Raw genomic sequence first — 288,358 nt, forward strand, 5'->3', positions numbered from 1 at the left:
TCTCGAAGAAACGTTCACCTTCACCGTTAGACTGAGGGTGGAAATGTGCATTAGGCACGTGGTCTATGCCATAGGCGACACAAAACTGTTGGAAATCGGCTGACGTGAATTATGATACATTGTCCAAGACAATGAGCTCACGAAGACCTTCAGGACAAAATAGAAGACAAAAACAATAACGTGGATGTCACTGGGAGAACAAAAGGAAGTTTACTGTACGTGTCTGTCACCAACAACCATCCCCGCGTGTTCCAGAACAGATGAAATCAATATGAATATGTTTCCATGGTCCGGACAGTTGTTGAGCTGTTGCTACTGATTTTGCGGACGAACGTGGCATCAAGAGGTCATTTGCTCGATGTGGGTGTCTATGCCCAACCAAGTACAATAATGTCTGGCTACTCGCTTCATGTGAACTACACCCCAATCGCCTTGACGCAATATAGACTTTTAGTCCCGCTGCATCACCGTTCTCTGTATGCAACCGCAGAAGACCTGACCACGTGAATAGCGTGTGACGATGCAAAAAGTACCGATGCGCCACTGGAAAGGGAATTTCTTCCAACTCTATGACCCCCACAGCACACGTATTGCAAGGCAATCTGAAGAGCTGATTCAGAAGCAGTTGCTGTAGCAACACACCCAAAATCGAAAGGAAAATTTTGAAGACTCTCATAGTCCTCTGTATCGATTTGAAAACATGATCTCCCAGTCACAGTCTATATCCTCTACTTTGCGAACTACAGCAGCACTATTTAAGACAGAATAGCAGTGAGTGAAGACAAAAGACTTTTTCAGTCGATCATGTAAAAATCTAGCAATTTCATGATAAGCACTGTTCTGACTGTTCAAAATCGGACGAATGGGATGGCCAAGCTTATATATCTTAAACTGCGCTCTTAATTTGGGAGGTTGTGGATTCATATTAATAAGTCAGTTTTTGTGAAATGGCTTCAGCAACAAATTGGCGTTGTTAACAGCTGATTTGATTTCTTTCTGGAGGGAGGGAGTAGGATCGACTTGTAGTTCAGAAACACCATTTTCTTCGAAAAAAGGCATGGTTTTCGAAATATATTCTTCATCATATGCAATTACTAGTGAAGAGCCCTTATCAGCTTTCGTTATAAGAGCATCATTATCTTTAAGTTTCTTATTAATATTTCTAATCAAGGCCTTGTCATTACATGAGGCATTAGGGGAAGCAGCCTGACATTTAATAAAATATTTGTTACATCATAAGCAATCCTAGTTTGCACAGCACTATCCATTTTTATGCAATCTAAACCAGTTTTCGGGTCTACAAGGACATTCTGCACGACCTGCTTGTTAGTCAAATCTGGTTTAACATTATACTTAAGCCCTTTTTCTAACATACTGGTTTCTGCTTCTGTAAAATTAATATGTCTTATTTAAAACTCTGTGATAAAAGTCATGGTCACTTTTTTTTAAATTTTCGGAAGATCTCTCAGGTGGAAAAGGCAGAAAGGCTTACTGATTTTCTTTTCATGCCTGTACATAACACCTTGTTTATAATTCTCTAAATAGTCATTAATTTGTGACCATACAACATCAATATTAACATTAAACAAATCATGGCACAGTTTTGTAATTTCAAGATACAGGTCGTAAGCCTTTGCATTAAGAGCGTCTTTTTTGGCATAAAGCAATTTTATGTTATCAGAAATTAATTTTTTTACAATAGGCCTGAAGCTCAAAGGATGATTTGTACAATTTCTGAAGTTGATAAAAGCCTTTAAATAAGGTTGCTTCGGATTAAATCAAATGTAATATTGCCTTTTCTACAAATAACAACCTGAGAAAAATGTCATCCATAATTTAAAGTCAACTACTAGCCCTCTGCAGAATTCTGGTGTCTACAAGATTTCATATGACACTTGCGGTGCCTATTATATTGGTCAAACAGGACGTGCCTTTTCAATTCGCTATAAAGAACATTTTCTGAGGGGAAACGGTTCGTGTGCCCCTAATTCTTCTATCGCAGATCACCTGTTAATCACAGGGCACTCTCCTAAAGGGGTTCAGGAGTTGGAAATTTTGCATATTGAAAAAAAAGGCATAAACTTGATATTTTGAAGGAGCTGGAAATTTTCAAGCATTTACTTTCGAATGACGGACTTATTCTCAACGAGCAGGTGCAGTTCCGCGTAAGAAGTTATTTCAGTGGTATAAAGCCGCTGCTTGACGAGATCTAACACTCTGATGTAGCAACCACTTCTTGCAGATTCAGAGACACCTTTTCTTTCTACTTTTTACGGCTCATATACGTAAATTAAAAAAACTTTTTTGGTTTTTATAACGTATCTATTATAGCAAGCAGTAATGTCATCATATGGGTTATTTCGTACATGTCTTCTTCATGCATTTATTCTGGGCTTTTTGTACTACAGCCAGTCATTCATTAGTTGTATTTTATATCATGCAGTATCCCACTATTGTAACTACTTCACGTACACCGTTCAGGTGTTTGTTTATTTCCCTCTCCGCAGTTACGAGAGATGTTTACAAAATAGCTGTTATACCAATTATCCACCTGATGGCGGTATTGTCTTGAAGTTGCCGTGGCGCACAAGTCACATGATGCTTCAGTTTTGTGTTGACTGTAGCAGAGGGCACATGCCAGCCCCCCCCCCCCCCCCCCCCCCCGTTTCATTTTATTTTAATTCTGACTGACGCTGTCAGGTATGACCGCAGCTTTCGTATTTTTTGGTACGTTATACTGTAACATTTAGTTTTAATTTTGTCCGAAGAAGGTGTCCCTTGTGACACCGAGACCTAGGTTACAAATTAATTGTGTTCGCGACTGAGGGCTGTGTTTTTCAAAATATTGTTACATGAAATTTATTTGCAGCTTTATAAAGAACTTAGGCAATGAAAATTTGTGCAGGGCCTGAACTCGAACTCAGAATTCCCATTTCTAGCGTGTTGTCGCCTTACCATTAGGCCATCCGAGCATGACTCACTGCCATACCCAACCTTGTTGTATGCGGCTAAGTTTTTTCAGACGTGCCTGCCTGTTCGAAGGAACTTTGCATTGTATTTCTGAACAACACAGGCACTGAAATATTTCTGTTTTATCTGCATCCGACAGACAAGAAATTCCAGTTCAAATGGCTCTGAGCACTATGGGACTCAACTGCTGTGGTTATCAGTCCCCTAGAACTTAGAACTACTTAAACCTAACTAAGGACAGCACACACATCCATGCCCGAGGCAGGATTCGAACCTGCGACCGTAGCAGTCCCACGGTTCCGGACTGCGCGCCTAGAACCGCGAGACCACCGCGGCCGGCGAAATTCCAGTACTTGTCGTGTGCAGTTTGTCAGAAATTTTTCGTGATGTTATGAAATGTGTGCCGTTTCATGTACTCAGTTCTAGATACAGTGAAAACACTTCTGTTTTAGACGTGTTTGATTTGCTCAACCTGAGCTTACAGAACAGTGTGTTACAAATCAGTGTTTCAGTGCGTCATACTAATGTTTCTGACTTGTGTAATAACAACAAATAACTGTTTCAACCGGGTTTAGAAAGGGTTAATCGTTTTGAAGACCACATTACCGCTAAAGACAACTCTCAAACGCAATTTTTTCGTGCAACGCTTGCCCCCTTGCAAATTGCTTAGGAACTGCAAAGACGGGAGACAATGCTGTTACCCAGCCCGTTTCTGCAATTCAATGGTTATAACCCTTGGTCATTCTCAAAAACCGTGAGGAGGTTCATGTCTGTGTGCTAATTTAAAGTAATACTAAACCTGCAAACAATTTTAGAGTCATTTCCTATCCCACGACCGGAGAAGATAATGGATGGATTGGAACATGAGGATTCCTTTCCAAGATTGATTTACTTGAGGCATACTTACAGTTGTTGCAGGATGAGCAGTTCGAGAAATATTTTATGATAAACACTCACCTGGAATTGTTCCAGTTTCGACGCTACTGTTTGGAGCGCTTCAGCTCCTGCTATTTTGCAGTGGCCCCTGGAACAATTAACAGCAAAAGCCCCTTCTTGTACAAACTATTTGGACGATATTGCTACGGTGGGTTGTACACCAACTGAACAATTGGAAAATTTAGACCGGTTGCTTCAAATTCTTTCTATGACAAGGAAAAGTGCTCCTTCTTCGAAAGAAGAACTTGACTATTTAGGTCACTTAATAAATGTGCAGGGTATTCATCCAGCTACTTTGCACTTGGCTCAGATTAGAGATCTGCTGCGCCCCGTGACATTAAGGAGCTCCAAGTTGTCATGGGGAAGCTCGCCTATTATATTAAATTCATTGCCGCGCGGGATTAGCCGAGCGGTCTTAGTCGCTGCAGTCATGGACTGTGTGGCTGGTTCCGGCGGAGGTTCGAGTCCTCCCTCGGGCATGGGTGTGTGTGTGTGTTTGTCCTTAGCATAATTTAGGTTAAGTAGTGTGTAAGCTTAGGGACTGATGACCGTAGCAGTTAAGTCCCATAAGATTTCACACCCCATTAAATTCATTGCAAATGCAGCGCAGATTGCTGCTCCACCGAACCAGGTGCACCAGAAAAATGTTACTTTTGTGTGGTCCCAAGAACGTCACGATGCACTTCTGAAATTAAAGGAAGCATTATTTAGTCGTCAATGTTTGACTCATTTTGATCCAACTGAGCCTGTTGTGTTAGCTGTGGATGCATCTTCATATGGGCTGTTCCACAGGATTTCTTCTCACTGACCTACTGTATTTGCCTCAAAAACTCTTAACAAACCACAGTGTAATTTTAGTCTGCTTGAAAAGAAGTGCTCGTCATTATGTACATTGTCACCAATAATTGAATGGTTGAAAATTCCTTTAACAGACTTTTTCAATTCTTCCAAGAGCAGAAATTGCGACGATGGGCTCTGATACTGTTTAATGGTCAATATGAGTTTTTGTACAGGCCCACTATAAATACGGCATGAGAGGCAGTGACACACTCACTTCGCACCCAGCTATCAGTCGGTTTGCGTCAGTCAAACGCCGGCTTACGCGCCCTCTCGGGTGACGTCACAGCCAGCTGCTGCTAAATGCATGTTTTCGGAACAAATAGGAAGTGAACTCGTGAGGACTGTACACCGTCCTGGATCGCTTAGATTTCGCGGAAGTAAGTGTTTGTATGCCGCCCGTAATGTTAGCCACACCGCGTGTCAGTGGTGAGATTATTTTCCACTTTTGTGGCGAGCAATTAACTTTGACGATTAGGAGTCAGGGCGAAAGAAAATTTAATTGCAGCTTACCATAGAGGTCGCCTCTGAACTGCTCATATTGCTGTTTATGATAGAGACGTAATTATTCTTATTATCAGGAATGTTAATATGTTTGTACGTGTGAACTTTCACTAAATAAATTAATCAGTTAGAACTCAAAGCTTTTATTTGTAATCATACACTCCTGGAAATGGAAAAAAGAACACATTGACACCGGTGTGTCAGACCCACCATACTTGCTCCGGACACTGCGAGAGGGCTGTACAAGCAATGATCACACGCACGGCACAGCGGACACACCAGGAACCGCGGTGTTGGCCGTCGAATGGCGCTAGCTGCGCAGCATTTGTGCACCGCCGCCGTCAGTGTCAGCCAGTTTGCCGTGGCATACGGAGCTCCATCGCAGTCTTTAACACTGGTAGCATGCCGCGACAGCGTGGACGTGAACCGTATGTGCAGTTGACGGACTTTGAGCGAGGGCGTATAGTGGGCATGCGGGAGGCCGGGTGGACGTACCGCCGAATTGCTCAACACGTGGGGCGTGAGGTCTCCACAGTACATCGATGTTGTCGCCAGTGGTCGGCGGAAGGTGCACGTGCCCGTCGACCTGGGACCGGACCGCAGCGACGCACGGATGCACGCCAAGACCGTAGGATCCTACGCAGTGCCGTAGGGGACCGCACCGCCACTTCCCAGCAAATTAGGGACACTGTTGCTCCTGGGGTATCGGCGAGGACCATTCGCAACCGTCTCCATGAAGCTGGGCTACGGTCCCGCACACCGTTAGGCTGTCTTCCGCTCACGCCCCAACATCGTGCAGCCCGCCTCCAGTGGTGTCGCGACAGGCGTGAATGGAGGGACGAATGGAGACGTGTCGACTTCAGCGATGAGAGTCGCTTCTGCCTTGGTGCCAATGATGGTCGTATGCGTGTTTGGCGCCGTGCAGGTGAGCGCCACAATCAGGACTGCATACGACCGAGGCACACAGGGCCAACACCCGGCACCATGGTGTGGGGAGCGATCTCCTACACTGGCCGTACACCACTGGTGATCGTCGAGGGGACACTGAATAGTGCACGGTACATACAAACCGTCATCGAACCCATCGTTCTACCATTCCTAGACCGGCAAGGGAACTTGCTGTTCCAACAGGACAATGCACGTCCGCATGTATCCCGTGCCACCCAACGTGCTCTAGAAGGTGTAAGTCAACTACCCTGGCCAGCAAGATCTCCGGATCTGTCCCCCATTGAGCATGTTTGGGACTGGATGAAGCGTCGTCTCACGCGGTATGCACGTCCAGCACGAACGCTGGTCCAACTGAGGCGCCAGGTGGAAATGGCATGGCAAGCCGTTCCACAGGACTACATCCAGCATCTCTACGATCGTCTCCATGGGAGAATAGCAGCCTGCATTGCTGCGAAAGGTGGATATACACTGTACTAGTGCCGACATTGTGCATGCTCTGTTGCCTGTGTCTATGTGCCTGTGGTTCTGTCAGTGTGATCATGTGATGTATCTGACCCCAGGAATGTGTCAATAAAGTTTCCCCTTCCTGGGACAATGAATTCACGGTGTTCTTATTTCAATTTCCAGGAGTGTAGTTCCAGATTCTGTTGAGTAAACAGAGATTAGAAACATTTCTTTCAGAGATTTCAAGAAGAATATGAACTTCCAGACTGGAAATTATGGTCAATGTGTTCTCCATCGCTTTCTGGCTGACCACAGAAATAGTTTCCAGTCTCTCGTGAAACACGGCGAAGCTTTAATATTCTTCTACAATATTTTACTAGCCACCCGCCGCCCCACAACAGCTCACGTAATACCGAACTCTGTTTTTTTCTTCGCATACACACTGACGAGGATATATCCACAGTCTTTAATAAACTGTTCTCGTATAGTGCTTACGTGGTACCTCTCAGCTACAAACTGTTTTAGCAACTGTGTGTATGAAATCTTATGGGACTTTACTGCTAAGGTCATCAGTCCCTAAGCATACACACTACTTAACCTAAATTATCCTAAGGACAAACACACACACCCATGCCCGAGGGAGGACTCGAACCTCCGCCGGGACCAGCCGCACAGTCGATGACTGCAGCGCCCCGACCGCTCGGCTAATCCCGCGCGGCTTTTAGCAGCTGTCTGTAGGATATTATCTTAGAGTGTTATGAAAATATTGCTGGATAATTGTCTTTCTTTGCGGAAATGATGTCCACGTGTATGAATAGAGGCTACTATAGACAGTTACCTCTTGCACTGTTTCTTGAGCAACATAAACTGTTATCTGTCGGCACTTCAAACGCTTGTTCTCTTGATGGGTTCTGTAAGTTGTTTATGTCCGAGTACAGCTTACAAGTCAGACTTATTTTGTACAAGGTTACGGACTAAATATAGGTAAACTAAAACTGACCTCGTCCTGACGTCCCCGAAATTTATTCCCATTTGCCTCACTTACTGACTATCTTATGCCTACATAAGCCTATAACAGGCGACGTTACGGATATTATATCTAAGTGTAGTTTCCTACCCTGATGCCTACCATCAGTAGCTGTGTAACTCAACAGTACGATCGCCTGTAATTGTCAAGACCGGAAGGTAAGACGGCGAGCAGTGCATCCAGTAATCACATGCAGTCCATTTCTTTTTGTCAGATCAAGGCGTTTCTCTTCAAATGCTTGCAATTTGCACTCAGCGGCTTACCCTCTGTTGTTGGTTTTTCAGTGTATTCAACCCTCTTATGTTGGTTTTTCAGTATCTTCTTGTAAAGTTACACGTTATGCAAATTGCACTCACATGTGTATTGCACGTTTGAATTCTGTAAGAGTCCAGTTACGTTCTCAAATACTTTTTTGGGGCTACAACCTTTCACTTGGCTGTCCTGCCATCATTAATTATATCGCAAGATATAATCGCTGTCGGGCGATGGATGGGCGATGGATGGGTGACCATCCAGACCGCCATGCGGTGTTGCCATTTTTCGGGGTGCACTCAGCCTCGTGATGCCAATTGAGGAGCTACTCGACCGAATAGTAGCGGCTTAGGTCAAGAATACCATCATAACTTCTGGGAGAGCGGTGTGCTGACCCCATGCCCCTCCTATCCGCATCCTCCTCTGAGGACGACACGGCGGTCGGATGGTCCCGGTAGGCCACTCGTGGCCTGCAGACGGAGTGCAAGATATAATACATAATGATACCTTACATGATTAGAACACACTCTCAAGGACATTCCGCCTGACACAATGCCTTCGCACTATGCTGTACAGTTTACCGTCATACCTTTATCATGCCTTGACAGGGCTGCGTGTCTTCGAGAACCTGCTTTGCTGTGCTCCTTGTGACCTGTGTCAGGTTCCTGTCGCTACGGCCAAACTACCTGTGGTTTGTGTTACGCGAGCAGTTCGGCGCTTCATCTGCCTCCACGCTGTCAGCCTTACCCAACCAGAGCAGTGTGTACATTTTTGATGTGGTTTTTCTGTGCCACCGGGAGTGCACTGCGCATATTTTTGAAACTGGCGAACTGCGTGTTGCCGTGAATAATTTAAGTCGCACAAATAATGCAGAGTGACACGTGTCAATATGTCCTGCAGGCGACCCACGACGCGTGGCGAGGTGGTGTTCGTGAATTCCGAAACGAGTGACAAAATTTGTGTCGTCATTCCAGCCGCTGATGAAAAATTAAACGACCGCGTGTTGTTCGTGGTGCCTGGATGGGACTGTATTACCTGACGGCGAAGCTTCCACGGCCTGAAATCGAACTGCGCAGTCATACACCAGCAGGCGATGTTCCTTCACGTTACATTACTCGTTCTCCACTGATGTAGCAGGTCTCTGGGTGAATGCCGGACGTTTGTCACGCCGGACATTTGCCACGCCGGACATTTGCCACACTTGCCCCTTCGCCAGGTAGCGATCCCTCAGGTAAGGTACGCCCTTCCTCGTACTACTTCTGTCAGATATCAAACCGCCGTCTACACATCTTGCTCGATACAACCAGTACCTAAGGGACGTTCTTCTTCGACATCTTGGCCAAACACAGAGATTCTTTTCCGAAATAGAAATATTTATAACTTTTGGGAAACGAAAGCGATACCGACGATTATGTCAGTATGTAATTAGTTCTGCCAAGTATAAATATACACTCCTGGAAATTGAAATAAGAACACCGTGAATTCATTGTCCCAGGAAGGGGAAACTTTATTGACACATTCCTGGGGTCAGATACATCACATGATCACACTGACAGAACCACAGGCACATAGACACAGGCAACAGAGCATGCACAATGTCGGCACTAGTACAGTGTATATCCACCTTTCGCAGCAATGCAGGCTGCTATTCTCCCATGGAGACGATCGTAGAGATGCTGGATGTAGTCCTGTGGAACGGCTTGCCATGCCATTTCCACCTGGCGCCTCAGTTGGACGAGCGTTCGTGCTGGACGTGCAGACCGCGTGAGACGACGCTTCATCCAGTCCCAAACATGCTCAATGGGGGACAGATCCGGAGATCTTGCTGGCCAGGGTAGTTGACTTACACCTTCTAGAGCACGTTGGGTGGCACGGGATACATGCGGACGTGCATTGTCCTGTTGGAACAGCAAGTTCCCTTGCCGGTCTAGGAATGGTAGAACGATGGGTTCGATGACGGTTTGGATGTACCGTGCACTATTCAGTGTCCCCTCGACGATCACCAGTGGTGTACGGCCATTGTAGGAGATCGCTCCCAACACCATGATGCCGGGTGTTGGCCCTGTGTGCCACGTTCGTATGCAGTCCTGATTGTGGCGCTCACCTGCACGGCGCCAAACACGCATACGACCATCATTGGCACCAAGGCAGAAGCGACTCTCATCGCTGAAGACGACACGTCTCCATTCGTCCCTCCATTCACGCCTGTCGCGACACCACTGGAGGCGGGCTGCACGATGTTGGGGCGTGAGCGGAAGACGGCCTAACGGTGTGCGGGACCGTAGCCCAGCTTCATGGAGACGGTTGCGAATGGTCCTCGCCGATACCCCAGGAGCAACAGTGTCCCTAATTTGCTGGGAAGTGGCGGTGCGGTCCCCTACGGCACTGCCTAGGATCCTACGGTCTTGGCGTGCATCCGTGCGTCGCTGCGGTCCGGTCCCAGGTCGACGGGCACGTGCACCTTCCGCCGACCACTGACGACAACATCGATGTACTGTGGAGACCTCACGCCCCACGTGTTGAGCAATTCGGCGGTACGTCCACCCGGCCTCCCGCATGCCCACTATACGCCCTCGCTCAAAGTCCGTCAACTGCACATACGGTTCACGTCCACGCTGTCGCGGCATGCTACCAGTGTTAAAGACTGCGATGGAGCTCCGTATGCCACGGCAAACTGGCTGACACTGACGGCGGCGGTGCACAAATGCTGCGCAGCTAGCGCCATTCGACGGCCAACACCGCGGTTCCTGGTGTGTCCGCTGTGCCGTGCGTGTGGTCATTGCTTGTACAGCCCTCTCGCAGTGTCCGGAGCAAGTATGGTGGGTCTGACACACCCGTGTCAATGTGATCTTTTTTCCATTTCCAGGAGTGTAGATCCCTCTGTCTGTAAGGTAGCTTCCTTTCACGCTTACTGATCGCGATAGAAACAGTCCATCGCCATGGGAGCAACAAGAAAGGAACGATGTAAGGAGAATGCGAACGTACGCTAATCATTTATTTTTGATCATTGCATTTGTGCCTACTTTAATTACTACAACTGCATGCCCAAAAGACAATAAGGAACGAAGAAATGGGTATGTGAATGTTTGAAAAGAAGAACGACATACTCCATATTAATTTACTCTCTAAAATGCGATATCCCTTGCGGCGAAACATTTGTTAATAAAGTGTAGCGGGACAATGTTCAAAACATGACTGAAAATACGTTCATTAAATAGAGATAATAGCATCTATGATTGACATGTCATCTAAAGTCGACGTACAATTTTAAAATGTTAGAAATAAGGAAATGAAGTAATACAGAATGCTATGCTTGTAACGTACGTCGTTGTTCTACATTGTTTAGTTCTGGTATTTACAGGGTCACAGAGAAAACGTCCTAGGTTTTGGAGGGAAAAGCCGTAATTGTAATGATATGCACTACAACAGAAACAAGAAGCACAACTTAAGGAAAAATAATGTAATGTGTGTTCCAGCTCACAAGCGACATTGAAGCAGATAGTTCCTGTGACTTAGTATGGGCAGAGGTTGTATTCGACAACCGGAATAAATTAATAACTGGCTCCTTTTACCGACCCTCGGTCTCAGTTGCTGAACAGTTCAAAGAAAACTTGAGTCTCATCACAAATAGGTACCCTACCCATACAATTATTGTTGGCAGTGACTTCAATCTACCTCCCGTATGTTGACAAAAATACATTTGACAAAAATAGGTTTTCAGACCCTATTGTAGATAGAAAACAACTTCCGTAATTGTTCTAAATTCTTTTTTTAAATTATTCTGAACAATTAGTTAACGAGGCCATTCAAATTGTAAATGGTTACGAAAACACACTTGACCTCTTAGCCACAAATAATCCTGAGCATCACGACGGATGCAGGGATTAGTGAACACACGGTCGTAGCGAGACTCAATTCCGTAACAAAGAAATTCAACAAAACTAAACGCGAAATACATATATTTATAAAAGCAACTAAAAATTTGGTTGTCGTCCTTCTAAGAGACAGTCTCCAATCCTTCCAAACTATGTAACTAAACACCACATGTGGCTTAAGAAATAGTATCAACAGCACTCGAGAGATTCATACCAAATAAATTAATAAGAGACGGAACTGATCCCCCATGGTGCACAAAACACGATAGAAAGCTGCTGCAGGAGCAACGAAAACGGCAAATATAATTTAGACGAACGCAAAATCTTCAAGATGGGCGAAGTTTTACTGAGGCTCGAAATTTGCTGCGGATTTCAATGCGAGATGCATTTAATAGTTTCCACAACGAAACTCTCGGACGGAAAATCCAAAAAGATTCTGGTTCTATGTTAAGTAAACCAGCGGAAGGGCTCAGTAAGCGATGAGGAGGAGGAGGAGGGGGAGGAGGGGGAGACAAGGGACCCAACCCTTCGGAGCAGGTAAAATCGTGGCAAATGTCCGGCGTGACAAATGTTCATGTAATTTAATGTAAGGGCAGTAAAATGAAATGACTTACCATTAAGAAGACACTACTATTCCATTGCAAATTTTAATTAAATAAAACCTAAAACATTATATTTAACATCTTCTGTGAAGATACTTTGCAATGAAATAGAAAGAGTTGCCCAACAGAAATTTCTTTACTTCAGTCGTACACTTCATCAAATTTTCTACATCGCATTTAATATGCTGTAGCATAATGGTCGTCAAACTTTTTTTTTGCTCAAGAGCCAATAAGGACATTGTGGGGTGGCACCTTGGGCTGCATATGTACCGCTCTTATTTTTAACTGAAGTGGTAATATTCATACATTATTATGTTATAAGCACCCAACAGACTAGCTACAGTAAGGGCACGGTAAGCTGAATTCCGGTCCCCAGGTACTGGTCTTTAAAAAGCGGTAATATGAGATACAATCACAAATGTTTACTAAATGTTTTGAATGTAATTGTTCTCCTACCGCCAAATTTGCACCATAGCACCTGACCGGTATGAGTCGCACACCTGTGAGGTGTCACTGCTGGAAGGCAAGCAATAAGTCATTCACCCCCTCCAACACCACATTGGCTGCGCCACTTGTCACTCTGCCCTTGAAGTAAGCGGCCAACTTTACTTAGCTCTAAGCCAGTTCACCATTGTCAGTTAAAATAGAGCACATCTTAAAATGTCACTGTCTCTGCACGAATTTCTGTATCTGAGCAGGAAAACTCTACCTTTAAATAGCTCTTAACGTTAGTTGACGTTTCTGGATTCGGTTGTTAGTTGCTACATGCATAATATTCTAAAATACGGCTGAGAACCACGGGCCGCGAGACTACCTCATTCGGGCCGTGCAGTTTGATGACCAAGGGCCCAGAAGGTTTTAAACACATGTTTAACTATGTATCTGACTCCTTTCTTACTAATGTTAGCCCCCTGATCTCTTTGTAGAGGATGTCTTTGCTCCCAGTGTTAGAGTAATGCAATTCACTATTTTTTGAGAAAAGGCAAATGTTGCAAACGACATTTACGAATGTGTTTATTGTGAAGTGGTTGCCAAAATACCAAGTTCTCTGCAGGATGTTGTAGAACTAACATCAAATACAATTATTTTAATATTCTTCTGTATTCCATAAGTACTATCCTGTATCTTGAGTATCCCCAATAAAAAGTTCCACAACTCATTAATGGATGAAAATATGTTGAATAAAATAATTTCTTCAATTTTAAATCACCTATAGTAGTTCAACAAATTTAGTACTTAGTATACCTTTTTCTCATTACTTGAGAAGACTACTTGTAAAGCCAGTGGAATTCTATGAGCAGTACTGAACTCTGTGTACTGAGGCTTGCCAAAATTCAATGATAATCCTTTTGTCTTGAACCATTCGCTGATGTTCACTTAAAACTTCCGGGCTAATAAGCCGTGGTCGATGTGTAAAACTCTCCACTGACGTTTCGTCTCCGACAGCGGGAGACATCATCCGAGGTACAGCGGCGAACTGCCGCAATCGGAGACGAAACGTCAGGGGAGAGTTTTATACATCGATCCAGCATATCAGCCCGAAATTCCAATCACCAACTTTCTCCTCCGAATGCGAAAATATTTTGTTAACACCGACCTACATAGGGACGAACGATCACCACGATAAAATAAGGGAAATCAGAGATCGTACAGAAAGATATAGGTGTTCTTTCTTTCCGTACACTATACGATATTGGAATAATAGAGAATTGTGAAGGTGGTTCGATGAACCCTCTGCCAGGCGCTTGAATGTGATTTGCAGAGTATCCATGTAGATGTAGATGAAGTGAAGACAATACCGGCTGTGAAAGCCTACATTGTATGATCATTAGTTGATGTTGTCGAGTATTTCCTAACATACTTTTTCAGTAAGGGAATGATACCGCTTTTTGTTCCAATATTTCAACTCCAAAAGCGGATGAATTTTGTGTCTTCTGAAGCGACAAGCATAAAACCATTTATGTATCGTATATCAGAAACAACATAGGACCCAGAATAGAACCCTGCGGTACACCATGTCTGATTGCTTCAAAGTCTGAGTGCCTGTTATGTGACAGACAGGGAACTGCTGCATTATACTTTCTCTCATTCAGAGAGAAAACTATGAACCTGTTGTTAACACTGTTTCATAATATTTTAACTTTTATCAAAAAATGGCTCTGAGCACTATGGGACTTAACATCTTAGGTCATCAGTCCCCTAGAACTTAGAACTACTTAAACCTAACTAACCTAAAGACATCACACACATCCATGCCCGAGGCAGGATTCGAACCTGCGACCGTAGCAGTCCCGCCGTTCCAGACTGCAGCGCCTAGAACCGCAAGACCACCGCGGCCGGCTAACTTTTATCCTACGTATTTCTTGAGGAAAAACTATGAACATAAAATTAGAGGGTTTCGATTGCATACAGAGGCATACTTACAATCGGTCTTTCTGCAAAAAAATTCGCAACTGTAACAGGATAGTGGTGGGGGGTGGAGTGACAGTGATCCAATAACTTTTGTTATTATTCTTATCTTCAGATAGCTTGATATTGATCAAGCTAATCGCTAATCAAAAAAGCATTTCATACAGAGAAATGATCTAAGCAGGAAAATGGCATCTTTAGATAAATTTATAGTATCTGTTCACCTATGCATAAGGAAGACTAACAAACATAATCCATGGAGTGTGTAACAACTCACTTCTAAAAGTTACCAACTCTATCAATCGTTTCTTGTAAGCAGAATTTGCATGGCATTTTGAGAAGTACAGCTTCCTGTAATAGGGAAATGAAGACAATGAGCTTAGCAAAGATAGCACTAAAATTGCAGAAACTTTAAATAACATTTTTTCTCTAAGTAGCACATCTTTATGTTTGAACACTTGCTTGTACATAGCGTACAGTTTGTAAGAAACTACTCTAAAAACAGGTTTGATAAAATTCAACTTCGCCTACATCTAATTGTACAAAAGAATTTTTTGGAGTTATACTCCCTTAGAAGTAAATGTTCAAGTGGTTGTGATGGAATCAGTAGAAAAGTATTGCAATGGTATTCAACTGAACTTCATGATATACTACATTATGTACTTAGTGAATTTTTTCACAGTGCTATGTTTCTCTGACAGGCTAAAATATATCATGTCATTTCACAATAAAGGAGACAAAACATTAGAAAAGAATAACTGACTCATCTCATTACTGCCAGTATTTTCACATAATTTCGAGAAGATGATATACAACAGGTTGTATAAACTATTGACACACAAAACATACAGAGCAGCAAAAAGTGTGGATTTCAAAAAGGATTATGAGCTTATATTGACACATGATGCACTAGAATCGGCAATAATAAGTTACTGCCACTGGGAACATATTGTGGCATGCCTAAGGCTTTTGACTGTATGAACCATTATATCCTTATGCATCTACATTTACACCCTGTAAGTGTCGGAGGGTGCAAACATGTAGATACATATGAAAAATGTTGTAAACAACAATGTGTATGAATAAAAATCAGTTGCTAAATGTATGAAAAATCATCACATGAGAACGGATTGAACGATTTTGTTGCGTTTTTGTTATTGCGTTCGTTATTGTCGGGACAAGGTTTGTATGAAAGAAAATTTTTGGGAAAAGTATTATTTTATGCATATGTTAGTAATTGCCGATGGTAATATCATTTTTAGTATGAAAATGAAAATAAAAAATATTTTTGTGTCCAGTTTGACATTTCTGCTGTCACCTGTTTTCATAACAAAAAAAATCAGTTTGACAGTTATATACATAATACACAAATACATTTTGGAAAAATTCGGGAACTACCTTAAGTTACTGCATGTATGAAATATCATCAATTGAAAATGCTTTTAGTCTTCATTGTGTTCATAATTGTCAGGACAAGGTTCTTATGAAAGAAAATTTTTTGGAAAAATCCACCTGAGAAGTCTAAAATTAAAATCAACTGTGAAAGAGCATCGCTTGTGAACGGCTTGAACGATCTGGGAGGTTTTTTTCCATGTGTGTGTTCGGAACTGTTGATGGTAATATCATTTTTGGTATGAAGAAGGAATTAAACTTTTTGCGTTCAGTTCGATAGTTTTGCAGTCACCTGTTGTCATAACACAAAAATCTGTTTTACGGTTATATATATATATATATATATATATATATATATATATATATATATATATATATATTATTCACGTTTGGGCCCTACTGGACCACGCGAAGTACAATCACGGGGCATTCAGTTATTTTCTTTTAGACTTTCTCTCTGCCCAAATTGTTTTCATTCTCTCGGAATGAGCTCTTTTCCTTTCATCAGACCATGTGGTTCCAGTTTTCTTTGGTTTTTCAGCTTGACCAACTACCCAGTCATGAATTTTTTGCCTAAATAATTTTCTGTCTTGAATTTCATCTTGTTTTATATCTGCCTCTTTCATGTCCTCTTTTATAGCAGCAATCCATTTTATTGTCTCAAATTTAGCTTTACTTCGATTTTCGTAGAATTCCACTAATTGTTTAGTTAGTCTGGTAGCATCCATTCTTTTAATATGCCCATAAAATTTTAATCTGCGTTTTTTCATATCTGAATATATGCTGGTGTATTGTTGAATTTCACTATTTGCTCTTAGCCTGTATGTTCCTTCTTCAGTATATTTTGGACCTAGAATTTTTCTGATTACTTTTCTTTCTCTTTTTTGGATTTCTTGAATGTCCTTTTTTCTGTTTAAAATTAGCGTTTCAGCCCCATAAAGGCACTCTGGTTTTATGACCGTGTTGTAATGTCTCAATTTAGAGTACCTCGAGAGACATTTTTTGTTGTAGATGTCTTTTGTAAGTCTAAAAGCTGTCTCCATCTTTTGACAGCGAATTTCATTTCCAATTTTTTCTAGACCAGTCTCTGAGATTGTTTCACCTAAATATTTGAATTGTGAGACTCTTTTGATTTTTCCATACTTAGTTTCCAAAAGTTTGGGTGCCAGTTTGTTGCTAGTCATATGCTGTGTTTTTTCAAATGAGATTTGGAGACCTACTCTTTCTGCTGTTTCTTTAAGGATTTCTATTTGTTTCTGAGCAATTTGGATGTCCTGCGTTAGAATAACCAAGTCGTCTGCAAAGGCCAAACAGTCTATTCGAATATTTGTTCGTCCTAATTTCACTGGTTGGTCAATTTTGAACTCCAATTTTCGTTCGCGCCACTCTTGTATTACTTTTTCTAGAACGCAGTTAAATAGCAATGGAGAGAGTCCATCACCTTGCCTCACGCCTGTTTTTATTTCAAAGGATTCTGAAATTTCTCCTCTGAACTTTACTTTTGATTTTGTACCAGTTAGCGTGTCTCTGATAATTGCCATGGTTTTAGGATCCAGGCCTTGTTCTTTCACAATTTGGAAAAGAGATTCACGATCCACTGAGTCATAAGCCTTTCTAAAATCTACAAAGGTACAAACTAGTTTTTTATTGTAAATTTTTTGATGTCTGAGAATTAGTTTGAGGACTAAAATCTGTTCTGGGCAAGATCCATTTGGCCTGAAACCTGCTTGATATTCGCCAATGTTCCATTCAAGTTGCTGTTGTGCTCGGTTCAGAAGACATTGAGAGAGGATTTTGTATGTGACTGGAAGAAGAGAAATTCCTCTGTAATTATTAACATCAGTTTTGTCTCCCTTCTTATGAAGTGGGTGAATCAAGGCGGTTTTCCATTCATCAGGAATTTTTTCAGTTTGCCAAATGTTTTGCATGATTGAAGTAATTTCTTTAACGGTTTTTGGACCAGCTGCCTTTAAAAGTTCTGCAACAATTCCATCTTCACCAGATGCTTTGTTGTTTTTCAACCTATGAATTTCTTTAATGATTTCCTCTTCATTTGGTGCAAGTGAAACTGGATTGCATTGTTGGGGAATTTTTGGTGGAAATCTTTCTGTGGGCTCGGGGCAATTTAGAAGATTCTTAAAATATTTAGAAAGTTCTTTGCAATTTTCTTGGTTGTTAAGAGCCAACTGTCCATTTTCCTTCTTGAAGCAAAGATTCTGGGGTTGGTACCCCTTTATTTTGGTTTTAAAAGTTTTATAAAAATTTCTGGTATTGTATTTCTGAAAATCTTCTTCAATTTCTAAGAGTTGACTATTCTCATATTGTCTTTTTGTTTGTCTAATTAGTTTTGAAGTGTCTTTTCTAGTTGCCATGAATGTATCATATGTGTCTTCTGTCTTGTTGCTATTCCATGCTTTAAATGCCTCTTGTCTGGCTTTGATTGCATGATCACAGTTTTCATTCCACCAAGCATGTTTCTTGTGTTTTCGTAAAGGAATTTGATCTTGAGCTGTTTTGATAATCTTGTGTTTGAGTTGTTCCCAATTTTGTGCACTTGTTTTGTCAAATTCGTCTGCTAATAATGATGGTTGGATTTTACTGGTGTCAAATTTGGGGATTAATGGTGTCCTTTTGTTGAAATTTTGGGGTTTTAGCTTTAGTTTCACACGGGTTAAGTAATGGTCTGAGTCAATATTGGCGCCTTTACGAACTTGAACATTTAAAATTTCTTTGTGACATGGATACGAGATTGCAATATGGTCAATTTGGAATTCACCTATGTCCTTGTTAGGTGATCGCCATGTCTTTTGTTTTGAAGGTTTTTTCTTAAAATGACTTGACATAATTTTGAGATTGAAATTTTTGCAAAATTCTACCAGCCTCTTTCCATTTTGATTGGTCCATTTATCTGCAGGGAATTCACCGACCGTTTTTCTAAATTTACTCTCTTTCCCTAACTGTGCATTAAAATCACCCATTAAAATCTTTACATAATTTTGAGGAATTTTGGAGACTGTATTCTCTAACACTTCCCATGACTTATTTACTTTTTCTGGATTTGTTTTATTCTCCTGGTTGATAGGCATGTGTGCGTTAATTAAACAGTACATTTTATTTGCACATTTCATGGAAATTGTCATTAGTCTGTTGTTTACTGGATTTACTTCGATTACGGAGCCAAGAATGTCTTGCGAAATTGCGAATGCAACACCCAGATGCGGAGTGTTTTTAAGAATTCTTTTGTCTGTTTTACTTTTAAACAATCGGTAGTTTCCAAAATCCATGGTATTCTCATCAGGCAACCTTGTTTCTTGCAGGGCTAAAATTTTGATATTTTGTTCTTTTAGTGTGTCTCCTAATTTATAGAGTTTTCCTGGTGTCAAGAGAGAGTTAATATTGATAGTGCCAAAAAATGTTTCGACCTTGGGCATGAGTCGGTCAAAAGACTTCGATTTCCTCTGGTTTGGGATATAGCGTTTCAGCCTAGTCTCCCCAGAATCCGATAGACTAGTTGCGCCACTGATGGCGGAGGATTTGTTACCACCTGGGGTAATTTTGTAATTACTAAAACGCTCCATAATAGTACTTAGTATATATATATATATATATATATATATATATATATATATATATATATATATATATATATATATATATATATAACAGATAAGTGTTCAGTTTGACAGTTTTGCAGTTCGTACCAAAAAAATTTGTTTTATAGTTATGTACTTAATATATAAATAAATATCTAATGCATAAAAAGTAACGTTGTTACCGGAAATCTCGAATCGGTTCTTGACCGAATTACTACAAATTTTTACACGATACTCTAACATTCGGATGAACATAGGCAGATAGGCTACATATTTATGTAATATACAGGGGAAAACACTGTTATCGCACATATCGAAAAGCTCTTAACCGATTTACTTTCAAATTTTACACGATACTCTAACGAACATTCGGACAGACACATGCAATATATTTTTGTAACACATTACATACCGGTATATAAATATATATGTAACATAGAAAGGGGAAACTCTGTTACCAATAATCTCGAAAAGATCTTGACCGATTTCCTTCGAATTTTTACACTATACCCTACTGAATATTCGGAGAGAAATGGATAGAGAGGGCGAGCTGGAGATGGACAAACAAAAGGGGGGAGGGGGCGAGGTTAAGCACAGAGAGAGAGAGGGGGGGGGACACTTACGGAGCTACTGAACTTTCAGACGGAAATGAACGTAGGAGGAAGTGGCATCATATGCTGCATAATCGAGAGTATAATAGCGGGAGAGAGGATGCCAGCCTGCCACTACAACGCGTACGATGTAACTGAGCTATTGTGGTTCGTTCGTACGTCGAATGGAAGTCAGCAACAGCAACAGCAGCAGCTGCTGTCACTTGGCGGACGTGTACCACATACTCGCTAGGGTGAGGCATTTCCGATTTCGGAAAATAAGTGATTTCAGTTGTAAGTAGGCTGTTTAGGTTTTTATGTTGGTAACACCACGTAGCGCTCTGTATGAAAATCGCTGACTGCAATGTGTGCAGTCTGTGGCTGGTTTGCATTGTTGGAATGTTCTAGTGTTGGGCAGCTAGATGTGAACAGCGCGTAGCGCTGCGCAGTCGGAGGTGAGTCGCCAGCAGTGTTGTATGTGAGGAGAGAGATGGCGGAGTTCTGAGAGCGGATGATATGGACGTGTGCCCATCAGAAAGAGTAAATTTGTAAGACTGGAGCCGGCCGGCGTGGCCGTGCGATTCTAGGCGCTACAGTCTGGAACCGAGCGACCGCTACGGTCGCAGGTTCGAATCCTGCCTCGGGCATCGATTTGTGTGATGTCCTTAGGTCAGTTAGGTTTAATTAGTTCTAAGTTCTAGGCGACTGATGACCTTAGGTCGCATAGTGCTCGGAGCCATTTGAACCAATGATGTCATGAACTTATATATATATATATATATACATATATTGATTTTTAAACACTATCAAGGTAAATACATTGTTTGTTCTCTATCAAAATCTTTCATTTGCTAACTATGCCTATCAGTAGTTAGTGCCTTCAGTAGTTAGAATCTTTTATTTAGCTGGCAGTATTGGCGCTCGCTGTATTGCAGTAGTTCGAGTAACAAAGATTTTTGTGAGGCAAGTGATTCATGAAAGGTATAGGTTATTGTTAGTCAGGGCCATTCTTTTGTAGGGATTATTGGAAGTCAGATTACGTTGTGCTGAAAATATTGTGTGTCAGTTTATTGATGATCTGAATAAGTAAAGAGAGAAATGTCTGTGCACGTTCAGTTTTGCTCAGCTGTTTGAAAATCAAATAACGTAAGGCGTTTATCAGCACAATCATTCATAAATTTTTCTAAGGGGAGGTTTCACAGAGTCACAGCTGGGCTCAGGACGCAGACTGATGGACCGTGCGGTCCCTGCTCAGCCATGTGCACTCACATTACTGTTAAAAATATTACTTCTCTTCCACATAAAATGTGAAGATAACGTCTAATAAAATGTTATTTCCGTAGTTTAAGACCTAGCGTACCTTTTACTAGTAATAAGTCTGTCCGTCAGGAAACTGAAATAAAATTTTTGGATCACTCCCTGCTTAACCCATGTGCGCACCGATACTGACCAAGTGACCAATGCATTCTAAGTGGAATGAGCGAGGCAGGTTTACATCAGTGTTCGAATTTCCGGTACGCGGAGCTGACAGTTGCTTGCCGTTGCAGGCGCTGAAGAGTGATCATTTATAAATTATTATAGTTCACGTTTATAAGGAAAACTTGTCAAGTATAAACATCCGTATAAAACAAAACTGCGTAATACCATCCAGTGGGCTCTGCCAGGTCGTCAACATCGCGACGCATCGACACTAAAATATACATAAAAACTTAACAGAAGTACGATAGAGAAACCTCCTGCAACGCCACAGCGCTTCAACTTAAAATTAGTATGTGGAACATAAAATTGGATCTGGAAAACAGCACAAAATTAGGTAAATTTTTATTGATTTAAATCTAAAGGAATAGTTACACTTTTGGAGTAGTCAGGTAGTAAGACCGTTTCACTTCGAGGGCTACGTCATGTAGGGCATTCATATCCCCTAAAGGTTTTTAAGTGAGCTCTGTTAACAGTGTAGAGGAAACAATTTCTGTCGGCAATGCTGTGACTTAAGTTGTAATCATGGGCGGTAGATTACAGTGTAAAAAACATTAAAAATGTAATATGCAAAATATGCTTTACTAAAAGCATTACGACGACTTCTTCTTCAGATATTGATAAATACGCACAAGTTGATTCCAAGATCTGTTATTCTCACTGTTGCACAACCACTGTTGCACATAAATCTAAATACTACTATTATTTTCGGATCAAACTGGCTAACAGATAATTTTTCCCAGAAAGTTGTACAGAACGCCTGTGGACGGTGGGGAAGCTAGAGGGATGTGGGGGGTTGCGGTCTGCACCGGGTATCAGCTCTGTGGGGTTGACAAAACTTGCTAGGTTCTCTGGCACGAGATGTAAAAAATGTCCTTTTTCGCCTTTTCATTCCTAACACTTATTGGAGCGGACAGGTAGAGAGAGAGCTTATAAACTAGGCCGACTCTTTAGCGTCCACACTCGCGTTTTACCGCTAAAATAGCGCGAAAACAAAACTTATTTTCTCACAGTACCTGAGACATTGATGACAGTGATCTTAGGTCGATATAAATATTTTTGCAGGTGGCATTGTTAACGTAACTTGGCGGTCACTAAACTGTTTTTACGATTTAGCTGTGCTTACAAGATTTCGTGTTGTTATTATTTCGCTGTAAGTACAGATTTGAAATTCTATAATTCAACAAAACCAATTCTTTATTAGTAACGAAGGTACTGTGAGTACAAAAAAATTGATGATGTGTACTGGGGAGATATCCGGTTGAGGGTCTCATGGAACCAAATAAATATTTTTTCACAAAATTCGCAGTTGACTATATGTACCAATGTGAAAATATTAAATTACAGTTTCCTTCAAGATCAGGTTATCTAGTCGCTCGTATCGGTTTCTAACAAAGACATGGGCGTTACCACAGTTAAACCGTGTATCTAAAATACCGCGTTCTTGGATGCGACGCCTTTTCCAGAACCGTTTTACAATTTTTACATTCATTATGCAACACCAGTGGATGAGTATGGTACCCGTGTTGAATCAAAATGAACCGAGAGAATTTTCTTTTCTCTATTCCCAAACTTTCTACAGCAATGTATTTTCTCTTATTGTCGACATGTTTGGAATACTGTAATGGGAGTCATTGTTGGTATTATTGTTCCACTTTTAACTGCTGTAACTATGCGTCTGCCCTGAAGCGAGTGTTGGCATTCTTGTATCATATCACTTTTCTTCGCGTAAAGGCAAGAAAAGTGACGAGAGGTTTCTTTTCGTCTACTGAAAAAGCCAGAAAATTCTTGCGGAATTACTTTGTGACGATGATAATGCATCTATAACAGGTCCCTCTAAGTTTGAATATGCCAAGGTTGAAGAAAGTTGATACGATACTTATTTAGATGTAACCACCACTTGTACATCTACATCTACATCCATACTCCGCAAGCCACCTGACGGTGAGTGGCGGAGGGAACCCTGAGTACCTCTATCGGTTCTCCCTTCTATTCCAGTCTCGTATTGTTCGTGGAAAAAAGGATTGTCGGTATGCTTCTGTGTGGGCTCTAATCTCTCTGATTTTATTCTCATGGTCTCTTCGCGAGATATACGTAGGAGGGAGCAATATACTGCTTGACTCTTCGGTGAAGGTATGTTCTCGAAACTTTAACAAAAGCCCGTACCGAGCTACTGAGCGTCTCTCCTGCAGTCTTCCACTGGAGTTTATCTATCACCTCCGTAACGCTTTCGCGGTTACTAAATGATCCTGTAACGAAGCGCGCTGCTCTCCGTTGGATCTTCTCTATCTCTTCTACCAACCCTATCTGGTACGGATCCCACACTGCTGAGCAGTATTCAAGCAGTGGGCGAACAAGCGTACTGTAACCTACTTCCTTTGTTTTCGGATTGCATTTCCTTAGGATTCTTCCAATGAATCTCAGTCTGGCATCTGCTTTACCGACGATCAACTTTACATGATCATTCCATTTTAAATCACTCCTAATGCGTACTCCCAGATAATTTTTGGAATTAACTGCTTCCAGTTGCTGACCTGCTATTTTGTAGCTAAACGATAAGGAATCTATCTTTCTATGTATTCGCAGCACATTACACGTGTCTACATTGAGATTCAATTGCCATTCGCTGCACCATGCGTCAATTCGCTGCAGATCCTCCTGCATTTCAGTACAATTTTCCATTGTTATAACCTCTCGATACACCACAGCATCATCTGCAAATAGCCTCAGTGAACTTCCGATGTCATCCACCAGGTCATTTATGTATATTGTGAATAGCAACGGTCCTATGACACTCCCCTGCGGCACACCTGAAATCACTCTTACTTCGGAAGACTTCTCTCCATTGACAATGACATGCTGCGTTCTGTTATCTAGGAACTCCTCAATCCAATCACACAATTGGTCTGATAGTTCATACGCTCTTGTTGTTGTTGTGGTCTTCAGTCCCGAGACTGGTTTGATGCAGCTCTCCATGCTACTCTATCCTGTGCGAGCTTCATCATCTCCCAGTACCTACTCCAACCTACATCCTTCTGAATCTGCTTAGTGTATTCATCTCTTGGTCTCCCCCTACGATTTTTACCCTCCACGCTGCCCTCCAGTACTAAATTGGTGATCCCTTGATGCCTCAGAACATGTCCTACCAACCGATCCCTTCTTCTGGTCAAGTTGTGCCACAAACTTCTCTTCTCCCCAATCCTATTCAATACTTCCTCATTAGTTATGTGATCTACCCATCTAATCTTCAGCATTCTTCTGTAGCACTACATTTCGAAAGCTTCTATTCTCTTCCTGTCCAAACTATTAACCGTCCATGTTTCACTTCCATACATGGCTACACTCCATACAAATACTTTCAGAAATGACTTCCTGACACTTAAATCTATACTCGATGTTAACAAATTTCTCTTCTTCAGAAACGCTTTCCTTGCCATTGCCAGTCTACATTTTATATCCTCTCCACTTCGGCCATCATCAGTTATTTTGCTCCCCAAATAGCAAAACTCCTTTACTACTTCAAGTGTCTCATTTCCTAATCTAATACCCTCAACATCACCCGACTTTACTACATTCCATTAACCTCGTTTTGCTTTTGTTGATGTTCATCTTATACCCTCCTTTCAAGACACTGTCCATTCCGTTCAACTGCTCTTCCAAGTCCTTTGCTGTCTCTGACAGAATTACAATGTCATCGGCGAACCTCATAGTTTTTATTTCTTCTCCATGGATTTTAATACCTACTCCGAATTTTTCTTTTGTTTCCTTCACTACTTGCTCAATATACAGATTGAAAACCATCAGGGATAGGCTACAGCCCTGTCTCACTCCCTTCCCAACCACTGCTTCCCTTTCATGTCCCTCGATTCTTATAACTGCCATCTGGTTTCTGTACAAATTGTAAATAACCTTTCGCTCCCTGTATTTTACCCCTGCCACCTTTAGAATTTGAAAGAGAGTATTCCAGTCAACATTGTCAAAAGCTTTCTCTAAGTCTACAAATGCTAGAAACGTAGGTTTGCCTTTCCTTAATCTTCCTTCTAAGATAAGTCGTAAGGTCAGTATTGCCTCACGTGTTCCAGTATTTCTACGGAATCCAAACTGATCTTCCCCGAGGTCGGCTTCTACTAGTTTTTCCATTCGTCTGTAAAGAATTCGTGTTAGTATTTTGCACCTGTGTCTTATTAAACTCATTGTTCGGTAATTTTCACATCTGTCAACACCTGCTTTCTTTGGGATTGGAATTATTATATTATTCTTGAAGTCTGAGGGTATTTCGCCTGTTTCATACATCTTGCTCACCAGATGGTAGAGTTTTGTCAGGACTGGCTCTCCCAAGGCCGTCAGTAGTTCCAATGGAATGTTGTCTACTCCGGGGGCCTTGTTTCGACTTAGGTCTTTCAGTGCTCTGTCAAACTCTTCACGCAGTATCGTATCTCCCATTTCATCTTCATCTACATCCTCTTCCATTTCCATAATATTGTCCTCAAGTACATCGCCCTTGTATAGACCTTCTATATACTCCTTCCACCTTTCTGCCTTCCCTTCTTTGCTTAGAACTGGGTTTCCATCTGAGCTCTTGATGTTCATACAAGTGTTTCTCTTATCTCCAAAGGTCTCTTTAATTTTCCTGTAGGCAGTATCTATCTTACCCCTAGTGAGATTAGCCTCTACATCCTTACATTTGTCCTCTAACCATCCCTGCTTAGCCATTTTGGACTTCCTGTCGATCTCATTTTTGATACGTTTGTATTCCTTTTTGCCTGCTTCATTTACTGTATTTTTATATTTTCTCCTTTCATCAATTAAATTCAATATTTCTTCTGTTACCCAAGGATTTCTACTAGCCCTCGTCTTTTTACCTACTTGATTCTCTGCTGCCTTCACTACTTCATCCCTCAAAGCTACCCATTCTTCTTCTACTGTATTTCTTTCCCCCATTCCTGTCAATTGTTCTCTTATGCTCTCCCTGAGACTCTGTGCGACCTCTGGTTCTTTCAGTTTATCCAGGTCCCATCTCCTTAAATTCTCACCTTTTTGCAGTTTCTTCAGTTTTAATCTACAGGTCATAACCAATAGATTGTGGTCAGAGTCCACATCTGCCCCTGGAAATGTCTTACAATTTAAAACCTGGTTCCTAAATCTCTGTCTTACCATTATATAATCTATCTGATACTTTTTAGTATCTCCAGGGTTCTTCCATGTATACAACCTTCTATCATGATTCTTAAACCAAGTATTAGCTATGTTTTAAGTTATGCTCTGTGCAAAATTCTACCAGGCGGCTTCCTCTTTCATTTCTTAGCCCCAATCCATATTCACCTACTACGTTTCCTTCTCTCCCTTTTCCTACACTCGAATTCCAGTCACCCATGACTATTAAATTTTCGTCTCCCTTCACTATCTGAATAATTTCTTTTATTTCATCATACATTTCTTCAATTTCTTTGTCATCTGCCGAGCTAGTTGGCATATAAACTTGTACTACTGTAGTAGGTGTGGGCTTCGTATCTATCTTGGCCACAATAATGCGTTCACTATGCTGTTTGTAGTAGCTTACCCGCATTCCTATTTTCCTATTCATTATTAAACCCACTCCTGCATTACCCCTATTTGACTTTGTGTTATAACCCTGTACTCACCTGACCAGAAGTCTTGTTCCTCCTGCCACCGAACTTCACTAATTCCCACTATATCTAACTTTAACCTATCCATTTCCCTTTTTAAGTTTCTAACCTACCTGCCCGATTAAAGGATCTGACATTCCACGCTCCGATCCATAAAACGCCAGTTTTCTTTCTCCTGATAACGACGTCCTCTTGAGTAGTCCCCGCTCGGAGATCCGAATAGGGGACTATTTTACCTCCGGAATATTTTACCCAAGAGGACGCCATCATCATTTAATCATACAGTAAAGCTGCATGCCCTCGGGAAAAATTACGGCCGTAGTTTCCCCTTGCTTTCAGCCGTTCGCAGTACCAGCACAGCCAGGCCGTTTTGGTTACTGTTACAAGGCCAGATCAGTCAATCATCCGGACTGTTGCCCTTGCAACTACTGAAAAGGCTGCTGCCCCTCTTCAGGAACCACACGTTTGTCTGGCCTCTCAACAGATACCCCTCCGTTGTGGTTGTACCTACGGTACGGCTATCTGTATCGCTGAGGCACGCAAGCCTCCCCACCAACGGCAAGGTCCATGGTTCATGGGGGGCATACGCTCTTACTTTGTTCATTAAACGACTGTGGGGAACTGTGTCGAAGGCCTTGCGGAAGTCAAGAAACACGGCATCTACCTGGAAACCCGTGTCTATGGCCCTCTGAGTCTCGTGGACGAATAGCACGAGCTGGGTTTCACACGACCGTCTTTTTCGAAATCCATGCTGATTCCTACAGAGTAGATTTCTAGTCTCCAGAAAAGTCATTATACTCGAACATAATACGTGTTCCAAAATTCTACAACTGATCGACGTTAGAGATATAGGTCTATAGTTCTGCACATCTATTCGACGTCCCTTCTTGAAAACGGAGATGACCTCTGCCCTTTTCCAATTCTTTGGATCGTTACGCTCTTCTAGAGACCTACGGTACACCGCTACAAGAAGGGGGGCAAGTTTCTTCGCGTACTCTGTGTAAAATCGAACTGGTATCCCATCAGGTCCAGCGGCCTTTCCTCTTTTGAGCGATTTTAATTGTTTCTCTATCCCTCTGTCGTCTATTTCGATATCTACCATTTTGTCATCTGTGCGACAATCTAGAGAAGGAACTACAGTGCAGTCTTCCTCTGTGAAACAGCTTTGGAAAAAGACATTTAGTATTTCGGCCTTTAGTCTGTCACCCTCTGTTTCAGTACCATTTTGGTCACAGAGTGTCTGGACATTTTGTTTTGATCCACCTACCGCTTTGGCATAAGACCAAAATTTCTTAGGATTTTCTGCCAAGTCAGTACTTTCGAATTCATTGAACGTCTCTCGACTAGCCCTCCTCACACTACATTTCGCGTCGCGTAATTTTTGTTTGTCTGCAAGGCTTTGGCTATGTTTATGTTTGCTGTGAAGTTCCCTTTGCTTCGGCAGCAGTTTTCTAACTCGGTTGTTGTACCACGGTGGCTCTTTTCCTTCTCTTACGATCTTGCTTGGCACATACTCATCTAACGCATATTGTGCGATAGTTTTGAACTTTGTCCACTGATCCTCAACACTATCTGTACTTGAGACAAAACTTTTGTGTTGAGCCGTCAGGTACTCTGTAATCTGCTTTTTGTCACTTTTGCTAAACAGAAGAATCTTCCTGCCTTTTTTAATATTTCTATTTACGGCTGAAATCATCGATGCCGTAACCGCTTTATGATCGCTGATTCCCTGTTCTGCGTTAACTGTTTCAAATAGTTCGGGTCTGTTTGTCACCAGAAGGTCTAATATGTTATCGCCACGAGTCGGTTCTCTAAGTCTAAGTTGTAGTGTTGAAAACGGTCACTTTGAATAAAGGCCCCTTTTCCTTGATCTGAAGTTAAAACCAAATGGAATAAAAGTTAGACAAAGGGACCCTGCTAAAAAAAAAAAAAAGATCGCAGTAACTATCAGTATGGTAAGTTGTGTTGTACAGTGTAACAATAACACATTCAAAATTACAAGGAAATACAATATGGATTAATTATTTAATGCAATTGTGACGTCAAATAATTGCGGTTTCACTCAGTATTTACATATTAAGCGCGTGATTTTAAGATAAAGAAATCTGCCTAATGTTTCCTGTTCTTGAATTTCTGACACTTATAGGAAAAAACTACAGGAAAGCATATACCACTACAAAATATCTGACCATTGATCAGTAATTAATTCCATTGCGGGTGCGATGCTTATTTCAGCAGTTTTTATCTAACAACCCAAAGAAATCTGGAGCAAAAGGTAGGTGCTATGCTAGAATACAGAAATTTCTACTTGCACACATTTGAGCTGTATGCAAGAACGCAGTCTGAACGACTAGCGGAGAAACACAACCATTGATAACTACACTAGTGTTCCTCTTGAAGCTTGATCGACTTGAATCTGGCTTTAATGGGAACATTACGCAAAAATAAGCGTGAAATTTCTGCTGACGTCCTGTCCAGTGAACGGAGAAATGTTGAGCTCAAATTCGCTTGGTTTTACAAGTGAGTAAAGTGTTTTACGTCCCGAGAAAATCTCGGTGTTTAGTTCAGATATAAGCAATGCAAATCGATGCCAACATACTTGAAGACACAGGTGCCTGTAAGAAAATGTGACTTTCTATGCCAGAGTTAGGGGAGAGTTGGATGCGTGCGAACAGCTATGGCACAACCGCAGGGTTGGCGTAAGACAGGTACATAGCCCCTTACTGTGTTGTAATTTAAACGTCTGCGCATTAATCTTCTATATCATTTTAAAAAAAAAAACAGTAAAAGTTCAAAGTAGAGTATGTTTCAAGGAACTTAAAACTGACATGACATGGAGAAAGGTATTACGAAATTGGTAATAATTACACATACTATATTATCTGAGAAAATGAAGTTGTTTTGGTGGATAGAGCACCCACTCTTCAGCAGTACAAAGAGTAACAAAAGCACCAGGAGATGATAACTGGCGCAACATAGCAAAAAATTAAGAGAGTTCACATCTATCCTAGCACGAAAGTTAACTAGCACTCAACACAGTGTACTAGGAGGGTGTGAAGTGTGTGCTAAGTGCTTTCCAAAGCTGTATGTACAAAATGTTTACCTAACTGAAGTAGTTCAATGCTACAAAATGTTTAGTGCTCTAATTACGGAATACCGTTTGTATACTACGTTATCTTTGATACGATAAAACCTTTATTTGCACATAATAATTTCAGTGTAGTTCAGTGCTGATAGGTAAGTGATTTTGCACTTCAGCAGTTAATACTTATTTATAATTATTTTGTTGCATCAATTAACAATTGTTCTTATTAAATAAACTTAATAAATTAATATAATTTAAAATATGAACAGAAACATGAAATGAGAACGTCCAAGTGAAGGACAGCAAAGAAGAAAACAAAGGGATAAAGATTGGGAAGACCAGTGGCTCCCCAGTTCAATCCCGAAATTGTCAAGTATTCAAGAAGCATCAGACCAAAATGACATGGAAGAAGATGCAAATTTAACTCAGTCTGGGGGCGCATATGTAGATGACGAAAAAACTAGCAAAAGTAACAAAAGCGAGGGGATGGTTAGAGAAAACATTCACTAAAAAACTAAAGAGCTTAAAGAAAATGTAAAAAATCTTGTAGCTGTTTCTAATGTAAAAGAAAATAGGTTGGAAGGCAACGCACCATGTGAAGAGGGAGCAAATGAAGGAGAAACTATTGAAAGAAATAGTAATATTTTGTTTTGTGACATTTCTCAGAGATCTTTTCCCGTTCCACGGTTAAGGTCATTAAAACAGGAAGTGAACCATTTCAAAACAAAAATGGACAATCGTTTCTGTTAACAGACAAGGGGATACGGACAAGACGAAAAGTTAACGTCTGTTGTTTCCATACCAATCAGCCAAACGTCGACAAAATTCTGAGGAACTGGGTAGTCAAAGCCTGTACTGTTTTTTTTTTCTGTATGCTCTTTGGTACATGCGTAAGTCTGGACAATACATGCAAATTTGTTATTGGTTTTCGAGCTTGGTGGATACTTAGTCCGAACTCGTATAATTAAGAAACCTCAGAAAAATATCAAATTTGTTTTCAAAAGAGGAAAACCTTAATAACAGGTTTGATTGCCATTCGAACAATTGATAATATTTCTCAGACAGAATCTGAAACAGAAAAAAAGGGAATGGACAGATATTTTAAAACGATTCGTAGATATTTCTGTGTTGTTGGCTGTTTACGAATAATTAACATTATACTTCTGTTACTTAACCACTCGTATTAAAAATTGCTTCCCTTGACGAAACTGTTCGATATTTTTTGGGATTCGTGGGCTTCTGAGAGGGAGAGGTTGTAAGAGGGGTACGGGATGGGGGACTGATGACAAGTTAAAATTCCGCACAGAGCAACAGGCAACTACCCACTCCACTGTCTGCAGGATTCTGTGTGCCACATGAGTAAACCGCCTCTGATTTCAATCAAACTTAGCTTTTTATTTCACCATAAATTATGTTGTCCTTCCTACACGTAGTTCCTCTGTACTGAATAATACTAGTATGCATCAGCCATTACCGCTACCGTATATGAGGTACTCCGAAAAGAAGGCTACACATTTATTCGCTCAGACTTGAACAGATATTAATCAGAATCAACACTGCACTGCATCTGGCAGATTCTATTTGAAATTACAAATTGTGTTGGCCTACAAATTGCACATACGTAGTTGTCATTGTCTTTTCTGATTACCATTTATCTCAGTTAGTGTGATTGCCAGGCGTAATTAAAGTGTGTCTGCGCAGGTAAAACGTTTGAATGAGTACGTTTCATTATTCCGTTCTTGATGTCGGTGTTATGTTTACTGCGTTATGTGTAGTACGGGTTCGTGTAGAGGCGTTGCAAATAAATGTGCTGCATTATTAATATTCTCTCTCTTGTTCTCAAGGTTTTCAGTGTGTCAGCGCGCAGTTAATTATGGGCAGAGCTATTTCGTGTTTGATTACCGTGTCTTGTTACGTTATGGATAATAATCAGTGATAGTCCAGGCTACAATTAGACCTAATTACAGTTAATTATGCACAATGGGCAAATTATTCGGAGAAACTAGGGTTGAACGTGTGTAGCAGTTCTGTAGTGTATTACGATTCCGACACATGGGCCTCAGTAACATATTTTAGGCAAGTTTAGAGAACGTTACCACAGTCACTATTTTTCTTTGCAGGAACTGCAGATGAAAGCAATATTTGGCAAAAGCATCAGAATAGTTTTATTTTGCATCTTCCATCTGGATAAAAGCCCTTCCGCTACAAACTCAAAGAGCGGATGCCCTATACCAAATGGCTCTGAGCACTATGCGACTTAACTTCTGTGGTCATCAGTCGCCTAGAACTTAGAACTACTTAAACCTAACTAACCTAAGGACATCAAACACATCCATGCCCGAGGCAGGATTCGAACCTGCGACCGTAACGGTCGCTCGGTTCCAGACTGTAGCGCCCAGAACCGCACGGCCACTCCGGCCGGCGGATGCCCTATACCCAGAAGGCAAGTATCTCATATAGCAATGTGTGATCTGACGATGTATTCAGGTATAGGCCTACATATGACGGCGCGTTTACGAGAGACTTTAATGTGCTAGTGCTCTCAATGAGCATATATCATATATCCGTAGGGCGTAAGTTATAATACAAACAAAATCCATCAATTGTGGGCTTCAGCTGGAAACTGCAAAATCCAATAAGGCATTACACAATTTCTGCTTTTGGCGTAGAGCTCGATCTTGCCTCTCACTGGCCAAATTCCTTTCCAAGAAGCAAAAATCTGACTTTTCGTATTCAGTATGTTATTCTACAGAGTATTCTACCGTGAAATTCCATGCTGTGCCGTCACAAAACTCCACCAGTTGCACACCAACGCATGTCTCTTCGTTCCGTGTTAGGACAGCGTTAGTGGTTGATTATTATAAAGTTTTGTAAAATTTATTCTTAGTGGAAGCTTAAGGTAAGTCACACATATTCCCCCCAAATTACTTGTTTCTCAGACCAGTTATATATGAGGGTGAGTCAAATGAAAACCTTAAATATTGTTTTAAACATTATTTATTGTGCAGAACTGGTAAAAAGCTGTTTCACTTTTCAACATAATCTCCCTCACGCTCAATGCAAGTCCTCCAGCGCTTACGAAGTGCATAAATTCCCTTAGAAAAAAATTCTTTGGGTAGTCCGCGCAATCATTCCTGCACCGCGTGGCGTACCTCTTCATCAGAATGGAACTTCTTTCCTCCCACTGCGTCTTTGAGTGGTCCAGACATATGGAAATCACTTGGGGCAAGGTCTGGTGAGTATGGTGGATAAGAAAGACACTCAAAATGCAGGTCTGTGATTGTTGCAACTGTTGTACGGGCAGTGTGGGGCCTTGCTTTGTCATGTTGCAAAAGAACACCTAACAGCAATCAATATCGCTTTGATTTGATTGTAGGCCGCAGATGATTTTTAGGAGATCTTTGTAGGATGCACTGGTGACAGTGGTCCCTCTAGGCATGTAATGCTCCAAAATTTTTCGTCCCAAAAGAGAGTCAGCCATGGGCGTACCCAGCGAGGGTCAGGGGGGGGGGGGGGAGAGGGCTGCTGCAATTTTTTACTAGTTGGTTGTTTTATTTAATAAGAAATGCTGTATGTTTTCTCGGATTGTACAAGTGCATTCTTGTATTTAAAATGTTTATTAAAAGCAGTTTTTCACTGGTTTACTGTTTTATTTAATAAGAAGTGTTGTATGTTGTCTCGAGTCCTTGTTTCTTGAGACTGGTTCAAAATGGTTCAAATGGCTCTGAGCACTATGGGACTCAACTGCTGAGGTCATTATTCCCCTAGAACTTAGAACTAGTTAAACCTAACTAACCTACGGACATCACAAACATCCATGCCCGAGGCAGGATTCGAACCTGCGACCGTAGCGGTCTTGCGGTTCCAGACTGCAGCGCCTTTAACCGCACGGCCACTTCGGCCGGCATTCTTGAGACTAGTATGACCTGCCACCCCCCCCCCCCCCCCTAGTTCAGATCCTGGGTACAACCTTGGAGTCTGCATAGTTCCCTGCTGATGGTTCTGCTCGAGACTTCTTTGGTTTTGGCGATGAGGAATGGCGCCATTCCTTGCTCACTCTCTTCGTTTCCAGTTGGTGGAAGTGAACCCAGGTTTCGTCCCCAGTAACGATTCTTGCAAGAAAGCCGAAGAAGTTCTTCACAAGCATCAACACGTCGTTCTCTCATTTCAGGAGTCAGCTCCTGTGGCACCCATCTTGCAGACAGTTTGTGAAACTGGAGCACATCATGCACAATGTGGTGTGCTGACCCGCAACTAATCTGTAAACATGCCGCAATGTCATTCAGTGTCACTCGGCGGTTTTCCTTCACTATGGCTTCAACTGCTGCTATGGTCTGTGGAGTCACAACTCTTGTGCCTGACCTGGACGAGGAGCATCTTCCACTGAAGTCACACCATTTCGAATTCCTACGCCATTCGTAGACTTGCTGCTGTGACAATCATGCATCACCGTACTGAACCTTCATTCGTCGATGAATTTCAAATAGGTTTCACACCTTCACTACACAAAAACCGAATTACAGAGCGCTGTTCTTGCCTAGTGCAAGTCGCAAGTGAGGCGGCCATCTTTATATTGATACTGACAAGGGAACCTCCCCATCGCACCCCCCTCAGATTTAGTTATAACTTGGCACAGTGGATAGGCCTTGATAAACTGAACACAGATCAATTGAGAAAACAGGAAGAAGTTGTGTGGAACTGTGAAAAAATAAGCAAAATATACAAACTGAGTAGTCCATGGGCAACATAGGCAACATCAAGGAAAACGTGAGCTCAGCAGTGCCGTGGTCCCGTGGTAGCGTGAGCAGCTGCAGAAAGAGAGGTCCTTGGTTCAAGTCTTCCGACGAGTGAAAATTTTACTTTCTTTATTTTTGCATAGTTATTATCTGTCCGTTCGTTCATTGACGTCTCTGTTCACTGTAATAAGTTTAGTGTCTGTGTTTTGCGACCGTATCGTAGAACCGTGCGATTAGTAGACGAAAGGACGTGCCCCTCCAATCGGAACCGAAAACATTTGATCGCAAGGTCATAGGTCAACCGATTCCTCCACAGGAAAACACATCTGATATATTCTATACGACACTGGTGACGGCATGTGCGTCACATGACAGGAATATGTTGTCGACCCACCTAACTTGTACACTTGGCGAATGGGTAAAAAGATTCTTCTACCTTGCCCGATTTAGGTTTTCTTTTGGATGTGATAATCACTCCCAAAAAAGTGATGAAAACATAAGAGTTTGTCACATAAACTGAAAATAAAAAATTAAAGTTCTCACTCGATGTAAGATTTGAACCAAGGACCTTTCGCTCCGCAACTGCTCACGTTACCACGAGACCACGGCGCTCCTGTGGTCTCTGTGTCCCTGATATTGCCTATCTTCCCATGAACTACTCAGTTTGTATATTTTGCTTATTTTTTCACAGTTCCACACAACTTCTTCCTGTTTTCTCAATTGATCTGTGTTCGGTTTTTCAAGGCCTATCCACTGTACCAATTTATAACTAAATCTGAGGGTGTTGCGATGGGGAGGTTCCCTTGTGAGACGGTATGTGTGCATCTGCACTATGCTGCCACCCACAGACCATTCAGCACGCTGTTTCTAGCACGCTTACCAACTTACAGGATAACGGCGCGAAATTTCGATTTGTTATTACAAATTTAAGTTTTTCATTTAACTCACCCTCGTAAAAACCTTCAAGGCTCCGTTTCAAGACCACAGGGGTCGAATTTTAGGTCTATGTCACACAAGGAAAGAACCCTTCAAATTTCATATCCTAGGATAAACGATTTATGATGTGTGTATCAATTCCCACCGCTCGCCAGTGATCATTTTCAGGCTATAAGGAGTTGGATTTTACAAAATCCGTCCCTAGTGGGAACTGACGGCAGATGTTAAACATTCCCAGCAAATTTCATGTTTCTGGGTCCAATGATTAGGATAGGCATGCTGCAACAAAAGCCAAGGGCCTTGCCATATTGCTAACACCTGTTCCCGCCGAATCAGTGAAGTTCAGTAATGCTGGGCGCAGGTAGTATTTGGATGGGTGATCATCTGGGGAAAACCGGATGCCATCGGTTTTAAGGACAGACAAGTCGTAGAAATGGCATCAAATTAAAAGACTTGCACGAGGCTGTAGAGCCACGAGACATTTTTTGTCCGCGCCCCATAGCTGAGTGGTCAGCGTGCTCCTTTACTTGTGGGTTGAAGTGATTGCACATACGTATACATACAGCGTGTTAGGAGTACAGGTATAACTGCTGTTTTCTGCACGCTCGTAACTGGTCAACAAACTATGAAACGTCCCCTTAGAAAAATTAATACACGACTGTGCATAAACTGACACGCAGTATTTTTAGCGCAACGCAATCTTTCAAAAAATCCCTACAAAAGAATGGCCCTGACTTACATTAAACTATACCTTTCACAAATCACTTACCTCACAAAAATCTTCGCTACTCAAGCTACTGCAATACAGCGAGCGCCACTACTGCCAGCTAAATAAAAGATTCAAACTACTGAAGGCACTAAGTACTGATAGGCATAGTTAGCAAATGAAAGATTTTAATAGAGAACAAACAATGTATTTACCTTAATAATGTTGAAAACTCATAATATACATAACAGATCATTGTATATCTTACAAATTTCCAAACACCGCCATCTCTCTCCCCACATCCACCACTGCTGGCGGCTCACCTCCAACTGCGCAAAGCTACGCGCTGTTCACAGCCAGCTGCCTAACACTACAATGGCGAGTATTACAACAATGCAAAGCAGCCACAGACTGCACACAGCACAGCCAGTGATTTTCATACAGAGGTGGCGTTACCAATAAAAAAACCTAAACAGCCTACTTACATAGCCCCCATGCTCCCCACAAAAAATTTTACAAATTGTGTTGGACAGTGGCCAATACAGATTTGAAGAAATTTTTCATAATTACAATAACAAAGATATCAAATGCACACACTTATTGATACAATGTTGGTCAAAAGCTAAAATTTTCTCACAGTCCATAAAGACAGTCCTGATCGTTGAATTGCAGTGTTTTTTCTCAGAGACTGAGCAGTAAAAGAAAATGTACACAGAAGTAGTGGATTTCCATACAGTCTTGAAGAAGTAGTGTTGTCCTTCCAACGGAAAGACAGTGTTGACTCTTGACATGCAGACAGGTCATGGGCCACAACAGAGCAAACCCACAGCAGAGTCATTCGACGTTTTGAAGAATATTCGTAGGTAGGTCATCACAGAGTAGACCCACTGTAGTCCTGGTAGAGATTACAGTATTGGTGGGCCACCAGAGGTGCAGACCCACTGCAGTCCTTGTAGAAATAATGGTATTGATGGATCATCAAAGAGGTAGACCCACTGTAGTCCTTGTAGAGATGGCCAGCAGCCATCTGTTGTGACTGTGCAGGTGCACAATCACCATTGACGAGTCTTGCGGATAATATAGCAAGTCCATAACCACCACTTGTGCACACACAAAGTTTTTGGAATTGTCCTTAGAACCAGCAATGCTGTTATCCAGTCCCTTGCTGAATTATTAACACACGTGCAAACACTAACAGTCCCTACTTCTCCCATATTGTCCATATACTATGACCAACAGAAACGTGTGCAGTGAAATGTAACTTACAAGTTAATAATATGATGAACTGGTGTCAATTACAATTTTATAACATAAGAATACAATTACAAAGATACAGAAAACATCATTAAAAACATAGCAATACAGATAACATTTGTAGTAATAAAGGCTTTACAAAAGAACAAAATATACCTATACATCAGTGTTACAGGAATTATGACATAAGTTCATACATAAAAGATCAGAGTAACTTTCGAAACATCAACTTCACCCATGAGCATTAAAACAAAACAGAACAAGTAATGTCTAAACATCTTTACAAAGTAAATGACATAGTATTAGAAAAATTCTACAACATAAATCTTATTACCTAAACACTTGAAGACAGGAAAAAGACAAATACACAATGGTACATACACACATAGCAAAATAATACAAAAGGAAAGGACAGGGTTTGTTTTACTGCAGTATTTTGCATGGAGATCTCCCTTCGTTCATCATTATTCCCAAAAGTCCTATCTGTACCTCTTTTCTGTATTCTAACCATATTTCTTTCAAAATAAATATGGCTCATTGTACAATACTCATTTAGGCCCAAATCGTTTTCAGATAACTTTCAAAGCATTTTTTCCCTATTCTCCATAGTTAGGTTCTTATATAGTCTACCCCCTCTTAAGCTAACTTAAATCTACTGAGCTCAGATGCTAAACTAAGGGACGAGACAATGCAGCAGCACATAAAACAATTAACGCAAACAGCAATGACAAAAAAGTGCAGATTTGCAAAGGAAGCAGCATTTTAGAAATTAGCGAAGCAATTGCAATATTACGACTAATATAAGGCAATGTGCAGCAAACAAGAAAAATAAATCTGGCTTAGCAGAGTAACACAAATTAAAATTCAGTAGCACTATGCCTGGCAAACAGCATAACTTATACCTAAACATGACAAAGTTCAAGCAGAAAAAGTATTACACTAAAAATGGCCATGTCTAATACCTTGTCACATCTTAATACTAGAGTGATGCATCACAATTTATTCTACAAAAGAAATTAACAAGTACTTGAAAAGAAAACTATGATTGCAGTTCCTGTGAAGGTAAATGTCTTTTTGTGCTCCCTCATTTTTTTTTGAAAAAATTATTATTTACTCGATCTGTAGACAGAAAATATTTATATTAGTACATCTATAAAATTTTATTTTAACCAATGCTGCAGTGCAGCTAGAAACTAGATATCAAATGAAATAAGCAATTACGCAAACCAAAGCATAAAAATATCATTCAATAGTCATGTGACATTTCATAAGTTAGTAGACATTCTCTCAGCTCTCGTAGAAAGACGCTTGTCATAATCAGGTGTGCAGATGTAAAAATATTTCTCATTTCATTAGGCATTTCTGTAAGTATCATAAATTAAGAGCTCCACAGTGTCAACATATGTTTTCAAGTTCAACCGTGTCGTTTTTGCGATGCTCTCTACAAAGGAACGTCAATAGTGAGGATAATGGCCTCCCTTTTTTTTTTCTACCTGTGCCACTGAAAAGGGCTCGCAATAATGGCTTTTTCTCCAGGCGTCTGACACACCTGGCCGCTCACAACGAATTACTTCATGGTCACTTACCTTTCTTAACGAAATATTTACGACAGCAGTTTTCGCTACAGCGACAGTCTCATATAAAAATTTCATAGGTCAAGAATTTGCATTACAAATCTGTAGAAACAACGATTTCTCGGTTTCCAACATCCTTTTTCACAAACCATAGTCCCTAACTTCTATTCATTATTCATATACATATAAACACGTAATCACATTCCTTATATAGCATCAGCTTATTGATCATAAACATACCTCAACAGCATAATACACATCGTCGTCGTAAAAATAACATCATAACACCTCAGTCAAATCTCAAAAACGTCGTAGCTTTCTGCAATAATTTCAAAACCCTAAAACATATTCTCTGCTCATTTCAATAGTGTCATCTACCTCAAACGTACCTTAAAGATCATGATCTCATACCAAATACATCATTCAAAGCTCTCATAGTACCACAATGGCTCCGAAAAAATATGAACAGTTCACAAAGTACTGACAAAATGCAATTTCATAAGTGTGAAGTTATTCAACTGTGTAATTACGTAAACATCTGTCACTGATGTAGTAAAAAAAAATTTCTTTCTCTGTTAAATAATCAGATAGCTGTGTAATTTATGTGTTAGAGAAATATGGTACCGATGTGTAAAGTTGTATAAGCAAATACCATATTAGCTAGGGTTCCTTGTGGTTGCCACACACATGGTACACAAAGTAAGCGTGTACCCCCCTGAGGATTAATGTAATTATACCCTCAGGTGTTACAGATTACAGCAATGGAATGAAATGTATCACGGAAAACTTTCTTTGTAATTAAAAAATCTTTAAAAATAAGTGTCTTAAGTATAAGATTAATCACTCAAATGCGTGTACTGTAGCGCTAAACTGTGCGTCTTGTCGCAACATAATCTCTGTGGAAGTGTCGTAGTTATCGTCCTCCGAAAGCTAAGTTCTGCAGAAGTCAATGTACTTACCTCATGATAAACAAAAGTGAAATGCTTTGTGTATAGATATCGTAGTTATTACGCTTATTGTTGTGATGAAGAAAGTACTGTACAGTAACGTATTGTTGTGCCACGAAAAAGGCTGTCTCATTGTTACTATACCACAAAAGTTACTACTAAAACATGTTTTACTTTCCAGAAGAATTCATAAAAACTGTGCATATAGAAAACAGATACACCGCAAAAGCAACAAGGTAAATTGTGTCACACATTAGTAGCGTCGTGATATAGTCGTGTAGCTGTCAAATAAACTAACCACTGTGTCACCTGGTATCTCTCAGAAAGCACCTTGAATCCATAATGTATTTGCAAGTAAACCAAAATGTTGCATTAAAATCTCATTAGCAGTACTGGTAAATGTTCTAAGTATGTGAGCCTTATAGTCGTTACGTAATCGTGCAACAAACAAGCAAGAATGCACACACACAATAACACTGTGTCGTCTGTTCACAATAACAATGCATTCGTAATTTCTCTTTAAATAAGTTCTCTTGGTTCTTGACTGGATATTTAACTTCAAACATTGTTGCATGGTAACAGTTTCTAAGTCTGACAATGCATACTAGAAATGTGAAGTGAAAAGTTTTATGGCAAAGACAAAGTTAAAAAGCAGATTATCATTCAATAAACGGTTTTACATGTAAAGTGTGGTGCAATCCTTTACTCTTCATAGTACTCAGAGTTTGAACTTGAATGCAATTATCATGCGGTATACGTCAGTAAAGAATACTGGAATTTTTCTCAAGGTTAGCGTCTATGTTATTTTTCTCTGAGCCAGCCGGCGCAAGCGGCTGCCTGCGGTGCGAGTCATTGTCTGTCTCCTTGTTGGCGTGCGTCGTTATTGGGATTAGGAGACCTAACTTCTACAAATTCGCCTTGCCGAGAGGGCCCAGCTCTGTTAGAATCCCGCCAGTTCTGTTGAAATTCGGGTCTGTCGTTATGTCGGTAGTTTACATAGTTTCTTTTCTCTCTGTCATGTGGTGCAGAATTTCTCCTGGAGTCGTAACTGCGCGGTGGACCGTTGCGTCTGAAGTTATTCTGTCTCCCTTGATAATATTTATTTTGGTACCCATATTGTCTGTTTCTATGGTTATCTCTGTCATATTCATTACTACGGAAATGCGAGCTTTCTCTGTAACTGTTATTACTCTGCCAGTGGTTGTCATATGGGTGGCGTCTGTTTTGGTCACGATTTGTGTGGTGAGAATAGCCTTGTCGTGTCCAGTTATTGTTTCTGTCGTCACGGAATTGTGAAGTATGTGACCTGTAGTGATTGTTTTCCTGTTTTCGCATCCGGCGACTGTCTGTGTCAATTTCTAATTCTTGTAAGAGTCCCTGAAATGCTTCAATGTCGTCTTTGCAACGTCCTGCCAAAATAATATGTCGTAAATGTTCAGGCAGTATGATTAAGCAAATGCGGATGAGTTCTGAGGGGCTGTATGGGTTTGACAGGTACTGATTCTTGTGAAACATGTCTTCAAAATATTTGACAAGACTGGAAAATTCAGATTGTTCAAAGTGTTTCATCATCATGATTCTATGTTTTACTCGGTCTTGTGTAGCTTGAGACCAATATGCTGAGAGGAAGGCATGGTAAAATTCTCCTTCACTGTGACAATCGTGAATAACCGATCGCATTCTTACAGCTGGTTCATTCTCTAAATAGCCACACATAAATTCTAATCTGTGTTCTAACGACCAGTTGGGAGGAAAACAATGAGAGAATTGATGGAGCCATGCTTGTGGATGAATGTCGTTGCCGGAATTCTTAAATGTTTTGAATTTACGCGTAGTAATGAACAGCTTATAGTCAAAATCATCATGTCGGCGAGTCGCATGTCGGTCATTATTACGTCGTTTCGGCGGTTCCATCTCAAAATTCGGTGTGCCTTGCCAATTTCTTTCATAATTTCCGAAGTGTCCTGTGTTATTATTTTGTGGTTGTTCCGTATTTCTAAGTCCCTCTTCCCGTATTGGAGCGCGAGTGGCCTCTGAAATACGTAATTCTTGTATTACCTGAGTCAGCTGATCTTGTACTTCCCGGATTTCTCTTTGGTGTTGCGTATTAATTTGATTCTGATTTTGTTTGAATTTCCTAATTTGTTCGCACTCTTCTGTGTCATTAAAGACTACCGGTTTTGTGTCGTTCAGATTTTCATCTACCTTCGTAGATAAGTTAGTGAACTGATCCGAAAGTTCGGCTACTTTCTCCGGTATTGAACACATTTCCTCAGTGTGTTTTTCTGAACCAAGTTTCAGAGTGTCCATTTGTGTTGAAATCGAATCTACTGTGTCCTTTAAGTTTTCTTGAGTTTTTGCAAGTTGCGTAACCGAATCGGTGGATGCAACTGAGTCAATTTTAGCCGACAAGGTCTCATGATTTTCATGAACAATGATTTGCAGTTCTTTTATGGCTGCTTCGTGATTCTGTAATGCATTTTCATGCCGCGAAAAAATAGGTTGAAAATGCTCACAAATTTGTGTTTTTACGTCATTGCAGACTTTTTGATATTTCGATTCAATGTTATGTAACTCAGTAGTTAAATCTTCACGTGTTTGTTCAAGCGTGGTATCTAACTTTTGAAGATTTTGTTCCATTGTGTCTAACTTTTTAAGATTTTGTTCCACTGTGTCTAACTTTCGAAGATTTTGTTCCATTGTGTCTAACTTTTGAAGCTTTTGTTGTGTTTGTCCCATTTGTTGTATTAATTGTAATAACAATGCACTGGTGTCTGGAACATGTTCCTCAGTGCTTTTCGGCAGTGAATTTGCACCGGAAACATTCACATTTTGACAAGCAGAAAATGTGTCTTGACTCATTTGAAAAAACGGTGATGACGCAAAACCTGAATCTACAGTATTTGCAAAATTGTGTCCTGTCATTTCGGATTCCTGAGGCGAGCTATTGCCGACCGATCGATCGATAATGCTTCCCTGTTCACTACCTGTTTCACTGTCTACACCATTATTTGACGCCCGCGCCATTTCCCTATGCACAGTTACCAAATTACGACTTTGAATGTCTGTTAATTCATTACACAGCGGTGCTGATAAGCTACGCTCGTCGTCACTATTATTTCTCAGTTTACTTTGGAGCCTAGTGTTACGTTTTTCACACGCCATTATTGTCACAATGTTTCACACAACAACACAGAAAAACACAGTTTGAAGAGCAAAAATAAGAGAACACATTAACATAGCACTGAAAATAATATCTAGTTGATTGCAAGCGCAGCTGCGAAATACTTGGTGCAAATTTACATGCATGCCACAACTGTTTTACTGTACAACAATGAAAGACTGCAACTACAAAGGAAATTCTCTCTATAATTACGCGCTAGCAATAAACAATAGCTACACTAATTACACAAACTACAAGAAAAAATCAGAAGATTCCAGTGAGGTATCCTCGGCTAAGGGTCGACATATGAAACGTCCCCTTAGAAAAATTAATACACGACTGTGCTTAAACTGACACGCAGTATTTTTAGCGCAACGCAATCTGACTTTCAAAAAATCCCTACAAAAGAATGGCCCTGACTAACATTAAACTATACCTTTCACAAATCACTTACCTCACAAAAATCTTCGCTACTCAAGCTACTGCAATACAGCGAGCGCCACTACTGCCAGCTAAATAAAAGATTCAAACTACTGAAGGCACTAAGTACTGATAGGCATAGTTAGCAAATGAAAGATTTTAATAGAGAACAAACAATGTATTTACCTTAATAATGTTGAAAACTAATAATATACATAACAGATCATTGTATATCTTACAAATTTCCAAACACCGCCATCTCTCTCCCCACATCCACCACTGCTGGCGGCTCACCTCCAACTGCGCAAAGCTACGCGCTGTTCACAGCCAGCTGCCTAACACTACAATGGCGAGTATTACAACAATGCAAAGCAGCCACAGACTGCACACAGCACAGCCAGTGATTTTCATACAGAGGTGGCGTTACCAATAAAAAAACCTAAACAGCCTACTTACAACTAGACTACACTTGCCTATGTCCATGTGACCCACACTTCAGTAGTTGACCTGCTGCCCAGTGCAAAATAAACGGTAATACCTTGCTTGTGCCAAACGTACTTGGAGGTACTAACCAACCCAAAAACGTAATAGTTGTATTAGCTATAATTATTAATTCTGCAAATGAAGTAAATACTTATATAGTGTTGTTCAGCACACTGACCTCACATCGATAAAATTTCTCCTCTTATAAACCTATGGTGGTTCATGGTGTGGGTTCCTATTGTCATGTCCTAGTTCATGAACCACAGGCAACGTATGAGTGGCCAAGTAAGTGGTCCTCACTGTCGGGATACCAGTTACTTTGGAATAAGACTGGGCATCTCAGACATATTCTGAGTCGTGGTCACCTTTGTGCTCAGACGGCAAAGACTACCAAATACACCGGTTAGTCCCTCAGCCGTTAGGGGTAAAACTCAATGGGACCCGAGGCAAGTAAGGCTAGCAACCTGCTTCCCTGGTACTTTAAATATGATGCTGGCAACAATCAGAGCAAAATGCTATAAACCTAAAACCCTGTATACGGGGTGATTCAAAATCACTATTACAGGTTTCTAGGGCCTGTAGACGGATGTAGCACATGAAGTTTTGATAATAAGCCAATGTCCGAAAATGTAAGGTTTGACTATAAAATAAGTTTGAAATTCTGACCTCCTTCAAATTCCGTACTTCTTGGTATGCACAGAAGCTGAGAAGAGAGCGCTGACGTCTGCACCTGCTGAAATTATGAGGTTGAAAGATTTTCTTCTCATACTTCCACATGTGATACGCTTACTTCAGTATTAAAATACTCCGTACTGATGATACCCCTCATTCTCCAGGTTTCTCTTCTCTCCTCTTCGAATCTGCATGGCCTGTATTTGCAGGTAAGATACCGATCTGTTAGCTTTCTTGACCCTGCTATCGTCGATGGTGTAATATGCTTTTGTTGTAAACACACCAGGATCTATACCAACTCTCTTCAGCACTTCAATTCTGCCATTATTTCCCTCATTGTAACATAAAACTGCATCATAGACACTTTTGGGGTATTTCTCCAAATTTTCCGCGCCGTGTGCCTTATATTAAATTACTTGTCGCAGTGGCGTCTATGTCGCTTCGGGTGTTTTTAACCCTTTCGTGGGCAAAATTACTGAGCAGTTTTTTTAATGAATGGAGAGCAGATAGTAGTTAACAGATAGGTATATTTATCATACAGAATATCAAATTTGCTCCAACTGTGAAAGTGAGGTCACACAACAAGGTGGGAAGTATTCTTCCCACTGCCCTTCCTTGGAGTTAAATGACAAAAACAACTTTTTCAATATATGTCATATTTATTTGATAAATTTACTTCTCTTTTTACAATGATTGTTCACAATTACTTGCCATGAAATTTTCTGAAACATGTGTCTATGCAAAGTGGTATTTGACAATATGCACAAACGCAGCGAGTGCTCTTTTCTGCAGCTTTGCTACTACAATGACGGCACGTCCAGTAGGTTTCTCCTAAAATGGGTTGATGCTCCCCTGCAGCCACATGACGGAAATCTTCAGGTACTTTACTCATTTCTGCCAGAAAGACAGGTTTTTGTCCACACCTTTTTTGGGATGAAAAGCCAGCGATCAATTGTCTGGCTAAATGGATCCTGTATGTGAGCTGATCATGCTGTCCACTTTCTCTTTTACTTATTTTCCACAGGATAAAACTGTTCACTGCAACAACGTCCACCACGAAATAAAGTATTCTGTGCCACCATTTTACAGAACGTCTGCCAATAGCATACCTTTCCTGTAATTGATCAAACTTATCGACACCACCCATTATTATGTTGTATTCTGCCACAACTTCAGGACAAGAAATCTCTGTACTAGTATCATCCTTGTTTTTCCTTTGCACTGTGGCTGTTTCTCATGGGTCATGAATTGAGGACAGGAAAGTGACTGCAGAAATGGCTCCTTTTGTTTCAAACTGGAATTCGCATCGTTCTAATTTTACGTTTTCCTTCATAAATTTTGGTAAATTAAAAGTATTTACCTTATACTACAGCTTTGAGGAAAAAATCACAAAATGTCAAGCAAACAGCACGGAAAGGCTCCTCTACAGAGCAACACTCAGCTACACAATGCCTCGGCGCGAAGGTACAGCAAAAACGGCGGGAACTTCCGATTAGAAGTAGTACCCTATACTGTTCACTAGGTGGTAGCACCGTACAGAGGTTGGAACTGTGAATCCCACGGGACTAGGAGCGAGATCATTGTAGTGGGAAGCATGTTTTCCACGGCTCACGAAAGGGTTAAACGTTAATACGAATCAACTTGCAGAAGCACCTTCGTCATAACCACAGCAACGGCAGCGAGGAACTGGTATGTTCGATACTTGGAAGGCTGGCTGTAGCGCTCCTCTGATGCTCTTCACTCTCCACTTTGTTGAGGACGTCATTCGTCATTTAGAAGAGAACTGTGTGCGTACCGCGAAGCGGGAGATTTGAAAGTGATCCAGTTCTCAAATTGATTTTACAGCCAAGTGGTATATTTCCAGACATGGGTTCCTCGTCTTAACGTCATCTACTAAGACCACTTTACATCTTCTGGAAGCCTGTAATAGTAATTCTGAATCACTCTGTACATATAGGGGCACGGTAAATATACAGAAACGCCGCGAGAAACGCGTTCTTGATTGTAAACGCAGGTTCTAGCCAAGCCTGCAGATTGTGTTGTTGTATTTAACTAGGAACAGCACCTGTGCAATTTTCTCAATACTTTGCAGGTGTGAGTCCTGCTCAAAACAGGGTTTTGTATAGTTGTGAGTTAAGTGAATTCGAACATGGGCAAATTGTTGGTGTTCGTAAGGGGCGTGCTTCGTAACCAAGGTAGTCGAAGTGTTTGACACTGCAAGAAACGCCATATCAAAGATCTTTACCACCCAGAGGGAGAGTCGAAAAACATATTCCACGAGTCACAGGGCGGACAAAAGTGTGTGTTGAGTGATCGTGACAGACGGTCGTCATTGCGACGAAAATAAGATCATGACAGCTGTAAAAGTCACTTCAGAACTGAAGGTCACAATCGCTAGCTAAAGAGAACACCAAAAATTGATAATTGGAGGGATAGCTACAATTTGAAAACCATCATAGGTGATGCACATGTCCGTCGCAAGAAAACGTGGTGCTGAAGCCATAAAACTTTGACTGTGGAACAAAGGAAGAATAGTATTTGGTCAGATATGTCTTGTTTCACACTATTTCTCTACAAAGGAGACGTCGATGATTTGACACTGCTGTTCAAAGGCAGAAAATATGAAATCCATGCTTGGACTCGAAATCAGATAACACAACATCTGAGCATTAAGTATGCAGAACCAGAATTGTAATTCCTAGGTATTTAGTCCCCCCCCCCATGAACCATGGACCTTGCCGTTGGTGGGGAGGCTTGCGTGCCTCAGCGATACACATAGCCGTACCGTAGGTGCAACCACAACGGAGGGTTATCTGTTGAGAGGCCAGACAAACGTATGGTTCCTGAAGAGGGGCAGCAGCCTTTTCAGTAGTTGCACGGGCAACAGTCTGGATGATTGACTGATCTGGCCTTGTAACAATAACCAAAACGGCCTTGCTGTGCTGGTACTGCCAACGGCTGAAAGCAAGGGGAAACTACGGCCGTAATTTTTCCCGAGGGCATGCAGCTTTACTGTATGATTAAAAGATGATGGCGTCCTCTTGGGTAAAATATTCCGGAGGTAAAATAGTCCCCCATTCGGATCTCCGGGAGGGGACTACTCAAGAGGACGTCGTTATCAGGAGAAAGAAAACTGGCGTTCTACGGATCGGAGCGTGGAATGTCAGATCCCTTAATCGGGCAGGTAGGTTAGAAAATATAAAAAGGGAAATGGATAGGTTGAAGTTAGATATAGTGGGAATTAGTGAAGTTCGGTGGCAGGAGGAACAAGACTTCTGGTCAGGTGACTACAGGGTTATAAACACAAAGTCAAATAGGGGTAATGCAGGAGTAGGTTTAATAATGAATAGGAAAATAGGAATGCGGGTAAGCTACTACAGACAGCATAGTGAACGCATTATTGTGGCCAAGATAGATACGAAGCCCACACCTACTACAGTATTACAAATTTATATGCCAACTAGCTCTGCAGATGACGAAGAAATTGAAGAAATGTATTATGAAATAAACGAAATTATTCAGACAGTGAAGGGAGACGAAAATTTAATAGTCATGGGTGACTGGAATTCGAGTGTAGGAAAAGGGAGAGAAGGAAACATAGTAGGTGAATATGGATTGGGGCTAAGAAATGAAAGAGGAAGCCGCCTGGTAGAATTTTGCACAGAGCACAACATAATCATAGCTAACACTTGGTTTAAGAATCATGAAAGAAGGTTGTATACATGGAAGAACCATGGAGATACTAAAAGGTATCAGATAGATTATATAATGGTAAGACAGAGATTTAGGAACCAGGTTTTAAATTGTAAGACATTTCCAGGGGCAGATGTGGACTCTGACCACAATCTATTGGTTGTGACCTGTAGATTAAAACTGAAGAAACTGCAAAAAGGTGGGAATTTAAGGAGATGGGACCTGGATAAACTGAAAGAACCAGAGGCTGTACAGAGTTTCAGGGAGAGCATAAGGGAACAATTGACAGGAATGGGGGAAAGAACTACAGTAGAAGAAGAATGGGTAGCTTCGAGGGATGAAGTAGCGAAGGCAGCAGAGGATCAAGTAGGTAAAAAGACGAGAGCTAGTTGAAATCCTTGGGTAACAGAAGAAATATTGAATTTAATTGATGAAAGGAGAAAATATAAAAATGCAGTAAATGAAGCTGGCAAAAAGGAATACAAACGTCTCAAAAATGAGATCGACAGGAAGTGCAAAATGGCTAAGCAGGGATGACTAGAGGACAAATGTAAGGATGTAGAGGCCTATCTCACTAGGGGTAAGATAGATACTGCCTACAGGAAAATTAAAGAGACCTTTGGAGATAAGAGAACTACTTGTATGAATATCAAGAGCTCAGATGGAAACCCAGTTGTAAGCAAAGAAGGGAAAGCAGAAAGGTGGAAGGAGTATATAGAGGGTCTATACAAGGGCGATGTACTTGAGGACAATATTATGGAAATGGAAGAGGATGTAGATGAAGATGAAATGGGAGATACGATACTGCGTGAAGAGTTTGACAGAGCACTGAAAGACCTAAGTCGAAACAAGGCCCCAGAGTAGACAACATTCCATTAGAACTACTGATGGCCTTGGAAGAGCCAGTCCTGACAAAACTATACCATCTGGTGAGCAAGATATATGAGACAAGCGAAATAACATCAGACATCAAGAATAATATAATAATTCCAATCCCAAAGAAAGCAGGTGTTGACAGATGTGAAAATTACCGAACTATCAGTTTAATAAGTCACAGCTGCAAAATACTAACACGAATTCTTTACAGACGAATGGAAAAACTAGTAGAAGCCAACCTCGGGGAAGATCAGTTTGAATTCCATAGAAACACTGGAACACATGAGGCAATACTGACCTTACGACTTATCTTAGAAGAAAGATTAAGGAAAGGCAAACCTACGTTTCTAGTATTTGTAGACTTACAGAAAGCTTTTGACAATGTTGACTGGAATACTCTATTTCAAATTCTAAAGGTGGCAGGGGTAAAATACAGGGAGCGAAAGGCTATTTACAATTTGTACAGAAACCAGATGGCAGTTATAAGAGTCGAGGGGCATGAAAGGGAAGCAGTGGTTGTGAAGGGAGTAAGACAGGGTTGTAGCCTCTCCCCGATGTTGTTCAATCTGTATATTGAGCAAGCAGTAAAGGAAACAAAAGAAAAATTCGGAGTAGGTATTAAAATTCATGGAGAAGAAATAAAAACTTTGAGGTTTGCCGACGACATTGTAATTCTGTCAGAGACAGCAAAGGACTTGGAAGAGCAGTTGAATGGAATGGACAGTGTCTTGAAAGGAGGATATAAGATGAACATCAACAAAAGCAAAACAAGGATAATGGAATGTAGTCTAATTAAGTCGGGTGATGCTGAGGGTATTAGATTAGGAAATGAGACACTTAAAGTAGTAAAGGAGTTTTGCTATTTCGGGAGCAAAATAACTGATGATGGTCGAAGTAGAGAGGATATAAAATGTAGACTGGCAATGGCAAGGAAAGCGTTTCTCAAGAAGAGAAATTTGTTAACATCGAGTATAGATTTAAGTGTCAGGAAGTCATTTCTGAAAGTATTTGTATGGAGTGTAGCCATGTATGGAAGTGAAACATGGACGATAAATAGTTTGGACAAGAAGAGAATAGAAGCTTTCGAAATGTGGTGCTACAGAAGAATGCTGAAGATTAGATGGGTAGATCACATAACTAATGAGGAGGTACTGAATAGGATTGGGGAGAAGAGGAGTTTGTGGCACAACTTGACCAGAAGAAGGGATCGGTTGGTAGGACATGTTCTGAGGCATCAAGGGATCACCAATTTAGTATTGGAGGGCAGCGTGGAGGGTAAAAATCGTAGAGGGAGACCAAGAGATGAATACACTAAGCAGATTCAGAAGGATGTAGGTTGCAGTAGGTACTGGGAGATGAAGAAGCTTGCACAGGATAGAGTAGCATGGAGAGCTGCATCAAACCAGTCTCAGGACTGAAGATCACAACAACAACAACAGGTATTTAGTTGTATTTATGGCCTTTAGATTTGACTCATTTATCGTGTAACCGAAGTTCAACAGATATTCGTTTTAGTACTCATGGGGATGACCTCACATCTTCAGTTATTTAGGGTCAATGGCCATTTTTTGCACCATACAGATGTATCTGCTTTGATCTTCGGATGACTTTATTAGATGATAAACAACATCCTGGGACAGTTGCTCGGATTGTTTCTTCAATCATTTATATAGATAAATTTGGTAGGTTAAATTATCTGGCATTCGTACAAATACTGTTTATCAGTATAATGTGAGGTTATTGTTGATACAAAGTACATATCAATTTTATAAGAATTTTATGCCTTTTGTTACCATACCGGTATACCTTGAGTTATTCCACTTCCTTGAAGAGTCTTCATCTGAATGAATGAAAAACATTAACCAAAATATGTTCTGGTAGCCAGCAGCTCGCAATAATGCCCCTCAGGCATACAGTATGAGAGTAGATACCTCTGCCGGTGCATGGCGTGAAACAGAAAAGCGTTTCGGAAATATACACCAAGTTACATCAGAGAATCAAAATTTTAGGCAACTCTTTGTTTTCATTCTTATGTTGCAGTGCAATCTTAAATATAAACTGCAGTTGTGAGATTTTCATTTAGAGAAATCTGGTTTTGTGGTAACAAAGCTAATTTGTTGCTCTAATAACATATTAGTATACTTTTTCAAAAAACTTTCATTTGAACTCTAAGGTATTTTCATCAATTCCCACTGAGCTGTAAGTGGGACATAAGGTATCCCCATTTGGAACTCTAATAGATGGAACCAATAGATTTTGCATTTACCTCAGAACCTACAGAAATATTACCAGATTTTGTAGTCACAAATGGGGCATTGCACCTTTTGCTATTTGTTACTGGAACCTTACTGTCAAGGAAAAAAGTAAGTAAAGCTGCCATCAACTCAAAGGTTGGCTTGCAGATTACAATGCTTTACTAGGCACTGCCCTATTGGAAGTGATATTCATTTCTCTTTAGAAATGCTGAACACAGACAATTATAACTACAGCTTAAAGTAGAGTCTGAATGACACTACATTTTCCACATTAATGAGTAACTGTCAGACATGAAAGAAAGGAAGAGCATTAGGAAAAATCATAGGGTCACCAGTAACTGACCCTTAGATCCTTGATTTGTAGTCTGGCAACCACTAAGCAAAATGTATAAGAGACTGAAACCACTGATGGAATGGTATGTGTGATGCAATAAACTGATTTGATATGAGAACACTCTTTATTCAATAATATTCAGTTATAGTAACTATAAAACTAGTTATACAGGACATTTTGTTCTCATCCATACACATCTGTCAGTCATCTTTCACTCTCTCTGAATAACAGGGAACTGGACAGATGTTCTCAATAGAATGGAATCACAGATATAAATAACATCTTCAATTTTAGCACCATATTTTATGGGTATAGTCTGGGATGAAATTGAAGTTTCTTATGATGTTTCAGAAATTATGGGTTGATACAAAAATATAGATGCAGCCACACTTCTCAAATGGAGCACATTCTGAAAACAGCATTAAGAGGTAATACGTATATATGGAGAAACATAAAATCTTGCAAAACGATTACACAAGCAACGACACATAAAATACATTTTGTTAACATTACAGTATATGCAGATTTGTTAATGTGTGGCACATCAATTATTTTAATTAGCACCATGGAATTGCAGCAGCATACACTTTATATAACATATCACATAATCTGACCAACAGCAATCACCAGCAGCATATATATTTCTCTCTCTTCACGTCTTGATGATATTTTCTGCTTTCTCCCCATCTAGCTTCATTTTTTTCTCGTTTGGGGAACTGTTGTAAGAAGGATCTTCACGTATCTTTCTCATTTCTGGAGAAACAGATCGATTCTCCTCCACCATCTGCAAATTATGATAATGCAGAGTAGAAAGCTGTTGACATTTCTACATATTTAAGTAACATATATCAAAACTGAGCCATTACAATTGTAATTTAATGTAACAACACAGTGACACTTACATCTTCATCATCGTTCAGTTCACTCAGAACTTCATCCAGTATTCTGGCCACATGATCAGCATTTTTCTGGCTGAAGACCATTGGCGGCTTGAACTTCAACACATTTTTGTCTGGACCATCTGCACTTAGGAGCACACATTCTTCTTTCAGCCTATTTAAAAATAATTGAGCATTAGAAATAGACTGATACATTTGGTACATGAGATAATAGGGAGATAAATTGAAGTTACAAATTTCAGTTATTAAGTTACTTTCATGCTCCATGGATCATATTGTACAGTAAATCACCATGATGTGGAACGAGTCATTTTACATTCATATTGCAAATTAATTTGTACATACATTTTCACTCTAATCATCACCTCCCCCTCCCCCGAAATGAAGATTGAGTTAGCAATTCCTGCCCACAACCTTTTACACGTTACAAATATAGCAGTTTTTCTATGGGACAGAAGGAGTTGTCATGGAGAAACTTTTCAATTTATTTTTAAATTTTACCTTGCTGTCTGTTATACATTTTATAGCACTGGATAAGTGGCCAAAAATTTTTAGTGCAGTGTTGTGCACCCTTTATGTGCTAAAGACAACCTTTATGTTGAGTAATGAAAGACAATTTTTCTTCTAGTGTTGTAATTATGTACCTCATTGTTCCTTTTGAACTGTAGTGGATTATTTACAACAAACTTCATGAGGGAATAAGTATACTGTGAAGCAGCAGTCAGAATGCCCAACTCCTTAAACAGATGTCTACAAGATTATTGCAGGTGAGCACTTTCTTAAATAATAATAATAATAATAATAATAATTTTAATAATAATTTTATTGTCGTTCAGCTGATTACAGCAATAGACAAAGTCAAGAGCATATATTTCTACATAAACTACTAGCCTATATCGAAGTGAATTGGTTTACATACAATAGGTACACGTTAGAATATAGTATTTTCATCTTCAAAGAATTCATCAATGGAGTAAAACAGATTGTTCACTAGTAGCTTGTATAATTTAGCTTTAAAGATATTTACAGGCAGTTCTTTACAGTCAGCACTTAGTCTATTAAACATCCTTAGTCCAAGAACTAGGTAAGAGTTATGCGATTTTGATAATCTATGATATGGTACGTCTACAGATGTTCTGTTTCTAGTATTATGGCTATGAATATCACTTCTCAACACAAAATTAGACACATTGTTTCTAATGTACATTAAAACATTGTAGATGAATATGTTTACTACTGTAAGACACTGCAATTTAATAAACAGGGGTTTACAATGTTCTGTTTTATCAGAATCCGTTATTATTCTTATTACTTTCTTCTGTAAAAGTAAAATGTCATTTACATGGCAGCTACTACCCCACAGTAAAATTCCATAAGAGATGATGCTTTGGAAGAAGGTAAAATATGCTGATCTCACATACTCATTGGGAACATGTCTTTTTAAATTTCTAATTAGATAAATCACTCTTGAGAGCCTAGCCAATATATTCTTAATGTGTGGTTCCCACGTCAATTTATTGTCAATAGTAACACCTAAAAATTTAACAGTTTGTAATTCCTGGTAGTTAGGAATCTCTCTGAGGCTAAAGTAAAGTGTCTGGGTTTTGGTTTCATTTAGCAAGAAGCCATTAGCTTTGAACCATACTGAGGACTGAGCAAGGGTATTTTCGGTCAGTGTTTTCAGTGTACCTAGATCAGAGCTTTTATGTAGAAAAGTTGTGTCATCAGCATATAATATTGTATGAGATTTTATGAATAAGGGCAGGTCATTAATCATTAGTATAAACAGTAAAGGTCCAAGCACCGACCCTTGAGGCACTCCGTACCTAACATTAACCAAATTTGATTTCTCCCTACCAATGCACACAACTTGTTGACGATTCTCTAGAAAAGACCTGAACATATTTATACTGTTGTCATCAAAACCATAGTAAACTAGCTTATTCAGCACAGTGTCATGCTCTAGACAAAAGCTCTGCTCAGGTCACAAAATGTAGCCTGGGCATAGTCCCTAGCCTCGAACACATCTAGGACTAATTTTACGAGGGAGTCCACTGCATCTGTTGTGGATTTACCTTTCCTAAATCCAAACTGTTTATCACTAATTATATTTAGTTTACCCAAGTAGGCACTAACTTGCTCATACATAATCGTTTCTAAAATTTTTGAAAAAACTGGGGTCATGGATATAGGTCTGTAGCTAGCGGGACAGTTCTTTTCCCCTTTTTTGTATATGGGCACAACTCTAGAAATTTTTATTATGTCGGGGAACTTACTTTCAACTAGGCATTTGTTAACACAAAAGGTTAAAGGATAAATCACACAATCAATAACATCTTTCAACAAATTACATGACATATCATAGTAATCAACACTAATTGAAGGTTTGAAATTTTTCACTATTTTTAGGATATTATTTGGGCTCACTTCTGTGAAAGTGAAGGTGCTTGGGGGAAGCTTTTCAAAGCAGCTGTCCATAATACTATGTGCATTTTCATGTGGTTTGATTATTGAACTACTAATTTCTTCAATAGACTGAATGCAATATTTATTAAATTCTTCTGGGGTAATGGTAATTTCCTCTTTGTGTTTAGTGTGTGCAATGGAGTTTATTACACTCCAGGCCTTCTTGCATTTATTGTTAGATTTTTCAATGTTTACTATGTTATGCAGTTTCTTTGCTTCATTTATTGCCTTCCTGTACTTGCATTTAGCTTTAGCATACAGGTCTTTATACAGTTCTGATTTACTGGTTTTGTACAGACTAGAATACAGCATAACAGTATTTTTCAGTTGCCCTAACTGTGGAGTATACCATTCCTTCGTTTTCCTGCTCCTGTAATTAGTACTAATATTCACTGTACATTTTTTCAGAGGGATGCTATTTTCAAATACATTTAAAAAGATGGAGAAAAACTTTGTGAATACAATATCAGCTGAACAGTGTTGAAGCCTAATAAAACATATGTCCCAACTGAAATAAGTGAGGGCATGTCTAAACCTATCCATCCTCTCTCTGCTCACTGGTCTAGTAATCACAGTTTTAGATTCTGGTTTGGTGCAGTCTGAAGTTACATTATTAAGACTAAGATATACTGCATCATGGTCTGAGAAAGGGAAACTAATTACATCAGTGGACATACAAGTTCTCTTAACATTTGTAAATATATTGTCTAGACAGGACGAGCCTCTGGTAGGTTTGCAGTTAACATAGTACAGGTTAAATTGTCGAAGCACATTTTTGAGCTCTGTCACAGTTTTTCTGTCCTGCAGGACATCAAAACTTGAATTGATATCTCCTCCAATGACAACATTGTATTTTTTCCATTTCGGTATACATATGTACATTAAGAGTTCCTCAAGTTTCTCCAGAAAGATATGGGGGTCACCACTAGGTGGCCTGTACACTACTACTACCATTAGCTTAAGGTTCTCAGTTACTATACCTGACATTTCAAAATGCATTTCATCACAAAGGGTATTGAGATCTATCCTGCCACAGTTTGGTGCAAGAGGTGTTTTTGCATATATTGCTACCCCACCACGTAAGTGCTGTTTTCTGCAATAGCAACTAAGTAGTGTGTAATCATCCAATACTTTGTACCCAAGCTCATCCTCTTTACACCAATGTTCACTTAAACATAGAATATCTATCACGTTTTCATTTGAAAATTCGTTGACAATTAAGTTTTTATCTGCCATGCCCTGAATATTGAGGTAGCAGGCTCTTCCAAGATGGCCGCCGAGTAAGTGACGCCAGAAACCATTTCCAGAAAGATAAGTGATTTAGACAGTAATATAATTTAGTTTAACGCCGACAACAAATTAAATACGTGCATTAGTGTATCGTTTAGTCTTGCCATTAAAGGTTTCACTTTTCTTTGCGTATTTTTTCAGAAAACACAAAAAGATCGTAACTTCGCGAAGTCGCGCTTAGGCTAAAATTTTGTAAACGTGTTTGTTTCTTGTTTCACGGTAATTTAACTAGTTTCTCGGTAACAAATAAGTAAACTACCGCAAATAGCGTATAACTTCATTGTTTTAATACAGATTTCAGAAAAACAGCGTAACTTTATATCAGAAACTTGCCTATATACATTTGTTTATAGGCCTAATTCTCGTAACGTTTTTGGAGAATCAAAGTTAAAGTATCTCGTTTAATTGTCCTTTTTTTCATTCCATCGAGTGATATATATAATAAATAGCGTATACCTTCATTGTTTTAATACAGATCTCAGAAAAACAGCGGAATTTTAAATCAGAAACTTGCTTATATACATTTGTGAATAGGCTTAATTCTTGTAACGTCTTTTTTGATTTTCGGTAATTTAATTGATTTATTCTAGCTAAAGTATTATTTTTGCCATGAGTGAGAAGTGCCTGACTTGCCGTAGAATTGTTAGTTCCGGGGTTTGGTGTGATGGATGTAGTAGTTTTTTTCACTGGGGGGACTGCAGTGGCGTGGGTGTTGGGAAAGTGGATCAGGCTCATCAGTGGTTATGTAGGATTTGCAGCAGAGATAGGAAGATAGTGAAACAGGAGGGGAAAATTGCTGCCCTTCAGGCTGAGCTAGATCAGGCTAGGGAAGATCTGGACAGGTTAAGGAGGGAGAAGGGCAAAGAGAGGTGGGAAGTGGCAACAGGTAGCAGAAGGAACAGGCCTAGAACTAAGTCTGACAGTTTTGTGGTGAATGTCGAAAATAAGTTTGACCTGTTGCTTCAGTTAGAAACTGATGAGCCTCAAGCAGAGGTAGGTGTAGACAGGACACAACAAACTTTCAATAGGAAATTGAAAAAGAATGTAGGAAAGTTATCGAAAAGGAAGAAAGTTTTGTTGTTAGGCAGTTCTCATGCCAGAGGTGTAGGCCAACTTCTGCAGGAGGAATTAGGACCAGAATACCAGGTCACAAATTTTTTCAAACCAAGTGCTAGTCTGGATCAGGTGACAGAGGATTTAGCTTCACTCTGTAAAGGATTTACCAGGGAAGACACCGTGGTTATTGTGGGAGGGCCAGGGAACAGCATTGACAGAGATCCTGGGTACAGTATAGAGTGTGACCTGGTAAAGATTGCGTCGGCATCGAGACACACCAATGTTGAATTTGTATCTGTCCTGAGACGTCATGACCGGCCTCATTTGGACTCTTCTGTTGGGAGAGTTAATTTGGAGTTGGAACGGCTGCTTGGGTCGGGTGCGGGGGCTCATATTGGTGTGGTTCCTGTTGATTATCTCAGTAGGTGGGACTATACCAGGCACGGCCTACATCTCAACAGGAAAGGGAAGGGGAAACTGGCTGGGGTAATAGCAGGAAATTTAAGGGGGGGAGGCACTGCCATGAATGGTAAAATACCAGTGGTTACAGGTGTTGGAGCAGCACCTTTTTTAGGATAGGTAAGACAGAAAGATGTCAAGTTCTACGAGAGGTCAGGATTGAAACAAATCTTCAGTTTAGGAAAGAAATTAAACAGCACAATTCTAGCACATTGGATCACCAATCACAGCTATCAATTATAAATTTTCACCAATCACCAGAAATTTTATTTCCACCAAGTTGTAGCTCAGTCCTAGGTAATTGCATTGATGAATTAAAGTCACCCAACCCAGTTGACATAATCGGCCTCTCTGAACACCGTGTGACCACTGGTATAGGAACTAGGCCTAAGCACAATGAGAAACTCAGACAGGAGAGTACTGCAAATGTTAGAATAAGGAAAGGTTCTCATAAAGGTATAATTAAAAATAATGTAAGTATATTTCATCAAAATATTGGGAGTTTAAAGAATAAAGTAGATGAGCTTCTGGTTTGTTTAGAAGATTTAGAAGCTGAGAATGAAATAGATATACTATGCCTGTCTGAGCATCACATTGTTACTGATATGGATAAGGTAAATGTAAGTGGATATAAGCTCTCTGCACATGTAATGAGAGAAAATATGGAGAAAGGAGGAGTTGCCATATATGTCAAAAGTTATCATTGTGCAAAAAGTATAGAAACAAAAAAGTTTTGTGTAGAGAAACATATAGAAGCATGTGCCTGTGAGCTTACCTTAAATAAAGGCACATTTATAATTGTAACTGTATATAGGTCCCCATCGGGAAATTTTCATCTATTTCTGAAAAATTTGGACTCCTTGTTGTGGTATCTGTCAGACGGGGGAAGCAATTTATTATTTGTGGGGACTTCAATGTAGATTCTCTGAAAGAGGGTAATAGGAAAAATGACCTTGAAGTATTACTCAGTTCTTTCAATTTGACACCCGTTATTGATTTTCCTACTCGGGTGGTAAAGGATAGCAACTCACTGATAGATAACTTCTTTATAGACCAAGATAAGTTTAACCAGATAAATGCTCAGCCTGTTGAGAATGGTCTTTCTGATCATGGTGCACAGCTGGTTACAATATGTGACATAGCTCCATTCAGCAGCACTAAACAGTCCTCCAAAGTAGTACGTTCAGTCAACGATTTAACAATTGCAGATTTCAGGGAAAGCCTACAGCAGTTAGACTGGGATGAGGTGTACCGTGAACCTGATGCCAATTTAAAATATAATTTATTTCATGACACTTTTGTAAATGCATTTGAAAACAGCTTCCCCAAGAAAATAGTTAAATATACTCATAAGAAACCATGTAACAAACCATGGCTTACTAAGGGTATAAAAATATCTTGTAACCGGAAAAGGGAAACGTATCTGACAGCAAGAAAGAGTAGTGACAAGAAAGAGTAGTGACTCAGAAACTATCAAACATTACAAAAACTACTGTGCTATATTAAGAAAAGTTACTAAGATATCCAGAAGTATGTGTATCATGTCTGAAATCAGCAACTCTGATAATAAAATTAAAACAATTTGGAATATTATTAAAAGAGAAACAGGTCAACCAAGAGCACAGGAAGACAGTATTACCATCAAATTGAATGAAAACTTTACGAACAAAAAGTCAGAAGTTGAAAATATTTTTAAAAATCATTTTCTAAATGTTGTGGATATAGTAGGATCCAGGTGTTCATTAGAAGATGCTAGGCTGTTAATGGAAGAGGCCATACCTATGCAATTTGATACAATTGAAATCTCACCCACTTCTCCCTTTGAAATTAGGAAAATAATAAACTTGCTTAAAAGCAAAAACTCACATGGAATTGATGGCATTTCCAGCAAAATACTAAAAGCTTGTTCTCAACAGATAAGTAAGATTCTCAGCCACCTGTGTAATAGCTCTCTGGAACAGGGCATTTTCCCTGATAGACTGAAATATGCTATTGTTATACCTTTGCATAAAAAGGGGGATAGATCTGATGTCAACAATTACCGTCCAATCTCCCTTCTAACAGCTTTATCCAAAATTTTTGAGAAAGTAATGTATTCAAGAGTAGCTTCACATATCTGTAAAAATGAAGTACTAACAAAATGTCAGTTTGGTTTTCAGAAAGGTTTTTCAACAGAAAATGCCATATATGCTTTCACCAGTAAAATTTTGAATGATCTGAATAACCGAACACCACCCATTGGGATTTTTTGTGATCTCTCAAAGGCTTTTGATTGTGTAAATCATTAAATTCTGCTAGACAAGCTCAAGTATTGTGGCATGAGTGGGACAGTGCACAAATGGTTTAATTCGTACCTAACTGGAAGAGTGCAGAAAGTTGAAATAAGTAGTTCTCGTAACATGCAAAGATCAGCACATTCCTCAAACTGGGGAACTATCAAGAATGGGGTTCCACAAGGGTCAGTCTTGGGTCCTTTGTTGTTCTTATTATATATTAATGACTTGCCATTCTATATTCATGAAGAGGCAAAGTTAGTTCTCTTTGCTGATGATACAAGTATAGTAATCACACCTGACAAACAAGAATTAACTGATGAAATTGTCAATACTGTCTTTCAGAAAATTACTAAGTGGTTCCTTGTAAACGGACTCTCACTGAATTTTGATAAGACACAGTACATACAGTTCCGTACAGTGAATGGTATGACGCCATTAATAAATATAGACCTTAATCAGAAGCATATAGCTAAGGTAGAATATTCCAAATTTTTAGGTGTGTCCATTGATGAGAGATTAAATTGGAAGAAACACATTGATGATCTGCTGAAACGTTTGAGTTCAGCTACTTATGCAATAAGGGTCATTGCAAATTTTGGTGATAAACATCTTAGTAAATTAGCTTACTACGCCTATTTTCACTCATTGCTTTCATATGGCATCATATTTTGGGGTAATTCATCACTGAGGAATAAAGTATTTATTGCACAAAAGCGTGTAATCAGAATAATAGCCTGAGTCCACCCAAGATCATCCTGCAGACATTTATTTAAGGATCTAGGGATATTCACAGTAGCTTCTCAGTATATATACTCTCTTATGAAATTTGTTATTAACAACCAAACCCAATTCAACAGTAATAGCAGTGTGCATAACTACAATACTAGGAGAAAGGATGATCTTCACTATTCAAGATTAAATCTAACTTTGGCACAGAAAGGGGTGAATTATACTGGCACTAAAGTCTTTGGTCACTTACCAAATAGTATCAAAAGTCTGACAGATAACCAACAAGTATTTAAGAAGAAATTAAAAGAATTTCTGAATGACAACTCCTTCTACTCCATAGAGGAATTTTTAGATATAAATTAAGAAAAAAAAGAAAAAAATAAAAATAAAAAATAAAGAAAAACAAAAAACACAAAAAAATAAAGTTGTTATATTAACTTAAGTATGTTGTTAAATTAACCTAATTATGTCATGTATTGGAAAATTCAACTCGTTCCACATCATTACGAAATATCGTATTCATGATCCATGGAACTAGTATTAATCTAATCTAATCTAATCTAATCTAATCTAATCTAAAGCATATTTTAAACTCTACTTTAGGCATTTCTTTCTTTGCGTATTCTCTTAGTTGACATGACCTACTGTTACTGCATGAAAGTTGACCAGGTTGTGTCCTTATGTTACTAGAACACCCAACCTGGTCTATGCATACAAGTTTTTTGTCATCTCAGTTGAAACACAATCCAAACACATTACTGGTCTTTTTTCCTTCTCTAGCTTATCCAATACTATTCCGATAATTGTATCACTTAAAACACGTTTACCTAGATAACTGAAATGTTGACCATGCTTGGTATGCCATTCTCTGCTACAACTACTGGTGTTAATTAGGGAAACATTCTTAAAGTGCTTACAGATAGCTTTGTATTCCTTGTTTGTCTGCTCCACTTCCTTATTCACACGTGACCACTGGGGCAAATCATGTCGATGTGGCACATTAACAACAATCACGTTGGTGTGGGTTAACATTCCGAGAGTCTTCTTCAGTGTCGAAGTAGCAATCTTCCTTTCGTTTCTGCTGACGTCGTTTGCTCCGGCCATTACCACTACAAAGTCTCTGTCCGCGAGGACTGTGCTTTCTTTCTTGATTGATGTTGAAACATCTCGTAAACCAGCTCCTGATTTAACAGTACCTTCTATTTCAAACTCGTTAATCACACGAGGTCCGCTTTCCGTTAACATAGCTGCTAGTCCTCTGGCGTAACTGTCTGAATAAATCTTGATTTTACGTTTTTTCTTATACCTTCCTTGGCTGTTCGCTAAATTTTGAGAGTCCTGCACCACCTTATCAGATGAGTGTGCTGATACAGTTTCTATGTCATCTGTGTTTTGAAGCGAATTATATTTGTTATTTAATGGTAACACAAAGTCCTGCCTATGTTTATTGTTAATATGTTTGTAAGCGCCCCCCTTCGATTTTACAGTTACCCATCTACTGCTAGGCCTGTTGTGAGCCGTTTTAGTCGTAGCTTCACTTTCTGGCAATCCTTCCATAGGTTTGGGGATATTAAGACATACCTGATGACCAATCTCTTCCAATTGAAGCTTGAGTCTTCTGTTTTCGTCACTCAGAATTTTTGTGTCCTCTCGTAGCTCAGCAATAATTAACAACAGATCATTTTCAGAGGATGAAGCACCGATTTTAACATCTTTGGTTTTTGTTTTACCACGCCATTGCTCCGACTTTTGTGGATTTAGTTCATATTTCTCGTACAGTATTTTTAATTCGTCCTGTAAGAGTCCAATAATTGTAATATATGATAGATTTTCCTTTTTGATACTGTCGGTCTTCCTTGCTGCATCACACGTACACGTTTCTTGACCATTAAGGGATGCAGCCCTTTGTTTACAATCCGCACAGTTCCACATAGTCGCACAATTATCGTCGCTTCTCAGTGAAGGATCAACCTTTCCGCAACGAAAATGAAATTTATGGTTACACTGGACACAGACGAAGCCACTTTTAACAGGTTTCGTGCACTTTTTGCAAGATAGACACTGTAAAACACTATTTTCGCGAACTTCTATATTCAATACTTCCGCAACTGACGCCATCTTCAAAGAGAGCCAGTTACCCCAGAACATTATTCCATATGACATTACTGAATGAAAATAAGAAAAATATATGAACTTACTGATTTCTCTCTCCCCAAAATTTGCAATGATTCTAAGTGCAAATGTGGCTGAACTAAGTTGTTTTATGGGTTGTGATTTATTCATCTCATTATGTACAATTTTCAAATCATTTGATTTGATGTACAGGAGACAGGAGTTCCAACATGTGTTTTTTTCCAATTTAAATTCTTATCAATATGGACACCTAAGAATTTTGAAGCTTCCACCCTATGTATTTTTTTCATCACCATGTGTTACACTTATTACTGGTGCAGTACCCCTAGAGGTGCAGAACTGAATATGATGTGTCTTTGTGAAATTCAGGGTAAGACCATTCGCAGAAAAACAGTCAATGATACTTCTGTGAACTTTGTTTACTATTTCTTCCATTTCTGTATGTATACTGGAAGTGAATACCGTACCAGTGTCATCTGTAAGAAGAATGAATTCTGCTTGTTGTACATTAGACAGTAGATCATTTACATATGTGAGAAACAGTAGTGGACCTAAGAGTGAGCCTTGAGGAACCCCATACGTGATTTCTCCCCAGTCAGAATTGATTGATGACTGTTCTCATTAATCAAGGACAGAAACTGAATCTGTTTGATTCACATTGCTGTTAGTAAAGTCTTAATTTCCCATTAGAGATAATAAAGTATCAGTTTTGTTATTAAATAAATAGCTGTAAATGGCACATGTTCAGGAATGTGTTTTTCTGTACTCATATGAAGTTAGTGCTTAACGAGTAATTCATTAATATGGCAATGGAAAACTGCAGATGGAACAAAAATATTATACGAATAAAGCTGGCTGGCCATACGTACCTCCAGGAGGCAAAATTCTTTGTACTGCCTATAAAAGTACAAGAAGGTAACCTAGCTTTCAGAACTAGTAGTTCCTTCCTTGAGGAGAAAGGAATATGTAGGATGAGTACATTGAGAAGCACTTCTGTCCATAAATGATGAAGTTGGAGTGAGAAGTATAGATGGATTAAGATGAAGAGAAATAAAATTAATAGTAGAGTTACAAACTGGGAGGAAACGAAGATTGATTAGGGAGGGGGTGGGGGAGGGACTAAAGCAGGAAGGGGGGAGAATTAAGATAAAAAAAATAAAATGAGACACCAAAAAATAGAATAACAGTACTGAAAAAGAAGGTATGGAGAACAGCGTGATTGTATGTTGTTAAAGTTATGTAAAGAAGAGTATCAGGATGTGAAGATATATGCTGTATGTGTAATATAAAGAAGAACGAGGGTTTGAAAACTGAATTACTCTATTTGACTTCCTATTTATGTGCTTATCTACTGCTCAGTGAGTAGTTGTCTTTCATGATACCATTGCAAATTATAAATGATAATGTAAATTTGAGTATGGAAACAACATTTAAAAATTACAACTGTGTGCTGGACCTTTGCCTTTCGAGGGCAAGTGCTCTACCAACTGAGCTACCCAAGCACGACTCACGCCCCGTCCTCACAGCTTTACTTCTGCCAGTACCTCATCTCCTACCTTCCAAACTTTACAGAAGCTCTTCTGCGAACCTTGCAGAACTAGCACTCCTGAAAGAAAGGATATTGTGGAGACATGGCTTAGCCACAGCCTTGGGGACGTTTCCAGAATGCGATTTTCACTCTGCAGGGGAGTGTGCGCTGGCAAAGATCCCGAGTTCGAGTCTCGGTCCAGCACACAGTTTTAATCTGCCAGGAAGTTTCATATCAGCGCACACTTCACTGCAGAGTGAAAATCTCATTCTGGATTCAAAAATTAGGTCAGGTATCTACTCAAATCATGAATGATGGTTGATACTGCATACATGTACTTAAAGATTTTACACACACACACACACACACACACACACACACACACACACACACAAATAACTGTCATGCAGGGGAGCATTTGGATGCCAAAATGCAATTCTTATGCTTGAGTTTTTCAGTATTTATGTGCAAGTCTCCAGGAGCTGTAACAAAGGATAAGGAGAAGTGGAATATCAACATTGGGATCTGAAGGGATACAACAATAAATATTAAGTACATAAGAATTTTTTTTTAAAGGCAAATTAAAAAGTAAGCCAAAATAAAAATGAATTGGGTGAGAACATGTGAATGAAATATACAAAGAAACACTTGTTTTAATACAGTATACTGAAAATATAAGAGATGGAATAAAAGGGAAGAAATTACCATAACTTTTAAATATTTGTCTTCAAACTGTTGTTTTAAATGTACTGTCTAAGTAACTTAAAAAGGGATTAGCATCTGGGGAAAGCTATATACCTCTGCTTGCCTAACAGCTAATAAATATCTGCTGGACAGACTACTCAGTAACTGTAGGGGTTATTTCTAAGTCAGGCACTGTTTGCCAGTAGCCATGTATTCTGGCTGACAGTCTTGTTGGCAGACAGGCAAAAGCAGAAGCCAGGACAGTAATAGCAACACAGCTGGCAAACAATGTGACTGCTGCCTTGTATTTCTTTATAACCAACTGCACTGATGTCAAGGGGAGCAAAAAAGGTGTGGTTGTTAGACTGGTGGGATGAGTTTTTAAATCTGCAATATTACAAAAGTATGATTTGATCACGGGGAATCTAACGATGTGAAATTACTGAGTCACAACAGAACAATTACAGAAAAGTTTAATATAATAATGGAGGAGATGCTGCGTTTCTTGGGTGAGAAGAGACTGTTAGTGCAGCAGAAATGAACAAAGGATTAGGAGAATTTCCAATATTTTATCTGAGAGCGTAACTGAGATATTTAGTCCACAATGATATACAAGTTGAGAACAGTAGCTTCTTGAGTTCTGTGGACAGTTAATGCTGGGTTAATCTGTAAACATGATGTTATTGTATGTGTAGCATCTAAAGTCACAAAAAAACTGCAACAGAACAATGTGTTTGGATCATATGTGTTTACTCTATCAAAATTAAAAAATAATTATTTTTTCCAACAGAGAGACTGCATGAAAGTAGATCAGTTTCCAGAAGTAATAATCTTCAGACAAAGATATTAGGAGAAAACAGATCTTGGAGGTATTTTATATGCACATCCATACTTCAGAAGCCATCTTGCAGTGTGTGGCAGAGTGTACTTGTATTAACACTATCATTTTCCCCCTTTTTTGTCTCATTTGTGGATGGTGTGTGGGAGGAACCACTGACAGTAAGCTTTGACTTCACTGTTGTGTTTGTTTTATGAGATATATGTAGCATACAGGGTGTCCACAAAGTCACACTATAATTTTAAAAAATCATAATGTGGAATCCATGAGAGACAGACATCCGTAGTTTGTTGTTAAATGTTTAACGGCTCTCCAAGTTTTTTTTCCTTTGTCTTTTGTTGTAAATTTGTCTCTGAATGTATAAAAATAGTGACATACCAGCAGAAGGTGTAATATGTCATCTGGTATGCAGAATCCAAATATATGACCCCAGTACTGCAGAGTTATCAACGACAATATGGAAGGGCAGCAATGGTAAAAATGGGCATAATGAGATGGTTCAAAAACTTTAAAAAGACAGGCAGTGTCAAAGACCTTCCTTGAAGTGGATGCCCCTGTGCCTCGAGCATGTGTTGCAGAGTGCAAGCTGTATTTCAACACAAGCCCCAAAGTCAGTTGTCATGCATCATGTGAACTGAAGAAACCGAGACCAGTTGTCCATTAAGTGTTACGTATTTTGTCGTCAAAGTGCAAATGTCCAAGCATTGCAGTCTGATGTCTCTCCTTTGCAGTTTGCATTTACAAGTTCCATGCTGGCTTCACAATGACATTCCACACTTTTGGTCATGTGGATTGCCACAACAGTAGGATTTAAGGCTCTGATAATCCAGACAACACAATTGAAAAAATCAATGATAGCACAAACCTTAATGTTTGATGTGGCTTAATGCACAATAGGGTGATGGACCAATTTTTCTTTGCAGAGAAAGCCATAATGGGATATGTTTATATGGACATGTTCGAACAGTTCCTGCTCCCACAAACTGAAAAGCTGCATCTGTCCATCATTCTCCAGCAGGATGGTTCACCCATAGAAAGGAGTATGAAGATGTGGGATGCACTTAATGAGACATTTCCTGAGAAGTGGATGTATTATGATGATTCCATTGCATGCCCCCCCACAGTCTCCTGATGTCACACCATTAGACTTCTTTTTGTGAAGTTATGTTAAGGATCACTGTAAAAAATACCAGTCAATGACATTGCTACCATTTCTGCATGAATCAGTGAAACAATCAGAAATATTGATGCTGCAACAATGACCCATTCATGGTCAGAGCTCAAATATCACCTTGATGTTCTGTGAGTGACAAGTAGACCACACATTGAAATATTGACATAATAGAAAAAAACTTTGAGGGCTGGTAAATGTTTTACAACAAACCATGATGCTCTGTCTCTAATAGTTTCCAAACTATGATTTTTTGAAATGTCAGAGTGAACTTATGACCCCTACCAGAATTAGGTGGACTGATAAGGTAAGGAGTGAGGAGGTTCTGTGCAAAATTGGAGAAGAGAGGAATATGTGGAAGGCACTGACAAGGAGAAAGAACAGGATGATAGGACATCTGTTAAGGCATCAGGGAATCACTTCCATGGTTCTAGAGGGAGCTGTAGAGGGCAAAAACTGTAGAGAAAGACAGAGATTGGAATACATCCAGCAAATAACTGAAGATGAAGGTTGCAAGTGCTACTCTGAGATGAAGAGGTTGGTATAGGAGAGGAATCGTGGTGGGCCACTTCAAACCAGTCAGAAGACTGATGACCTAGAGCTTTAATAGTAATCATTTCTGTTATGTGCAATGCCACCAGCCACTGGAGTTTGGTGAACATCTCTGTAATGCTTGTATTAATCCTATCAGCTAACTGTTCCAGACTGATGAGCTATATGCAAGATTCAGTCAAACAAATGTTGTTAAGCCACTTCTTTTGTGGCTAGTTTCATTTCCTTAGGACCATATTAATAAATCTGTCTTGTATCTGCTTATCCTACAACTAATTTTATGTGATCACTCAACTTAAGGTAATTTAACAAAGTCACTCCTAGTTATCTTACAACTGTTGCTGTTTCCAGTGATTTATCACCAGTGCTATGATTCAACAGTAATTAGTCTTTCTGCCTATTTGTATTCAATGCAACAGAACAGTAATGAGTCTTTCTGCTTATTTGTACTCAATGCAAAACATTTATTTATGCTGAGGGCCAACAGTCAATCTATGCACCAAGGCTTTCCTGCATTTTGCTACTGTTTCCTGACATTGCAACTTTTCTGTTTACAACTTCCTAATTTACAAGCAGTCTAATAGAGCTTTCAATGCCATCCCATTGATCATATTTATGTTTTGTGAACATTGTTATAATTGAACTTGAGCATTTTGTGGACACAGTAGATTCAGTGCTGTTGGTTATAAGAAAAATATATATTTCAGCATTACAGATGATTATATGGTTAGCAGGTTTGAAGGCAATGATATTGGTATTGATGGTACTCTGCTTGTAATGGCAACTTCATGGTGGTTAAGTTCATTATCCCTACACAATTCTGCTAACTTGTGGGAGCTTGAGACAGTAGGATGTAATGAATATTAGGTGATGGTAGGATACAGCCAATATGAGAAGAAAAGAAGACTTCGATAAAAAAAAGTCCCCCTTGTGGAAATATAACCAAAGGAAGAGTCTCATGTTCTTGGTGCATGTTTAACACAGGTCAACTGCGGCAAAATTATTGCAACAGACTACCAGAAACCTTAAAAGTACTGAAACCAGATGGTGTCAGAAAATTTTGTTACAGGTTTCTAGTCATGAATGATGTCATTTTCAACAGTAGAAGTATGGGTATGCCTGTGAATTATCTGCAAAGCAACACCAAAGTTGCACGCAATCTCTTTATTCATCCATTAACAATATACATTGTATGGATGTAGACAATTACAATATAGTTTCTTATATTTAATTTGTTTCAAAAACTTGGATAATAAATACAAATATTTTATATCAGTATATATAAATAATATTACTTTTCCATATTCAGATATTCTTCAGTGTTATAAAAAATAAGTGCTAGTAAAAATTATTTAAGATCTACCTTGAATTTATGAAATTCTTTAATTTTCTTTATTGTACAAGGCAATGCACTATAAAGCATTCTGAGCTGGTAGTTTACACTTTTTTGGTAGAGTGCTCCTTTGTGGGTGTCTCTGTGAAAATCATCCCTGTTCCTTGTTTCATGGTTATGAACCTGCTTATTTAATGTTGAAAATTCCTGGTGAGTTTTCAGAAAGCATACACATTCATAGATGTATAAGCTAGGAAGAGTCATTATTTTAAATTCTTTAAATATTTCCCTGCTTGACACTCTGCAGGGAACCCCTTTCATTATTCTAATAGCCCTTTTTTAAAGTTTGAAAGCTTGTTTCATCATACCTGTATTTCCCGAGAAGATGACACCATATCTAAGCAAACTGTTCATGTAAACATAATAGGCACACAGCAATGATTCAGTGTTGCAACATTCCCGAAGCATTCTTATCACATAGCAGCATTTACTTAATTTTTTACTCAAAACTTCTAAATGCTTTTCCCATATTAAGTGCTCATCCACCCATATACTGAGGAATTTTGTGTATGGAGCCGTGCAATAACATAGTTCCCCAATTCAGCTTTTACTCTTCTTGTAGCTTTACTTTTAATATTACTGAAATTCATCAATACCTTTTTATCCTTATTTATGATCAAAGCATTATCGCTAAACCATTTTCCTGTCTCATTTATTGTCATAGAGACACTCTGCTGTAGATTATCCTAAGCGTATCCTTTTATAAAAATGCTAGTGTCATCAGAGAACATCACCATTTCTGCAACTGTCAGATGATTTGGCAAATTGTTTATGTACACCAAGAACAATAGAGGGCCTAACATGGACCCCTGGGGCACTCCATAGCTAGTTTTTTAGAAATCTGAAAGATACTCTTTGCCGTCATGACATATTTGTACTTTCTGTTGTCCATCAGAGAGATAAGACTTGAACCATTTGAAGGCAAGTCCTCAGAACCCATAAAATTCTAGCTTCATAAGCAATAAGTTATGGCTGATTAAATCAAATGCTTTAGATAAATCTAAGAACATCCCACAGCTTAATTTGTTCTAGTACAAGGCATTTAGAAACATTTTCATGAATTGGAAGACTGCCGTTTCCATGGATCTGTACTTTCTAAACCCATTTTCAGCATTAGCCAGTATTTTATTTTTATTCAGGAAGTCAGCAAGCCTTTCATACATTACTCTTTCAATTACTTTAGAGAAACCTGACAATAATGACACTGGCCTATAATTATTTATGTCAGCTGCACTATCCTTTTTGTGAAGTGGCTTTATTATGGAGAGTTTTAGTTTTGATGGGAACACCCCTGTCAATAATGTCAGTTAGCTGAGTATCTATACTGGTAGAAGTATGTTTGATTTCCTTGTCTGGAATTCTGTCAATACCATAAGACATTTTATTTTTTAGTTTATTAATAGCATTTGTAACTTCACATTCTGTTACTGGGTACAGAAACATTGTCTTTTCACAAGTTGGTACTTTTATGTTTTTGTTGTTTGAATTGCACAGACTTTTAATTAGGTTTGGTGCTATGTTCACATAATTTCCATTGAATATATTGGCTACCTGTTGAGCATCTTCTATCAGTTTGCCCTCACTTTTAACTTTGAAATTATTGGTCTTGGTTTTACTTTTTCCCATGCTATTGTTTATAACCTTCCAGATCGATTTTGATTTATTGCTTCCCTTATTAATGTATGAATCATTGCTTAGCCTTTTTGCTGCCTGTAAAACTTTCCTGTAGACCCTTCTATATTTCCTATAGTATGGTTTTATTGTTGTATTTATTGTAGCATGTTTGCTTGGGTTTCTAAGGGTGGTTGCTGATTTTTTTTATCCCTTGTGTTACCCATGTGTTTGTCTTCTCACTTACTTTAATTCTTTTTAACAGGAATGCTACATCGTAGCAATATTTATAATCAGTGAGAAAATTGTCATACATTTTGTCTGCATCATCAGTTTTTTCTAAGCCCCACTGCACCATTTTTAGCATACTATTAAATACCCTTATGTTGTTTGCATTCATAAGTCTTCTTTGTACATATTTTTCAGTGACTGTGAATTTCTTATTGTTCTCATTCCTTATCATCAATTTTAAAAGCCATATGGTCAGAAAAGCCTGACTCTGCTATTTCAACTTTGTACTCACAGTTTTGTTTGTTGGTAAATATCTGATCAAGTGTTGTTTCAGACCCATCCCCATATCAGGTAATTTCCAGCATCGTAGCCTGCATGTTGTATGTGTTAAACAAATTTAATAATTGTACGTTGTTCTTATTACTTTTGTTAAAATTAATGTTAAAGTCACCAAGAACTATTGTGCATTTTGACCTGCCTCTCAATTCATTTAAAAGATCATCTATATCTATATAATATAAGAATTGGGTAAAGTCACCTGATGGGGACTTATAGATGCAAGCAATGATAGTTTGACAGTCTGTAAGTTCACAAATACAACTTTCAAAATCTTTTTCTGTGCATTTCACCTTGCTAAGTTTTACCTCCTTAGATTTAACATTACTGCTAACATAGATGCATACACCTCCACATTTATAAGTTTTCCTGCAAAAGCTACTTATTAAATGAGAGTCTGGTATATTTGCGGCACAAATCTGAGTGTCCTGAAGCCAGTGCTCACAGATACACAGCACAGAAACCTCCTTAAGATTACAGTTTAAAATTACTTCTACCTCATACATTTTGTTGCCAGGTCCTTGTACATTTTGATACAGCAAAGTCAAGCCACCTAGATTTGGTACACAGCTCACCTTAGTGTCCCCTTCAGGTTTCAACCAAGTCTGACACATTTCAGGCTTGGTCAGCCTCATACGTTTCCCTGATCTGGTTTTGAGTTTTGAGACATATGTTCCTAATTGCTGATACAAGATAATTTGCTATTTACCATACTAAGTATTTTTTGGGCCAGCAGTGTCTTTCCTATTCCACTTAGGCCTTGCATGACAAGTTTTTGAGAAGTTACAATTGTCAGAGGGTTCATGGTTACAACTCTAAGACTAAATCATTGTATAAAATGATCAGAGGAAGAGTAAATATTATTATTATTATTATTATTATTATTATTTCTTTCTTTTCTCAGACATTATGTCTGGTCAACAATGGAAAGTGATGCGGACCTTGATCAATCGTGACTTTTTTTTAACTGTACGGTATATGTTATATTGCATTTAGGAACTTTCGGGTAATTGAACATGTATCAATAATTATGGATTTCTGTAGTTGTATATATAAGTTTGGATGTAGCTGTATTGCATTGATGTACTGGTAGATATTGTCTGGTATGACTCCTGTAGTTGATAGTATAATTGGTATAATGTCAACTTTATCCTGATGCCACATGTCCTTGACTTCCTCAGCCAGTTTGATGTATTTTTCAATTTTTCTCCTGCTTTCTTTTGTATATTTGTTGTATTGGGTATGGATATTTCGATTAGTTGTGTTAATTTCTTCTTTTTATTGGTGAGTATGATGTCAGGTTTGTTATGTGGTGTTGTTTTATCTGTTATAATGGTTCTGTTCCAGTATAATTTGTATTCATCATTCTCCAGAACATTTTGTGGTGCATACTTGTATGTGGGAACGTGTTGTTTTATAAGTTTATGTTGTAAGGCAAGCTGTTGATGTATTATTTTTGCTACATTGTCATGTCTTCTGGGGTAATCTGTATTTGCTAGTATTGTACATCCACTTGTGATGTGATCTACTGTTTCTATTTGTTGTTTGCAAAGTCTGCATTTATCTGTTGTTGTATTGGGATCTTTAATAATATGCTTGCTGTAATATCTGGTGTTTATTGTTTGATCCTGTATTGCAATCATGAATCCTTCCATCTCACTGTATATATTGCCTTTTCTTAGCCATGTGTTGGATACGTCTTGATCGATGTGTTGATGTGTTAGATGATACGGGTGCTTGCCATGTAGTGTTTTCTTTTTCCAATTTATTTTCTTCATATCTGTTGATGTTATGTGATCTAAAGGGTTGTAGAAGTGGTTATGAAATTGCAATGGTGTAGCCGATGTATTTACATGAGTGATTGCTTTGTGTATTTTGCTAGTTTCTGCTCGTTCTATAAAGAATTTTCTTAAATTGTCTACCTGTCCATTATGTAGGTTTTTTATATCAATAAATCCCCTTCCTCCTTCCTTTCTGCTTAATGTGAATCTTTCTGTTGCTGAATGTATGTGATGTATCCTATATTTGTGGCATTGTGATCGTGTAAGTGTATTGAGTGCTTTTAGGCCTGTGTTGCTCCATTTCACTACTCCAAATGAGTAGGACAATATTGGTATAGCATAAGTATTTATAGCTTTTGTCTTGTTTCTTGCTGTCAATTCTGTTTTCAGTATTTTTGTTAGTCTTTGTCTATATTTTTCTTTTATTTCTTCTTTAATATTTTTTGGCCGTATCCTAGATATTTATAGGCATCTGTTTTTTCCATCGCTTCTATGCAGTAGCTGATAATCTTCTTGTTTAGTGTGTTTTCCCTTGACTATGCTATTTTTCTTACATTTGTCTGTTCCAAAAGCCATATTTATATCATTGCTGAATACTTCTGTTATCTTTAGTAATTGGTTGAGTTGTTGATTTGTTGCTGCCAGTAGTTTTAGATCATCCATGTATAGCAAATGTGTGATTTTGTGTGGGTGTGTTCCAGTAATACTGTATCCATAATTTGTATTATTCAGCATGTTGGATAGTGGGTTCAGATCAAGGCAGAACCAGAAAGGACTTAATGAGTATCCTTGGTTTATTCCACGCTTAATCTGTATTGGCTGTGATGTGATATTATTTGAATTTGTTTGGATATTAAGTGTGGTTTTCCAATTTTTCATTACTATGTTTAGGAACTGTATCAATTTAGGATCTACTTTGTATATTTCCAATATTTGTAGTAACCATGAGTGGGGTACACTATCAAAAGCTTTTTGGTAATCAATGTATGCATAGTGTAGCGACCTTTGTTTAGTTTTAGCTTGATATGTCACCTCTGCATCTATTATCAGTTGCTCTTTACATCCTCATGCTACTTATTATTATTATTATTACTGTTATTATATTATCATTATCTTTGTTTTTATAGATGAGTGTCACTACTATGTACTTAAGTCTGTTGATTTTGGATTGACTGTTTTCAAAGGCATACCAACAGTAGCCCTGTTAAGGCAGCACAAGATTTTAATATTTTGCTATATACACTGGCGTAGCCCAAAGAATGGCCAGTGTGTGTGTGTGTGTGTGTGTGTGTGTGTGTGTGTGTGTGTGTGTGTGTAGGCCATGAAGATCCTGAGAAAGCTTGCTTACAAATTTTCAGGAACAAGCCTTAATTGATGAATCTAGGAATACACAAAACACCCATATGTATTGCTCCCTTAGAGATTGTGAGGACAACATTGATTACAATTTGCACAGGGACATTTAAACAGTCATTCTTCGCATGCTCCACATGTATGTTTATATGCAGTTTAAAACTGTCACATAATTGCATAATTATGTGAATTTTTTTGACAATTGTCTTTGACATGTGCTACAAAACCAGTATACATAGGATACCACTGATGAAGGGCATGTGCACCCAATACTAGTCCAGCAATAGATAAATTGCCTCACTGAGCATTCCTTCTGATGTACGAGGGTTCTGCTTTTTCTGCTCCATGAAATCTCTTTCTATTTATAGACCACTTTGACCCTAGTTTCTTTAGGACTTCATTTGCTGAACTAACATTCCACTTGTATATGTTTCTGTCTTCAGCTTCTATTGGCCCAATTTGTGGTTTTTCTAGGCTGAGTTTGGCTTAATGTGTTGACTTGATCCCTTGTATGTGTCAGAATTTTGCCAGTGATTCTTGTTGGTGGAAGCCTGCTAATGTGCTCACAGAAGTTTAACCTTCATTTTCTGTCATCTACTGCCCAGTTTGGCATATTCACTGTAGTTTTTCTAGAGTGAAATATGTATCCCTCTTCTACCAGCTTTGGGCCAAGAATGTGCTGCATGCTGCTTTTTGTGTAGAGCGTTAGTGCCTCATTTGCATACAACGTTTCAGCCTTTGTTATTGTATATTTTGTTATAGGGTCTGATCTTTGTGTGAATGGATGTGCAGTTCTTATTACATATGTCCTGTGTCTTTCCATATGCTCACTACATTTTTTGTACTCAAGTCTTCAGTGAGCTCTCTCCTCTTGTAGATTCGAAGGTTTCACTTAGACTTTTGTTTATCTTGTCATATTTTGTGCATATTTTTGTATGTTTAATTTTAAGCAGAAAATTCAGACTCCTAGACAGAGATTTGCAGGCCAAATTTTTTGTGTATTCTTTTAGTATTTCTCTTTGTTTGGTAGCTGTTACTTCTATACCTTAAAGTATGACTAGATCATCATCTTAAGATTGCCCTAGCCATATTGGTTTCCAATGTCCTAGGATTTTCAATTCTTTTTCCCATTGTCTCATTACTCTGTCCAGGACTAGGCTGAACAATTGTGGAGATAATAATCCTTTGCCTGTGCATGCTGCAGTGTTGATCATGGCGGGATCATAGATTTCATTCATTAATTTAACTTTTGATGTTGTGTCAGGCAGTGTCTGAACAAAATCTGTTGGTCAAAGAAATCATATGCCTTCTTCAAATCTATGAAGGTGCAAATGATTGGAGCATACCTGATCACATTTATTTTAGAAATGTTTTAGATTAAATATTTGTTCTCTGCATGAATGACAACAGCAGAAGCCTGCCTGGTATTCACCAGTTTTGTGTTCTAATTGTTCCTGTGTTCTTTTCAGTAAACATGGTGAAGGAATTTTGTACATCACTTGTAGCAGGGATATTCCTCTGTAGCTGTTAACATTCAACCTTACATCAGTGTAACACATCACTTATAGATTAGGTCTTAAGCCTGTTCCAACTGGCCAACTGATGCCTACAGGGCAGTACAAAGAGTGATCTGTGACTGTGAGACATGCAATCAGTATGTTGCCAATCTCTCTAACTGTTATTGCTAGTAGAGGAATCCTGTGATATTGCTGTTTCTTTATTCACAGCTCCTCATTTGGCCCCATGCAGCTGAGTGGACCTTGTTCCAGACCTCCCTACCTTATAAAAAAGTTGAGGAGGTACCAGCGATCAAACACGGATCCTTCCTCAACAAATATAGCAATGTTATCTAGTTGGTAATGGAAGTAGCCACTCCCAAAAAATAAATAAAACAAGTAAATAATTAGAGTTGCAGTTCTCTGTGACAGGCACTGTGGCCATCAGAGTGTATTAGTGTTATTCATGATTAGTGTTGTTACCAGTCTTGGTAGGGTATATAAGGTACAACAAAATCAACAGATGTTGAGTGATCACTAAGTGACACAGAGATGCTGCATTCTCATGTGAGACAGTGTTATCAACACCTGACAGAGTTTGAGTGGGACTCCATTTCGCCATTTGGTAGAGTCAGGCAATATCCAAGTTTGTAGGGCATTTGGGTGAGACAATGGCCTGATGTTGTATTGCATGGGAAAGGGAGGTCAGGCATAGGCATCACTGAGGTTCTGGTTGACCACATTTCACCTATGCAAGGTGGGATCACTGTATTTCACTCCATGCATTTTGTAACCCCTTCACATCTGCAACTGCTATCCAAGGAAGAGTAAAGAACGCCTTTCAACATTCTGTGCCATACTGTACCACAGGTCAGAGACTAGCAGCAGTTAGACCAGATAATTACCATCCCATGCGTAGGCTGCCATTAACACCGCAAAGCAAGCAGCTGTTTTTTGAGTGGTGCCATGACCAAGAAGTATGGACTGCTGTTGCATGCCATCATTTAGTGCTGAATTGCAGTTCTGCTTTATATCAAATGACCATTGTTGGCAAGTACAGTGGTAACCTGGGGAGAGGTAACATTCTTCCAATGATTTGGAGAGTCAGAGTTATTTTAGTCTTAGTATCATCCTTTGGGTATGACTTCAGGTCACCACTGGTAGTGATTTAGGGAACAATGATGGAACAATTGTACATCACGGACATCCTTCCTCTTCGTGTGCTTCTTCTCATATGTCAGTATCTGGTACTATTTTTCAACAGGGCAACACTCACCCATGTACGGCATGAGTCTCTATGAACTGTTTGCATGATACTGAGGTACTTCCATGGCCAGAAAGATTCATTGATCTGTGCATGTGTGGGACCAGTTTGGATGCTAACTCTGTGTACCAGTGCCATTATCCTGATGTACTGCCAGTGACTTTTTCACTATGAATTTCAATTACAGGAAGTAGCCTCTCCTTCCAGGAGCGTGCAGGAGAACTGTTAAGTCTGGAAGGTATGAGATGAAGTAATAACAGAAGTAAGACTGTGAGGGCAGGACATGAGGCATACTTGGGTCCCAGGTTCAGGCCTGAGGGAAGATCCTTCTGCATTATATTATTTCTGTTGTCTCTGGTATCTTGCTAAAGCTCAATATATTTCCTACAGGTAGGTTGTAAACTGTCAGCATCACTAGTCTGCACATTTTTGGATCCACTATTGTACATAAAGAGCTTTCCAATATCAACATTTATTGCATAGTATTGCCTGTCACTAAAAAAATTGTATATGTATGCAACTACTCCCCTTTTCCTTTTACTATGTCTACTGTAGTATGATATTAGCTTGCTCATTTCAGTGATTTCCACTGATGTGATAAGTATAGCACAACTGCTGATATTCCATTTGACTTTCCACTTACGATATTGATATTATAAATTACTCCTTTTTATTTATGGGGGCTTTTATATTGTGAAGAAAGATATTAAATGATTTTTCTTTGATATCTACAGCTTTTTCCCAAGCTCCTGTGCAATTAGCTATTCTTTCAGAAAAAAATCCATAAAAACTTCTACAGAAAGTGTTGGAAGTAAGTGGGATAGGATGGTGTTATAAGATGGATTAAAAAAGAAACAAGCTGGAGGCTGTAAATTAAAAACTGCTGGAGGGATCATAATGTCATTGCCTTCAGAATATGTGGTCCCTATAAGAGTGCTGAGGCCCTAAATTCTCTGCTAGAACGGCATGGAGACACACCCATGTGACTACAGAATGAGAACGTGCACTCATTGACTCTCCGCTGCACTCACTTATACAGAAAACAGACAAATGGTGGTTTCAAAAGAAGAGCAAAGGGGTGTAATGCATTTACTTAAATCAGACTGTGGGGAATGGAAATTTAATAAAGACGGGCGCAAGTATATAGAGAGACAGGAGAGTACTGCAAATGTTAGAATAAGGAAAGGTTCTCATAAAAGTATAAATAAAAATAATGTAAGTATATTTCATCAAAATATTGGGAGTTTAAAGAATAAAATAGATGAGCTTCTGGTTTGTTTAGAAGATTTAGAAGCTGAGGATGAAATAGATATACTATGCCTGTCTGAGCATCACATTGTTACTGATATGGATAAGGTAAATGTAAGTGGATATAAGCTCTCTGCACATGTAATTAGAGAAAATATGGAGAAAGGAGGAGTAGCCATATATGTCAAAAGTTATCATTGTGCAAAAAGTATAGAAACAAAAAAGTTTTGTGTAGAGAAACATATAGAAGCATGTGCCTGTGAGCTTACCTTAAATAAAGGCACATTTATAATTGTAACTGTATATAGGTCCCCATCGGGAAATTTTCATCTATTTCTGAAAAATTTGGACTCCTTGTTGTGGTATCTGTCAGACGGGGGAAGCAATTTATTATTTGTGGGGACTTCAATGTAGATTCTCTGAAAGAGGGTAATAGGAAAAATGACCTTGAAGTATTACTCAGTTCTTTCAATTTGACACCCGTTATTGATTTTCCTACTCGGGTGGTAAAGGATAGCAACTCACTGATAGATAACTTCTTTATAGACCAAGATAAGTTTAACCAGATAAATGCTCAGCCTGTTGAGAATGGTCTTTCTGATCATGGTGCACAGCTGGTTACAATATGTGACATAGCTCCATTCAGCAGCACTAAACAGTCCTCCAAAGTAGTACGTTCAGTCAACGATTTAACAATTGCAGATTTCAGGGAAAGCCTACAGCAGTTAGACTGGGATGAGGTGTACCGTGAACCTGATGCCAATTTAAAATATAATTTATTTCATGACACTTTTGTAAATGCATTTGAAAACAGCTTCCCCAAGAAAATAGTTAAATATACTCATAAGAAACCATGTAACAAACCATGGCTTACTAAGGGTATAAAAATATCTTGTAACCGGAAAAGGGAAACGTATCTGACAGCAAGAAAGAGTAGTGACAAGAAAGAGTAGTGACTCAGAAACTATCAAACATTACAAAAACTACTGTGCTATATTAAGAAAAGTTACTAAGATATCCAGAAGTATGTGTATCATGTCTGAAATCAGCAACTCTGATAATAAAATTAAAACAATTTGGAATATTATTAAAAAAGAAACAGGTCAACCAAGAGCACAGGAAGACAGTATTACCATCAAATTGAATGAAAACTTTACGAACAAAAAGTCAGAAGTTGAAAATATTTTTAATAATAATTTTCTAAATGTTGTGGATGTAGTAGGATCCAGGTGTTCATTAGAAGATGCTAGGCTGTTAATGGAAGAGACCATACCTATGCAATTTGATCCAATTGAAATCTCACCTACTTCTCCCTCTGAAATTAGGAAAATAATAAACTTGCTTAAAAGCAAAAACTCACATGGAATTGATGGCATTTCCAGCAAAATACTAAAAGCTTGTTCTCAACAGATAAGTAAGATTCTCAGCCACCTGTGTAATAGCTCTCTGGAACAGGGCATTTTCCCTGATAGACTGAAATATGCTATTGTTATACCTTTGCATAAAAAATGGAATAGATCTGATGTCAACAATTACCATCCAATCTCCCTTCTAACAGCTTTATCCAAAATTTTTGAGAAAGTAATGTATTCAAGAGTAGCTTCACATATCTGTAAAAATGAAGTAGTAACAAACTGTCAGTTTGGTTTCCAGAGAGGTTTTTCAACAGAAAATGCCATATATGCTTTCACCAGTAAAATTTTGAATGATCTGAATAACCGAACACCACCCATTGGGATTTTTTGTCATCTCTTAAAGGCTTTTGATTGTGTAAATCATGGAATACTTCTAGATAAGCTCAAGTATTGTGGCATGAGTGGGACAGTGCACAAATGGTTTAATTCGTACCTAACTGGAAGAGTGCAGAAAGTTGAAATAAGTAGTTCTCATAATATGCAAAGATCAGCACATTCCTCAAACTGGGGAACTATCAAGAATGGGGTTCCACAAGGGTCAGTCTTGGGTCCTTTGTTGTTCTTAATATGTATTAATGACTTGCCATTCTATATTCATGAAGAGGCAAAGTTAGTTCTCTTTGCTGATGATACAAGTATAGTAATCACACCTGACAAACAAGAATTAACTGATGAAATTGTCAATAACGTCTTTCAGAAAATTACTAAGTGGGTCCTTGCAAACGGACTCTGACTGAATTTTGATAAGACACAGTACACACAGTTCCGTACAGTGAATGGTATGACGCCATTAATAAATATAGACCTTAATCAGAAGCATATAGCTAAGGCAGAATATTCAAAATTTTTAGGTGTGTCCATTGATGAGAGATTAAATTGGAAGAAACACATTGATGATCTGCTGAAACGTTTGAGTTCAGCTACTTATGCAATAAGGGTCATTGCAAATTTTGGTGATAAACATCTTAGTAAATTAATTTACTATGCCTATTTTCACTCATTGCTTGCATATGGCATCATATTTTGGGGTAATTCATCACTGAGGAATAAAGTATTTATTGCACAAAAGCATGTAATCAGAATAATAGCCTGAGTCCACCCAAGATCATCCTGCAGACATTTATTTAAGGATCTAGGGATATTCACAGTAGCTTCTCAGTATATATATTCTCTTATTAAATTTGTTATTAACAACCAAAACCAATTCAAAAGTAATAGCAGTGTGCATAACTACAATACTAGGAGAAAGGATGATCTTGACTATTCAAGATTAAATCTAACTTTGGCACAGAAAGGGGTGAATTATACTGCCACTAAAGTCTTTGGTCACTTACCAAATAGTATCAAAAGTCTGACAGATAACCAATAAGTATTTAAGAAGAAATTAAAAGAATTTCTGAATGACAACTCCTTCTACTCCATAGAGGAATTTTTAGATATAAATTAAGAAAAAAAGAAAAAAAACAAAAAATATTTAAAAAATTTAAAAAAACAAAAAAAATATAAAAAAGTTGTTATATTAACTTAATTATGTTGTTAAATTAACTTAATTATGTCATGTATTGGAAAATTTGACTCGTTCCACATCATTACGAAATATCGTATTCATGATCCATGGAACTAGTATTAATCTAATCTAATCTAATATAGACAAATGTCTGTTGAATTCTGATTCTCAGTCTGACCTATGCAGCAATGAATACCAACGCAACTGGCCAGTCTTCAATAATGAGAGTGTCTGGGGTATCAGTAATGTGGTGTGGCAGTCCATATCAAGTGCCATCAGCCAGCAACATTAGTCCTTCCTGGAATCACTTGTGCCACCCCTTAACTCTTTGAATGGACATGCGGTGCCTGTGTACACACTTTTGTCGTTATTTGATGAATTTCTGTTTCCCAAACTCCTTCCATTGTCAGAAAAGGCATTACATGTCTTTGCTCTTCGTTGGAAGCCTACGTTTCACTGCATTCAGCATGACTGAGTACAGCAGATGGTCTACACATGCAGGTGCTCAATCTGTTGTCACATAGGCAAGCATCTGTGTCCCTCCAGTGGTGCGTCTGGGGCCTCAGCTTTTTGTAGCGACCAAACCTTCTTCTATAGGCAATGGTATTAGTCAACTTATGTGGTTTTCGTTTTTTCTTTTTGAATTCACCTTATACTTTGATCAGACTGTGTGATTTTGCCACAGCTTTTACAAAAGTTACTGTATCTGGTTTTGCTAGTTAGTGTATAACTTGACTTGTTCCACATCCCTGAAGGCTCTTTCATTATAAGATTTGCAGCACAAATTGAATGACATATTACCAGAAGCATTCTGGTACAAAGGTTGCAAGCATTATTAAGTTAATAACCCACTATCATTCAGAAGCCTGTTCAGAGACTTTGTGATTTTTACACATACATTTACTTCTATGGTATTTATCATTAATAACAGGAGCATGTTCAGGGTCTAACTTAGGATGGAGGCATCTCATACCAGTTTCTTGAAAAAGGGAATGGTAAAAGTAAAATTAATTTACTTATACTCAGGGTGTCCATAATTAAAGTTCCAGTTTCAACACACTGTGAGAAGAGAATCACTGCTCAGAATAATGTCAAATTATAACAGCATATTGCTGAATGATGGACCTTGCTGTTGCTGGGGTGGCTTATGTGGCATACCATAGGTGGAACCACGATGTGTTGAGAGGCCAGCGAAACATATGCTCCCTGAAGAGGGGAAGCAGGCTTTTCAGTAGTTGCAGGGGCAACAATCTGGATGGTTGACTGATCTGGCCTTGTAACACTAATCAAAACGGCCTTGCTGTGCTGGTACTGCGAACGGCTGAAAGCAAGGGGAAACTACAGCCACAATTTTTCCTGAGGACATGCAGGTCTACTGTATGTTTAAGTGATGATGACATCATCTTGGGTAAAATATTTCAGAGGTAAAACAGTCCTACATTTGAATCTCTGGGCAGCAACTACTCAGGGTCATATTGTCATCAGGAGAAACAACTCTGATATTCTGTGGGTCCAGAGTGTGGAAAGTCAGATCCCTTAACTGGGCAGGTGGGTTCGAATATTTAGAAAAAGACATGGACAGGTTGAAGTTATAGTGAAAATTAGTAAAGTTCAGTGGCAAGAGGAACAGGACCTCTGCTCAGGTGAGTATAGGGTTGTAAATACAAAATCAAGTAGGAGTAATGGAGGAGTAGGTTTAATACTGAATAAGAAAATAGGAATGTGGGTATGCTACTATGATCAACATAATGAGCACATAATTGTAGCCAAGATAGACACAAAGCCCACACCCAGCACAGTAGTATAAGTTTATATGCCAAATAGCTCTGCAGATGAGGAAGAAATTATAGAAATAGGTGATGAGAAAAAATAAATTATTTACGTAGTTAAGGGAGACGAAAATTTAATTGTGATGGAAGTTTGGAATTCAATAGTATGTAAGAGAAGAGAAGGAAAAATAATAAGTGAATATGAACTGGGGAAAAGGAATGAAAGAGGAAGCCACCTGGTATAATTTTGCACAGAGCATAATTTAATCATTGCTAACATCTGGTTTAAGAATCATGGATCAGGGTTGTGCACATGGAAGAGACCTGGAGACACTGGAAAGTTTCAGATTCATTATTGAGATTTCAGAACCTGATTTTAAGTTGTAAGGCATTTCCAAGGTCATATGTGCACTCTGACTGCAATTTATTGGTTACAAACTGTAGATTAAAACTGAATAAATTGCAAAAATATAGGAAATTAAGGAGAAGGGACCTGGACAAGTTGAAAGAACCAGATGTTGTTGAAAGTGTCAGAGGAAGCATTAAGCAATGATTGACAAGAACAGAGGAAAGGAATATAGTAGCAGATGAATGGGTAGCTTTGAGAGATGAAATAGTGAAGCCAGCAGAGGATCAAATAGATAAAAATACAAGGCCCAGTAGTAATCCTTGGATAACACAGGAGATGTTGACTTTAATTGATGAAAGAAGAAAATATAAAAATGCAGCAATTAAAGCAGGTTAAAGGAAACAGAAACATAAAAAAATGAGGTTGACAGAAAGTGCAAAATGGCTATGCAGGAATGGCTGGAGGACAAATGCGAGGATTTAGAAGTGTATTTCACTAAGGGAAAGATTGATACTGCTACAGTAAAATTAAAGAGGCCTTTGGAGAAAAGAGAAGCAGCTGCATGAGTATCAAGAGCTGAGATGGAAAACTGATCCTAACAAAGAAAAGAAAGCTGAAAAGTGGAATGAATATATAGAGGGCCTATTCAAGAGAGATGAACTCAAAGGCAATGATATAGAAATGGAAGAGGACACGGATGAAGATGACATAGAAGATATGATACTGTAAGATGAATTTGACAGTGCACTGAAAGACCTAAGGTGAAACAAGGCTCCATGAGTAGATGACATTCCATCAGGACTACTGACAGGCTTGGGAGAGCCAACTGTCACAGAACTCAAAATACATTAAGACAGACAAAATACCCTCAGACTTCAAAAAGAATGCTGACAGGTGTGAATAATACTGACCTATCAGTCTAATAAGTCATGGTTACAAAACACTAATATGAATTCTTTGCAGAAGAATGGGAAAACTGGCAGATGCTGACCTCAGGGAAGATCAGTCTGAATCGTGGAGAAATGTAGGAACATATGAGGCACTACTCACCCTACAACTTCTCTTAGACGATAGGCTAAGGAAGGCAAACCCTGGAATACTCTGAAATTCTGAAGGTAGCAGGTGTGAAAACAAGAAGCAAAAGGCTGTTTACAACTTGTACAGAAGCTTTAAGGGGTGAGGTGCATGAAAGGAAAGCAGTGGTTGGGAAGAGAGTCAAACAGGGTTATAGACTACCACCAATGTTATTCAATCTGTACATTGAGCAAACAGTAAAGGAAACAAAAGAAAAGTTTGTAGCAGGAATTAAAATTTAGGAAGAAGAAATAAAACTGAGGTTTGCCAACAACATTGTAATTTTGTCAGAGACAACAAAGGACTTGGAAGTGCAGCTGAAAGAATGGACAGTGTCTTGAAAGTAGGATGTAAGATGGGCATTAGCCAAAGCAAAATGAGGGTAATTGAATGTAGTTGAATTAAGTCAGATGATGCTGAGGGAACTAGATTAGGAAACAAGACACTGAAAGTGGTACATGAGTTTTGTTATTTGGGCAACAAAACAACTGAGAGTGGCCAAAGTAGAGAGGATATAAAATGTAAACTGGCAATGGCAATAACAGCATTTCTGTAGAAAAGAAATTTGAAATTTGTTAACACTGAATATAGTGTTAAGTCTTGGGAACTCTTTCCTGGAAGTATTTGTATGGAGTGTAGCCATGCATGGGATGATGAACAGTTTAACCAAGAAGAGAATATAAGTATTTGAAATGTGATGCTACAGAAGAATGCTGGAGATTAGATGGATAGATCATGTAACTAATGCAGAGGTACTGAATAGAACAGTGAAAAAAAGAATTTGCACCACAACCTGACTAGAATAAGGGATTGGTTGATTCTGAGACATCAAGGGATCACAAATTTAGCGTCTGAGGTATGTGTGTAGATTAAAAATTGTAGAGGGGTTCCAAGCGTTGATTATAGTAAGCAGGTTCAAAAGGATGTAAGTTGCAATAGTCATTCAGAGTCAAAGAGGCTTGCACAGGATAGAGCAGAATGGAAAGCTGCAACAAATCAGTCTTTTGACTGAAGACCACAACAACAACAACAACAACGGCATTATTTTCACAGAGGGAAACGTAATGGAATAAAAAAAAATAACAAAAATGTGACCAATAGGTGGTGCTGTAAGTGTCAAAATGTGAACACCAACAAATGCACAACACATAGCTGTTCCTCAGTTTATGTTCGAGTTGCCTAATATTACTGTCTCCATGAAAGTTCACATGCTGCTGGTAAAACTCTTGCTCAAGAATAGTGACTGTGTGCCAGTAGCCCTGCAGGCATTACAGTCTTTCAAAGACAAGAGAAAAGGTATTTGAAGCACAGCGTTGCAGAGCAAGGAAAGCAGTTGTTCTTACATCTGTCAAAGATATTGCCACAGTATTGCAGTAGGACAGAGTGGTAGTATGCAAACATGCAGTGCATAGGGAATTGCCTGAACATTGGACATGCCTGTTAGCAAAGCGCATAAAATCTTACAAAACACCCTCCGTTGCTGTCCATACAAAATCACCCATTTTCAGGAGTTGCTTCCTGCTGACCTACCAGCAAGCCAGATGTTCACTAGAGAAGTTCTTGCTCATATTGAAGTGGACAATGAATGGGCATGAGATATTCTGCAGACAGATGAAGCCCATTTCTATCTTCAAGGATGTGTCAATATGCAGAATTGCAGAACATGGGCAATGGAAAATCCACACACACATCAACAGGTACCACTTCATTCTGCAAAGCTGAGTGTGTGGTGGAGGTAGATGCCATCATTTATTGTAGGGCTGTATTTTTTTTAAGGAGGAAGGTCCTGGGGGTCCTGTTACCTGTACCATCACTGGTAAATGCTATGACAGTCTTGTGCATCAACATCATTCCAATTCTTCAACAGCATGTATGTGTTGATAGGATCATTTTTATGCAAAATGGTTTTCATCTGCACATTTGACAGTCAGTGAAGTGGCAGCTACACAGTCATTTTGAAAATGCTAGAATTATCAGCTATGTTTTCTATACAGTCTGGCCATCCACACCATTTGACCTCAATTTGTGTGCCTTCTGGCTTTGAGGTTATCTGAAAGATGTTTTGTTCAGTGCTCCTACTGTGAATGTCACTGAATTGAAGGCATGCATTGTGCGATGAATTCTGAACAGGACCCCTAAGACACATCGATCTGTTGTGGAACATACTGTTTCTTGATTTCAACTTGTGGCAGAAACCGGTGACGGGATGTTGAACATGTCACGCTCTAGTCTCATGACAATTAGAAACTGGCATCATTTTGCTTCTTATGTGGGTTTTGGCCTCAGGAAAATTAAAAATCAATATCATTTTGATTTTATGTACTTTTTAGTCACACAACAATTAAAAACAGATGTCATTGTTGATTTTTATTCTGTTTTTGGCCTCATAACAGTTAAAAACCAGTTTTTCACATCCAGTGTGGTATCACCTAGCCACGATGGATGTTCTTACCCAACTAACAGTGTCACAACTATTGACTGCCAAACTTGTGCAATCATGCACATTAAACAGTACAAATGGTATAATGTGTGATTCACCTGTCATTTGCAACTGACCCCATTTACATCAAGACGCTTACAGGCATCAATAATATGCTGTCCAAATATGATGCCATTCTGAGCAGTGGTGCTCCTTCTATAACATTCTGAAACTGGAACTTTAATCATGGACACCCCACACTATCACATCCTGTGTAGGGTTTGGTAGCATGATCTGTATTCTGGAGCAAAAGTCTTTAACAGATTGGCAGTAGACATCATGCAGGCAACTGGAAATGCCCAGATATTCAAAGCCAAAATAACTGAGTACTCCTTCCATAATTAACAGAATACTTGGGCATAGAGATTAAATGCTGAGTAAGACCAGCATTCATAAGAAGTGACCAAAATATGTTGTAGGACTATCAGTGACTACAGAGTACCTACTTTAGCATTATATGGACAGCTGACTGTGGTCTGGGTAGTTACGTATGCTTAGATTGAACAGCTAGATAAAATTAGAATGTTAATAGTGTAAGGGAAAGGACAGTGTATTTTTCCCCCAAAGTAACTTATTTTCTAGAATGAAATTTTCACTTTGCAGCAGAGTGTGCTCTGATATGAAACTTCCTGGCAGATTAAAACTGTACGCCAGAGCTAGACTCGAACTCAGGACCTTTGCCTTTCGCAGGCAAGTGCTCTACCATCTGAGCTACCCAAGCACGACTCATGACCCATCCTCACAGCTTCAATTCTGCCAGTACCTCGTCTCCTACCTTCCAAACTTCACAGAAGCTCTCCTGCAAAACTTGCAGAACTAGCACTCCTGGAAGAAAGGATATTGCAGAGACATAGCTTTGCCACAGCCTGGGGGATGTTTTCAGGATGACATTTTCACTCTGCAGGAGAGTGTGCGCGGGTATGAAACTTCCTGGCAGATTAAAACTGTGTGCCGGACTGAGACTGGAGCTTGTGGAACACTTGCCTGCAAAAGGCGAAGGTGCGAAGTTTGAGTCTCAGTCTGGTACACAGTTTTAATCCTCCAGGAAATTTCATATCAGTGCACACTCCACTGTAGAGTGAAAATTTCATTCTGGAAACATCCCCCAGGCTGTGGCAAAGCTATATCTTTGCAATATCCTTTCTTCCAGGAATGCTAGTTCTGCAAGTTTCACAAGGGAGCTTCTGTGAAGTGTGTAAGGTATGAGACAAGGTACTAGCAGAAGTAAAGCTGTGAGGACAGGTCATGAGTTGTGCTTAGGTAGCTCAGATGGTAGAGCACTTACCCGTGAAAGACGGAAGTCCCAAGTTCGAATCTCTGTTTGGCACGCAGTTTTACTCTTCCAGGAAGTTTCAACTTATTTTCTGCTAAATAATTCACAAAATTAGCATTAATTGTAAATTGTTGCCAATATACTCTATAGAATCAGCCTGTAGTGTCTGCTTCTGCCTGGTAATGGACTTGTTCCACATTTTGAAGGCTCTGCCTCATGATGGGATTTATGGAACACAAGTTGCGAATGAATGATTACATTGTCTCACATAAGTGGCATTTTGAGAGAACACATAAAAGGTAACATAATGTGCAAGCTTTTGGAGCCAGCAGTTCCTTCTTCTGGCAGAAGGGTTGAAGGGGCAAGAAGAAGGATGAAGGAAAAGGACTGACGAGGTTTAGGAAATGGGGAGAATTGCAAGAAAAGTCACCCAGAATCACGGGTTAGGGGAGACTTACTGGTTGCAATAAAGTGACCAAAATATGTTGTAGGACTATCAGTGACTACAGAGTACCTAAAAAAGCCCATAAAGCAGCAAAAGAGCTTAAATTGTGTGAGAGATGATTCTCAATGAAATGGGCTACAGGGATCATATTATGAATTTCACAAAATTCCAGAAGAAATTACAAGAAGGAAAGGAGACCAAAGTAAAAGAAGAAATTAAAGAACAAAGAAGTTCTCGGAGCAGAGATTGTTGGGAAGGGCCTTTAGTGACAGGAACACCACAACTGGGCAAATAGATAAGGAATGGAATAAATAAATGGAATTGCTTTCACGTATAGGTACATGTGGTAAAGCCTGTGCTTCACATAGAAAACAAGCAGTGTACAAAGTTACATTCAAACCTTAACCAAAGTGTGCAATATCTGCATGCAAGATCTGTGATGTAAACTATCAGAATATGAGCAAGAAGTATTCAGAAGTGCTCAGGGTGTAATGAAATAAAGTTTGGCACATGTCACTGGTTATTTTCACATCAACACAATCTCTGCTTTAGTTTCTCTATGCAACATAAATAATGTGTTTAAGAGCTTGCCTCTATTCAGGATAGACTTTAACCCTTTCCGTACCCTTCTTTTACATTATCACCCACAGGAGTGCAAACATGATAAAACACATAAAAATGCTCATCACATTCAATCATGTAACACAGATTAATAGTTGACACACTACATGGAGAAAGCACTGCACAGAGGAAAGAAGAAGGCCCAGTATCAATCTTGCATTGTACAGTAAAATGGATACAGGTCCCAAATAGTGCCCACAATGACAAAAGAGAGTTTCTTATGGGTTCCTGACCTGGATATAACATGCTGTGCCTCGGCTGTGGCTGGTTCCCTGGTCTCGCGGTCCCTGACCAGCTCGACTCCCACAAAGAGGCCGACGCCACGCACGTCCCCAATGATATAATGCTTGTTGGCCAGCTGTCGCATCAGGTTCAGCATGTGGTTCCCCACCCTGGTTGCGTGCTCGCGCAAGTTCTCACGCTCCAGAACATCCATCACTGCATTGGCGACTGCACATGACACTGGATTGCCACCGTACTGCAAAAAGTGATAACTTAATGTATTTTGTGTAAAACTTTCCATTCTTAAGGGGACTAGTACATGAATAAGTGCCAAAAATCATTTTTTTAAATTTTGGTCATAAAAAATTCTGTGTAGTTTTCTGAACAAGAAAAAACTCACTTTGAGGAAATTGTACCAAACTAAGCCCCAAAATTAGAGGAGTTTAAAAGTGTCTGCACACATGAAATACTTCGAAACTAACTGTGCTGGATGTTCTGCTATGTTTCAGTGATGTTGCAGTCAAAAAATTTAGGGTTATGGAATTTATGGGGAAGCCTGATGGACTAATTATGAAAAGAACTTCAATTGCCATTGACCGCAGGAGACTCTTCAAAGCAGAGAATTCAGTGTTGGTAACCACCAGTGAAGCAGGATTAAGAAGAAGAGATCTGAAAAAAATGGGAGGTGGTACAGCACCAGCAACAAGATGAATATGTACCTGGGATGCATTAGTGTTATGCAGGGTAGGTAGAGAAACAAGCACTGAATTTCCTAGAAGTTCACTTTTTTATTTTCAGGTAGACATTAGTTAGAAACTATTAAAGACAGGGGGCTGAAATTTTATATACTGTCTTAAAACATATATAACTAGAAAGTATATTACCCTTATCACTTAAATTCGAAAATTAAAGACTTTTAAAGACAAAGTATGAGTTAATTACACATATTTTTGATAATCACTGTTAAAAAAAATTTTTTATTGTAATTTATGACAGCACCATCTCTTTAAAAGTCTTCTTTAAACATAATAATGTAAAAGCCTTCCAGAAAAATCAAGCTTCTAATTTGTTTTTATTTTGAGATATAAGCATCTATGCTGTACATAAATAATTAATATGCTTTATTTCATTTACAACACAAAATACAATTGAGAAAAAAGTGAGAGATCAGAAGCTGTTGTTCATACGTCAGGTGGTTCCCAGAAAGATCTGTTGAAACATGATAAGCATTCAAAAATGGTTCAAATGGCTCTGAGCGCTATGGGACTCAACTGCTGAGGTCATTAGTCCCCTAGAACTTAGAACTAGTTAAACCTAACTAACCTAAGGACATCACAAACATCCACGCCCGAGGCAGGATTCGAACCTGCGACCGTAGCGGTCTTGCGGTTCCAGACTGCAGCGCCTTTAACCGCACGGCCACTTCGGCCGGCATGATAAGCATTACATGGGTTTACAACTCTTTTTCTTTCTGCTGCACTATTTAGAAAACTGACAAATTTTTCAAGATTTCCTTTTTTGTTGATGAACCAGACCCCTTAAGAATACTGGTACCAAAAATTGGCCAAAAAATGCTAAACTAAAATTTCATTGTTACATATTGTAAATGAGGTCACACCACAACAGATGAAATTTCTCTATCAATGGCAGTTGCCTACATATCAGGAAATCACACTGAAGACAACACTGGCAGCCAATCTGTGCAGGCACTAGTCTATTCTGGGATGTCTTTCCTGTGATATCAGATGCTGTCACCATCCAAGGAAGATTATGTTCAAAATACAACGGCCATTGTGCTGGGGGTTGCAAATGGAAAATATGTTCAGCCAACAGGACCTGTGTTGTGAGAATAACTGTCAATTACAGAACACATCCCTGTAAATTGGTGGATTTTATTAGAATGCAGCTAGGATAGTCCTTGTATGGGGCTTCTTGTTGGCTTCATAAGCAATGATGGACTGTCAAAGATTTGAGCTTCAAATGGTAAAGTTCATGCAACAGTTGCTCTAGAGGATTTTCTATCACTGAAGACACACTTATTCCATCATAATCAAGAACACAGGCTCCAGTGAATAGTCTGTCCACTCAGTTAAATAGCCAGGTGCAAAGAGGTACTCAGTTTCACAAAAAAGACCTATTTTCCAGCAATGATCATAACCATCACAAGTTAACAAGGAGATCTGTGGATTAACAGTTGCCATTAACAGCGATTACTCATATTTATGGAAATGAGTGTAGGAGCAGCCAACCCAATCCAGGAAAGTCAGCTCAGACCATCAATGGAAAATCAAGTTTTGCTACTGTTACTGATGACCTGCCAGAAGAATTTACTGTCCTGCCACCAGTAGTAGCTGGCTAGACTGAGGAACAGTTATGGTAGTTGTTGATCTTCAGAATCAATTTTCAGGTGCATTCAGGTCGAGAGTGGAGATGAGGCAAACTAAATGTGAAAACCCTCGGTAGCACTGGCGAGTCATCCCCCTCATGTGGTCAAAAATCCCCTCCCTCCTCCCCATGCTCACAGCACCCCTCCCCCCTCCTGCCCTAACATGTCAGTGGTCATACAGGAAGTTTACAACTGAAAGGTGGAGAATCAAAACAAAATGGAGAAGAAGCTGTGAGATGACATCATTCAGTCACCAGTTAGTCCTTGGTCTTCTCCTGTGGTCCTCACGAAAGTTAGTGCATGGCACTTGTGTGTCAATTTACAGCAGGTGCACAGAATCGCCAAAAAGGATGTATAACCATTGCTATGAATTGATGACACCTTGGAATGTTTGACAGAAGAAAAGTATTTCTCCACAACAAATATCCAGGCTGGCTACAGGCAGATTAAGATTCATGCACTGACTGGGAAAAGACTGCTTCCCTAACATCTGATAGCCTTTTAGAGTTATGCCATCTGATCTGTGCAGCACTCCAGCACTCCTCAGCACATGGTGAAAAATTTTCTTCAGTATCTTAAAAAGGCAAAATATCATTGCTACAGGGACAACATTGTTTGTTATTTTCTCAAAGACATTTCAGAAACACCTAAGCCACTTGTCAGCTGTGATGAAGTGTGCCCTTGATGCAGGTGTTTGTCCTGTAATGGTTCTGCTGTATTGGACAATATTTTTTCCTAAAGTTATCAAATATGGTGTAATACTGTTGATGGTACAAAGATGGATGTGTGATGTCACAATTAACCTAAGACTGAAAATGGTAGTGTGGAATATCTAATAATAATAATAATAATAATAATAATAATAATTTTATTGTCTTTAAGCCATTACAGCAATAGACAAAGTCATACATATAATACAATACAGTACAGTACATGCTATAGAAGGATAGAATTGTTAAGAACTTTACAGTTTAATATCACAGGTCATGAAATCCTTTACATTGTAGAATGGGTTTACAACTAACCAGTCATAAAGTGTTTGTTTGTATTGTTGCTCTGGTAAATTTTGTATACCTTGTGGAAGTTTGTTAAATAATTTGTGGCCCATAAGTTTATAACTGTTAACTGATTTTGACAGTCTGTGGTAGGGCGTATAGATAGAGCTGTTTGTCCTAGTGCTGTAACAATGTATATTTGCCCTGCGTTTTACTTTAGGTAAGTTCTTTTTTGTGTAGATTAAAACATAATAAATATATAGGTTTATTACTGTCATGATTTTTTGTTGAGTTTGGTGAGCCTGTAATTATCCTAATAGCTTTCTTTTGCAGCAATAGTATATCATGCACACAAGTGGAGTTTCCCCATAAAATAATGCCATAGGATATGATGCTTTGGAAAAATGAGTAGTAAGATACTCTAACATAATTTTTAGGTACACAATGCATTAATCGCCTTAACAAATAGATTACCCTAGACAATTTACCGCTAATATACTTAATATGTGCATTCCACGAAAGTTTATCATCCAAATATACCCCCAAAAATTTAACACAACTAGGATCATCTGATGGAAACTTGTCTTTTAAACTAAATACCATCTGCTGGGTTTTGCTTTCATTAAGCAAGAACCCATTTGCTTTAAACCAGAGTGAAGCTTGCTCAATTGTCTCTGTAACACATGTTTTAAGGCTATTAAGATCATTACTGCTGTTCAGAAACGTTGTATCATCAGCATAGAGTACTGTTCTGGATTTGATAAATGATGGCAGGTCATTTATCATTATTAGGGAAAGGAAAGGGCCCAGCACGGATCCCTGCAGAACACCTACCTCAACTTGTTCTATATTGGACATTTCTTTCCCAACACAGACGGCTTGCTTACGGTTTTGTAAATATGATCTTAATAGCTTAAGGCTGTTACCTTTAACACCATAAAAGTCCATTTTTTCGAGTAGTTGTGTATGTTCTACACAGTCAAAAAGTCAAAAAGTCACTTGGGCAAAGCATTTATCTTCAAATACTTGATGGATGTATTTAACAACATTGTTTATGGCATCAATGGTTGACAGGTTTTTCCTAAAGCCATACTGTGATCCACTTATTAATCCTATGTTATCAAAGTAAACAGATAATTGTTGGTAAATTATGCATTCTAGAACTTTTGAGACAACTGGGACTATGGATATTGGCCTGTAACTTGAGACAGAATTTTTATCTCCTTTTTTATGTACTGGAACTACCCTAGACAGTTTAAGCTCGTCAGGGAAAAAACCCTCCAGTATACACTTGTTTATACAATATGTTAGGGGGTACACTATACAGTCCATTACTTTCTTAAGCATGTTACAAGACAGGTCATATATGTCTACACTGTCTGATGATTTTAACTGCTTCACTATTCTTAACACAAAACCAGGTGAGACCTCAGAAAAATTGAAGGTACTTGTGATTGTTGATGACCTAACAATATTTTTGACAGTAACTGTGATGAGCTGATTTCAGGTTTAATTATAGCACTTCCTACTTCCTCAACTGATTTAATAAAAAAGTCATTAAATTCCTGGGGAGAGATACTAATTTTGTCACTTCTTTTACCTTTGGCGACACTATTTATTAGAGTCCATGCTGCTTTGCACTTATTGGTGGATTTCTCAATACTCCTGAGATTGTGTGCTTGTTTGGCTTCCACAATTGCTTTTTTGTACTCATTCCTAGATCTAACATAGGCTAGTTTAGCATGGTTGGTTTTCAGATTTTTATAAATATTGCACAACAACATAACTTCATAGTAGACAGCTGTTTTGTATACCATGTATTTAGTCTATTTGGAACGTTTGCTTTTAGGACTCTGTCAGTTACTTTGCATTTCTTTATTGGTATGCAGTCATTAAAGTGTCCCAAAAATACTTTGAGAAACCTATCAAATAGTACCTTTGCTGGCAGATAATTGCTTAGAGTATAATGTGTCTCATCATAACACAGGCCAAACCAATCTCTGTTAGAAAGGGACGTACAAAACCTGTCAATTTTCTCATCTGTGACAGGTCTAGTGACCACAACTTCTGGGACAAGCTTATTTACATAACTCTTACAGGGTGTTTCAAAAATGACCGGTATATTTGAAACGGCAATAAAACCTAAACGAGCAGCGATAGAAATACACCGTTTGTTGCAATATGCTTAGGACAACAGTACATTTTCAGGCAGACAAACTTTCGAAATTACAGTAGTTACAATTTTCAACAACAGATGGCGCTGCAAGTGATGTGAAAGATATAGAAGACAACACAGTCTGTGGGTGCGCCATTCTGTACGTCGTCTTTCTGCTGTAAGTGTGTGCTGTTCACAACGTGCAAGTGTGCTGTAGACAACATGGTTTATTCCTTAGAACAGAGGATTTTTCTGGTGTTGGAATTCCACCGCCTAGAACACAGTGTTGTTGCAACAAGACGAAGTTTTCAACGGAGGTTTAATGTAACCAAAGGACCGAAAAGCGATACAATAAAGGATCTGTTTGAAAAAGTTCAACGGACTGGGAACGTGACGGATGAACGTGCTGGAAAGGTAGGGCGACCGCGTACGGCAACCACAGAGGGCAACGCGCAGCTAGTGCAGCAGGTGATCCAACAGCCGCCTCGGGTTTCCGTTCGCCGTGTTGCAGCTGCAGTCCAAATGACTCCAACGTCCACGTATCATCTCATGTGCCAGAGTTTACACCTCTATCCATACAAAATTCAAACGCGGCAACCCCTCAGCGCCACCACCATTGCTGCACGAGAGACATTCGCTAACGATATAGTGCACAGGATTGATGACGGCGATATGCATGTGGGCAGCATTTGGTTTACTGACGACTTATTTTTACCTGGATGGCTTCGTCAATAAACAGAACTGGTGCATATGGGGAACCGAAAAGCCCCATGTTGCAATCCCATCGTCCCTGCATCCTCAAGAAGTACTGGTCTGGGCCGCCATTTCTTCCAAAGGAATCATTGGCCCATTTTTCAGATCCGAAACGATTACTGCATCATGCTATCTGGACATTCTTTGTGAATTTGTGGCGGTACAAACTGCCTTAGACGACACTGTGAACACCTCGTGGTTTATGCAAGATGGTGCCCGGCCACATCGCACGGCCGATGTCTTTAATTTCCTGAATGAATATTTCGATGATCGTGTGATTGCTTTGGGCTATCCGAAACATACAGGAGGCGGCGTGGATTGGCCTCCCTATTCGCCAGACATGAACCCCTGTGACTTCTTTCTGTGGGGACACTTGAAAGACCAGGTGTACCACCAGAATCCAGAAACAATTGAACAGCTGAAGCATTACATCTCATCTGCATGTGAAGCCATTCCGCCAGACACGTTGTCAAAGGTTTCGGGTAATTTCATTCAGAGACTATGCCATATTATTGATACGCATGGTGGATATGTGGAAAATATCGTACTATAGAGTTTCCCAGACCGCAGCGCCATCTGTTGTTGAAAATTGTAACTACTGTAATTTCGAAAGTTTGTCTGCCTGAAAATGTACTGTTGTCCCAAGCATATTGCAACAAACGGTGTATTTCTATCGCTGCTCATTTAGTTTTTATTGCCGTTTCAAATATACTGGTCATTTTTGAAACACCCTGTATCAAGATGGAACCTACTTGTATAATTTAAAGATACTGAATCATGATCAGAATATGGAAATACTGTCAAAAAACATGATTCTTCTGTTGTTTTAAAATTTACAAAAATATTGTCAAGACATGCATGTTCTCTTGTAGGTTTGTTATTGACTGAATGTAAGTTGCACTGTCTTAGTAGGTTTTGGAGTTCAGTGACACTATGTTTTTGTGTTGTGACATCGAATTCAGCATTCACATCTCCACCTATCACAATATCATAATGTATCCATCTAGTATCTGTAAGTACATGTAACAGCAGGTCCAGTTTTTCTAAAAATACATTGGTTATACCCTTAGGTGACCTGTACAGGGAAATTACAACTAACTTAAAACTGTCTATTACTATACCAGCAGCTTCAAAGTTGTGTTCATCACACAGAAAATCTGGATCTAATCTATTGAATGTACCGCTGAGTGACTTGTTAACATATATTGCCACACCACCTCTTAAATGCAATTTTCTGCAGTAGCTACTGGCTAGAATATAATTATCAAATTTAATAAATGTAAGCTCACTCTCACTAGCCCAGTGTTCACTTAAACAAAAGATATCAAACTTATTTTCTAATCCAAAGTCATTGACAATAAATTCTTTATCCCTTACTCCTTCAATGTTAAGATAACAGATTATAAAATCAAACCTGTCTTTCTTTACACATGCACTATTTTGCTGAGAGGCTATTAAATCTCTGGCACTTTTTATCTTATGGGCTTCTTCCCCTTGCTGCCTTCTACTAAAAAATCATTTAGACATAATGGAGGTACAGTTTTCCGTTTGCCCGCTACACTTGATACTGCTTCTATTCTTGGAGGTCTCTTTGCATCTTCTTGTTCATGGCATAATCTAAGTGGCTGGGTTCCCACTGTAGGTAGTTCAAATGTTGCTGCAGAATGGACAGCTGGATCACCTGTTGGTACACTTGTTGCTGAATATGCTGCCACTTTTGCTGTTTCTGCTATCTTAGTTCCTGAATGAGGTGTTCTACCTGTTGTAACTGTAGTTACAGCTTCCTCTCTCCCAGCACATTCTTTTGTAATGAGTGATACCTGATGTTGTGTTACTGCTGCAACTGGAGTACATGGTAGCGAAGATACTTTGCAGGCGTCCTTTACCAGTGGTAGTGGAATAGGATCACTTTTCTTACATCTAGGAGAAACAATATCCACTAACATTTTGATCTTTTGACTGAGCAGCGATTTGCCCCATTTATTTAAATGCATACCATGTGTTGTGAAGTGCTGTCTTTCAAGATCGTCAATACTGAGGAAAAAAGCATTTGAAGTGGTCTTGCAGATCTTTTTATACATCCTGTTTGCTTTTTGGATTTCTCTGTTCACACAAGAAGATTCAGTAAGGTCATGTCTGTGTGGAATGCCTACAACAATAACTTTTTGATCCTCTGTTGTATGTAGCGCATCTCTTAGCGCTCTGTTTGCTACTATTAGTTCATTCTTATATACATCGTTTGCACAGCCCAATATTACAATGCATTCACTTTGTGTCACGTGATTATTGTTTTTATAGTTTTTCAAAACTTCTTTTAGGCCTGCTCCAGGTTTCACAACACTTGTCACACTGAGATCCTGCTGGAAACAAAGAATTCCTGCAATTCCTCTTCTGTGGCTGTCAGCAAGCTAAACTGTAGGCCTACTAAAGTTTTTTAGAGTCACTTTGTTTGCAACATCGAGACAGTTACGTTTTACTGACTTATTGCGCTTTGTAAATTTCCTGTCCGCCGATTCCGATTCATAGTCTTGGTGTGAGTTCCTTGTTTCAACATTTTTAAGTTCACAATCCATAATAAGATGTTGAAATCAATTTCTTAACGGAACTTTTAACGCACTGGAAACAAATTTAGGTTTTGCACATTTCTTTGGTTCACTGTACTCTTGAAGTTGACCGAGTTCTTTATGTGATGGGTCAGATAGACTTTTAATAATGTTTTCCAACAACAGAGCATGTTCTCTTGTGCCTTTCAGTTCTTTCTGCAGTGATTCGAGTACTATGATTTCACGATTTGCGCGGCACATTTCACTCGCTGCCAGACGTCCGTTACACTTTGTTCCACACGTACACGAGATGTTTTCTTGATTTATTTTCGCGAAGCATTGCGAATGATACCAAATATGCAACACTGAACAAATTCTAATGCCACTTGATACGATTTTGTCGCATAACTTGCACCTTATTGACGCTAAATACTCGCAATTTATGGACCGATTTACTACCACATCTATATGCATCGCCATCTCTTGGTGAACCCACATTACCTTTTTGTTCACTATTCCACGTACTGTGTATCCTCACTGTGTGTTTTATGCATTCTTCCAGTAAATTAATAAAGTGTATTTTATTGTGGATTGACATTCCTACAGGTGGTGACATGGCAGATGACAAACACATCAAACCTAATGATATTGCCATTCACACCACCTCATCAGGACAGTCATTTGGTAATTTGGAGGAAGTGACAACCGTTCCACTGGTGGAAATAAATTTTGGACAGGTGCCAGGTACTTTGTGTGATTTGCAGCTTGTGGACAACTCACCAATAAGCTGTATCACATCTTCCACAGTGGTAGAAAAACATACATGCCACAACAACCAGACCTATGGTTCCAGCTTCTGGAAGTTTCATTTGACACCTATGGTATTATTGATGAGAACCTAAAATTCACTCTGATGTTCAATAGTTTAGACACTCAAACCTTATTGTTATTGGCTGACATTGTGCATAACACACCATCGGTGTGCAAATACATGCACCTTACGGAAAGTCTTCCTCAAGAAAGCAAATCAGAAATGTGGCTCTTCTGTCAACTCAACAATACGCAGGTCACAATGTTGATACATCATATACTTATATGTCAAGCTGCATTTCCTGAAGAATTTAATTGACTGGGCATTGGATGTTAGTTTTCTGCCAGCAAGACTTGAAAAATGATCTACTGTTGCCTCCTGGCTCACTGCCATGAATAATTCTAAGATACCTACTTTTGGCTAGTGCAGAAAGGTGGTGAGTTTTGATTTCACAAAGAAATTGTGGTGGACCTTTGTGATTGCCGATGTCACCAAACTATTCATGGAATGGATTTTCTGCACCATTTTTCACTTTAATGTGTCGATACAGAAGGGTCACCTCCATATAAATGTTGAGATAGTTTACAGACATACAAGATGTTCAAGCATTCCTCCCAAAATAAAAAATGCCACTGTTTCAGATGTGGAAGCCTACGTATTCAGCTGTCAAGACAGAAGCATCACTGAAAGATGAATTTTGTATCATAGTGAACACTGGCAATGAGTTGCTCAGGAAGATGATGGACTTACAGGAAGTGACAACAGATGTAGTCAAGACAATGAACTGTTAAGCACTTCAATTGCCATACACACCACTATCATAATGACAGTTAAACCTAAACTACAGAATTTAAAAGATGACATCACACCCTGTTGACTTTGCCCAACATAAAACAGCTCCCGGCACCTCTCACTGGCATGCTACAGAACACATGCATTAACATTCCTACTACAATGGGACCACTGACTGCTTTTAAACCTTCCAAGTTTGTATCTGGAAAGTGTACCAAAGTGAAGAAAAGAAAGAGAAAGTAAATGATTATTGTAAATTTCAAATGTCCCATACACATCACTCCTCTGTACAGTTCCTGGCATATTTGAGGGCCTGCCATACTCTGTATATGCTGACGTCTCCAGACTGTTATCCTATTTGACGCCAACAATAGGGCTACCCAGCTCCAGGCCTTCTCTTCTTATTACAACAACACAAGAATGGTAAATCCAGCCAAGTTTCAATCAAATGTTTGCTCTAGGCAGACGATGCTGTGGGTCAGGCAACTCACTGTCACTCGAGCCTGCATCAACTGACACAACCACCTACGAGGTTACACCTTTGCCAGACCAGCCTGAACAGTATGCTTCCCCAGTTTCTCCTGTTTTATGCTGACTAGCATGAAGGCTGGCAGGAGCTTACGGCAGGACTACTCATTTATCCCAGGAGCTTCCCTTCCTAGGAGGGGGCTACTCACCAAACAGCAGCAGAAGAACACACTTATAAAAGGTATTACAATTTGTGAGCTTTCAGAGCCTGTGGCTCCTTCTTTTGGCAGAAGGGTTGAGGGGGAAGGAAGAGGGGTGAAGGAAAAGGACTGGTTAGGTATAGGAAAAGGGATAGAGATCGGAAAAGTCACCCAGAACTCCAGGTCAGGGGATATTTATCGGACAGGATGAGAAGAAAAACTCTGATATTGTCATTTGTCAGGTAGTTCCTGCTTTATGATTGTTTGATGGTCATTATCAAATAAAATTTTTTCACAGATATAAGTTGAAATCATCAGCATATTTTAATGCATTATTTCCACTGACACAATAGCAGAAATTTAATAATTTGTTTCATCAAATTTAATTCTCAGTTTCTCATAGTTTTGCATGCCAGTGAGTTCCAGCTGCACTACTTCTGTTGCTTTTCCAGCAAAACAGCAAAGGGTTTGTTAAATAAATCTATCAATGGAAAATCCAGGAGGGAATGTAACAATACCAATGGCAAAAAGCTTTAATTGTGAAAGTCTTTTTGTTGTGCCAATGTGCGACTCAACATCTCTGCTATAAATCAGTGAAACTATTTCATCGCATATACTTTTAAAGCAGGCTTACAACTTATTTGGCATTTTCTTGTAATCATGAAAATGAACATAATTGCCCAACTTCAGATGTGTTTGAAACACTCAAAAGATGTAGTAGGATCATAAAGCTGAGTAATCAATTGATTTTTGCCTTGAAGGCACTTATTTGACATATTTAAATGATTTGTAATGTTAGAAATGCTAAGTCACATAAACAAACCATATTTTTTAACTAAGAGATCTTTTTTTTTTTTCATGAAAATTTTCCTTTCATCAATTGAATTCAGAAACCGAACAAGAATTTTACCACAAATTAGTCGTCTCATTTCTGTGTAAAAATGGAGACACCATATTTGGTGCTGTCATTGTCTTTAAGAGAAGTTAAACTTTCATGAGATATGCAGAACCTATTTGCTTTGGGCACAAAGTCTCCTGGCGGATTATACGGTGTAATTAATTGTATAAAATCATCACCATACTCCCATAAATGCTGTTTTAATAATAATACTAATACAGAATTAATTCCTACTATACAAGGTGCTTCACCACTCATAATGCCTGCTACCTTAGTCATATTTAAATGAAAGTTTGAACACTGTCCCAGTGCTGCAGTGAACATATCACCACCCTTAATTTGCCCTGACAATGAACTCATTCCAATCAATTCATTACATATTTCAAGTATGTGTGTTATCCCATGTCCAAATACAATCATCTGGGTCGTGGAGGTGATGTCATTTGATTCAGCAGTAGCCTGAAAAATAACAAATTTTCTTTGAGCAAGTTTTTGTTTGATCCATGCTATTTACCATCACTGCAATAACTCTCCTTTGCACAGTCATCCAGTTTAATTGAATTTTCTTAAAATATTTAACTGATTCCAGCCAAATGTTTTAGCACCTGTTGTTGTTGTTGTTGTTGTTGTTGTTGTTGTTGTGGTCTTCAGTCCTGAGACTGGTTTGATGCAGCTCTCCATGCTAATCTATCCTGTGCAAGCTCCTTCGTCTCCCAGCACCTACTGCAACCTACATCCTTCTGAATAGTGTATTCATCTCTTGGTCTCCCTCTACGATTTTTACCCTCCACGCTGCCCTCAAATGCTAAATTTGTGATCCCTTGATGCCTCAGGACATGTCCTACCAACCGATCCCTTCTTCTAGTCAAGTTGTGCCACAAATTTCTCTTCTCCCCAATCCTACTCAATACCTCCTCATTAGTTACGTGATCTATCCACCTAATCTTCAACATTCTTCTGTAGCACCACATTTCAAAAGCTTCTATTCTCTTCTTGTCCAAACTATTTATTGTCCATGTTTCACTTCCATACATGGCTACACTCAATACAAATACTTTCAGAAAAGACTTCCTGACACTTAAATCTATATTCGATGTTAACAAATTTCTCTTCTTCAGAAACGTTTTGCTTGCCATTGCCAGTCTACATTTTATATCCTCTCTACTTCAACCATCATCAGTTATTTTGCTCCCCAAATAGCAAAACTCCTTTACTACTTCAAGTGTCTCATTTCCTAATCTAATTCCCTCAGCATCATCCAACTTAATTCGACTACATTCCATTATCCTCATTTTGCTTTTGTTGATGTTCATCTTATATCCTCCTTTCAAGACACTGTCCATTCCGTTCAACTGCTCTTCCAAGTCCTTTGCTGTCTCTGACAGAATTACAATGCCATCAGCGAACCTCAAAGTTTTTATTTCTTCTCCCTTCTCTCTTTAGCACCTATCTTGAAAAAAATTTTGACAAGATCTCCGTCTGTAAATGGCTGGCAACTTTTTGCTATATGCTGAGATATTTCAAAATTTATTTATGTTGCAGTTTCTGAGTCTTTAACAAATTCTCTGAGTATTGCATGCTGACATATAAATTCTCATTTCAAGGAAGAAATTTTATGTCCTGTAGTTCTTCTGGCAATTCAGAATGCAGACTCTCATACTGTCTCCTTAATTTGTAACGTAATGAATGAAAAATCTGTAATCCAGCAGGCAGGGATAATGCTGACTCTTTCCTCCCCTCCCTTCCCCTTCCCTCCTAGAGCATCTCTCACTATTTGCCAAAACACTTTTCATAGTCTTCCAGCAGCTGCTTCAAGCAAGATTTGCTTCTCCATACTCTCTTCAATAAGCTTTTCTTGTGTTTAGGCTACTCCAGCTATTTCAGAAACTTCTATTTTCCTTTCATTTCCTATCTCTCCCATTCTCTTAAACAAAGTGCAGAAGTTCTGAAAGCTCATAAATAACAGTAACTTATTTCCTTTTGCATATTTAACTGTTGTCATTTGCTCAGATAGTGTTAGTATTTGTTTCTTCAATTTATAACTGAAGTAATATTGAAATGTTCAAAAAGTGATAAACATCTCGTTAAATAAATACAGAATTAATCCTACAATAGTGATGTAAACTGAAGAAATGAATTAAAATTTGAGCTACAGCCAGGACTTGAACACGGGTCTCCTCGCTTGTGGTGGTGTAATGGTCAGCATTTCTGTCTAGTAGACCTTGGCCACAGCACAAATTCTAATTCATTTCTTCAGCTTCCATCATTATCATAGATAAAGATGAGACTTTAGTGTCACAGGGAAAACTTGATTATAATTAATCCTGTGGAAAAGAAATGATGACCATGAAACACGAGGAGTCTTAAGAAAGAGTCTTAAGACAAGAAAGTGAAAAATGGAAGCATGCACATTTATGTTAGGAAGACTTCAAGCAAAATATACTTCTACAACTGAAACAGGTTTCTGAAGTTATTAAGATAAAAATACTTCTGAAAACTGAGACAAATTCTTCTCTTTTAATTACTTATTGTGCTTTGATTATGTCATTGATTTTATGGTAATGTACAGCACACACATTCCATAAAGTCATTATTATGAGACTTAGCTAACAAAATGTAGCTTTCAATCTGTCCTGTAATTTTAATTAAGTGTATACTTACAGTATTGAAATATTCAATTCCAGTGTTCTGGAAACTTTGAGCAATTTCTCTGGTTGTAACAACTGCTGCCACAGGATGGCCATTCCCCATTGGTTTGCCAAGAGTAACAATATCAGGTATAACATCGTCACCCTGCAACTGGAATCCCCACCAGTGCTTTCCCACTCGGCCAAAACCCACTTGAACCTCATCTGCTACGCACACACCACCAGCTTCACGGACATGCCTGGTGATCATAAAAAGAATAAAATAAGGGAACAATTAATGGTTTCATCACCAGTAAAAAAAAGAAAAGAGCAATGATTTGTTATAAACACATTTCATGTAGAATCTTGCATTTCTTCCTCCTAGACATTTGACTTGATGGAGTACTGAGTAAATTAATGTCAAGTCATAAAATTGTAAATCTGGTCGCACTTGCAGATATAAACATCAACACTTTACATGAGTGCCAGGAAAGCAAATGTTTACAGATTTTATCCTCTCTTGTGGGGCTAAAGATCAACATGAACTTGTACTCAGTGCAATAATAACACATATAGTATTAATGGTGTTCTATAAGTAATGCAACACTTTTTTTCTCAGCCAATTTAGGTTTAAAAATACGAAATTTGTTTTAGAGCATCATGCAATATCCCCACCTTAGCCTGTATAGTTTCATGAAGTTCCAATAAGTGGCGGCACTATGCGTAGTTTTCAAAATGATGACTGTAATGGAGGTGCATTTCAAGTAGAGAACTGTCATTGAGTTACTCTTGGCCGAAAGCCACAGAATCATAGGTTTCTGTAGGCACTTGCAGAATGTCTATGGATACCTGGTAGTGAACAAAGCATGGTGAATCACTGGCTGAGGCATCATTGCAACAACGGCACACAGACCTGTCCAGTCTTCCATGCGGCAGCCGGCCAGACACAGCTGTGATTGCTGAAATGTCAGAATGTGCAGACATTCTCATTCAAGCTGACCAATGCATCACAATCAAAAACTTCACTGTTCAATTGGTCATCTCTGTTGGTAGTGCTGACACACTTGTCCATCAATTGTGGTACACAAAGGTGTGTACCCAGTGGGTTCATAACTGTTCAGAATATCATAAAGAGCTGTGAAGGACCATCTGTGCAGAATTGCTTGCATGTAATGAAGCATCACTTTGAACCAGAAACAAAATGGCAATCCATGGAGTGGCACCACACAACTCTCCTCCAAAGAAAAAGTTCATAGGCGCACCTTCATCCATGGTGAAGGCTTTCTGAGACTCTGAAGGGGTTATTTTGTTTGATGTCATCCCTCATGCCTTAGTGATCAGTTCTGAAATATAATAAACTGTGTTCTTGAAGACTGTTTATTCCCTGACAGGTTGAAACTGGCTGTAGTCAAACCCTTGCACAAGAATGGGAAAATAAAGCATGTTCAGAACCACAGACCTATTGCTCTAATCTCAACACTCAGCAAACTGATTGAGGAAATAATGTTAAAAGGAATCTTGTAACATTACAACAATGCTAACATCTTAGGTGATTTCCAGCATAGTTGCAGAATAATTCAAACTACCACAGCATCTGCAGTACTGTTTGACCATTATGTACTTGAAAAAATTAATTAAAAGTCCCAAGCAGCAGGAGTATCCCAGGACCTCTCAAAAGCTTTCAATAGAGTACATCACGAAGCCCTCTTTTTCAGAAACTGCAATGAGCATTGTCACTGTAAAACTTATGCAATTGCTATAAACATTTTAAAGGTAGGCAACAGCGTACAGAAACTGTGTGTGATAATAAAGGAGTATTGGAGAGGAGAAGGTCAAGAATTAGAAATAGATATTTGGTGCTCCTAAGGGCTCTATTTTATTTTTATTCATATGTTATTTCCCAAGTTCTCTGGATCATAAGTGTTTGATCACTTTGTAAGCTGATGACATATCTGATGTCTATTGTGCAGACAGAGCTTGGCCTTATTGAACAGATTATAAATTTTATTAAAAAGGCAAGAGCTCACTTTAAAAATGACGATATGAAAGATAATGTAGAAAAAATTAATATTATTCACTTTAAAGGGAGTATTCCAAATAGGCATAATACTGTGAATGATGAGATTCTGTCAACAACCTGTTAAGAATATAAATTTTTGGGTTTATACCTAAGTGACCAACTTTCATCAAAGCAGCAAGTTGAAACTGTCTCCAAAGAATAACGTCCAGTTTATATGTATGGTGGAGATTATCACCACACATTAATTCTGAATACCTGAGGACTGTATATTTTGTGTTAGTATATCCTTTCTTGTCTACTGGAATAATGGCATGGTGGCAGGGGGAGGGGAAAGGAAGGGGGGGATGTGCCACACTAATATGAAAAGTGTTTTAATATTGCAGAAGAGGGGCTTAAGGATCATAGCAAAACTGAAACAATGAATGCCTTGTAAAAGTCTATTCACTAGTTTCAGTAATCTCCTCGTTTATGCAATGTATATGCTAGACACGATTGTGCTAGTGAAAGAAGAAACTAAGTTCAAAAATAGCAACCCTAAAATTCACAACCTTGAAACTATGCTTAACACAGACCTTCATATGATCAACAGAAGATTAACTTTAATGGCAAAAAGCATATATATCAAAAGAGCTGTTTTAGTAATTTGTTACCTAATTGTCTGACAATGTTGTGTGGAGATACCTTTAAAAAATGACTCAAGAGCAGTGGCTTATCCATAAATGCTCTTACAACTTGTATGTAACATGACTAATATTTTAAACAATGATCTATTTCTAGAAATAATTATAATAGTAAATTGCATGTAACACCGACTGCTCATTATCAAACAAAGGAAAATCCAGGATGGATTGTAACAGTATTGTGAAAGGGAAAGTTGTCACTCACTATACAGAGGAGAAGCTGTCACAGACAGGCACAGCAAAACGACTGTCACAGCTTGCTTCAGTTGCCAGAGACTGCAGTCACGTGTGTGTAAATTTCGTTTGTGTGCGTGAGTGTGTGTGGGTGTGTGCATGTGCATGCATGTGTGCATGTGTGTGTCATCTATTTCTGATGAATGCCTTGCTGGCCAAAAGCTTATTTGTGACAGTCTTTTTGTTGTGCCTATCTGTGACTCAGCATCTCCGCTATATGGCAACTGCTCATCATGGAATAAATTATTGTCCTACTATTTGAATTATTTAAAAGCACATTGTAAGAAGTAATGCTGTAACTTATACTTTCATGACATTACACATGCATGTAAAATTACATGTTATGAGCAGAGAATAAATTAGAAACATAAACTATGGAATACCACAATATTTAGTATTCTTGTCTGCTCTTCCTTTTGCACATTAATTAAAGGATTATACTAAAACTATAATGTTTGTGGAACATGAACATGTAGCAAATAGAGAAAGGGCTCAAACTCAACAATACTGTTCACACCCAAAGTTATCTGAAAGTTGATTAACTTTGAATTCAAAGACAGCCTTTGTGATGAACATAAGAATGACTGCCTTTTACAGAGACATGGCATGAATGAAACCACCAAGATTTAGGCATTGGATATTTTACAAATTTTTTGGATAAGTAAAGAAAAAACAGACCTACAAGAGATGGAGATCAGGTGTAAAACATCTGGAAGTGTGAACCACGAAGGAAGAAATGCAACATCAAAACTTCCCAGATGAACCAAAACTTAAACAGGGAAGACAAGTCCCGCATAAAAAAAGAAGTACACTGGTCTATATGCAGGAGTCAGAGAAAAATGTTCATAAAAATAAAGACTTGAAATATCATGGCCCTTGTGTGTCCAGAATGAATAAAGTAGTAGTATAACTCCAAATTTCTGTACCTTTTTGAGATAATTGCCTTAAATAAAACTGATCATTACTTAATTTTAGTGATCTGCTAACCTGAAGGCTTCACGTAGGTAGTTTTGTGGTGGAATTATCTGCCCACCACAGCTAATCAGACTCTCAATAAAGAATGCACATACTGAACGACCATCATCCCTGATTTTCCTGCAGATTTCCTTGACGTCTCCAGCGTACTTTTTTCCCATGTCTTCTCCAGGGTAGTCAACATCTCGGTATTTCCCTCTGTAAACATCTGGGCAAGGAGCCTGAAATGCATCAGAGAACTAACTTATTGTCAGAGAACTAACTTATTGTATTTTAGTGGTACATAGTTCTCACTATAATTTTTTTTAGCTAAAATAAGTTTCATTAACAATATACGTAATGAACATTTGCTCATTATCAGACAAATTATGAGCTCTAATATTTAAGTAATATTGATAGTTACCTGTTATACTGAATTTGTATCTTAATGTGAAAACTTGCTCAAATTTAATATGAACCCTAATTGTTTGAGCTAAAATTATATTTGTTTTATTTAATACACTAATGGAAAATCCTGGATGATGGTGTTTTTTGGGAATACATTGAATACTTTCTTCCACAGCCAGTGTTAGGGCTTATTTTGTTTATTGGTTTAATTCATCCAAAAATCTTCATGATTGTGGGATGGGTCATCATGCATTTACAAATGGCTCTGAGCACTATGGGACTTAACATCTGTGGTCATCAGTCCCCATGCATTTACAAATATCACACAGGAAGGTGTTCACTAACATGCTTGTGCATGCATATCTGTACGCTTCTCTCTCTTCCCCTCCCTCTCCCCCCTCTCCCTCTCCCCCCCTCTCCCTCTCCCTCTCTCTGACATACACACACACACACACACACACACACACACACACACACACACACATGTACACTAGAGGAAATGTTTATAATAATATTGCAGCAAATTAAAGTAGATGAATTTTGGCTTTATCTGGAAGAGAACTTACACTAGTTGCAGTAGGAAATATTGAACTTGCTTGCCTAAAGTCCCCTGTTATAAATGGTTGGTGAAAGCCTGTGACCAAGAAAACAAGTCTCTTGCATTTCACATGTTTTAAAAATTCATATGTGAATACAAGTGTTCTAAGAGGAATGGTCTTAGGGTTTAATTAAACAGTGAACATGATGAAATATTTATTATTTTTTGAGTAAGACTATTGTAAATTGTGGTGCAAGTTTTGAAAGCTGATGTCTTTACTGGCTGTACATTGAAACTTTAATTTTGCCATGTATCATGTTCATGGATATTTAAGTATTTATATATATATATATATATAACAGAGGGAAACATTCCACGTGGAAAAAATATATCTAAAAAGAAAGATGATGAGACTTACCAAACAAAAGCGCTGGCAGGTCGATAGACACACAAACAAACACAAATATACACACAAAATTCAAGCTTTCGCAACAAACTGTTGCCTCATCAGGAAAGAGGGAAGGAGAGGGAAAGACGAAAGGATGTGGGTTTTAAGGGAGAGGGTAAGGAGTCATTCCAATCCCGGGAGCGGAAAGACTTACCTTAGGGGGAAAAAAGGACAGGTATACACTCGCACACACACACATATCCATCCACACATACAGACAAAAGCCATACCTGTCCTTTTTTCCCCCTAAGGTAAGTCTTTCCGCTCCCGGGATTGGAATGACTCCTTACCCTCTCCCTTAAAACCCACATCCTTTCGTCTTTCCCTCTCCTTCCCTCTTTCCTGATGAGGCAACAGTTTGTTGCGAAAGCTTGAATTTTGTGTGTATATTTGTGTTTGTTTGTGTGTCTATCGACCTGCCAGCGCTTTTGTTTGGTAAGTCTCATCATCTTTCTTTTTAGATATAAGTATTTATATATGTCTTTTAAATCCTTTCTCATACACTTAAAAATTTTACTATATAGATACTGAATAGTGGCAGGATTGAAGACTTTTGATAAAGGTACTTAGAATGACCCAGACAAAATAAAAGCAGTCACAGATTTTCCAACTATTTGGCAGGTTCATTGTGAGAAGTTTTGTCAGAATGAGCTCATACACCAGTCGATTCGTGAACAATTTCTGTAGCTAAGTATATCTCTTGCAAGTACTGCTGCATGCAGAGAGGTGTCAAAATTTTCCTGTATCTTTCCTTGTCATTAGTGAAGCACAAACATCTTCTCCAGTTCTAGTAATGTATGACAAGAATACCAGGACAGAACTTCACAATGATGCTAGCAGTTATGGGATAGGTGCAGTTCTAGTGCAAATTCATGAGGGTATTGAAAAGGTCAAACCATTCACCATTGTTACAGATCACCATTAACAGTGCTGGGTGACTAGCCTGAAGGATACATAAAGTTGGCTGGTGAAGTGGGCAATGGGGCTTCATAAGTACAATATCATAGTTGTTTACAAAAACAGACACAAGCACAAGAACACTGACTGCCTGTCAAGATACACTTTGATGGAACACAGCAGTGTGGATGAAATACCAATCATCACTGAATTAAATGACATTGTTGCTGAACAGAGAGATGATCCAGCACTCCTGAAAATCTTAGAAGCTTTGAAAGATGAGGAACCAACCAAAGGAGAGATCCAGTTAATGCATAGACATCGCATAAGTGGAACTATGATCCAGTGGGGCAGAAATGGTTGCTCATCATCCCACATCATCTGCCGCCAGCTATCCTGAAGTATTTCCGCAATGCTCTAACATCTGATCACCTAGGGTTTGTAAAGTCTCTAGATAGAATCAGACACAGGCATCCCCAGCCAGGTCTCTACCAACCCTTTAGAAACTATGTGAACCACTGTAAGGAATGCCAGTGATGGAAAAACATGCTGCAGTTACCTGAAGAGCATCTGGTACCAACCCTGCTTGCAGCAGTGCCATTCCAGTGAATTACAATTGACCTCTTGTGGAGGTTTCCGAATATGACAAATGGAAATCAATGGATAATAGTCTGCACTGACTACGTTACTAAATATGCTACCACCAAAGATGTGCCAACTGATGAAGTTCCAGAAATTGTAAAGTTCATTGTAGAAGATACTTTGAAGCATGTAGCACCCTGTGTGTTGATCTCCGAATGTGGAAAAGCTTTCCAGTAAAGACTAGTATCAGAATTAATTTTATGTTGTGACACCACCCACAGTGGCCACCAGCCACAGAAATATGGCTTCCCCGAATGTTTTAATAAAATCTTGGTAGATATATTCTCTATGCACATTAAAAAATCATTTCACAATGTGGCACAAATTGCAGCAAGACTTTAACACACATCCTTCTTCAAGTTATTCTGAACAACCTTTCAGCAGCAGATTGCTTAGGAGGTACATTTGGAATGCTTGTGAAAGTAAGAGATACCCTTAGTCCAGCCCAGAATGTCAGTTGGTGAAGAAGGGAAAGAGAGACAAACATTGGACCAGAGGACATTGTAAATTCATTGTTATATAAGACACATCATTTGGTGTCCTCACTAGGCAATCCATGACAAAATGAAATAATTCAATCTCCCTCCAGATGTTGATATAGATATGGTCATCACAGACTGTGATGTACCTCACATTGACAAAGCCCACAGCTATACGTGACTTCAATAGACAGACCCTCTCAGATACATGCACAATCATGTGGGCAGTACAGGTGCCATGTTTCTCAATTTCTATTGGTTTGTAACTGGACAGTTCTTCTCCAGGTTTATGACGAACTTGGCTTCCAGCCTCAGGCTGTATCGGGCCACAAAACATTCAGAGCATTTGCTCAATTTTAACAGCCCTGCCCGAACTGGACTTGTGATTAATTGCAATGTAGCTGCTCTTGTAAGTCACTCTCATGATGAAGTCACTAATGAAATATTCTGTGAGACACTAAATATTACAGTTCTGCTCATATGTGAATGACATTTGGTGCCAAGATTGTTGTTGATACCATGAAGTCTACTCAAGGATTGCCCCCAGTAGTTGTTGTGTGCTGGAATAGGCTATGTAATGATCTAACAATGCTTTAGTAATGTGAAAACCAGAAAGAACATATGCTTTGAATCAAAATATTTGTACTGAAATACTATAAAGTCACATTTTGCCTTTTGATCTTAATAGGAACTGTAACATTATTAGCCCTGTCATCTGAGATGACAGATTTACATCTCCAGGGCTAAAACCGTGATTTCATGAACAAAACACAGACTAGATCATGTTGGTAAGAGAAATGTTCAGAATCAATCACACATCTTGACTGATGCACAAAGTTCCAGTAACTAAACATTTTTGAAAAATCTCTGAGATCACATAGAACAATACACCTAATGCCAGCACTGATGTTTAGACATTTTGGCCAGTCTGGGCTTATGGTTGTATGAGGATACTTGGACAATGCTGTTTACTACATACAGAATTACATCGAACCACATCTGTTATCGAGGTGTGGAATAACAAATTATTATGACAAAGCTAACTAATATTTTGTCATTTGAAATTGTTTTTTATTTTATTTTTCTGTGTAATGACTGGAATTTTCTACTCAAAAGACACTTTATACTAGGAAACTGCTTTCTGTACTTACCACATGTACCCATTCAGGTTTCCCCTGTCCTCCTGGCTTATTGAACTTGTACGGCGAGATGTCAATCAGGGAGGATAGATGACCGTGGTACGCACTGCAACAGGTGTGCGTGTACACTCATATAATCTCTCCTACAATAGGAGGAGAGGGAACAGGGATAGTACTGAACAAAGCCCTATTGGGAAATTCAGCTAAAATTATATACCCAGCTAGCTAGTGAAAAAGGATGTAATGCAACTCCAACATTCAAAGAATGTTGTTAACTGTTGATGTAGTAGGATGACTATCTTCTTATCACTGCTTATTTTTGTTATGCTGAAATCAGAAAAACAAATAAAATAGAGGGATTAGTGCCAAAGTACTCAGCAACCACTAGGAAAAACAATTATTTTTTTAGAAATAATACCAAAATGGCTGCAAGTTGTGGTTTGATATTAGTTTAGAGCACCAAGTGGAGTCCATCACCTGCAACAAGCTCAAGAGTTTTCTGCACAGTTGGCAGAGAGTATTTTGACACAGAGACATACGAGAAGCAGACTTACTGGTCCACAGTGATGACATCGTGGTTGCCAGTGTGGGTACGGGCGAGCCGCAGTGCCAGGTCGTTGGCCTCGGAGCCCGAGTTGACGAGGAAGCAGACCTGGAGTGGCTCGGGCAGTAGGCTGGTGAGTTTCTGGGCACACAGCACCAGGCTGTCGTGCAGGAAGCGGTTGTTGGTGTTGAGCAAGGACAGCTGGTCGCACGCTGCTCGCACCACCGCTGGGTGGCAGTGCCCCACTGTGGGAGGAGAGAAACATCCCAGTCTAGTCACTCATTCGTATACGATATTCTGCAAATGCCGTCTTGAAGGAGAGCCTTCCAGATTGTGGAAGAAACAACTTCGAATAGGACCTGACAAGTAAATTATTGTCAAACAATGGAAATTCCAGGTTGGAATAACAACAAACTCTGGTTTACTTTCAAAACGACTAAATTATTGTGGTATCAAGGTACACAAATTGATTTTTGTGTGAGGTAAATTGTGTCCAGTCAGTGTGTTGTTGTGATCATATTTTTTTTTGCTTTTCTACTGTAATATTGAAATATGACTATAAAATTCAATGACCTTCAAAAATGTCTTGATCAAATGTGTCCCATTCGCCATAACTCCTACGGAGACCTGTACAACTGAGAATCACTAGAGAAATGTTGAGTGTTATTCACATTGCATCCTGAGTTGTTTCTGTAGTGATGGGGCACCTCCAGTACTCATGGCAGCACAAGATGTAAGGTAAAACTAAAATTATGGCAAATCAGAGAAAACATTATACAAAATTATAAGATTTTGATTCTCTGGGTAGTCAAGGTCTTCAGGTGTCCATAACCCCAACAAGGACACTCAAAACCAGACCTGTATCTGTTTTGTGCAGGTGTGCAGTAATAAGTTCATTTCTGACTGTTAGGCAAGTGTGAAAGCAAAAACAATTTGTTGGTTTACTTCTAGCTGGACATTATTCCTCTGGTTGAAGTATGATTCTAAGTATTTAAAGTTTTCGACTACCTTCAACTTCATTTGTCCCATGTGTAAATTTCCAGGCACATTGTGGTTCATCCTTCTACCTAGCTCCATTCCTTCTGTCTTTTCTGGTTTAATTCACAAGCCCACTTTCCCTGAACTCAAATCCTCCTCTTTTTTTTAATCATTTCTTCTCTCGGCTCCCATACAGCTATTATATCAACTGCACATGCTGATACTTGCAGATTTCCATTCAGATTGATGCCCTTTCCTACTCTTTTGATCATGTGACTAATCTTTTTCAAGGGGAAGGCTTGATAATATGGGTGACAACACCTCACCTTTTTGTACCCCAGTTCAACCTCCACTTCCTTCGACATTCCTGCTTGACTGGCACAAAAGAGACTGTTAATGATGTTTTTCAATGAATTACTAAGTGGTCATCTGAAAATCAGCTCTCCCATAATTTTGAAACAAACACTCGACTACAGCTATTGTTGAGGAATGATGGTGGACATATTGAGCATTTCCTGTAAAGAACATCATCTTTGCTTTGTCTTACTTTGTTATGCTAATTATTGCTATTCTGATCAGATGAAACCCCAGCTGTCGGACATTTTTTTAACTTTTGTATTTTTTTGGTTCTAATAAAACCCCATGTCATTCCAAGCATGTGTGTCAATTTGTAACTCTCTATCTACTGACTTTTTGATCACCCGGTAGATCTCGCTGCAAAGAAAACCGCCTTTGTTTTAGTGACTGCTACCCCAACTCGCGTACATATCAGTGACACTCTCACCCCTATTGCGTGATAGCACGAAACGAGCTGCCCTTCTTTGCACTTTTTAGATGTCCTCCGTCAATCCTACCTGGTAAGGGTCCCATATCGCGCAGCAATATTCCAGCAGAAGACGGACAAGTGAAATGTAGACTGTCTCTTTAGTGGGTTTGTCGCACCTTCTAAGTGTTCTGCCAACAAAGCGCAGGAAAAAAAGTCAAGTAAACGTGGGGTCTACGAGCAGTACTTCATCTTCGACTCTGTGAAGTAAATCTCTTCTACTTAAAGCTCTTTGCCTTCCATATTTTGGGAGGAGGTAGTATGGACCAAAACAAGAGAAAGTTGCCTGCTAAACATGGGTTCTAAAATGCATATCTTAAGAGTTATGATCACCTGTTCAGTAGAAGAGATGTGTTTCAAGTGCTCACAGCGCTTAAGGTATACACTATAGACCCAATGTATACTGGACGCTTTATTCTTGCTGTGGTCGACTCTATCAGGAATCAAAGAGCTTGCAGCAGAGGAGATTTGTTTCACGACATCCAAGATGAACAAATGCTCATAGATTTTGTGGTCTGCTCTTTAGAGTCCATGTTTTCTAGATATTTTTTGTTTGGAATGATCGTTTCTGTAATATCCCTGAATATTGAGTTCCTCCCAGGATACAAAGTATAGAAGTGTGGAATCATATCGAACTCCTTCCGAAGTCAGGAAACACGGCATCAAATTGGATGCCATCTAATGAACAAAATACGAACGTATGGAATATCAGACTAGGTTTGTAACTGGATTCAGGAAAACACAGCATGTCATTCTTAACGAAGAGAAATCTCATGACGTAAAAGCAACTTCTGGCATACTCCAAGGCAGTGGTATAGGTCCATTGTTGTTTCCAATTACTGTATAATATAGTGCTGTTCCTTATTTACATAAATGACCTAGGTGATAATCTGAGCAGCCCCCTTAGATTGTTTGCAGATGACGCTTAATTTACCGTCTAGTAAAATCTTCATACGATCAATTCCAATTACAAAATGATCTAGAGAAAATTTCTGTATGATGCGAAAAGTGGCAATTGGCACTAAACAAAGAAAAGTGCGAGGTCATCCACATGGGTACTAAAAGAAATCCGATAAATTTTGGGTATATGATAAATCGCACAAATCTAAGGGCTGTCAATTCGACTAAATACCTAGGAATTACAATTACGAGCAACTTAAATTGGACAGACCACATAGACAATATTCTGAGGAAGGCGAAACAAAGACTGCGCTTTGTTGGCAGAACACTTAAAAGATGCGACAAACCCATTAAAGAGACAGCCTACATTACACTTGTCCGTCCTCTGCTGGAATATTGCTGCACGGTGTGGGATCCTTACCAGGTAGGATTGACGAAGGACATCGAAAAAGTGCAAAGAAGGGCAGCTCGTTTCGTGTTATCGCGCAGTAGGTGTGAGAGTGTCACTGATATGATACGAGAGTTGGGGTGGCAGTTACTGAAACAAAGGTGGTTTTCTTTGCGGCGAGATCTATTTACGGAATTTCAATCACCAGCTTTCTCTTCCGAATGCGAAAATATTTTGTTGACACCCACCTACGTAGGGAGAAATTATCATCATAATCCAGATTTAGGTCTCCCGTGCTTTCCCTAAATTGCTCCAGGCAAATGCCAGGATGGTTCCTTTGAAACGGCACAACCGATTTCCTTCCCCATCCTTGATACAACCCGAGGTTGTGGTCCATCTCTAATGACCTAGATGTCAACGGGGCGTTAAATTCAATCTTCCTTCCTTCCTTCTTTTCTCTGCTGGCACGACAGTAAACCGTTCTTTGGCAGATTCACCGTGCCCCTGATCCTCGCGCGTGTCAAATTACAAATAAGATGCACGGACCTACACAGTTTCAAGGGAGTTAGAATGCGTGTATTCTGTCAGTGCTTCATCCAAAGCTCCCAGTCACACTTTACACAGTTCTACGTACACTGATTTTTTAGTGACAATGGCAGACTATGGGCACTCACGAATGTCCCGCGGTACTTAACGTGAGATTCCCTTTGTAACTACCGAAATCGTATTATCTTTAGTTTATTCCTAATGCTGTTGAAATACATATCAAAACAAAGGTGAACCGGAACGGCAGTATGCTTCCAACGGAAACTGGTAGGAAAAATATCATACGACCAGTAGGGGTTGAATCCTGACCTTGTGTCTTGTAACCGGTCAGATACCGATCTGAGAAAATGTGTTTACCTTTTTTGTGTATTAAGGCAGCTTCTATCTACTCTCTCTTAAAAAACGATTTGACAATCAGTGTTCACATTTTGGACCGTAAGAAGCGAGAAAGAGAAGTTAATAGAAGAGTGGAGTTGAGTCTGCTCTAAAGAAAGATATGAAACGAGAGGAGAGAATTGGGGGGGGGGGGGGGGAGGACACTACAGAGGGCAGAGGGTGTGCAGTCCCGTGTCTATTGGTATTCTTCGTTAGCTTTACCAAGTGGTAATATGACACGCTTTCCTCTGTGTTTTGATTCCGACGAAAAAAAAAAACAGAGTTCGGCAACATAAACGGTTAAAACCTATCAAAGGAAGAACGTGAGCTTTAGCGTTTCATGACGGCTTAATGACGCACTGCTAGACAGTGGCATAATGAGGCCAGCACGTAAATGTATCTGGTGACAACTGCAGCAGTTTCTAATCACACAAGCCCGCAATCGTTCGACAGGAGAAAGTTGCCTTGCAAGTGAACTGTGAAAGCAGATCCCAGCATCGTGATCTCTCGTCTTCTCTCCCTCCCTTCTCCTCTGCTCTCTCTCTCTCTCTCTCTCTCTCTCTCTCTCTCTCTCCCTGTCGCTGTATATAACGTCCCTTTACCAGCACAACCGGCAGGGCGAAGTCCTACGACAGCCTATCCTTTTCTAACTAGCTGGAAATAAATAATAAAAAAAAGTGGACAGAAATATCAACTTGACTCGGTTTGTAGGTACTTTTAGGTAATTTTCACATATACTCCTCAGGTGCATGTGCAACTTATCTAAATTCTCAAAATATTGTCAAAATCTGGTTATGCCACATCCCACGTTTTGTCATCACATGTGGTATACGAAAGTGTCTTCTCTGAGAAATATGCACTTTTAAACTAACAGATGTTACAATTTTTCTTCCAGTTGATGATCGTTTAATTAACTGTAACAGGTCAAGAATAAATATTATGTATACGGCTAATGGCAAATAAAAATGCATTTCTACAAACAGCTCTCAGCTGTAACTAGATAAGTGCTGTATGATTCCTGTAATGCTGCTGAATTATTTTCCCGCCTCTGTTAACCAGCGTAAAATTTTCACCATTTTAGGCCAGTCGAATGCCTTTTCTAAATCGCTAAAGCCTATTAACAGTGGTTTATTAATTCTGATCATTTCTACGCACAATGTTCGTAAGCTAATTATTCCTTCTCTAGTTCCTCTATCTTTCCTAAATGCATACTGATCGTCAGCGAGGTTTTGGTTAATTTTGTTTGACATTTATGATATTTGTGAGAATCTTGGAGGAATGGATTAGCAACATTGTGTACGATGGTCTTCATACTTATCTGATGTGTATTTCGTAGATACAAGATTTCTGCTTAGGGACAGAGATTTCTGCTTTTCCATGCCTCACATTGATGAGCCCATATACATAAGAAATAATTTCGACCTCCAGTGCTTCCAGCACCTCTCTAATTATTGCATCACATTCAGGAACCTCTTTTGGCTTTAGTTCCTTAACGCTTTATCGAATTCTTCTCTGAACAAAAAACTGGTTCAAATGGCTCTAAGCACTATGGGACTTAACATCTGAGGTCATCAGTCACCTACACTTAGAACTACTTAAACCTAAGGACATCACTCACATCCATGCCCGAGGCAGGATTCGAACCTGCGACCGTAGCAGCAGCGCGGTTCCGGACTGAAGCGCCTAGAACCGGTCGGCCACAGCGGCCGGCCTTCTCTGAACATTTTTGGTCTAAGTTCATCCTGTAATACATCTGCTAACTTTTTCTTTCATTCAGCGTTCAGTATCCGTCATATAACTCCTCTATGTATTCCTTCCTTCCGTTAAATCATCATTGTCTACGATACTCTCTCCAATTTCTTTCCGATTGTGGCCCCTTCTGTTTTTCTGCAAACTGTGCCTTAACTAGTTGTTAGGCTTTTTTTACATTCCGCCTCTTTCTAATTTCTTCAATTTTAGTGCACTGTTCCTTCAACCAAGGTTCTTGAGCTTTCTTTGATTATCTGCTTACTAACTTTTTCTTTGTCTGATAGTTTTCTTCTCATTCTCCATTCCTAGAATTTTTGAATTCCCTTCTTTCCTCAATGAGCATAGTTACTGAATTATTTATAGATAGTTTCTTGGTGATGATGGCGTTATGAATCAGCTGTTGCTTTGCAGTATCTGGAATGACGTTTATCTGGTTGATCCAGTTGTCATTTGTTGTGCTAGCTGCCTTTTGATTGAAGCTTTGTTGTGCTTAATTTTGAAATACTAACCTGGAGTTCTCGTTCTTTAGTTTTGTTACCTCAAAGCGTATTTTAGACCTTTTTGTTTCATCTTGTCTTTCATGCAGACACGGTGGTGCTCACTGGAAACAACTGCACCAGGTTATGTTCTACACCCCATGGAGTGCCCTAAACTGAAAACAAACTGATAGCGTGCTGCAGATGTTTCATCATACCACTTACGTTCAACGTGCGGTGTCAAAAGATAGCTCAGCCGATTAACGTTTATTATCGACAGAGCGATGACTTTCTGTGCGGGCTGTGCTGCGAACGACAAACGAACCGCGTGAACAAACTTTCTCGGCGTTGCCAATCACCCTAGATAACCCTATGAAAACTTTAAACTAAATTTATGCCCATGCAAACATTAAAGGCCTTATGTCGATTCAAGGTCAAGGCCTTTTCCCCTTTTTGACAAGTAGAAATCTTTCCATATGAAGGAAATCAGCAGCACCTGATAACACTATAATATACAGGGCTCAGACAATATCCGTGGTACCCAATAAAACACTTGGAGTATATACTGAGAAAAAGTAGATACAAACCGCACCAAATCAGACATGCATTCACCAGTAAACAAGAGCCCAAACCTACTTAGCCAACAGAAAAAGGGGAAAATAGCGAAATGGCATTCCTTCCTTTCTGTGAAACAGTTTACAGCAAAAGAGTATGCATGCTAGATTAGTACGCCATAAGCTTAGAGTTCCATTCACCGAGTAAAATTAAAGAAATGCTGCGTTCAGCAAAAGTCTGCCTTGGTTTGAACGTACATGCCTCTTACAAGCTGCCACGTTCAGTTTGCGAATATTAGATTGGGCAGGCAAGCCGTGTCTTGTCCGAGCCCTGTCAACAACATAAACATCATATCAAGTTCGGACAATTAGAAAAGTCAAGGGTAGCGAAACGCAGATTTACGCGAGAAGATGGGCTTCGTCTTGTTGAAGTCTGAAGCGGTAAAAGTTCGGTTGTGTGCTAGTAAATTAAACAGATGTACACTGATCAAAGCCGGAACATTATGACCAGCTGCTTACCTAGTAGCCGGTATGTGCACCTTTGGCACAGGTAATTGCGGCGACGCGTCGTGGCCTATCTTGGTTGATCTCTGGAGAGAGAGCAGGCACCACGTCTGTTCGCACAAGTCCCACAATTCCCGTAAATTCCAGGGAGGGCAGCTATGAGCTCTGACGCCATGTTCAACCACATCCCAGACGAGTTCGATCGGGTTCAGATCTGGCGGATTGGAGGGCCAGCACTTCAATTGGAACTCGGCACTGTGTTCCTCAAACCACTCCATCACAACCTGGCCTTCCGACATGGTGCATTATCTTGTTGAAAAATGTCACTGCCGTTGGGAAATATGTTCGTCATGAAGGGGTGTATGTGGTCTGCAATCAACGTACGATACTCCTTGGCCGTCATGGTGCCTTGCACGAGCTCCACAGGACACATGGATGCCCACGCGAGTAGTCCCCAGGGCATAATGGAGCCGCTGCCAGCTTATCTGCGTTCCTTAGTACAGGTGTCGAGGAAGTGTTCCCCTGGAAGAAGACGGGTTGGCGCCCTCCTATCGACATGATGAAGAAGGTGTCGGGGTTCATTAGACCCTGCAATGTTCTGCCACTGTGCCACCGTTCAGTGCCGATGGTCATCTACATCTACATATATACTCCGCTAGCCGCCAGGCGGTGTGTGGCGGAGGGCACAATTGGCGCCAAAGTCATATTTCCCCCTCTCTGTTCCACTCGCGGATCGCGCGAGGGAAAAACGACTGTCTGAACGTCTCAGTACGAGCTCTTATTTCCCTTATCTTTGAATCATTATCATTACGCGATTTGAAAGTTGGTGGTAATAATATATGCACTACATCCTCTGTGAAGATTGGATTTCGGAATTTAGAGAGCAACCCCTTCTGTTTAGCGCGTCTTCTATCTGCAAGTGTGTCCCACTTCAAACTTTCTATGAGATTTGTAACGCTCTCGCGGTGGCTAAATGTACCAGTCACGAATCTTGCCGCTCTTCTTTGGACCTTCTCAATCTCTTGAATCAGATACAACTGCTAAGGGTCCCATACAGACGAACAATAAGGACGAACTAACGTATTGTAAGCCATTTCCTTTGTTGAAGGACTGCATCGCTTCAGGATTCTACCAACAAACCGCAATCTAGAGTTCGCCTTACCCGTTACTTGTGTAATCTGATCATTCCATTTGAGATCATTTCGAATAGTCACACCCAGATACTTGACTGATGTTACCGCTTCCAAAGACTGATCATTTATTTTGTATTCATACATTAATGGGGATTTTCGCCTTGTTATACGCAGTAGATTACACTTACTAATATTGAGAGATAACTGCCAGTCATTACACTACGCATTTATTTTCTGCAAATCCGCATAGATTTCTTCACAACTTTCGTGTGATACTACTTTCCTGTAGAATACAGCATCATCGGCAAACAGTCTAAGGCCTCTGTCAATACCATCAACCACATCGTTTATGTAAATAGTAAAAAGCAGAGGACGTATTACGGTGCCCTGAGGCACACCTGAAGTTACTCTTGTTTCTGTTGAAGTTACCCCGTTCAGGACGACATACTGTTCCCTGTCTGTTAGAAAATTTTCTATCCAACCGCATATGTCATCGGATAGACCGTAAGCGCGCACTTTTTGTAGCAAGCGACAGTGCGGAACTGAGTCGAATGCCTTTCGAAAGTCGAGAAATATGGCATCAACGTGGGAGCCGGTATCTAGAGCCTGTTGTATATCATGCACAAAGAGGGCCAGCTGTGTCTCGCATGACCGCTGTTTCCTAAAACCGTGCTGGTTTCTCCAGATGAGCTTCTCAGAGTCTAGAAAGGTCATTATGTCGAACACAAAATATGTTCCATGATTCTACAACAAATCGATGTCAGTGAAATTGGCCGGTAATTATTTGCATCCGATTTTCTACCCTTTTTATAGATTGCTTTGACCTGGGCCTTCTTCCAGTCCCGTGGAACTTCCCGCCGTTCCAATCACCTCTCATAGATGACGCATAAGAATGGTGCTATATTTGTAGCATAGTCAACATAAAATCTTATGGGGATAGCGTCTGGCCCAGATGTCTTTCTGGCGTCTAAGGATCTTAACTGTTTTGCAATCCCAGATACACTAAACACTATGTCAGCCAGTCTTTCGTTTGTTCGATAATTGAAAGGGGGAATGGTGCTGCAGTCCTCTATCGTAAACGAGCTTTTGAAAGCTATGTTTAGAATTTCGGCTCATTTCAGTCGTAGTAGCCGATGTCGTGATGTTAACATTGGCACATGCATGGGTCGTCGACTGCGGAGGCCCATCTTAGGACTGTTCGGTGCACTGTGTGTTAGACACACTCCTATTCTGCCCAGCATTGAAGTCTGATGTTAGCTCCGCCACAGTTCGCTGCTTGTCCGGTTTTACCGGTCTTCCCAGCTTACGACGTCCGACATCTGTTATGAGGGATGGTTGCCCAACCCCACGACGTCTGGACTTGGCTGCACCTTGATCTCGCCACAGCACTCCTCAACACCCGACAAGTCGTACAGTCTCCAAAATGCTCGTGCCGAGCCTCCGGGCCATCACAATCTGCCCTCGGTCAAACTCCCCATCCTATACACTGGCAGGAGGCCTGCTGATAATACACACACCGTGCTCGTGTCTGACTAGCAGTCATTCCTCGCCTGGTGATGCCACTATCGCCTGTACGGGTTTAAATCGATAGTAGATCGGTGGTCGTAATGTTCTGGCTGATCAGTGTACAGCGGCCATAATCTTGGAAGAGAAGGGTTGGGAGCTGAGAACGGACCGTTCACAGAGAACCAAAATTAAAACCTTGATTTCGGAGGGAACGTGTGGTGCAGGAGGCGATCTCCGTTCTCTTTCTGGCCTGTAATTCCGGCCGTGATATGGAGAAGGGGAAGAGACAGCTGTAATCTCTCGTTTAGATGTTGCTTTCCGTACCCAGCCGTTCTAGATAAATACACGTGCCAATAGAAGAGTGCTGAACTGATGGAGCAAAGTCCAAAGGCAGTACAGCAGTACAGAGCCGGTACCAAATTGTGCCGTAGCCCACCCAGTATTTTTTGGACAACCAATCAGGTGGTGGGGGGAGAAGTCACTTGATTGTTGGGGGGTTGTTTTGTGGGAGGAGACCAGACAGCGAGGTCATCGGTCTCATCGGATTAGGGGAGGATGGGGAAGGAAGTCGGCCGTACCCCTTCAAAGGAACCATGCCGGCATTTGCCAGGAGCGATTTAGGGAAATCACGGGAAACCTAAATCAGGATGGCCGGACGCAGGATTGGACCGTCGTCCACTTGATTGCCCCTTGAACCCAACTCTCTTGTATTTAGCATCTATTAAGCGTCTCCTAAGGTGCTGACGGTCTTAGACCAAATGCCTCTCTCTGTCTTGTAATTTGACTGCGTCTGTCTATTCTCCCGATTTCGCCCTGTAATATTACGTTATTTTCGAACAGCTTTTAACCGTTGCCACCCATCCGGGATCCATGAGACTGGCGCTATAACTCTGCCCTTCCTGGAGGGTCATGTTGTAAACCAACACTGCAATAAACGTAGAAATTATTTGGACTGTGCTTATATGTTTCAGTCGCTTCCGACAGCCATCTCTCCCATCGTGTCCACATCCGACACTACGTCCTGTACATCTCTGCACGGTCCATGTCCTGCATTTGAGCATGCTATTTCCTGCCTGGGCGAAGTCACTCCACCAATAGGAAACCAGACCTCCACTTTATGAGAGACACATACACAGGTCCCGGTAGTCAGTCAGGCCCTGAAGAAGGGGGTGATAGTCTTCGAAAGCTTGAATTACAATTGAGACATGGCACGGCTTACGCAACTAGCGAACTGTGTACATAGAATCCACGTTGTACTGTGTAAGTCAGATATTTATCTACAACCTTTGTCACTGATACGTTAGCGACGATCCACGAACCGGTACCCAAAACTATTTGCAAGTTGCGTATCTAACGGCTTCCAGAGGCAACAAAAATTTTACTCTCAATATTTCGCGTAGTTATTGGCCGAATTTAAAAATTTAAAATCCTGTCATAATCTACTCATTAAGAGGTATTCTCTTATTTAAAAATTTAACACAATGATACAAGTACTACAGTTAGAAACTGTTTGTTTGTCCTGAAGCAGCGTAAATACCCCAGTGCAAATACCCAGAGTTCGTTAATTATGTATTCGGGAATAAGAGCAGTTAGCGACTTGCAACAAACTCTACACATAATTTCAAACCCTGTGAAATTTTCTCCCGTTGATGACGAAAGAAAAAAAAATGTTTGCTTCATTTTCGGTATTCCTGCAGTAAAACTTAAGCAGCAGACATGACTTTTAATTTATTATTTCTTTACTACCGACTCTGTTCGCAGGAGTGTCTACAGACATTATCTGCATATGCCAGTAAATGTATCTGCAAAATTATACGAGGGTTTCCCAGAAAGTGACCCATCGCATTTTTTTTCTCAACCGAAAAAATGGTACGAATGCGAAACGTTACGTATGTATTACTTGAAGTCTCCTGGGTGAGCGCGCCAAGTTTCCGCCACTTCCGACAGATAGCGTAGCTGCAGGACAGTTTCAAAATGGCGTCTGTAGGTGATGTACGTTACAAGCAACGTGCCGTCATTGAACTTCTCACTGCAGAGAAAGAAACTGTAGGGAATATTCACAAACGCTTGTGCAAAGTCTATGGAGAATCTGCTGTCGACAGAAGTACGGTTAGTCGCTGAGCAAGGAGGGTGAGGTCATCAGAAGGCGGTTAGGTGGAGCTCCCATGATTTGCAGCGGCTGGGGAGACCATCCACGTCTGTCACACCTGACGTGTTGCAGCGAGCTGATGTTGTCATTCGCCATTAAAGGATGCCATTCGTGGAAGAAAAAAATGGTTCAAATGGCTCTGAGCACTATGGGACTCAACTGCTGTGGTCATAAGTCCCCTAGCACTTAGAACTACTTAAACCTAACTAACCTAAGGACATCACACACATCCATGCCCGAGGCAGGATTCGAACCTGCGACCGTAGCGGTCGTGCGTTCGTGGAAGGGATTTTGAGGACGATGAGGAGGTGATTCATGCAGTGAAGCACCGGCTCCGCCACCAGGACAAGGATTGGTACCTTCAGGGCATGCACGGCCTTGTTTCGCACTGGAGGAAGGCCCCAGAACGGGATGGATATTATGTAGTAAAATAGGGTGTGTAGATAAAACACCATTCTTTCGAGTGTGTAATTCTCATTATGTTCAATAAAGAATTGATGAAGAAAAAAAATGCGGTGCATTACTTTCCGGGCAAACCTCATATGATTGTACGACACATACATCAGGAGATACGTCGTCGTAGGCATCTAGAGGCGTGAAAAACTTGCTTCTGCTTAAAATGAAGCGCAAATTACCCAGACTATATTCATCCATCTTAACATAATGAGAGCACTTAGCGACATCCAACAAACTTGAGCATTACCTCAAATATTTCCTAATAATTTTTTTCGCTAGCATGCTTAACGTTAAAGGTGTAACATATTAAATGATTTGTAAAGTAATCAGATGTTTTAAGCTGCGAGTTCGATTCTTTAAAGAATCGACCGTTTACTGGGAAGTACCAGGTGATCAAAAAGTCAGTATAAATTTGAAAACTTAATAAACTCCGGAATAATGTACATAGAGAGGTAAAAATTGACACACGTGCTTGGAATGACATGGGGTTTTATTAGAACCAGGCGCTCCACCCCATATTGCTAGATGCGTGAAAGATCTCTTGCGCGCCTCGTTTGGTGATGATCATGTGCTCAGCCGCCACTTTCGTCATGCTTGACCTCCAAGGTCCCCAGACCTCAGTTCGTGCGATTATTGGCTTTGGGATTACCTGAAGTCGCAAGTGTATCGTGATCGACCGACATCTCTAGGGATGCTGAAAGACAACATCCGACGCCAATGCCTCACCATAACTCTGGACGTGCTTTACAGTGCTGTTCACAGCATTATTCCTCGACTACAGCTATTGTTGAGGAATGATGGTGGACATATTGAGCATTTCCTGTAAAGAAGATTATCTCAAGATTTTAAACATGGCTGCAGCAGCAACTGTTAAAATTCTTCACAATAAAGGATGACAGCCAAAAACAGTTGCAGGATAGAATTTTTTATTAAAATTCTTGACCAAGGTTTCGGTACATATAAATATACCTTCATCAGAAGTAAAACTTCTAAAATTACATCATGCAATGGAGAATAATAAAACAATTATGCCAAAGGCGTCGTCAGTAATTAAACAGACGACGCCTTTGGCATAATTGTTTTATTATTCTCCATTGCATGATGTAATTTTAGAAGTTTTACTTCTGATGAAGGTATATTTATATGTACCGAAACCTTGGTCAAGAATTTTAATAAAAAATTCTATCCTGCAACTGTTTTTGGCTGTCATCCTTTATTGTGGAAAGAAGATTATCTTTGCTTTGTCTTACTTTGTTATGCTAATTATTGCTATTCTGATCAGATGAAGAGCCATCTGTCGGACATTTTTTGAACTTTTGTATTTTTTTGGTTCTAATAAAACCCCATGTCGTTCCAAGCATGTGTCTCAAATTGTACCTCTCTATCTACATTATTCCGTGGTTTATTAAGTTTTCAAATTTATACTGAGTTTTTGATCACCGGGTATATAGTGTACCTTACGGTAAATAATAAATACCCAGAGTCACTGAAGCAATAACAGCGAGGAGGAAGATAGGAAGTAGCAGTAAAGAAGAGAAGGAGAAAGAGAGAGAGAGAACAGGCAGCTGGCGTGGACTCACCGTGGGCCACGTTGTTGATGCAGTCGAGGTACTGGCCGCCCTTCTCGTCGTACATGTACTGACCCTCGGCGCGCACGATCTTGAGGGGGTCCGCCCGGTAGAACAGCTTGCACGACTGCCTGCAACACGAAGCGCGGGAGGTTAAGAGCTGCTCAGACAGAGGGCGCGGACGTGTAGCAGGCGCCTGGGACTGCAGCGGCGTCGGCAACCGGTGGCTCGAGCGAGGCAGGCCCACACCGGGGTGAACGCTATATTGGCGAAGAGGCAACAAGCCACGTAGTTCCATTCCAGACCACTAGAGGCGCTAGGTGTCAAACGAAGCTGGAATTGACCAATGAGAGCTGTCTAAACTCCAATGGTGGTTGTTTTGAAATATTCTATCGTCGTGCTCTGCACTGAAGTCTGTGGTCCTCGGTTACAGTCGTCTTTGTATTTGTTTCATATTTACATATTACTCATCTTCATTATAAACAGATTTTTTACTTTAAATTCATAAAGTTCACTGGGGAATTGAAGAGATTTCCCGCTGAAAAATGTCCACAATTAATTGTAAGGTAAGACATTTAATTTTTCGTTAAATAATTTTGTAGCCTATAAATGAAATGTATTCTCTTCTATCGTGAATTAAGCAGTGTGGTTTCTGTTTGTTTATTTAAAGAACTGTGATATGTCTGTAATAGTATTATTGAATGAAGACTTTTATGTTGGTTTTTTTTTCCAGAATATTCAACACAACAGATTGACGTTGAAATGCTCCTGCAAGTTCCCCAGCGGTTCATCTGGCTATTACGTGGGTTCAACGGAGGAAATTTGCAAAAAAATGGCTCTGAGCACTATGGGACTCAACTGCTGTGGTCATAAGTCCCCAAGAACTTAGAACGACTTAAACCTAACTAACCTAAGGACATCACACACATCCATGCCCGAGGCAGGATTCGAACCTGCGACCGTAGCGGTCGTGCGGTTCCAGACTGTAGCGCCTTTAACCGCTCGGCCACTCCGGCCGGCGGAAATTTGCAGCAAGCATTTCTACAGGTTTCCAAAACAACCTCAAGAGTTGCTTCTAAAGTGGAAGAGTGTTTGTAAACTGTCACCAGATGTGAACTGTGCTTCTTATTTAGTTTGTGATGATCATTTTCTCGAAGAAGATTTTATGAATAAAAGTAGGCATAGGCTAAACAGGGGTGTGTTTCCAAAACATGTGACAAGTGTTCCTTGTGAAATTGCCAAAATCGGTAGTGAATCAGGTGACACTGTTGTTAATAGTGAATAAAAAGTAAGTTTTGTTTTCATTTCACTGTTTTCATTTCACTGTTTTTATCCACCTTTCCTGCTTCTGGTACTTGATATTGATGTTTTCTTTTTTGTGTTGAAGGATTTACAGTAGTAAGATGTAGGCACCTTTTTAAGAAATTAATGGTCAGTAGTGCAAATTTGTTGGGCAGTTACTCAGAACTTATAGTCCTGAAACATAGTTGTAACAAATTTTAGAATTCTTCATTAATTAATACTGTGATAAATATTTCTTAATTGAACCTCTTTAACTGCTGCTTATTCTCTTAATAATAGGCTTTTTTCCTCCATTGATCCAGCAGCTTGTATGACGTAAAAATTATGACATTATTCAGGAGTATTTGTAGTCCAATTTAGCTGCTATAATGTTATTTTTCTTTTGCTTCAATTATTTACACTACGAGCTTGTTTCGACTCACTCTCAGTTTCAAGTGTTGCATCTAGTTCTTATGAACCATAAAATATGCTGCAGCTTTTACATGTTGATGGATAAGAATATAAGCATGTCAATTTAAAAGTCTATTTTTGATGTTTGCGCCTGACAGTCGCTGCTCCTATCATGTTTTCTTGTCTGTCAGGCGCAAACGTCAAAAATAGACTGAAAATATTACTGAACAGGTTTCTCTCTGCTGTAGTACAGTGTGGTATAGCTGTGTTTCAATTATTTTATTATGATGCCAGCCAAAATAATTACATAGCACGCCCAGAAAAATAAGGTAATAGAATTAAAAGAAAAATAAAAACCTACAACGTAAGTAAACTAGGAGGGGCGGGGGGTGCAACCTGCAGTGTTTTCATATTTTAGTTCATCTCCATACCACTTGAGGCGCTGCTGTCGGTCTGTGTTTCCCACTTTTAACATGGGAGTTGCGTTTCTGTTTTTTCTTGTTCTGTGACGCAGCCAACCTTCCTAGCAGCAAGACCTGGCTAGCTGCTCAAACACATCCCATCGAGAACGCTGCAGGAGCGCCCCGCTGTTGTGCCTGCAATGTGCGGCCGAGCATTGTCATGAAAGAGGAAACGCACGACAGTTACGTTATGTGGGCAGCATGTTATCAGGCGGAACCCTCTAGCAGGTACTTCACCCTTGGGAGAGACTCTGTTATTCTAAACATCCTTACGTGCTCACTGTGCGCTCAGAACTGAAAGTGTGATGTGACACAGTCGACGAGAATACTAGAGACACTGTACAACACAACTACACAAAGTTTTATCGGATTTTCGCTTCGTTTTTAATTTCGCAACGGATCAGAGGTTGATAAAAAAAACTTGTGCAGTCCAGGTGGTGTTGGGTTCCTAAAGTAGTGCTTGTCAGTATATGTCTTCAGATATCAATAAGTTTAATACAAGGGTTGGAAATTAAATAGTGGCAACTATTTATTCACAACCGATACAAAAGAGTTACATGTTTGCACCTGTTACTGTCCTTCAAAGTAGCCACCAGCATTGTGTAGAATCCCTTGCTAGCAATGAGTAAGGCGTATATACAGTTAGCAGAGCCTGTTCTGTTGATGGTGCGAATGGGGCAGTGTACTGCCTGTCGAATCTCCGGAACAGTTGTGAAGCGAATGCCACGAAGTGGTTCCTTCATCTTCGGAATCAAATCAAAGTCACAAGGACTTAAGTCCGGGGAGTATGGTGGATGGTACAGTACTTCCCAGTCCCATCGACCGAACAGAGCAGCCACAGCTTACGCTGTATGCGCCCGCTCATTGCCGTGCAAAGTGACGGGTGGGTTACGAAGGAAGTGTCTCCGCTTCTTTCGCTAAGCTGGTCGCAGGTGATGCTCCAAAAACGAACATTAGTACTGTGCATTGACGGTCTACTGTGGATGAACGTAACGCGTTAGGATAACAGCATCACAGACGTACACGAGAATCACCATAGATTTAGACCGCTCCATTCGCACCATCAACAGAACAGGCTCTGCTAACGGTATACTATGCCTTCCACATCGCTGGCAACGGGTTCTACACAACGCTGGTGACTACTTTGAAGGACAGTAACAGGTGCAAACATGTAACTCTTTTTTACCGGTTGTGAATAAATAGGTGCCACTATTTAAGTTCCAACCCTCGTACTTGCGATTTTTTTCTCCTCAGGACACCCATTTTGTTTGTTGTGTGTAGTAAATACACTAATCAAATGAGACACCAACTGACTTTTGATTGCTGAACATCGTTTTCCAAAAATATCATACTAGTATATACGTTTGTGGTATTAAATCCCATAAAAGTTTACATCTGGAGAACGAATGTAATTGAACAGATCCCGTAAAAGTGTGCGATCTTAGCAAACTGAGAAGGTATCAAGAGAATTGCCAAAAGAGTAACTCTGGGAGGAGCAGACATATTGGGCCTGATGCCCTCATTCCACAGCACACCCAGGACCAAGGTACGATGGCCTCTTCTAACCTCCTGACTGGACGGAGAACGTTTGCAGCCGAAATGATCCTCAGTCGTGGCAAGCAGTAGAAGTAAAAGAGAAACTTGCTTGCAAGTACGGTGGATTTACCATCAATTCCCCTCTGTTTTATCGTTGACGATGCGATTTGTGGCCAGGGGCGTTGTCTGAGGAAAGATTTCTTCTCTCTCTCTCTCTCTCTCTCTCTCTCTCTCTCTCTCTCTCTCTCTCCCTCTCGCTCGCTCGCTCTCTTTGGATTTTCGGTCCCTTTCAAAGCATATTTTTTCATCCACTTAGTTCTAAAGACGAGTTCGGGAAGTATGTTTCTACCACGAACTTTATTTTATTTGGACCATCCAGCTCGTTACATAGTGAAAACTATTAGCAGTTAGGTCTTTTAGAAGAAAATTAGTGTAGAAAGTCCTTGCAGCGACGAAGTTATTAAATACGGAACACATGCATGTATTGGACAAGGATTCAGCAGGAAATCAGCTGTGTCTTCCAAAGGAACCATTCCATCAATCGCCGTAGTGTAGGGAAAGGAGAGACAGCCTGATGTCCTCCGAAGTGAGAATCCAATGACGTATAACCACTGTAGCAGCTCGCATTTCAGAGCGATTTTTTTTTAGGACGGACGCGTACAGAGACGTGGATTCTGAATGGAACAGTGGATGGTGAACGGATAGCCGCAGTGGAAACGCAGCTGTCGTGTCTTCCTGCACAGCTGTCGTGTCTTCCTGCACCCGGGGAATGCAGCAGATAGTGGCTGTGCAGTTCCAGGTCGGATCTAAATGTGGAAAACATTGCAATATTTTAGACGAATTAATTGCGCAAGATTTAGGGTGACCGACAAAAGGAGATGGTATGCCGGAGTCAAGGTAGCCCCTGAGGGCCGGCAACCCATATTACACCACAGAGGATGGGGTTGTCTATATCCAAGGCATACCAAAAGCACCATGGTAAACACCGGCTATTTACATACAAGATAATCGAAACAGACATTCCGAGCACTACTTCCTGCAGGGGCAGCTCGAGCCACGGCCTGCAGGAAGTATCACTACGCCAAAACCTGATTGGCTGGAGACAGCTAGAACCAGCCCCTAAGTTCAGTTCACGCTGGATGCCGACCTCGCGGACTTCGACCACTGAAGATTACTTCTTCGTCTCTGAATTGGACTTTTACTAGTGTGTGTGTTACCACGAAAATTTGTGGAAAATTAGAAGTGAACTTTTGTTTGCCTCATTTAGGAGACTTTTACTGGCATCGTTTTGTTACCTTTCTTTTGTTGTTCAGTCATCAACATTGTAAATGTTGTGTCTATTTCCTACAGCATAGACACAATGAGGTAGCTAGGTGCACGCTAAACTAACGCAGACGGGCTTGAAGTTCTGGAACATGAGACTTATTAATGAATAAGAGGAAAAGTACGTAGATGCGTTTAATACTTATCTTTATTCTCTTGTTGGAATACATCTCTCTTGAATATTAGTACGCTATTAGCACTGATACAAATGGCGCCTTGCTAGGTAGTAGCTATGGACTAAGCTGAAGGCTATTCTATCTGTCTCTCGGCAAATGAGAGGAAGACTTGGTACGTCTGGTCGCAAGCTATGTCGTCCGTACAACTGGGGCGAGGTCTAGTCCGTGTCTTGTGACCTGCCATGTGGTGGCGCTAGGATTGCGATTACCCAGTGGCGACACGCGGGTCCGACATGTACTACAGGACCGCGGCCGATTTAAGTTACCACCTAGCAAGTGTGGTGTCTGGCGGTGACACCACAGTAAACGTACATAAATAAAAGATGTGTTTCTGAAAAATTGCGAATTGTACGTCACTATAGGAGATAAATGTACTGATGGTAACAATCACAGTGGCACTGTGGTCAGTAACAGTTTTGTGAAAGAAGCAAGTAGTTTTCCATTTACCGTTTTTTTGCGTCAGTTTTAGTGCAGCAGTAGGACATAGCAAGTTGTAATAATTATTGTAAAGAAATATGTGAGTTTTATGGCCAACTATATCTATCCAGATAACAGGCTATAACCGCGAAGTAAATAAAATAAATTTTTTAAAAAAATTTAGATATGTGCGTAGACGTATAGATGAAGCTAGTGGAAGGTTGCCACCGAGACAGCGATGTGAAATGATCGTATGGCATTGTTGCCCGGGAGGCCCCGTGCGGGGAAGATGGGCCGCCGTATTGCAAGTCCTTTTCAGTTGACGCCACTTCGGCGACTTGCGAGTCAATGATGATGAAATAATGATGAAGACGGTAGTAGCTGTTTATAAACATTAGGCAGAACTTAATTTGGCGCGCTTGACTCATTTCGCTGAGATCGTCCGACTCAATTGCCGCGAATGAAATGGCACATCCGCTGTTGCTGGAGGAAGGGAGTCAATGACTGGGTCGTTTATCTCAAGGAGGAAGTATTACGCAAGAGCTCGGCAACCGCGTATTGTTTTAAAATGAAACGACCTTGACTGAGAGGGCATCCCGGCGTACGACACACCCAGGGACCCTAAGTCCTCTCACCTCAAACAGCTACAGTTCTGTTCCCCTCACTTCATCTGCGGTAGGTTTCTCTGGAGCAACGACAGATTCCAAGAGACTGGAAAAAAAACGCAGGTCATTCACATTGCCTAAAAAAAAGGGCGTTGGACTGGTGCGCGTAATTATAATATATGCGTCGCTGAAGCCATTGTGCTGTGGAATTACGGAACACGTTTCAGCTCGAGTATTATGACGTTATTGGAGAGCTTCTCTGTTTAGAGGGAGAGGAAGATTAGAGCTTAACGCACTGTCGATGCCGAGGTCATTAGAGCCAGACCACAACTTTGACTGGGGAACGGCTTATAAGGAAGCTGGCAGTGTCATTTTCGAAGGAACCGTCCCAGAATTCGCTTTGAGCGATTTAGGGAAATCGTGGGAAACGTAATGGCGGATGGCTAGACAGGAATTTGAACCGCTGTCCTCCTGTGTGTGAGTCCAGTGTGTCTGAACACTGCCTCGCCCGCCTAGGATCTGCATTTTCTACGTAGGTATCTTCATGGCCGCAGCAAACGAAGATCTTGTGAGGCTTCGCTCGCTCTGTTCGGCCGCAGGTCCCCCAGATTGATGGCGAGTGTCCTGACATTTGCTCGCTACAGCTGCCCCCCCCCCCCCCCCCCTCTGTCGGGTGGTGAACAAAATAGAAGCTCAGGGAACATCGGACCAGCTTTGAGGCTGGGTTCAATTTTCTAGCAGGCAGAACTAAACACGCAAAGAACATCGTGGTTACCGCCAAGAGTTGATAAAATTTCCTAATTTAATAATCAGTTTCGGTCCAGACAATCATCAGGTTCGTATATTCCAACTGAAAGAACATATGAAGAGTATTGCAAGATTCCCACAATCACAATCCTATTAACTCATGCAAATATTAATGGAAACCACATGCACTAAAATGCCACGTACATAGAAGTGTATACAAAATCATATTAGGCGATGTAAAATAATAAAATCCGTGAATTCGCCACTGCAAATAAAAGGGCGACACACAGAATAATGTAACCAACTATGAACAAAGCATATAATAAAACACAGACATATCTCATTTGTACGGAATTACCTGTTGTCACATGGCAATATAAATTACATCGTCAATCGTAACCTTTGTCATAAAGTGCACTCATTCATGCTGCATTAACAGTCAGCACTACCGATAGGAACGAAGGCATTCTGCATACTGCAGAATCGCAGCTGATCACTATATACCAGCTGAATCCAAGCTGATCTAGAGGTTTGTATACATCGATAGTTCCAGTACGCCGCACGGGGTAGCCGCGTGGTCTACGTCGCCTTGCCACGGGGCTCCCCGCTTTACAGCCTGTTCCTCAACTTCGAGAAGTGCTAACGTTAGATACTTTTGGTGATAGCCAACAAGATTTTCTCAATCGTACTGACTCTTTCTGTTTCAGATTTTAAATTTTCGCTTCATGACTCATTATGAGGCTACAAATATAATTTTCTGTAAATATTTACTAACTTTATTTCATGACTTGTAATATACCCTGGATTTAATCATATGAGGATGAAATTTGAGATCGTTGAATCAAAAAGGTGGAATCAATATTGACACTAGTAATAAAAAAACTACTTTGCATATAAAGCTGATTATTCTTACCATTTTGGTATTAAAGTAATCTATCTTAAAAACACTAACATTCGTTTGATGTGTAATAAGCTTCGTGCACTTTTAAGATAATTTTCATTTATTGTTCCGTCTCAGTTGCACATTTTTAATTAGATTACATGTGACGATCCCTCTGGAACATCTTCAGATCTAAAACAAAGTAGAACTAAATAATTGCGTCAGCTGCCCTTCTTGCCTACTAAGAAGCACATGTAAGAGTACGGAGGCGGAACAATAAATGAGAATTATCTTAAATTTGGATGCAGTTGCTGAAATCTCTCAAGACGATTATGTCGGCTGCAGTGCTTGTGTAGAAATTTAGTTTCTGGGGCAAAAACACATTTTCAGACTCATATAGATCAGAAATGGTAATTTCAGAATTTTGCCTCCTCTTGTGAAAATTTCTGCGGGAGCCCATTCTGGGGAAGGTCGTCCATTTTGGATGACATAACATAATCTGGTATAGACATTTAAACGAAGAACTCACCGCTGGTGTATGTTTTATCAATGTAAATACTCGTAAACACCGCATGATAATCCAGTGTTTTATTTGCAGCTAATCTGAGCGTCTGAAATACTCTCGGTTTCGTAAACATTTATCTACAGGCCTGTTTCGCAATCGAGGTTAAAAATGTTAGCTGCAGTGCCGTAATCTGGAAAGCCAAAATATTTTGCACAAGTATTTTGATAATCGCTCCACTCGCGGGACACATTCGGCCATTCAGTCAGTTCTGGCGGAGAACCGGTTTTGAGCCGCGCGCAGATACGGAGCCGCTGGTATCCGGCTGTGGGCGGCCTCGCGCCGCTCGCCTTGAGATTTGCAAAAGGAAAGCAGAAAGCAGCGAAAGCCAGGAAGGGGGGGGGGGGGGGAGGGGCAGGCGCGGCGTGGTACGAGGTGCGCCGCTGCGACTTACCAGACAATCGTAACGTGAGAAAGGAAAAGGTTTTAGGGAGGGAAATACACTGACTAAGGTCCTGACCTCGAGATCTGCAGACGGCTACAGTGGATCAGTCATTGCCCATGTGGTGTCGTACTTGCGACTTTGCGTTGTCCCAGATCGTTTATAAATAGCGTATCACTGAGGAACTCCGACAGGAAGCCGCGCGGGATTAGCCGAGCGGTCTCAGGCGCTGCAGTCATGGACTGTGCAGCTGGTCTCGGCGGAGGTTCGAGTCCTCCCTCGGGCATGGGTGTGTGTGTGTTTGTCCTTAGGATAATTTGGATTAAGCAGTGTGTACGTTTAGGGACTGATGACCTTAGCAGTTAAGTCCCATACGATTTCACACACATTTGAACAAACTTTTCCGACAGGAACTTTGCATCGTAATTCAGAATAATACAGCACTGCATTATCGTACTTATCCGCCGACACCGGGCAAGTACGGGAATATGCCTAATGGCTATACGAGTACAGCTTGTAGACGCACGGTTGACGAGATATGGAAGTTTGTATGTCAAGTTAAATACCTTTCAGCCTTCTGATCTCCAAACTCGTTGTATCTGGCTACCAGATTTAGCATTTCACTGCGCCATCTTCAGACGACGTGTAGCAAAATTCGGTTCTGCTCAAAACAGGGGCCAGCAATACTGGTATTAGTAGATTTTTGCTGTAGCGATCACTTCAACCATCATCTGACGACTGTCATCAGCTGCGAACAATCGGCATATCTACATCTGCATACATACTCCGCAATCCACCATACGGTGCGTGGCGGAGGGTACCTCGTACCACAACTAGCATCTTCTCTCCCTGTTCCACTCCCAAACAGAACGAGGGAAAAATGACTCCCTATATGCCTCTGTACGAGCCCTAATCTCTCTTATCTTATCTTTGTGGTCTTTCCGCGAAATGTAAGTTGGCGGCAGTAAAATTGTACTGCAGTCAGCCTCAAATGCTGGTTCTCTAAATTTCCTCAGTAGCGATTCACGAAAAGAACGCCTCCTTTCCTCTAGAGACTCCCACCCGAGTTCCTGAAGCATTTCCGTAACACTCGCGTGATGATCAAACCTACCAGTAACAAATCTAGCAGCCCGCCTCTGGCTCTGAGCACTATGGGACTCAACTGCTGAGGTCATTAGTCCCCTAGAACTTAGAACTAGTTAAACCTAACTAACCTAAGGACATCACAAACATCCATGCCCGAGGCAGGATTCGAACCTGCGACCGTAGCGGTCTTGCGGTTCCAGACTGCCAGCCCGCCTCTGAATTACTTCTATGTCCTCCCTCAATCCGACCTGATAGGGATCCCAAACGCTCGAGCAGTACTCAAGAATAGGTCGTATTAGTGTTTTATAAGCGGTCTCCTTTACAGATGAACCACATCTTCCCAAAATTCTACCAATGCACCGAAGACGACTATTCCCCTTCCCCACAACTGCCATTACATGCTTGTCCCACTTCATATCGCTCTGCAGTGTTACGCCCAAATATTTACTCGACGTGACTGTGTCAAGCGCCACACTACTATTGGAGTATTCAAACATTACAGGATTCTTCTACCTATTCATCTGCATTAATTTATATTTATCTATATTTAGAGCTAGCTGCCATTCTTTACACCAATCACAAATCCTGTCCAAGTCATCTTGTATCCTCCTACAGTCACTCAACGACGACACCTTCCCGTACACCGCAGCATCACCAATAAACAGCCGCACATTGCTATCCACCCTATCCAAAAGATCATTTATGTAGATAGAAAACAACAGCGGACCAGCCACACTACCCTGGGGCACTCCAGATGATACGCTCACCTCTGATGAACACTCACCATGTTGGTTGAAGTGATCGCTATAGCAAAAATCTACTAATACCAGTATTGCTGCCCCTGTTTTGATCAGAACCGAAGTAGAATCTTCCTACACGTCTGTCAGGAGCCTGAAGATGGCGTAGAAAAACTCTGAAACTCACATTGATATCCTGTATCGAACAGCCGACTCCTGCAACCATCTGTAAAAAGACGCTCATATAGGGACATGAAAGTTTGGGTCGGACCATGATCCATGCACGGATAGCCCAATGGTGAGGCAACCACCAGCGATAAGCGGAAAATCCGGGTTCGAGTCCCGATCCGGTACAAAATTTCATTGTCATTGTGAATACATTTAATGTACGTGATACACAGCAGACTCTAACCTTTGATATCAGTCAGACGGATGACACAGTGCCGAAAACCTTTCAATAATCTATGAATACGGGAAGTGACTATTAGCGTATGTCCGCTATTGATGATATATGCCGCGCGGGATTAGCCGAGCGGTATGAGGCGCTGCAGTCATGGACTGTGCAGCTGGTCTCGGCGGAGGTTCGAGTCCTCCCTCGGGCATGGGTGTGTGTGTGTTTGTCCTTAGGATAATTTGGATTAAGCAGTGTGTACGTTTAGGGACTGATGACCTTAGCAGTTAAGTCCCATACGATTTCACACACATTTGAACAAACTTTTCCGACAGGAACTTTGCATCGTAATTCAGAATAATACAGCACTGCATTATCGTACTTATCCGCCGACACCGGGCAAGTACGGGAATATGCCTAATGGCTATACGAGTACAGCTTGTAGACGCACGGTTGACGAGATATGGAAGTTTGTATGTCAAGTTAAATACCTTTCAGCCTTCTGATCTCCAAACTCGTTGTATCTGGCTACCAGATTTAGCATTTCACTGCGCCATCTTCAGACGACGTGTAGCAAAATTCGGTTCTGCTCAAAACAGGGGCCAGCAATACTGGTATTAGTAGATTTTTGCTGTAGCGATCACTTCAACCATCATCTGACGACTGTCATCAGCTGCGAACAATCGGCATATCTACATCTGCATACATACTCCGCAATCCACCATACGGTGCGTGGCGGAGGGTACCTCGTACCACAACTAGCATCTTCTCTCCCTGTTCCACTCCCAAACAGAACGAGGGAAAAATGACTCCCTATATGCCTCTGTACGAGCCCTAATCTCTCTTATCTTATCTTTGTGGTCTTTCCGCGAAATGTAAGTTGGCGGCAGTAAAATTGTACTGCAGTCAGCCTCAAATGCTGGTTCTCTAAATTTCCTCAGTAGCGATTCACGAAAAGAACGCCTCCTTTCCTCTAGAGACTCCCACCCGAGTTCCTGAAGCATTTCCGTAACACTCGCGTGATGATCAAACCTACCAGTAACAAATCTAGCAGCCCGCCTCTGAATTACTTCTATGTCCTCCCTCAATCCGACCTGATAGGGATCCCAAACGCTCGAGCAGTACTCAAGAATAGGTCGTATTAGTGTTTTATAAGCGGTCTCCTTTACAGATGAACCACATCTTCCCAAAATTCTACCAATGCACCGAAGACGACTATTCCCCTTCCCCACAACTGCCATTACATGCTTGTCCCACTTCATATCGCTCTGCAGTGTTACGCCCAAATATTTACTCGACGTGACTGTGTCAAGCGCCACACTACTATTGGAGTATTCAAACATTACAGGATTCTTCTACCTATTCATCTGCATTAATTTATATTTATCTATATTTAGAGCTAGCTGCCATTCTTTACACCAATCACAAATCCTGTCCAAGTCATCTTGTATCCTCCTACAGTCACTCAACGACGACACCTTCCCGTACACCGCAGCATCACCAATAAACAGCCGCACATTGCTATCCACCCTATCCAAAAGATCATTTATGTAGATAGAAAACAACAGCGGACCAGCCACACTACCCTGGGGCACTCCAGATGATACGCTCACCTCTGATGAACACTCACCATGTTGGTTGAAGTGATCGCTATAGCAAAAATCTACTAATACCAGTATTGCTGCCCCTGTTTTGATCAGAACCGAAGTAGAATCTTCCTACACGTCTGTCAGGAGCCTGAAGATGGCGTAGAAAAACTCTGAAACTCACATTGATATCCTGTATAGAACAGCCGACTCCTGCAACCATCTGTAAAAAGACGCTCATATAGGGACATGAAAGTTTGGGTCGGACCATGATCCATGCACGGATAGCCCAATGGTGAGGCAACCACCAGCGATAAGCGGAAAATCCGGGTTCGAGTCCCGATCCGGTACAAAATTTCATTGTCATTGTGAATACATTTAATGTACGTGATACACAGCAGACTCTAACCTTTGATATCAGTCAGACGGATGACACAGTGCCGAAAACCTTTCGGTAATCTATGAATACGGGAAGTGACTATTAGCGTATGTCCGCTATTGATGATATATGCCGCGCGGGATTAGCCGAGCGGTATGAGGCGCTGCAGTCATGGTCTGTGAGGCTGGTCCCGGCGGAGGTTCGAGTCCTCCCTCGGGCATGGTTGTGTGTGTTTGTCCTTAGGATAATTTAGGTTAAGTAGTGTATAAGCTTAGGGACCTTCGCAGTTAAGTCCCATAAGATTTCAGACACATTTGAACATTTTTTATGATATATCTTGCGTGAACAGTGCGTCTAGCGTTTCACACAATCATAAAACGTATCAAAGCAAACGCGGCATTGCATTTTATGAGTACGCATCTCTGCCTTACATATGTCGCAGTACCTTGTTTTACGAATCATTGTAGGTCGGGATATGTAGCCGCAAACTGTTCCCGCCGGATTCCCTTCCACGTAGGTAATGCGGGATTCTGCATCTACATCCATACTCCGCAAGCCACCTAACGGTGTATGGCGGAGGGTACTTTGAGTACCTCTATCGGTTCTCCCTTCTATTCCAGTCTCGTATTGTTCGTGGAAAGAAAGATTGTCGGTATGCCTCTGTGTGGGCTCTAATCTCTCTGATTTTATTCTCATGGTCTCTTCGCGAGATATACGTAGGAGGGAGCAATATACTGCTTGACTCCTCGGTGAAGGTATGTTCTCGAAACTTCAACAAAAGCCCATACCGAGCGTCTCTCCTGCAGAGTCTTCCACTGGAGTTTATCTATCATCTCCGTAACGCTTTCGCGATTACTAAATGATCCTGTAACGAAGCGCGCTGCTCTCCGTTGGATTTCCTCTATCTCTTCTATCAACCCTATCTGGTACGGATCCCACACTGCTGAGCAGTATTCAAGCAGTGGGCGAACAAGAGTACTGTAACCTACTTCCTTTGTTTTCGGATTGCATTCTTCCAATGAATCTCAGTCTGGCATCTGCTTTACTGACGATCAACTTTATATGATCATTCCATTTCAAATCACTCCTGATACCTAATCCCAGATAATTCACGGAATTAACTGCTTCCAGTTGCTGACCTGCTATATTGTAGCTAAATGATATAGGATCTTTCTTTCTTTGTATTCGCAGCATATTACACTTGTCTACATTGAGATTCAATTGCCATTCCCTGCACCATGCGTCGATTCGTTGCAGATCCTCCTGCTTTTCAGTACTATTTTCCATTGTTACAAGCTCTCGATATACTACAGCAACATCCGCAAAAAGCCTCAGTGAACTTCCGATGTCATCCACAAGGTCATTTATGTATATTGTGAATAGCAACGGTCCTACGACACTCCCCTGCGGCACACCTGAAATCACTCTTACTTCGGAAGACTTCTCTCCATTGAGAATGACATGCTGCGTTCTGTTATCTATGAACTCTTCAATCCAATCACACAATTGGTCTGTTAGTCCATATGCTCTTACGTTGTTCCAAAGATAATTTCTGAATAGTCACATTTATGCCCTGCATTGCCAATGTACGTATTGGGGTCAAACTTCAACGATTTACTTGCATTGTCACTAGGCAGATTTGGCGTAAAGTTTACCTTTATATGCCGATTACATTTTTCAGAGGTACTTTGATTAGCAAAATAAATCGTTGCGCTTAATGACAGCAGCCAGATCGAAGACAAATCAGGATACTTTCCTAGCATTTTGGAATCTACGCAAACCTTTCGAGAATGTAAGATGGACTAAGATGTTCAGAATCCTTTGAAGATTGGGGCAAAAGTACAGAGATTGAGGAATAATCTATAACACCTATAAAACCCAAGTGGGACTAATGAATGTGCCGGCCGCGGTGGTCTCGCGGTTCTAGGCGCGCAGTCCGGAACCGCGCGGCTGCTACGGTCGCAGGTTCGAATCCTGCCTCGGGCATGGATGTGTGTGATGTCCTTAGGTTAGTTAGGTTTAAGTAGTTCTAAGTTCTAGGGGACTTATGACCACAGCAGTTGAGTCCCATAGTGCTCAGAGCCATTTGAACTAATGAATGTGGAAGTTCAAACAAAGACAAGTACGTGTCCAGATGGGAGCAAGGCATCGCTGCAGCTTCTTACGACTGCTGTTCAACTTGTTCGTGAGGGAATAATGAAGGAAATGAAAGAACATTTCTGAAAAAGAATTAAAGTGATAGGGGCACAGTACCCGTGCTAATGTTCGCAGTCAAACACGGCCTTTCTGGCAAGAGGCCTGCCCGCGGACGCCTTAGCAACAGGTACAGTACGAGGTGGTACCCAGTGTTGATAACACAACAAGGCCAGCACTGGCTGTCTGCTATGTTGTGCCAGTGGCTGGTTTTCCTGCAACGTCAGGACAAGCTTTGAAGACCGGTATGCTGGTCACTGGGAGCTTCAACGTTAGGCGGGTAAGGGATCTCCTCAGGAAAACAACAGGCAGGTCGGGAAAGAGTGCCAGTGTGCACAAGGCATATTTGCTGGCGGCCTCGTCCGAGACGTGGAAAACGCCCTGTCAGAGGATACTCAAGACACTGGGTGCGACCGACATCAAATTGTAGCTCATTCGAAGCAAAAAAGTTAAATATTCATGCATAAATTAAGAGCTCTGAGCACTTCTCAATCCTCGATACTTCGATCTCTTCTGCCGAAAGTCTTTGCTTTCTATATTGTGGGAGGAGGTGCTGCGGATCAAAGCAATAAAAACTGCCTACTAAACATGCACTCTAAAATGCATAACTTAAGAGTTATGAGCATCTCTTTTAGAAATGCGTTAAACAGTAGTGAAGACGAACAAGTGCCCATACCTCTTAAGGTGTGCACTTTAGAGCCCATATTTACTGGACATTTTGTTATGGTTTTGGTCTATATTACCACCTCTCAAAATATGGAAAGGAGAGCTGCAGTAGAAGAGATTTGTTTCACAGTATTGAAGATGAAGAAGTGCTCACAACTCTTGAGGTATGCATTCTAAAGCACGTATGTCCTAGATCTTTTGGCTTCGATGGTCGTTCTTGTCATAGTTATGAACATTTACCATTCCTCCTGTATATCGGAAAGATACATTAGATGCCAATAGCGGCGGCATATTTATTGCCGTAAAGAATTCGAAAGTATCCAGTGATGTTCTTACGAATTCCGAATATTAAATAATCGGAGTGAAGTTAAGCGTCAAGCGCCAGGAGCTGTAGAGGGTGAGCACTCCAGATAAAACTAGAAGAAATCATAAGTTTCGTGACAATGCTATTACTATGGAGAAAGACTTCAGCAGACAGCTACAGAATGGGAGAGTCATATGATCAAAACTGGTGCCAGAGACAGGGATTCGTGTAACTTCATTCTGAGTGTCTTGTCCGAAAATTTATTTCAGCTGGTAGTTAGTAAACCAGCTAGTGAGAGACAGTATTAGGCCTTCGTACCAATAAGGAGACTTCAACTTTTAGAATCAGCTAACATGGAGGAGATAAGTGATTATAAGGGTGTGATAGCATGAATGACTATAGGTTTTACAAGAAATGTTAAGAAAGATAGGAAAATATGTTTAATCAGGAAATATTATAGGATACAAATTAAAAAGTATTAGAGTACTCAATGTCAAATATTCAGTTCTGTGAATGAAGACGTCGAGCACAGACCGACAAACATGAAAAGTAATGCTCAATACGCCTCAAACCGGTATGAGCCGAGCGAGATTTTAAGGGACAGAAAACCCACTATTGTTCAACAGCCGTGCTGGGAAGTTGTTACGAATTCAGAGAGAGCATTCATCACAGACGTAAGCGAAGTCAAAGATCTAGGTGACAAACAGAAGCCGGGCGAATCGAAAACGAGTTTAAGAGGAGCAATGTGAGAAGCATTTAATGAATATGAAAGTAAAAAATTTCCAACTTATCTAATAACCCTAAGAAGTTTTAGTCTCACGTTACGTTAGTAAGCGGATCGAAATCATCTGCTCAGTTTCCTAGGGATCATACTGGCATCGGAGCAGAAGATGAAGGAGAGAGGGTAGAAACACTGAATTAGGTCTTCCGAGACTATATCACCGCGGAAGGTAGTAATGCAGATCATACTTCCAGTAAATGAAATGTCGTGTGACGAGGGCCTCCCGTCGGGTAGACCGTTCGCCTGGTGCAGGTCTTTCGATTTGACGCCACTTCGGCGACCTGCGCGTCGATGGGGATGAAATGATGATGATTAGGACAACACAACACCCAGTCCCTGAGCGGAGAAATTCGCCGACCCAGCCGGGAATCGAACCCGGGACCTTAGGATTGTCATTCTGTCACGCTGACCACTCAGCTACCGGGGCCGGACATACTTCCAGTCACCGCACGAACTTGGAAATGGCAGAGTCCTACAAAAGTGATCGAGCAATAGATAAAGCAACTACAGTCGCTTAATAGTGGAAAAGTATCGTGATCGAATGACGTGCCCATCAGATCGTACCCGAAAGAACTTGGTCCCTGTCTTGCAGTAGTTTCCCATTGGTCGGTAGAGCAAACGAAGAGCCAGAAGGCGGTAGATACCGGCGACCAGGTAGATGCTGTGTTTCTTGACTTGCGTAAAGCATTCGGTACAGCTTCGCACTGCCACCTCACGAAGAAAATATATACAGAATATCTGACCAACTGTGAGATTGGATTGAGGAGTTTCTAACAAACAAAACACAGCTTGTCATTCTGAATGGAGAGAAGTTTTCAGAGGTAAAAGTGACTTCGGGCGTGCCTCAAGGGAGTGTTATAGGTTCATTCATTTTCACAACATATGCAAATGACGTAGTAGACAACATCGGAAATTCCGCGAGGCTTTTCGCTGATGACGCTGTTGCATATGGAGAAGTCACAACGCTGAGAAAGTGTGGCGAAATGCAGGAAGACGTCAAAGGGTCGATGCTTGGTGCAGGAACTGGCAGTTGACCTTCAACAGAAACAAATGTAAAGTATTGCGTATTCATAGAGAGAAAGACCCGTATTGTATGATTACACAATTGCAGAACGGTCACTGGAAGCAGTTACTTCCATAAAATATCTAGGGGTATGCATAGAGAGCGATTTAAAGTAGAGCGACCACATAAAACTAATTGTAGGAATGGCAGATGCCAAACTGAAATTGGTTGGATGAATCCTCAGGAAAAGTAGCCCCTAGCTTACAAAATACTCGTTCGACCAGTATTTGAATATTGCTTATCAGTATGGGACCCGTACCAGATAAGATTGATAGAGGAAATAGAAAAGATCCAAAAAAGAGTAGCGCGTTCGGTTACAGGTCAATTTAAGAGATTCTTAGGCAACTCCACTTGCAGACGCTGTAAGAGAGGCGTCCTGCAGCACGGTGTGGTGTACTATTAAAATTCTGAGCGTGTACATTCCTAGAAGAACCAATTAAGATACTGTTTCCTCCTACGTGTATCTTGCGAAAAGACCATGAAGATAAAATTAGAGAGATTCGAGGCCACACGAAGGCTTTCCAGAAATCCGTCTTCCCGCAAACTATTCGCGACTGGAACTGGAGAAGGGGAGGGGGTGGGGGGGGAGGGGGGGAATTGACAGTGGTACACAAGTACCCTCCGACACATACCGCAAGATGGCTTGCAGCGTGCAGATGTAGATGTAGCTACCTAGCGACTGGGAAAAAGTGAAGATCACTGTCGTTTTCAATAAGGCTCATAGAATAGGTGCTCGTAATTATAGACCTATACCGCAGACGCCAGTCTGTTGTAGAATTATGGATCATGATTTACGCTCACGTATTATGACGCTTTTGGACAACGAAAATCTTATCTATAGAAACCAAAATGGATTCCGCAAAATAAGATATTACGAAACTCAGCTCGCTCAGTTCGTTCATCACATCCAGATCGCCGTAGGCATCGACACCCACGTTGATGCTGTGTTCCTTCACTTTTGATAGAGTTCCGTGCTGGCGTTTAATGAAGAAAATACGAGCTTACCGCACATCGGAACAGATTCGTGATTGGATTCAGGAATTCGTTGCAGACAGAGTTCAAGACCTCCTCCTTAACGAGACGAAATCGAGAGATGTACAGGAAATGTGATAGGATCGTTACTGTTTACAATATGTGTAAACAATATGGTGGATAACATTGGAAGCTTCACGAGCCAGTTAGAGATGATGCAGTTGTCGTAAGGTAGCAAAGTCAGAAGACGGTAGCGAAATGCAGAAAAAGCTGCAGAGGATCGATGAGTGGTACAGAGACAGGTAGTAAATTAATTTAGCGTATTTGGCATAAAATCAGAAATAAATCCAACACTTTTCGACAGACTAATGGCGACGAGTTGCTGGAAACTCTAACTAGCGTAAAACACCTACGAGTAACCAGCCAGAGCGATCTCAAGTGGGATGACCACATAAAACAGACAGTAGGAAAAGCATATGTCAGGCTGAGATTCATTGACAGAATAGTAAAGAAATGTACTTCACCCACCAAAGCGGTGGAATACAAAACATTCGTTACACCGATTCTTGAGTATTGTTCCTCAGGGACTCTCACGAAGTAGGATCATTTGGAAAGATAGAGAGGATCCAACGAACAGCGGCGCTTTGCGTCACGGGATCGTATAGTCGGTGCAAGATCATTATGGACCTCCAACGGCACGCGTTGCAAGAGGGGCGGGGTGCATCGCGGAGAGGTTTAGTACAGATATTTCGAGAGAGAACTTTGCGGAAACTGGCGGTCAAACACATTTTCCTTCTATACAGGTGTCTCGAGATGATCACACGGGGAAGAGCCGAGAAATACAGCTCATATGGCGCTTTACCGAGTGTTATTCCTCGCACCCGCCATTCGCGAATACAACGACGAAGTGCGGAATATCGACATTCTCTTCCGTATACCGTTAGCTAGCTTGCGCAGATGCAGATATAGAATGCAAGGATGACTTAGAATACCTCTTGAAACGAATGGTCGGCATAAGGAGCACACGTAAGGCTTACGGGTAAACAAAGCAAAAACGAACTTGATGAACGACACATAAACCGATTAAAAAAATTTAAAAAATAAAGAAAGTGAAAGAATTCTCCCCTACTGGAAGCGAATTACAAAGCATCGCCGCAGCAAGTGTGATGTAAGTCAAAGGCAGGTAAAGCTTTCATCAGTAAAAGAGCTTCACTTGTATCAGATATTGATATAATAACTATGAAGAAGTTCCTGAAATTTTGTCTTGAAGACAGAATTGTATGGAAGTGAAACATGAAGCATTGCGAATCCGGAAAAGAACACAGAGGACGGATTTGAGAGGTGCTGATACCGGAGGATGTCAGAAATTAAATGCGCAGGTAAGTTATCAAATCATCAAATACCGAAAGTTACAGGTGAGGACATGAATCTATGAAACTTCTTTACTAGATGAAGGGACACGTTAGTGGGACATCTGGTACGGAATCAAGGAGGGGCAGATAAGCAAAAAGCAAGAGAGGTGAAAAATACGGAGTATGGCTCAAATGGCTCTGAGCACTATGGGACTCAACTGCTGTGGTCATAAGTCCCCTAGAACTTAGAACTACTTAAACCTAACTAACCTAAGGACAGCACCCAACACCCAGCCATCACGAGGCAGAGAAAATCCCTGACCCCGCCGGGAATCGAACCCGGGAACCCGGGCGTGGGAAGCGAGAACGCTACCGCACGACCACGAGATGCGGGCAACGGAGTATGAACGGACAAAATTGTTTGTAGAGGATGTTGGTTAGTAATTACGTAAAGGTGAAAAGTTTAATTCTAGACAGGTAGACGTTCCGGAAAGCATCAAACCACTCGAAAGACCAAAGACTTTAAAAAACAAAAACAGAAAGAAAACTCAAAAAGCTGATGACGCAAGTGGCTACGCTGAGAAAAATATCATTCTGTTCGATAAGCTGACCGGACTATCTAAGCTGCTGTTTATTATACGGACTTTGACGGTGACCTGGAAACACACTTTTAGGAATCTGGAACACAAAATTTAAAAAAATGAAAAGAACGACCGGGACTAAAGAAGGGAGCGTTTGTCTGTACTTAACGTAGCACAAGTAAGTCGTTAAAATACAGTTATGACATCATCTTCAAAGCAAAAGACAGGAAAGTGGTAAGTAACTATGTTTGTGGAATATGTTGTAGCATTTTCGAATGGAGTTATATCTACAGCGCAGTCTTCTGTTTGCGCTGTGAATGACCATGAAGGTGGCACGGGAGCAAAGGTGAATCAAGGAATGTTGCTGTTAACAGCCGTACCTCTGCTGACATGTGTGTCACTAGTGTAGCACTAGTGTGAAGAACAGCTTTATTCGCTAAAATGCGACAAGGTCCTAGGCCCCAGTTGAGTTACTATACAGTGCTATATACAATTTGCGAGTGCATTAGCTCCACTTGTACCATAAATGAGCACAGAAGCATGTTTTCCCAGGATAGAAAAAGAACGCTGGCGACGAATTAAGTGTTGTACGGTACTATTAGCCTCAGAGTTGTCCGATTTGGTCTTGTTCATGGCTCGCGTATTAACTATTAAACTATAGAGTATTTAAGAGATGGCAGAATGGACTTATTCCCTTCCGTCAATTCTCTTTCGCTTAGGTGAAGGCTGAGTCTCTAAAGACCACATCGTCCACTGGGCTTTAAAGGCTAATTTTCCCTTGTTCTTCGGGCGAAAATTGAAACGATGTAAAAGGATGAAGGAATAGGTGAATATCCTGATGTTATTGTGAAATGTATACACATGGTTCATAACGCAATAACTGATAAAGAAGGCATTACGGGCAACAATCACTGGTGATAGTTCAGGCATTGTTGAAAGACTACGTAATTTATTTTAAAGCGGGGACGTTACGAGAGCATACTATACGAGAATTGCTTTACAAAATAACTGTTTTGCTCACGATAATCGACGCACGTTTTTAGTAGAGGCGAAATGCAAGGGATGTTTCAGTATCCAGCGCCTGCATCAAGATACCATGAGGTTTTCTGAAAGTGACATTAGACAGTTATAAAGGCACAGCTTTGTAGAGAGGAACTGCAGATTGTGTGTCTAAAGTCCCGTCGACGACGAGGTCATTAGAGACGAAACAGTTGCTCAGTCTGGGGAAGATGGGGCAGGAAACGGAAAAATTATGTCAATAAATGTAATAAAATTCCCTTTCGAAACATTTCTGTTATTGAAAAACTTTTTATAGATTCAAAAACCTATGCGGTACAACCTATAAAGCATCGAAATGCACCCTACGTTCTCCTTCTCTGGGTCTTCCCTCCGAAATCGCTGAATATTGTGCACCAGTTTAACTAAACAGCTCACATGCTCAAAACTTAAGGATCAAACTAAATATCGCCATCAGAATGATTGCTAGCGTTATCAAATCAACACTTGCAGAACGGAGCATAAAAAGCTCATGTGTACTTAAAAATCTATCAATAGGCCAAGATGTCGACTCCGCTCTGGATGACCATCGATAATAATAACCGAGATAGCTGTGGAAGATGAGTTCAACATTGCCAACGCATGAACTCAAGAATGGACTGGAAGCACAAAATAATAATATGCCGCGTATCAAAAAGAAGCCATCAGTATTTGACTTGCCAAGCAAAACATGGTCATTGCTAATCAGAATTTGAAACCAACGCGGCAGATGTCCACATTTTTTACACAAATGGAGTAAGCAACCAACCCCACTTTGTGATTACGGAGAGCCACAAACCGTCATACGCATCACAGAAGAATGCCCCACAAGATCATACGATAATACACAAGAAGACTTTCTACTGGCAACTCCAAAACCGATAGGCCACATAAAGGCACCAAACGTTTGGAAATTGGAAATTTGTGGTAAGGACTAGGGGACCAAACTGCTGATGTCATCGGTCCCTAGGCTTACACAAAAATTAATGTAACTTAACCTAACTTACGCAAAGGACAACACACACACCCATGCCCGAGGGAGGACTCGAGCCTCCCGCGCGAACCGTGACAAGAAGCCGAAGACCACGCGGTTACACCGCGCGGCTGCCAAATCTTTATTTATAAGATTTTATATTGTAAATATTATGCTCTACATTATATGTACCTTTTTCAATGCGTCAGAAAGCCATACATAAATAATTAAAATAAATAAATATAGCTTATAACTGATTGCCAGATCGAAATTCGAACTCGGATACCTGCCTTACGTTGCCGACGTTCTTTCCAAGTGAGCTATCCAAGCACGATCCATAACCCTTTGTAGCAGCTTCATTTCTACCGCTAAGTCTCTCCTAGTTTCCTGACTTCACAGAAAAGCTACCCCCATGTGTTAGTCGACTAGCGCTCCAGTTATTGTTCCAATTTAGAGGTTGTTTCAGCAACACGTACTGTGTGTTTTCTTTTCGGACGAAATCTCCGCCATTCGACTCTTCGTCGGCCATGGCAGAGATACTCATGTTTTAAATCTCCTTAGTCCCACAAAGATCTGCATTCGCAAATTACGCTATTGAACTCTCCTGTCCTCATTGCAAACAACTGAAAGGTTGCATACCTGCGCTTAAAATTCCAGTACGTCGCATGTATACGCAAGAAGGTGTACGAAGGATGTTTACGCAGTATGAGAGCATCGATTGCTATGTGCGTATCGGGAACGATGATGGTGTGTCGTACGATTTCGAGTGACTGAAAATCGTACAGCTGCGCTCCACTGGACGCGCAGCCTTCGAGAACTTCGTCGTGTCTCGCAGATGGTGGAAGAAAGAATTGGACTTGTCCATTTCTACGTCTACACCTAGATCACACTCCGCAAGTCACCTAATGATGTCTGGCGGAGGGTACTTTCGGTACCACTAACTGATCCCTTCAGCTCCGTTCGAATCGCGAATAGTGCGTGGGAAGAATGATTGTCGGTAAACCTCTGTATTGGCTCTAATTTCTCGAATTTTCTCCTCGTGGTCAATACGCGAGATCTGTGAGTGATGTGTTGTCCCCGACTCCTTCTGAAAAGTGCTGTCCCGAAATTTCAATAGTAAATCTGTCCGTGATGCACAACGCCTCTCTTGTAACGTCTGCCAGTGGAGTTTGTTTAGCATCTCTCCGTAACGCTCTCTCGCCAGCTAAACGACCCTGTGACGAAACGCGCCGCTCTTCGCTGGATCTTCCTTATCTGCTCTATCAGTCCTACCTGATAGTGATCTCAGATAGATGAACAATACTCAGGAATCGGGCGAATAAGCGCGTTATAAGCCAATCCTTTCGTGGATGAGTTACATTTCCTTAAGATTCTTCCTATGAATCTGAGTCTGGTGTCTGCTTTTCCCACGGTTTTATGTGGTCATTCCACTTAAGGTCGCTCTGGATAGTTACGCCTAGATATTTTACTGCAGACGCTGTCTCCAGCTGTTTGTCGTCAGTAGTGTAGCTGTACAGTAGTGGATTTCTTTTCCTATGTTAGCGCAGTGTGTTACATTTATTTATGTTCAGGGTCAACTGCCAGAGACTGCACCATTCATCAATTCTCTGCAGGTATTTCCGCAAATTCTTACTATCTTCTGGCGTTGCTGCTTTGGTATAGACAACTGCATCATTTGCGAAGAGCCTTAAAGAGCATCCGACGCTTTCTAATAGATAATTTATATATGTTGTAAACAGAAACGGTCTTATCACATTTTCCTGTGGTACTCACAATATCACCTTTACATCTGTCGATTTAGTTCCGTTAAGAGCGACGTGTTGAGTTCTGTCCGCAAAACGTCTTGAATCCAGTCGTAGGTCTGCTCCGATACTCCGTAAGCTCGTATTTTTTTTTTTTTTTTTCATTAAACGGCAATGCGTGACGGTTCAAAAAATGGCTCTGACCACCATGGGACTTAACATATAATGTCATCAGTCCCCCAGAACTTAGAACTACTTAAACCTAACGACATCACACACATCCATGCCCGAGGCAGGATTCGAACCTGCGACCGTAGCGGTCGCGCGGTTCCAGACTGAAGCGTCTAGAACCGCTCGGCCACATCGGCCAGCAATGCGGGACGGTGTCAAATGCCTTACTGAAATCAAGTAACACGGCATCACGAACTAGGATGGCGATACCGCGATCGATCGATAAGTTCTGATTGCATCAGGCACACAATAAATTCGCGCGCATGCGCACTCGTCTTTCGTACTGCGTGGGCTACCGCCTGTTGACGGTGTGGAAAGCGTTCTGCTGATGTGGAGCCGCTGTTGGTGTTTTTGCGATGTGTTACTGTAATGATGGTGCGCCGCAGCAAGATCCTCCATTGGCACACCTACGCAGATTTGCGCTATTCTCGTCCCGGACGTTGGTCAGCGCTGGAAGCGAGGCTCTAGACGCGACGTGACGTGCTCTGCGTCGCGACGCCCACGCATTTCCGCCCGCTACGTCGCAGCCTTCTTCGAACACAAGTCTCGCGCTTCTGCTGCCCTGTCCACTTGAATGAGGCTCTAGCATGTGATACGTTCCGTCTCAGTTAAGGCCACATTATGTTATTCCTACTCCCCCACCTTTCGAAGAAAGCGAACGACATGTAGATGTGCGCTTTGCAAGGCAACATACTGTGTTTGTGGCGGAGGGTGGATAATGCACAGGTATCATTTCCTTCTTTCCTATTCCATCATTATTTCTCTCTTCCCCATTCTTATTCTACGCGCGGGAAGAAAGAATGGCGATACCCTTCTACACTGGCCCAAATTTCTCTCATTTTAGCGTCATGCTCATTAAGCGAGATAGTGCGTTGGAAGAAGGAAGAAGCAAAGTGTGTTTGTTCATTCGTACTGTAACGTGAGCTCTCGAAATTTTGTACCACTGTCCGTGATGCACAACGTCTCTCCTATAGCGCATCACGTCTACAGTTCGCTGATCTTTTCTGTGACAGTGACTACAGAAACCAGTGCCGAATCGAGTAGCTTTTCATCTCTTCCTTTAATCCGACTCAGGAATTGCCCCGATCCCCTAACACCTCTCAAGAGTAATCCCTAATGACGGTTTTGCGAGCGACGTGTTTCACGCACGAATTGCTCTTCTTTTGGACTCTTCCAATAAACGTGAGACTGGCATCCGCTTTCCCCACGTTAGATTTCTGTGGTTTCGCCACGAATCATCTGGGCAGAAACTCTAGATACTTGAATATTGTGACTGATTGCCGACTGTGTGGTCAAGCGGTATCGAATGCTTTCGTCTATTTAGGCGCATTACCATATACGAGGGCCGTTTAGAAAGTACGTTCAAAGTCCGAGAGATGGCACCACCGGCGCGTATCGGTCATGTTTAGTTAGTAGCATCTTTGGAAAGAACGCACACCAAGTTTCAGCCACATTGGTCAATTTCTTTGTGTTTGGCATTCGTGTGAATCAAGGAAGTCGAGTGATTGTCCAAAAATGGACGAAAAAGAATTTCGTGTGGTGATTAAACATTACTTTATGAAAGGCAAAACGCCTCAGGAGACTTAAGAGAAGCTTGATAAACATTACGGTGAATCTGTACCTTCGATTAGAACAGTTTATAAATGGTTTCAAAATTTTCGGAGTGGCCATATGGGCACAAGTGATGCTGAACGTTCTGGACGCCCTGTGGAGGTTACGACTCCAGAAATCATTGAAAAAATCCATGATATGGTGATGCACGACAGAAGAGTTAAGATGCGTGAGATTGCTAGTGCTGTGGGCATCTCGAATGAACGGGTACATAATATTTTGCATAAACATTTGGACATCAGAAAGCTATCAGCAGGATGGGTTCCGCGATTGCTCACGCTTGACCAAAAACGGAATCGTGTGAAGTGTCGCAAGGATGGTTTGCAGCTGTTCAGGAAGAATCCGCACTTCGTTTCGTCACTGTTAATGAAACATGGATACATTAGTATACTCCTGAGACCAAACAACAATCTAAACAATGGGTCGCCAAGGGAGAATCTACACCAAAAAAAGGCGAAGACCATTCCTTTGGCCGGAAAGGTTATGGCGACTGTCTTTTGGGATTTGCAAGGGATAACCCTCATCGACTATCTGGAAAAGGGTGCATATTACAGGTGCATATGATTCATCGTTATTGGACCGTTTGAAAACCGAGCTGCAAGAAAGACGCCGGCGACTGGACAGCAAAAAGGTCCTTTTCCATCACAACAATGCACCAGCACACACCTCAGCAGTTGTGGGCGAAATATTATTGGAAATACGATTCCACCTCGTTTCATATCCCCCCTATTCTCCAGACTTGGCTCCCTCGGAGTAATATTTGTTCCCCAATTTGAAGAAATGGCTGGTGGGACAAAGATTTTATTCAAACGAGGAGGTGACTGCAGCAACTAATCGCTATTTTGCAGACTTGGACAATTCCTATTATTCGGAAGGGATCAAGAAATTAGAACAGTGTTGGACGAAGTGTATGAGTCTAAAAGGAGACTATGTCGAAATACATAAATAATACTACACTACTGTCCATTAAAATTGCTACACCACGAAGATGACGTGATACATAAGCGAAATTTAACAGACAGGAAGAAGATGCTGTGATATGTAAATGATTAATTTTTCAGAACATTCACACAAGGTTGGCGCCGGTGGCGACACCTACAACGTGCTGACATGAGGAAAGTTTCCAACCGATTTCCCTTACACAAACAGCAGTTGACCGGCGTTGCATGGTAAAACGCTGTTGTGATGCCTCGTGTAAGGAGGGGAAATGCGTACCATCACGTTTCCGACTTTGGTAAAGGTCGGATTGTAGTCTATCGCGATTGTGGTTTATCGTATCGCGACATTGCAGCTCGCGTTGGTCGAGATCCAATGACTGTTAGCAGAATATGGAATCGGTGGGTTCAGGAGGGTAATACGGAACGCCGTGCTGCATCCCAACGGCCTCGTATCACTAGCAGTCGAGATGACAGGCATCTTATCCGCATGGCTGTAACGGATCGTGCAGCCACGTCTCGATCCCTGAGTCAACAGATGGGGACGTTTGCAAGATTACAACCATCTGCACGAACAGTTCAACGACGTTTGCAGCAGCATGGACTATCAGATCGGAGACCATGGCTGCGGTTACCCTTGTCGCTCCATCACAGACAGGAGCGCCTGCGGTGGTGTATTCATCGACGAACCTGGGTGCACGAATGGCAAAACGTCATTTTCTCGGATGAATCCAGGTTATGTTTACAGCATCACGATGTTCACATCCGTGTTTGACGACATCGCGGTGAACGAACATTGGAAGCGTGTATTCGTCATCGCCATACTGGCGTATCACCCGGCGTGATGGTATGGGGTGCCATTGGTTACACGTCTCGGTTACCTCTTGTTCGCATTGACGGCACTTTGAACAGTGGACGTTGCATTTCAGATGTGTTACGACCCGTGGCTCTACCCTTCATTCGATCCCTGCGAAACCCTCCATTTCAGCAGGATAATGCACGACCGCATGTCGCAGTTCCTGTACGGGCGTTTCTGGATACAGAAAATGTTCAACTGCTGCCCTGGCCAGCACATTCTCCAGATCTCTCGCCAATTGAAAACGTCTGGTCAATGGTAGCCGAGCAACTGGCTCGTCACAGTACGCCAGTCACTACTCTTGAGGATCTGTGGTATCGTGTTGAAGCTGCATGGGCAGCTGTACCTGTACACGCCATCCAAGCTCTGTTTGACTCAATGCCCAGACGTATCAAGGCCGTTATTACGGCCAGAGGTGGTTGTTCTGGGCACTGATTTCTCAGGATGTATGCACCCAAATTTCGTGAAAATGTAATCACATGTCAGTTCTAATGTAATATATTTGTCCAATGAATACCTGTTTATCATCTGCATTTCTTCATGGTGTAGCTATTTTAATGGCCAGTATTGTAATTATCCATGTTTTGTGGCTCAGCAGCCAGTCTTCTCACCAGGTACTGATAGTTGGAAGTGTGTCTGGATTTTGCTTCTAACGACTCCACATCCCTGTACACAACTTCGCCGTCACAGAGATACGGACGTTATCCACCTTATCATTTAGACGAGTGTACATCGCGAATATCTGCAGCTGTACCACAGTGCATTAAGATACGCCAAACTCTACCTACTTCCGTGCCTGGCTGCCAGAGAGTGGCCTTGACTGTTGGCTGTGACGAGATGAATCCCGGGAAGAGAAAAGGTAAACGCTGACGTGGCACAGTGGAAATACCTGAGGCGGGCGTTGCCGCCAAATGGCTGACCTTGGGTGTTCGCCCTGTCGGCGTGCCAACGCCTACCCCGAGGCAGGAGCAATGACCTGACTCAGCTGCAGGGGGATATACAGAAAGTAAACGCCCCAGAAACATCAATAAACATCCAGAGTTTAGATTCACTCGCTTCTTCTCTGATTGTCAATACTGTTGTTAAGGTCATTGAGGAGAACTGCTACTTAAGAATTCTCCGAGGCACTGACGTATCAGGGAACTAATTCCGTAATTTTGCACCTATCTGCAGGCGGGCACGCGTCAAATGCTTTCCGGAAATCTAAAAATCTACCTGTTGCCCTTGATCCACGTTTTGCAAGATATCAGGTGAAAAAAGGGCTAGCTGAGTTTCTCACGAGCGATGCTTTCTAAATCCGTGCTGATTTATGGACAGAAGATGTTCCGCCCAAGGAAACTGACTATGTTGTTGTTGTGGTCTTCAGTCCTGAGACTGGTTTGATGCAGCTCTCCATGCTACCCTATCCTGTGCAAGCTTCTTCATCTCCCAGTACCTACTGCAACCTACATCCTTCTGAATCTGCTTAGTGTATTCATCTCTTGGTCTCCCTCTACGATTTTTACCTTCCACGCTGCCCTCCAATACTAAATTCGTGTCCCCTGATGCCTCAGAATATGCCCTACCAACCGATCCCTTCTTCTAGTCAAGTTGTGTCACAAACTCCTCTTGTCCCAAATTCTATTCAATATCTCCTCATTAGTTATGTGATCTACCCATGTAATCTTCAGCATTCTTCTGTAGCACCACATTTCGAAAGCTTCTATTCTCTTCTTGTCCAAACTATTTATCGTCTATGTTTCACTTCCATAAATGGCTACACTCCATACAAATACTTTCAGAAACGATTTCCTGACACTTAAATCTATACTCGATGTTAACAAATTTCTCTTCTTCAAAAACGCTTTCCTTGCCATTACCAGTCTACATTTTATATCCTCTCAACTTCGACCATCATCAGTTATTTTGCTCCCCAAATAGCAAAACTTCTTTACGCCTTTAAGCATCTCATTTGCTAATATAATTCCCTCACCATTACCCGACTTAATTCGACTACATTCCATTATCCTCGTTTTGTTTTTGTTGATGTTCATCTTATATCCTCCTTTCAAGACACCGTCCACTCCGTTCAACTGCTCTTCCAAGTCCTTTGCTGTCCCTGACACAATTACAATGTCATCGGTGAACCTCAAAGTTAGAAGGTAGATTAAGGAAAGGCAAACCTACGTTTCTAGCATTTGTAGACTTAGAGAAAGCTTTCGACAACGTTGACTGGAATACTCTCTTTCGCATTCTGAAGGTGGCAGGGGTAAAATACAGGGAGCGAAAGGCTATTTACAATTTGTACAGAAATTGACTATATTCGAACGGTAAATATGCCCAACAATTCTGCAGCAGACCGACGTCGACGATATTGATCTGTAATTTTGTGGGTCGTTTCTTCTTTTACTTTTCGTATACCGCGTGTCCGCAAAGTTTCTACGCAGTGGCGAGCCTGGCGTGGCTCGGCTTGCGCGGCGCGTAACGTTGGCAGCTCATTCAAGTATCGCCTGCACGTGTTCCGCGGACCTGCTGTGGTAGGGTGGGGGCAGTTGTGTTACGTGTGCGTTGGAGCGATTAGTTGTGATATTGACTAGTTCTTGCGTAAGATGAGTGTAATGAGAATGCTTACTGTTTCAGAGAGAGCGTGTTTAGTGGAAGAGTTTTTCCGTGCAGGAAGAAACTTTATAGAGCACGTGAGGTTGCAATTTAGACTGCATTTCCCTGCATCGCGGTATCCATAGCGCGACACGGTACGTGATTTAATTCGCAAATTCGAGACAACTGTTTCAGTTAATTATGCGCAGCGAACTGGTGGGTGCACAGTTTTAGTAGGACGGAAGCTGGACGCATTTCGGGCAACATGTTGCAGAGACCAACAAAATTGGTGAGGAGATTATCACAAGAGGCTATAAAGTCGCTCGTACGAAAGCACGTAAGGCAGTAACTAAGGAACTGGGGATGCATGCGTACAAAATTGCTGCCGTGCAACAATTACATTGTATGAACGATGCGAACTGAATAGCGTATTGTGATAGATTTCAGCGATTTCCTTAAACGACATGTAGTCGGCGTTTTAGATCGAACCTTTTTCACTGATGAGGTTTGGTTCCACATATTTGGCTACATTATTTTCCAAAATTTACGAATTTGGTGGTCAGAAAATACGCATGCCTTAAGAGGAACGCCATAGCACACGGAGAAAAGTGGAGTGTGGATTGCCATAAGGCGAGCGCGAGTTATAGGGCCGATCTTTTCAAGACTACCGTCACTTCCGATGTCTATTGTTGCCATATAACAAATGGTTCAAATGGCTCTGAGCACTATGGGACTTAACATCTGTGGTCATCAGTCCCCTAGAACTTAGAACTACTTAAACCTAACTAACCTAAGGACAGCACACAACACCCAGCCATCACGAGGCAGAGAAAATCCCTGACCCCGCCGGGAATCGAACCTTTTTTTTTAACCATATATATTTATTTAAATATATTAACTACGATACATTTAAAATAAAAGGACATTTTATTCTATTAATCTATTATATTCCTAATGATGCTTAATATTATTCTCTATTTATATGTTTTCGTTTTTATATTTACCTTCTTCGTTTTTCTCTTATTGTTTGTTCCTTAAACCTTTTTACATGGCCATTTGTCGTCTTTTTTTTGAGGGGGGTAGACATTGCAGGACAGGCATAACGGTTTATATTTGGCATCGATGCATTGATTTTGAGTTTATGTTTCTGTATGTGATGCACTTGTGATGCCACAGGCACATTGTGTATTCTGGTTTGATCTCTTCCTCTAGTTACACTGTTAAGTGGCACAGTATGAAGGAAACGTCACCATGATAGGTGGAGCAGAAGTGGAAGAAACTTTTTTTTTACATATACTACAGAATATACCCGGGCGTGGGAAGCGAGAACGCTACCGCACGACCACGAGATGCGGTTGCCATATACTTCATCCATTTATTGCCCTGCTGAATGAAAATGATATCAGTCGTTAATTTTTGCAAGATGTCATCTTTGGGAGACGGAGTAATTACGGAAGGTCTCTAGCCCCCGGACTTGCCGGATCTGTCTCCGCCCGATTATTTCGTTTGAGGTGCGACTAAAACATTTTAGTATCAAAATAACCCAAAGACAATATATGAACTGAAGACAGCGATAATAATTGGTTACCTGCATTCGATTACACGTGAAACATGGTAAGGCTGTTCGCAAATAAATGCAAACAGTTTGAATTATGCCTTCAAGAAAGAGGAAAACATTTCCAGCAACAACTGTGGTATTCATATGAAGATGGTATCAGTTCTTTCGGACATGTCCGAAAGAACAGGTACCATTGGTGATCTTGCAGCTTTCGAAGAATGAAATCCAGACAATTAGCTGCTTACAGGCGTTGATAAACAGTTCAAAATGTGGGTCTCACAGGGAGAGAGCGAGAGCTATGTCCCTGCAGTCGCACTATCCTGTGTGTTCTAGATGGCTCAGTTGCCGGCAGGGTAGCCCAGCGTGTTCTGTCAGAGAGCTGGTTGGCCTCTGTAATAAAAAATTTAAAAAAACTGAGTGGAAGAATTAACAAACGAACTTGACCGGATGTCATGTGACGTCCGCAGCGACCAAACACAACGATCAACAACGAAGAAAACGAAAAAAAAGGTCGGACAGAGCATGTGCCATGTAAGCAGAAGATCGCGGGTTCGAGTCCGGGTCGGGGCACACATTTTCAACTGTCCCTGTTGATAGTTGTCTACGCCTGTAAGCAACTAATGGTCAGGATCTCACTGTAATTTCATTACTGTGATATTAGTGAATACAGTCTAATACTTATAATTAATAAAATTAATCAAATGTTTTTTATTCGAGTCTTTGATCACAATATCAATTCTTTAGATGATGACCCCCCCCCCATGAACCATGGACCTTGCCGTTGGTGGGGAGGCTTGCGTGCCTCAGCGATACAGATGGCCGTACCGTAGGTGCAACCACAACGGAGGGGTATCTGTTGAGAGGCCAGACAAACATGTGGTTCCTGAAGAGGGGCAGCAGCCTTTTCAGTAGTTGCAGGGGCAACAGTCTGGATGATTGACTGATCTGGCCTTGTAACATTAACCAAAACGGCCTTGCTGTGCTGGTACTGCGAACGGCTGAAAGCAAGGGGAAACTACAGCCGTAATTTTTCCCGAGGACATGCAGCTCTACTGTATGATTAAATGATGATGGCGTCCTCTTGGGTAAAATATTCCGGAGGTAAAATAGTCCCCCATTCGGATCTCCGGGCGGGGACTACTCAAGAGGACGTCGTTATCAGGAGAAAGAAAACTGGCGTTCTACGGATCGGAGCGTGGAATGTCAGATCCCTTAATCGGGCAGGTAGGTTAGAAAATTTAAAAAGGGAAATGGATAGGTTAAAGTTAGATATAGTGGGAATTAGTGAAGTTCGGTGGCAGGAGGAACAAGACTTTTGGTCAGGTGGTTACAGGGTTATAAATACAAAATCAAATAGGGGTAATGCAGGAGTAGGTTTAATAATGAATAAAAAAATAGGAGTGCGGGTTAGCTACTACAAACAGCATAGTGAACGCATTATTGTGGCCAAGATAGACACAAAGCCCATGCCTACTACAGTAGTACAAGTATATATGCCAACTAGCTCTGCAGATGAGCCGGCCGCGGTGGTCTAGCGGTTCTGGGCGCTCAGTCCAGAACCGCGCGACTGCTACGGTCGCAGGTTCGAATCCTGCCTCGGGCATGGATGTTTGTGATGTCCTTAGGTTAGTTAGGTTTAAGTAGTTCTAAGTTCTAGGGGACTGATGACCACAGATGTTAAGTCCCATAGTGCTCAGAGCCATTTCTGCAGATGATGAAGAAATAGATGAAATGTATGACGAGATAAAAGAAATTATTCAGGTAGTGAAGGGAGACGAAAATTTAATAGTCATGGGTGACTGGAATTCGTCAGTAGGAAAAGGGAGAGAAGGAAACATAGTAGGTGAATATGGATTGGGGGGAAGGAATGAAAGAGGAAGCCGCCTTGTAGAATTTTGCACAGAGCATAACTTAATCATAGCTAACACTTGGTTCAAGAATCATGAAAGGAGGCTGTATACATGGAAGAAGCCAGGAGATACTGACAGGTTTCAGATAGATTATATAATGGTAAGACAGAGATTTAGGAACCAGGTTTTAAATTGTAAGACATTTCCTGGGGCAGATGTGGATTCTGACCACAATCTATTGGTTATGAACTGCAGATTGAAACTGAAGAAACTGCAAAAAGGTGGGAATTTAAGGAGATGGGACCTGGATAAACTGAAAGAACCAGAGGTTGTAGAGAGTTTCAGGGAGAGCATAAGGGAACAATTGACAGGAATGGGGGAAAGAAATACAGTAGAAGAAGAATGGGTAGCTCTGAGGGATGAAGTGGTGAAGGCAGCAGACGATCAAGTAGGTAAAAAGACGAGGGCTAATAGAAATCCTTGGGTAACAGAAGAAATATTGAATTTAATTGATGAAAGGAGAAAATATAAAAATGCAGTAAATGAAGCAGGCAAAAAGGAATACAAACGTCTCAAAAATGAGATCGACAGGAAGTGCAAAATGGCTAAGCAGGGATGGCTAGAGGACAAATGTAAGGATGTAGAGGCTTGTCTCACTAGGGGTAAGATAGATACTGCCTACAGGAAAATTAAAGAGACCTTTGGAGAGAAGAGAACCACTTGTATGAATATCAAGAGCTCAGATGGAAACCCAGTTCTAAGCAAAGAAGGGAAGGTAGAAAGGTGGAAGGAGTATATAGAGGGTTTATACAAGGGAGATGTTCTTGAGGACAATATTATGGAAATGGAAGAGGATGTAGATGAAGATGAAATGGGAGATAAGATACTGCGTGAAGAGTTTGACAGAGCACTGAAAGACCTGAGTCGAAACAAGGCCCCGGGAGTAGACAACATTCCACTAGAACTACTGATGGCCTCGGGAGAGCCAGTCATGACAAAACTCTACCATCTGGTGAGCACGATGTATGAGACAGGCGAAATACCCTCAGACTTCAAGAAGAATATAATAATTCCAATCCCAAAGAAAGCAGGTGTTGACAGATGTGAAAATTACCGAACTATCAGTTTAATAAGTCACAGCTGCAAAATACTAACACGAATTCTTTACAGACGAATGGAAAAACTGGTAGAAGCTGACCTCGGGGAAGATCAGTTTGGATTCCGTAGGAATGTTGGAACACGTGAGGCAATACTGACCTTACGACTTATCTTGGAAGAAAGATTAAGAAAAGGCAAACCTACGTTTCTAGCATTTGTAGACTTAGAGAAAGCTTTTGACAATGTTGACTGGAATACTCTCTTTCAAATTCTGAAGGTGGCAGGGGTAAAATACAGGGAGCGAAAGGCTATTTACAATTTGTACAGAAACCAGATGGCAGTTATAAGAGTCGAGGGGCATGAAAGGGAAGCAGTGGTTGGGAAAGGAGTGAGACAGGGTTGTAGCCTCTCCCCGATGTTATTCAATCTGTATATTGAGCAAGCAGTAAAGGAAACAAAAGAAAAATTCGGAGTAGGTATTAAAATTCATGGAGAAGAAGTAAAAACTTTGAGGTTCGCCGATGACATTGTAATTCTGTCAGAGACAGCAAAGGACTTGGAAGAGCAGTTGAATGGAATGGACAGTGTCTTGAAAGGAGGATATAAGATGAACATCAACAAAAGCAAAACGAGGATAATGGAATGTAGTCAAATTAAGTCGGGTGATGCTGAGGGAATTAGATTAGGAAATGAGACACTTAAAGTAGTAAAGGAGTTTTGCTATTTAGGGAGTAAAATAACCGATGATGGTCGAAGTAGAGAGGATATAAAATGTAGACTGGCAATGGCAAGGAAAGCGTTTCTCAAGAAGAGAAATTTCTTAACATCGAGTATAGATTTAGGTGTCAGGAAGTCGTTTCTGAAAGTATTTGTATGGAGTGTAGCCATGTATGGAAGTGAGACATGGACGATAACTAGTTTGGACAAGAAGAGAATAGAAGCTTTCGAAATGTGGTGCTTCAGAAGAATGCTGAAGATAAGGTGGGTAGATCACGTAACTAATGAGGAGGTATTGAATAGGATTGGAGAGAAGAGAAGTTTGTGGCACAACTTGACTAGAAGAAGGGATCGGTTGGTAGGACATGTTTTGAGGCATCAAGGGATCACAAATTTAGCATTGGAGGGCAGCGTGGAGGGTAAAAATCGTAGAGGGAGACCAAGAGATCAATACACTAAGCAGATTCAGAAGGATGTAGGTTGCAGTAGGTACTGGGAGATGAAGAAGCTTGCACAGGATAGAGTAGCATGGAGAGCTGCATCAAACCAGTCTCAGGACTGAAGACCACAACAACAACAGATGATGACCGGTTTCAGTCCGTAATGACCATCCTCAGATCTTTTTTTCACCATGTCCTAAAGTGAGGATGGCCATTACGGACCGAAACCGGTCATCATCTAAACAATTGATATTGTGATCAAAGACTCGAATAAGAAACATTTCACAGTATTGGATCACTGTTTGTGTACGCGACTGCGTCGCAGTTGGTAAAATTAATTAATTTCATTGTTGTAACTGTAATAAGGTTGAATCCCACTTTGCCCGCATCTCGTGGTCGTGCGGTAGCGTTCTCGCTTCCCACGCCCGGGTTCCCGGGTTCGATTCCCGGCGGGGTCAGGGATTTTCTCTGCCTCGTGATGGCTGGGTGTTGTGTGCTGTCCTTAGGTTAGTTAGGTTTAAGTAGTTCTAAGTTCTAGGGGACTGATGACCATCGATGTTAAGTCCCATAGTGCTCAGAGCCATTTGAACCATTTTGAATCCCACTTTCCAACATAACTGGATCCAATAGCAATGAATCCTGGCCCTTAGTTACACAGAGAGACGAATGTGCTGCCAACCTTACGCGCCTCGCAAGTCGAGACACGCGGTGGTCGCCGCTGCGGAGAGCCTTTGAGGACTCGCTGTATATAGGACTCACTCTTTTCTGCCAGTCGCTTGGACCTTTTCGCTGCGCGATAGACTCGCGATAAATGTGTGCTACGTAAGGGGCCAATGCCTAAGATTACCCTCTGTAAAAGCGAATTGGGGGACCACCCGGACCTGGCGACTTGTTTGTCTTCAAATCTTTCAGCCGATGCTGGTGTTTGTTAGAGATATAAAGATGAGGACGAGAACGGAAGAGGTGGAGAACCGCATCGAACCAGCGGAAAACTGACATAGAATGAAAGTGTGAAGTGTGCGGCTCTTTACGAACATGATAAAAGAACGTAGCACCTGGACAGAAGCTTGTGGACGTGCCGCTGAAGCTCCTCTCGGCTTGGCAGACGTGCAGCCCGTAGCCTTGATGCAGGCGAGAGGCTATATCTGTCTTGCCACGCGTCCTCTAGAAGGCCAGGGAATGTGCAAGCGCGGAGCTGCGCACTGACAAAGGCGGGCCGCCCAGCTGCTGCGAGCCAGCTGTGAGAGGCACCCCAGCCACTGGCAGGCGACAGAAGGTGGTCCACCGAGCAGCACTGCACAACTTCCTAAATGACACCCTCCACGACGCCTTCACTGCACTCTTCACTCTTAAGTCATGTTCTCAACAGTTTTAAACTTTACACTTATTGTCAACAGTCTCCTACCTAGAAGAAAGTTACATCACTGCGTAATTACACTATATGATCAAAAGTAACCGGACACCCCCTCAAAACATACGTTGTTCATATTGGGTGCATTGTGCTACCACCTACTGCCAAGTACTCCATATCAGCGACTTCAGTAGTCATTAGACATAGTGAGAGCAGAATGTGGAACCGCGCGACTGCTACGGTCGCAGGTTCGAATCCTGCCTCTGGCATGGATGTGTGTGACGTTCTTAGGTTAGTTATGTTTAAGTAGTTCTAAGTCCTGGGGGACTGATGACCTCAGATGTTAAGTCCCATAGTGCTCAGAGCCATTTGAACCATTTTTGAGAGCAGAATGGGGCGCTCCGCGGAACTCACAGACTTCGAACTTTGGCCGGTTGATTGGGTGTCGCTTGTGTCATACGTCTGCACGCGAGATTTCCACACTCCTAAAGATTCCTAGGTCCACTGTTTCCGATGTGATACTGGAGTTGAAACGTGAAGGGAGACGTACAGCACAAAAGCGTACAGGCCGACCTTGTCTGTTAACTGACACAGACCGCCGACAGTTGAAGAGGGTCGTAATGTGTAATAGGCAGACATCTATCTAGACCATCACACAGGAATACCAAACTGCATCGGGATCCACTGCAAGTATTATGACGGTTAGGCGGAAGGTGAGATAACTTGGATTTGATGGTCGAGCGGTTACTCATAAGCCACAAATCACTCCGGTAAATGCCAAGCGACGCCTCCCTTGGTGTAAGAAGCGTAAACATTGGACGATTGAACAGTGGAAAAACGTTGGGTGGAGTGGCGAATCAAGGTACACAATGTGGCGATCCGATGGCAGGGTGTGGGTATGGCAAATGCCCGGTGAACGTCATCTGCCAGCGTGTATAGTGCCAACAGTAAAATTCGGAGGCGGTGGTGTTATGTTGTGGTCGTGTTTTTCATGGAGAGGGCTTGCACCCCTTGTTGTTTTGCGTGGCACTATCACAGCACAGGCCTATATTGATGTTTTAAGCACCTTCTTGCTTCCTACTGTTGAAGAGCAATTCGGGGATTGCGATTGCATCTTTCAACACGATCGAGTACCTGTTCATAATTCACGGTCTGTGGTGGAGTGGTTACACGACAATAACATCCCTGTAATGGACTGGCCTGCACAGAGTCCTGACCTGAATGATATAAAACACCTTTGGGATGTTTTGGAACGCCGATTTCGTTCCATTCCTCACCGACCGACATCGATACCTCTCCTCAGTGCAGCACTCACGAGAACAGTGGACTGCCGTTCCCCAACAAACCTTGCAGCACACGGTTGAACGTATGACTGCGAGAGTGGAAGTTGTCATCAAGGCTAAGGGTGGGCCAACACCAAACTGAATTCCAGCATTACCGTTGCAGGGCGCCACGAACTTGTAAATCATTTTCAGCCAGGTGTCCGGTTACTTTTGATCACATAGTGTACGTATAAAATTTAGTAGCAGAAAGTTAGACACTGAGGGTGCTAGGAATAAAAAGTGTCAGTTCATATGAAGCATAGAATGGGGAAAGAAAGGGGAGGGATCGATCGGAATTCCTAACCTCCAGCCGCACAGGGCACTTTGCTAATGCAATTGGCCAATTTGAAAATTTGTGCCAGACCGGGACTCCAACACGGATTTACCGCTTCTCATGAGCGGTTGCCATAACCGTTTCGGTCATCCGGACACGGTCCCTGACAGACTCAAATTTCTAACTAATCGCCCGTTTTACCTCTACTCGCAAATTATTGATTCCAGAGGGAGCTCCGACGATATTAGTGTATCCTGCGAAGGGGTGGTATATAAAGAAGTGCGGTTGAAGAGTTCACAGGAATGTGCATATACAAATGTAGGTTAAAATGTTATTGCAAATTTTGGTTCTCACTTAAGTCTTAGGGAATGATTTCCATACTTGGTGCATTAGTACACTGTTCCACACCCGCGCATTAGTAATAGTTTTTGAATTAATATTCATGAGTACACTTTATGCTAGAGAACAAAAATTAGGCGATTATTATAGCAAAATCAGTTTTTCACGACACAGTTCAATCACTATTTATTGGCGTTGTCCTTTTCTTTCACTCAATGAAATTAACACTGGTGAGACGGTCTACAGTTTTACTTTAATAATAATTTGGCTCCGAGCCCCCAGTAGCAGTAATGTAGGCTGCTATAATCGAAAGTTACTCCCTCAATCCGAACAGAACCACAAGTCCCACTGACCTCTTTGTTCTAGCAGTTTTGGTGTGAAATCACAGATCGCCACATGTTCACTTACGCCGATGTATACCTCGTAATTCGTACTCACACAAATAATCGTAGCAAAAAAATGTTCAGATGTGTGTGAAATCTCATGGGACTTAACTGCTAAGGTCATCAGTCCCTAAGCTTACACACTACTTAACCTAAATTATCCTAAGGACAAGCGCACACATATCGATGCCCGAGGGAGGACTCGAACCTCCGCCAGGACCAGCCGCACAGTCCATGACTGTAGCGCCTGAGACCGCTCGGCTAACCTCGCGCGGCTAATAGTAGCACTTCCAGTTCACCAGATATATGCATGCGCACTTGCACAATTAAACAGTACTCTTTTTCGAAATAAATCGGCTCGAAAAAAAGTTCTTACTCAAACGACCACATGGGCCACCCAAAAGTGGGGCTTGCTCGCCACCCACACTCCAAAACGACTGACCAACGACTGACCCTGGCCAACATGGCCGCTAGCTTATATAGGCTCGGATGTCCAGGCCCCTGGTTATTAAGTACCAATCTCAGCAGTTAAGGTTACAAATTTTGATACATACATCCCTCGACAGAAATACACTCCTGAAATGGAAAAAAGAACACATTGACACCGGTGTGTCAGACCCACCATACTTGCTCCGGACACTGCGAGAGGACTGTACAAGCAATGATCACACGCACGGCACAGCGGACACACCAGGAACCGCGGTGTTGGCCGTCGAATGGCGCTAGCTGCGCAGCATTTGTGCACCGCCGCCGTCAGTGTCAGCCAGTTTGCAGTGGCATACGGAGCTCCATCGCAGTCTTTAACACTGGTAGCATGCCGCGACAGCGTGGACGTGAACCGTATGTGCAGTTGACGGACTTTGAGCGAGGGCGTATAGTGGGCATGCGGGAGGCCGGGTGGACGTACCGCCGAATTGCTCAACACGTGGGGCGTGAGGTCTCCACAGTACATCGATGTTGTCGCCAGTGGTCGGCGGAAGGTGCACGTGCCCGTCGACCTGGGACCGGACCGCAGCGACGCACGGATGCACGCCAAGACCGTAGGATCCTACGCAGTGCCGTAGGGGACCGCACCGCCACTTCCCAGCAAATTAGGGACATTGTTGCTCCTGGGGTATCGGCGAGGACCATTCGCAACCGTCTCCATGAAGCTGGGCTACGGTCCCGCACACCGTTAGGCCGTCTTCCGCTCACGCCCCAACATCGTGCAGCTCGCCTCCAGTGGTGTCGCGACAGGTGTGAATGGAGGGACGAATGGAGACGTGTCCTCTTCAGCGATGAGAGTCGCTTCTGCCTTGGTGCCAATGATGGTCGTATGCGTGTTTGGCACCGTGCAGGTGAGCGCCACAATCAGGACTGCATACGACCGAGGCACACAGGGCCAACACCCGGCATCATGGTGTGGGGAGCGATCTCCTACACTGGCCGTACACCACTGGTGATCGTCGAGGGGACACTGAATAGTGCACGGTACATCCAAACCGTCATCGAACCCATCGTTCTACCATTCCTAGACCGGCAAGGGAACTTGCTGTTCCAACAGGACAATGCACGTCCGCATGTATCCCGTGCCACCCAACGTGCTCTAGAAGGTGTAAGTCAACTACCCTGGCCAGCAAGATCTCCGGATCTGTCCCCCATTGAGCATGTTTGGGACTGGATGAAGCGTCGTCTCACGCGGTCTGCACGTCCAGCACGAACGCTGGTCCAGCTGAGGCGCCAGGTGGAAATGGCATGGCAAGCCGTTCCACAGGACTACATCCAGCATCTCTACGATCGTCTCCATGGGAGAATAGCAGCCTGCATTGCTGCGAAAGGTGGATATACACTGTACTAGTGCCGACATTGTGCATGCTCTGTTGCCTGTGTCTATGTGCCTGTGGTTCTGTCAGTGTGATCATGTGATGTATCTGACCCCAGGAATGTGTCAATAAAGTTTCCCCTTCCTGGGACAATGAATTCACGGTGTTCTTATTTCAATTTCCAGGAGTGTAAGTACACCATCGGAACCGCGCTAAAAAGTACATCTCATTTACATTAATTTCTAGGATTATTCTATCGCCCGTAAATCAAGTTTTTAGTTTCTGCAAAATTTCGCCACATGGTGCAAATTTGTTTGTTGACATCTCTGCTGCAAAGTTTTAACATAGAACTCCATATAGCACCGTTTTTAGAAGTAATCTATAGCGATCTACACATTGCGCTGCTGAAAATCTTCATATCTATAATAATTAATTAATTATAGGCGATAAATGTTAATAATAATTTGCAAACAATGAAACTATTGCAAGTTAAGTGTACAGTATAACTTAACTAGTTTAAAATACATGTGATGCCACACAAAACATTATATAGTGCCGTTCTTTACGTCATGAATTTTCTAATAAATTTTATATACAATTTTCTCTCAAACTTTGTTTATTGCTAGTTACGGGCTTAATTATTTATGAATCTTAACATATGACTGCGGCACTCGATCCGCTATGACGAAAAGTTTTTCATGTGTGCTCGCTCATCCCTGTAAGTTGTTATTTACTACTTTTACAAATCTTTCAGTATTCTTGATATTAACTGATTTTGAGGTTACTATAACTTTTGCGTCTCGTGACTTGAAATAAAGATCGATCTTTCAGAAGATGCATATTGCTGACCACAATCCACTGCCGCACCGCTCTTCACCGTAAGTTACATAGTTTTCGCGTAATGCGCGAAAAACCAAACAATGCCCCAAGCTGCAGGCTACGTGGCCGCCCGGCGGCAGAGACCATCCCATCGACCGTTGCAAATCCCGTGCGGGCGCGCCACGCGCTCCCGAGAATGGCGCACCATGTCGCGCGCTCGCTCTCCACAAAGCAATCCTTGCATACTAGAAATATTCATCTATATAACGGGGGTTAGTACGGCACAATCCGCACTAAAACAAAGTCCAGGAGTCATCGCGCTCTTACACAAATGTACGTATTTTAGTGGCGTATGTTCTGTCGGACATGTTTGCCAGCTTTCACGATCATAGCAGTCTTCCTCGTCATTCTAATTACTCCCGCTCTCCACGTTAATCTCGACCATTCACGATTCATCCTGCCTGATGGCAACCATTCCAGGATTGCTTTCAGCCGTCGCCCTCGCTCCATGCGCCGCACATGGCCATAACATTGAGGACCTCTAATCTCAGTTCCTTCCTGAAATTTTTGTTCCATGTCCATTATCACCTTAATTCCCTCATTTCTTCTCAGCTCTGTTCTGAATATCCTGGCTGCCCTCCTTATTCCATCTATCTCTACTGCCCGTAGTCTGGTTCTCTGCCGCTTCCGCAGGGTCCATCCTTCTGCACCGTATGTTAGTACACTTTCCACCGCTGTTTGCTGAACCTCTTCTTTGTTTCTTTTGATATTACTGAGCTCCACAGAATTCCACTTAGCCTTTTAATTGCTCGTGTTACCTACTAGACCCTGCATTACGCATCTGCTTCACAGCTTTCCGAGGAATGGATAATCGATCCTAAGTATTTCAACTGATTTACTGTTTTAATAATTCCTTGCGGCAGTACTACATCCCTTCCGTCTCCTCCCAGTACTAGATACCCTGTTTTTCTGATATTTATTCTAAGCCCGCTTCGTTCAAATGCCTCCGTTAACTTCTTTATCGCAAATTTTACATCCTCTCTGGTAATGATGGCACAAAGTAAATTAAAGCAAAGTAGAAAGTAGGCGGACACCAGTCAAATAGATGGAAAAGTGTGAGTCGCATTAGACTGATGCCATCGGCCTTCGATATTTCTGGGTGCAAATCTTGCATTGTAACGTAAGGAAAACTACTGTATACAACAATTATCAATCCAAACATACATACAGAAACAGAATAAAATGGTACATAATGTCCGTAAAAGTATTGCCGAGTGACTTTCTGCGAATGGTCTGACTCTTGGTGTCAAAAAGGCACAACTTACTCAGTTCTGCACATCTAGAGGTACTACACCAACGAGAAGTTTAACATATGATGAGAAACTAATAACTAGTGTGGAAACTTCAAAATTTTTAGATGTCCACATCGACGAGAATTTAAACTGGGAAAAACACATTTTGGAACTCTTAAAACAACTCAGTTCAGCCAAATTTGTAGTTAGAATCAGAGCAAATCTTGGGGAAAGATTGCGCGTTTTTATTCGGTTATGCGATATGCCGCATGGAATATGTTCTGTAATAATACAACTTTAGGAAAATGTTAAATTACTCAAAATCGTGCTCCAGGAATAATATGTGGTGCTGACCTCCCAATCATCTTGTAGACATTTGTTTAAGGGGTTACGCATTTTGCTGTTACTTCACAATGTATATTTGATTCTCTCATGAAGTTTGTTGTAAATAATCCACTGTAGTTTAATAGGACATAACTACAATACCAGAAGAGAAATTGACATTCATTACTGCTTATTAAAGTTCTATTTAGCACATAAAGAGGTACACGAGGGCTGCCACCAAATTTTTGGTCACTTACCCAATGATACAAAATGCCTGACTGACAACAAAGGTTCAGTTGACACCAACTGTCAGCGCTATAGGCGGACCCACCCACGAGTTGGCTAGACACCTTGCCTCATTGCTGCAACCTTATGTTGGTAGGACGGACGGTCATACCAAAAATTCAGCTCATTTCATTGACAAGTTAAAGGAAATGAGCGTGGGCCCAGATGACATCCTCGTCAGTTTCGATATTGTGTTGTTATTTACCACGATTCCGGGAAACGAAGCTATCTTATGCATAGCGGATGCTGTGGCCGACCGGTTCTAGGCGCTTCAGTCCGGAATCGCGTTGCTGCTACGGTCGTAGGTTCGAATCCTGCCTAAGGGCATGTACGTGTGTGATGTCCTTAGGTTAGTTTTTAAGTAGTTCTAACTCTAGCGGACTGATGACCTCAGATGTTAAGTCCCATAGTGGTCAGAGCCATTTGAACCATTTGACGGAATTCCTCATGGTGCAACGATCAACTCTGAAGTGCGCTACCCTCAGTGAAGAAAACGACTTCGGTGTGTTCTTCATCACAAAAATGTAAACTAACTTCTCCTTCTCCGTGGCAATGCAAGGCCTCAGACAAGTGAGCGCTTCCGAGAGGAGCTCACGAAACCCTCACTGGACAGTTTTTTCTCATCGTCCATGCAGCGTGGATCTCGCACCTTCAGACTTCCATATGTTTGGTCTGATGAAGAATGCAGTTCACGCGCAGCAGTATAGGAATGGTGGGGAGGTCACTGGTGCAGCAAGGCGGTGGCAACGACGTAGACCAGTAGGATGGTAGGTACCATTCGGGCATACAGGCGCTCCCAGTAAAGTGGCGTAAGGCCGTCGCATTGAACGGAGATTATGTTGAAAACAGGGTTTTGTAGTCGTAAGTGTGGCGAATAATATGGTGTATTGGAATCCTGAATAAAACCAACCTGCTTTCAGAAAAAATGTGTTGCATTATTTATTGAATGCTCGTCGTAAATGAAAGAATATCTTGATCTAAGGACAAGGGTGTCTTACGCAGTTAACTATGACACCAGATTAAGTAATTCTGTGTTGGGAACCAACTTTGCTAAGCAAATCAGATTTGTTACAGTCGTGGGGACATTAACAACAGTGGACAGAGCTAGGCGTCAGTGGCTAGTTTTGGCTTCCAGCGCCGGGTGATTTATCGGGTTGTTTGTCACATGTACCAGCAGCCACCACTCGCATCATTAAAGGCAGCAGAGGAGCCACTCTGGCTACGTAGCGGCGCGTGCCTGGCGGACCCCACGCCGGGAAGTGACACGGAGGCGTGTTGGTGTTTTGGAGAGACCGGCTGGGTTATCGGCCAGTTGCGACACAAGTAGCACGCGGGCCGCGGCCGCTGTTGGCAAACCGCAGGGCGCACGTGAAGGCAGAGAGGCCTGGGGCCTGGGGACTGGCTGGGAGAGGGGCTGCGGGCTGCCGGCCTACGTCACGGTCGCCTACTGCGCCGGCACCACTAACCTCGAGGGCCGACAGCCACAGCTGGCGTCGTCGACACCTCTGTGGATGGCTACTAGCCGGGGCTTTGGTTCATTCAAACTTCCGCTGGGCAGCTTGGCCACAGCGAAAAGTTCCTACATTACGGAGATAAACGTAGCACTTAATCATGATGTATGCTCCTTAGTTACCTATGATTCTCTTCCGACATTGCGATAATTTATCAGTGGCACTTCTTATGATTCTCTTCCGACATTGCGATAATTTATCAGTGGCACTTCTTAAGCTGTCTACTCTTTCCCCATTTTCTTATACCACTTCTGCGAGTTAATAATGCCTACCCATTAGAAATTCTTCTGCGAGTTCAAATGGTTCAAATGGCTCTGAGCACTATGGAACTTAACATCTGAGGTCATCAGTCCCAGAGAACTTAGAAGTACTTAAACCCATCTAACCTAAGGACATCACACACATCCATGCCCGAGGCAGGATTCTAACCTGCGCCCGTACCGGTTGCGCGGTTCCAGAGGAAGGACTTCAAACAGAATAATACCTTCAGAGTCCAATAAAACAATCGCCATGACTTTACATCTAAGGGTGCGCCTTAGAACGTTTTATTTGTAGGAGAAGTGTCTGGCGTCACTCCATAGATTGTTCTCACTAGATTACACTATGTGTCATTCTGGCTTATTTACCGTAGGGTTTATCGTAATTATCAAAACACTTAAGATAAATAAGCCAACGTGACATACTGTACAAGCCAATGAGAACAAATTCTCCATTGTTTATAATATCCCTGCCACATGGATCACATCAGGCTGAGTACCGAAGATTTAAGTGTGATGACGTAAATCGATCTTGCCACACCAAACATATCCTAATTACAAAACATGTGGCTTGTGAAAATAGGCAAAGCCCGAAACCAGTCAGCCAGTAAATAAATAGCAGCTTTGGAGTTAAACTTTTAAAAAACGTTTTTTCTTCAGTATTTGAGAGCTGCAAGATGCGACGTACTGCAAACGTTTATTGGTGTACCTAGGTTCGGTACCTGCAGCTTCCACAAGTGTGCGTTAATACATTTTGTAGCTGATTTTAATTCGGCATAGTTTCCAATTTCAGCTTGAACTTGCTCAATGCATACGTCTTACATGTGGTACATACAGGGTGATTGAGCTGCCCCTACCCCTGTCGTTTTAGGCAACCCGCAATGTTACAGCCGACCTTCACAAACCATTCGGGAAATTTTCATTTACCTCGCTCCTTACGTGCAAACTGTTCGTCCAACAGAAAAAGTGAGCTGGACCATTTTGTAGGAAACTGGAAGCAGTTAAACTTTGTACTGGAACACGTTTCTCCTGGAGGCCACAGTTTTCGAATTATTCACGAAAAACGTACAGAAACGACCTTCAAACGCAGCTCCACCCCGCGCTCATCCCTCACCAGTGAGGATTTCTAGTACGTTGTTCGTGGCACTCCCTCTTATCACTATACAAAAATTTTCGATTACAGTAAAAATGTTCAAATTTGTGTGAAATCTTATGGGACTTAACTGCTAAGGTCATCAGTCCCTAAGCTTACACACTACTTAACCTAAATTATCCTAAGGACAAACACACACACCCATGCCCGAGGGAGGACTCGGACCTCCGCCAGGACCAGCCGCACAGTCCATGACTGTAGCGCCTGAGACCGTTCGGCTAATCCCGCGCAATTACAGTAAGTAATCCCGATATTCGACATATTTTGGTCTCTATTCATTGGGCTATTATGCCACCAGTACAGTCGGCTATTTCGTTAACGTCGTTAATTTAAACTTGTCCATGACAGTAATGAAACGACTTTTGTAAACGTTACGCTAAAAGTAATTAAGTTGACAATTCGATCCAAACTGAACCCCTACAAACAAAGTAGTTTCGTAGTCAGAAGGCCTGACGAATACAACGATATATTAATTTATGCAGTTAAAAATCACAAAACTGTTAAGTAATATTTACACGAACATGAGCTTTGCAATTTGTAAGTGCTCGAATATGCCGGTGGCGTAATAGGGCCAGTCAATAAAGACCAAGGAAGGTCGAATGTGGGAAATAATTCATGCAAATGGCTCTGAGCACTATGGGACTTAACTTCTGAGGTCATCAGTCCCCTAGAACTTAGAACTACTTAAACCTAACTAACCTAAGGACATCACAACACATCAATGCCCGAGGCAGGATTCGAACCTCCGACCGTTGCGGTCGCGCGGTTCCAGACTGTAGCGCCTAGAACCGCTTGGCCACCCCGGCTGGCATAATTCATGCAGTCGCAAATATTTGTACAGCGGTAGGAGGGAGTGAGTGCCATGGCTGGTGGGGGGCTGAATGTGAGAGTGGAGGTGCGTTTGAAGGTCACTCTTTTGTAAGTTTTTCTGCAATAACTAGAAAATACGGCCTCTAGCGAAAATGTATCTCAGTACAAAATTCACTACATGAAATTTTCAACGAAAAGCCTGTTCATTTTTTCTATAGGACTAATAGTTTGCTCGTAGCGAGCGAGAGAACATGAAAATCTCGTGCGTGGTTTATGAAGGCACGTATAACATTGCGGGTTGCATAAAACGACAGTGGTAGGGGCAGATGAATCGTCATCCCGCCTAATCAGGTTCTGCCCGATGCTAAGTACTCATGCTATTGAGCAGGGCGGTAGCTCACACATAGTTTTCTGAGGATTTTCATATTATAAATTAAGTGGTATTTATTGAATCACATGTGGCAGCCGTGGACCGTAGTTTGAGCGCAGAGGGAAAGTGAAGCTGCATTAATGTGCCTGTGCTCGAGCACAAGCACATGTGGAATGGGTGGAGCACTAGTTTACCAAGGAGATTCAGTGGAGCTTCGTAACCTAGCGCCCAAGTAAATTTAGCAAACAATGGGTCAGGTGATGTTTGGAGACGACTGGGTCTTCAGCCATTCATCCCGAGTAGGAGCGCACTGGTTGGCTTTATTTCCGGTGTTTGCGTAACGGCGCTACTTAACCACCCACCAGCGACGCAGTCACGGCCAAGGACTGCTGCGGTTGCGTCACCTGGCCGCGACTCGCCTGGGGCCGCTATCAGCTGTTTTGCTGCTGGCGTAATCAGCTAATCACGGCAACACGCGAGCGCCAGCTGAGTCCCTTTCGTAGCGCACGTGACGCCGCCGTATTGTTCGCAGTGTAATTATACAGAACAGGGAAATAACGGTGCGCACAGCAGTCGACTTGTCGTCAAGCAGACCCCAGCGCCGACACACCTTGTGGCGACGCTCCAGCTTCATCCGAGGGTCGTGCAGAAGCTGATTACAACTTACATCTTCATGTTACCGTTAACCCTCTGCCCACAAGATGGGATGAACTACCCACCCGTCCTATTTGCCTTAGTGCGCAAGTGCTGTCTAGCTCACGTGTCATCCCTTGCTAGTGTATCCTTGTAGCACGTTGAAAGGTGGCTACACTGAGTCACAGCGCCAGAGATCGCGCCAAAGAGTTTTATTCCGCCGCCTCCACTGGCAGTGCTTGTTCAGAAGTTGTGGTGGTTAGTGCTTTGCTGAGAGGATGTTGATAGCTGTACTATTTAAGGCCATGTCGTGTGCAGTTGTTTTGATGGGCTAGACAGCAGATGTTGTTCGAATGCAGATGTTATAATGATCAGTGTGTATTTTTAGTCAATATATATGAAGGCAAAAAACATTTTTTTTTATTTTTTTTACCTTCATATATATTGACTAAAAATACACACTGATCATTACAACATCTCCATTCGAACAACATCTGCTGTCTAGCCCATCAAAACAACTGCACACGACATGGCCTCAAATAGTACAGCTATCAACATCCTCTCAGCAAAGCACTAACCACCACAACTTCTGAACAAGCACTGCCAGTGGAGGCGGCGGAATAAAACTCTTTGGCGCGATCTCTGGCGCTGTGACTCAGTGTAGCCACCTTTCAACGTCACATTCACAGTATTGGAGGGGTCACCTGCTTAGTGGCACGTACTACCCGGGTGAGATTAGGCCCGACCTTGTTGTTAACGCCCTGCCAATGCACCACCTTGTAGGCGGAGGACTATGTGCATGGAAGAGGGTACTTCTTATTATACCACACACGGAGTGACAATTATTGAGCCGAGTGAGGTGGCGCAGTGGCTAGCACACTGGACTCGCATTCGGGAGGACGACGGTTCAATCCCGCGTCCGGCCATCCTGATTTGGGTTTTTTCCGTGATTTCCCTAAATCGCTTCAGGCAAATGCCGGGATGATTCCTTTGAAAAGGCACTGCCGATTCCTTCCCCGTCCTTCCCTAATCCGATGAGACCGCTGTCTGGTCTTCTCCCACAGACAACTCAACCCAAGACAATTATTGAATTACGAGAAATAAAATCGTAATAACATCTGAACCGTTTGCGTTACGCCGCTGAAACTGCACGGTTGGCCGCGTGGCATGATGGGAACTAGTATGCGCATGCGCGAGCGCCTTGTTGTTGTCGGCCATTTGCACATGAAGATGCCGTTAATAAGTAAAACTGGCGCATTTGAGGGACTGAGAATCCTCATTTCGCGATCGAGAAGTCTCTTCACCCTCAGTGGGTGACTTTTTGGGTGCAACATCCAGACACGGAATAATCGGTGCGATATTCCTTGATGGCACGGTCACTACCGAACGGTACGTGAAGGTTTTGGAAGATGATTTCTTCCCCATTATCCAAAGTAACCCTGATTTCTACAATATCCGGTACATGCAGGACGGAGCTCGACCCCATCGAGGCAGTAGAGTGTTTGATGTCCTGGAGGAGCACTTTGCGGACCGGATTCTGGCTTTGGGGTGCACAGAGGTCACTGACATGGGCCTCGATTGGGCGCCATATTCTCCGGATCTGAACACATGCGACTCCTTTTTGTGCGGCTATATGAAACACAAGGTGTACAGCAATAACCCAAAACCATTGCTGAGCTGAAAACCGCCAAGCAGGAGGTCATCGACAGCACCGATGTTCCGACATTTCAGCGGGACATGCAGAATTTCTCTATTCGTCTGCGCCACATCACCGCCAATGATAGCAGGTACATCGAACGTGCCATAACCTAAATCCAAATACCTGTAGTGACGTTTACGTGTTGAACAAAGCGTACGCCTTAATTTGTAACTAATTTACATTTTTTTCATACAGTTCAATAATTATCATGCTGCGTGAGTCCGCCCCCGGTAGCTGAATGGTCAGCGTGACGGATTGTCAATCCTCTGGGCCCGGGTTCGATTCCCGGCTGGGTCGGGGAATTTTCTCCGCCCAGGGACTGGGTGTTGTGCTGACCTCATCGACTGAAGGCGCCGAAGTGGCGTCAAATTGAAAGACCGACACCCGGCGAACGGTCTGCCCGACGGGGAGCCCTAGCCATGCGATTAAACAAATAATCCTGCGTAAGGCTTTTTCGCCGTAATCAGGAACGGTTCAAGGAACAAGTGACAGAAGCGGCCGTTTTGGGCGCCTAGCTGAGAGGGCAAAATTTGTAGGCAGAGTGTGTCATAATTTGTAGACAAAATAATCATTTCCACACTCACTAAATTTACCTTTATTTTTTAAAGTCCTTACCGAGAGCAACTAAAACACTGGGATGAGAGACAGGGGGAAGGAGGGAAGTGTCAAATGATATGTCGCTTGTGCGGAAAAATGTTCCCGTACCGGCCATGTTACCGTTCCATTCGTGGACAAAACGTGAGAAAGATGACTGCTTGCACGCCCCTTTGAGAGCTGTTACCTTCCAACTTTTAATAGCACGATCTCTACAGAGAGCTATGAAGGAGCCTGACTGTTATTTGTAGCTTCTGCCCCAGAGAAAACGTTTCCGGAAGTTTTCTAAGTACGGCCTCACATGACGTACGGCCTCTTTCTTGAATTAATTGCCAATGGAGATTTTTGAGCATTTCTGTTACACTCTCTCGCCACTGAAATAAGCCTGTTCCATTCACACATATACATCTACATCATACTCCGCAAGCCGCCTAATGGTGTCTGGCTGAGGGTACTTTCGGTACCACTACCTGATCCCTCCAACCCTGTTCCACTCGCGAATAGTGCGTGGGAAGAATGATTGTCAGTAAGCCTCTGTATTGGCTCTAATTTCTCGAATTTTCTCCTCGTGGCCAATACGCGAGATTTATGTGCGGGCAGTAACATGTTGTTTGACTCCTCCTGAAAAGTGCTGGCCCGAAATTTCAATAGTAAATCTCTCCGTTATGCACAACACCTCTCTTGTAACGTCTGCCAGTGGAGTTTGTTTAGCATCTCCGTAACGCTCTCTCGCCAGCTAAACGATCCTGTGACGAAACGCGCCGCTCTTCGTTGGATCTTCTCTTTCTCCTGTATCAGTCCTACCTGATAGGAATCCCAGACAGATGAACAATACTCAACAATCGGGCGAACAAGCGCCTTAGAAGCCACTTCTTTCGTGGGTGAGTTGCATTTCCTTAAGATTCTTCCGATGAATCTGAGTCCGGTGTCTCCTTTTCCCACTATCTGCTTTATATGGTCAATCCAATTAAGGTCGCTCTGGATAGTTACGCCTAGATATTTTACTGTAGACGCTGTCTCCAGCTGTTTGTCATCAGTAGTGTAGCTGTACAGTAGTGGATTTCTTTTCCTACACGCGGGATGTCTGTTCTGTCAGACACGTTCAACAGAACGGGTACCACGCATATGCATATACAGTGTGTTAACTGTAAGACGGCAGAGTTGCGAGGGGTGGTGCGGGGAGAGGAGGAAGCAAGCATTGGCTGGCGAGGGGAGGGGAGCCGCCGTTGGGGGGGGGGGAGGAGGGGAGACAAGGCACGCCTACCAGTTGCAGTGCTGGCACTACAAATTGCGCGTCATGCTTACACGAAAGCAGACGAAAGGCTTGGAAGTAAAACACGCTTTAAATGTTGTTCGTAAACGAAACTGAAATCGTCATATATATATATATATATATATATATATATATATATATATATATATATATATATATATATATGTCTACTATGCGCTCACAAACCATTCATCCGATTGCAATGAAACTTTGGTGAGTTGTTCTCCGTAGGCCTACCGGTAGGGCATGTTGGCGACTCCCGAGATGGGCCAGCAACTGCCTCTTCACTCATTTTGATAATGTTTAGCACAACTGCACAATAAAAACACGCAGAACAGTACAGCGCAAAACAATAACGAAGCAGACGACAATGGCTACCTTGTACAACACAGTCAGCTACGTAATGTTGGCAGCAGTCGAAACTGCTTGCCTACCGAAGCCTCCCGACGTTAACCGACTTCTACCGATTCAGGACTAGGGAGAGGTCTGCCATCCAAAAGTTTACACACCGTACAGTTATTTCAGTGCGGATGCACATCACGTCCGAACTCCTGTGGGAGTCAGGGTGAGCTGCCAGCAGCAGGAGAATGGGCAGGGACGCTGTTTGCGTACGACAGGACGGGAATTTGGGTCAGCTGAGAAGCGTGCCAGGATAGCCGAGTCGGTCAAGGCGACCGACCGCGTTAACCGGGAAATCCGGGTTCGAGACCCGGTCCGGAACAAATTTTCACCTGTCGACTTTGGAGTTATTTCAGAGCCCAAATGCGGCTCATTTCATTGGTGTCCCTTAATTTATTTATTCTTTGTATCCTGTTAGTCCGACCTGATGTGGATCCCATACACCTGAGCAGCAGTCCAGTGTTTCCTGTGCGCTTTCTTTTGTATACTAACTGCAGAGCCCCAGTATCCTAAGAATAACTCGTAGCCTGCCGTTTGCTTTACTTACAACTGAGCCTACGAGGTCGTTCCAAATTGTCAGTCCCAAACACAATATTCTAACGGTACAACTTACTCTAGTTGCGACTCGTTAACCCTTTACTCACAGAAAGCCACGTTTCTTCCTTTCGTGAACTGCGCAACTCTTTACTCCTCTGCAATGAGAAGCAGCCACTAGTCGTCACATAAGGCAGCGAGTGACACTGGACTAGTTTTTGGGGGTACCGGGGTACAAATACATCTGTGACCACACCGAATTCCACAGTTTCTTTAAGTCATTCAGCGTAAGGCGATGATTTTTCTGGGAAATCCTTTGTGTGAATCAGCGTTTCCGGAAGCAGCATTCGTGTGAAATCGAGCTTGGTCTCTTCATTCATGAAATGCAGAGCTCAGCCTAATGCTATGTCTCTCGACTTCCGCGCTTCCACCTATAAACAAAATTGTGGATATGGCATATCCCAAACTCCCTAGCTTACAAAATTTCAGTAACTCATTACTAATGGGTTCAAATGGCTCTGAGCACTATGGGACTTAACATCTATGGGCATCAGTCCCCTAGAACTTAGAACTACTTAAACCTAACTAACCTAAGGACAACACACAACACCCAGCCATCACGAGGCAGAGAAAATCCCTGACCCCGCCGGGAATCGAACCCGGGAACCCGGTTTCTAATGGGTATACATCATCAGAATCACAGTAGCGACTGGCGTAACTATGGGTTATGTGGTAGGGCCGCTTTTGTTCACGATATGTACTGGCAATATAGACTAATTCGAATGCAACATTTCGAATATGTCTGGCTTTTATTGGTTGCAGAGATACAGCTGTTACATTGTAACCCTAACAAATATTCACAGAAAGAAATGATTTTAAATTCATAGTTTATTTTCGTAAATTACACCTCCGACTTCAAAGCACTTTCGAGTTCTCTTCACAACACCAACTAATGGTCTTATGGGGGCATCACTATTCATAATTCGAACGATCAATTCGTCACTTGTATTTACTTTTTCTTTGGGAACTTCGCCTTTCAGCCATCCCCCACAGGCAAAAAATGAAAAGAGCAAGGCCCGAGGATCTTGGTTGCCAACAAACGTGATAATCCACCCAGGAAACAAACGTGATCGTTTCTGGCGACCCGCCTTCCGGTGAATGTTTCATTTAGATGATGTGTGACCTGAGGACTAGAATGTGCAGGGGCTCCACCGTGCGGGAAGAACTTATACATCCTCCTAGCCAAAGGAACCTCTTCCAGTAATGCTGGAAGATCGTTTTCAAGTTAAGTCTAGATAACTGAACTCTGTACGACGATGCGGTGACAAAACAGGTCCAATGAACTAACTATTAAAATGTATCTGAACAAAGCCATCTGGGTTTCTTCGAACCATCGATGTGAGTTGCGAGAGCTTTGATACCGTTGCGACAGGAAGTAATTTCACCAGTAAACAGTATTAAAGGTGTTACTCGGCAGCTTGCATTTAGCCATTGACAAAATTCCAATCGTCTGTCGTCATCTCGCTCTCGGTCGGGTCTGGTGGTCTAGCGGTAAAGTGCGTTACGGAAACCGAGAGGTCGTGGGGTGTAATCCCGGTCGGACAGCGGAAATTTTCAGTCTGCCATTAATCAAACCTTCACAGATCAGTAACGTGAGGAGAATGAAATTTTAACTCTGCAGCGGAGTGTGCGCTGATATGAAAGTTCCTGGCAGATTAAAACTGTGTGCCGGACCGAGACTCGAACTCGGGACCATTGCCTTTCGTAGGCAAGTGCTCTACCGTCTGAGCTACCCAAGCACGACTCACGCCCCGTCCTCACAGCACTTTCCCGCGAAAGGCAAACGTCCCGAGTTCGAGTATCGGTCCGGCACACAGTTTTAACCTGCCGGGAAGTTTCAGTGGCGTGAGGAGTCGCCAGGAACGAGGACTGGTTTGGGTTGCACATTACACTGTAGATACGCATTCCCGGTTGGATAACAGGGATAGATTAGGGGCACACAGGATGATGAATTAATGTCCAGTTGAAATACTTGCATCCGCCTGTACAGCCACAGGAAAAATTATCTCCTTCTGGAAGCTATCGGATCAGCTGTAAATAATAATGGTGGAATCCGTGCCTACATACCGTCCGCCACATTCTTCTACTGATACGTGTAGACATTCTGCATGTTCTTGTTGAAGGGCTATATCCCACCAATTGAATAAAGCTTTCAACTTCACACGCATTAGTGCCTGTGCACATTCAGATGAGGCACGGTTGTTGAACACTGCACAAGTCTCGCGCAGTTTAGTGAAAACACGAGTAAACACTCTTGAACCCGGTTCTCTGCAGTTAGGAAATCGTCTGCCGTATTATCTACAAGCAGCTGTAGCGTTTCCAGTAGAAAACCCATACACAAATACCATAACGGCACACTCGGCATTTGTAAATGCGTGGGAACGCTTAGAAGGTCGGAGTCATACTACGGTGTATATACACTACAGCAACGCCCTCAAACAGGACTTGGTTTCTCGCTAAGTGCTAAATAACTTAGAACATTATTTTTCTCGTCAAATAATTCTGACTTTTTCACTACTGAAATAATTTTCCTTAAAACACTTTCATCTGCTTACGTTGTTATTTATGCACAGTGTAGGCTCTTTCTCCGTAGCCGGCCGGTGTGACCGAGCGGTTCTAGGCGCTTCAGTGTGGAACCGCGCGACCGCTACGGTCGCAGGTTCGAATCCTGCCTCGGGCATGGATGTGTGTAATGTCCTTAGGTTAGTTAGGTTTAAGTAGTTCTAAGTTCTAGGGGACTGATGACCTCAGATGTTAAGTACCATAGTGCTCACTTCATCTCTTCAGACACTTTGTCTGTCTTGTAGTAGAACACTAGCAGAGAAAATGCCAGGACGTCGTGCACCGTTTTCAGTGTGTCACGGAAACAAAGAGAGCAACACATTAAAGATTAAAAAGATACGAATATAATAGGCGTGAGCTCGGTCAAAATACGTTAACTTCTGATGTTAGCAGGCGCGACAGCGGTTTCTGAACATGTGGAGTGTGGCGTTTACTCGGAAATTTAGTACTCCTAATTTGGCACGATCTTTGACGTTCACTGACGTCATAGACACACTCGCGTCGTGGTCGGCTGCTGTTTCACACGCAGGCACGAAAGGCGCGCGCACTTGGAGCAGTCGCTTTTGACCAGAAAGTCGCCTCGTGTGAAACAGGCTTATTAGAGACAAAGACGCGGCGCGGCCTTCAACCGCTGCCACCGCGCATGCGGAAGGTGCGCTGATGACGTCATGCGGAAGTGGACGGCTGCACGAGTGCGCGCCTTACTGGCGTGGCGACGGGCAGGAAGCGCTCCCCAGTCGTACCATGATAGTGATGATTGACGAGCCACGCCTGGCGAGTGCTGCACATAGCGCTCACACACAAGCAGAGGGCGGAGACGTTGGAGACGTTCTCGCTTCGTCGTGGCCACAACGTTTAGACGAGTGTACGTGCATACTCCACAAGCCACCTTACGGTGTGTGGCGGGGTACCACTTCATTCCCCCCCCCCCTCCCAGTCCCTGTCCCGTTCGCGAACAATGCGTGGGAAGAATGATCGTTGGTAAGCCGCCATATAAGTTCCGCTTCCTCTGGTTTCCCCGAGCTCATTTCGCGAAACATGTGTGAAAGGAGTAAATAACCGTCTTACTATTCTAGGACTGCATGCTCTTTGAATTTTGGTAGTAAACCTCTCCGTGAAGTGCAACCTCTCTCTCGTAGCGCCTGCTACCATAGTTTGTTGAGCATCCGCGTAACGTTCTCGCTCTTACTTAACGATCCCTTAATTCAGGGGTCCCCGAACTACGGCCCGCGGGCCGAAACCGGCCCGCGAGGGCCGGCAAACCGGCCCGCGTTAGCTGGCTGGACACCCCCGGTATCCGGCCCGCCAAATATTTGAGGTGGTGCCTATACTGCCAACAATTGAGTTTCGAGGCCTATCGTGACCAATACACCGCGACATTGTCGGAGCTCTATCTTTACAAAGCGGAAGGTCATGGTTAAAGTTGTGGCTATCCACAATAAACAGACAGATCATTCTCTGTGCGACAGTGAAAAAAAGAAACGGTTAAAAGACTAGTTTGGCGAAAGCATTTTAACTAAAAAAATTCTTTCCATGTTATTCTACTCACGAATCTGGTGCAAGTCTTTCAAATAGACGCCACTTCGGCGACTAGCCTTAGTAATCAATCACTATGGAAGATGCTTCTTAAGCAAGGTTTCACTTTCTTTACGTATTTCGATTTTCAGATTTTCCTTGTCTCTTCGAATTCCAACTTTGAATTGTCCCACACCTACTAGTACAGCGCAAAAACACTAAAAAACTCGTGAGACACTCGCAACATAGACACAATCACGCAACAGAACTATCAAAAATATGCTCTGGCTCTGCTACTCGCTACAAGACTACAAAACTAAACTTATTGTTGCGCTGCTTGAAATAACAATGCGTTGCCATACTCTACCTCTGTTACGTCTTGCAGTAATAGTGTTGCTAACAATGATTTTGAGATTTCGTTAACTTCGCAGGACGCTTTCGTGAAGAATGTCCAGTGACATACTTTTTGTCGGTGAAATTCGCCAGAATAAAATATGCCAGAAATTCGGTCAGGTACGTCCACCAATCAAATTTATGTAATTAAACAAAAATCGTAGTTCGTTTCAGTGCTAGCTATTCCCACAACCTTAGATTTTTGCGATTTCATTTTTCCTTTAGCCTTATATTACGGTGATCATGGAGTTCTTAATTCCCACTAGGTAGATCTTGGCCCTTATGACTTTGTGGAGGAATCAATGTGGCCCGCAGACTAAAACGTTTGGAGACCCCTGCCTTAATTAAACGCCTCGTTCTTTGTTGACTCTTCTCTGTCATTTCTGTTAATCCAACCTGCTCTGGTTCTTAGCGTGATGAGCAATATTCAACTGAACGGCTGTTTTGTAAGTTGCTTCTTTTACGAGTCCCTTACATTTCTCTAAGATTGCCCCAATGAATCTCAGTCCGACACCTGCTTTTTCTATAACTAGTGTTAAGTGGTCATGCTGCTACGAATTTTACGGTTTCTGCTACGTATTTTACGGTTTTTGCCATTTCCATTGATTTACCACCGATAGTGTAATCGAACAACTGTGGATCTCTCCGTCTATATACGTTACAGTTATTTAGTTCAGGGTCAGCTGCGGGTCTCGGACGATTCTGCAAGCCAAGGCGAGCACCCGGTGTATTCTTAGCTCCCTGAAAGATCAGCAGACGGATAAAAGAGCAAGCGCAATAGATGTGAATGCTGATGACGTCGATCTCCTAGATGTAAACAAGACTCTGACCTGATGAAAGGAATGGCCACCACGCTTCAAAAATGGTTCTGTTTAGTAAGCAGCTAATAGTCTGGATTTCATTCTATTTCATTTGAAACGTGGTGCTGTCGAAGAATTTTAAAAATTAAGTATTTAGGTAAAGTATGAAACAAAGATGTACTAAAAAGAATGTGCGAGTACAAGGAAAGGAGTCTGTAGAAGATGGGGTAGGTTGGTGCAACATCTGCCACGGCATTTAGGAAGAGATAAGGTTGCGCTGGAAGGAGCATTGGGTGGGAGGGGGTGGTTCAAATGGCTCTGAGCACTATGGGACTCAACTTCTGAGGCCTTGAGTCCCCTAGAACTTAGAACTACTTAAACCTGACTAACCTAACGACATCACACACATCCATGCCCGGGGCAGGATTCGAACCTGAGACCGTAGCGCCTAGAACCGCTCGGTCACAGTGGCCGGCGAGGGGGTGGTGACAAAAGCCATGGGATGCCTCCTTTCGCCCGATGTACTTGTAGCAGCTCGACGTTGCGCGGACTCAACAAGACGTTAGAAGTCGCCTGCCGGAATTCTGAGCTACGTTGCCTCTATAGCCGTCCAAAATTGCGAAACTGTTACCGTTGCAGAATTTTGTGAACGCTGCTTTCCATCATCTAGCTTACATTTATCACTTCCGAAAGAGGCACATTTTAACTATTAATTACGATTTCAACAAGTGGAAAAATCACGGACTCAAAAAAAAATGCATTACGGCATTTTAACGCGTACAAGTGCTTGAATTTACGCGAGCGTCGACTTGATTGGCTAAGTTCAGTGCTAAATAACCTGGAAATATCACAACGTATCGAAATTGTTATCAATTGTTTGTCAGCACAACCTCCCACCAACACCCTTACAAGCTTTTCAGGCCGTTTCTGGTCGACCTGTGTACCCTACGAGGCGTGATAACAGCACTAATGCCTCTGGTGGCCGTTCAGAGAACTGCAACTCCAATCACTGACACACCCGCCGATGGTTTGTCACACTGACGTCCGACCGTCTTCTGGGTTCTTCACTTTTTTTATTTTACTTTTTTCATCACGAAGTGCACGTAAGCTCTATCTTCTCTGACGGGAACTTCAGTCTCGCTTTCTTCTAACAGGAGTTTTAAAAGTTGCGCTTCTTGCCTTGAGGCTACGTAATCAGTCCAAGCGCCACCTCAGCCAGAGGCAGGTGCTGTTTTGCTGGTTGCAATTAGGGGAACAATGCACAATTTGAACTGCGCTGATAGCGGAGCGAGGTTTTTTCTGCCTCTGTGAGATAAAAGTGAACAGCAAGGCTGACATAAACCACGCTTTGAGCCGCAAACCTGTACGCTGCGCAAGGCCGCCGTCACCTCCACTTGCAGCGCTAACGACTCAGCGGACAAAGGACTCTGAAGAGCTAATAACTCTGTCTCCGTGTGCAGTCTTTACGTAACGTAAGCTGGTCCCTTATCGCTTCTTACGTGCTTACCAATGCATGTAATCAATTGTCTATCGGGACATAATTCGCACACTCACAAAAGGGCGTGACGATAACGTACAGCAGAAATGCTTTCAAGAACAAGCCACAAATAAGTACGTCAGTGACAGTGACAAAGTACCCTAAAGACCTTAGGCTGTTACCAACTGCACTGATAATTTCTCTCTTACGCAACAGCTATACGAAAAGAAAGGAGCCGGATGCAGCTGTTCACCCTATATTGCTACACAGCAATCAATCGCTGCAGCTCATTCCACTTGTACTGCCATTTGTATGCAACACAAGAAAATTATGACAAACCTTGTTGTCTCGTATTTTTTATACCACTTAAATCAAGATTTCGTTGAGTGTATCCGAAGGCCCTTGGTCGACAGCGAGCTGTAAACTGCAACTTTTGCATGATGTGCCACTACAGCATAACATAGCTGGATGAAACTTGGAGTATACATAGAAAGAACTGCTACATTATAGGACAGAAGGTAACAAAGAAATAGACACTGACAAAGAAATAGACACTGAGACGAACAGAAATGGCACTTTTATTCGAAGCCATTAATTACACCGCGATTCATGATGGTCCGCTGGACATCCATCACAAAAGGTGGGATATGGTTCTTAATAGGGTGTGTGATCACCAGAGGAAGCAATTCATGTTCAAAAATTGGTTCAAATGGCTATAGCACTATGGCACTTAACATCTGAGGTCATCAGTCCCCTAGAACTTAGAACTGCTTAAACCTAACTAACCTAAGGACATCACATACGTCCATGCCTGAGGCAGGATTCGAACCTCCGACCGTAGCAACCGCGCGGTTCCGGACTGAAGCGCCTAGAGCCGCTCGGCCACCGCGGCCGGCGCAATTCATGTTCTGCATTCTGCTCCCAAGCTGGCCACGAGGCTGGTAGTGATTTCGTGTGGTAGAGCGTTCCATTCGTCCACTAGCGTTGTTGACGACTGGGGATAGTCGTTGGTGAGTGCGTACGTTCCGCAAGACGTTTCGTCAACGCATCCCACACGCGCTTGATGGGGGGATGGGCAGGCCAACCCACTCGCCGAATATCCTTTCGTTCCAAGAGCTCCTTCACTTGTACTATTCTATACAGTCCCGCATTGTCATCTTTAAAAACAAAATCAGGGACGGATGCACCCCTGAAAAGCCGCACGTGAAGAAAGTACAGCCTCACAATAACGTTGACCAGTGAGTGTTCCGTGTTCAGTGATCAGTGGTTTGATGGTCACCACACCTATGGGCAATTATGCCGCCACACACCATTAACACTTGGACCACCAAAACGACCATATTCGACAATGTTTCTAGGTGTGTTGCGTGTTTCCAGCTCTCAACATGCTAGGGTATGTCCAGCAATCTCGAACATGTAGATGCAGATTTAGATGATCGTTTTGGTGGTCCAGATGGTATGATATGAGGAGACAATGTTCCGTGGAGGAAGTGACTTCGAACAACGTTGTTGTGACGCTGTACTCCTTGCCCAAATGCGTTTTTTAAGGAGTGCATTTGACCCTGACTTCATTTTTGTGGATAACAATGCGCAACCGCATCGAACGAAATTGTGACGGTGGTTCGATGAACCCTCTGCCGGGCACTTAAATGTGATTTGCAGAGTATCCATGTAGACGTAGATATATATGAACAGCGCAGTTGGAGCTCATGGAACGCGGGGGTATTTGGCGAATGGACTGAACTGCCCGTTTCCCCAACTTAAATCCCAACGATCACGCGTATATTCCGTTGGTGGGAAGGGGGGGGGGGACGTATTGCTGAACCTCCAAAAGCACTGACAACTTGCAGCAGTTGTCAACCGCACTGGTGGACGAACGGAAGAAGGCCCTGCCACATGAACCCCTTACCAAACTTGGGCCAGTTGGAAGCAGGCTGCAGGGCGTGCATTGCCGTCCTTGCTGATCACACACCCTATTAAGAACCACGTCCCGCCTTTTATAATGCCCAATGGATCATCAAATATCAGTGTGACTTCAGTGTAATTAATATCTTTGAATTAAAGTGTCTTGTCTCATTGCGTATTTATATCAGTTACCTTCTTAATATACTGTAGCACTTCTTTCTACGTACGGTCCAAGTTTCATCGAGCTATGTTACTTGGCAGTGACTTCAGTTCTTAAGTTTTCTACACCAGTGTATGTGAGGTCCTTGTCGTCTTCTTGGAGATACACTCGGTATGCTCCAGAAATCAAAAATCAATCGTAGTGCCATCAGGCGGGCAGCGTAGCCATAAAACTGGAGGCGATGGTAAACAGGAAAAGGTGTGAAATGGGTTTCTGGCCGTATTAATTCCCCAGCCTCCCAAGCCGGTTGCTTTAGGGGAAGGATGTCAGCCCACTCGGCCAGCGTGACAGCAATGTGGGCTGCCTAACTACAAGGCGACTACCTGCTCGTATTCCACCCGAAAAACGTGTTATCCTGTTTAACGGACAACATTAGCTCTTACTAAACAGGCGACAGCTTTAATTGTTTGTTTCCTGCTGTTTCCTAACATGTCATATATACCACTGTAGGCAATTTCATGGTGCGAATCCCTGTTCAATACATAAATGGATATCGTCTCGCCGTGTTGTATGCTCACGTGAGCTGTCCAACTTTGCCTGTATAACTGTTGCCGTCACTTTATCGCAGACGGTTTTCATTTTATCGAAGAGTAAAACGTTTTTTGTCGCCTTTTGCGGCACGTGGCTCCCTCAAACCTTGCTTTGAAACCTGTGTTGTAGTTTGCGTGGAACAAAAATACAGCGACAAAATTTGAGGCACTATAGAGGGCGGAGTAAGGACATAAATAATGGAGGATAGGAAGCAGTGTCTGGTATCGTCGTCGAACGGCTCTACGAAGCGTCCAACTAACAAGGAAAAACGCATGCACACTTACTGTGTGTGACAACGGGGTTGTCTGCTACCTCTATAAAGTTAGCTTCCTGTTTCGTGGCAGAGGTGGTGTTCGCCACCTCTATAAAGTTAGCTTCCCTTTCCTCTCCATTCGCGAGCGCTGCATGGGAAGAACAGCTGCCGGAAAGCCTCCGTTCGAGCTTTGATTCCTCTGATTTTCCCGCCATGGTCTTTTCGCGAAGCGTATGTGGGAGGAAGTAACATTTCGCGTGACTCGTCTTGGGCCGCTATCGAAAGATCAATAATAAATCTCTCTGTGATGCACAACGCATCTCTTTTAGTGTATGCAATTGCATTATGATGAATTACTCAATAAACCTACCGCGGTTACCAGAAGCACCCGTGACGGAATGCGCTGCTCTTCGCTGGATCTTGTCTGTCTTCTCCATTAAACCTACATAGTCTCATAGCGACAGCATGAAAATAAAATTAGGTCTATCTATAACACAGGAGAGATACCGACAGACTTCCAGAAATGCGTCATTGTTCCTGTGCCAAAGAAGGTAGCAGCTACAAAATGTGAACAGTACTGATCTTTAAGCAGAATATCACATGCATCAAAAATTCTCATAAAAATAATTCTTAAGAGAAATGAAGAGATGGTGGAGGATATGCTGAGTGAAGATCAGTTTGGTTTCAGAAGGGGCCTCGGAACTAGACAGGCGATTCTGGCACTGAGACTCCTTATCGAAAAGCAATTACAGAAAAATAAACCAACTTATACCGCATTTTCAGACCTGGAAAAGGCATTTGATAACGCCATCTAGCAACAGATGTTCAGAGTGCTGAGGAAAAGTGGAATAAAGTACAAAGACATCCGTGTGACACTCAGCTTCTATAAGAATGAGGTGGCAGTGATTAGGAACTGTCACCATGAACAAGAAGCAAATATTAGAAAAGGGGTAAGACAAGAATGTGCCCTCTCTCCTATTATATCCAACGCTTACATCCAGGACGCTATAGAGCAAGTTCGAGAAACTACTGAGGTGAGGATCAAAATTAGTGGGCAGAAGAGAGGCACGCTACGTTATGCAGATGATATTGCTATAGTCAAGGGGGCAAAAAGAGATCTAGAGGAAGTTCTCAGAACAATGGAAAGGATTGTATGTAATCGGCATGGAATGAGAATAAACAAGAAAAAGACGAAAGTAATGGTATGCAGTACACAAGCAGAATATGAACCTCTGAGAACGAGAATTAGAAGAGAGGAGCTGCAAGTGGTAGAGGAACTTACCTACTGGGAAGCAATATCACAAATTATGACAGAAACCGGAAAAAAAATTGTGAGCAAAATACAAGAGGCCAAAACTGCATTTAATCTGTGGAGGAACTTACCAGCACGAACATCAGTCTGAAAATAAGGAACCGTATTATGAAGGCTTTCGTTTGGATTGTGGCCCTATACGGATGTGAAACTTGGACAATGGGAAGAGAAGAGAGAAGGTGGCTAGAGGCCCTGGAGATGTGGTGCTATAGAAGGATGATGAAGATCAGCTGGAGAGACAATGCAACAAATGAAGAGTACATGAACCCAGAGCTCTGTGGAGGCACATCCAGACAGATGAAGAGTACATGAACCCAGAGCTCTGTGGAGGCACATCCAGACAAGAAGAGACAAACTTGTAGGGTACATCCTAAGACACAACAACGTCATTGGAGCAACAGCAGCAGGAGCCATTGAGGAAAGGAATCGGCCAGGGCGACCAAGGATATTATATATGCAACAGATCATGAATGGCGTTAGGTGAACGCATATGTAGAAACGAAGAGGAAGGCACACAGAAGAGAGAAATGGCGCTCTGCTGCAAACCAGCCTCAGGGTTGAACACTAAAAGAAGAAGATGAAGGCTCAGTATGACGAGAAGTGTTCAAGAATAGGTCGAACAGGTGTTTTGTAAGCCATCTTTTTTACGGATAAATTAAATTTCTTTTAGACTTGTTCCAGTGAGTCTCAACGTGGCATCTGCTTTCCCTAAAACTAATTTTATGTGGTAGATGCAGTTTGGGTCGCTGCTGATGCCTACTTACACATGTTTTACAATTTTGACTATTGCAAATGATGTGTCGCCAATAGAGTAATCGAACAGATTATATTTCTCCTTTCATTCGCCGCTCGGAATAATAGGGATGTCCTTATATGCCTGTTGTGTACATAGTTCCGCGTAGTTAGCGCGTACACAACTTTCCCACTAGAGCGTGCCCCGCTAAGCACAACAGCGCAGGCGCAGCGCTCGTCCGTCTCCGCTCTACGAGATAGCGCTGCCATAAAGACGGACCAAATTCTGCTTCCGCCGATCCGCGTATTAATATGTAACGCAGCCAATGAGATTGCTGCTAACGTAGAACCGTTTCCCCTCGCGGATCACACTCGCGCAGTGATACCTGAACGCGCGAGGTATTATAAAGAGTGTACCGACCTCCTATTAGGCAGTCTGCATTAGTCTATAGTCAAGTTTCAGTCTGCACCTAATAAGATTATCATATCCCTGTACATGCCCATGAAGATAAATGTATAGACACTTTGTCAAGTATCAGAGATATGTGAGAATAAGATTAACGTACCAAGACCAAAGGAACTTCAGACTGTCAATTGCAAACAGCATCCAGAATCAAGTTACTTAATGTCTATATTTGTTATTATTTTAATAAATGTGTGTGAAAATTAATCAAGTTCTGTTTAAAGTTGGTCACCGTCAATCTGCTACTCTAAGCGTGCAAGTGGCATTTCTATCGTCTGACCTAACGGCAGAAGATAAACACGCCACGATAAGACCACGAAACATATTGCTGACACTCGACTACTTCGTTAGAGCGACAAGTCAAGTTATCTGATGGTGTGTGTACCGAAGGTCTTACAGTAAGCACACCACAATGCCCCACGCTGCCGCGTTTGCGTTATTGAACAGTAATTCGTCTTTCCACCTGTTTATGCGTAAATACGGCACATTCATTTACCTTCCAATGAGTGGAGAGCTTCATATTTTCCACTTCCAAAACAATTTCGACGCGGTCAATGGAAGCTCAAGTAAATGGTGACTTTTAGTAATGATCTCCAAGGAATCATTATGACAGATAGTTCCATGTGGAACAAGTCTCACAGCAATGTACTATCGCAACTTCATGCAAAACATGTGCAGAAAAATGCACAAAACCCGACCTCAGTTGCTCGAGGCAGGGCCGCTCATTCTCCTCGACAATGCCAGCCCGCATATCAGCAATGTTGTAGCCCAAAAACTGCACTAATACGGGTGGGAAGTGTTGCCTTATCCTCCCTACAGCCCGAACACGAGTCCAACCAGACTTCGACTTACATTAAATGTATTCGCAGTTTCTAATATGGACTACCATCAGCTATATAATGGGATGGCAACAATGAAAATTTGTGTCGGACCGGGAATCGAACCCGGGTTTCCCGCCTATCGCGAGCGGTCGCCTTACCATTTGGCTATCCGTGCACGACTCAACTTCCAAAAGTCGTCAGCCATGTGTCTATCAACCTATGCTCGTACATCCATTATGTATATTCCCGTACAGTGGAGAAATTTTTCTTCAAAGTCGCTTGCGCGATGTCTGTGGATAAATACGTTATTTCATGCAAGTATGGAGGAATTTTGCATCATAATTCGGAATAACACAGGCACTGCAATAACGTACAGACTTTGCCTTGTTCCCGAAGTTGAAGAAACTTGTTCGTGGACGTCGTTATCATTCTCTGGAAGAGCGTTCTACCACTGTTACCGAGCCATTCATGAGATGAATAGAAGTGGTGTCCTGGATGGAATAATAGAGGTCCCGAGGGGTTGGGATTCAGTCATAGAGAAGCAGAGAGAGTATACTGAAGGACTGTAAAGAGATATTGAAAAAAAAATAAACGTGTAAGTAAAAAAATTAGTGTGGATTATTTATGAATTGTTCCTCATAACAAAGGATAGGAAGGTAGCGAGGAACCTGTAGTGAAACTCACAAGGGGACCGGGACTACCCGTCACCGCCGATTTCATCCAAATTAGGTGTTTGGCCGGAAATGAAAGTGATCGAAATGAGAACTCTAGATGGCCAAGCGTTTTAGTATTTTTGACGCGGAGTGGGCGAGGCATCAGTTATTTATTTAAGGGTATTTCCCAGGTAGCATTTGACGCTGAAGAAATTGTAGAGAACGGTAATTCGAGGGTCGGTGGGTCGAGCCCCTATGTGGAAACTTCTTTTTCATTTTCAGCTTTTACGTCACACTCCAAATAAACGAAAATAATGCTCAGTACATTGTATTCATTAATATTTTCGTAACAGCCATGAAAAGGAAAATTTGGGATGCAAGTAAAGTACCATGAAGAGATTTTGAGACCTACATGAGCACTTGGTATATAAAATAAGATACTTTTGTTATTTTAGCCGGGCGAAGTGGCCGTGCGGTTAAAGGCGCTGCAGTCTGGAACCGCAAGACCGCTACGGTCGCAGGTTCGAATCCTGCCTCGGGCATGGATGTTTGTGATGTCCTTAGGTTAGTTAGGTTTAACTAGTTCTAAGTTCTAGGGGACTAATGACCTCAGCAGTTGAGTCCCATAGTGCTCAGAGCCATTTGAACCATTTTTGTTATTTTACAGTTGATGTTTTACCCTTGCTGGATAGAAATTCATCGTAAATTCAGGGAAAGCAGTACTTTTCTCGGATTCATGCACAAGTTATAAACCGTGCATTTTTAAGATTACATGGTTATGTTAAAGATACTATAGGAAGACAGACTTAGTTTACATTTATTAAAGGTTCTCCCTCAACGCATAGTTTGGAAGTAAACCACGCCAAATATTGGCGAGGTTAGCTAGTGATGGACAGTGGAATGTATCTTGATGCTGTCTTCTCGAGGTGTGATTTCTGTGTGGTAAGATCAGTTTTGAAGCTTTTCGATCAAATTCTTTACCTGTCGATAAAAATAGACGAAGCGAGTGCATTTAGAGAGGCGGTCGCTTTAATACGGCACAATGGCAACTCTTATTTTTCTTGAAGAATCTCGTCGGTTAATTGTGGATTTCCGGCCGCTGTGGCCGAGCGGTTTTAGGCGCTTCAGTCTGGAACCGCCCGATCGCTACGGTCGCAGGCTCGAATCCTGCCTCGGGTATGGATGTGTGATGTCCTTAGGTTAGTTATGTTTAAGTAGTTCTAAGTTCTAGGGGGCTGATGACATCAGATGTTAAGTCCCATAGTGCTGAAAAGCCATTTGAACCATTTGTTGATTAGCGGATTAGTTTCTCCTCGCTACGAGTCAGTTAACAGCATAAATTTGCTCTCCTTCGCATGGGCTACATCTATCAAAAATTTTTTGTAGACAGGTGTTGTAAATCTCCTAAATTTTGCTGAAGTAATGACGACATTCCTGTATTCTGTCGGGTACTCATTCACTGCTTTTTGTATCCTCGGTACAAAAATTTTCCTTTGGATTCCCTTTTAATGCCTTTTATGAAAATTTTTATAAATACAACATATCGAGTATTATTCCGGTTGATTTTCAGTGGAAGTAAACTAAAAACTGAAAATAAAAATAAGATGCCGCTTGGGACTCGACCCCACGACCCTCGGACTACTGTTCTGTGCTCTTTCCGTTGCGCTGCTTGGGAACTACATTAACATAAATGGTTCATGCCTCGTGAGACCAGCAGCAAAATGCTATTTTTTCTAAACGCATGTCCATCTGGAGCTGTCTCTCCTGTCAACTTTATTTATGACCAAACCCTGAATATACCATAAATTTGGACCTAATCGATGATGACAAGTAGGCGCGGTCCCTTCGTCAGTATAGGTATTAGTTAAAGAGTCCTTAAGAGATGTAGTTGGTCATGACGCAGATTTAGAACACTATTGTAAATTGCGGAAGTTTAATTTGGGTCCAGCTTTTACTTCTGTTTCAGCAACGACGTGTTGCAGCAAACTTCCTCTCAGTCGTCTTCTGTCACACCAGCGGCTAAAAACGGAAGGCTAGCTACAAGGGTCTTCACAATGCGACGAGCAACCTACGTCCTGAAAGCCCTATTAACGTTACCGTTTTACTCAGCGCAGTTCTCTATAGAATGTGGATGGTTAAGAACTTGTGGGCTTCGCTGTTAGTGCAGTAGTCTCATTGCGACCACATACGACTTGGTTACTTCGTTGTTTCAATTGGTCGCCAGTTAACTTCAGCACCGTACCGTCGATCAACTGGTTTCCATTCCTGCTTTGTTACGTGGCTCAGTGTGTTTCTGATGAGAGGGAATTCCCATGTGGCAGCCTTTGGGTCGCGCACCCATAAGCGACGATGCTTTGTGCGCAGAGTGCGTCAGAGTAATCCTTGAAATGTTCCCACGGAGGCCTTCGCGAATCGCCTTGAGCCAATTGGAGCTTATCAAGACCATGTAACGTACCAGTGTTTAATATCTCCGGACGCGTCACAAGCCGATCAATTGCCTCATTAACCACTCGTTAGTTGCGAAACATGCCCGGTCACTGAACGAAGTTTGAACTGAAGAACATAAATCTTATCGCGAGATAAAGTGAGTATCACGTGTCGACCATAATAAGTGCGATCGCCGGATAAGTTATTGAGTATTTAGAGACGTAACAAGGAGGAAAACTGCGAGGTCTTGATAAAACTACGTCGTACACGGTCCTTTGCCTATCTGTTACGATGCAGGGTGTCCAGTACCAACCAGTCAGCTACCTGCCATTTGGAACAACGCTAGAGGCCCAACAGTACCCACCAATCTGCTGCTTGCCTTTTGGAACAACACTAGAGACCTAATTGTACTCTGTCTGCTGGACAGGGCCTGCGCGTCTGACTGACAGCATGCAACCACGCAGCTGCCCACAAAAATGTAGAGGCGCCTCAACCGCCGCAGAGCCAGGCACGCAAGATGCAAAGTGTCCCGCACACAGCCCTCAAAGTGTGGCGCTGTGGAGCAAACAGGGAACCACGCTATTCCTCAGTGCACAATAAGATATAAAGGAGACTGGAAACAGTTTATGAAGGCTTCTCCTAAGGCTGTGCATAGTTAAGCTCAATGCACTTAGAGCTATGACGCGACTGCGAAATTAATGACACCTCCAAACTTCCACTTGTTAAAGTTTTGTAGGCTACTAGTGTGTTAGTATTTTCATATTTTTGTGTCCTTTCTTTAGCGTTGTTGACCTATGTCTGTCCATGTCTTAAGACCGTTTTTGTCAGGAACTGGTAGAGGTACGAAGTTGAAATTTGTGTCAAATACTAATGTCCAAGGTCCCTTGGCGGTGCAAAAAAAAATTAACTTCTAAGCCAGTAAAATCAAAAGATACTGCCATTTATGTCACATTTTTGATACTCGCAAACCAACTCATCAAAACCTGTTGACGAACTATCTATATACATAATAAAGTTTGTACAGAATCCTCCGAGCCCAAGTCCTATTCCTACTTGTCCGGTTATTTTACATTTGTCACATTTTTTCTGTAGTGTTTGCAATATGCTAAATAAATAAATAAATAACCTTGCTGACGTCGTGCTGAACGATTCAGTCATCCACCTCGAGTCTCGCAAGTAGAGATAATCATCACTACTGTTCTTCGAATATGATGAGAAGAGATTCTAGTGCACTATCTTTACAGTTTCCCCTCATGATGGTACAAGCTAAATGAGACAGGCAGATTTTACCGGTCTGAGATCAGATAACCTGGTCCAGAAACGAATGAATCAACACTTGAAAGCGAAAGTGATATCATGTTAGTTTTAACTCAGTCTGCTGATGATGCTGAAAACCCATTTACGTGTATTTTTGTGAGAATATTTTTTTATCATCACAGCTCGCACAAGGTGCTACACCCAAACAGTTTATCAAAGTCTCGTGCCGCAGTTTCTGAGCATGCCTGAAATCGCCGCACGAGGTACTGCCGTGACTGTTCAGAGAACCCGGCATTGTTGGAGTAACAGCAGTGTCGTAGACAGCCAAAGTTCGTGCCAGGAGATGCTCCAAAGTTTCAACAGGTGTCTCGTACACGCGACTTCTCATAAGAAAGGAAAGCAAGTGAATGAGCTTCTTGCGAAAAAGGAACTCCTCTCTGTCCAGCTTTCAGAGAAGATTTGACGCAAGTGTTCACGAACAGGATGTGCGACGTGAACGGAGGCCCACCAAGTTGAACTCACCAAACGTGAGCTTTAAGACGGAGTGGGATATCAAGCTTGTTACTGTTGCCGGTTTTCACAGCTAGAGTATACATCCTCGTTTCAAATCTAAACGCCCTTTTCTTGCTGAAATACTAATAACTAATGTTTAGCTTCCAGATTCGTGAAGCCAGTATATCAATCCACTGAAAATGCCTTTAACAAAAAAATTAAAGCTAAACGTGCTTGGATATTAAATATTACTATTGCAGCAACAAATGTGAGATCTTCCATCAATTTGGGGATAATGTCTCCCAGAAACACGCTATCGGCTGGTGCAGTTACGCAGAGAACGACGAAGAAGCAGGTACGAACCAGTTAACCAATCAGCGACAATGCCCGCCCACCAGTCCACTGCAAATGTGTTTTGGTGGCTCGTCTTAACTACACTACTGGCCATTAAAATTGCTACACCACGAAGGTGACGTGCTACACACGCGAAAATTAACCGACCGGAAGAAGATGCTGTGATATGCAAATGATTAGCTTTTCAGAGCATTCACACAAGTTGGCGCCGGTGACGGCACCTACAACGTGCTGGCATGAGGAAAGTTTCCAACGGATTTCTCATACACAAACAGCAGTTGACCGGCGTTTCCTGGTGAAACGTTGTTGTGATGCCTCGTGTAAGGAGGAGAAATGCATACCATCGCGTTTCCGAGTTTGATAAAGGTCGGATTGTAGCCTATCGCGATTGCGGTCAATCGTATCGCGACATTGCTGCTCGCCTTGGTCGAGATGCAACGACTGTTAGCAGAATATGGAATCGGTGGGTTCAGGAGGGTAATACGGAACGCCGTGCTGGATCCCAACGGCCTCGTATCACTAGTAGCCGAGATGACAGGCATCTTATCCGCATGGCTGTAACGGATCGTCCAGCCACGTCTCGATCCCTGAGTCAACAGATGGGGACGTTTGCAAGACAACAACCATCTGTAAGAACATTTCGACGACGTTTGCAGCAACATGGACTATCAGCTCGGAGACCACGGCTGCGGTTACGCTTGACGCTGCATCACAGACAGGAGCGCCTGCGATGGTGTACTCAACCACGAACCTGTGTGCACGAATGGCAAAACGTCATTTTTTCGGATGAATCCAGGTTCTGTTTACAGCATCTTGATGGTCGCATCCGTGTTTGGAGACATCGCGGCGAACGCACATTGGAAGCGTGTATTCGTCATCGCCATATTCGCGTATCACTCGGCGTGATGGTATGGGGTGCCGTTGGTTGCACGTCTCGGTCACCTCTTGTTCGCATTGACGGCGCTTTGAACAATAGACGTTATATTTGAGATGTGTTACGACCCGTGGTTCTACCCTTCATTTGATCCCTGCGAAACCCTACATTTCACCAGGATAATGCACGACCGCATGATGCAGGTCCTGTACGGGCCTTTCTGGATACAGAAAATGTCCGACTGCTGCCCTGGCCAGCACATTCTCCAGATCTCTCACCAATTGAAAACGTCTGGTCAATGGTGGCCGAGCAACTGGCTCGTCATAATACGCCAGTCACATACTTTTGGTGAACTGTGATATCGTGTTGAAGCTGCATGGGCAGCTGTACCTGTACACGCCATCCAAGCTCTGTTTGACTCAATGCCCAGGCGTATCCAGGCCGTTATTACGGCCACAGGTGGTTGTTCTGGGTACTGATTTCTCAGGATGTATGCACCCAAATTGCCTGAAAATGTAATCACATGTCAGTTCCAGTATAATATATTTGTCCAATGCATACCCGTTTATCATCTGCATTTCTTCTTGGTGTAGCAATTTTAATTGCCAGTACTGTATAATATGGGAATTCGCTGACAGGCATAGCAATGGAGGTGACTAAGCCAGTGGTAAGTCACTAGGCCTTAATTAGGACAGCGGTTCCAGTCGCTATCCAGATTTATGTTTCACATGATTCTCATCAGTCTCCTAAGGGCACTTCCCATTTCCTCCCAACCTGAACTTGTACTCATGCTCTAATGACCTCGTCACCGACATGACGTTAAACCCCAGTCCTCCTTTATTTCTTTTCAACAGCCCATACATCGCTGTTGCAACGGGCAAGCGTCCCGTCTCTGGTGGAAGAGACTTCGCCCGGAGAAGAGTATGGGCGCTGGTCAGTGACGAATCAGATCCAACACACAGCGATGCAGTAACCATTGGCTCACCACGACATGAGGACCAAAGTCAGCAGAAGACTGAGGTCACACTTTCTGTGGGCGCTAGTGGATACCTGATGTTCTCGTATTGATTTCCACTCAGTAGTGAGCACGACCTCCGCTTTACGTGTAAGTGATCGAGTGCTGATGGTAAGTCTCTCATTCGCACAACGTGCTTCCTCGACAGGAACGAGTGCACGTCGCTGCCCACCTCGCGCACTATAATGTGTTACCAATTGCCGTGATCCCATTAACTGTCGGAACAGCTTGGAAACATGGTGTGTGTCGGATGTCCCTTACATGAGTCCTTGGCTCGATGCAAATTGTCAATTTCTCTGCAATTCCCATTCGTTCACCTGTACAAGGAAATTGTCTCTGCTAATTCTGTAGCCGGGTATTAAGCACATTCTCTACAGCTGATCGATTGTGCATTTTATCTTGTGCACACAGAGTGCTACATTACATAGCGTTACATCGACACTGACCATGTTGCTATACATGAGAGACCACCTGCAGTGCCTTTATCCAGTTTCCTCTCTCCACCTCTCATAATGTATGCGTATCTGCCGATCATGTTTGTCTGTGTTAAGTACCAAATAAATCTATTACATCGCACAAGAACCTCTTGGTAGGTTCTCGAAAAGCACTGTCAGATTTATCCTACATCATGTTCGGTCTTGAAACTTTTATTTTGCTAATTCTGGCCTTATCTACACGCCTGGAAGTTCGTGTCCTCATCACCGAAACAACAATACATTTATTAATAAATTCCAACCAACTGAGGGCCTCCCCTACTACGAAAGTACCTGATGATTCGAATAGGCTACGAAGCTATTTGGAAAAGCCGGTATTGACATTGCCTCAAAGTAGTTTAGTCTTCGGTTTCTAGAAAGTTTGCGGCTACGCCATAATAAGAAATTTATTTATTTTGTTGTGCGAACCAGATTAAACACCTGATCATGCTAGATTTACAGACTTTTGCCTAATAAATACAACCAAATGATAGTCGAAAGATGTCATTAATAAAATTTGAATTTTTAGCTTGAAAATGTGACTTCGCACCAGATGGTAACACAATAAACAACAAACTCACTTAACTGAAGATGAAATCCGTGAAAATGGGATCTAGCTAGCAAACGCAGCTGTTGCTATTTTGCTGAAAACTGACAAATGCATCTGAAAGATGCGACAAGCTCATAGCGGCTGGAGGTGATGTAGTACTACGAAAAACTGCAACCTAAAGAAGACGCCGCTGATGTCAAAATTTCGGCGAAAGATATTTGTGTGTAGGACATTTTTACCAAGGTGGACGAACTCATGTTATTATTGTTGCACTCCAAGCACGTTAGCACAAAGGTTAAGCTACATAATACGCTCACATTTGTGTATGTGTATGGAAACGGATAAAGACTGCGACTTCTTTCGAACTTTATGCACAACACACATTTTTGCTTCAGACGCTTTTTAACACAACCGTAATATTTGTAGTATGGTGGATGCGTTTTAGTAGTAGCCTGTCATTATTAGGTATCCATGTGGTGATTACACATAATTTTAAGAAACAACGTCGAGGAACGACCAAAAGCCACCATCTTCAAGTCACCTAAATAATTGTTCATTACAGTAGCTTCCGGTTGTTCCACGACACTTTGAAGCTGCGCAGCACTATTTACAGAGAATAGTGATGGCACATTATCTTGCCCGATTATATTTGTCGCAAGTGCAACATCTTTGTGCGAATGTTAGGTTGCTCGTGTGCGCGATTAGACATTATAATGTACGGTATAGTACGGGCAGCCTGCTGGTGCTCACCCCACGTGCCGCTTGCGCAGCCGGATGGTCTCCTCCTTGGGTATCTGCTCGAGCGGGTCCATCTGGCCCGCACGCTGATTGCTGTCGGTCATTGTCGCCCCACGTGTTGATGCGCGCTGCTCGGAGTCTGCCGGCCTTCTGCGCCGCTCGCGCTCGCCGCTGCTGCTCTAGTGCGGTTGCGCGCGCACCTCCGCCAACCCCCACCACCGCGGCGAGCGGCCCCCTCCACCATCTGGCGCGGCTGGACTGGGCCAACGGCCGTGTCCGCGGGAAGGTCATAGCCGTGGCCGGCGGCCAGGTGCACCTCTGAATCCAGCAGAGCTTCGAGGCCCTACGTCACAGGCTCGCACCGTTTCCTGCAGCCAGTAGCGTGAGCAAGTCAGCTGGGACTGGTTCGTTACTATAGTGAAGACATACCGACTGCCAATTCACCTACTACGGTGCTTTAACCCTTCTGCTATCTTGGATCTAGTATACAGGGTGTTACAAAAAGGTACGGCCAGACTTTCAGGAAACATGCCTCACACACAAATAAAGAAAAGATGTTATGTGGATATGTGTCCGCAAACGCTTAATTTCCATGTTAGAGCTCATTTTAGTTTCGTCAGTATGTACTGTACTTCCTCGATTCACCGCCAGTTGGTCCAATTGAAGGAAGGTAATGTTGACTTCGGTGCTTGTGTTGACATGCGACTCATTGCTCTACAGTAGCACATCAGTACGTAGCATCAACAGGTTCGTGTTCATCACGAACGTGGTTTTGCAGTCAGTGCAACGTTTACAAATGCGGAGTTGGCAGATGCCCATTTGATGTATGGGTTAGCACGGGGCAATAGCCGTGGCGCGGCACGTTTGTATCGAGACAGATTTCCAGAACGAAGGTGTCCCGACAGGAAGACGTTCGAAGCAATTGATCGGCGTCTTAGGGAGCACGGAACATTCCAGCCTATGACTCGCGACTGGGGAAGACCTAGAACGACGAGGACACCCTCAATGTACGAGGCAATTCTTCGTGCAGTTGACGATAACCGTAATGTCAGCGTCAGAGATGTTGCTGTTGTACAAGGTAACGTTGACCACGTCACTGTATGGAGAGTGCTACGGGAGAACCAGTTGTTTCCGTACCATGTACAGCGTGTGCAGGCACTATCAGCAGCTGATTGGCCTCCACGGGTACACTTCTGCGAATGGTTCATCCAACAATGTGTCAATCCTCATTTCAGTGCAAATGTTCTCTTTACGGATGAGGCTTCATTCCAACGTGATCAAACTGTAAATTTTCACAATCAACATGTGTGGGCTGACGAGAATCCGCACGCAATTGTGCAATCACGTCATCAACACAGATTTTCTGTGAACGTTTCGGCAGGCATTGTTGGTGATGTCTTGATTGGGCCCCATGTTCTTCCACCTACGCTCAATGGAGCACGTTATCATGATTTCATACTGGATACCCTATCTGTGCTGTTAGAACATGTGCCTTTACAAGTACGACACAACATGTGGTTCATGCACGATGGAGCTCCTGCACATTTTAGTCGAAGTGTTCGTACGCTTCTCAACAACAGATTCGGTGACCGATGGATTGGTAGAGGCGGACCAATTCCATGGCCTCCACGCTCTCCTGACCTCAACCCTTTGACTTTCATTTATGGGGGCATTTGAAAGCTCTTGTCTACGCAACCCCGGTACCGAATGTAGAGACTCTTCGTGCTTGTATTGTGGACGGCTGTGATACAATACGCCATTCTCCAGGGCTGCATCAGCGCATCAGGGATTCCCTGCGACGGAGGGTGGATGCATGTATCTACATCTACATCCATACTCCGCAAGCCACCTGACGGTGTGTGACGGAGTACCTCTATCGGTTCTCCCTTCTATTCCAGTCTTGTATTGTTCGTGGAAAGAAGGATTGTCGGTATGCTTCTGTGTGGGCTCTAATCTCTCTGATTTTATCCTCATGGTCTCTTCGCGAGATATACGTAGGGGGGAGCAATATACTGCGTGACTCCTCAGTGAAGGTATGTTCTCGAAACTTCAACAAAAGCCCGTACCGAGCGTCTCTCCTGCAGAGTCTTCCACTGGAGTTTATCTGTCATCTCCGTAACGCTCTCGCGATTACTAAATGATCCTGTAACGAAGCGCGCTGCTCCCCGTTGGATCTTCTCTATCTCTTCTATCAACCCTATCTGGTACGGATCCCACACTGCTGAGCAGTATTCAAGCAGTGGGCGAACAAGCGTACTGTAACCCACTTCCTTTGTTTTCGGATTGCATTTCCTTAGGATTCTTCCAATGAATCTCAGTCTGGCATCTGCTTTATAGACGATCAACTTTATATGATCATTCCATTTTAAATCGTATCGAACGCCATGCGGAAGTCAAGAAACACGGCATCTACCTGTGAACCCGTGTCTATGGCTCTCTGAGTCTCGTGGACGAATAGCGCGAGCTGGGTTTCACACGACCGTCTTTTTCGAAACCCATGCTGATTCCTACAGAGTAGATTTCTAGTCTCCAGAAAAGTCATTACACTCGAACATAAAATGTGTTCCAAAATTCTACAACTGATCGACGTTAGAGATATAGGTCTATAGTTCTGCACATCTGTTCCACGTCCCTTCTTGAAAACTGGGATGACCTGTGCCCTTTTCCAATCCTTTGGAACGCTACGCTCTTCTAGAGACCTACGGTACACCGCTGCAAGAAGGGATAGTCCCTTCGCGTACTCTGTGTAAAATCGAACTGGTATCCCATCAGGTCCAGCAGCCTTTCCTCTTTTGAGCGATTTTAATTGTTTCTCTATCCCTCTGTCGTCTATTTCGATATCTACCATTTTGTCATCTGTGCGACAATCTAGAGAAGGAACTACAGTGCAGTCTTCCTCTGTGAAACAGCTTTGGAAAAAGACATTTAGTATTTCGGCCTTTAGTCTGTCATCCTCTGTTTCAGTACCATTTTGGTCACAGAGTGTCTGGACATTTTGTTTTGAGCCACCTACCACTTTGACATAAGACCAAAATTTCTTAGGATTTTCTGCCAAGTCAGTACATAGAACTTTACTTTCGAATTCATTGAACGCCTCTCGCATAGCCCTCCTCACACTACATTTCGCTTCGCGTGATTTTTGTTTGTCTGCAAGGCTTTGGCTATGTTTATGTTTGCTGTGAAGTTCCCTTTGCTTCCGCAGCAGCTTCCTAACTCGGTTGTTGTACCACGGTGGCTCTTTTCCATCTCTTACGATCTTGCTTGGCACATACTCATCTAACGCATATTGTACTATGGTTTTGAACTTTGTCCACTGATCCTCAACACTATCTGTACTTGAGACAAAACTTTTGTGTTGAGCCGTCAGGTACTCTGAAATCTGCTTTTTGTCACTTTTGCTAAACTGAAAAATCTTCCTACCTTTTCTGATATTTCTATTTACGGCTGAAATCATCGATGCAGTAACCGCTTTATGATCGCTGATTCCCTGTTCTGCGTTAACTGTTTCAAATAGTTCGGGTCTGTTTGTCACCAGAAGGTCTAATATGTTATCGCCACGAGTCGGTTCTCTGTTTAACTGCTCAAGGTAGTTTTCAGATAAAGCACTTAAAAAAATTTCACTGGATTCTTTGTCCCTGCCACCCGTTATGAACGTTTGAGTCTCCCAGTCCATATCCGGCAAATTAAAATCTCCACCCAGAACTATAACATGGTGGGGAAATCTACTCGAAATATTATCCAAATTATCCTTCAGGTGCTCAGCCACAACAGCTGCTGAGCCAGGGGGCCTATAGAGACATCCAATTACCATGTCTGGGCCTGCTTTAACCGTGACCTTCACCCAAATTATTTCTCATTTCGGATCTCCGTCAATTTCCTTCGATACTATTGCACTTCTTATCGCTATAAACACGCCTCCCCCTTCACTGTCCAGCCTGTCTCTGCGGTATACATTCCAATCTGAGTTTAGGATTTCATTACTGTTTACGTCTGGTTTCAGCCAACTTTCTGTCCCTAGTACTATGTGGGCATTGTGAGCGTTTATGAATGAGAGCAGTTCTGGGAGCTTTCTATAGACGCTCCTGCAGTTTACTATTAGCACATTAATATTGTTATTCCCTGTTGCGTTTTGCCTACTCCTACCTTGCCGCGTCTCAGGAGGCGTCTTGCGGGCCTAGGGAGGGAATTCTCTAACCTAAAAAACCCACATGTGCACTCCACACGTACTCCGCTACCCCTGTAGCCGCTTCCGGCGTGTAGTGCACGCCTGACCTATTCAGGGGGACCCTACATTTCTCCACCCGGTAGCGGAGGTCGAGAAATTTGCACCCCAGATCTCCGCAGAATCGTCTGAGCCTCTGGTTTAAGCCTTCCACTCGGCTCCAAACCAGAGGAACGCGATCGGTTCTGGGAACGATACTACAAATAGTTAGCTCTGATTCCACCCTGCGAGCGAGGCTTTCCGCATTCACCAATTCCGCCAACCGCCTGTACGAACTGAGGATGACCTCTGAACCCAGACGGCAGGAGTCATTGGTGCCGACATGAGCAACAATTTGCAGTCGGGTGCACCCAGTGCTCTCTATCGCCGCCGGCAGGGCCTCCTCCACATCTCGGATGAGACCCCCCGGCAAGCAGACAGAGTGAACACTGGCCTTCTTCCCCGACCTTTCCGCTATTTCCCTAAGGGGCTCCATCACCCGCCTAACGTTGGAGCTCCCAATAACTAATAAACCCCTCCCCCCGTGTGCCTGCTCGGACCTTGCTGAAGGAGCAGCCACATGTCCTCTCACAGGCAGAGCGGGCGATGCCACACGGCCAGCCTCCACATTGACCCTCCGCCTCGTGCGCCGCGAACGCCGCTGAACCCGCCACTCCCCTCGGGGAGAGGGTGGACCAACCGCACCCGGTACCCGCGATGATGTCTCGACAGCAGGGACAGTGGGTGAAGCATGTAACACCTGGGGTGTACCTTGCGACGCACCGGACTCCCCACTGCCGCTACACTCCGAGGCAGCAGCATGAAGACGGCTGACCGCGGCCATCAACACGTTCAGCTGTTCGCGAACAGTGGCCAGCTCCTCCTGCGTCCGTACACAGCAGTCACACATCCTATCCGTCCTAAGAAATCAATTTACTGTAGAGAGTTAATCAACTTTTAACTAGACTGCTAATTCACTAAAGGCGGCTGACTAAACTGATTAAACTGTGGTTGCTAGCCAGTTCATGTAGAAAACAACGAAAATAGCACTACCTGTCTCTGGACTGTATTTAAAACAAACACTAGCACTACTGGCACTATGGTTGACTAAAGGGACTCTCTCTGACTGCATTCAAAACAAACACGAAATCTATGGAACACTATTACTAGCACTCGACAATTAAAGCTTCCTAAAAGCAAAAACACACATAAGAAGAAGTGATAAGTAAGAAAAATACAGTTAATACTTAAATTAACGTAGCTCGGTGCACAGCAGACGTGAAGCAGGCGGCAGTTACGACGACACTGACACAAACTCGCTAACGGAGGACATTTTGAACATTTCCTGTAACAAAGTGTTTGAAGTCACGCTGGTACGTTCTGTTGCTGTGTGTTTCCATTCTATGATTAATGTGATTTGAAGAGAAGTAATAAAATGAGCTCTAACATGGAAAGTAAGCGTTTCCGGACACATGTCCGCAGAACATATTTCCTTTCTTTGTGTGTGAGGAACGTTTTCTGAAAGTTTGGCCGTACCTTTTTGTAACACCCTGTAGAATCAAGCATGTCTGTTGACAAGGAAATTGATGCTCGCATTGGAAGAGCTGCGACAACTTTTGGCAAACTCTCTACATGTTTTTGGAAAAACAACAAACTCTCTTTGACCACCAAAATTCTTGTATATCAAACTTGCGTCCTCAGCATCCTTTTGTATGAATCGGAAACTACCTATGCCAGACGAAAACGTCGCCTTAATGCTTTCCACATGCGCTGCCTAAGATCCATCCTCGAAGTAACGTGGAAGGACCGAGTGACCAACGAAGCTGTGCTATCTAAAACTAAATGCAACAGTACTTCAGCTATCTTGAAGCAGAGACGACTCCGCTGGCTGGGACACGTCCACCGTATGGATCCTGACAGATTACCACGTGAGGTGATGCTCGGAGAGATCTCTATAGCCAAAAGACCTGTAGGACGTCATGTATGGAGGTTCAAGGACTCCTGTAAGCGAGATGTGGAGAGCTTTGGAATCGACACAAACAGATGGGAGGCACGGGCTAGCATGAGACCAGAGTGGCGTGATTATACATCATCTGGAATGTCGAAGCATGATGAAGGCTTGTTAGACAGATTAAGGGAGAAAAAGCTTCGCAATGCTACCACTGCTCCTGCCTCAGCAGCCAGATACACTTGTGACAATTGCGGCAAGAGATGCCGTGCTGCCATTGGCTTGAGATGTCACATGAAATAATGCAACCCATAAACACACACACTGGAACAATCATCTACCAAGATGTCGTGGCCAATATATAACCCTTTCGGTAATGGCGTTCTCATACAAGGACGTACTAAATAAATGCTTAGAATATTAAAATTCGTTAAATTTTCCCATTTGTAACTGTTGTCCTCATATTGTCACAAGCAGAGAGTTTATTTGAAAACAGTGTCGACATCTCCTGTCAATCTGTGGTACCACAAAACGAAACTGAATGTGCACAGTAACACGGACGCTTCCCAGTGATCTTTGTATCTCCTATCAGCCGCCGGCCGCGGTGGTCTAGCGGTTCTGGCGCTGCAGTCCGGAACCGCGGGACTGCTACGGTCGCAGGTTCGAATCCTGCCTCGGGCATGGGTGTGTGTGATGTCCTTAGGTTAGTTAGGTTTAAGTAGTTCTAAGTTCTAGGGGACTTATGACCTAAGATGTTGAGTCCCATAGTGCTCAGAGCCATTTGAACCATTTTTTCCTATCAGCCGGTTAATATCTTCTGAGTTTAGGTAAAAAAAATTATTTGTGTATAGAAAGGTGCATTCTTGAAGGTGAAAACTAAAGGTGTCTTTCAGAACGAAAGGTAAGTAACATATTTATAACTTTATTCATGTCTCCAAATGAGGACATTGTGACTGAAAGGTTGTAATAGCATAGAAATTTAGGACGTTATTTCGCACTGTCTTTTTAGTCATCTTACGACTGTTTCACTACGCCCCGAGTCCAAGCTAGACGAAGCACACTCACAGAAGAAGAAGTTACAGAGCTCTTTAATTTATCTGAAACTGACTATCTAACCGATGATCCTGGTGATAATTTTGAACAAGAAGACAATGATAGAGGTAATGTTAGACGTTTTATGTCATACGGTAAACTGTAAGCTGAGTTGCCTAAGCGCAAAGGCCGCTAACTGCGTGATAAATGACACTGAGATAATCACGAAACACTCGTCCCATCCAAACGACTACGCATTGCGTACGAATTTGTTACAGCGCAGCCAGTCTAAAGCTGAATAACAAAAATATTCATTCTAATCCTAACAGACTGAAACGTAGCTTTGAATGTCCTGGTTGGTAAGTCTGATGTCTGTTCACGTGCTTTGCATCCGGAAATGACAGGGCGACAGCCACGCCTATTGGGCATTTAGCGCGCTTTGCACCCGAAGACTGCAGTTAACTGCTTTTGAAACCGAACACTATTTTCGACAGCCATTTTCGACGGTTTACAGCCAGTCTTGCAACCTGAAACACATTCCATCCCTTAGGTGCTGAAAAAATCTAAACGGCCTCAAAATCGACATAAAATGAATTTAGCGGCTTTTTCGTTTGGGTTACTCAGAGGTACGCTTTTTATGAGTTTTCTTTTCGTAACAGCATTTTTTATTATAGGGTCTGGAAGAACGTGTTGAAATCGGCCGGCCAGAACTTATTCAAGTTTACATATGGGAGGGGTCGACAAAATGGATTTTCTGATCACAGTTTATCGCACATTGGTCAGATCGTGAAAGTGGACGCTTCGCACGTTTGCTCATGCAGTTGATGTCGCATGTGTAAATGGGTGGATTGAGTGCAAGAAAAATGCATCAGAATTAGGCCTAGGTGTTGCTAAAAATAAGACCCTTGATTTGCTTCACTTTAGGACATGTGTGGCCAAAGTACTGACGAAAATAGATAAGCCATCTACCAGCAACAGGGAGCGCCTGACTTGTGAGAGTCCAATATCACTTTCAACGAATTCAAAACGAGCCACTGCGGAAGTTCGTCCAGAAGCTGATGTTCGTTTGGAAACGTTGGGCGTCTTCCAGTGGTCAGCGACAAAAAATCATTTTACAGGAGCAAGAAAGCGGGTTGTGAGGGCAAAACCACATTTTATTGTGTAAAATGTAACATTCACCTATGTCTGGATACAAAAAAATTGTTTCTTTGATTATCATTCTTCACAAGAGTAAAACCATAGTTTACGTATATAATCATTAATTAAGCTTTGTGTAATTTATGTATTTTGGTGAAATAAAATAACATAAAATACTTTGACTTTTCGGCTTATACTGCTGCATCCACTTGAACACAATGTCCTCATTTGCAGACGCGTTGTATCCCCCCTTGCGGAGCACCTCGGAATATTTTATACATTTGAAAAATCATAATTTAATTCGAAGAACTGGATAACAAAGCCATGATTTTTTTTTTTTCAGGAAAAAAATGATTCGAGACGAGAAGGGTTAAACCAGCCCAGACACGAAGAATACAGACCAATTCTAACTTCCCAAGGTATCATGTGATAAAGGATATTCAGTTTCGAAAGCCGGGAAAAAGTGTACTCGATGCGAGTTATAAGCTCTGTGCCAACATACGAAATCTATCCGTATTGGAACGCTATAGTAGTAGAAAGAATAGAAGACTTACGGGAGGATTCGGCCCCGACAGAAGAAATGAAAAAGGACAAAGCCTCCTTGAGCACTGCAATAAATTTCAGCTAGTGATACAAAGTACGCTGGGACTGCATAATAAATTAACACTGTGAGCCGGATGGGTACTCGAATCTGGGGCCGTCATCTTTCGCTGGCAAGTGCTCTGCCATCTGAGCTACCCAAACATGACTCACGACCCTTCCTCCTACCTTCTCTTTCTTACATTCCAAACTTAGCAGAAGCGCTCCTGAAAACCACTCTCGAAAAACAATGCACTCCCTTGGCTGTGATTGAGCCATTTCTCCGCAATACCTTTTCTTCCAAGAGTGCTAGACCATCAAGGTATGCACGACAACTTCTGCGAAGGTTGGAAGCTGGGAGAAGGTGTGAGCGTCGGTCGTGATTCGCGCCTGGATAACTGTCAACAGAGCAGCTGCTCGCGAAAGGCAACGCTCCCAGTTTGAATCCCGGTTCATCATACAGCTTCAATCTACCACGAAGTTTCATATCACTGCCCTCTCCGCAGCAGACTGGAAAACTCCTCCACAATATATGCTGTTCAGTAATCACAAGAGAAGGAGGTATTCTGTTCAATAATCACAGGAGAAGAAGATATACACTACTGGCCATTAAAATTGCTACACGAAAAAGAAATGCAGATGATAAACGGATGTTGGACAAATATTTTATACTAGAACTGACATGTGATTACATTTTCACGCAGTTTGGGTGCATATATCCTGAGAAATCAGTAGCCAGAACAACCAATGGCCGTAATAACGGCTTTGATACGCCTGGGCATTGAGTCAAACAGAGCTTGGATGCCGTGTACAGGTACAGCTGCCCATGCAGCTTCAACACGATACCACAGTTCATCAAGAGTAGTGACGCGTATTGTGACGAGCCAGTTGCTCGTCCACCATTGACCAGACGTTTTCAATTGGTGAGAGATCTGCAGAACGTGCTGGCCAGGGCAGCAGTCGAACATTTTCTGTATCCAGAAAGACCCGTACAGAACCTGCAACATGCGGTCGCGCATTATCCTGCTGAAATGTAGGATTTCGCAGGGATCGAATGAAGGGTAGAGCCACGGGTCGTAACACATCTGAAATGTAACGTCCACTGTTCAAAGTTCCGTCAATGCGAACAAGAGGTGACCGAGACGTGTAACCAATGGCACCCCATACCATCACGCCGGGTGATACGCCAGTATGGTGATGACGAATGCACGCTTCCAATGTGCGTTCACCGCGATGTCGCCAAACACGGATGCGACCATCATGATGCTGTAAACAGAACCTGGATTCATCCGAAAAAATGACGTTTTGCCATTCGTGCACCCAGGTTCGTCGTCGAGTACACCATCGCAGGCGCTCCTGTCTGTGATGCAGCGTCAAGGGTAGCCGCAGCCGTGGTCTCCGAGCTGATAGTCCGTGCTGCTGCAAACGTCGTCGAACTGTTCGTGCAGATGGTTGTTGTCTTGCAAACATCCCCATCTGTTGATTCAGGGATCGAGACGTGGCAGCACGATCCGTTACAAACATGCGGATATGTTGCCTGTCATCTCGACTGCTACAGATACGAGGCCGTTGGGATCCAGCACGGCGTTCCGTATTACCCTCCTGAACCCACCGATTCCATATTCTGCTAACAGTCATTGGATCTCGACCAACGCGAGCAGCAATGTCGCGATACGATAAACCGCAATCGCGATAAGCTACAATCCGACCTTTATCAAAGTCGGAAACGTGATGGTACGCATTTCTCCTCCTTACACGAGGCATCACAACAACGTTTCACCAGGCAACGTCGGTCAACTGCTGTTTGTATATGAGAAATCGGTTGGAAACTTTCCTCATGTCAGCACGTTGTAGGTGTCGCCACCGGCGTCAACCTTGTGTGAATGCTCTGAAAAACTAATCATTTGCATATCACAGCATCTTCTTCGTGTCGGTTAAATTTCGCGTGTGTAGCACGTCATCTTCGTGGTGTAGCAATTTTATTGGCCAGTAGTGTACTTGAAAACGACCTCGAGACTCTGGAAGATTCCAGCTGGATTACATGGTGGTGACACAGAGATTCTGATATCAGAGTGATATTGGATTTTGTAGCGTATCCAGAAGCAGATACAGACTCAGATCGTAATTTAACAATGAATCAGAGTAAACTGTTCAGGTAATCCGTTAGTGCAGTGTCTGTATTTCACAGTATTTGTGGAGTTCGGTGCAGTGTTCCTTTGGACACGCATTCACGTCTGAATGAACAGACACTGCAGACCATTGGTGCCCGTACTAGCTGACAAATCCGGCATTACCCGGTTATTCATTTTGCCTATTTTCTGTTACAAATGAAAATAAAAAATAAACTGTTTTTGTAGCGTTAGACTGAAAAAATTTCATTTCCAAGTATTCGTGAAAACACCTTTGAAATTATGAAACAGTTTCTGTAGGCTGGGTGTAGCTGCCTCACGACTCTACAACGCGATTTTGTACTAGTATACGTCTCTATGGCAGCGCCTCTTCGTAGCTCTATAGACGACTATTGTTTTCGCCTACAGCCGTTTGTGCTTCGCGGTTGAAAGCAGTCCAAAGCGCTGTCATGTGTCAGGAATTAAGTTGACTCGACCGCAGGAGTGTGTTAGTAGGAAAGAATAAATCTATTAAAACTTCACGCATGATGCGGCATTTTTTCAAGCATCACAGTGTTTGTGACGTAATATCCCTTGAACTACGTGGCCAACCATGATATATTTGTGTAGGTACATTCAGCGGCATATTGTCTGCAAATGTGTTGCGAATACAGTTAGTATTAAAGAAGTACTAAATTTAAACGTCATGCAAAATCCAGCAGTTTTTCACGCACTTCAGTGTCTACGACGTTGTACTTCCTAAATCGTAGCCTAGGATAAATACACACCTGAGCTTACGGATGTGACACGTCGGCAGTGCAGTGTTTAAGAGAAGGAGGGAAGCTTTTTTAGCAAAGATCTTCGATAAAAGCGGCCATTGTTTACATGTCGCTTCGCTTGCTTTAGTGCATTTTATAAAATGACAAAGCATATTTGGTGCGTGCATACCTCCACAGTGGTCGTTGCAAAGTATGAAAATACGAAGTTTATCATACCACAAAGCACGCTGACTACAAAAACCGTCATAAGCGGGTGAAATTTGCAAAGAAATAGCTGCAGCAATTAGCTGCATTCGAATTTTTTGCACTGTTGACGATGTTAAGCTTACATACAAAAATAAAGGATCTGGCAGGAGATGATGGTGTGAAAAGTCAAGTGTGTTCAAGGTATACATAAGTGAAATAGATGGTTTGCTTGTATTACTTGTTCTCCAAACAACTTAGCCTTCATGAATTCCTCATTGGTTCACATGTTTCTGGAGTAATACGTACAAGAATACATTGTGGTATCCGAGTGTTATATTGAAAGCTGGAATAGTTTTCGCCCGTATCTAAAAATTTTAAATAACCATGAGACCATCTTTAGCAGAAATAGCATTCATAGTTTAAAGAATGAAACATTGCACCAGTTATGCATTTTCTTACGATCTGCACACAACTTTGCAGAATTTATTCTTATGATTACGTACAAAATATACATTGGTATTTTATGTGACGTTTCGGAAAATCGTCGTAAGGAAATCTGTGTCCGACCGCAGTTGCCCATAATAACAGCTGCAGGGCAAGAGAGGCAGAATAACACACACATAAACAGCACATAAAATACCCATGTGAATACTTCCTTTTGATAATGAGAATGATTTATATAAAAGTGCCATATGAAGTATGGAAATAGTCTCTCATATTTATATACACGATATTCATTTAAGAAATCCCATTTCTTAATTGTACTCATTGTAATCGGTGTTTTTGGAAAGCCTTATTCATGATATGAATAATGAAACACTGTACTAATTACGTATTTTATCATGTTTCATCTAGATGTAGATGAAGCGTGATAAAATACGTAATTAGTACAGTGTTTCATTATTCAAATCACATCTAAATGTAAATGAAGCATGATAAAATACGCAATTAGTGCAGTGTTTCATTATTTAAATCACGAATAAGGCTTTCCAAAAACATCGATTACGGTGAGTAAAATTAGGAAATGGGATTTCTTAAATGAATGTTGTGCATATAAATATGGGACCACTTCCATGAGGGCAAACTGAAATGTTTGTTCGCTCAGTCTCAAATAATTGTAGCTCACGAAGCAATGTCTGGTTAACGCTTGGAGCTTCTCTACTCGCTATCCACAGTTTCGCCCACAATCTTTCCATTTCTCTATTTTCCAGCAATGCGCTCGCCACTAACATATACTGTTTCTAACTGTATGGCATCCGTTCCAGAACAACAATGACAAAATTTTTTACGATCATATGGAGTAGTTTGGTGAAAGCAGTTTCACAAAACCAAGTTTGTTGAAATCGATACGCACACACACACACACACACACACACACACACACACTCAAACGCACACATACACACACAAACTCATTCTTTTGTATGTATGGATTAAACATGAAATGTATTCGCGAACTGCGAACACGGCACCCCACAGCTATACAATTTACTGATGTTGTTGTTGTGGTCTTCAGTCCTGAGACTGGCTTGATGCTGCTCTCCATGCTGCTCTATCCTGTGCAAGTTTCTTCATCTCCCAGTACCTACTGCAACCTACATCCTTCTGAATCTGCTTGGCGTATTCATCTCTTGGTCTCCCTCTACAATTTTTACCCTCCACGCTGCCCTCCACTACTAAATTGGTGATCCCTTGATGCCTCAAAACATGTCCTACCAACCGATCTCTTCTGCTAGTCAATTTGTGCCACAAACTCCTCTTGTCCCCAATTCTATTCAATACCTCCTCATTAGTTATGTGATCTACCCATCTAATCTTCAGCATTCTTCTGTAGCACCACATTTCGAAAGCTTCTATTCTCTTCTTGTCTAAACTATTTATCGTCCATGTTTCACTTCCATACATGGCTACACTCCATACAAATACTTTCAGAAACGACTTCCTGACGCTTAAATCTATACTCGATGTTAACAAATTTCTCTTCTTCAGAAACGCTTTCCTTGCCATTGCCAGTCTACATTTTATATCCTCTCTACTTCGACCATCATCAGTTATTTTGCTCCCCAAACAGCAAAACTCCTTTACTACTTTAAGTGTCTCATTTCCTAATCTAATTCCCTCAGTATCACCCGACTTAATTCGACTACATTCCATTATGTTCGTTTTGCTTTTTTTGATGTTCATCTTATATCCTCCCATCAAGACACCATCCATTCCGTTCAACTGCTCTTCCAAGTCCTTTGCTGTCTCTGACAGAATTACAATGTCATCGGTGAACCTCAAAGTTTTTATTTCTTCTCCATGGATTTTAATACCTACTCCGAATTTTTCTTTTGTTTCCTTCACTGCTTGCTCAATACACAGATTGAATAACATCGGGGAGAGGCTACAACCCTGTCTCACTCCCATCCCAACCACTGCTTCCCTTTCATGCCCCTTGACTCTTATAACTGCCATTTGGTTTCTATACAAATTGTAAATAGCCTTTTGCTCCCTATATTTTACCCCTGCCACCTTCAGAATTTGAAAGAGAGTATTCCAGTCAACATTGTCAAAAGCTTTCTCTAAGTCTACAAATGCTAGAAACGTAGATTTGCCTTTCCTTAATCTAGCTTCTAAGATAAGCCGTAGGGTCAGTATTGCCTCGCGTGTTCCAATATTTCTACGGAATCCAAACTGATCTTCCCCAAGGTAGGCTTCTACTAGTTTTTCCATTCGTCTGTAAGGAATTCGCGTTAGTATTTTGCAGCTGTGACTTATTAAACTGATAGTTTGGTAATTTTCACATTTTCTTTGGGATTGGGATTATTATATTCTTCTTGAAGTCTGAGGGTATTTCGCCTGTCTCGTACATCTTGCTCACCAGATGGTAGAGTTTTGTCATGACTGGCTCTCCCAAGGCCATCAGTAGTTCTAATGGAATGTTGTCTACTCCCGGGGCCTTGTTTCGACTCAGGTCTTTCAGTGCTCTGTCGAACTCTTCACGCAGTATCGTATCTCCCATTTCATCTTCATCTACATCCTCTTCCATTTCCATAATATTGTCCTCAAGTACATTGCCCTTGTATAGACCATCTATATACTCCTTCCACCTTTCTGCTTTCCCTTCTTTGCTTAGAACTGGGTTTCCATCTGAGCTCTTGATATTCATACATGTGGTTCTCTTTTCTCCAAAGGTCTCTTTAATTTTCCTGTAGGCAGTATCTATCTTACTCCTAGTGAGATAAGCCTCTACATCCTTACATTTATCCTCTAGCCATCCCTGCTTAGCCATTTTGCACTTCCTGTCGATCTCATTTTTGAGACGTTTGTATTCCTTTTTGCCTGCTTCATTTACTGCGTTTTTATATTTTCTTCTTTCATCAATTAAATTCAATATTTCTTCTGTTACCCAAGGATTTCTACTAGCCCTCGTCTTTTTACCTACTTGATCCTCTGCTGCCTTCACTACTTCTTCCCTCAAAGCTACCCATTCTTCTTCTACTGTATTTCTTTCCCCCATTCCTGTCAATTGTTCCCTTACGCTCTCCCTGAAACTCTGTACAACCTCTGGTTTAGTCAGTTTATCCAGGTCCCATCTCCTTAAATTCCCACCTTTTTGCAGTTTCTTCAGTTTTAATCTACAGTTAATAACCAATAGATTGTGGTCAGAGTCCACATCTGCCCCTGGAAATGTGTTACAATTTAAAACGTGGTTCCTAAATCTCTGTCTTACCATTATATAATCTATCTGATACCTTCTAGTATTTCCAGGATTCTTCCATGTGTACATCTACATCTACATCTACATCTATACTCCGCGAGCCACCTTACGGTGTGTGGCGGAGGGTACTTATTGTACCACTATCTGATCGCCCCTTCCCTGTTCCATTCACGAATTGTGCGTGGGAAGAACGACTGCTTGTAAGTCTCCGTATTTGCTCTAATTTCTCGGATCTTTTCGTTGTGATCATTACGCGAGATATATGTGGGCGGTAGTAATATGTTGCCCATCTGTTCCCGGAAGGTGCTCTCTCGTAATTTCGATAATAAACCTCTCCGTATTGCGTAACACCTTTCTTGAAGTGTCCGCCACTGGAGCTTGTTCAATATCTCCGTAACGCTCTCGCGCTGACTAAATGTCCCCATGACGAATCGCGCTGCTTTTCGCTGGATCATGTCTATCTCTTCTATTAATCCAACCTGGTAAGGGTCCCATACTGATGAGCAATACTCAAGAATCGGACGAACAAGCGTTTTGTAAGCTACTTCTTTCGTCGATGAGTCACATTTTCTTAGAATTCTTCCTATGAATCTCAACCTGGCGCCTGCTTTTCCCACTATTTGTTTTATGTGATCATTCCACTTCAGATCGCTCCGGATAGTAACTCCTAAGTATTTTACGGTCGTTACCGCTTCCAATGATTTACCACCTATGGCATAATCGTACTGGAATGGATTTCTGCCCCTATGTATGCGCATTATATTACATTTATCTACGTTTAGGGAAAGCTGCCAGCTGTCGCACCATTCATTAATCCTCTGCAGGTCTTCCTGGAGTACGTACGAGTCTTCTGATGTTGCTACTTTCTTGTAGACAACCGTGTCATCTGCAAATAGCCTCACGGAGCTACCGATGTTGTCAACTAAGTCATTTATGTATATTGTAAACAATAAAGGTCCTATCACGCTTCCTTGCGGTACTCCCGAAATTACCTCTACATCTGCAGATTTTGAACCGTTAAGAATGACATGTTGTGTTCTTTCTTCTAGGAAATCCTGAATCCAATCACAAACCTGGTCCGATATTCCGTAAGCTCGTATTTTTTTCACTAAACGTAAGTGCGGAACCGTATCAAATGCCTTCCTGAAGTCCAGGAATACGACATCAATCTATTCGCCAGTTTCTACGGCACTGTGAATTTCTTGGACAAATAGGGCGAGCTGAGTTTCACATGATCTCTGTTTGCGGAATCCATGTTGGTTATGATGAAGGAGATTTGTATTATCTAAAAACGTCATAATACGAGAACATAAAACATGTTCCATTATTCTACAACAGATTGACGTAAGCGAAATAGGCCTATAATTATTCGCATCTGATTTATGACCCTTCTTGAAAATGGGAACGACCTGCGCTTTCTTCCAGTCGCTAGGTACTTTACGTTCTTCCAGAGATCTACGATAAATTGCTGATAGAAAGGGGGCAAGTTCTTTTGCATAATCACTGTAGAATCTTACGGGTATCTCGTCTGGTCCGGATGCTTTTCCGCTACTAAGTGATAGCAGTTGTTTTTCAATTCCGATATCGTTTATTTCAATATTTTCCATTTTGGCGTCCGTGCGACGGCTGAAGTCAGGGACCGTGTTACGATTTTCCGCAGTGAAACAGTTTCGGAACACTGAATTCAGTATTTCTGCCTTTCTTCGGTCGTCCTCTGTTTCGGTGCCATCGTGGTCAACGAGTGACTGAATAGGGGATTTAGATCCGCTTACCGATTTTACATATGACCAAAACTTTTTAGGGTTCTTGTTTAGATTGTTTGCCAATGTTTTATGTTCGAATTCGTTGAATGCTTCTCTCATTGCTCTCTTTACGCTCTTTTTCGCTTCGTTCAGCTTTTCCTTATCAGCTATGATTCGACTACTCTTAAACCTATGATGAAGCTTTCTTTGTTTCCGTAGTACCTTTCGTACATGATTGTTATACCACGGTGGATCTTTCCCCTCGCATTGGACCTTAGTCGGTACGAACTTATCTAAGGCGTACTGGACGATGTTTCTGAATTTTTTCCATTTTTGTTCCACATCCTCTTCCTCAGAAATGAACGTTTGATGGTGGTCACTCAGATATTCTGCGATTTGTGCCCTATCACTCTTGTTAAGCAAATATTTTTTCCTTCCTTTCTTGGCATTTCTTATTACACTTGTAGTCATTGATGCAACCACTGACTTATGATCACTGATACCCTCTTCTACATTCACGGAGTCGAAAAGTTCCGGTCTATTTGTTGCTGTGAGGTCTAAAACGTTAGCTTCACGAGTTGGTTCTCTAACTATCTGCTCGAAGTAATTCTCGGACAAGGCAGTCAGGATAATGTCACAAGAGTCTCTGTCCCTGGCTCCAGTTCTGATTGTGTGACTATCCCATTCTATACCTGGTAGATTGAAGTCTCCCCCTATTACAATAGTATGATCACGAAACTTCTTCACGACGTTCTGCAGGTTCTCTCTGAGGCGCTCAACTACTACGGTTGCTGATGCAGGTGGCCTATAGAAGCATCCGACTATCATATCTGACCCACCTTTGATACTTAACCCAGATTATTTCACATTCGCATTCGCTAATAACTTCACTGGATATTATTGAATTCTTTACTGCTATAAATACTCCTCCACCATTGGCGTTTATCCTATCCTTGCGGTATATATTCCATTCTGTGTCTAGGATTTCGTTACTGTCCACTTCCGGTTTTAACCAACTTTCCGTTCCTAATACTATATGCGCACTATTTCCTTCAATAAGCGATACTAATTCAGGAACCTTGCCCTGGATACTCCTGCAGTTTACCAATATTACGTTAACTTTTCCTGTTTTTGGTCTCTGAGGACGGACGTTCTTTATCAACGATGCTGATGTTCTCTCTGGTAAGCCGTCAGGTATTTTACCGTTTCGCCCAAGGGGGGGGAGGGGGTCCCTCTAACCTAAAAAACCCCCGTGTGCACGCCACACGTACTCTGCTACCCTAGTAGCTGCTTCCGGTGTGTGGTGCACGCCTGACCTGTCTAGGGGGGCCCTACAGTTCTCCACCCAATAACGGAGGTCGATGAATTTGCAACCATTATAGTCGCAGAGTCGTCTGAGCCTCTGGTTTAGACCCTCCACACGGCTCCAAACCAGAGGACCGCGATCGACTCTGGGCACTATGCTGCAGATATTAAGCTCAGCTTGCACTCCGCGTGCGATGCTGGTTGTCTTCACCAAATCAGCCAGCCGCCGGAAGGAACCAAGGATGGCCTCAGAACCCAAGCGGCAGGCGTCATTCGTTCCGACATGTGCTACTATCTGCAGCCGGTCACACCCAGTGCGTTCAATAGCTGCCGGAAGGGCCTCCTCCACATTACGGACGAGACCCCCCGGCAAGCACACCGAGTGCACACTGGCATTCTTCCCCAACCTACCCGCTATTTTCCTGAGGGGCTCCATAACCCGCCTAACGTTGGAGCTCCCTATAACTAATAGGCCCGCCCTCTGTGACTGTCGGGACCTTACCGGAGAATCGGCCACTGGCCCAACAGGCGAGGCATCCTGTGGTGGCTCGGAAACGATGTCATCACCACTAGGAAGCACCCCGTACCTGTTGGAAAGGGGTAAGGCAGCTGCCACGCGGCCAGATCCCACCTTCGCCTTTCGGCCAGGCACGCGCGAGCCCACCACTGTCCGCCATTCACCCTGGAGTGATGGCTGACCGGTAAGATGCTCACTGCCGGAAGACGCAGCGACATCAGTGGTTCCATGTGATTCCAAGGCCACCGAAGTAGGCATAGGTCTCACCACAGTTGCCCCAACGCCACTACGAGCCGACGCCTGCGCCTCGAGCTCGATGAGCCTAACAGACAAAGCCTCCACCTGCCCCCGAAGAGTGGCCAATTCTCCTTGCGTCCGCTCACAACAACCACAGTCCCTACACATGACTATGTTTACCCTACTCTATACGGTGACAAATTCCCAAGATAATCTTCTGATGAGCTACTCTGATAATCAAGAAACACTCACTGAAATACGAGACGCGAAAACTACGCTAGGTTTTCCCAGAAAAACTATTTAAAAGCTAAGCGCAGCAAATAAGTACAAAATAAATTTCTCTCCTAACGATCAAGAACTGTTAGTTTCTATGCAGAGCAGATAAACACAAATAGAATCCCTTCCTTAGTGGAAGGTCGTAAACAAAATGCAAAATAAACGCTTTATACAAACAGTACTCGCTGCTGCTGGTGCTCTCTTTTATGATTCTTGAACCAGTGTTAACTATGATTAAGTTATGCTCTGTGCAAAATTCTACCAGACGGCTTCCTCTTTCATTTCTTCCCCCCAAATCCATATTCACCTACTATGTTTCCTTCTCTCCCTTATCCTACTCTCGAATTCCAGTCACCCATTCGTCTCCCTTCACTACCTGAATAATTTCTTTTATCTCATCATGCGTTTCATCAATTTCTTCATCATCTGCAGAGCTAGTTGGCATATAAACTTGTACTACTGTAGTAGGCGTGGGCTTCGTGTCTATCTTGGCCACAATAATGCGTTCACTATGCTGTTTGTAGTAGCTTACCCGCATTCCTATTTTTTTTATTCATTATTAAACCTACTCCTGCATTACCCCTATTTGATTTTGATTTTGTATTTATAACCCTGTATTCGCCTGACCAAAAGTCTTGTTCCTCCTGCCACCGAACTTCACTAATTCCCACTATATCTAACTTTAACCTATTCATTTCCCTTTTTAAATTTTCTAACCTACCTGTCCGATTAAGGGATCTGACATTCCACGCTCCGATCCGTAGAACGCCAGTTTTCTTTCTCCTGATAACGACATCCTCTTGAGTAGTCCCCACCCGGAGATCCGAATGGGGGACTATTTTACCTCCGGAACATTTTACCCAAGAGGACGCCATCATCATTTAATCATACAGTAAAGCTGCATGCCCTCTGGAAAAATTACGGCTGTATTTTCCCCTTGCTTTCAACCGTTCGCAGTACCAGCACAGCAAGGCCGTTTTGGTTAGTGTTACAAGGCCAGATCAGTCAATCATCCAGACTGTTGCCCCTGCAATTACTGAAAAGGCTGCTGCCCCTCTTCAGGAACCACGCGTTTGTCTGGCCTCTCAACAGATACCCATCCGTTGTGGTTGCACCTACGGTACGGCTATCTGTATCGCTGAGGCACGCAAGCCTCCCCACCAACGGCAAGGTCCATGGTTCATGGGGGGAAACAAAGCGGAAAAGTTAGGTTCCTGTCCCAGTACGGCACAAATTTTCATTTTTTCCCAATAAATTTTGTAGTTGGTGGTACTGTATTCGCAGTTTTCGAATACATTTCATCTTTCATATAATCGTCGGAAGAATCAATGTGTAAAATAGTGGGGTACTGAATTACTGAGGAATGATGCTGTGTATTTGAAGTTCTCTGGGACCGTAGGTATTGGAATAAAGAAAACCAAATAAGCAGTTCAGTTTCAGGGGGATGGACATCTCTAAAAAAGACAGTCACAGATCTGTGACAGACAAATTTAGGCGCAAGGAAGGCAACTATGGATTAGATTAGATTAGATTAGATTAGTACTTGTTCCATAGATCATGAATACGACACTTCGTAATGATGTGGAACGTGTCACAAAATATTACATGACACTCAATATTTTTAATTTTTTGGGGGGGGGGGCGGTGGGGGGGGGGGGTTGGGAAATTATCCACTTACTATATCCAAAAATTCATCTGATGAGTAGGAGTTGCCATTAAGAAATTCTTTTAATTTCCTTTTAAATGCTATATGGCTATCTGTCAGACTTTTGGTGCTATTAGGTAAGTGACCAAAGACTTTTGTGGCAGCATAATTTACCCCCTTCTGAGCCAAAGTTAGATTTAACCTTGAGTAGTGAAGATCATCCTTTCTCCTAGTGTTGTAGCCATGTACACTGCTATTACTTTTGAATTCGTTCGGATTGTTAATAACAAATTTCATAAGTGAATATATGTATTGTGAGGCTACAGTGAAGATCGCCAGCTCTTTAAATAAGTGTCTGCAGGATGATCTTGGATGAGCTCCAGCAATTATTCTGATTACACGCTTTTGTGCAATGAACACTCTTTTACTCAATGATGAGTTACCCCAGGATATGATGCCATAGGAAAGCAGAGAATGAAAATAGGCATGGTAAGCTAATTTACTCAGATGTATATCGCCAAAATTTGCAATGACCCTAATAGCATAAGTAGCTGAACTCAAACGTTTCAGCAGATCCGCAGTGTGTTTTTTCCAGTTCAACCCCTCATCAATGCATACACCTAGAAATTTTGAATATTCTACCTTAGCTACCGATTTCTGGTCGAAGTCTATATTTATTAATGGTGTCATTCCATTTACTGTGTGGAACTGTATATACTGTGTTTTGTCAAAGTTTACTGATAGCCCATTTGCAGAGAACCACTTAATGATTTTCTGAAAAACATCATTTACAATTTCACCAGTTAATTTTTGTCTGTTGGGTGTGATAGCTATACTTGCATCTTCGTGAATATAGAATGGCAAGTCATTAATATATGTTAAGAACAGCAGAGGACCCAAGACCGAACCTTGCAGCACCCCATTCTTGATTGTTCCCCAGTTTGAGAAATCACCAGTTTTTTGCATATTCTGTGAACTGTTTATTTCAACTTTCTGCACTCTTCCAGTTAGGTATGATTGAAACCATTTGACACTGTCCCATTCATACCACAGTACTTGAGCTTATCTAGAAGTATTCCGTGATTTACACAATCAAAAGCCTTTGATAGATAACAAAAAAACCAATGGGGGATTTCCGGTTACTCAGAGCATTTAATATTTCATTAGTAGAAGTATATATAGCATTTTCTGTTGAAAAACCCTTCTGGGAACCAAACTGACATTTTGTTAAAACTTTATTTTTACAAAGGTGTGAAGCTACTCTATAATACATTACTTTTTCAAGAATTTTGGATAAGGCAGTCAGAAGAGAGATTGGGCGGTAGTTGTTGACATCAGACGTATCCCCTTTTTTATGCAGTGGTTTAACAATGGCATACTTCAATCTATCTGGGAAAATACCCTGCTGCAAAGAGCTATTACATATGGGGCTAAGAATCCCACTTATTTCTTGGGAACAAGCTTTTATTATCCTGCTGGAAATGCCATCAATTCCATGTGAGCTTTTATTCTTTAGAGAGTTTATTATCTTCCTAATTTCAGAAGGAGAGGGAGGTGGAATTTCAATTGTATCAAATGGTGTGGGTAAGGCCCCTTCCATTAACTGCCTTGCTTCTTCTAATGAACATTTAGATCCTATTTTCTCTACAACATTTAAAAAATGATTATTCAAAATGTTTTTGACTTCGGGCTTGTTTTTTACCGAGTTTCCATTCGCTTTGATGGTTATTCCGTCATCCTGTACTCTTGGTTGCCCTGTCTCCCTTGTAATAATATTCCAAATTGTATTGATTTTGTTATCAGAGGTATTAATCTCAGACATGATGCATATACTTCTGGACTTTTTAATAACCTTTCTTAATGTAGCACAGTAGTTTTTATAATATCTGGCTGCTTCTGGGTTATTACTCTTTCTTGTTGTTAGATACAGTTCCCTTTTGTGGTTACAAGATATTTTTATTCCTTTAGAAAGCCAAGGTTTTTTGCATGGTTTCTTATAATTACACTCCTGGAAATGGAAAAAAGAACACATTCACACCGGTGTGTCAGACCCACCATACTTGCTTCGGACACTGCGAGAGGGCTGTACAAGCAATGATCACACGCACGGCACAGCGGACACACCAGGAACCGCGGTGTTGGCCGTCGAATGGCGCTAGCTGCGCAGCATTTGTGCACCGCCGCCGTCAGTGTCAGCCAGTTTGCCGTGGCATACGGAGCTCCATCGCAGTCTTTAACACTGGTAGCATGCCGCGACAGCGTGGACGTGAACCGTATGTGCAGTTGACGGACTTTGAGCGAGGGCGTATAGTGGGCATGCGGGAGGCCGGGTGGACGTACCGCCGAATTGCTCAACACGTGGGGCGTGAGGTCTCCACAGTACATCGATGTTGTCGCCAGTGGTCGGCGGAAGGTGCACGTGCCCGTCGACCTGGGACCGAACCGCAGCGACGCACGGATGCACGCCAAGACCGTAGGATCCTACGCAGTGCCGTAGGGGACCGCACCGCCACTTCCCAGCAAATTAGGGACACTGTTGCTCCTGGGGTATCGGCGTGGACCATTCGCAACCGTCTCCATGAAGCTGGGCTACGGTCCCGCACACCGTTAGGCCGTCTTCCGCTCACGCCCCAACATCGTGCAGCCCGCCTCCAGTGGTGTCGCGACAGGCGTGAATGGAGGGACGAATGGAGACGTGTCGTCTTCAGCGATGAGAGTCGCTTCTGCCTTGGTGCCAATGATGGTCGTATGCGTGTTTGGCGCCGTGCAGGTGAGCGCCACAATCAGGACTGCATACGACCGAGGCACACAGAGCCAACACCCGGCATCATGGTGTGGGGAGCGATCTCCTACACTGGCCGTACACCACTGGTGATCGTCGAGGGGACACTGAATAGTGCACAGTACATCCAAACCGTCATCGAACCCATCGTTCTACCATTCCTAGACCGGCAAGGGAACTTGCTGTTCCAACAGGACAATGCACGTCCGCATGTATCCCGTGCCACCCAACGTGCTCTAGAAGGTGTAAGTCAACTACCCTGGCCAGCAAGATCTCCGGATCTGTCCCCCATTGAGCATGTTTGGGACTGGATGAAGCGTCGTCTCACGCGGTCTGCACGTCCAGCACGAACGCTGGTCCAACTGAGGCGCCAGGTGGAAATGGCATGGCAAGCCGTTCCACAGGACTACATCCAGCATCTCTACGATCGTCTCCATGGGAGAATAGCAGCCTGCATTGCTGCGAAAGGTGGATATACACTGTACTAGTGCCGACATTGTGCATGCTCTGTTGCCTGTGTCTATGTGCCTGTGGTTCTGTCAGTGTGATCATGTGATGTATCTGACCCCAGGAATGTGTCAATAAAGTTTCCCCTTCCTGGGACAATGAATTCGCGGTGTTCTTATTTCAATTTCCAGGAGTGTAGATTTAATTACTTTCTTGAGGAAACAGTTTTCAAATTTTGTTAAAAGTCAATCATGGAATAAGTTACATTTTAAACTAGCACTGTGTTCCTTGTACACCTCATCCCAGTCCAACTGCTGAAGATTTGCTCTGAAGTTTCTAATTGTTGAGTCATTAATTGAATGCACAACTTTGGAGGGTAGTTTTGAATTACTGAATGGAGCTATGTCATATACTGTAACTAGCTGAGCATCATGATAAGAGAGCCCATTCTCAACAGGGCAAGAATTTTTGTTTTTAAACCTACCTTGGTCTATAAAAATGTTATCTATCAATGTGCTGCTGTCTTTTACTACCCGAGTAGGAAAATTAATGACAGATGTCAAATTGAAAGAACCAAGCAAGACTTCCAGGTCAATCTTACTATTACACTCTTTCAGTAAATCAACATTGAAGTCCCCACAAATAATGATTTGCTTTCCCCTATCTGACAGATAGCACAACAAGGCATCCAAGTTTTCCAGGAATAAATAAACGTTTCCTGAAGGGGACATATATACTATTACAATTATAAAAAGGCCCTCCTTCAGTTTAAGTTGACAAGCACATGCTTCTATATGTTGCTCTAGACAAAACTTTTTTGTATCTAAGCTTTCTACACAGTGATAACTTTTGACATATGTGGCAACTCCTCCTCCCACCTTATTCTCTCTACTGGTATGTGCAGCTAGTTTATAACCACTGATATTTACCTTTTCCATATCAGACACGATGTGATGCTCAGACAGGCATAGTATATCTATTACATTATCAGATTCCATGTCATCTAAACAAACCAGGAGCTCATCTACTTTATTCTTCAATCCCGGAATACTTTGGTGAAAAATGGTAACATTATTTTTTACTTTACTTTTGTGAGAATCTAATTTTTTCTTTAATCCACCAACATTTTGGGTAAATATGGTTACATTATTATTTACTTTCCTGTTGTGAGAATTTTGTGAGTTTTGGACCTCTTTAGCACCTGCCTGTCTGAACTTCTCATTGGACACTGAAATTAGCCTAAAAAAGAGGTACATCCATGAGTACTAGTGTCCCCCTTATGGATTTCGGTAACAACCCTGCCAGTTTACCCTTCCCTTTCCTATTGAGATGTATTGGTATGTACTCAGGCTTTATAGTTTTTAAAAGTTAGTTGCTTCCACTTCATATAAGAATGAAGTATTTGTTTCCAAAATGTAGTAAATCTTTGTTTCCTCACAGCAAGGTCTTCTCGTTGCAAGGAGTCAATGGAAAAACCTTATGTGACAGAAGAAATAGTTAGCTGATCGACGAAAGAAGGAAATGCAAATATGTTGAGGTAAGGAATGAAATACAGCAATATAGCAGCCTTGGAAATCAAATCAATAGCAAGTGCAGGGAAACCAAGGCGAAATGGATGGAGGAAAAACGTGAAGCATTAGAAAGTAAAATGGTTTTTAGAAAAACAGTTTCGGTACACAGAAAAGTTAAAATATCTTTCTGTGAAATTAAAAGCAAGGGCATTAAAATTAAAAGTGGAAGAAAAATTGCAGAGGCGAGCGGATAGGTGGAAGGAGCACATAGAAGGCCTTTACTAGCGGGAGGGGCTGTCAACTGGCATGATAGAAAGAGAGATGGGTGACGACTTGGACGACATGCGGGATCTAGTAGTCTATTAATTTCAGAGTTTGAAAGAGCTTTCGAAGACTTGGGAACAAACAGCATGAAATGGATAGATAACATTCCTTCGGAATTTCTGACAGCATTAAGGGAAGTAGCAACTGAATCGCTATTGAAGTTGATGTGTAGTATCTATGAAACTGGAGATATACCTTCAGGGTTTCGGAAGAATATCATCCATAAAATCGCGAATATGTAAAAGGTAGATAAATTAACTATCGTACAATCGACAGGACAATTCATGTAGCCAAGTTGCCAAGAAGCATAACATACAGATTAATGGAAGCAAAGGTGTTTATATGTTGAATGGCAATTAGTTTAGCTTGAGGAAAGATAAAGCCACGACTGAGGCAGTTCTGTTGCTGCCCTTGATAATGGAATCAAGACTTGAGAAAAATCAAGCCGTATTCGTGGGATTTGTCGACCCATAAATAGCTTTTGACAACGAAAAGTAGCGCAACAGGCTATAAATTATCAGAAGAGTAAGTATAAGGTATGGGGGACGGGTAACATAAAATATGTACAAAACTCAAGAGGGACCAATAAGAACGGAAGACCCAGAGGAAAGTACTCGGATGAAAAAGTGTGCAAGGCGGCGATGCAGTCTTCCTCCACAACTATTCAACTTGGACATTGAAGAAGCAGTATCAATGACAACATTGGCTGATGGCATTACTATCCTCCGTGCGTGAGAGGATGAATTACAGGATCTCTTGCATGGATTGCGCAGTTAAGTGGTAGGTCAGGGCGCTTAGTATTACGGTAAGGAAAGTGACATTTGTTTCTCAAACATGTTTCAAATGGCTCTGAGCACTGTGGGACTTAACATCTGAGGTCATCAGTCCCCTAGAACTTAGAACTACTTAAACCTAACTAACCTAAGGACATCACACACATCCATGCCCGAGGCAGGATTCGAACCTGCGACCGTAGCGGTCGCGCGGTTCCAGACTGAGGCGCCTAGAACCGCTCGGCCACTCTGGCCAGCATTTGTTTCTCGTTCACATACAACAGCCGTTCAAAATGAGTGTCCGCAGCTCGTGGTCGTGCGGTAGCGTTCTCGCTTCCCGCGCCCGGGTTCGCGGGTTCGATTCCCGGCGCGGTCAGGGATTTTCTCTGCCTCGTGATGGCTGGGTGTTGTGTGATGTCCTTAGGTTAGTTAGGTTTAAGTAATTCTAAGTTCTAGGGGACTGATGACCATAGATGTTAAGTCTCATAGTGCTCAGAGCCATTTGAACCATTTTTGTTCAAAATGAGCGTTGTAAGTGACAGTCCTGTTCAATGTGAAGCCCGTTGCGTGACAGTGGCTAAATCTCAAACAAGCTGACATTCATGGTGTTTTTTGTTCAATACACGAACCGAATATTAGTAGTGAAAATGCTGTGCGTCAGCTTTTGTCTTTTCTTTAAGAGCGGAAGGAGGAATTTTCGTGATGATAAAATAGGCTCTCCGTCTATTGTCATTAATGAAATGACACAGAAAATTTACTAGAACTGTTCGTGCAAATCGGGGTTTCATTATATTACAACTTACCGCCGATTTCTCTGTGTTTAGCGCATCAGAGGTTCTATGGGCATTGTGTTCCAAAACTTGTTTCTGTAGATCACTAAAACTGGACGGAGCGAGGTGGCGCAGTGGTTAGCACAGCGGACTTGCATTCGGAAGGACGGCGGTTCAAGTCCGCTTGCGGACATCCTGATTTAGGTTTTCCGTCATTTCCCGAAATCACTTCATGCAAATGCCGGGATGGTTCCTTTGAAAGGGCTCGCTGTTTGGTCCCCTCCCCCCAAACCAACAGACCAAGCAACTAAAACTGAATGGGATTTCTTTTTCGTTACAGTACCGAAGGAGAAGGCCTGCTGAACAAAGTTGTGACGTGTGACGATACTCAGGTTTCCTATTCTAAGGGGCAGAAGAAACAGCAGTCCGTAGTGTTGGGGGCCATACCGCTAAATTAATATTGTTTATTAATGTTATGAAACACGGAAGGACATTCAGTTCTGAAGACTACCGTGGGATACTAAGAAAACTGAGAAGATCTGTTCAAAAGAAGCTATATGTCGCTATTTCTTGATAATACTCGGCTACACAATGTTCGGTTAACACAAGAACAGTAACATCAGTTCAAATGGGACGTTTCCGAACATCCGACGTACAGCCCAGGCCTGGCTTCGACTCCTCTTCACGCACATGAAAAGCGACTTGGCCACTAGAACCTTAACTCCGGCGAAGAACCTTAAATACGAACATGACTGTTATTAGTATCGGTTGAAAGTAGAAGTTTACTGATACCAGTTGCAATTTCGTTTATTTCCACTTCCCGCGTCAAAAGTTTAAACTATCATCACCAGCTGGAGCTATGACAACTATTGAGGCTTATGTGTGTTGCCTGTACACACACGCACACACACGTCTCATAAATTAACATAAATCCATTTAATGACGGAGGTCTAAACCTCTGAAATTACAACTCATCCCGGCAATGTGGCCCAGAAGTTCCGACCAGCCGCGGCGAGCCCTGTGCCACGTGGTGCCATTTTAGTGCGGTATGGAGGGGCCTGGGGTCGGCGCACCCCTCTTCCGGTCTTCTCGCGCTCCCGGACTTTGGAATCGCTACTTGTTACTCAAGCAGCTCGTCAATTAGCACTATGAGGCAGCGTGCACTTCGTACCAAGGGAGAATGCTTCGCAGTGTCCGGGTCATCCACGTGGCAGCCAAGGCAAGGATTTAAACCGTCGAAACTCAAAGCAGAAATAAAACAAATTTTGAGTCAGTTAGTTACATGTTCGATACATCATATGAACAATTTTTTTATCGAAATGATGTAGAACGAGGTAGTTTACAGAATATGTGTACATGATTAGTGTTAATATTAATCAACACCTTTTTATAGTCCTACCCATGCAACTGCACTTAAAAAACAAGTTGTTTTTTACTGACTATCAGTTTTTAAGTAGAAATTCGTCACTGAACTAGAAAGAGATGTCCAGGAGGAACGATTTTAGGTTAGATTTAAAACTTGCACTGCCACCTGTCAAACATCTTATGCCATTGGGCAAATGATGAAAAATTTTTATTGTTGCATATTGAATTCCATTCTGAGCAACAAACAGCTTTAATAATAGCTAATAAAGGTCACTTTTCCTTCTAGTGTTGTAGGTATGGACATCACCGTTCTTATCCAATTGTGACAGATTATTTATGACCAATTTCATTAGCGTTTATATGTGTTGTGATGGAGCAGTTAAAACGCCTAGCTCCTTGAAGTGGTATCTACATGTCTGTGGGGGACACCACATATTATTCTTACTGCTCGTTTTTGTGCAATCAAAACTTTCTTTATAAGGGATGAGTTACCCCAGAAAATTGTTACATAAGACATTATTGATCAGAAATATGCGAAATATGTCAAGAGGCTGATTCGTCTGTTTGCAGTATTAGCAATTATACTCGCACGAAAAGAAGCACAAGTAGCCGAGCTTAACTGCTTGAGAAGCTCAGTAATACGCTTGTTAGCGTACAAGTTTTCATGAATATATGCACTAAAAAATTTGGGGCATTCCATCCTATTTACTGACTCCTGCTCATGTAACAGTAAATTTGTTTCAATTGAGATCCGACGAAGAACTTGAAGACGCTGTCGTGGGATAGCTGCGACCAAAGCTGACAGAATTTGCTGCAGAGAGAATTTGTCTACTGGCAACGAAAAGTGAAAAATGCTCAAATCCGAATGATCATTATTCACAGAACTAATGCAATAGAGTAGTTTAAATTTTCCTAATAAGTTTGCTCGCTGTTCCAGTATTTTATTTATAGCCTAACGGAGATTAATCTCGGGATAGCGCTAGCAATTAAAGAGCGAATCTGCAAAATTGAAGCGTTCCTCTTGAATAAAGACCGAAATTGATTTCGTAGAAATCGTTCACGATTCGACGTCGTATTCAGCTCGCAACAGATATGCGATGTGACCATCCGCCTATATCGGACGTCCATGGGCCTTTTCTTTATTCTTCCTACTAAGTAATAAGGCTTGAGCGACGGGAAAAAGCTTGCTGAGCGACAGAAATATGTGCGGAATAAGGAACATATTAACTATTTTGAAAATGGTTTAGTAAGAAAATGCGCCGCCATGCAGTAATTCGACCCCCCGGGGAACGCGGTACCTGGCCGTGAGCAATGGCGGCAGCATCGCAATGGGTCTATGGCAGTGGATCCCAATCTCAGGATAATTCCCCCTGAGGGGCGAAATGTAATTCTCTGTGGGGTACAAGCAAAAGGGTTAAATCGTGTTTCGATCACGAGACTAAATTATTTTTAAAGGATCGTTTCCACAGTGTGGAGCAGAGGAAATGCATGTTTTTCAGTACTGAATAACTTAATCCTAGTTTTATTAAAAATAATTGGATTTAATAACGGTACTTTTATTGCTTTTTTGAAATCTACATACTTTAATGAGGTTCGAAAAATAGTATCTTTGAGATGACGTCCTTCTCTCCGGAGCCTCTCCTGGAAGTTATGCATGCTCTCTCCATCATTTCATTCGGCACAGCTTCAAACTTCTTTATTAAAATATTTTACTTAAGCTGCTGAGTGAAGTTGAATGCAAGTGAACCTGCTTTCTCTTTACTTATTTTTATCATGTGAACACTGAGCCACAATATTCTAGCGCAACGCACTCTGACTGCTCAAAAAAATTACAACCTGACTTCGAATAATTAATTCAAAAGAATGGCCCTGACCAGAAAGAAATCTTAACAATAACCTATACGTTTCATTAAGCACTTACCTCACAAAAATCTTCATTACGCGAACTACTGCAATACAGCGAGCGTCAATACTGCCAGCTAAATAAAAGATTGTAACTACTAAAGCCACTAACTACTAATAGGCATGTGGTTAGAAGAGGAAAGATTTTGTTACAAACCGAATAATGTATTTTTTACCTTGTGACATCCACTTCAGACACAAACATAATTCGTCATTGACATCTAGTACAAAGATTTTTTGTGGAGAGCATGGAGGCTATGTAAGTAGGCTGTTTGGGTTTGTAAGTTGGTAACGCCACGTAGCGCTCTGTATGAAAATCACTGCACACAGCACAGTCAATCTGTGGCTGGTTGTAATTGTTGGAATATTTGCTATTGTAGTGTTGGGCAGTTGGATGTGAACAGTGCATAGCATTGCGCAGTTGGAGGTGAGCCTATATATATATATATATATATATATATATATATATATATATATATATATATATATATATAAACAAAGATGATGTGACTTACCGAACAAAAGCGCTGGCAAGTCGATAGACACACAAACAAACACAAACGCACACACAAAATTCAAGCTTTCGCAACAAACTGTTGCCTCATCAGGAAAGACGAAAGGATGTGGGTTTTAAGGGGGAGGGTAAGGAGTCATTCCAATCCCGGGAGCGGAAAGACTTACCTTAGGCGGAAAAAAGGACGGGTATACACTCGCACACACACACATATCCATCCACACATATACAGACACAAGCAGACATCTCACAAGCTTGGCTTGTTTGGCTCAAATGGCTCTGAGCACTATGGGACTCAACTGCTGTGGTCATAAGTCCCCTAGAACTTAGAACTACTTAAACCTAACCAACCTAAGGACAGCACACAACACCCAGCCATCACGAGGCAGAGAAAATCCCTGACCCCGCCGGGAATCGAACCCGGGAACCCGGGCGTGGGAAGCGAGAACGCTACCGCACGACCACGAGATGCGGGCGGGTTTGGCTTGTTTACCAGCACAGTAATTTATAATTTTCCAAAGGGGACGTTTCAAGTCCTCTTTGTATTGATACATGCCTGTATTCGTCGTGGCATACTATCCATAAGTTCATCAAGGCACTCTTAGTCCAGATTGTCCCACTCCTCAATCGCGATTCGGCGTAGATCCCTCAGAGTGGTTGGTGGGTCACGTCGTACATAAACATTTCTTTTCAGTCTACCCCAGGCACGTTCGGTAGGGTTCATGTCTGGAAAACATTCTGGCCACTCTAGTCGAGCGATGTCGTCATCTGAAGGAAGTCATTCAAAAGATGTGCGCCATATGGGTGCGAATTGTCATCCGTGAAGACGAATGCCTTGCCAATATACTGCCGATATGGTTGCACTATCGGTCGCAACATGGCATTCACTTATCGTACAGCCGTTACGGCGCCTTCCATGACCTTCAGCGGAGTACGTCGGCCCCACATAATGCCACCGCAAAATAGCAGGGAACCTCCACCTTCGTGCACTCGCTGGTCAGTGTGTCTAAGTGGTTCAGTCTGACCGGGTCGCCTCCAAACACGTCTCCGACGATTGTCTGGTTGAAGCCATATGCGACACTCATCGGTGAAGAGAACGTGATGCCAATCCTGAGCGGTCCATTCGGCATGTTTTTGGGTCCATCTATCATCTATACCGCGCTTCGTGGTTACTGGTTGCGAAGATAGACCTCCCTAGGGACGTTGGGAGTGAAGCTGCGTATCATGCAGCCTACTGTGCACAGTTTGAGTCTTAACACAACGTCCCGTGGCTGCACGAAAAGCTTTATTCAACGTGGTTGTGTTGCTGTCAGGCTTCCTTCGAGCCATAAACTGTAAGTAGCGGTCATCCACTGCAGTAGTAGCCCTTGGGCAGCCTGAGCGAGACATGTCATCGACAGTTCTTGTCTTTCTCTAACCCCTCCATGTCTGAACAACATCGCTTTGGCTCACTCCGAGACGCCTGGACACCTCCCTTGGTGAGAATCCTTCCCGGCACAAAGTAACAATGCAGACGCGATCGAACCGCGGCATTGACCGTCTAGGCATGGCTGAACTTCAGACAACACGAGCCGTATACCTCCTTCCTGGTGGAATGACTGGAACTGATCGGCTGTCCGACCCCCTCTGTCTAATAGGCACTCCTCATGCGTGGTTGTTTACATCCTTGGGTGGGTTTAGTGACATCTCTGAACAGTCAAAGGGATTGTCTCTGTGATACAATATCCACAGTCAACGTCTATCTTCAGGACTTCTGGGAACCGGGCTGATGCAAAACTTTTTTTGGTGTGTGTATATGCAGATGCTAGCCAAGCGGGCAAGTACTATTATATTTCATCACGATAGGCAACTGTGCAATGTGCTATATACATTGGAAGTGTCAGCCTTCTACAGAAAAGAGTTCGGTGTAGTTGTGAGTGCATTATGTCTGAGCTAAGTGAATTCGAACGTGGTAAATTATTGGTGCTCGTACGTTGGGTGGTTCCGTAACCAAGCGAGCCGTAGTGTCTGGTGTTTCTAGAGACACCATATCGAACATTTTTACGGCATACAGGAAAAAGCGGGAAAATATCATCCGCTACGTCAGCAAGGGGACGAAAGTGTATGGCGAATGGTCGCGACAAACGGTTGTTGAAGAGGGTTGTGACGAAAAACAAGAGGATCGTGTCTGCGAAGTCACTGCAGAACTGAATGTCGCATTCTCGTACCCTGTCAGCATCAAAGCGAGACGAAGCGACCCCAAAAGCAAGGAATTTCAGGGCAAGCTGGAATTAGTGTCAATGGTTATGTGACCATTTTGGCTGATTAGGTACAACGTTTGTTCTCCAATAGTGGTGCTGTGTTGCAAGAGGACAAGGCACCTGGCCACACATCTCGCATCGTCCAGGCCGGTTCTGTGAGCACGAAGGTGAAACATCGCATTTCCCCGTGGCCACCACAGTCATCAGATCTCAGTATTATTGAGCCTTTGTGGTCTACTTAGGAGAGAAGGATGCGCGATCGCTATCCGCCTCTATTGTCGTTTGCCGAACTTGTCAGTATTTTGCAGCAGGAATGGTATGAGATTATCTTGAAAACCATACAGAACCTGTAGAGAGTATTTATCCTTTCCGAGACGTCTGGAAGCTGTTTTGTTGGCAGCGGGTTTCCTATAATCGTATTAGGCATGGTGATGTGTTGCGTTTTGAGTGTTTCCATGTTTTTGACCAATCAAATCAAATGTTCAAATGTGTGTGAAATCTTATGGTACTTAACTACTAAGGTCATCAGTCCCTAAGCTTACACACTGCTTAACTTAAATTATCCTAAGGACAAACACACACATCCATGCCCGAGGGAGGACTCGAACCTCTGCCGGGACCAGCCGCACGGCCCATGACCGCAGCGCCTCAGACCGCTCGGCTAATCCCGCGCGGCACAACACTCGAAAAAGAGTACGCAAATTGGCATTGTGTTCCTCTGGTGTACGACCTGAGACAATATCGTCAAACTAGTTTGAACAAAATGGTACTTTTGCAGTCAGCTTTTCCAAATAACGTTGGAAAATGGCGGATGAGGAAGCATTGCCGAAAGGCAAACCTACATACTTCAACAGTCCTAAGTGTGTATTTACAACAAACACTTTCTGTAATTCTTCATGCAATGCAAGCAGGCATTACGCAAATCTATCTTAGAAAAGTAACGTCCTGCACCAAGCCTGTGCGTGAGTTCCTCAAGGCGAGGTAACAGGTAAGTGTCAACTACTGTCGGTGGGTTGACTGTAGACTTGAAGTCAACACAAATGAGAATGCCGCCAAAAGGCTTGAATAGGAGCAATTACGCCATCATCTTGCAATTCTTTTAATCCGCTGGCTATTTTGTCTCTTAAAGCAATTGGTATGGCGCGGGTCTGGAAAAACTTGGGCTGTGCATTGTCTTTCAATGTAACGTGCGCTACAAAGTTATTAGCTTCTCCCATTCCTTCTGAAAATAGTTCAGGAAATTCTTTAAGCAAGGTAGCGACACTGTCTTCTGGTGCACAGCTCGACACTGAGATTGCAGGTGGTTTATCATATGACCTGAGTACTGTAATTCACTATGAAAAAATTCACACTTTTCTAGGGACACTTGAGTCCTGGTTCTGACAACACTCGAAAAAAAAAAGTTCAAATGTGTGTGAAATCTTATGTGACTTAACTGCTAAGGTCATCAGTCCCTAAGCTTACACACTACTTAACTTAAATTATCCTAAGGACAAACACACACGCACCCATGCCCGAGGGAGGACTCGAACCTCCGCCGGGACCAGCCGCACAGTCCATGTCTGCAGCGCCTTAGACCGCTCGGCTAATCTCGCGCGGCTTTTGACCAATCCCTGAATATTTCAGTCATCAAGTGACATTCGAGGTCTTCCTGATGTTGTGCGGATGGTACGAACCTTCTTGCTCACCAACTCACACACACACGTCGAACTTTCTTCAGAAAATGTAATAAACCACTGCTTGAATCCCGCCTGTAACTAGAGTCGAGTAAGATTTTTTCAACTCTATACGGATAGGAATCTCTTTCCGCGTATTGGATTTGTTAGGGGACTGCCGTCGGGCGTGGTAGTCTAGTGATAAAAGTACCCCGGGTGGCGCACGATAACTCACCCGATTGAATTCTGATCCTACAAGTATACTATTGGGCCAATAGCTTTCAAATTGTGCGCTAAACTTCGTACAGTTCGTGGAAATTAAGGCCAGATGTCGTTGCCAGTTCATTGCTTCCGTTGTGAGTCCCCCATTTCAGTTTGCCGCGATGGCGGACAAAGGACGGTCGACTGTCGCGCAAAAGACGAAGATTCTGTTACTGTTCGCGGAGACGAACAGCGCTACATTGACACAGAGAAGGTTTCGTGCTATTTTCGGCGCACGGTGGGCTCCCAGCCCACAGACAATAAGCAGATTACACCAAAAATTTGAAGGTACTGGATCTGGTTTGGAGTGTCAGCGGCCACATCCACGTACCGTACTTTCGCCGCAAAATATTGAAGCAGCTCGAGTGGTTTTAACTCGTAGTCGTAGTAAATCAACAAGAAGAGCCAGTGCCGAGTTGGGAATTTCACGCCGATCTGTACAAACAATTATTCAATCCGACCTTCACTTGTAACCAAGATGACTGTGGCGCATAAGCTTACTACGAGAGATAAGGAGCGGAGACTGCAGTTTGGAAGATGGGCAATCGAGCAAGACCTAGAGGACATGCTACACAACGAATGGTTTTCTGACAAAGCTTATTTTCACGTGATCGGTGTTGTGAACAGATAGAACGTTCGATTCTGGGCACTTGACCCTCCGCGAATAAACCTCACGAAAGTGTGTGTGTGTGTGTGTGTGTGTGTGTGGGTCGCGATGTCAAGCCATGGAATCATCGGTCCGTTCTTCTCCGATGCTACAGTAACCAGTGAACGCTGCTGCGAAACCAGTTCTCACCTCAACTCGTGGCCTCATGTCTCCCATTGTAGACACAATGGTTCATGCAGGATGGAGCATGCCCCCATACTGCCAACGTTGTGCTGGATTTCCTGCACGAAAGAATTGACCTTAGGGTACTGTCAAACAGATTTCCAGAACAGGAGGAGGAATATGGCTGTCCCATAGCCCGGACGTTAGCCCAAGTGACTTCTTCCTTTGAGGGTTCCTTAAAGAGAAGGTGTACCACAGAGAACTGGAAAATGCAGTGCAACTTAGGGCCATCATTGTAGAGTTATGCCGCGCCATTCCAGAAGATTTATGTTGGAGAGTCGTCGCAAACGCACGTGTGTGACTTGAAGTTATAAACCAAAACAGCAGTCTTACTGAACATGTGATTCATTAGGTTGTATTTCCAAGCTGTATTCTTTACTTCTACATCAATAAATTACAAGTCTTGTCAAACAACAAATGTGTTATTCACGAAACAAATCAGGTGACTTGTCGTGTGCCACCCTGCAGTTTTTGGAAGCAGAAACGTCCTGGGATCCAATCCCAGGAGACTCCGGAAATTTTTCGTTCTGCTTTAAGCTAGCCTTCACCTTTCATGACTCGTTGATTCCTAGAAGCGGCACTGAGCCGCGTGCGGCTCGCATTGCTGCCGTTGGTAGGTTGGCATCGTGTAATAGGGATAGTGGCGTCTCGTTTTCTTCTTACGTTTACGCCCCAGTTGTCTGCCCTGAAGGTTTGCGGCAGTGTACTTTTCCTCGTCTTGCTGATACTGTCCGGCATGACGCGTAGTTCGACAGCCTCCTTGATTCTTTGTTACTAAACTTTGAAAAACACACTACATGCAGTTCAGAACTTGTAGGGGGTGTCCCACGAGTATATGTCTAACATTCGATTACAAGAAGATAGAAGAAGTGGACAGTGTTAAGTTCTTGGGATTACAGCTTGATAATAAATTCAACTGGGAGGAGCACACCACAGAACTGCTGAAGCGTCTTAACAAATCTCTATTTGCAATGAGAATTGTGTCAGACATAGTGGAGATAAAAATGAAAAAGCTGGCATACTGTGCTTACTTTCATCCCATAATGTCATATGGGATTATTTTTGGGGCAATTCATCAAGCCAAGCTAAAGTTTTCCGGTCACAAAAACGTGCAGTGAGAGTTATATGTGGTGTACTCAAGAACATCCTGCAGAAGTCTGTTTAGGGAACTAGGGGTACTAACTACTGCTTCCCAATATATTTATCCCTTAATGAAATTTGTCATTAAAAATATATCACTTTTTCAAACCAACAGCTCAATTCATGGAATCAGTACTAGAAATAAGAATAATCTTCACAAGGATTTAAAGTCACTTAGTCTTGTACAAAAAGGTGTGCATTATTCAGGAACACACATTTTCAATAACTTGCCAGCAGCGATAAAAAGCTTAACAACCAATGAAATTCAGTTTAAGAGAAGCCTAAAGGATTTATTGGTGGCCAACTCATTCTACTCCGTTGATGAATTTCTCAGTAAAACCAACTGATTTGTATATAAGTACAACATAACTTCTGCACAATTTCAGTGCAGTAATGTGATCATTGAAAATTTGTGTGTGTGTGTGTGTGTGTGTGTGTGTGTGTGTGTGTGTGTGTGTGTGTAAGTACAATCTAACTTCTGCACCATTTCAGTGGAGTAATGTGTTCATTGTAAATAAGTAATATAGTAATTGTATTACATGTTTATTACCTTATAAATAAATAAAAAACTTTTTTAATTTAAATTGAGTGCATTAGTATTTGTAAAATGATTCTTTCATATAGCGTTCATTAAAAAAATGACGACCATGCCACTTGGTACCTGTGGAATGGTACATTAGCTTATTTGTTTTAGTTGTAAATATTTGTCATGTATTGTTGTTCTTCTGACATGTTCCACATCCTGGAGGACCTCCTCACTACGGATCAATTGGAATGAAAATAAATCTAATCTAAATCTAATCTAATCTAATTGCGGTGTGGATTGCGGTTTCTTTTGTCTACCTTGGTCGTAGTAGTTCCTTCTGCCTTTTGATGTTTTAAACACTGGATTCTGAAGACGTAGTGCTGTCTGCCACTTCGTCCTCGGTTGAATTATTCCATCGTTGTACTGGTTATCACACGTTAGGTGGATTTGGTCAGAGGATTGATCGGCGTTTAAACTGTCCTTAGTTGGAGTTGCCATCCTGTGAGGTGAGAGTAACTCTTGGCCGCCTATCTCACCGCTTACGCAGCTCTAGGGATTTTTCTCAGGTCGTTTCTTGGAGCACTGCCTATGGATCATTCCTTCTTTATTTGGCCTGATTGCCTCAATTGTTTAAAAATAATATTTTGTTTAAATTATTCCTATTGCTTGTGGCCTTCAGCCGACAAATAATTTGAATTCTTTCTTAATAAGGCCTTCAGCTGTCAGTGTAGCTTGTGTTACAGTCAATTTTTTTTAAATGATTGTTTTAAAAATTATTTTTGGTATTTTCAGCGTGTAGTCGTCTTCCTCTTGTAATTCAAGTCTTCAGCCACTAATTGTTCTGAAGTATTGCTTGTGGCCTTCAGCCGACAAAGAATTTGAATTATTCCTTAATAAGGCCTTCAGCTGTCAGTGTAGCTGTGCTACAGTCAATTTTTTAAAAGTGATTGTTTTTAAAAAATTATTTCCTTAAATAAAGTGTATGTGTGTACTGTGCAACCAACGGTAACTGACTAGGCCTCGCCTACACCTTTCGCTGCTTTCCCCGAGTCCCACATATGAGGCACGTGGTTTGGATTCCACGTTAAGCTGTAGGTTCTCTTTCCGCAGTAGTAATACTAGGATAGGTTAAGGAATCGCAAGCTGCCGTACTGGCGTCCAATTGAAAGACTTGCACCAGGCCCTTGCGTCACTCGAATAGGTTATTATTAGAAGAAGTGACGAGTAGGTTATGTGCATAGCCGCACTCTCATACAAGCAAAGTGGTATTTGATGCACGGGGTCGCAGAGGTCGGCAAATGGTTTAAAATTGGCCGCACAGCCGTGGCTCTTGTTTATTTGAAGGCCCGGTCAGCAAGAGATTAAATCAGACTGTTGCAAAACTCGGTTCAAGGCCGTTTACCGATACTCGCAGCAAAAAGCGGATAACAAATAATGCGATATCGCGGCCGACCTCAGCTGCGCCGCTCACTCCCAGCGTTTTGTCAACATCGCGGACGAACATACATTACACCGTCATCGGAACAGTCTAACTTCACAAGGCCGCTCCGTCAACTGAGCAAACAAAATTAGGTTTTTCCCCGCCGTTTCCAGATAGCACTAGGAGCCGCCAGGAACAACCAATATGTAGCCTTTCGGCTGACTGTCCCAACACATACAGCAACTTGAAAAACATCTTCGGGGGGAGAGGGAGCTGTGAAGGGCACCTGACAACTGTTTCCGAACACAGACGTGTACCATGTAACGCGGACATGACCTGAAAGCGGAGAGAGCTGCTTAGCAGATTGCAACGCAGCCGAATCCGTTTTGGAAAACAAAAGCTGATGGAAGTCAAAAGGGTATTTTTTTACATTTATTTATCTTTATTGATGGTCAGTTACAGTTTTTTTTTTTACAAGTTGGGGTATTAATCGCAACATAATTCACAGTTATCCAGGAAAGCGGTTTTTTCTCATTCCAGTTACGAACAACAATCTCATACAAAAGGTAATTAATTAATTTCTGTCTGTAATGACCATCTTCAAGACCTAAAACTATAAGACAAAGGCACCCTGCCGCTCAATATGAAGAAGCGTTCTATAATTTTTATGCATTTTGTATTTGGTCGTGTCGAACGACAGAATGTTCCTGTCTTATTTTTAGGGCTTGAAGATGGTCATCTTAGGTCAAAAATAATTAATTGCCTGTTGTACGATATTGTGAAGCGTAACTGGAATACAGACACAAAAGGACCATTTTTATACGTTACATTTTGAAACAAGTTATACAAAAAACACACACATCCCTGTTGCTATTTGCTAGTGTACCTGTGACATCGTCCTAGTGACATCGATACCTGCCAGTGTACAGCAATTCCTGCAGTGTTCATTTCTCTGGGGTTATTTCTCCTACGAGCTGACTATTACTAAATTTGTGCTATTTTGTCGAAAACTGACATTCGGAGCCCGTGGCCTGTGTACAAAATATAGTTTGACTCGTACACAGAAGCTAACAGCAACCAGCCACTTTTTACAATGCTATTTATTTATTTAAATAGCTCCGTTGCCGATTTCGAACATCTCAGGTTCATCTTCAGGCGGCTGGTTCACGTTAAGATACATTTTACATTAGCCCTCTGAAGATGAACATGTAATGTTCAAAACCGGGAATGGCGCCATTTAAATAAATAAATAGCATTGCAAAAAGTGTCTGGTTGCTGTTACCTTCCATGTAAGAAATTTTTGGTAAGTTCTATGGGACCAAACTGCTGAGGTCATCGGTCCCTAGGCTTACACACTACTGAATCTAACTTAAACTAACTTACGCTAAGGACAACACACACGACCATGCCCAAGGGATGACGCGAACCTCCGACTGGGGGGGGGAGCTACGTGAACCGTGGCAAGGCACCTAAGACCGCACGGCTTTACCGCGTGGCTCCATGTAAGACTCAGCCTATGTTACTAGATTTTCCATGACAATTATCCGTTAAAACTAAGCTCCACCTAACATCACAGAAGAACTAATAATAATAACTACTAATTGTTAACTATATGAAGTGAGAGAAAGGGAACAGGAAGAACAAGTGAGATGAAATGATAGTGTGGAATCATGGACCTGGAGTGCTCCTCTGGCGTTGTTCGGCCACACGGTGGAAGCCTTTCTATTTGACGCCACTTTAGCAACTTGCGTGTCGACGAAGATGAGGTGAAATGATGACGACAATACACTCATCTAGTCCCCGAGCGAGTAAAATCTTCAGCTCAGCTAGCAATGGAACACGGGATTCTGCGATCTAGAAGCAGCATGCTAACTGCTAGATGATGAGCTACTGACAGTAAGAAGAACAGAGATTTTGTCATTGTTACACAAATATTTGCTCCTATATTGCACCAGCTCCTAAATTGTTGTTGTTGTTGTTGTGGTCTTCAGTCCTGAGACTGGTTTGATGTAGCTCTCCATGCTACTCTATCCTGTGCAAGCTTCTTCATCTCCCAGTACCTACTGCAACCTACATCCTTCTGAATCTGTTTAGTGTATTCATCTCTTGGTCTCCCTCTACGATTTTTACCCTCCACGCTGCCCTCCAATACTAAATTGGTGATCCCTCGATGCCTCAAAACATGTCCTACCAACCGATCCCTTCTTCTAGTCAAGTTGTGCCACAAACTTCTCTTCTCCCCAATCCTATTCAATACCTCCTCATTAGTTATATGATCTACCCATCTAATCTTCAGCATTCTTCTGTAGCATCCTAAATTGTACCAGCATGAATTATGGAGTCATATTGTCAGCTCTGATTTCTGTGTGTCGAGGAACATATCGTCTGAAGACAGCGTTGCTTTCGTTGTAGTGTTCAGGTAACTTTTTGCGAATGCAGTGAAAAGAATCATTATGTTAAGGTAAGTGCTAACGTAATTTCTTACTTATGTGTGAACGTACAAGAAATAGTTTTACTTTTCAGACAGTCACGAATGTATATTCGTTGTGATTCATTTGTAGGAATTTGGCAAAGAGAAAACGGTGCTGTTTTCTCTTATGTACCACTATAAATTTCCGATATTGTAAAGGTAAAATCTAAAAAACTTGCTCGCATAATGAATATGCAGCTATAGGGAGTGGTAGAACTGGGTTGACCTGTGAGTGTTGTTGCTCCTTGCTAAAACAATATTTATTTATTTAAAACAAGTTCTTAATATTTATTTTCTCATAAAAAATAGCACACTTTAAAAATTTAAAAGGTAATCACTTTTTCCAGACCAAAACTGTTACAGTATGGGTAAACAAATCAGCTTTGTAGCTACTCAACGAGAAGAGGTAGCTCAACACCAAAGTGCTCGCGTAACAGTATAAAATTCCACTACAGTGAAAACACATGAATTTTCAGTGCTGCTCTGTAACAAAAAAATTGATTTAAAATACATACATATTAAAAGTTACACACAAAATCGTTATGCAAGGAGAAAACTTTACTTCAAATCCTTAAGAGAATTTCATGACAAAAATCCAATGCAAATAAGCATCACCTGCAATGTGACAGTTAAATAAGGAGTGGGTTGACTGTGTAGAACACAACGAAAAATCAAATGAGATCAAATCCAGCGGCCAAAATAATAAGCATCTGAAAAACTTACGGAATTGATCGAGAACTGACAGATATGGGCACAGTCAGAAGACAAGTGCTGGTTTCATAATGTGTGCTTATCACACTGATTCAATCCGTAAGCACAGCAGTGCACGCTACTTATTAACAGCTGCACACCCCCAACACATGAAAACACCACTGTCCAGCAACACACTCACACAGGCAATTCCGCTGTCTCCAGGTTCTGCTTCGGTAACAGCCAGCCAGATAGCCCTGAAGCATTAGATGAGTAAGTGCCAAGCAAGATCGTAAGAGATGGAAAAGAGCCACCGTGGTACAACAACCGAGTTAGAAAACTACTGCGGAAGTAAAGGGAACTTCACAGCAAACATAAACATAGCCAAATCCTTGCAGACAAACAAAAATTACGCGAAGCGAAATGTAGTGTGAGGAGGGCTTTGCGAGAGGCGTTCAATGAATTCGAAAGTAAAGTTCTATGTACTGACTTGGCAGAAAATCCTAAGAAACTTCGGTCTTATGTCAAAGCGGTAGGTGGATCAAAACAAAATGTCCAGACACTCTGTGACCAAAATGGTACTGAAACAGAGGATGACAGACTAAAGGCCGAAATACTAAATGTCTTTTTCCAAAGCTGTTTCACAGAGGAAGACTGCACTGTAGTTCCTTCTCTAGGTTGTCGCACAGATGACAAAATGGTAGATATCGAAATAGACGACAGAGGGATATAGAAACAATTAAAATCGCTCAAAAGAGGAAAGGACGCTGGACCTGACGGGATACCAGTTCGATTTTACACAGAGTACGCGAAGGAACTTGCCCCTCTTCTTTCAGCGGTGTACCGTAGGTCTCTAGAAGAGCGTAGCGTTCCAAAGGATTGGAAAAGGGCACAGGTCATCCCCGTTTTCAAGAAGGGACGTCGAACAGATGTGCAGAACTATAGACCTATATCTCCAACGTCGATCACTTGTAGAATTTTGGAACATGTATTATGTTCGAGTATAATGACTTTTCTGGAGACTAGAAATCTACTCTGTAGGAATCAGCATGGGTTTCGAAAAAGACGATCGTGTGAAACCCAGCTCGCCCTATTCGTCCACTAGATTCAGAGGGCCATAGACACGGGTTCCCAGGTAGATGCTGTGTTTCTTGACTTCCGCAAGGCGTTCGATACAGTTCCCCACAGTCGATTAATGAACAAAGTAAGAGCATATGGACTATCAGACCAATTGTGTGATTGGATTGAAGAGTTCCTAGATAACAAAACGCAGCATGTCATTGTCAATGAAGAGAAGTCTTCCGAAGTAAGAATGATTTCAGGTGTGCCTCAGAGGAGTGTCGTAGGACCGTTGCTATTCACAATATACATAAATGACCTTGTGGATAACATCGGAGGTTCACTGAGGCTTTTTGCGGTTGATGTTGTGGTATATCGAGAGGTTGTAACAATGGAAAATGGTACTGAAATGCAGGAGGATCTGCAACGAATTGACGCATGATGCAGGGAATGGCAATTGAATCTCAATGTAGACAAGTGTAATGTGCTGCAAATACAGAGAAAGAAAGATCCTTTATCGTTTAGTTACAATATAGCAGGTCAGCAACTGGAAGCAGTTAATTCCATAAATTATCTGGGAGTAGGCATTAGGAGCGATTTAAAATGGAATGATCTTATAAAGTTGGTCGTCGGTAAAGCGGATGCCAGACTGAGATTCATTGGGAGAATCCTAAGGAAATGCAATCCGAAAACAAAGGAAGTAGGTTACAGTACGCTTCTTCGCCCACTGCTTGAATATTGCTCACCAGTGTGGGATCCATATCAGATAGGGTTGATAGAAGAGATGGAGAAGATCCAACAGAGAGGAGCGCGCTTCGTTACAGGATCATTTAGTAATCGCGAAAGCGTTACGGAGCTGATAGATAAACTCCAGTGGAAGATTCTGCAGGAGAGACGCTCAGTAGCTCGGTACGGCGTTTTGTTGAAGTTTCGAGAACATACCTTCACCGAGGAGTCAAGCAGTATATTGCTCCCTCCTACGTATATCTCACGAAGAGACCATGAGAATAAAATCAGAGAGATTAGAGCCCACACAGAGGCATACCGACAATCTTTCTTTCCACGGACAATACGAGACTGGAATAGAAGGGAGAACCGTTAGAGGTACTCAAAGTACCCTCCGCCACTCACCGTCAGGTGGCTTGCGGAGTATGGATGTAGATGTAGATGCAAACTGTACCCAATCTCGCCATATCACAAGTCTTCAGTCATCACCCTCTTCCTTGTTGTTGCTGTGCTGGCGGTAGTTGTCACTAGCATATTGGTTTGCAAAGATGTAGCAAGAAGATCGATAGTAGGTGCTAAGCACACCTATCAAGAGAGGGTCCAAAGACAGACTCGCAAGGAATATGCCGCCAACGCCCTGGAGGGCTCAGTCAGTCTCAGTCATTAGTGCAGTCGCTCAGTCACAAGTGCAGTCGCTCCATCACTAGCTCACTCACTGGGGCACTAGCTCGCATTCTAGTTTGGCATCTGTCATTCATCACACAGTGGGACTGGTACGTCAGCTGCAGTGAGGCTAACGTGGACTATTAGTGAAGAGCTTGTACCACAACTCATGGACGCTGTTAAAGTTAAGTAGCAGCTATCTGTTTAAGTAAATAAAGAATCCTATTGGTACATGTGTGCAGTTGTGTTGTAGGAAGAGGATACGGGCCACCAAACAGCATCCTCTCCCTTGACTCCTGTGGTACAAGATTCTACAGTTGCCGTCCGCCATGGCAGCCACGGCGTGCAGTTATATTCTTGACATTTGTAAAAAATATAGGGAATCCGGTGTATCGAAATTTGAATTATTCCGTTTTGGATATCGATATATCGAAAAGATTACCAGTATATCGATATGTCTACGGAAAATGTGAAGACGTACCTGCCAAAAGAAATATCGGCTGCACATTGTAAATGTACTGCCAGTTTTAGGACTGTATATATAAGTACTGATTTATTATTAGATGTTCTGTACATCAACAAGCTGCTTAATCCCACTTAGAGCAAGAATTGAAAGGAAAACGATGCACGTTCACACTTCACGATAAAGACTTTGGTAACAATGGTGAGTGTAAGTAAGTGGAACAATAAAAGTTGTGTGAAGGGTCCGTCGTTCAGTTTTGTCACATGCCGAATTTGTCTGTAACACTTCATGTCGGCTTCCCTGTTCTTTCATTACTGCAAATGCCAGCGATCTAGCAGCTGCAGTGTCAAAATTGCGTGGTGAAGCTAAAAGTTGCAGTTTCTGTTGGTAGCACAGAGCGCCGATTACGTCAGCATTTCCCTTCACACGCCTCCGCCCATCTTGTCATTTGGATTTTTGTTCATCGGCTTCAGCAATTATTTTTTTGGAGAATTCCGATGTGAAGAAATAGCACAATTGTTGCGTTAAAAATTATTTTTAACACAATTGGTGTGCTGTTTCTTCACCTCAGATATCTTGTTATTCCATTCACATCGCCAATCGCCACCCTCCCCCCTCCCACCATTGCAATCGAACTTCTTCTTCGTGCCGTCTGTACTTGCTTCACATAGTCAGGGAGAAAGACTGGACGTGACGTAAGCTCAAAAAGTTGTAAGACTCTTTCACACAGTGAAAGTAAAATTAAGTTCTACTACAATTTCAAAAGAACAAACAACTTGAAATACTTATCGAAAATTGCGAAAAAATACAAAAATCGGCACCCGATATTTCCATTTTGATAACGAAACATCCGTGAAAAAAATATCGGCCATATATATCGGTGTTATTTGGAGAAGTATCGATATATCGATATTTTATCAACAGCCGCAGTAGACACCGCTTCCGTCAGAAAACCAGACTCGCCGTACTGCTTGCTAGCTTCTTTGCGAAGGTTCGCTGGGTGGCGCCCGAGTCGTGATGCACGCGGCGCAGCTGCGCCTCCGAGTTGCTCGTCCATGTAACGTGTGGCGGCTGCCTGCTATCTTGCGAAGGCACAGTGAACGTTAAAATAATGATTTTAGCATATTAGTGCATCATAACGTTTAGAAAGGATGTGGCGAATTTTCTAATGCATTGTTTATCCTCAGTTATTAATTAAATAATTATCTTGCATTACAGTATGACCACAGAAAAGTGTTATGGAAAGAGATACAGATGAACAGCATTTACCTGTAACAGTATATCTAAATGGGGATCGTGGCTTAAATGAATGTGCACGCATACAAAATGTGCCTACCCCAAAGCTGGCAGTTGTCGCCGAGCGGTTCTAGGCGCTTCAGTCTGGAACCGCGCTGCTGCTACGGTCGCAGGTTCGAATCCTGCCTCGGCCATGGATGTGTCTGATGTCCTTAGGTTAGTTAGGTCTAAGTACCGTAGTTCTAAGTCTAGGGGACTGAAGACAACAGATGTTAAGTCCCATAGTGCTTAGAGCCATTTTTTAAGGCTAAGCCAACAATTAAGAGGGACGCTGAAAATAAAAGCGAAGATTCGAACGTGGATGCAAACATTTTTGGCCGCAGTGAAGCGTGGAAGAGTATATTCTTAAATTTGGAGAGAGGATATTCGGTTTTTGCACGTCGGATGTAAGAAAACATGCTTTCCACATTGCAAAACCAAACGGATTGCCCCATAGTTTCAATATAGATGAAACCACGTAAGCAGAAAGTTGGCTAAAGACGCCATCCAAGAAACGAGTTGTGTGGGGAAGATCGAATGGATAAAATTGTCAGATGTATGAAATGCAAACATGTGGATTCACGGGAACTGTGAAAGGGTCGGGAAAAGAGTGAAAAAGTGATATTGTGTTAAATGCATAAAGTGATGCCAGAACTAACGAATGGAATATTTTGTTAGACTAATTTCTTCAAGCTCAGGAACATAGTTTATAACGGTGATAAAATTTATGCAGACAAAATTGCTAAATTATACCACATGTAAATGCTTAGAAAGTCTAAGTGTGTTTATTTTTTTCAGAATTTCCATTGCGTAAATCAGATACCAAGGATAACATCCAGCAGTTGAGGATGACGTTGTGACTTACCTGTTTAGGCTATAATAAATGAAATCTCAAAAGTGGTACAATTTAGACAACTTTCCCCTACTGGACTATTTTTTTTTTAATAAATTCCGTTGCCAATCCTTTTCAGAGTAGATTTAGGAGCCTCGTGAATCCTAAAGCTGATCGACAATAAAACGAAGTTTTTCGGGAACGAAAACAAGCTGATGGTCTACTAAATATTTTTACCTCCACTGCTACGTTGGTATCGACGCATTCCCGCCTCCACGGTATGTAACATCCTTCTGCCTTGGACTCTCAGGATCTGATCTGTATGACGTCTTTTTACCGTCAATGAGCAGCTAATTGTCATCTCATTAAGCGCAGCATCGTAGATAGAGGATCCTGGTCTCCCACTAGTGACTCTTAAACTGCACATGAAACCCACACATTGTATGTTGTACCACCATACAGCAAGACCTTCTCAGAGGTGGTGGTCCAGATTGCTGTACACATCGGTACCTCTAATACCCAGTATCACGTCCTCTTGCATTCATGCATGCCTGTATTTGTCGTAACATACTATCCACAATTTCATCAAGGCACTGTTGGTCCAGATTGTTCCACTCCTCAACGGCGATTCGGCGTAGATCCCTCAGAGTGGTTGGTGGGTCACGTCGTCCATCAATCTATCCCAGGCATCTTCGATAGAGTTCACGTCTGGAAAACGTGCTGGCCACTCTAGTCGAGCGATGTCGGTATCCTGCAGGAAGTCATTCACAACATGTACACGATGGGGGCGCGAATTGTCGTCCATGAAGACGAATGCCTCACCAATATACTGCCGATATGGTTGCACTATCGGTCGGAGGATGGCATTCATGTACCGTGCATCCGTTACGGCGACACCCATGACCACCAGCGGCGTACGTCGGCCCCACATAATACCACCCCAAAACAGCAGGGAACCTACACCTTGCTGCCCCTGCTGGGCAGGGTGTCTAAGGCGTTCAGCCTGACAGGGTTGCCTCCAAACACATTTCTGCATATTGTCTGGTTCAAAGCATATACGACACTCATCGGTGAAGAGAACTTGATGCCAATCCTGAGCGGTCCATTAGGCATGTTGTTGGGCCCATCTGTACTGCGCTGCATGGTGTCGTGGTCGCAAAGATGGACGTCGCCATGGACGTTGGGAGTGAAGTTGCGCATCATGCAACCTATTGCGCACAGTTTGAGTCGTAACACGACGTCCTGTGGCTGCACGAAAAGCATTAGTCAACAAGTTAGCGTTGCTGTCAGGGTTCCTGAGCCATAATCCGTAGGTAGTGGTCATCCACTGCAGTAGTATCCCTTGGGCGGCCTGAGCGTAGTATGTCAGCGACTGTTCCTCTGTATATCTCCTCCATGTCCGAACAACATCGCTTTGGTTCCCTCCCAGACGCCTGGACACTTCACTAGCTGAGAGCCCTTCCTGGCATGAGGTAACAATGCGTTCACGATCGAACCGCGGTACTGACCGTCTAGGCATGGTTGAACTTCAGACAACACGAGCTGTGTACCTCCTTCCTGGTGGAATGACTGGGACTGATCGGCTGTCGGACCCCTCCGTCTAATAGGCGCTGCTCATGCGTGGTTGTTTACATTTTTAGGCGGCTTTAGTGACATCTCTGAACAGTCAAAGGGACTGTGTCTGTGGTACAATATCCAAAATCAACGTCTATCTTCAGGAGTTCTGGGAACTGGGGTGATGCAAAACGTTTTTTGATGTTTGTAGAACCCAATGGGCACCAAGAGACACTCTGTGGCCTTTCGTCTGTCGAGTAGTTTGACCTGTTTAACCGTTCGTACATAAGCGACCTTCAAGCAATTTTTTCTTGAATAACTCGATAATCGTGGCCTCCAGTGGGTACGTATCCCAGGACAATATTTAGCTACAATAAATTTCCTTCAAAAAGGTCCTATTTATTTTTCTGTGGAACCTGTAGTTTGCGCGTAGCGAGCGAAAGAATATGAAAATCTCAGGCACGGTTTTTAAAAGCTTTGCGGACTGCATAGGACTCATAGGTAAGGGCAGCTGAATCGCCCTGAATACACAGTAGCAAAGAGCAGTGTTTCTCAACCGCTGTGTTGCAACATACTGGTGTGTCACGATTAAATGTCATGTGTGACGTGAGATTTTAATGTCTTCTAATCTTTCGCAGATAAAATGTCCGGAATATAACAAATTTATCGTCAAATCGCCAATTTGGAAGAAATCGCCCATCATTACACTTGATTATACGCATTAAAATATGTTTCTTATCACATGAGGGACATGTAATAAGTAACTTCGCCGGCCGCGGTGGTCTCGCGGTTCTAGGCGCGCAGTCCGGAACCGTGGGACTGCTACGGTCGCAGGTTCGAATCCTGCCTCGGGCATGGATGTGTGTGATGTCCTTAGGTTAGTTAGGTTTAAGTAGTTCTAAGTTCTAGGGGACTGATAACCAAAGCAGTTGAGTCCCATAGTGCTCAGAGCCATTTGAACCATTTTTTTTAATAAGTAAGTTTCTCTATTTCATGCAAAAACATTACACACAATTTATCATGTGGAAATAATTTTGCTGGCATTGTACAAAGCTTCTGTTTCTCTTCTACTTAGTTGTCATGTTTTTTCACGCATTTTTGGTAACGTGACACTAGTTTTCCCAAACCAGTGTTGAACCAGGCCGGGTGCGGTGCTCGTAACCAGCTCTTCATTGTTGATGTGATTTCGTTATTGCTATTGAAGTGCTAAACTCCAAGACGATCTTTTAGTTGGGGGAACGTGTGAAAGTCGCATGGCGCCGCAAGATCTGGTGAATATGGAGGATGTGGGAACACATCCCAGTTCAGTTTTTCGAGCTCTGCCTAGGTCATTCGAGCTTTATGAACCCGAGCATTGTTATGAAGAAAGATAATATTTTTTGGAAATTTGTCGTAAGTTCCTATGGGACTAAACTTCTAAGGTCATCCGTCCCTAGACTTACACACTACTTAATCTAACTTAAACTTATGCTAAGAACAACAACAACAACATCCATGCCCGAGGGAGGACTCACTCGAACCCCCGACAGGGCGAACCGCGCGAACCGTGGCAAAGCGCCTGAGACCACGCGGCTACCCCGCGCGGCAAGGAAGATAACTTTGCGCGGCAAAAGTCCAGGACGTTTTCTTTTGATGGCAGCTCGCAGATTCCTCAAGACGTTGCAGTACTTCCCTGCGTTCCTTGTGGTGTTGGGAGGCAGGTAATGAACGAGCAAAACCCCTGACAGTCCCGAAAGATGGTTGCCGTAACTTTCCCTGCTGAATGCGTCACCCCTGCCACTTTTCGCCATGTTTCTTCCACTTTATGCCCCGACGTTTTGTCTCAGTAGTCGATTGATGGACTCGGTTTTCATCCCTAATGAAAAGCCATTTGAAGAGCAGACCCCCGTCTCTCTTATACATTTCCAGAAATATTCTGGTCGAATCCATCCGTTGTTGCTTGTGGACACTACTCAGAAAACGTTGCATCCAACTTGCACGGCAGTTAAGATGATCTGTAAGGATTATTGCGATGGATGAGCTACCAATTCCAGCCCCAGACACTAGGACGTTGCCAACTGGAATGCGAAGATCTTCCTTCAGAATGTTACGAACTGCAATAATGGCACAATAACGTCGCTATAGTGGGCCTCAATGTGCACTGTTAGTCACGGACACTTTGGCCCTCCCACAAACAGTACACGCCTATGTCGAACCGATTGTGTATTCATACAGCCTTCCCCATAGAAAGAAGTTAACTCCCGGCGAGATATTGCTGCGAAAAAAATGAATGCCTGAGAGCAGCTCACGAACGGGCACATTTTGTAGCTGTAGCTCTGTGACAGCTGGCTGCGTATTGGCAAGACACCGCGGTATGCATACTAAGCTGGTATCATCGTTGTCAACACATACCAATCAAACTCGCCAGCTCTCATATGTCACGGGCACAGTTCATTTTGCAGAGAAATAAAATAGGAGTAACTTACTTATCGTACGATCCTCGTAATACACTACTGGCCATTAAAATAGCTACACCAAGAAGAAATGCAGATGATAAACGGTTATTCGTTGCACAAATATATTATACTGGAACTGACATGTGATTACATTTTCACGCAATTTGGGTGCATAGGTCATGAGGAACCAGTAGCCAGAATAACCACCTCTGGCCGTAATAATGGCCTTGATAGGCCTGGGCATTGAGTCAAACAGAGCGTGGATGGCGTGTACAGGTACAGCTGCCCATGCAGCTTCAACACGATACCACAGTTCATCAAGAGTAATGACTAGCGTATTGTGACGAGCCAGTTGCTCGGCCACCATTGACCAGACGTTTTCAGTTGGTGAGAGATGGGGAGAATGTGCTGGCCAGGGCAGCAGTCGAACATTTCGTGTATCCAGAAAGGCCCGTACAGGACCTGCAACATGCGGTCGTGCATTATCCTGATGACATGTAGGGTTTCGCACGGATCGAATGAAGCGTAGAGCCACGGGTCGTAACACATCTGAAATGAAACGTCCACTGTTCAAAGTGCCGTCAATGCGAACAAGAGGTGACCGAGACGTGTAACCAATGGCACCCCATTCCATCGCGTCGGTGGTACGCCAGTATGGCTATGACGAATACACGCTTCCAATGTGCGTTCATCGCGATGTCGCCAAACACGGATGCGACCATGATGGCGCTGTAAACAGAACCTGGATTCATCCGAAAAAGTGACATTTTGCCATTCGTGCACCCAGGTTCGTCGTTGAGTACACCATCGCAGGCGCTCCTGTCTGTGATGCAGCGTCAAGGGTAACCGCAGCCATGGCCTCCGTGCTGATAGTCCGTGCTGCTGCGAACGTCGTCGAACTGTTCGTGCAGATGGTTGTTGTCTTGCAAACGTCCCCATCTGTTGACTCAGGTATCGAGACGTGGCTGCACGATCCGTTACAGTCATGCGGATAAGATGCCTGTCATCTCGAGTGCTAGTGATACGAGGCCGTTGGAATCTAGCACGGCGTTCCGTATTACCCTCCTGAACCCACCGATTCCATATTCTGCTAACAGTCATTGGATCTCGACCAACGCGAGCAGCAATGTCGCGATACGATTGACCGCAATCGAGATAGGCTACAATCCGACCTTTATCAAAGTCGGAAACGTGATGGTAGGCATTTCTCCTCCTTACACGAGGCATCACAACAACGTTTCAGCAGGCAACGTCGGTCAACTGCTGTTTGTATATGAGAAATCGGTTGGAAACTTTCCTCATGTCAGCACGTTGTAGGTGTCGCCACCGGCGTCAACCTTGTGTGAATGCTCTGAAAAACTAATCATTAGCATATCACAGCATCTTCTTCCTGTCGGTTAAATTTCGCGTCTGTAGCACGTCATCTTCGTGGTGTAGCAATTTTAATGGCCAGTAGTGTAATTACAATCAACCCTTTGCACCTAGGAAAAAAATTACGTGTAGGGTTGGCGCGAAGGTTGGATACGTACGTTGGTATGGACAAGCTTACGAGGCAATGCTGTACACGACGTTATGCCAATAAACCTGGTAAGATCAGTGCCTCGCGCACAGGTTGGTGGCTGATTCTAAACTAATCTCTCTTACTAGGCGACTATCCTGGAGCGCGGAACCCAATCCAGCTGCAGGTTGCCTATGTGATGGCTTCTGGGGACACATATTTGATTTTCAGTATTTCGCGTAGTTATTGACTGAATTTAAAAACTCAAAATGCTGACATAGCTACTCACTAAGACATGTAATCTTATGACAGAATTTGAACAGAATAAGACAAGTACATGGCGGCGCAGTTAAAAGTAGTCCGTCTGCCCTCTAAGTGCGACTTACAACAATGGACGGATTTTATGCAATAATCGATAGTTGGCATTCTTCTGTCAGCATTTCATTTTATTTCATTGCCGGCCGGGGTGACCGAGCGGTTCTAGGCGCTACAGTCTGGAACCGCGCGTCCGCTACAGTCGCGGGTTAGAATCCTGCCTCGGGCATGGATGTGTGTGATGTCCTTAGGTTAGTTAGGTTTAAGTAGTTCTAAGTTCTAAGGGACTGATGACCTCAGATGTTAAGTCCCATAGTTCTCAGAGCCATTTGAACCAGAAGACATGCTTTTATTAAGTGATTTAAGTTGCTTCACTACTGCGAGGATATTTACTTCTACGTTACTCATGTTGGCAGCTGTTCTCAATTCGAATTCTGGAATATTTACTTCGTCTTCTTTTGTGAAGTACGATTATTGCGAAGTACGATTGTTTACTGGCTGTGGACAGAAACTTTTTGTTACGTTACTCACCGTAATACTGACTGTCGTAATTGTAGCAAGCAGAAATACTGATGGAATTTAGTAGCTACTTTGATATTTCTTTGTAAAAAGTTACAAATTATGCCACAAGCTATAAATTAGAACTGTGCTTTGACAATGAAATTCAATGTCCAAGTTACACAAAGTTTTACTACCAATTTTTTATTATGAAAGTTACTCTATTTTTAGCAAACGAATTAATACTGGCTTTTGCATCATTCTATTTTTGACATTATTCGTACTATAACCAAAGATATCATTATTACGTAATAGTCCAAAAGTTGGAAAAATTATACCTAATAAATTAATGTTCACTTCATTTTCACATCGTTTTCTGGTTATTTCGGTTCATACAAATGGATAGGATGGAGACTCCTTGGATAATGACTTAATAAAATTATTTACGTGACAATATGCACGAAAACAATGTTATTCGAGCAATAAAATTCAAACTACGCTGGTCAGTCTATTATACTTGTAATTATAAGAGTCTAGATCTTACTTCACTTCATGATGCCATTGGCTTGTCGAGTGGCTTCATTTAGCGGTAAATAGGGCACAGGTTGTCTTTCCATTCCATAGCCAATAACAAGGGCCCACAGTACTCTCGATGTTGTGTGAATTATTGCTACATTTCTACTGTGCCCAATAATTGCCACAACTTGCCCACATTAAACATCATCTAAAACAACCAATTCAGTTTTCACTGCTCCGCACTTTTGCTTAGCCACACCGGCGAATACACACAACCAATGACACCAATCGTATTCTCGCGACTCTCGACTGCTACTACTTTTGGCGCGCTCGCACGCCCAGCGATAATGCATTTACAATTTACTGCAGTCTTTGTTAATAGTTTTTCCCTGACTAGGCCAGCGTGCCTACTTGCAAAATGTTAATATTCCATGCGTATTCTCTTTCTTAAATAACAAATACCATTTATAACTGGACAACATATTTACAACAATAATATTCAGCACAAGTAATAAAGTAAACTTCGCAAAACACGTAGAAATTGTATGATCATCTTCAGAGTTGTGGTGTTACAAGTTTTGTACTGATGTTGCAGGGGGATCGCTGTCACCATAATCTATAAATGTATTTTTCACTGTAAATAAACGGAAAGTCTATTTCAGCTCCTCGATTTTTGTAATTCCGCTGCATGTCCTTTATACTTACACGGGCTGCGTTCATCTGCGCCACTCTGAATTACTGCTACTACTAGGAAACATGTGTTTGTCTTGAGGCAGCGTAAAAGACGGCGTGCAAATACCCGGACTTCTCGGGTAATAAGAATCTCTTCAGCTGTATTTAGTCCTTTATTATTGGATACTAACGCTTTCGAGGCACTAAAAGCCACATCTTCAGGTGAACATATGACTATTCACGCAGTATGTGAGAATGAGAGAGCACTTGGCGATTTCCAACAAACTTTACAAATAATTTCAAACCCCTTCCAAACTTTTTTTCGCTGACACCCCTCGCACAAAATGATAAGAGGGAAAAAGTTTATTTCTTACTACATATTCGTTGTTCAAACAATAAGACTTCAGCTTCAGGCTGACGTTTTAATTTATCAATTCTTTACCACTAACTTCATTCGCAGTACACTTTGCAGACAGTATCTACATGTATCACTGAAAGTACCTGCAAACTTATATCATTGTACTTCATGCAGTTAAGGACATATGACGTCATAAACATTTGAGATGCCTAAAAATTTTCTTTTGGGTGCAATGGAGTACAAATTAACTAGACTACATTTGAACCGTTGCGCGATCGATAGGCCGCGTCACTTTCGCGGAACACAATGTTTGGCGTGAGCGGGCGTACGTGTTTGCCGCGAGTGACGTCGAGACTGTTTTCCGGGCAGAGGCAGTGTGTGAAGCAGTTCCGCGGAACAACGGTCCGGCTGTTTGTTCTACTGCCGTGTGACTTCCACGTTGGTCTGGCTGAGCATCTTCCGGACATGAGGGACCTGCACCAGGAAACGGAGTGGACACCCTATTCCTTTGGCGACCAGGTCTGGAGGCGAACAATGGGTCGTCGTCATCCACACAACTTCTGGCGCCTTAAAGTTTTCCACTGTTTGTCATCGCAGAGCGGGTTTGTGTGTTCAGTCAGCTACTTTTAGTTCGGCGCCGACACCACGCGGCATTCGTAATGACTGATCTTGCCCTCGGATGTGAGCGTTATAACTGTGACTGGTTCGCTTCCCGCACGTGTTTGTGCCCTGCTGCTTCTATACTGGACTCAATTCAGCCTTCTATTGTTCTTTGTTCCGGCTGGTCCCGGCGGAGGTTCGAGTCCTCCCTCGGGCATGGTTGTGTGTGTTTGTCCTTAGGATAATTTAGATTAAGTAGTGTGTAAGCTTAGGGACTGATGACCTTAGCAGTTAAGTCCCATAAGATTTCACACACATTCGTACTTTTTTTTTCCAGAGTCTGGTCAGGCAAAATATAAAATCTTCCATTTGGTAATTGTCATAGAGTTGTTATTTGATGGTGTGTTTTAACTTATTGGCGTTTTATAAATTACTATAATGTTTAATGTCTTATTATTTATGACGATCAAAGCACCTTTTTGTCCGTTACTTTGTGCACTAAATCGCAAAGTGGCTTTCTTTAGTGATTAGGAAACCGTGAGCTAATGCGCCCTATTTGTTGCATGCATATTGGTGGGTTATACTTCCAAGCGAAGCTTGTGTTTACATGGTTCATCATCCAACCTTCCACCTATGTTTTCAGTCCTGCACGACCTAAGTTTTTACCTTTTCCGCCTCGTGGCATGATTTGAAGCCGAACGTCGGTAGGCCGCTTAACTTCTTTGCTATGGGGGGGGGGGGGGGGGGGCGAATTCCTTGGACATTTACCTTGTTATCTTTTTAGAAACTTGTCACAACTGTTTTGTCCACAATTTCAGCGTATAATCTAATGACTTACGTTTCAACTAGTTTTACTTAAAAATTATTTCTTGTGTTCATCAGGCTGTCGTTGTCTGTTTGTGCCTTGGAGCGTGCTCCCACTGGGTGCTTAGAAAAGTAGTGTGGTGAGCAACGTACTGGGCCTGGCCAAAGTAATATCGGATCCGTTCGTCCGGATCACATTGCCCGACGTGTGGTGGTTTCATATCAAGGAGATTTAATTGCTTTTTTTCCCTTTTAATGAACCTCTTTTTAGGTAAACCTCAATTATTTGTTGTATTTCAGCTAAGCACATTCAAGAAATGTTTGTGGACTAACTATTTGAAGACTGTTTTCTCAGAACTTTTGAAGAGACTGTTATGTAACTTTAGTTACTGAAATATTATCTTGCTTCTCTTATTAAAATGTGCTCTAAATATTTCAACAACAGTAAACAGCGGCACATAAGATTTGTACATTACTGAAAACAGAAAAACATTTGTTGTAAATTTAAATTTTCATATTTCATGTTCTCATGAATGAGTTGGTGAGTTGAGGGCAAGTATTTGAATTGACACTATAACCTTTTATTGTTCGATCGCACTGGAGTACTTGATAAATGGTTAAGAGATTATCAATAATTGTTTAAAGTAATTCTATTTAAATTAGGTGTTTTGTCTTGATATGTTAAAGTCCTGTTGGCCTAGTTAATAAAATTACTTTGCTGGCGAGAGTTAATAAAAATATTCATTCGAATGTTGTTCAACCCTTATTTGGCCCGGTCTTTCCACTCCGAGGCAACCTCACGCCAGTAGTGCGTACCAGCACTCATCCAGTGTTTCATAATGAAAGCACTTTGCAACTTCCAACAAGCTTTAAGCGTTATTGTAGACCTTTACTAAACTTTTTCTCTCTTATATGCCTAACATCATTATATGATTTGTAAAGTAACTATACATTTGAAACTGTTTTATACATGGTAGCTTGATTCTTTAAAGAACCTATTGGTTCTAAACTAAAGTCATGTCATGTGCATAAACAGAAGAAACGATTCGATATCTTTAAACTATTTGGTCGCTAATCGATCACAAGAACTTTTCACAATCTTCAAGTACGTAAGAGTTTGCGTGCGGAGTGAATTAAAAAAAAGGTGGGACGACCACACAAGGCAGATACCAGACTTGGATATGTTAGAAGAATACTAAGCAACAATAATGCACACGCGAAGGAAGACCCTCGTTCGACCAATTATTCTGTTTTGTTCATCAGACTGGGGATCTTACCAGGTTGTATTAATTGAAGCAATAGGAAAGATTCGAAGAGGAGCTGCACGATTCGTCGCGGCTTTGTTTAGTCAGTGCGGGAGGATGTCAGAAGAGCGCTCGATGGACTGCGGTTGGGGGCGTCACAAGAGACTCTGTGCATTGTGAACAGCCTTACTCACAAAACACCGAGGGTTCAAATCCACAAAACGACTGATGAAACATACGCAGACTCTGATCCGGGAGGAGCATTCGGGGTGCTGCGTGGAGTTAAGGGAGTCTGCGTACCACAGAGGAACACTGTAGTAAAAGTCTCTATATTTTTAACTTAAAATTTCTCAGCTAGTAAGAAGCAGTATGAAAACTAAGGGTTTCCAAAAAGGCAAGAAATTTTAGGAAATTAATCCATCGATACAGGGATGTCCATTTTATCCACAGGCTGACCAGTACCTGCTGCCTGCAACACAACTGACACAATTCCAGAGTCTGCAGGTAGGACCGGCAAACCACAGGGAGCTGAGTGAGGTAGGACGGAGAAGTGAAACACACACACATTAAAATTTTCTGTTGTTAGGGATCCAATGATCTAGCAGCCCAACCTTTCATTTTAATGACCATTAAAAATTTTATACCTTGCGACATAACCGTCATCTGGATGTGTGCATGTCGCTGTCCCATGAGTTTGGTCAGCGCACTGTAAACATCTTTTGGAGGGAGAGAGTCAGCGAGGTTTCTGGAAGGTACCGAAAGGGACGTGGAGCCGGGCCGACTCCAGTGCCGTGTCCAGTTGCTTCAGGTTCTTCGGCTGAGGATACATGGTGAGCACACCCCGATAGAGTTGGTCCCACAGATTCCCGGTTGCAGTCAAATCCGGGAAGTTTGATAGACGGGGGTGTACAGCGAACTCGTCCCGGTGCCACTGCGAGCTCTGTGACATGCTGAATTGTCCTGCAGTTAGATGCTATCGTGCCGAAAAAAAACTAACTGCATTTATAGGTGCGAGGTGCGACAATGAAGTAATAAGACTGATTTTCTTTCAAGATGTGGCAACCCTGCAGGCTTCCGTAGGCACAATATCTTTGGCCTTGGTCTATAAGCTGCTTCTAGTCCAAGTGGCACATCGATGCAACTGCTCAGTCGTGAGTCGTCCTGTAATAAGTTAACACGTGTTGTGTCTCTCGTCACGAAAATGGAACCACATAATATTGCGCAACGGTATGCCATTTCTTTCTGCGTTAAATTGGGTGAAAACGCGAGGACAACTTACGGTAAGCTTCAGAAGGCTTTTGGAGAGGAGGTTATGTCAAGAGTTCAAGTTTTCTGCTTGCATAAAATGTTTAGTGAAGGCAGAATGTTGAAGATGAGGACCGCAGTGGACGACCATCAACCTTCTTTGATCCCAAGGGAATTGTTCATAAAGAGTGGGTGCCTCCTGGACAAACAGTTAACCCATATTACTACACAGAAATTTTAGAAAGACTTCGTAAAAGAGTTCTTCGTGTCTGTGCCAACATTGCTGATAATTGGATTCTGCATCACGATAATGCGCCATCCCATACTGCTCTGTCAGGACAGCAATTTTTAACCTCAAAACAAATGTCAGTACTACCCCAGTCACCTTATTCACCAGATATCGCTCCGTGCGACTTTTTCTATTTCCAAGAGTCAAAACGGCGGTCAAGGGACACCATTTTCAAACAACACAAGATGTCCAAAAAGCTGTAACGAGGGTCTTGGAGGATATTACAGAAGATGAGTTCCAGAAATGTTACCATCAATGGCAGAAACGCTGGAAAAAGTGTGTGCAATCAGAAGGGAACTACTTTGAAGGAGACAACACTAACCTTGACTAAAACGGTAAGCGACATACAGGTTGGCGCACGAAATGTGTTAACAATTGTTTCTTTCACAATTTACGACGCACATTAGATATACCGCTTGGATCTCTACAGCAGTACCAGCAGAGCTTGGAAAAACAAATGAGTTACGAAATGACGTGTAATTCACGATACTGCCGCTAGGACACTAGTAAGCAGCAATGGCTGACAATGGAAGACTGACGACTAGTGATGGGGAGCTCGCGAATGAGTCGTTCAAATGAACGCTTCACTCCAGTGAAGTGTGAACTAACCACTCAATTTCAATGAACTGGTACTTCAGACTCTTCACAGATAACACACTCCACACTTTTTTCTAGTTCACTCACTCTCTTCCCCTCTCCCTCATCCCATTACATCGGCGCTACGTCACTCATTCTCCCTTCAGTCCCCCCCCCCACCATACTGCCTGTCGACGAATCGCGCGGCGTTTGTAGGAAACGATAGGTTTTGCGATGGGTTGTGGTGGTGAGGGGCGAGGAGAAGGCAGCGTCAGCTGCTTCCTGCAGTGCTGACATAATTACCCGTGACTATTTGTGCAGTTCAGTTATACTTCGCGTCTACCGGTAGCCTACCGTTGGCAGCGCTTGCGGACAAATGAATATTACAGATACAAACGAAGAGGCTGGCTGTGTGACCACGCACAGCCAACATGAAAATAAAAGGTTTGTTAATAACACTGAAAGAGGGATTTTACCTGAAATCGTTCCGATGACTGCAGGTGACAGTTTACGTTTTGAATCTGGAGGGTTATTATTATCAACAAAAATAAAATCTACAGGAAAACTTCTGAATAATTACTTAACCTAGATATATAGACTTTGTGACAGTGGTAAACATACTCATTCTATATTGGATTAAATTTTAAAAGGAATATAAAATTGGACTGCATTTCATTGGTAGCCCTAGTTTTCAGTCCATGAATACAACAAATAATGTTTCACTTGGCAGATAAAGACTTTTTTGGGCGCTTCATGAGAAAATGTCGAGCAAGATTAAATGTAATACCTTCTTTATATGTGGCAGGCTTCTCTGTTTATCTTTCGTTTGTCCCCTTCGACCATGCTCTATTTAAGTTAGCTCAGACGCTGTAAGATCGTAAAACGTTGCGTGCACGTTACTGCATAGTTCGGCCATCTGTTGGTAAAAGTATGAAGTATTACGAAGCTTTATTGTACGAGCGAGGCGAAGCAAGCGTAGCCGCGGCTGAGCGGCGAACTGGGCAACTTCGACAGGCTTCCGTACTTCACGAATGAACTACTACATTTGAACGCTTCACGGCAAAGAGTGAAATGAATGAAGTAGTTCACGGGAATGAACGAGTTCGACCCACCTCTACTGACGACACAGCAACGATCGGCAATTGTGTTACTTTTTTATGAAACGAAAAGCCTTGTTGTGACTCAGAGGCGTTTTCGACAACAGTTTAACACACGATGGGTCCCTTGCTAGAACACCATCCACAGGCTGTACGATAAATTTGTACAGGAAGGAACAGTATTGGAAGCGAAGCGACCTCGGCCTAGGCCTGTTTGTTCGCCGGAGAATATTGAAGCGGTACGAGTTGCTGTACAGAGAAGTCCCGGGAAATCGTGTAGAAAGGCAGCAGTGCAACTGGGAATATCCAGACGCTCCGTTCAACACATTCTTAAAACTGACCTCCGTATGAACCCATACAAGATGACCTGTGCACAGAAGCTCACTGAAGAACACAAGCAGCAGAGACTACTGTTTTCTCAGTGGGCGGAGGATAGGGAAGAAACTCTCAACAACGTTTGGTTTTCAGACGAGGCGCATTTTCATTTAGACAGTGTGGTTAACAAACAAAATGTACGCTTTTGGGCCACTGAAAACCCACAAGTGCTTCATGAACGACAACATTATGCTCCGAGGATTACAGCGTGGGCAGCAATTTCCAGTCACGGACTTATTGGACCCTTTTTCTTTGAAGAAACTGTGAACAGCGAGCGTTATTTGAGCATACTTCGCAATAGCTTCATTCCACAGCTTCTTGCTACTGCCTTGCCCTTCAACACGCAGTGGTCCGTGCAAGATGGAGCAAGGCCACATACTGCAAACACTGTGTTGGAGTTTTTTACACGAGCATTTCGACATGCGGATCATTTCACTCAGGTTTCCAGGTCGCTTCAATGACGGACAAAATTGGCCCCCCAATAATCCAGACTTCAATCCATGTGACTTTTTTCTTTGGGGGTACCTAAAGGAAAAAAAATTCCCCGAAACGTCCACGTGATTTAATGGAGCTCAGAAGACTTATTCTTCAAGCTTGCAGTGAAATTACGGAAGACACATGCCGTAGGGTAATCACTAACTTCAGTGTTCGTTTGAGGGAAGTTAGGAAACGGAATAGTGGACATATTGAGCATGTGCTGAGTTAGAACAAATCTCCATGGACGGCTCTTCATTGTAGTATATGTTCCTTTCAGATTGTATTGACAATAAAGTTTATATTCAAAAACAAAATGGTAACACATTTCGTGCGCCACCCTGTATTTTTTCACATCAGTCTCATTACTTTACTGTCGCGTCTCGTAGATACGTGCTTGTGTCCATCCCTTGTGCCTTCCACAATGACGAGATCACCCACAGACAGCCACGGAAACATTCCGCGGACCATACCGCTCCATCCTGGTTGCAGGGTGTTTGTTTCAGACGTTTCAAGCCGTACATGTCAACGATCATCTGGTGAATGGGGCATAAAACGAGATGTATCTGAAAAATGCTAGCCGGGCGGAGTGGCCGAGCGGTTCTAGGCGCTACAGTCTGGAACCACGCGACCGCTACTGTCGCAGGTTCGAATCCTGCCTCGGGCATGGACGTGTGTGATGTCCTTAGGTTAGTTAGGTTTAAGTAGTACTAAGTTCTAGGGGACTGATGACCTCAGAAATTAAGTCCCATAGTGCTCAGAGCCAATTGAGCCATTTTGAAAAATGCTATCTTTCGCCACTCGGTGGACGTCGAGTTGGTGTACTGGTGTGCAAATTCCAGCATTAGTCGTCGGTGAACAGTAGTCAGCAAGGGTACACGAATCAGGGGCTTGCTGCGGAGCCCCGTACGCAGCAACGTTCGCTGTACGGTCGTTGAGGAGACCCTGTTGGTAGCCCCTTGGTTCATGTGGGCGGTCAGCTGCTCAACAGATGCGTGCCTATTAACCCGTGCACATATCCGCAGTCATCGCTCACCCCTGCCATCTATGGCCCGTGGCGCACCGCAAACGAATCTGTGCCGGTTGTGGACAGCGGCGTTTTGCCACGCACGATGTACCTTAACCACAGTGGCACGCGAAAAGTTTACAAACTTGGCCATTTCGGAAATGCGTCCACCATTGGCCCGAGAGCCAACGATCATTCCCATCTGAACGCCAGATAAATTGCTCTATTTCCGTATTACAACAAATGCACTCTTAAATTAAGAGGAAGGTCAGCGTTGGCCGTAATATTGATGGTTTATTGATAGCAAAATCGATTTTCAATCACATAGTGATCATCTTGAAACGTCCCCTTAGAAAAATTTATGAATGACTGTGCTGGTAAACCCCCTACGTTATTTGCTTTTCAAACAGCTGAGCAAAACTGAACGTACTCAGACATTACTCTCTTTACTTATTCTGATCAACACTAAACTGACACACAATATTTTTAGCGCAACGCAATATGACTTTTAATAATCCCTACAAATGAATGGCCCTGACTAACAATAACCTATACTTTTCATGAATCACTTACCTCACAAAAATCTTCGTTACTCGAACTACAGCAATACAGCGAGCGCCAATACTGCCAGCAAAGTAAAAGATTCTAACTACTGAAGGCACTAACTACCGATAGGCATACTTCGCAAATGAAAGATTTTGATAGAGAACAAACAATGTATTTACCTTAATAGTGTTCAAAAGTCATTATATATATATATATATATATATATATATATATATATATATATATATATATCAGTTCATGACATCCAGTCTTACAAATTTACTGTCTCTGGTTGCACACGTCCAGGTCATCTGCTCTCAAAACTCCGCCATCTCTCTCCCACATCCACCACTGTTGGCGGCTCACCTCCAACTGCGCAGCGCTACGCGCTGTTAACATTCAACTGCCCACTACAATAGCAGATTCCAACAATGCAAACGAGCCACAGACTGCACACAGCACAGTCAGTGATTTTCATATAGAGAGCTACATGGCGTTATCAACATAAAAACCTAAACAGCCTACTTACAATCTTCAGTTCTGGAAGTTAAAAATTTCACATAGCGATCAGTGAATAAAAACAGAAAACCACAAATACACCTGAGTATAAACCAACTGTTGGAAATAACATACCTATGGTGTTTAAATTAAACTCATAGACATTGGTATCAAGTTATCAGTAACCAAAACTGAGAAGCGATCACAATAACTGAAGCCACTGTTTACATTCACATGATTTTAAAACATTCTGCTTTCATAATTACGATGATTTTTTAATTTATATAAAGTGGTCACATGTCCCAATAGGATGAATGAGATGTGTGTTTCATCACGTCGTTAAATATGATAAAAAAATTGTTAGTCTGCACCCTTCAAAAATTTTTTTTTTTTTTTTTTTTTTTTTGCAACACGTAATGAGTGTCATGGCATTTTGACCTGCTATATTGTGACATACATTGTATAATTACCACTATTTATGTATTTGACTTCTTGGTTTCAACGTAATATTTTACGTAAATTAAGAACTTTATATCTCTGACTCCCTACGCCAGATGGCGGCTACTGTGTTATAATAAATTCTGTTATATTTGATGTCATGTTATTTGTACATTTTTCTTCTTTTCTAGTCCTGTAATCTGACAGCATATGACTTCACCTGCTGATTTTTATTTTGACATGTTTTTTAAGTTGTTTGAAAATAACACGCCAGCGTATGTTGGCAAGACGTCCGTTACCCCCTGTCTTTTTTGCTATTTGTTTTTTAATGTACAGTTTTAAAACTGAAATGTTCAATTAATGATTTGCAAGTGCACTTTGGTATTTTGTGGTAATCTCTTGGAAAATAAAGAACTGTTAAGTCTTCACGTGACACACGCCACATAGAGGGCGTTCCAAGACCCTGTCACACCGAGGTCTGCTGTGTAGGTGGACTGTAAACAGGGGCTTCAGTTATTGTGATCGCTTCTCAGTTTTGGTTACTGATAACTTGATACCAGTGTCTATGAGTTTCATTTGTACACCACAGGTATGTTCTTCCCAACTGTTGGTTTATACTCAGGTGTATTTGCGGTTTTTTGTTTTTATTCACTGATCGCTATGTGAAATTTTTTAACTTTCAGCACTGAAAATGATCACTATGTGTTTGGAAATCGATTTTGCTATCAATAAAACATCAATATTACGGCCAACGCAGACCTTCCTTTTAATTTAACATATATGGTCGTTGCGCATACAGCACTCCATGGAGTCCCCGATCAATAAATGCACTGTTACCTGTGTCCCCCCCACTCCCCCCGCCCCCGCTATGCTTTATATACCCTCCACTGCTAGTTCTGTCACCTGTGTCTGTGAGTGGTTATTGCACGTTGACGTCGAACATAGGCGGTGGTCACATTGATGTTATTGGACGATTTTTTTTTCTTAATTGTGTAGTGTGGACTGAAGAGATCATCCTTGATGACTTATTCTTCTAGGATGGGATGTAAGGATAAAAGGAAAACACTTTATTTATTACACATTCAGTTAGGCTTGGGCACGCAATGGGTCCTTTAGCCTGCTGTCTTTGGTGATGTCTATCTCCTGTGGAGGGTGAAATGTGTCAAGGCTGTTATGTGTGACTGCTTCCTCGTGTTATGACAGATTGCCTATGGGGGGTGAAACGTTATTGACTTCGGTACTCTATACTTGTGCCATCTTGCAGGGTTTACCGTTCCTACCGATTCTAATTGTCGAACTTCGTCCCTAAGGGCATCGATCTTGTCAAAGACTCGTAGAGCCTTGTCATGGACCTTCTCTTGTATAGTGGTCTCGTGGAGTGCGGTGCGGATGTCGCCGTTTCTTGTCCACCATGGAGCTCCTGTGATCCATCGATAGCAAATGTTTTGCAGCGCTTGGAGTTTGTTGTAGTTGGAGACGCACGTAGTTCCCCACGAGGTGGAGCCATACAACATTGTGGGTTACACCGTTGCCTTATACAATTGGAGTTTAGTCTTAGGGTTGAGATCCTTACTCTTCAGGAACGGAATCAATGACCTGGCCATCTTCTGGGCTGCCCTCTTCTTGTCGTCAGTATGCTGCGTAAAGAGTAATTTTTTGTCAAGGTAGACACCGAGATACTTCACTCCCGGCGACCATGGGATAAATTGGTCAGCTATTTGGAGTCTGTCGTTAAGAACTGGTTTCCTCCGTGTGAATAGAACGGCTGCCGTCTTCGTCGGGTTGATGGTGATCTTATTTTGCAGCGCCCAGCGTTCCATTACAGCAAGTTGCCGTTGCATCCTAGCGATTAGCTGGTCCAAGTGTCGTCCAGTTGTCAGAAAGGCCGTATCGTCCGCATAAAAACTCGCCGTAACAAGGGGGACTGTTGGGACGTCATTTATATATAAGTTGAAAAGCAGAGGCGAAATGACAGAGCCCTGCGGAATTCCTGCGGAGATCAGTTTCATTGCGGAGTTTTTGTCGTCGACTCGGACATACAGATTCCTGTCCTGCAGAAAGCTGTCTATGAGTCTAATATAACACTCCGCAATAGGGGTAGTGCGATGCATTTTGACGATAAGGTTCGACCGCCACACCTTATCGTAAGCTTTTGCGATGTCAACGAAGACACCAATCGTGAAGTGCTGCTTGTTGTATCCGTCTTGTATTCGTTCGGTGATCCGTAGAAGTTGAAGTTCGGCAGATAACTTGTCCTTGAAACCGAATTGTTCGGGTCGTATAACATCATGCGCTGTAAGCGTATCATGGAGCCTCTTCAACAGCACTCTCTCGAGCACCTTGCCGAGGGTCGGCAAGAGGCTAATTGGCCGGTAACTATTGGGTTCTGCTGGGTCTTTACCTGGCTTGGGTATTGGAACTACTCGAGTCGTCTTCCATGCCGTAGGAAAATATCCCTGCAGAAGACAGCTGTTGAGAATTCGCGTAAGGAGCACAGTTGGCTTCCTGAGCAACTGTTTCAAATCGGTGCTGCTGATGGAGTCGTTGCCCGGCGCAGTATTCCGAGTCTTCCGGATAATTTTACGGATCTCTGCTGGTGTGGTGAGTTGTGGGCGGCTCTGCACAGGCACAATACGAAAAGCAGTCCATTCTGCTGTAACGACGGCTTCCTGTTCTTGCAGGCGGACGTCGTTCACGGGGGCCGCTGGTGTAGACATCTGTTCTTGGTAAGTCGTAGCATACAGTTCCGCCTGGGCGAGTTCGTCATAGAGGAGGCCATCTGGTCCTCTGATGGCTCGTTTAGGTGGCCGCTGGTGTCGTATGTTCTTGACTACCTGCCATTCGTTCTTGGTTCGAAGTAAGAATTCGTCCATCTTATCTTCCCAGACCTGCTGTCGCCACTCGGCCACTCTCCTGTGCAGTTCTCGTGTTAAGACGTGTGTTTCTCGTCGATTGATCGGGTTTCTATAGCGGAGACAACGTCGCCTGCTCCTGTTTCTCTGTGTCTTCAGTTCTTGGAGTAGACGCGGGAACTCGTCGAAAGCTACTACAGGGTAGACCGTGTGAGTAGTAGCCCTCCGTTCGGCTACCTTTATCTTCTGCGTCAAAGTTTGTACCGCGATGTCGATGGCTTCCGGTGTGGAAACGTCCTGCGTCGGGCAGATATTGTTGTCAAGGTATGTCCGAAGTTGACCCCAGTTCAGAGTTTGTGAGGTGGGGGGCGGAAGGTTGGCCGTTGCGTTTTCCACTATGCTGAGAGCAGGTCGGTGGTCAGACGAAAGATCGTCGACGGTGCGGAGCTGGAGGTTCGTCTCGATATTTTTGATGATAGCAATATCTAGGACGTCTGCTTCTTGCCGATCGACGTAAGGAATCCGTGTGGGCTCTCGTGAGCCATGGACTGTGATGCCCAGTTCGTCTTCCATGGCAATCAAAGTTCGTCCACGAGGGTTCGTACGCCGGGAATTCCACGCGACGTGCTTGCTGTTAAGGTCACCTCCTAGGAAGATTTTGTCAAAATTGGTGAAGATACTCCTTAGGTCGTCTGGCACCAGGTTTTTACCGGGGCTGTTGTACGCCGCAATTAAAGTAATGTTGCCTGCCGCCGGTGGGACCGTTACTCCTGTTGCCTCCAGATGTTCGAGGTGTGGTAGTGTTTCGTGATGGTGCCGCAGTTCCCTTTTAAGCAGAACTGCGGTCCCTCCACCTCGTTGGCCTTGTCTGTCCGTTCTATAGACGTACATGTTACTAAATCTGAGCTCAGTTGTTGGACGAAGGTGCGTCTCCGATACAAGTGCGATGTCGATTTTGTGACGTTGTAAAAATTCAGTAAATTCTGTTTTCTTGTGTTTCATTCCGTTGGCGTTCTATATACAGATTTTCAGGTTTCTCGTGCTCCCAGGGCGATCCATCTTAAGGTGTTCCAAAGGCCTTCAATACACTTTCGATTAATGAAAGTATCCCCACTAGTTGTTGCTGCACGGCGGTGAGAAGTTTGGCGACACCAGAGAGCGCTGGAGCTATAGATTCCATCAAATGAGCTGGTGAGACGTAGGTTTCCGGTTCCGGTCGGCGTGGTGATGCTACGTGGGCGTATGAATAATGCTGGCGGTGCTGTCGAGGTGGAAGTGCTTCAGGAGGAGGCTGTGTTACTGGCTGCCGTGTCGCCGCCGGCTGTTCTCGTGGCGTTTGCTGACGGTGGGGCGGAGGGTGTAGCGTCAGGTTGGAGTTCCGTATTACACGAGTCCTCCGTTGAGAGGGCTGCGGGGAATACCGTTGTGTGTATTTCCTGAGAAGTTCCTGGTATTTCTGGCAACCACGCCACGTGGCAGGATGGTCCTTTTCACAGTTAGCACATTTCGGCGGAGCCCCTCGGGGATGAGGACATGCTGAAGATCGGTGTTGCCCTCCACATCGAACGCAGCGAGCAGGCAAGTTGCAATAATTAGCCGTATGTTCGAATCGCTGGCAGTGGCGACATTGAACAGGTCCTTATTGTCTGTTGTAGGTTTCAATAACGACTTTAGTATATAGAAGGTATTTGATGTAGTAAATCTTGTAGTTTTCCTTTTGGGCCGGCAACGTGACACAGTAAGCATCTTGAGGTCGTAATTCCTTCGTGTGGTCGTCTCGATTTTTAAACCAGTGGACGTTGATGACAGGGAAACCCTTCTCTATCAGAGCGGCTCTCAGTTCTTCCTCCGTAACTTCGGCAGGTAGACGTCTGACAACCACTTTGAGGTCCTTGTCCTCTGCGGCCTGATGTGTAAAAAAGTTGATGTCATTCGACACAAAGAAAGTGATGGCCCGCCGTTGATCTTCATTGGAGTCAAAGTGATATTTGATCCTGTCTCGTTGGTAGACGGCCTTAAGACTGCCGTCAATATTCGCTTTCAGCGCCTTGTTGAGTTCCATGTAGTGCTTGGTATGGTAAATAGTAACGGGCGGGACTTTGCGTAGTAAGTTCCGGCCAGAGCCATCTGTCCCCTCTTCATCTGCTTCGAGATTGACGTCACTCGTCTGGTCCATACGTTCTGGAGCATCCGTATTATCTTCCGTCGCAATAGCCGCATAACGGTTGGAAGTTTTCAGTTCTTCTGGACGTTGTCGCTTCCGAGAGTTGTTCTGCTTAGGAGAAGCGTTGAGTCGTTTTCTTTGGCGAACTAGTGTAAAATCGCCCTCTCCGTCGGTGGGCTGCACGGTCCAAACTTCTTCAGAGGAGACTCCCTCCATTTCGTCGTCGTCTTCTGGGGGAGAAAATTGTTCCACGTCGTCTACTTGTTCTTCAGGCTGTGAAGTAGGAACTGTACTAGTGCGGTTGTCGTACACTTCCTGACTTTGCAGAATCATGTGTTGTATTTCACGTCTGAGTTCCCGTTGTTGCCGACCGTTCTGTGTTAGCTGATGTCGCTCGTCATAGGGGTTTGACGTACGGTGTCCTCCGCTCTGCATTCGCATATCGCTCGTCGTGGTCCTGTCATTATGTTGCGCACTCATCGGCATTGCGCGCTCAACTCCTATTGGACGATGTACCAGTTGTAGCAGCATGAAACCGAGATTTCCCTACAGATGGTGCTAGCCGTCAGTGTACGGGCCGGGAGACCCCGTCTGCAGCGCCATCTGCTTCCTGTAACGGCGGACGACGAACGACAGCATACAGGAACACAAGTTCCATACAGCAGTATGTTTCAAACCCGTAAAATGTCCACTTTTGTGCCTACGCACTACGATTTGCTGACAGCATTGATTTTCTGTTATCATTTGAAGAAAATTGCTGCAGAATCGAATCGAATGCTTGTCGAAGCTTTCGGCGAACATACGCTTGGGAAAACACTGTGTTTCGAGTGGTTCAAAAAAAATCAAAAGTGGCAATTTTGACATGAGAAACGACGAGCGCGAGAAACTACCGAAAAAATTCGAAGACAACGAATTGCAGACCTTACTGGATGAAGATGACACTCAAACGCAACAGGAACTCGCTGAACAATTAACTGTGACGCAGAAAGGCGTTTCTCTTCGGTTCAAAACTATGGGAAAGGTGGAGAAAGTGGGAAAATGGGTTCCACATGAACGGAATGAAAGACAGCAAGCAAATCGAAAGACCACTTGTGAAATGATGCTCGCCAGATACGAAAGAAAGTCGTTTCTCCATCGATTAGTGACAGGTGATGAAAGATAGTTATATTTTGAGAATTCTAAGCGACGTAAATCATGGGTAAATCGAGGCAAACTATCGACATCCACTGCAAGACCAAACCGCTTTGGAAAGAAGACAATGCTCTGTGTTTGGTGCGATCAGAAGCGTCTCTATGAGCTGCTAAAGCCTGGTGAAAGCGTCAACACTAACCGCTACTAACAGCAAATGATCGATTTAAATCGAGCATTCCGTGAAAAACTACCAAAATATAGAAAACGGCAACATAAAGTCATATTGCTCTGTGATAACGCCCCGTCACACACAGGAAAACGGGTCAGGGAAACGATCGAGTCGTTCAGTGTGGAGATACTAAAACACTAAGGCATGTGGCTTATTCTCCGGATTGGCTCCGTCCGATTATCATCTGTTTGCATCACTGGGACACGCTCTCGCTGAACAACGCTTCAATTCGTATGAAAATGTACGGAAATGGCTAGCTGACTGGTTCGTTTCAAAAGAAGAACTCTTTTTTTTTTCTTTTTTTTTTGGCGAGGCATTCGAGAGTTGGGAGAAATGTATAAATAGCAATGGAGATTATTTTCAGTAAAACATTCTTTATCGGTTTCAAACAACAGACGTGTAATTATTGCAACCAAATTCCGTTTTCATACTTTTACACCAGGTGTATTCACCTCTAATCCCAACACATATCCAAAACACTGAAATACCGTCACTCACTGTTACAATAACCTGCGCACACGATCCACACTGCAATCCATTGGTAGGCGCAATAGACTCGGACACGTAATACAGGCAGTCCGCATTTGTAATCACTTTTTGGTAAATACACTTTGTCACGATTCGGTATAATTCTTAGATTTTATTTAGGGTCAACCCACGGCAATGGCGGATTTGGATTTAGGATGAGTGGGAGGGGGGGAGGAGAGGGGCACAGGAACACGTGCCTCTTAGAATGTTCTAACAGGTGAAGTTTCATGTTTTATACTAACCCTATCTGGGTGGGCGGGAGGGGGGGGGGGGGTGGAGAGGGGCGCAGGGGCACTTGCCCCCGCCCCAGACAGGTTTAGTATAAAACATAAAATATCACTTCTTAGAACATTGTATTAATGAGCCACGCATTTTCCACGTATATGCACTTGCAACTATGGCCGGTTGTTGGCTGTATTAGAGCCACTGCTATTCTTATTCGGTATGATTTCAATAAGCAAGGTTGGCAGTCTGTTACTTGTGGAATGAACGTGACGATGGTGATAACTTAAGCAACTGTGTGTAAGCATACGTTGTTTTCTTCCCACTGTTCGTTAAACAGGAGACGATATGAGTGGGTCTAAACGAAAAAGACCCTTCACTGTTTTTTTTTTTTTTGTAAATACTTAAAAGATTAAAGTGAAATTAATGTTGGAGAAGGGGCATAACTTCCAGCGATTGTGGATTCAACTTCTACTACTCATTTCTACGTAAGTAATGTGGGTGGTTTATGTGATGGTGAGACTATTGTGGATGAGCTCGATATCGGTCATTTGGTGAACAGAGGTCGACATCTGACGGACGAGGAAATATTTCAATGGTTAAAGTGCATTTGGGTACCTCCAACCAAATTTTGCTTTCCGCAAGTTGCAGAAGGTAAATAACATGCTACTGCTCCAGAGAAAATGGCGAGAAGAAAGTGTTTGGCTGCCCCACAACAACAAATTAAATGGCGGATTTTGTAAAGCTTGCGTTCTCTTCAGTAGGACGTAAGGAGGCAACAATGATGTAAAATTAGGAAGACTAGTGAAGGAACCATTGAAAATTTATAAGAACGCAACTGAAATTATACGCAGTCACTGAGAGAAAGAGTATCATAAGAGAAATATGGTTGGCTGGCGGAACTTTCCGCATGTGACTGAAGGGAAATCAGCGGATGTTTTAACAAGAATGGATGTGGCTAGAAAGAGAAGAGTGGACGAAAACAGAACAAACTAATCCCAATTTAAAGACAACAACGTTGTGTGGAGCCCAGAATATACCCTTGTTGGGGCATAGAGATGAGGGATTATTGCATGATGCAGTCAGGAGATAGTTTGCTGAAATTTCGAATGGACGCAGACGATGAGATATTAATACAACACATGCAGTCTGGCACAAAAAATACCAGTTATATGAGTAAGACAACACAAAGTGATTTAATAGATTACTGTGCTGATGTTATTACTGGAAAAATGGTTGATTCCATAAAGGAATCCAAATGTTTCACCATAATAGCAGATAAGACAACTGCTGTAAGAATCTCCGAACATTTATCGTTGTGCATACGTTTCTTTGATTTTGAGAGTAGTGTTGTAAGTGAATAATTTCTAAAGCTCATTGCTTTGCAATTGACGGTTGACCCTCTTGGCGTCACATCCACCAGAATGACGCCATCACATTCCCAGAATATTGCCACCATGACTTTTCCTGCAGAGCGGGGTTCTCTTGAATTTCTTCTTTTGTGGCGAATGAGGATGTTGCCACTCCATGGACTGCCTTTTTGTTTCCGGCGCAAAGTGGTGCACCCAGCTTTTGTCCCCCGGAACGATCCGTGACAGAAAGGCTTCTCTCTCGGTCTCAAAACCCTCCAACTATTCAGATGAAATGGCCTTTCTTTAAATCTTGTGGTCCGCTGTGAGCGTTCATGGAACCCATCGTGAGCACATCTTTGAATATCCGGGAGTCTCGATCGTTGTGGACACACTTCCAATGGTGACCGTCAACTGTAGAGCCAAGTGTCGAGCTGTGATGCGCCGGTAGGCACGAATAATGGCATCCGCAAGATTCAGCACGTCTGGAGCAGTGGCTGTGACAGGACGTCCCGAGCGTGGCTGATCATGGAGCTCTGTTTCTGCTTTTCCTCAGGCTGTAACTTTCTTTACCCGTCGCCCAACTGTACTCCTATCAACTGCAGCATCGCCGTACACTGCACACAAACGTTTACGGATGTTCAGCCCGGTTTGTTTTTCTTCACACAAGAATTTAATAACAGAACGCTACTTGTAGCGTGAATCGTATGTAGACGCCATTTTGACGCTGTACTACGGCTCTGCCATCTGCCGGAACGGTTCGAAACTACACCGGCGCACAGAACAAACATCAAATGTGAAGTACCAACAAGGACGTTTGTCTATGTACATTAATGGCTTTTTAAAAAACATGTGAGGCATTACTTTTTGAACGACCCTAATAAATCTTTGGCACAGTGCCTCTTGAAACACCGAATATTTGGCTACCTGTGTTTCGGAAGCATCGCCCATGCGAGCACCAACAATTTGCACATGTTCGAATTCACTTAACTCCGACATAATGCATTCACAAACTGTTCTGAACGCGAATGACTTGCAATGTGTTGAGGACATCGCACAGCTGCCGTCTGCGGTCGAGTGTAACAACACAACCTGCAGACATGACTGGCATCTGCATTTATGTTCAAGCACGCACTTCTCACGGCGTTTCGATATTTTTGTCCAACCGCTGTACTTCTTAAATGTATTGCAATGACACACGTACTTTTCATATTTGCGGATGAATAATTTTTTTAAACGTTGTACATCTCTACACCGTCTTTTCTTGGAATTTATGTTTATGTGATGTACTAAGTACAGATGTAAAGAGATTATTATACAGGGTGCAACGCGTGTAAGCGCAGACACTTTTATTTTGGTACCTTAATATGGACACACATTAGTGTGTTGGCTGTTTTTCTCTGTGGCGAACAGTCTTCCCGCAGACACGTCACAAACTTTACAACCTGATGATTTCTGCGTGGTCGTAACTGGACCACTAAGTGGACTAGGAATGTCAGTGTAGACTAACCGTTTTGCGTCCTCACGTCCACACTTCAATATATGACCTGCCGCCCAGGGGAAAATAAGCGTTAATGGCATGCTCTGGCCACGCATACTTGGAAGTACTAACTAACCTAAAGGCACATGACTTGTAATAGCTGCAATTATTAGTCTGCAAATGACGTAAATATTGATGTATGTTGTTCAGCACACCATCATGTCACCAACAGATGTACACTATGTGATCAAAAGTATCCGGACGCCCCAAAAAACATACGTTTTTCATATTAGATGCATTGTGCTGCCACCTACTGCCAGGTACTCCGTATCAGAGACCTCAGTAGTCATTAGACATCGTGACAGAGCAGAATGGGGTGCTCCGCACAACTCACGGACTTCGAACCTGGTCAGGTGATTGGGTGTCACTTGTGTCACACGCCTAAATATCCCTAGGTCCACTGTTTCCGATGTGATAGTGAAGTGGAAACGTGAAGGGACACGTACAGCACAAAAGCGTACAGGCCGACCTCGTCTGTTGACTGACAGAGACCGACGGCAGTTGAAGAGGGTCGTAGTGTGTAATAGGCAGACATCTATCCAGACCATCACACAAGGAATTCAAAACTGCATTAAGATCCACTGAAAATACTATCACAGTTAGGCGGGAGGTGAGAAAACTTTGACTTCATGGTCGAGCGGCTGCTCATAAGCCGCACATCACGCTGGTAAACGCCAAACGACGCCTCGCTTAGCGTAAGGAGCGTAAACATTAGACGATTGAACAGTGCAATAACGTTGTGAGGAGTGACGAATAACGGTACACAATGTGGTGATCCGATGGCAGGGTGTGGGTATGGCGAATGCCCGGTGAACGTCATCTGCCAACATGTGTAGTGCCAACAGTAAAATTCGGAAGCCGTGGTGTTATGGTGTGGTCGTGTTTTTCATGAAGGGGGCTTGCAACTCTTGTTGTTTTGCGTGGCAATATAACAGTACAGGCCTACATTGATGTTTTAAGCATCTTCTTGCTTCCCACTGTTGAAGAGCAATTCGGGGATGGCGATTGTATCTTTCAACACGATCGAGCACCTCTTCATAAAACACGGTCTGTGGCGGAGTGATTACACGAGAATAACATCCATGTAATTGACTGGCGTGCACAGAGTCCTGACCCGAATCCTACAGAACACCTGCGGGATGTTTCGGAACGCCGACTTCGTGCCAGGCCTCACTGACCGACATCGATACCTCTCCTCAGCGCAGAGCTCTGTGAAGAACGGGCTTCCATTTTCCAAGAAACCTTCCAGCGCCTGATTGAATGTATGCCTGCGAGACTGGAAGCTGTCATCAAAGCTAAGGGTGGGGAAACACCATATTGAATTACAGCATTACCGATGGAGGGCGTCAAGAACTTGTAAGTCATTTTCAGCCAGGTGTCCGGATACTTTTGATCACATAGTGTGTCTGCACTTATAGCCATTGTACTATGTATTAAAATGTTTTATACAGGATATTTCGCAATTCATATTACTTCTAAAAGTTTTAGAAGGAACTAAGTAGGTCAAGTTTTACACAGGAACACATGTCCAGAAACGTCACTCATCGACTCCACATAGCGTCACAGTTAAAAGCACCGGCGCCTCTAAATGTATGCATATGCAGGTTGATTCCCTGATGATGTCACAAATTTTCGAGGGTGATGGAGGTGGACAAATGTATCAATTTGTGGTAAAGGTTCCTGTACCGGAAACGAACGAGTCGAAAGTTACAAGCGAAAATCATTCTGATACCTCTGACACTGGAATATATGTACCGCTACTGTTGTTGCTAAGAATGTAGGGTATGCAATTTTCACAGGTGTTAGTGTGCACCAAGAAAAGAACAAAATGCCTAGGGTAAACAAGGGCTCTAAAATGCATACGTGGGGAGCTATGAGCACTTGTTTATCTTCGTTAGTGTGAAAATTATTTTCTCTATTGAGTAACTGCTCACAGGTCTTAAGGTACGCATTTTAGAGCAAATGTTTACTAAATATTTTTCTTGTTTTATTCCATACTACCACCTCTGAAAGTTGCCTACTCTACAGTCTTAGCAACAACGGTACCAGTGCATGTATTCCACTGTCAGAGGTATCAGAACAGTTTTAGCTTATCAGCTTTATCTGTAAGATACATTTGAATGTTTCCATTATCCTTGAAAATTTCTAACATCATCACGGAATCACCCTGTATATGCATGCATTTACAGCCGCCAGCCTATAACTGAGGCTCGTTAGTGTCGTTGGATGGCGTTCCCACACATGGGTTCCTATGTAAAAGTTGACGTATTAAGTTAGTCTACAGTCTCTATAAGTGTGTAATGTTGTTGTGGTCTTCAGTCCTGAGACTGGTTTGATGCAGCTCTCCATGCTCTATCCTGTGCAAGCTGCTTCATCTCCTAGTACGTACTGCAGCCTACATCCTTCTGAATCTGCTTAGTGTATTCATCTCTAGGTCTTCCTCTACGATTTTTACCCTCCACGCTGCCCTCCAATATAAATTGGTGATCTCTTGATGCCTCAGAACATGTCCTACCAACCGATCCCTTCTTCTAGTCAAGTTGTGCCACAAATTCCTCTTCTCCCCAATTCTATGCAATACCTCCTCATTAGTTATGTGATTTACCCATCTAATCTTGATGCCTCAGAACATGTCCTACCAACCGATCCCTTCTTCTAGTCACGTTGTGGCACAAATTCCTCTTCTCCCCAAATCTATTCAATACCTCCTCATTAGTTATGTGATCTACCCATCTAATCGTCAGCATTCTTCTATAGCACCGCATTTCGAAAGCTTCTATTGTCTTCTTGTCCATGTTTCACTTCCATACATGGCTACACTCCATACAAATACTTTCAGAAATGACTTCCTGACACTTAAATCTATACTCGATGTTAACAAATTTCTCTTCTTCAGAAACGCTTTCCTTGCCATTGCCAGTTTACATTTTATATCCTCTCTACTTCTACCATCATCAGTTATTTTGCTCCCCAAAAAGCAAAACTCATTTACTACTTTAAGTGTCTTATTTCCTAATCTAATTCCCTCTGCATCACCCGATTTAATTCGACTACATTCCATTATTCTCGTTTTGCTTTTGTTGATGTTCATCTTATACACTTCTTTCGAGACACTGCCCATTCCGTTCAACTGCTCTTCCAAGTCCTTTGCTGTCTCTGACATAATTACAATGTCATCGGCGAACCTCAAAGTTTTTATTTCTTCTCCATGGATTTTAATACCTGCTCCGAATTTTTCTTTTTTTTTCCTTCACTGCTTGCTCAACATACAGATTGAATAACATCGGGGAGAGTCTACAACCCTGTCTCACTCCCTTCCCAACCACTGCTTCCCTTTCGTGTCCCTCGACTCTTATAAGTGCCATCTGGTTTCTGTACAAATTGTAAATAGCCTTTCGCTCCCTGTATTTTATCCCTGCCACCTTTAGAATTTGAAAGAGAGTATTCCAGTCAACATTGTCAAAAGCTTTCTCTAAGTCTACAAATGCTAGAAACTTAGGTTTGCCTTTTCTTAATCTAGTTTCTACGTTAAGTCGTAGTGTCAGTATTGCCTCGCGTGTTCCAATATTTCTTCGGAATCCAAAAAAAGTGTGTAATATGAATTGTGAAACACCCGGTATTTCAGGATCACAGAAAGGACTACAGCCGTCTTTGTTTGCGCATACCATCCGTGAATTGTACAGAAAGGATGAAAAATAACGCCGTTGCACGATGTAATCCCCGCCACACACCGTTCAGAGAACAGATGCAGGCGCAGAACTCCCGCCGTAAGTGGTAGTTCGCAGCTGGGTCTGGAGACTGCGGGCCTTCAGCAGTGAGCATGTATACGGGGCCCCTGGTCAACGCCTGCTCCGAGCGCTATCTGCCATCTGCGCCGCGCCTAAGCTCGTGCTGGCCCTGGTCTGCGAGGAGAACGTGACGCGTAGCGACACGCGACCGGCGCTCACGTGTCGCGGTCTAGGCCACGCCCCCTGACGCGGCCGCGCGCTGCCACGTACGGGCTACACATACATACACACCCGCTTACATCGTACAGCACGCGTGCTGTTGCGCAACTCCGCGTCTCGCCACTGGAGGTCGCGGCCTTCGCTATCCCCCCCCCCCCCAACGGACCACACGCCCCCCCCCCGCCCCCCGCCACCGACTGGCGAATAGACGCTTCGGCATGCGTTGCTGGCTTCGCTAGGATGGGAGATGTGCGTGATGCAGAACGTGTTACGATAGTGTGCCCCACGCAGTCCTGCCGTTTAGTACTGCAGCGTTTACGTCAGCCCAAATACACTTCCGAAAACTTTGCAAGTTACAGAAATTGAGGAGATAAAATACTCCGAGAACACTTTCACAGAGCACCCTTCGGAGAGCCAGCCAAGTAACAATTTTTCCGCCAGTTTGCAACGTATACCAGACGTGCGAAATACCTTAAGGCTAAAAGAAGAATGGAATAGTCCCACTTTCACAGCAGTCAGCAACTGAGGTGTAAATGTTACCGCACTATGAGTTTAATAAGCTATGGCTGCTAAACACTGGCCCATTATTTGCAGAAGAATAGAAAAAGTGGTAGACGTCTATCCTGGGGGGAAGATCCTTTGGGTCCTGGAGAAATGTAAAAACGTAATGCTAACCGTAAGACTCTACAAAGGCCAACCTACAGGATTGGACAAAAATGTAGAAACACCGCGAAAAAAGAACGCTTGAACATAGACGCAGATAGCTAGCCTAGCCTGCAGATTGCTCTGTTGTATTAGACCACCAGCGGCGTCTGTGCAATGTCCTCATTACGTTCCAAGTGTCAGTTGAGGTCAGAACAGGGTTCTACATCTACATCTACATTTATACTCCGCAAGCCACCCAACGGTGTGTGGCGGAGGGCACTTTTCGTGCCACTGTCATTCCCTCCCTTTCCTGTTCCAGTCGCGTATGGTTCGCGGGAAGAACGACTGCCGGAAAGCCTCCGAGCGCGCTCGAATCTCTCTAATTTTACATTCGTGATCTCCCCGGGAGGTATAAGTAGGTGGAAGCAATATGTTCGATACCTCATCCAGAAACGCACCCTCTCGAAACCTGGACAGCAAGCTACACCGCGATGCAGAGCGCCTCTCTTGCAGAGTCTGCCACTTGAGTTTGCTTAACATCTCCGTAAGGCTATCACGCTTACCAAATAACCCTGTGACGAAACGTGCCGCTCTTCTTTGGATCTTCTCTATCTCCTCCGTCAACCCGACCTGGTACGGATCCCACACTGATGAGCAATACTCAAGTATAGGTCGAACGAGTGTTTTGTAAGCCACCTCCTTTGTTGATCGACTACATTTTCTAAGGACTCTCCCAGTGAATCTCAACCTGCCACCCGCCTTACCAACAATTAATTTTATATGATCATTCCACTTCAAATCGTTCCGCGCGCTACTCCCAGATATTTTACAGAAGTAACTGCTACCAGTGTTTGTTCCGCTATCATATAATCATACAATAAAGGATCCTTCTTTCTATGTATTCGCAATACATTACATTTGTCTATGTTAAGGGACAGTTGCCACTCCCTGCACCAAGTGCCTATCCGCTGCAGATCTTCCTGCATTTCGCTACAATTTTCTAATGCTGCAACTTCTCTGTATACTACAGCATCATCCGCGAAAAGCCACATGGAACTTCCGACACTATCTACTAGGTCATTTATATATATTGTGAAAAGCAATGGTCCCATAACACTCCCCTGTGGCACGCCAGAGGTTACGTTAACGTCCGTAGGCGTCTCTCCATTGATAGCAACATGCTGTGTTCTGTTTGCTAAAAACTCTTCAATCCAGCCCCACAGCTGGTCTGATATTCCATAGGCTCTCACTTTGTTTATCAGGCGACAGTGCGGAACTGTATCGAACGCCTTCCGGAAGTCAAGGAAAATGGCATCTACCTGGGAGCATGTATCTAATATTTTTTGGGTCTCATGAACAAATACAGCGAGTTGGGTCTCACACGATCGCTGTTTCCGGAATCCATGTTGATTCCTACAAAGTAGATTCTGGGTTTCCAGAAATGACAAGATACGCGAGCAAAAAACATGTTCTAAAATTTTACAACAGATCGATGTCAGAGATGCAGGTCTATAGTTTTGCGCATCTGCTCGACGACCCTTCTTGAAAACTGGGACTATCTCTGCTCTTTTCCAATCATTTGGAACCTTCCGTTCCTATTGAGACTTGCGGTACACGGCTGTGTAGAATCGAATTGGTATCCCGTCAGGTCCAGTGGACTTTCCTCTGTTGAGTGATTCCAGTTGCTTTTCTATTCCTTGGACACTTATTTCGATGTCAGCCATTTTTTCGTTTGTGCGAGGAATTAGAGAAGGAACTGCAGTGCGGTCTTCCTCTGTGAAACAGCTTTGTGTGTAGTTGTGAGTGCATTATGTCGGACCTACGTGAATATGAATGAGGGCATACTGTTGGTTCTTGAATGTTGGATGCTTCTGTATGCAAGGGCGCCGGAATGCTTGGTGTTCCTAGAGGGTTTAGACCGCATTCAGGGAAAGCGGCAAAACATCATTCGCTAAGTCACAACGCGGACGGAAGTGCATGTTGAGTGGTTGCGACCGACGCTCATTGGAGAGGATAGTGATGAAAAATAAATAGGACGGCAACTGCAAATGTCACTGCAGAACTGGATGTCAGCTTCGTGAACCATGTTAGCACCAAAACAACACCCGGCGGGGTCCAGAAGCGGGCTGTTGCAGGGTGAGCTGGAATTCCAAAACCACTCAACCAGTGATACCGTAACAGGAAACGTGGGGCCCAAACCAGTGGAAGAAAGACATCTGGTCGGATGAGACTTGTTTCACACTGCTTCCAAATTCTGGCCGAGTTTATGTCTCAAATGTGAAAAATGGTGCGGGTTGATTGAAGATTTGGGCAGCCGCATCGTGGTACTGCGTGGGCCCCGTGAGTAATCTGCAAGGTCGCATTAGCCCACGGCATTAAGTGACCGTTTTGGCTGATCGTGTCCGTCACACAGAGCAATGTTCCCCAAGCGTGAAGCTGTGTTCCGAGACGACAGGCCGGCTGTTCACACATCTCGCAGTCATCCAGGACTGTCTTCGTGGGCACGAGCATGAATTGTCGCATCTTCCATGGCCACCACAGTCACCAGATCTCAGTATTATTGCGCATTTGTTGTCTACTTCGGAGAGAAGAGTATCCACCGCCATCGTCCTCACTTGAGCTTGCCATTGTTTCGCAGGAAGAATGCTGTAAGATTCTACTGAAAACCGTACATGACTTGTGCACTACTGGCCATTAAAATTGCTACACCAAGAAGAAATGCAGAAGATAAACGGGTATTCATTGGACAAATATGTTATACTAGAACTGACATGTGATTACATTTTCACGCAGTTTGGGTACATAGAGCCTGAGAAATAAGTACCCAGAACAACCACCTCTGACCGTAATAACGGCCTTGACACGCCTGGGCATTGAGTCAAACAGAGCTCGGATGGTGTGTACAGGTACAGCTGCCCATGCAGCTTCAATACGATACCACAGTTCATCAAGAGTAGTGACTGGCGTATTGTGACGAGCCAGTTGCTCGGCCACCGTTGACCATACGTTTTCAATTGGTGAGAGATCTGGAGAGTGTGCTGGCCAGTGCAGCAGTCGAACATTTTCTGTATCCAGAAAGGCCCGTACAGGACCTGCAACATGCGGTCGTGCATTATCCTGCTGAAATGTAGGGTTTCGCGGGGATCGAATGAAGGGTAGAGCCACGCATCGTAACACATCTGAAATGTAACGTCCACAGTTCAAAGTGCCGTCAATGCGAACAAGAGGTGACCGAGACGTGTAACCAATGGCACCCCATACCAACACGCCGGGTGATACGCCAGTATGGCGATGACGAATTCATGCTTCCAATGTGCGTTCACCACGATGTCGCCAAACACGGATGCGACCATCGTGATGCTGTAAACAGAACCTGGACTCATCCGAGAAAATGACGTTTTGCCATTCGTGCAACCAGGTTCGTCGCTAGTATACCATCGCAGGCACTCCCGTCTGTGATGCAGCGTCAAGGGTAACCGCAGTCATGTCTCCGAGCTGATAGTCCATGCTGGTGCAAACGTCGTCGAACTGTTCGTGCAGATGGTTGTTGTCTTGCAAACGTCCCCATCTGTTGACTCAGGGATCGATACGTTGCTGCACGATCCGTAACAGCCATGCGGATAAGACGCCTGTCATCTCGACTGCTAGTGATACGAGGCCGTTGGGATCCAGCATGGCGTTCCGTATTACCCTCCTGAACCCACCGATTTCATATTCTGCTAAGAGTCATTGGATCTCGACCAATGCGAGCAGCAATGTCGCGATACGATATACCGCAATCGCGATAGGCTACAATTCGACCTTTATCAAAGTCGGAAACGTGATGGTACGCATTTCTCCTCCTTACACGAGGCATCACAACAACGTTTCAGCAGGCAACGCCGGTCAACTGCTGTTTGTGTATGAGAAATCGGTTGGAAACTTTCCTCATGTCAGCAAGTTGTAGGTGTCGCCACCGGCGCCAATCTGCTCTGAAAAGCTAATCATTTGCGTATCACAGCATCTTCTTCCTGTCGGTTAAATTTCGCGTCTGTAGCACGTCATCTTCGTGGTGTAGCAATTTTAATGGCCAGTAGTGTAATTATCCATTCCGACACGACTGGATGCTTTTTTCAATGCCGGCGGATTTCCTGCACTTTATTAGGCACGGCAATGTGTTGTGTTTGTGTTTCCATATTTTTCTCCATCCCCTGTTTATGTAGATTTTTCAACAGGCTTTTGACATTGCTGCCTGGAATAAACCCTTACAAATTTTCAGGGAACATAGATGAAACACAGGGAGCGAAACGTTATTAGCAGCCTGTGCGGTAACCAGACTACAGTTTTAACAATCGAAGAACATTAAAGGGAAGCGGTAGTTGAGAAGAGAGTGAGTCAGGGTTGCAGCCTCTCCAAATGTTACTCGGTTTGTATAACAACCGAGCACTGAAGTAAACGAAGACGATATTTGGAAAGAAATTAGAGTTCACATTGAAGAAATAAAAACTTTGAGGTTTTCTGATGACATTGTAATTGTCAGAGACAGCAAATGACTTGGAAGACCAGCTGAAGCAAACAGATGGGGTCCTGAAAAGAGATTGTGAGATGAACGTCGATATAGTATGG

The 288,358-nt window shown here is 42.3% G+C and overlaps 2 protein-coding genes across 2 annotated transcripts; both read right to left on the bottom strand.

Annotated features, from left to right (window-relative positions):
* Positions 1–52,721: 52,721 nt before the first annotated feature.
* Positions 52,722–204,243, bottom strand: LOC126240514 (5-phosphohydroxy-L-lysine phospho-lyase-like). Its single transcript, XM_049947930.1, has 9 exons — positions 204,089–204,243; positions 128,293–128,411; positions 114,186–114,420; positions 113,644–113,737; positions 109,114–109,322; positions 105,227–105,452; positions 90,576–90,820; positions 53,519–53,669; positions 52,722–53,400 (listed from the first exon to the last, which is right to left on the bottom strand). Exons 1-9 carry the CDS (start codon positions 204,178–204,180, stop codon positions 53,269–53,271), a joined length of 1,503 nt encoding a protein of 500 aa, XP_049803887.1. The 5' UTR covers positions 204,181–204,243; the 3' UTR covers positions 52,722–53,268.
* Positions 54,866–63,411, bottom strand: LOC126240530 (uncharacterized). The gene is made up of 2 exons (XM_049947932.1): positions 63,230–63,411; positions 54,866–56,468 (listed from the first exon to the last, which is right to left on the bottom strand). The coding sequence occupies exons 1-2, from the start codon at positions 63,346–63,348 to the stop codon at positions 55,478–55,480; spliced, it is 1,110 nt and encodes a 369-aa protein (XP_049803889.1). The 5' UTR covers positions 63,349–63,411; the 3' UTR covers positions 54,866–55,477.
* Positions 204,244–288,358: the final 84,115 nt, after the last annotated feature.

The sequence above is a fragment of the Schistocerca nitens genome, chromosome 1, assembly GCF_023898315.1.
Source record: "Schistocerca nitens isolate TAMUIC-IGC-003100 chromosome 1, iqSchNite1.1, whole genome shotgun sequence".
In the NCBI taxonomy this organism is placed as follows: Eukaryota; Metazoa; Arthropoda; class Insecta; order Orthoptera; family Acrididae; genus Schistocerca; species Schistocerca nitens.

Coding starts and splice junctions, on each gene's coding strand:
- LOC126240514 (XM_049947930.1), bottom strand. CDS start 204,180: ATGACCGACAGCAATCAGCGTGCGGGCCAGATGGACCCGCTCGAGCAG. Junction 128,412..204,088: donor CTGCGCAAGCGGCACGTGGG/GTGAGCACCAGC, acceptor TTCGTGTTGCAG/GCAGTCGTGCAAGCTGTTCT. Junction 113,738..114,185: donor GATGTCATCACTGTGGACCA/GTAAGTCTGCTT, acceptor CACCTGTTGCAG/TGCGTACCACGGTCATCTAT.
- LOC126240530 (XM_049947932.1), bottom strand. CDS start 63,348: ATGGAAGGATTGCCAGAAAGTGAAGCTACGACTAAAACGGCTCACAAC. Junction 56,469..63,229: donor CATATTAACAATAAACATAG/GCAGGACTTTGT, acceptor ATGTTTTATTAG/GCTTCAACACTGTTCAGCTG.